The sequence below is a fragment of the Pezoporus occidentalis genome, unplaced genomic scaffold (assembly GCF_034315485.1).
Source record: "Pezoporus occidentalis ecotype Australia unplaced genomic scaffold, CSIRO_AGI_Poc_V1 ctg196, whole genome shotgun sequence".
Classification (NCBI taxonomy): domain Eukaryota; kingdom Metazoa; phylum Chordata; class Aves; order Psittaciformes; family Psittacidae; genus Pezoporus; species Pezoporus occidentalis.
In genome coordinates, this window is record NW_026913811.1 from 1,464,391 (window position 1) to 1,752,748 (window position 288,358).

The 288,358-nt window shown below is 38.7% G+C and overlaps 3 protein-coding genes and 1 long non-coding RNA gene across 9 annotated transcripts; all 4 read left to right on the forward strand.

The window, feature by feature from the left end:
• Positions 1-30,662: 30,662 nt before the first annotated feature.
• On the forward strand, positions 30,663-129,832 carry MEGF10 (multiple EGF like domains 10). 2 transcript variants are annotated; one of them, XM_062617443.1, is made up of 25 exons: positions 30,663-30,796; positions 56,933-57,064; positions 59,601-59,702; positions 61,110-61,210; positions 68,045-68,137; positions 81,035-81,281; positions 81,890-82,010; positions 83,900-84,036; positions 87,406-87,618; positions 93,718-93,892; positions 94,713-94,833; positions 96,944-97,107; positions 99,406-99,508; positions 109,001-109,147; positions 111,333-111,467; positions 111,839-111,967; positions 115,013-115,141; positions 116,799-116,927; positions 118,892-119,020; positions 119,549-119,785; positions 121,204-121,331; positions 121,487-121,610; positions 122,521-122,565; positions 125,973-126,179; positions 127,096-129,832. In XM_062617443.1, the coding sequence occupies exons 2-25, from the start codon at positions 56,949-56,951 to the stop codon at positions 127,254-127,256; spliced, it is 3,393 nt and encodes a 1,130-aa protein (XP_062473427.1). In that variant the 5' UTR covers positions 30,663-30,796; positions 56,933-56,948; the 3' UTR covers positions 127,257-129,832. The 2 variants fall into 2 exon arrangements, with proteins under 2 accessions (XP_062473427.1, XP_062473426.1); XM_062617442.1 differs by having other exon boundaries at positions 30,663-30,792.
• Positions 129,833-133,592: 3,760 nt separating this feature from the next.
• Positions 133,593-162,214, forward strand: PRRC1 (proline rich coiled-coil 1). Of its 2 annotated transcripts, XM_062617444.1 has the most exons (9): positions 138,828-138,982; positions 140,683-140,829; positions 142,232-142,336; positions 144,545-144,687; positions 148,319-148,421; positions 152,543-152,706; positions 154,033-154,136; positions 156,128-156,230; positions 159,855-162,214. In XM_062617444.1, the coding sequence occupies exons 2-9, from the start codon at positions 140,703-140,705 to the stop codon at positions 160,062-160,064; spliced, it is 1,059 nt and encodes a 352-aa protein (XP_062473428.1). In that variant the 5' UTR covers positions 138,828-138,982; positions 140,683-140,702; the 3' UTR covers positions 160,065-162,214. The 2 variants fall into 2 exon arrangements, with proteins under 2 accessions (XP_062473430.1, XP_062473428.1); XM_062617446.1 differs by lacking the exons at positions 138,828-138,982; positions 142,232-142,336 and adding an exon at positions 133,593-133,698.
• A 23,326-nt stretch (positions 162,215-185,540) lies between these two features.
• On the forward strand, positions 185,541-195,871 carry CTXN3 (cortexin 3). Of its 2 annotated transcripts, XM_062617447.1 has the most exons (3): positions 185,541-185,674; positions 186,741-186,840; positions 195,132-195,871. In XM_062617447.1, the coding sequence occupies exon 3, from the start codon at positions 195,176-195,178 to the stop codon at positions 195,467-195,469; it is 294 nt and encodes a 97-aa protein (XP_062473431.1). In that variant the 5' UTR covers positions 185,541-185,674; positions 186,741-186,840; positions 195,132-195,175; the 3' UTR covers positions 195,470-195,871. The 2 variants fall into 2 exon arrangements, with proteins under 2 accessions (XP_062473431.1, XP_062473432.1); XM_062617448.1 differs by lacking the exons at positions 185,541-185,674; positions 186,741-186,840 and adding an exon at positions 189,622-190,677.
• A 50,350-nt stretch (positions 195,872-246,221) lies between these two features.
• LOC134162990 (uncharacterized) lies at positions 246,222-283,106 on the forward strand. 3 transcript variants are annotated; one of them, XR_009964517.1, is made up of 5 exons: positions 246,222-246,358; positions 246,810-246,920; positions 255,938-256,064; positions 275,987-276,232; positions 282,777-283,106. It is a non-coding gene; the product is annotated as an uncharacterized LOC134162990 (long non-coding RNA). The 3 variants fall into 3 exon arrangements; XR_009964516.1 differs by lacking the exon at positions 282,777-283,106 and having other exon boundaries at positions 275,987-276,554; XR_009964515.1 differs by lacking the exons at positions 255,938-256,064; positions 275,987-276,232; positions 282,777-283,106 and adding an exon at positions 249,907-250,103.
• Positions 283,107-288,358: the final 5,252 nt, after the last annotated feature.

Below are 288,358 nucleotides of genomic sequence, written 5' to 3' on the forward strand. Positions count from 1 at the left end.
GAAATGACTTCAAGTTAAACAAGGGGAGGTTTAAATTTTAGGAAAAATGTCTTTACTGAAAGGATTATCAAACATTGGAACAGGCTGCCTAAAGGAGGGAGTAATTCTGTATGGGTGAAATGTGGGTTTCTGAATGCTCAAGTAACTTAAATATGAAAAAGCTAAAAACCTGAAAAAGAAAGAAAAAAAAAAATCAGTATCACAGATTCAGTAACTTACGTAAGGAGTGGAGGAACATCAGGAAAAAAGAAGTAAATTTGGTTCTAAGAATAAAACAATTTCTTGTAATAAGGTGTAACTGCAAGGTATAGCTCTTAGGGATCTTAGCCCGAGGCAAAGCTCCTTGAGGCATATACTAAAAAAAAACACAGTGTGCCTCTTTAAATGATGAATGTCAGTTGAAGTGCATTTTCATTTGCCTAAACAGACTACACAAGTGAGAGGACAGCCTGCCTATGAAGTTTCACTGTCTGTTAGCCCAGTGATCATCTGAACATTAGATGTACTGACACATAAATGATACACTGTGTAATTGTGGTTTGGATGGTACTTTGACCTTATATCTAATAATTTTTCTTGGAACATTGCTGTGATGACTATTAACTGCACACTAAGTACCAACAGAGCACTTAGAAATAAATGTCATTCTTTCTCTTCTCTTTAAAAAGCTTTGGGTCAGACCATTCCTTTGCATGCAGCACGGGAAATAATTGTACATTTCTTTGAAGTGCTAAAAAAGAGTTGAGTATGTTTGTGTCTAACAACCTTTTTAATAGTATCATTTCCTTTACATAAATTCTATCTCAGTGGAGAGTATTTGTAGGAAGATAGAAGTTTATATGGGAGTTAGGATAAGTACTAGCCTTATCTTCAAACAAATGTTAAGGCCACTCTGATAAACAGTTGTTGCAAATATCTTACTCCCCTCATCTCTGAGATCATACAGAAGAATAACAAGACAGTGAAATAAGGTATATAATTTTGGTCCACATGTCTTCAGTAAATTATATGAAGTTTCAGAAGTAATTTTTCTAACCAAAATTTTCTCATCATATATTATGCCTTTGATTGCAGCTAAATGGCATGTGAACAAGTAGCATTTGTTTGGCATTATAAAGTGAATAGCAGAGACTTTGGTTTACTTGTGCACTGATTCAGAGAAAACTCCAGGAACAAACTTGCCAACAAAGTTTTCAAGCTGACAAGCAGGTATTTTTTATTGTGGCGCCGCAAGACACTAGGGATAGCTCCTCCTAATGTGTGTCTCTCCCTGCTTCCTCCTTCACTCCCGTCCACATTTATTCAACAACCCCTCAGTCCCGTCTGTCAACATGTCTGTTCCCACTTCTTTGCCTGCCCCAGCACCCATCCCGTGCTCAAACACAGGAGCTGCCCGAGCTCCCCTCCTTTCCTCCTTGGTTTTCCCTTTTTTTTTTTTTTCTCACAGCTGCTCACCCTGCTCTGCAGGGGCTGCAGATGCCTGCCTCTGCAACAGCACTTATGGTTTAACTCCTTCGTAACTCTGAACGTGAATGGGCTGCTTGTTGCCAGTGACAGCAATCTCTTCCTCCTTATCAGTATCAGAGAGGACAGATGCAGAGAGTGCGCCTCTCGGAGGTACCTGTGATACATAATTTTCCAACCTATCTTCCTGATTACTGTTTTTTTTCTAACTTTAAACATCTTTCCCCAATATCACAGGCTGAACAACATCTCTCCATCTTAACTTTCAGCTTTTCCCTGTCCTTTTCCAAAGCCAAAATTAAGGAATCTGGCAGAGCTATATTAATTTTGCATTCAGTCTGTCACTCCGTGTGGTTTCTTAAAGTGAAAAACATATCTGCATACATTACTTCATCCCATTTTCCTTGCGGCCTCAAAACAACATTAATTGTAACAATGTATTACAGTATATTACTATATTAATGTATTATCTGGGAGTATGGTCATCTGAAATTCCAGGTAAGGTGAAAAATGCTTTGCCTGTTAAAGTGGAAATAAAAAGGGGGGGAGCCTGCCCAATTAGAGTAAAACAATGCCCCTTAAAATCAGAAGATCAAAGGGAATCAAAAATCATTGATATATTTTAAAATATAGATTATTAATTGAATGTGAATTGCAATATAATACTCCTATCTGGACAGTAAAGAAATATGCTGGGAGAAGTTGCAGATTGGTTCAAGATCTCAGAGCATATGCCCATACTCCCAGATATACCTGATTAAGGATTTCTTCTATTTCAGGGGAGTCCTCCTTTTTGCTTTTCTGTTGAATTAAAAATAAACTCAAAACTGCAATTAATTGATTGTTTTTTTTAACTCTAAATTCCATTTTGCCTTCTTTAAATGTTGCTTCTTGCCCTAATAAAGATTTTAGAGAATTTGGCATGCATAAAAATTTATGCATTCCTATTTGTTTTCCCAATTTGTACTTTGAGGGTTTCAGAAAGAAGGCAGAAATAATAGCTTTAACGAGAGCCCTGGAATTAGCTAAAGATAAAAGGATAAATATTTGGACTGATTCTAAATACTCATTTGGTGTGGTACATGCACATGGTGCTATCTGGAAAGAACGAGGACTTTTGAACACACAAGGGAAACAGATTAAACATGCTACAGAAATTCTACAGCTACTGGAAACTGTTCAGCTACTGGAAATTGTTCAGCTACCTGAAGAAGTAGCTATTATGTACTGCAAAGCACATCAGTACATTCATATCTTTTTCCTAGAAATGTCTTCCAGTGTTTTACATGGATTTGCCTCTTAAGACCAAAAGATCCTCTCCTTGTATCATGCTGCAGCACCATGGATTGAAAAAAACATTTGGAGTTTGAAAGAAAATGAGAAAAAAGAAGACTGAATGTGAGGCTCTGGTATCCTTCTCTCAGCTATCAAATGAAAAAGAGAGGTTCTTTATCAGGGTAATGATGTATTAAGTGATGATGTACTATCTAATACACAATGTATTGCTTTTATTTCCTCCCTCTTGATACTGGTTTCTAAAGGAAATGGATCTCCTCATACATTTACACTGTTAATAAAATATATAGTTACTGTCATGCAAAGGCTGATTTCTGTTGTTACTCCAGTCACTTTAGAATCAAACACAACAAAGTCATATTTTGTCCATCTCCTAAAAAGCTAATAAGAAATGTTAGAAAGCGTTAAAATTCTTCCCTATTTTGAATTCCATTTGAGTAAAAAAGTAAAACAGTGGCCTTATAGTTGAAATTATAATTATTTTAAATCTATCTGATTAAAAACTGTATGCAGCACACAAGTTCTATTCACAGAAGTTTTTCAAGGATGTTTTGTTTCTTAACTACTGTTGCCTTTGCTGCACAGTAAATAATTGACTCACTAATAGCATAACCTGTATTATAACCCATCCCCTCTGATGTCATGGACTTTTCTAGAGAGGTTTTTTGTGTGAATTGGTAGCAGTAGCAATGTTCAGTTTTGTGTTGATTTAAAATCAATTAAAAACTGACCACAAACTTAAAACTGCATGATATAAAGGACCAATATGGAGTTTGATACAGAAAAAAATTCATCCAAGGTGTACTTCATTTTGTAATAAAATTACTGAGTCATACAAACTGCAGTCACTAAGACGCCATGCAGCTGTCACAAGATCACGATCCTTAGGAGGGGATGGATGTACTCTCACTATTCCATTTATGCTTGTCAAGACGAGACAAATCCCCTCCCGAAGTGCTTCAACATTTAATCCATGGATGTGTCACTCAGTCTTGTCTGCACCATGGAGCCATGGCTCTGTTCCAGCTCCACACATGCTGCCTTCCTGTGAGGCTACTGGGTTTTGGCATGCCATTAAGCTAAACTGAGCCACAGCAGCAGCAAGTATTGGCACACTGGTGTCTATACTATTTTGTTAGCTTGCACCCTTCAATTTTTCAGTGAACTAAAAATCTAGGACTTTTCTGAATAATGCTAAGTATGTGCAGGTGAGTACATAAGCTAGGGCGTGTGCAGTCCTTTGTTTTCAAATGAAATAATGGGAACAAACCATTTATTTGTGTGTTTTAGCTGCAAAAGGGCCTTGCAGGTCCAGGGATGTGACAAACACAGTTTTTATAGTAAAAGTTTTTCCTTTCAACACCAAGATGGAAGACAATCAAAAAAAAAAGTGGCCAACATCAAAATCCATATTGATCCTGTCTCCTCAATAGGACTATTCCAAGGCATGAGAATGGTTACATTGTGGATTTACTGTTCTTTTCTTAAATAGATACCCAAAGGCATGGAAAAGTGTCTCATCATCCTATGCTGGGCCCTTTACTTGGCCTTTCTTCTGTAAAATCTGGGTGGGGCTTTTTTGGCAGTTGTTTTAGTGTGCTAAGATCTCAGGGTGATGTTGTTGCAGAAATCTGGGGGACCATTAATGTATTGTTGTCAGGTCAGGGAGACTAGAAATGGAGAAGCTAGCTTCAAGGTTCATGGACATTTCTGTCTTTTGGCATGTCTGCACAGTAACAGTTTCCTTAGCCTAAGGATGCCCAGACAAGCTTTAGACATGCTGTTTGGCTCTTGTAGCAGACTAGCATGAGTTCAGCCCATTCTGGTTTCTTCTGTTTCTTGACTTTGGAGACAACCATACAGATAGACTCTATTATCTATTGGAATGCTGAGATGAAAAGGCTTTTGGTTTCATGCTCTGCAACATAATGTGATCTAGCTGAACATGACGCTACTATGATTCTTTTCGTAGACAAGGTCTCTTTCTGTGTAAAGCTTGTTTTACCAAAAATGTGTTGAGCTATATGATATTCATTGTCTAGGCATCTCAAGGATTTGGTTTGATGGCAGCAAAAATCAGTTACATTATGCGGTTTGGATCACTGAGTTGATTTGATCTCAAACAATATTTAAAGCTAAAATTCCAATAATGAGTATCTCCCTAGCATGCAGGGCAGTATTGCCTCTGATACTACAGACAGACACATGATGGGCTAATTACACCTTGGGTTTTGCTGTAATTATGATCCCATGGCACAAAAATTGTAAAGTAACAGTGATGGTGACATCTGATTATCGCTGCTGATGTAAAGCTTCTCATTGTGCTTTATCAGCTGCCCTGGGATATTCACAAAATGTATAGCCAGAAAGGACAGCAGCTTTATTTCAGCACCATTGCCCAGTTAAAGCAATTCCGTGTTAATCTGTGCACAGATACTCTCAAAAATGAGCTTTTTGTTCTATTCCTAATCAATGCAGAGATATCAAAATGCCCTATCCTTTCTGTTTGATTTAATTTTAACAGTATTTCTGAGATTCCATTCAGTACTTTCTTTGAACTGTTAGGTTAAACTGGAGATCCTACAGCTTAAAAAGACAGTACGCATATACTCAGCGTGGGCTTTTTGTCTGATCTACACAAAAGTCAAGATTTCATCCCAAAGTATTTAGCAAAAGTATGTACTTTTCAGTAGGCATTAGAGAGAATGGGAGAAAGAATTTATTGTTTTCTAATCACTCCTTCAGCATTGGGCAGTTCAACTTCTAAGCAACTTGTGTGTTTATGCAAGTGTGCATGCATTAGCAAGTTGAAAATAGGTAAAGGAGGAAGGTTTCCACTGGGTTTGCCTTGTTTTCTCAACAACTTGTTTCTCTGAGAGTGATCCTCCAACACAGATTCAGCAATTGTTTTAACCTGAAAGTTCTTTATTCTGGACCTCTCTCTACCGTCCAAATGAAAATGCAGCTAGTTTAGTACTTTTTGTTTGTCTGTTTGTCTAGTTGTTTGTTCTGCTGAGGTAAAACAACACTAATCTCCCTCTGGTTCTTCACTGCCACTTTTTTTTCTCTGTCTCTTGTGGAATGTCACCATATTGTGCGTTGTTCAGGGTGATAATTGGGCAAACTCTTCAACTCAGACCTCTCTCTCAGTTGTTACTTCTCTGGTCTATCTAGCTCTTCTCATACAGTGTCTCTAATCTATGGTCTTTCCTATTTATTTATGGAGCTTTTTGTCTGAGATCCCAGTTACAGCTTTGTTGCTGCAAAAGCCTTTCTTTGTCCTTGAGAAGAGGAAAAATGAAGTCTTGCTTCCTATGCATATATTCTACATGTATATAAAATGTCCTCAGCCTATTATTTTCATAATGCCACCTGTATGGTTTTGTTCAGCCCAACTTTGCTCAAGACAATGGTGGAGTTAACACTTCCTGCAGAACAGCCTATGTGTTGGAAACAACTATTTTCATTATTTCAGAAACTAACTGGACACATGATATGTTGTCAGCTTTATGGAAAAATATAGCTATATAAACAGAAATAGGAAGAGTTCTGAAAACTGTTTTGTGAAAGAAGATATTCTGGCTATAACACTCCAACTCTTTGAGCAAGGGTTTTTATCACTGTTACTTGTGCCTAAAGTGCCTTCAGCCATTTGCTGTCTTCTCTTTAGACCAGCTGTGGATAGTCTGAGCTTCAACTTACTGGCTGGTCCCATGAATACCATGAGTATTGCTCTAACACTGCTTATTAGAGAATAGATGGCATTGTGTTACTTTGTTCTTCTACTAAAATTAGACTATTTGCATAAAAAGTGTTTGTAAACAAAGTCTTTTGTACAACTACAAAAGGATTAAATTTTTTTCCTATTGAGAGCTGCAGGACCTACTTACTACAACTTCAGAATTTGTACAGTAGCTTTATAATGGTTTTTATATGTCAAATCTATTTACAGGTCAGTCTGCAATGCAGATGATCTTGTGAAAGGTATTTTTGCAGTATAAAATAAAATAATCTGTTGCTGAGACAAATTATTTGTATACTTCAGTTTGTACAGGCAATGTAGCAGAAGTTTGTAGCTGTCTCATAATTTTCCTTTCATGTTAAGCCTTCTCACCCTGACATTTGATCAGCAAATATTTGTGTCCTTGCCAAAGTAGCATAAAGTAGCCTAAGCAGAAGTGAAAGTTTAAATGCATTTGCAAACCTGATGAACTATCCAATGCTTGATCCTTTTGAAATTATTATACAGAAAAAGATATGCCTAAAAATGTTTTGACATCATAAGGCTTTAAAGTAAGTTCAGGACAACATTTTAGTCAGTTTTACTCTATTCCCAGCTTTTCTGCAATCTTTTAATTCAAACTCTTACAATCTTCAGAAATTACACTGGCTGCATTGAGACACCCAATGTTCATGAGGAGCTTGTGGATATCTCATGTTGCAGCTGATGATTATCCATTACAGATTAAAACCCCCACTTGCTGTGTCACAAAGAAGAATTCCTGAATTTTGTGGAGCTACTGGAGGTTTTCAAGAGTGATTTCCACAATGCATTCAACAGACTGCCTGAAAATCAGATCAGTTTGAAAATAGGACATTCTAAATCAGTTATTTTTTATTGTTTTTTCTTTTTTCCTTGAGTATTAGAGTTTGGTTTTTTTTTTGGTGTTTTTTTTTTTTTTCCTACTCATTTGTTTCCTTTTTTTTGGTTTGTTTGTTTTTTTTTGTTTGTTTTTTTTGTTTTTTTTTGTTTAATCATTTGTTTGGTAGTTTTACTGTATGGTAAGAATTACCACATACACTCTAAAAATCTAAGAAGTGAGCCTAAGTGCTATGAAAACTTGCTGTTTTAAATCTGGATGCTAAATCTATTGAATATCATACCATATGTACTAAATAAAAAAGAATAAATAACCTACAGTTCACTCTTTCCTAGTGATACTTTGATCTTGTCTGCTAATGCAGTAAGCACTCCTGTTCAGTGGCATAACTTTTCAGAGTGACTGTTCTTCCTTATTACTTTCAATAGTGAAATGGTGTGCACACAGGAACTCTAATAGGTTATTTTTTTTTATTATTATTAGTAGTAGTACTCTATCATCTAGCAGCCTTGGAGGTCTGGGTAACTTTATGCCATGATATAAGGAAATACTGTATTATTTTTTATTTCACTTGCTGTTGGGTTTGTATTGCTATGCAAAATGCAGATGTCTGGTTTCCATTCATAAATTGCAACATCAAAAATAGTTCTTCTTAGCTAAGAACTAAGACAAAAAATGTAAACAGAAATTAATAAATCAAAATTTACAGTGAGCCAAAGTAGGATAGTCTTCTGTTTGTTATGTTTCTACAGCAGCTGATGGAGAAAGAAGAAGCAAGGCAGCTACTAAAATCTTGGAGAATCTGTTAATTCTTGAGGATTATCACAGCAAGCTATTACAAAGTCAGCATACCTTTCATCAGGGACTTCAGCACTTTGGGGTTAGTAAAAGAAGCAGTTCCAAAGCATTATAGTTTTTTAACAAAGTACTTAAAACTTTCCTTACAAAGCAAAAGAATCAATAATTTGTATTGATCAAGGAGAGCTAATTTCTGCCAAGGCCATTTCATTATGGATTTTAAATCAATCAGTGCAGACCAGTCTTTCTTGAAGCAAGCACTGAAAAGAGCCATTAACTACTTAAACTCATATACTTCACAGGTACAAAAGGAGTAGATTGCCAGAAGGCATTTGCAGCTGAAGAATGAGACAGATTTTAAATTAGTGAGAAGTCTGTGCATAATACCGTAACAGGTGGAGCACCATGATCTTGGGAGATCAACTTCAAAATGTTAAGAGCATGTCTCAATACGGTACACACTAATTACACCATAGACTAAAGCATCTGATCAGAATTTTGTGTGATGATGGGGTGGAAAGAAGCAAAGAGCTATTTGGAGTTTGTCTGGCTGCATCTCTGCTTTGTACTCCCTTCTGTTATGTTCTCGCTGAATTTCATTCCTTTTTGATGGGTCTGATTGCAATGAAATAATTGTAACTTACCTAGTAATTCTTCAAGGAGAGTCATCAGGATGCAAAATCATTCCTTGGCTCTTTTTACTGCATTTACAGGAATCATTACAACTTTTCCTCGTGTCCTAAATTTATTGGACAAGTAAAATGCAGAGAATGTTGGTTATTTGACAGTGAGAATAGCGGCACCCTGTGGCTTCTGCTTGATTTTGCAACATTTAAAATCCTGTAGTAAAATCTCTCTGATTGATGCACGGCTGGTTATTATTATAATGCACGTGAAAGTTAAGTAATTTATGCTAGCTCATGAAAGACAGCGATTTTTTTTTTCAGAAACCTTAATTTTCTGCCTAGGAGTTAGAATGTATTTGGGGCAAGACTATGAAAAGTTATTTCATCTTTGAAAAGTTATTAAAACCCAATAGCTTTTACACTTTTTTTTTTTTTCACAAAAAGCTAGAAGCCATCTCTCAGCTCATACCTATATAGGTATGTATATATCCAATAGCACAGGCTACATTGAATCACATTGACCTGGACCTAAAGTAGAGCCTCAAGTAGGGCTTTGCCAACCCTCTCTCCTGATATTTAGAAACCTAGTATGGATAATTTTAACTCAGTTCTGAAGTAAGACCCTTTACTAATTTCTGAAGGCTTTGTGTACCCCTTTTTTCTGCTACTGCAATGTACTCTTAACATGAGCCAGTTTTCTGAGCACATTTCAGCATCACACCTACTGAGCCCCTGTGCATCTGGCTGCTGGGACCAGGGCTGGGTGGGGAGGGGCACAGAGGGGAGCTCTCTGACACCTTTGAGTGTCACTTATGGCATTTTAACAAAACCCTGTCACGGAAGTGAGGCAGTGAAGCCACTGTTTGCACTCTTGCTTTGTTGTTTTATTTATTCTTTGCAAACTAACCCTAATATCACTACAGGTTGTTTCACAGCCTACATAATGATATTCCTTGTCTACTTGGAAGGAAATGGAAACATTGCTGTAGTTCTATTTTGCTAGCCACTAAACTTTCAATGCTCAGCTGGACTCAGCGACACAAATCTCAGGTAATAGGTTTTGTTGCAGGTCTTTACAATGCAACATGAACACTAAGCAGTGTTTCTTGGTGAATTAAGTATACCTAAAGCACCCAGAGAAGTATAAAGGATGTTAGGGGAACTGAGTTTGGGCAAAATTTTGATTACATAGGTGAAAGTAGGGCTTAACTAGGGCATGATGCCCCAAACCAGACTAGCCTGAGAAACACCTCCAATAGTATCTGTTGGTTGTTGCATTTAACATACCAGTAATGCCAGAGGTGCTCATTTCACACACCACATCCCATGCATGCTAATTTTGCATGCACATTTCAGGGGGTTGCCCTAGATTGAAACAACAACTGAGTATGACATTATTTCTCATATATACTCAAATTAGAACTACAGTTTCAGGGTGAGCAACTGACAGTCTGGTTGTGGCTGAGATGGAAGCCACAGAACTGAGGCAAGAAATCTCAGAGCAACTTGACAGGCAAATGTAAGAAAACAAAGGGAAGAGGGCAGAGGAAACGGATTGGTAGGTGTACATGTGCGAACAAAGAAGATCCTCTTATTTTGCTTTTAATTTTTGACAGCTATCTATCAGATTATCCTTCCATGCAAAAAATGGACAGCAACACAGTAGAGACACCTAAGCTTGCTTTAAAGTGCATTGGATACCTAGCAGGTTGTAGAGCTCAGTGGGGAATTTGCCCTACTGAGAATTTAACTGGCACATTTAGGTACTAATAGTTAATTAATGTTGTTATCAACAGTACTAATGGGTACATATTATCAATACTGAATGATGCCAATAATATCTTTCATGTTTGAGCTGTTAGATAGTCTGTCAAAGGCTTAGGAACCAACTACTTTAGAATGATGCGGAACTATATAGCAGGAAATATAATGAAGAGATCTTGAGAAAATGTTTCATTGTCCTGACCTTTCAAGTGGATTTGCAAAAGGCAGGCGTAATTTTGGTCTTTGAAACAAATGTCAGGTTTCATAAGTACATTTGCACCCATTTATCCATTTAAGTTCTAATGCAGAAGAAAAGTAATGATTTTGACACATTAGAAGAAAACACAACTGAAATCTGTCAGTATGACATTTCAGTAACTGTGCTACAACCTGTCTGTAGTTAGTGTTGGATGGAGCTGGTAGCAGTTTCAAGACCTTCTATAATTAGGTCTTTTGAATATTAACAAAAGTTTGAAAATGCTGTAAGTGGTATAGAGAGGTTTTTAGGTCAAATCTGCTTGTATTTATTTTAAAATTGTATAAAGGTGATAGCAAAATTAAAAAAAAAAAAAATCCAAATACTCAAAATACAGAATATAGGATATATGCTATTTTTTGTAAAATGTGTTTTTTTCATGTTGAAAGATATTTTAAAAGCATGCACAGCTTCCTCTGCTGTGCAGCATGCAAGGGGTATCTAGCCTAGAGTCTGGCTAGGTTATCATAAAAATTTTTGGAAACTTAAATGAAGAATATTAAACAGTCTAACATATAAACTTACTTTTTGAGGAAAAAAAAATACTTTAAGACAATCTGATTTATATACATATCTGTTTCATAAACATAACAGTTTCTTTCTAACCTTCAAGTATTTTTTAATAATAGAAAGAATACTTGTAAACTGCACTCTCTTAGGTTATCTCTGAAAAATTTGTAATAATAAAATTGCAAAAGTATTACCTTTGCTTCTTTGATAATCTCAGGTAGTTTTTTAACACATTATTCTATGGAAAAAATATTGAGCTATATAAAATATCACCATCTCACCAACGTGATTGCATAAATATATTCTACTATAATGTGTTGTATGCCTTATAACTGGAAAAACTCTAGATGCTTGCAAATACTACTTTGTGGAGAGCAGATCATCTCATTCTTTCTGGGCATCCAGTTTTAGGAAAGCTAACAATGAACTGCATGAAAGAGATGGAGGTTTCAATGGAAACTACTCATGTGAAGCACAGGAACATCTTAGGCAGAAGCAGTTGTTCTTCTTGTATACGTGTACAGCATAAAAAACTTTTCTGAAGGAGGAAAATAAAACTCCTTGAAATCTGGTAGTTTGGAAAAGTCTTAATTTAAAAGATCTCTCCGTAAGAGTTTTAATCAGTAGATGACTGTAACTCAGAAATTTCAAGAGGAAATAATTCATTTTGTAAAAGTCAAATGTAAATAGCTGCTTAATAGAGTATAATTCTATCTATAGACTCATTTCTGCTTCACCATAACAGTGATTTTATAAGCATTAATATATTTCTTTATCAGTAACAATCTTTTGTTCATAAACTGTTGCAGAGAACAGACTAAAGCTGTGCTACTACCCTTGCCATAGGTATTAAAATGCTAAATAAATATCTTTCAAAATAAGAACTCTTGCACTCAAATACCTTTTTTTTTTCACCTCGGTTTCCATGTAAAACAGGAGTATCTCCTTCAAGGTCCACTTTGGAAGCTATACAGCCCAAAGGACCAGGACATGAGGTAACTTTTAAAATTCAGATTTCTGGTAACATTATGGAAAAAGACTGTGACAAAATGAGTCTTGGAGAACATGTGCTGCTGGCATCCTTACATGACAAGCGCTATTGCAAGTGCTTGACCCACACTTGTTGCCTTAATTAGTCACCTAGCAAGGTACACAGACCGAGGAATCTTTTTCATTGTCAGTTCAGGGCTGTGCATACATACCTGGGATAGGTCTAGGCAGACTTTTGCATACTAATAATTTTCATTTTCATCTGAAGCTCTGCTTAGACAAATACATTCCGTTAGAATGCCTTTTACAAAGCTCTATTCTGATGTGCATAGGCTGCTTTACACCTACACAATGCTTAAGAGATGTTGTGCAGTCACACCCTGAATAGCCTTCCATTAGCCTCATCTAAACTCACATCGAGAGTGTGGCCAGGAGAAAGAAAGTATGGCGACAGTGTCCCTGTGTCCTGGGTTCAGCAGTAGCAGCCATTTTTCTCCTTCTTGGTAGCTGGTGCAGTGCAGTGTTTTGACTTTCAGCTCGGGAACGAGTTATTTTTTGGCACCCAACGTAGGACACGAAGGGACAGATCTGTCCGGATTAATAGTCACTCGCCACAATGCCGATTTATTGGCTCTCAGAGTTGTTCCTCTTGATCTCACAGTTTCAGAATGCAGTACATTACTTAGAACCGGTATTTGCTGTGTTAGTGTTTATCAAGTGTGGGGCTTGGGCTAAGGTTCTTGTCTCACTGTGCTTTATGGCAATGGCTTGTAACACGGGTGGGCTCCAGCAGCAGGGCGGGACGGACGTGGCCGTGGACTTGTACCTGGCCGTCCGGCTGCTCTTCACCATCCTGGCCCTCGCCCTACTCTCCATCTTCGTGAGGCTGCGGGGAGCTGAGGGGGAGCGGCCCCGGGAGCCGGCGGCAGCCGAACCGGCCCGGGAGAGCGGCCCCGGGGACCAAGCGGCGGCGGGAGCGGGGCCGGAGGCCGCGGGGGGACGGCTGCCGGTGGAGGAGGTCGGGGCGGTCGAGGAGCAGAAGGAAGCGGCTGCCGAGCAGCGGGAGAAGGCGGCGGAGGAGCCGAGCCCCGCGGAGGAGCCGAGCCCAGCCCTGAGACGGCCGAGAGCATCCCCCGGAAGCCGCCCGCCGAGCCCCAGGAGGATGCAGGAGACCACGCAGCATTTCCCAGCAAGGCAGAGGAGGAAGAGCTGGACTCAGGAAAAGAGAAGCTGGTGGTGGGAGAGCCGGCAAGCACAGCAGCTACACCAGCCCCAGTGACAAGCACAGCAGCATCAACTGAGAGTTCTGAAGGTTTTGAGTGGCCTTTGGGTATCCCTGGGACCTGCCTGCTGATTGTGATGGGGATCAGCATGTTGGCACACACACAGACTGTGTTCTACCCACAATCATTTTGTCTGATCTCAGAAGTTAAGCAGAGTCGCGTTTGGGTCTTGTCTGGGGTTAGACGAGGATATAGGGGGACCAGGAGATTTTCCCCAAGGCTGGACAGTCATGAATGGCAGGGTGTGTGGGACAGTATGGGCAAGTATCTAGTCCACTGGGCCCCTCCAGTGCTTTGGAAGCGTCGGAGATGGAAGGCAGCTGTATGGAGTCCCCAGCAACAAGCTGCAGAAAATGCTGAAGGGGACAGTGAATTATTTTGAGCCTGGTGGGCCCATGGCACTTCAGGCCATCAGAGCAGAGATGCAACATAGAGATGGACTCAAGATCGAGGGGTGGACTTAACAATGGACACTGTTGCCCAGGTTATTCACGAGTGTGAACACTGCACACAGTCTCTCCTGCTCTGACTGTTACAAGAGATGGAGCCTGACATCATGGACCAGATGGACTCAGCAGCTTTATAGGGACTGGTCCATGCACTAAGATAAGAGTGATGGTATATTGAAAATGTGGGATCTGAGCATGACGTGAATGGTATGGAATAAGGGGTGGATACTGTCCTGGGTTCAGCAGTAGCAGTCATTTTTCTCCTTCTCAAGTAGCTGGTGCAGTGCAGTGTTTTGACTTTCAGCCTGGGAACAGAGCTGATAGCGATGTTTTGGTTTGGACAAGGACTTTGTGAGCCTCATGCTCTGCCAGGGAGGAGGGGAAGCCAGGAGGAAGCAGAGACAGGACACCTGACCCAAAGTGACCAAAGAGGTATTCCATACCACAGCACGTCATGCCCAGGATGCAACTGGGAGTTACCCGGAAGGGCTGGGAGACTGCGGGGTTGGAGGAGGTATCGGTCAGAGCTTGGTTGGGCTGGGGGGCCGAGTTATCGGCTGGCTGGTGGTGAGGTGTTGTATTCTCTTCTCTTGTTATTTCCTTTCTCATTGTTATTATTGGTGGTAGCAGTAGTGATCTGTGTTATACCTTAGTTACTAAACTGTTCTTATCTCAACCCGTGGGATTTGCATTCTTTTCGATTCTCTTCTCGGTCCCTCTGGAAGTAGGGGGAGGGAAGGGAGGGAAAGAAGGGGGGGGGGGGTGCGTTAATGAGTTGCCTGACTGGGTTTAAACCACGACACCCTGTTACATCACTATTTTGCCTTTCAACCAGAAGGCTCCTTAGTGTGCACTGCAAAGGCAGAGGAGAACAAGTTTGGTTTAAAGTTTGGCATGTTAACCTAAAACTCAAAGATATTCATGCTGATATTATTACCTCTGTTAGATGCTTTTGATTGATTGTACTGATGGATATGAAGTGATATATCCTCTGGGAGTGTCTAAGACTGCATCATAATCTTGACTTCTTTTGCCTAGAAAAACCTACAGAAAGAGTCTCCATTGCTGCCAGGACTTCTGGTTTTCATTTACTTTGCTTGCTATGTGTACATTACAGCGTCTGGAGTGGCTGCAATTATTCTTGAGACTGTGCAGTGAACTACAGGGTAAACTACCATGCAAGTGTTCCCCTCCTACTGTGTTATGCCTTTTCTGCTTGTGGATCTATAACATGATTGATGGACCACACATTAACAGGCACCACATCGGCTTCTGCATCTTTCAAATGCTGAAGTGTAAAAATAATCTGTCATTTCTGCTTTATTATGTGGAAGAAAGCAAGAATGGAATTTGAGGATAGACTGCACCATTAAAAAGAAAAAAAAAGAAAAAAAGAAAAAAACCAAACCAACCATAAATAAAACCCAAAGGTAATTAATAATGCTATAAATACATATTGAGCTGCTGTGTCCAGTCTGAGACACACAGAAGCTTCTGTGCTCAATCTATTCTCCTCAACAATATAAGGATTTTGACAGCAAGATTACATAGCTGCAAATATAATTGCCTTATTGATTTCTCTTTTCTTAGGTATCAATGTGTGCAGCAGTAGAGGGGAGCTGTGCTAAACACAGACACATCTGCAATGTCTTGGAGTTGCAGGCAACATCTGCATGTTTTCTTGGCAATCCTATTTCCATATACCCTTTGCAATGCAACAATCCCTAATAGGCTGCATTCACTGGGGCAGGCCACACTTCCAGATGCCCACCATGTTAAAAAATAGGACTTGCATAATGAAATGAGTGTTCAGGATTTGAGATAAAGTAAAGTGCTGGCAGCAAATAACCGGTGGCTTCTAACTGAACTTCAGGCTACTGAATTACATTGGAAGGAATGTGGCATTTTTTCCCACTTCTGTTTTCCTAGCCTGGCAGGCTTTCCTAGTCTTTCAAATTCCCAGCTCTGTCAGAAAACATAGCTGCTATTACAGCTTGCATTAACTTTGAAGAACATCTGTTTGGTAAGGAAGACTCATAAACTGTTTAAGCTAAATTTGCAATTCAAAAGAAGTAATCCCAAACCAGGATTTTCTTAAAAAACTAAGTAAGAAAGCACTAAATGCTTAAGGAGGGTTAATTAAACCCTCCACTCTTTTGAATGCTACAGAATCTTTATATTTAAACTCCGAGATAGACATATGAGGCATTTCTGACAATTCCTAATGCAAGCTGGTAGGCCAGCACTCAGCACCAGGCAGCACATAGGGCTCCAGAGACTGTGGACATAATTGCATGATGCTTTTCTTCTGTTTGCTACCTGTAAGATATGTGATGGATTTACACTGCACTTAGTTTAATGAGGCTCTGAACATCTCAATTTTCTGCTCTGAAATTTGAGGATGAATTTGTCTAAAAGGGTATAATTTATTATTTTGTTTTTAATTTTTGTAAAACAGATTGGATTAAAAGAAAAAAAAGGAGCAAAAACTGAAGACATTCTTAACAGCCAATTTACATATGGATTTGCCTCATTTATCTCTTTTCTAAGTTGCCTTTAATGTTAAAATACTCAACATGCCAACCTCGTAGGTTTTGTAGCAGAGTTGTATATCAAGACTTTCACACTAATACTTCTGTCACCAAATCTCAGTTTCCTTTGCTTCTATATGCAAATGAGATCTACCTTATCAAGAGGTCACAATGAACTGGAAAAATTTAATTTTCTATTCTTATAAAGTACTAAAGACTGCAAGAGAAGCCCTATATCTTCTTGGGGGATCAAGAAAATTGTTTGCCTTTATGTAGTTGTTGTGGTTTAAGTACAGTTGGTAACTCAGAGCCACGTAGCCGTTCACGCACTCCCCCGACCCTTCCTCTCTCAGCTCCCGTACGGATGGGGAGGAGAATTGAAAGAATGTAACTCCCACTGGTTAAGAGCAGCCCAGTAACTAAGGTATAACACAAACCACTACTGCTACCACCAATAATAATAATGACAAGAGAAATAACAAGGGAAGAGAACACAACCGCTCACCACCCACTGACCGATACCCAGCCCGACCTGAGCAGTGATCTAGCCCTTCTGGGTAACTGCCCCCAATTTATATAGTGAGCATGAAGTGCTGTGGTATGGAATACCTTTTTGGTTAGTTTGGGTTAGGCGTCCTGCCTCTGCTTCCTCCCGGCTTCCCCTCCTCCCTGGCAGAGCACAAGACTCAGAAAGTCCTTGGTCAGACTAAATTTTACTAAGCAGCAACTAAAAACATAGGTGTTATCAGCGCTGTTCCCAGGCTGGAAGTCAAAACCACAACATTGCACCAGCTACTGAGAAGGAGAAAAATGACTGCTACTGCTGAACCCAGGACATTATCCACCCCTTATTCCATACCATTCACGTCATGCTCAGATCCCACATTTTCAATATACCATCACTCTTATATATATATACATATATATACGTCCACAGAGAGAGGGAGAGAGAGAGATCCTTAGTGCATGGACCAGTCCCTATAAAGCTGCTGAGCCCATCCGGTCCATGATGTCAGGCTCCATCTCTTGTAATAGTCTTACAGAGCAGGAGAGACTGTGTGCAGTGTTCACACTCGTGAATAACCTGGGCAATAGTGTCCATTGCTAAGTCCACCCCTCGATCATGAGTCCATCTCTGTGTTACATCTCTGCCCTCATGGCCTGAAGAGCCATGGGCCCACCAGGCTCAAAGTAATTCACTGTCCCCTTCAACAGTTTCTGCAACTTGTCACTGGGGACTCCATACAGCTGCCTTCCATCTCTGACACTTCCAAAGCACTGGAGTGGCCCAGTGGACTAGATATTTGCCCATGCTGTCCCACACACCCTGCCACTCATGACTGTCCAGCCTTGGGGAAAATCTCTCGGTCCTCCTATATCCTCGTCTAATCCTAGACAAGACCCAAACCCGACTCTGCTTAACTTTTGAGATCAGACAAAATGGTTGTGGGTAGAACACAGTCTGTGTGTGTGCCGACATGCTGATCCCCATCACAATCAGCAGGCAGGTCCCAAGGATACCCAAAGGCCACTCAAAACCTTCAGAACTCTCAAACAATGCTGCTGTACTTGTCACTGGGGCTGGTGTAGCTGCTGTGCTTGGACCTGGAGTAGCTGCACTGTCTGCTGCTGTTGGAGTTTGAGTAGCTGCTGTACTTGTCACTGGGGCTGGTGTTGCTGCTGTGCTTGGAGCTGGAGTAGCTGCGCTGTCTGCTGTGGCTTGAGTTTGAGTACCTGCTGTACTTGTCACCAGGGTGTGTGGGAATGTCTCTCTCAGAGGCTGACCACCTGAGGAGGGAAAAAAAGATGTGTAATTGTTAAACACTTCTGTTATGTACTTCCCAAGGTATAGAGGTGGCAACCACACTGGGAAAGCAAGCCAGATCAGTTTCATGATCAATGATTCTATTGTATTACAGGTCATTACCATAAGGTACAATGAAACAGGAACCTTAGCCCAAGGCCCCCAGCCAATAAACACTAACACAGCAAATACCGGTTGTAAGTAAGGTACGACATGCTAAAACTGTGAGATCAAGAGCAACAACTTTGGGAGCCAATAAATCAGCGTTGTGACGAGTGACTATTAATCCAAAACAATAAATGCTTATCACAAATACAGTTAGACACACTCCAGTCAGATCTGTTATTATCTCAAGCCTTCGTGCCCCACGTTGGGTACCAAAAATAACTGTCGTGGTTTAAGCATAGTCGGTAACGTAGAGACACGCAGCTGTTCCCTCACTCCCCCCCTTCCTCCTCAGCTCCTGGAGGGATGGGGAGGAGAATCAAAAGAATGTAACTCCCACGGGCTGAGATAAGAACAGTCCAGTAACTAAGGTATAACACAAACCACTGCTACCACCAATAATAATAATAATGATAAGGGGAATAACAAGGGAAGAGAATACAACCACTCACCACCCACCGACTGGTGGTGATACCCAGCCCGACCCAGCCCAACCGAGCAGTGATCTAGCCCTTCTGGGTAATTGCCCTCAGTTTATATACTGGGCATAAAGTGCTGTGGTATGGAATACCTCTTTGGTTAGTTTAGGTTAGGTGTCCTGTCTCTGCTTCCTCCCGGCTTCTCCTCCTCCCTGGCAGAGCATGAGGCTCACAAAGTCCTTGGTCAGAGTAAACATGACTTAGCAACGACTAAAAACATTGGTGTTATCAATGTTGTTCCCAGGCTGAAAGTCAAAACCACAGCATTACACCGGCTACTGAGAAGGAGAAAAATGACTGCAACTGCTGAACCTAGGATAGTAGTGTGACAAACATTAAGTGTTTAAATGTTACTTACACAAATCAGATCTAACTTCAAATAAGGCTCTTCATTTATGTGAATGTTTTTTCCCTTTCTTTTTCCTTAGTGGGATCTAAATGAAGGTATGGCAACACTAACTTCATGTTTTGTGTTGAAAATTGTATTGAGCCAAATTAGTGAACTTTTAAAGCGTATTTCTGTCACCTCAAACAAGTATACTAATATATTCCATTCATACACATAGGATATAATATTTGAACAGGAGAAATTATAATTTTGCACTAGATATTGAATAAATAAAATTGTATGCCATAACTGTTTTGAATATAGGCATTTCTCCCAGAGTATGTGAGCAAGGAGATAGGGAGCATTTCCGTAATGTAGTTGTCATCACATTTGTCTCACATACAAGAAGTCCCTGGTTTGTAATTGGGCAGACAACATTTAATTATTACCTGTGATTTTAAGGGTCTTTTCCAACCCAGATGATTTTGTGATTCTAACTAGGGTGAGCAGAGGTTCATCTCTTGTCACCAAATGAAAATTACTTTCTGGGACTGGAGTTGTGTCTTGGTATGGTTGACATTTACATAATTTTTTTTTTCATTCATGTGTAATCTGTCAGGCTGAAAACCTAGAATTATTGATACAGGAGAGCAAGCATTTTAAAAAAAAAAACAAATTGGAAGACTTTATTATCAAACTTCAAGAATTTGCAGTGGCAGGTTATCAGAACCTAGTGCAATAATTTTTTGAAGCAGGAAAATTTATTTGTAATGAGTGTCCTGGGTTCAGCAGTAGCAGTCATTTTTCTCCTTAGTAGCTGGTGCAATGTTGTGGTTTTGACTTTCAGCCTGGGAACAGCGCTGGTAGCACCTATGTTTTTAGTTGCTGCTTAGTAAAGGGTTTACTCTGACCAAGGACTTTCTGAGCCTCATGCTCTGCCAGGGAGGAGGGGAAGCCGGGAGGAAGCAGAGACAGGATACCTAACCCAAACTAAGCAAAGAGGTATTTCATACCACAGCACGTCATGTCCACTATATAAACTGGGGGCAGCTACCTGGAAGGGCAAGATCACTGCTCAGGTCAGGCTGGGTATCGGTCAGTGGGTGGTGAGCGGTTGTATTCTCTTCAGTTGTTATTTCCCTTATCATTATTATTATTGGTGGTAGCAGTGGTTTGTGTTATACCTTAGTTACTGGACTGCTCTTATGTCAACCCATGGGAGTTAGATTCTTTTGATTCTCCTCCCCATCCCTCCAGGAGCTGAGAGAGGAAGAGGGGGGAGTGAGCAAGCGGCTGCATGGCTGAGTTGCTGACTGGGCTTAAACCACGACATGAGCATAAAAACTATTTTTAAGAAGTTATATTGGGAAACTGTGAAATGAAAATTCAGTATTTTGTTTTCTGCAATGATGGTACTCGCATTTCTTTCTACTCAATCGTCTCTTAATTTACACTACGCTGTCTTAAAAAAAAGGTGATTTTAGCTAAAAGTACCCTCAGGGACATACTTTAAAACTGAGAGGTTCAAAATAGGAGATTACCAAAAAAAGGTAGAAGGCAGCTGTATGGGGGTTTTTTTTGTGTGTGCATTTGTTTGGATTTTTTTTTCTTTTTGTGCGTGATTTTCTTTTCTGTATGTAGTTAACTGCTATTTAAGTAGCTATTTCCCTGAAAGTGATACTGTATTGTATTCCTTTTCTGTATCAGGACTCTGAATTCAAAAGCATATTTGAAATCCATGGATGCTGCACTGATTGGAATAAATTCTTTGCAGAAATGTTGCACATATATTCATATATAATATTACAAATAACATATGTACACATTAATATATGTATTTATATATATTTGTGGGCTCTGATGGACTAAAATAAATTCTTGTAAATGTTTGGACTTTGTAGATAGTTATTGCTATTACACTACATGCATAGTCCCAGCTATTAAATGAAGAAGATATGATAGCTTTACTTTCAACAGTACAAGTCAACATGTGGTAAGGCACATCTAATTGATTATGTCAGTGACTCTGTGCTATTTATGGCCTAATAGCTCCAAAGGACACAACTTTTTTGGTTGCATAAGCTAGTGACAGCTTCTTTCTTATACAAGCCTACTGTGCTTACATTGACTTGACTATTATGCACAACAGAAACTAGTTTAAATCTATCACAGGAGATAATATATGAAGTATGTTAAAAGATGCTTAGCTTGCAAAAATTAATGCATGTCTTTTAGTATTCAGGAATACTGAACTTTAATGAAATGGACTTAGTGCTTTTGCATTAAATATATTTCAGTCTTACATACCTCTTTTTTACTCTACACTTGTCTTGTTTCTCTCTGTTATCAAATGTCATAGCAGGATTACCACCAGTGTTCATACCCAGAGCTAGGCCCAAAATACTTTTGTTATAAAATGATGATGAGTATCACAGTATGCTAGAGATTGGAAGGGACCTCAAAAGATCACCTAGTCCAATCCCCCTGCCGGAGCAGGAACACCTAGATAAGGTTACACAGGAATGTGTCCAGGCGAGTTTTGAATGTCTCCAGAGAAGGAGACTCCACAACCTCCCTGGGCAGCCTGTTCCAGTGTTCTGTCACCCTCACTGAGAAGAAGTTTCTTCTCAAGTTTAAGTGGAACCTCTTGTGTTCCAGTTTGTACCCATTACCCCTTGTCCTACCATTGTTTGCCACTGAGTAGAGCCTGGCTCCATCCTCGTGACACTCCCCCTTTATATATTTATATACACTAATAAGGTCACCCCTCAGTCTCCTCCAAACTATAGAGACCCAGCTCCCTCAGTCTTTCCTCATAAGGGAGATGCTCCACCCCCTTAATCATCTCAGTTGCCCTGCGCTGGACTCTCTCCAGCCGGTCCCTGTCCTTCTTGAACTGAGGGGCGCAGAACTGGACACAATATTCCAGATGGGGTCTCACCAGGGCAGAGTAGAGGGGAAGGAGGACCTCTCTTGACCTACTAACCACCGCCCTTCTAATACACCCCAGGATGCCATTGGCCTTCTTGGCCACAAGGGCACAGTGTTGGCTCATGGTCATCCTGTCATCCACTAGGACCCCCAGGTCCCTCTCCCCTACACTGCTCTCTAACAGGTCGTTCCCCAACCTATACTGGAACCTGGGGTTGTTCCTGCCCAGATGCAGGACTCTACACTTTCCCTTGTTATATTTCATCAAGTTATTCCCTGCCCAACTCTCCAGCCTGTCCAGGTCTGGCTGGATAGCAGCACAGCCTTCTGGCGTGTCAGCCACTCCTCCCAGCTTAGTGTCATCAGCAGACTTGCTGATAGTACACTCAATTCCCTCATCTAAATCGTTGATGAATATATTAAATAATACCGGTCCCAGTACTGACCCTTGAGGCACTCCACTAGTTACAGGCCTCCAACTAGACTCCACCCCATAGACTACAACTCTCTGGCTTCTCTCCTTCAGCCAGTTCGCAGTCCACCTCACTACCTGATCATCCAGACCACACTTCCTCAATTTAGCTGTGAGGATGCTGTGGGAGACTGTGTCAAATGCTTTGCTGAAGTCAAGGTAGACGACATCCACCGCTCTGCCATCATCCATCCACCGTGTTATTTCCTCATAAAAGGCTAAGAGATTGGTCAAGCATGACTTCCCCTTGGTGAAGCCATGCTGACTGCCCCTCATAACCCTCTTATCCTTGATATGCCTTAAGATGGCACCAAGGATAAGGTGTTCCATCACTTTCCCAGGGATGGAGGTGAGGCTGACCGGTCTATAGTTACCCGGGTCCTCCTTCTTGCCCTTTTTGAAGACTGGAGTGACATTTGCTTTCCTCCAGTCCTCAGGCACCTCTCCCGTTTCCCAAGACTTGGTAAAGATGATGGAGAGTGGTCTAGCAATGACTTCTGCCAGTTCCCTCAGCACCCACGGGTGCATCCCATCTGGACCCATGGACTTATGGATGTCCAGATTCCTGCATTGCTAGTGGTTAAATATATTGCCTATCTTGAAATGCAGGATGGATGTCTTTGAAGAACAATTCAAAAACCATTTTTGCATCATCTCTTTCATATAATTTTGCTTATTCCTTTCTCCTTCTTAATTCTGTTTATTATTTTGGCTTTTACTTACTTTGGCTTTTACTTGTTACTATCTTTGTATCTTCCCCCACTTGCTTCTTTGCTTCTTTAGACTTTGTTCTTCAATCTTCTGCTTCCATTCACAAAACCTTTTACTTTCAAGTCTAGGGTCAGACTACAATCACCCCTTCATTTCACTTTTGCCTCCTAAAGGCCAAAGCACAAACAAGACGAATCATCCTGATTTCAGTGATCCCCTTTTTTCACTTTTTCTCTGAAATTACAATTTGAAAGCAAACAGCAGTCCCTTTATCACTGAAAAAGAGCGTATGCCTGAGTCACTCAAGGAATGCAGCAGTGTTACTTTGTATTCCCATCCCTTCAAAGTTAAAGAATGATGAAACCACTTGTTACCCATAGTCACATCACTTCTCTCCTTCATACCTCATTTTCTGAGAGAATTTCAGAGGAATAGCTCATCCTGAAATCCTGACAGCGTGAAATTGTAGATACAAGTCAGACTGTAAGTGCAAACTTTGTGTTCTAATGCAGATGTACTTCTGTATATTATTTGGATCAGTCATGTTATGTGCTTGCACAGCTAGGTAATTTCAGATCAAATAATTTGGATAATAAACAGAAGTGTGAAAAACTGGATAGGTGTATCTGTACATAACACTTCCTCTGCTGTTTGTTCACATGCATATTTTATGATTACATAGCTCTTTGTCTCAGCAGACAGAGTTCAACACCTTTCCTCTTCTGAACCTACGCTCTTCCTTTCAAAGCTTTACTACTACCCAGTCTCACTTGTTCATAACCTCTTGTGGATGCACTCAAAGGCCTTGACATGCTCATATGGTCAAAGGGGAACGCCCCCCCCCCCCCCCCCGTTATTTCTTCTCAGTGTCTAGAAACCAGATGTTCCACACGCTAATTTAAAAGTTTTCCATACTGGAGAGAAACCAGATCAAAGACATCATCATACACTTAATTTTTCTTAGGGAGTCAGACAGCAAGACTGGCTATTACTTACAGTGTTGTGTGCAGAAATAGTTGCACTTACACAGAAATTACGTGGGCCATATATAGGCATCATAAGACTTTAAAATATTTAGAGTATTTTGAAATTAAGCCTTATTTGGTGAATTGAAAAGCAGTAGTGATAACAGCAAAGTACAGACATATTGTCATTCTTTGTCCAGTAGTCCTCAGAATTTTTAAGAGTGTTCAGACTTCATTAACAAGTCAGATATTTTTATAATCTCACAATGTTCAAGATACGTATCCCCTTCTTTCAGAACAGGAATTAACTTCTTGATTATTGCAATTCGTTGTTGAGAATTATGACCTCGCAACTGCAGTGTCTTTGTAGAAAGGCTTTGCAGCTCAGTGTCTGTTTCTGGATACACTGCCTAGAACATACCTGAGTATGCATCATAGGGTGGATTTCACCTCTCACCACCTACCTAGAAGTCTAAGAGTTAAAATAGCTTAGTCATGGCCAGTCAGTAGTGATGGACAAATAACCTTAGAGGCCATCCCAAGACAGATGTCTTGCCACTGGTAAATTTAATCTCCCTTTTTAACGATGACTAGCTTAATCTGGTGCTTAACTTTTAGGGACAGCTACATATTAGTATAATATTTGATCCTCTACAGGTTCATAATTTTTCTTAGAGACACTTGAATTGTATTTCAGATTGGTTGAGAGTACATTCACTGAACAGTATTTTCAGCTTTGTGTGATTAAGGAGATTAGTTTAGAATGGTGGAAATGAAAACATGCTGTTGTTCACCATTTCTTACCAGTGAGGATAATGTTCCAAAAAACCAGGAAAGAGTGTGGACTTTTAGACTAAGGAAGGATGTGGAAACTGGCTTCTAGAGCATTTAACAGGGCTCTGGCCCTGATTTGTTTGTCTTGTGCATCTCTAAACTAATTCTTATCCTGACAGTAAGACAGGGTTATTGGCTTCAGACTACTTTGAAGAGTTCGGTTTTAAGAGTACTAACCCCACCCCCCCCCAAACCAAAAGAAAGAAACAAACAAAAAACAATAATAAAAAAAAAATTAAAAAACAACAACAACAAAAAAAAAAAACAAACAACAAAAAAACCCAAAACAACAACAACAAAAAAAAGGAACTTTTTTCAGGTTAGACATAAGGAAGACATTCTTTACCATGAGGGTGGTGAGGCACTGGAATAGGTTGCCCAGGGAAGTTGTGAATGCTCCATCCCTGGCAGTGCTCAAGGCCAGGCTGGACAGAGCCTTGAGTGATGTGGTTTAATGTGAGGTTTCGCTGCCCATCACAGCAGGGTTGGAACTATATGATCTTAAGTTCCTTTCCAACCCTAACCATTCTATGGCTGTTGTGAGACAGGTTAGTTTTACCCTACTGATGTTGTGTTGTTGCAATAGTAATCCTGCTCAGTAAGAGAGGAAACGCACGTTCAGACCCCTGGTGCGTGTGCTTCGCTGAAGAGCCACTGGCTCGAAGCTACCATCTGTGGGTTCATGACTGAACGCTTCCAAGTCAGAATCGCCCCTAGACGCAGTGATACCGCAGCACCGCCGGCGCTTCGGTGGGCTCTAGAAAGCCGGCCGCCCGCCTCCCTGGGAGGGCCTGGTGCGGAGCGCCGCGTGTGGTCGAGACCGGTGGGGCGGACGGGTGCGCAGCCTCTCCCCCTTCACGTACCGCATGATTGTGGGGAACCTGCCGCTAAATCATTCGTAGATGACCTGATTCTGGGTCAGAGTTTTTCGCACGTAGCAGAGCAGCTCCCTCGCTGCAATCTATGTAGAATCAGCAATCGACGCAAGCTTTTGTTTTCACAAGCTCAGGAGCGTAGCTACAAGCTCAGGACTGTTGCATCCCGACTAGAAGGAAGTGCAGCAGGAGGGCTGGGAGAACCTCCTTGGATGGATAAGGAGCTGCTGAGGAAAATTCAAAGGAAAAAAGAGGCTTATAAGAGGTGGAAGGAAGGACAGGCGGACTAGGAAGAATACAGGGATGTTGTCCGGGAAGCTAGGGACCAGGTTAGGAAAACTGAGGCCCAGTTAGAATTAAACTTGGCTAGGGATGTTAAAGATAACAGGAAGGGATTCTATAGGTATGTAGCACATAAAAGACAGACTAGGGACAACGTGGGCTCTCTTCGGAAGCTGTCAGGAGAACTAGCCACCCTGGATTTGGAGAAGGCTGCGTTCCTAATGACTTCTTTGCCTCGGTCTTCACTGGCAAAGGCTCTGACCACACCACCCAAGTCTTGGAAGGCAGATGCAGGGACTGTGAGAATGAAGACCTTGGGCCCACTGTAGGAGAGGATCTGGTTCAAGATCATCTTAAGAATCTGAATGTACACAAGTCCATGGGACCTGATGAAATCCATCCGCGGGTCCTGAAGGAGCTGGCAAATGAAGTTGTGAAGCCTCTGGCCATCATATTTGAAAAATCATGGCAGTCACGTGAAGTTCCCGATGACTGGAAAAAGGGAAATATAACCCCCATTTTCACGAAGGGGAAAATGGATGACCTGGGAAATTACAGACCAGTCAGTCTCACCTCTGTGCCTGGCAAAATCTTGGAGCAGATTCTCCTGGAAGGCATGCTAAGGCACATGAAAGAGAACAAGGTGCTTGGTGACAGCCAGCATGGCTTCACTAAGGGGAAATCCTGCCTGACCAATTTGGTGGCCTTCTATGATGGGGCTAGGGAACCTATGGACAGGGGTAGAGCAGTTGATGTCATCTACCTGGACTTGTGCAAAGCATTCGACACTGTCCCACACGACATCCTTGTCTCTAAATTGGAGAGACATCAATTTGACGGATGGACCACTCGGTGGATAAAGAACTGGCTGGATGGCCGCACACAAAGAGTTGTCGTCAATGGCTCAATGTCCAGCTAGAGAACGGTAATGAGTGGTGTCCCTGAGGGATCGGTGTTGGGACCATCTTTGTTCAACATCTTTGTCGCTGACATGGACAGTGGGATTGAGTGCGCCCTCAGCAAGTTTGCTGATGACAACAAGCTGGGTGGGTCAGTTGATACGCTGGAGGGAAGGAATGGCATCCAGAGGGACTTTGACACGCTTGTAAGGTGGGCTGATGCCAACCTGACGATGTTTAACCATGCCAAGGGCAAGGTCCTACACCTGGGTTGGAGCAATCCCAGGCACAGCTACAGATTGGGCAGAGAAGAGATTGAGAGCAGCGCTGCAGAAAAGGACTTGGGGGTGTTGGTCAAAGAAAAAATGAACATGAGCCAGGTTCAATGTGCACTTGCAGCTCAGAAAGCCAACCATATCCTGGGCTGCATCAAAAGGTGAGTGACCAGCAGGTAGAAGGAGGATGGATCCTGCCCCTCTACTCTGCTCTTGTGAGACTTCACCTGGAGTATTGTGTGCAGTTCTGGTGTCCTCAATATAAAAAGGACATGGAACTGTTGGAACAAGTCCAGAGGAGGGCCACGAGGATGATCAGGGGACTGGAGCATCTCCTGTATGAAAACAGGCTGAGAAAGTTGGGGCTGTTCAGCCTGGAGAAGAGAAGGCTGCATGGAGACCTCATAGCAGCCTTCCAGTATCTGAAGAGGGCCTACAGGGATGCTCGGGAGGGAACCTTCATTAGGGACTGTAGTGATAGGAAAAGGGGTAATGGGTTCAAACTTAAACAGGGGAAGTTTAGATTGGATATAAGGAAGAAATTATTTACTGTGAGGGTGGTGAGGCACTGGAAATGGGTTGCCCAGGGAAGTTGTGAATGCTCCATCCCTGGCAGTGTTCAAGGCCAGGTTGGACAGAGCCTTGGGTGGCATGGTTTAGTGTGAGGTGTCCTTGCCCATGGCAGGGGGCTTGGAACTAGATGGTCTTAAGGTCCTTTCCAACCCTAACTATTCTATGATTCTATGATTCTTATCAAGGGTGATCCAGGAAATTGGCACAACATTTTCTCTTTGCATCATTTGCTGATACGGTTGTTTTCTACCTAGTATGTGGATTTCCATTACGAGTGTCCTACATTTTCCACAAGTGAACACTTAGGGACATACTCTTGTAACAGAGTTCCTTATTCTTCCACAACTTCCCTTAATGAAAATGACAAAAGAATGTCATTCTCAGTGCCAAAAAAATACAACCAAACAAACAGAAAACCAATCAACCAATCAAAAGGAAACGGAAAGGAAGTTGTTCAAGTTGAGATGTCAAGTTGAGATGTCAAAAAGGAGTAACACACAACTGGCATAACTTCATTTGATATGAACATAAATTTTTGGTTCATTTTCAATTTTCTTCATTTGATATGAAGTTAATTGAGGATCTCAGAATGAATGTATCTTTGACATCAAAACTGGAGGAATAGTGATTGGAATAAATTATAAGCTTTGGAGAAACTGCTGTGTTTTAATACGCTAGTAACTCTGAGGGCACACACATTGAGAAGGAGTGAACAGATACATGCTCCCAAGAAGGATACTAAAGTTAACCACATTTAAGCAACACGCATACAAGTGATACTGGTGGTCTTCAGTTGGCTAGATCAACTCCTTGTGCAGACAATTACCATTTCATTCTGGATTGCCTTAGAAACCTGTAATTAGAACACTTAATTTGAATCAACTCGATATTTCCCGTTTTTTTATTTGCAGTCTTAGTGCTATTTCTTAGTGTTTTTTAATCATTTAGGCTTAAGATCAGAGCAAAACTGCCATTATTACTTATAAGGTTAGATACATGGATTAGGAATACATCTGTCAAAAAAAAAAAGGGGGTTGTCTCTTTTTTAAATTTTTTTCTGGTAAAAGGAAGATATTCTCTACAGGCAGTATTACAGCTATTACAGCTGTGTAGCTGCAGTACTGTTCTTGAAGAATTTCCTCAGCCCCACAATACTTTTCTTAACAGCAGGTGTCTCTGCTTTCCCGCGTATCGGATTTAGCCCCGGCTCCGGCTCCCCCAACCCGTCCTGTGTACCCTGCTCACTGTTTTCACACCCCGCCTGAGGTAGCAGAGACAATAAGCAATAGGCCCTACATGCTGTTCTGTAAAGAAGATGCTGTAATGGCACAACCATTGCAAGAAAGAGCAAAAATAGATCTATAGGCAAAATAATACTTAACCAGTTATGTGGTGCTGATTCCCCCTTGAAAAGCTAATTTAGTAGATTAGCTGCTGTCCTTACTATTTGTGATAGCTTTTCGTGTTTTAAACATACTAACATTTGTTTATCGTGCAAAGGCTGTCTTACAAGGGATACACACAACACGCCATTTGTCAGTCTCTTCTGGTCTCTCTTTTCTGCAAGGAGACTTCATAGCAGCCTTTCAGTATCTGAAGGGGGCTTATAGGGATGCTGGGGAGGAGTCTTCATTAGGGACTGTAGTGACAGGACAAGGGGTAATGGGTTAGAACTTAAACAGGGGAAGTTTAGATTGGATATAAGGAGGAAATTCTTTCCTGTTAGGGTGGTGAGGAACTGGAATAGGTTGCCCAGGGAGGTTGTGAATGCTCCATCCCTGGCAGTGTTCAAGGCCAGGTTGGAAGAAGCCTTGGGTGAGATGGTTTAGTGTGAGGTGTCCCTGCCTGTGGCAGGGGTGTTGGAACTAGATGATCTTAAGGTCCTTTCCAACCCTGACTATTCTATGATTCTAAGTAGTGGTTGCTTTCACAGAACATTCTCCTTCCCCTGCTCCATGCTGCAACTTTAATCACAAAACAGGCTCACAGGTCTGACTGACCTGAAATATTAGGGGAATATTAATGTACACCTCTACTATAACATGAAAAATACATATGTAAGTGCGAAATCAACGCTTTCCATCCTTTCTCAAGCAGGACCGGAGTGGAGCACGTGACATTTGCTCTTCTTTGGATCTGGGTCTCCTGCTCTCGGGACCTAAGGAGCTTTGACTATGCTATTCTTCTGGCAGCGCTGGGTGGGAGCCCATCCTTCTCCGGGATGAACGAAGTAACCTCTGAGGCTCCTGTGTAGCTTTCACTTAGCCTACAAGTGACTGGGGGGGGGGGGGGGGAAGGCTATTTTTGGGGTGCGTGGAGAGCGTCGGAAGAAGGGGGTGAAGGCAACATCCGCCCTGGGGAGCGCCCCTGCAAAGCGTGTAAGTGGTGAAGTTGTCTGGCTGGCTGTCGTGGCTACGCGCCGCCACTCCCCGTCCGCCGCGACGGCAGGGCCGGGGCCGAGTCGGAGTCGGGGGCGGGTCGGGCAGCGCCGGGCTGGGGGGAGGAGAAGGAGGAGGAGAAGGAGGAGGAACTGCACCCCGCCGGTGCCGCTTCACTCACCGCCCCTCGCTCGGCGCAGCGGCGGAGGGGCTCTCGGAGCCGGGTCGGACGGGGAGGGCGCCCGCGGGACAGGTAGGTACGGACCATCCATTTCAGTCTCACCCAATCCTATCCCATCCCATCCCATCCCACCCCGTCCCATCGCTCCACTCTCCGCAGGTGCGGCGCCGGGATGCCGAGGTGTCGGAATGCCGCGGTGCCTGGATGCCGCGGAGCAGCGCGGCGGCATTCCTGTTAAGGCGGCGGCAAAAGCAGCGTTGCTCCCGAAGCGGAGCGGACGGGGCGGGGTTTTTGCCCTGGGCAAAGGTGGCCTCGAGATAGCGGTGTGATGCCGGCCCCCTGGTCCGATAAGCCGGTACCGTCACCTTTGCAGAGCATCCGGGAGCCCGTGCGTGTTTCTCTCCGTGTTGAGGCTGGTGGGCGAGCGGGCTCCGGGCAGGCTTATCCCCCTCTCCCCAGACCGCATCGCCGCCGTCTCCCAGGACGAGTCAGTTCAGGCTTTCCCGTATTGCTGCGGAAAGATCTTTTTTTTTTAAGGGTTGCCGTTCGTTTTCAAGGAAAGTTTTTGACAGTCCTAAACAGAGACTGGATCGAGCACAGATACTGATATAGAGGGATGTTTGTATATGTATGTAAATAAGCGTGACTTGCACGTGAAAATGCACATCTGTTACATAACTTGACTTTGTTCCAGCATTATGCCCTTCAGCAGAAGCTGCCTAGAGAAATTCTCAGTTGTGTGGTATCCTGTACAGATTTTCTTTTGGAGACAGTTATAGTAGTGTAAATATTTCCTATTTTGCGTTCCAGCCAAGAAGTAGGCTTGATCTGGAACTGTAGGCACAAATCAATTAGGAAAAATAGGCAGCTCCTTTTCCTAGAATGAACTAGTAATGCAGGCTTTTTGGTAATCTTACGGATTACCTAAACATTGCTGCCAGTCATTGGGAAATCAAATGTAGTCCAAGTATTCATGTATTTCGCAGAATCATATACAGCTCTGAAGTTTTTCTCAAGTACCAACTTTCGGTTACAGAGCAAGTTTAAAACCTCAGTTTGGACCAATGCTGTCAGTACTGAAGATGTTCCATGGCATACTTCCTCAGGTTTGTAACTGAGCTTTGGCAGCAGCAGTTCGGAAAGCAGATTAACATAATGACTCTATTTAGGAAAAATGGTTTTATCCAGCAACTTGGAAGAAAAAGAAAAGCCAAGTCTGGAGAGTTTCCCAGCAGATAAGCTGCAGACCTACGGTGAAAAGCCTTAGATGCCTTGACTGAGCAGCATGTCTGATGTGAGACTGAAGCTGAAAGCTGGCTTCAGTTGCCTTGTCAACACCCCTAAATGACATTTGTGCCCAATAACACAATACCATGAGGAAAGCATACGTAATTAGGTATGTGAGTTCCTCTTGAAGTGGAGGGGGGCATCCAACTGTCAGAGCTGGAGACAGAATTTAGGAAAATAACAGCTTGGGTGGCCAAATTATCTGTATCAATTGCTACTTAGTGGCTCTGCAAATGAAACTGTACTAGGAAGCCTACTTTTATTTCCTGTCTCAAGGCAGAAAGGTCAGCCAGGCAGGTGTGCTGCAGGTTTTTAATAAGCTGGACAAACAGTGTAATTTAGGCTCACATTTCTACTTGTTTGCTCATGCAAGTCGTCACCTGCATAGCATCAAAATGTGGGACCTTATCTCGTAAAATTAATTTAATTTTTCTTACACAGACAATTATAATCACCACATGGCCTTGTCAGACAATCAAATTTAAATGGTACCACTCCCACAAGAGGTGGATCAATTGCATCATATTAGTGTTCATAGTTAATGTGCTGTGGAGAAGGCATGGCTTTGTGTTTGGCTTCTTAAGATGGTGCAGTTTTAAGTCTGAAGTGTTAAAAGTCTCTGCTAGAAGATAAGCCATTCACAGGATTGGCAATTTTCTGCATCTCAGTGACTGCAATCCATATCTTGCAAAAAAATTCTCAGCTGATGGTTGCTCAGTGGCCTGTGTGTAGTAAGCTGGTGATACCTATTTAATTTCCTTGGAAATCACGTATCAGAGTTACCCTATTTCGAATACCAGGTGGTGAAAAGGTCTGGAGTCTGCGCTGTTCTCCAGGGGCGGGCCTCTGCGTGCCAGTTTCAATCTCCCTTGGACACTCCTATTAGGCAGAACCTGTATTTCCTTTGCCTCAATAACTCGATGCTTTAGTCCTTCATTTACCCTAAATTTTACTGTTTCGCTGCTCTAGCTCAAACATGCATAGCTAATGCCAACAAAATGCAGTTGAAAGTGTGGGGTTGTGTCCTCACAGGTGGACCTGTCCAGAGGTTAACAGTGTTAAATGAGCTGTTCCTGCCCTGCAGGTGAACAGAAGATTTTGACCTAGTGAGCAGTCCTTTGATGATTCTCATAACCTTGTTTTCCATGAAAGGATGTATTCTGCAGTCTGGGGGCATACACCTGGGGAGGCAAATGCAGTTTAAGAAAAGCAGTTAACTCATCTATGCAAAGAACACAGAAACTGTGGATTAACATACTTAAGTTTGATTAACATCTAACAGAATCTGGAGTGGGCTTTTGGCTGCAGCTGGTAAGGATCCCTTGAATTTATATTCAGATTAGTTGGCAGGAGATTTGTAATGTGTTTCTACATACCTTTTTCTTGTCTAGGTATTTTCACTTCTACTCATTGGGGAAGTAAATGGCTTTTGAGGAAGAGAAAACATAAGCAGATTCTTTGCATATGTACTACAATCTTAGTCAAAACAAAGATATGTTGATTATTCCTTAGAGAATAGTGTAACTTGGATGTGATCCAGTAAATTAATTTTTTAAATACAACACAGTGTAGAGCAGTAAAAGTCCATTGTAAGCCTTTCTTTGGTGGTAGAATGGTGTAGTGAAATTAGAGTCAAAGTTTTTACATCCTTACTCCCATTAAGTGGTGTCGTTGTTGATGATTGATGCCAGTGGCACCAGATTTGACTATGTAGTAGTTATGTTACCAACTCACTATCAGCAATGGCACTTGACCCTGATTTTTAATATCAAGAGATGCGTTTGACAGTAATTGGTAAGCTGTAAAGATTTGAAACATGTGCTAGAATCAGCATATCATGAACTTGGGTATAACTGCATTATTCTTTAATCTATGAGGAGAATCTGTGTCTTGATATTCCAAATGTTTTTTTCTTATAAAAAAGATATATATCATCTAAAGCCATCTGTCAAAAAAACAGGAGGAGTATTCCGGGGAGAGATTTGCTTTACTATAATAGCTTTATTGATTGTGTCAGTGTTCTTGTTAATTAACCTATTCAAACTGTCTGGTCTTTAATTGATGTTTTGCTTGTGTAAGGATTTGTAGTTCATGCCTTTGGATGTACACATTAGGTTTATATTAAAATGTAGACAGCTAGCTTTTCATCTGTTATCTCTGTTTTGTATCTGATTGCCAGAAAAATTAGCCAATAGTCATCAATGTGGTGCTAATTCTGACCTCTTTTGGTGTGCAAGACAATGAAAGAATATAGATTAGGAAACAAAAAGCATAATTTTACCTTTGACATTGACTTACTGTGTGACCTTAGGGAAGAAATTTAATCTTTTTATTGTTGCTGTACAAGAACACTCTTCTAAGCCTACAAAATTATTTTTATTGAACACTCAAAGATGAAAGTTAACTCCTGCAAAGAAACTCGAATATAAAAACTTCATATTAATGTGCCATGTTTAAAATAGAAACACCAGCACTGACAGCTGCAGGTTGTATGGCTTTGGTGTCCCACCACTCCAGTCACAGGAGTGACTGTACAACAGCACAAAACAATAGCAAAATTAATCTTGCCTTTTACAATCTACAATTTAAGACAAAAGACAATAAGAAACAAGGAAGGACAGCAAACTAGTTAAAACAGCTGTCAAGCAGAGTCATTATTACTAATCAAAAATTATGGAAATTAAAATACTTAAAGGGATTAATAATAGTTTTTTTTTTCAGGGGAGAGTCTTCAAATAGGAGGCAATGTAGAATTGCTTCTCTGAAACGCCAGTGTATTACCAGTGAGGGCTGGTACCATGGCCTTGCTGAAGAAGAGGTCAACATCTTGATAAGTTCAAGAAATGCTGGGCATAGGAAGAGACCATGAAGGGCAAGGGGAGGCTCAGAGAAGTCATGGCTTTAGACTAGCAGGTGGATTTGTCAGGTTGGACAAGAGAAGTTCAGAGGGTTTTGTGGTGTGGATAAAGTTGTGCAGGCATAAGCCCTGGCCCATCCTGGTGGTGTCTTTCATAGGTGGTGCTGGTCTGGAAGGGTGTGATCAAAACTGGTGCAGGACATAGAGAAGGAGGGATGGTCAGGACTGCTCAAGAAAGACAGATGATCAAGACAGTAATAATGTGTGTTTTGGGCAACTGGCACATCTATGAGTAATAGCAGGGTGGAATACTAAACCAGAGAAGATGTATTACTTCGATGGACTGCAGCTGGATTTTCTCTCGAAAAATGGACAGGACGCAAAACAAGAAGCAAGCTGGTAGTTATTCCATGCACAAACCCATTTCTTTTGGAAAAAAGCCATTGCTTTGTAAAGTTTTCCATACACTGCAAGCATTATTCTATGAGACCTTGCCACATCATGCTTATGTTCTTCAAGGGTAGATCCTTTAAGCTCTCTTCAAAGTGAGTAGCGCTGTGTTCCCTAAGTAACAGTACAAGAAAAATACATGCAACAGAAAATGATACAGAGAGGCAGTAAGGGTGGGAGGATGTTGTTCTTAACATATTTTGATCTTAGATCTGTGAGAATATTTTTCACTAATGAAAACAAAGACATCCGTACAGGGTCTTGAATTCGGTGTGTATGCAGAATCTTTTGAAATTTCTCCTATATAGAAATCTTGTTTTATTACTTTTCAGGACTTTTTTAGGGTACTTGATAAATTTAAAGGATTGATATAGCAAATAATAATATTGCCACCTGGTAAGTTGCTCATCTTTATCTTATGGAGATGTTTTGACTTTTATCTTGCAGACAGTTTTCTGAAGTACAGGATTAAAATACTCCAGGTGTCGACAACTTTGACTTGGGATTTTTTCTATTCCCAACTGCTACTTGGAACAAAATACTCTGCTGTCATAGGGCTCAGGAAAAGTCATGATGAGATCCTCATCCACAGTTCACAGTGGATGTGGCAGCGCCTGTACTCTGCAGTCATGCTGAAGCTTTGTAGGCGTGCCAGCCTGGGGTGTGGGAGCTGCGTGAGAGCTCCTCAGCTTCGGCTCTGCTCATACTCTTGTGGAGAGCCAGCATGTGCTTCAGGAAGCTCTACACTGAAATCTCATTTTGACATACAGTTTTGACTGTCATAATCCACATCCAGGGATCAGGGCTACAGGGTGCATCTCCTTTGCATTGTAGATACAGGTGGGAACAGTGAGGTTGTTAGCTGGTGGAACAATAGGGAGGAATTTGCAGCTGTGACGCTTGTCTTCTCCTAAAATGGGCTTTAGGAGGAACCCACCACCATGCTAGTATCCTTCTGACATCACATCCAGCAAAGATGAACTAAATCAAACTTATTTCTACGTTTTCACTACTGTTGGCTTCATTCAGACCCTTTATACTATGGCAGTCTACTTTTTATTAACCATGTTGTTCAACAGTTGATTTTGCTGTTGATTCTTGCATAGTGATTCAGATGGTGACTATGTCACGTTGCTTGCCCCTTTCTTCATGTGGTCTATAAAGAAATTTCAGAATCAGTCTATTTGGGTGAGAGCTTCTGAATCCTGACTTTCAAAGTTGCGGCACTGCTGAGCGAAAGAGTTTCAATCACAGGGCTCTGCCAAAAAGGGCCCACAAAGTGAATGTTTTGTGTGAAAGCATGCCTTGCAGTTTAAACCCAGAGTGACAGTGATTGTAATACAACACTGTTCATGTGACAGCCAGACAAAGAGGCCATTATGTACGGCTGGCCAGCATCAGATCTTCCCAAATCCAACAGTCAGGCTAAGCTTGGTCGCCCCGAGAACATGAATACACTAGAAGCACTCTCGTGTTAAAAAAAGAAGAAAAAGATTGTGTGTGCATGCCCATGCGTGTAAGTGTGTGTGCACCAAGGTCTGATTAATTTGTAAGTACGAAATGATGTAATTGATTTGTTTATGTTTTTGTGGAAGTTGAAAAACCTGCATGTAATGCTACACTGAGGACAGACCAGGTGGGACTAAGACAGAGTATGTCAACAGAACAAGTAGATCTTAAGTTCTTTTGTGCCCTGCTACAAGATTGCTTGCCACAGTGTGCTTTGGAGCAAGTGTGATTGAGTTTTGGTTTCCTCTACAGTGTTTACAAAAATTTGGACTGCACTGGACTGTCAGTGCACATGTTATGATCACTGGAAATTAAGCACAAAAAATGTTTATGTGTGTGGGAAGCGTTTTTTTGGTGACTTATAAATCATCTTCAAAGGGTTCCAGACCAGTGGAAAGAATCAGAGCACTTGGTACATGAACAAATGTCCCTGACAGCTTGTGAGCAGAGGCCACAGACTTGTGTCAGCCATTGTATATCTACTTAAAAAATAGGATACCGCAGCTGGAGTGGAAAGCTCTTCAATGAGAAATGTATTTGGTTAAAAACAATAGTTTCACCTTTGCAGCCCTGAGAGCTGAGCCATCTTCTCTAGCACGCAGGAGGTGGCACCTGATGATGACCAGAGTCGGTGGTGGCAAATGCGCTTTGGCCTCATTCCCCATCTACTGCTGTATGTTGTTTTTTTTTTTTTCCTCCCTTTGTATTCCCCCTCCCCCCCTTTTTTCTTTCCTTCTTCCTCTTTCTTTTTTGCTCTTCTTCTTCTCTTTTTTTCTCTTCCTTTTTCTTTTTTCTTATTCTGATTGAGGACCTTACTAAACTAGTGTTTGCTTTTGAATGGTATTCACTCCTAAACACTCAGCTTACAGGAAGAACATTTACAGAGCAGTCTTTGCTTGTTTGTTGATATACTGGCATTGGTATAAAACCAAAGTACTGTGAGTTCAATTTCTTTATGTAAGGTTCAAATACGCTTTTTTTTCATTTTGCTCTGTTACGATTGCTGAATACAGAAGTTCAAAATATGAAATGATTTCATATTCTGCAATTGTTTTGTTTATACTGACACTTTTTTCCTACTTTGTTTACATATTTATAGTGATTATTTTATTTTAGAGAAGCTTTTGAGGTGTAAAGAGGGACAGAAATAATTTTTTTGCAACTGGTGATGGAGCAGTATTAAATAATTCATATTTTTATTTATTCAGTACTCCGTCATTAGGCTTTTCTTTGAAGGTTTTTTTCTGTCTCTACTTTTGAGTCAAGAATTATTCTGAAGAGGGTCAGGCTGTATTTTGTGTTTGAGGTGCAAGTGATAAATCAAGAAGCACAGCATATTGGTGGCTCTATTTAAATACAGAATACAAATGCTCAAAGAGCTGATGATTTTGTTACTCTCACCTGCACCATTGAAGGGCCAGGTTCAGTCATGCTGCATCCAGTGTGTGCTGAGGGCTGCCTCCAGCAGCCAGCCCTCCTGCATGGTCACTCCCCACCACTCCAAAAACATGTCTCTTGGGAGTTGTTGCAAGCTCTGTATGAACTTGGCACTTTTGCTCACAAATTCCTTTTTATGCCAAGTTGCTGGTGCTTGAGGATCAAAACTAGAAAGCTTAATGGTTTTGTCTGAATTCTACATGTCGGTAAAAATTCCATCCAGTTTTGGTCTGACACTTGATGGGGTTTTGGTTGTTGTTACTTCTTTCTTTAACAGTGCGTTCGAACAGTCTCACTGCCTCTGGCAAAAAGCCAGGATGGTGCTTGGTTTTGGGAGCACAGCTGGCAGAGTTAGACTCCTGACCAGCTTCTTCCTGCAGAGTTTACCTTACATATTTTAGTAAATCTTTTAAATAGAAAGAAATCCAAGGATATAGCCCAACTGGTGTTAGAAGGAGACTGAGCTGTTAGCCTAAGCTGTTAGCCTAAGTCTCAATACATCAGATGAATAAATGCTTGCTAAGGGTACAGCTGGGCCAGACAGGCTGTTTTTCACAAACAATCCTGAATAAAAGGATTGGTACTTTTTTTTTTTTTTTTAAATTCTGTTAGACTGCATGGAAGTAAGTATTTCCTTTTCTCTTGCAAGCTCTATGGAAGTGATGCTTGTGATCTCTGTATGTGCTGCTATTAAAGGATGTTTGTAGGCCACTGAACAGCTTAATGACAGTAGTAGATTTTAATTATCCATATAATTACTTTTTTTTTTTGCATGGGAATCTCTTTGATTATAAAGTTACTATGAGCATTCTAAAAGCACGTGTCATGTGAAACAGTACATTGTCGTCTCCTGAAGATAGCAAAGCAAACAGCTTCTCCAGATCTGAAATCCCATCTCTTATGTGGCCCAAGTAAAAACCTGGAAAGGAAATTATTGCTTCCAAGTAATAATGTTTGGATTTGTACAAATGAACTCATGTCACGGGTGTGCTTTACTGTTCAGATCACATCCTGCTGTACCACATTTGTTTTGGGGACCACAAAAAACATAGATATTTGAGTATATGTTTTAAAAATTATGGGCAGGACTTAATTGCAGAGATGGTGCTATGTGATTCCTGCCTTCTACATATGGTTTGGTATAGGTGTTGCTGTCTCTCATGATGTAAGCTTTTACAGTCCTGTTTGATGATTTCAGGACCTCCCATACTTTTATTATTTTCTGATGCATCCAAATTAAGGTATTCAGTGACACAAAACCTCAAAACATGGGAACTTTAAAACTTGTGAAATTTTGCTTTTTATGGTACAACTAGGAGACTTTCAGGAATCTGAAACATCACTTGAAGAAGGTTCTGTGGAAAGATGGGAGGGAGGTTTGTCACTTGTGTTCAGCAAGTCTTAGCTTATATCCTTTCTAGATAACTGTAATATGTTCAGGCTTGTGTCTGTTTATTCCAAGTTTTTGTCAGCCCCTAAACACAACTCTGATTTGCCCCTTGGTACCATTGTCGTTATCTGTGATTTTTGTGATACTGCTCGTGTTTTATGAGTTCCTATGTGCTTCATGAGAAAGCCAACCCAGGGTAGTTCTTCCATCAGAGACTGCATGTCCCCTGATGCTATTTCACAGACCCTTCTGCCAGACAGAGGCCACATTCCTCAAAGCAGTTAAGGTGAAGCAGTTCAGTAATTAATACTTGTCCACACTGGCTGTATGTTGATTAGAGAGCATGTAAGAGAGGCAGAATAAAATGCCTGGTGCCATTATTCCTGCAGGGTGGTGTTGCTTTCCTGCTAGTGGGAGTTTTTGGTACACAGCAGCTGAGAAGTGTTTCACTGGCTGCAGTACACTATTACTATGATGATGTAATTATTACTATTATTATGTAATTTATTTTAGTGGATTCTGATTAACCACATGATTGCTTTTTATGAATAAGAATGTGAGTTAAGGCATGGAATTTTTTTTCTGCCATGTCAAAGATCTGGGGCACCTGCGGACAGAAGGCTGCTGCTGCTGCTGCTTTGTACTTGTGTTGTCTTCCTGGCATGACCCAGAGGAAAAAGAAGTATGTAGCACTCTGCAGGTTCTCAGTGTCATGTTTATGAAGAGAAGTTAAGTGCAGTAGCAAAGAAAACGCCTCCCTCACTCTGCTGGCTCTTTCCCTTGCCTGTTGAGAAGCAGGAAGGCTGGTGGTCTACAAAGTGTAAGAAACAGCCCTAGTCAAAATAACTGCTTCCCCTGCTGTGTAGAGGACTGAGGTCTTAACCCTTGGCAAGGGTACAGGCTTCATGTAGGCTTGGGTGCTCCAGCTGTAGCCCTCCTGGGACTGGGGGATGAGCTGTTGTTTCCAGTGGGTTGAGGAGGTATGCTCATATGGGGAACCTCTGCACTCTGTACTCAGGTGTTTGCCATGGGAACTGCTCTTTCCTCTAGTTTTCAGTTTTGGCAATGGTGTTTCTAAAGAATATTTCTCAATTTGCACAGGCTGCCTGACTCCATTGCTCTGTCATCTCCAAAATCATAGGCCACCTCTTCACTATTGTGTTTTTGCGCCAATCTCCCCCCTCTGCCCCCTTAACACACTCATCTCCCTCCCTCAAATTTTCTTCTGCTTACACACTGAAACCGTGAAAGCAGAAAATCACTTGGGTTCTTTTTTCTGCCCCATTCGTGGGCCGTGCGAAGCCGAGTGCGGGCACCTCCTGGCGCCGGGGCAGACCCCTCGGGCACAGCGCCGGGCGGGGTCATTCATTCACCAGCGGTTCATGGAACTCGCGGCTCCGCCTGCCTTGTAACGGAGCTTTACTGCTGCTTTAATCCACGCCACATGCGGGTGACCCGAACAAACCCTGTGGTGAAACAGAAGCCCTGTTGTGTGTTTGTGGAGCAGTTGCTCGGAAGCTGATGTACAGCTGTGGACGGTCTTGTTTGGAAGTGAAGAGTAACTTGATCTTTTAATCTTTTCTTTTTCTTTCCTTTTTTTTTACTTTCCAGACTGATATTGTAAATAACAACTGTTTCTGAAAGGTACCTGTCAGTGGGATTGAAATGCATATTTTAAATTGAAGGCTAGATTTCATGAAGATTTTAGCTGTGTGCAAAGAACGTGCTTTCTTTTCTTGTGAATTATTACAGCTAGTTTCATTCCTTTTAAAATAAAAGGCGTAAGAGAACAGAAGTATGTTCTTCCTACTTGCATTGAGTAAACTAGGAATAATTCAAGTGAGATCAGGGGACTTCCAGAGTATTGAGGTGAGGTGCATGAACACGGTATCCCTTGTGCCTTGCCTGGAAAATGTATTGTAGGACCTGTGAACATATACATGTCTCTGTTATCCAGCTATCCCAAACCTGCCTCCATTAAGGCCAGAACAACTGGCCTCTTTTAATAGATTATTAAATTTTCTTTCAGATAAAAAGCTGAATTGCAACCTCTGTAATGGCCTCTGCTGAGAGTGCATGGCAGCATTAGTGCTCTTCATGCTTTGGGGTTGTTTTGGATAAGGCACTACCATTTGCAAATACTGCTATGCAGGTATGCCACAGGGCTTCATCGTTTTAAGAGGGGAGATGGTACTGAAGAGAAGTTTCACAAGTTCCGGGGAAGTTGCTTAAACTTTGATCCTGCAACAGAGTGAAGTTTTCATTATTGAATAAGAAGATTGGGAGAGCAGTTATTGAAGAATGAAACAAAAAGCACAGCAAGAGAGAAGCTTCCTTGCCTGAAGTGTCCCTGCTGCTGTGTAGTAGATTTTTTTCAGTCTCCATAACACATTTCAGAGAGCTGGGAGACTTAATCTCCTCTCTGGAACAATATTGTTTCTCTGCAACTTTAATGCACTTCTAACATAGGCTCCATTCTTTCTTGCTGAACACTAGTTCATGCCAATTTGCATTATGTATGAATAACAACATCCAGGATATGCATTCATGGTAAGTGAACCTCAAAGGATGCAGTGATTTGGGGTTCTGGTTTGCACCACTAAAACACAGAGGAATTTATTTGTGTTTTCACAGACTGTCAACCTTTCTGTGTTTACAGCACCCTTTTGCAAGTTGATTTTTATTTTGACAGTGGATCAACTTCAGAAAATAAATTTTAGGTTTTTTTTTCTTTGCTGAAGTATTGCTGGGTTGCAGGAATGTGGCAATGAGAGAATATGTAAGAATAAAACATCTGAGGTTACTGGCTCTTGGTCTGCAGTAGGAAGGTTTTGCAATTAAATAGAAATCAATTGCAGTCATCCAGAAAATGTCCAGTGACATTCAGAAATGTCTCTGGAGGCTGTATCCTAGGATGTACCTTAAGTTTCCTCTTCTTTTCCTGTGGTAGTCTCTTGCTACACTTCCAAAAATTACACTGATTTCTGTTGCCTTGCCCATCTCCAGGGAAATACCGAAGTTTCAGTACAACTAGGTCTTCTCTTCAGCATATATGCATGCTTCTCTTCATTGCAGTTCACAACAAGAATACCAATGGGAAATAAATAAAAAAACAGACAGAGAAGAGAGCATTATTGGCTTCCTCAGAGGTAACACAAATGTGTTAAAAATTCTCTCACTTGTAGTACTGTGCGTGGCAATTCCTTTTAAATGTCTCTGACCCCAAAGTCCATATTTCATGATGCTAATACTACACACACAGTAAGTACTATAAGCATGATGTGCATGTAATTGCCACTGTGGCAAAATATTGAGCTGGAGGTGTGGGTCTTAAGGGTAGGCTGAAAATGGAGACTAGCAGACTTAAATTCTGTTTTCAGCTCTGCTGTTTTTTTTTGTTTTTTTTTTTTTGTTTTTAAATGAGATGAAACATTTAGACAGAAGCCTAAGAACAGTGTGCTTCTGAAGAGTAGCATTAAAACCAAAAAACCCTATGGTGTTAGAAAAAGTGCTGCAGATCTTACAGGGAGTGACATTGATAAAAAGACTGTATGTGAGATGATGACATAGCATATACCTAAAAGTGAGTGTGCTTAATTAAGTGAAGTCTTTTTGCTGAATTAGAGTCTGAGGAAGATGAGGTATTTGCAAAAGGCACGTGAGAGGAAAGAGAGCCAAGAGATAGCCACACGGAAACTTGCTGGAACCCCTTGCTGCATGGAGCAGCCTTGGACTCTTGAGGGAGGGCACAACAAAGACCCTTGAACAGTGTCAGCATCTGCCCTGGCTCATCTCACCCATCAAGGGAGACTCCTTCCAAAAAATTGGTCACTTGCTGTCATGGAGGGAGGGAATTGGATTGTCCCACTCTGCTCTCCAGAGAAAAGAAAGATTTATTCATGGATTAGTTCACTGGTCTGCTGATATGTTGGGTCAGACAAAGAGACTGTTGCTTGCCCCAGACTTTGGTAGACACCTTTGCTTTGGCTTTCAAACACAAGGGCATCCTTCTGCCTTTCAGGAGTCGATGCAGTGGGTATCTACAGTTTTTGTTGCTCTTCTACACATTCTTACCTTCCTTCACACTCTCTAGAGAAGCAGAAAATTGGTGAGGAAGGTCAAGTAATCCCTTGCTGCTTACTGGGTGAAATGGATGAAAAGAAGTAAATTTAAGCAGTATGGCAGCTGGTCTGTCTGTCTTCCTTGCTGACAATAGCTACATACATTTCTGTGCTTTTAGTAGAAAGCCTCTATGAAACTGAAAAAAAACACTTAGTCAAGGGAGAATGTGAGTGAAGGTTAGAGTTGTTTTGCTAAGTCAGGACTGGTAGATGCTAAAAGGTTGGGGTTTAGAGCCAAAAGAAGATCAGCTGGTAGTAAAAATAGTTCAATAGTAGTTATTGGCCAGCCCAAGCATGGAGTTTCACAAGGTGTCCTGGTCATGAATCAGAGTCTTTAGTCATCAAGTTGGTTGCAGCAGCACCCAGCATAGGGACATGGGCAGGAGGAGGGATGTGCTTCCTCTTGGCATCACACAATCCTTTGGGGTGGCCCCTCTGATCTCTTACTCTTAGACTGGCTTTGTTTCTCCTTGTTTGTACTGTGTGCTGCCAGGGAGCTGCACTTGAGTTTGCTATCTCTGTGAGAAACACTCTGCTAAACTGCTTGCAGTGTCCTTGCTGATGCCAACAAGATGACTAGGCAGGCAGCGTTGAGCTGTTGGGTAGCTATGGATTTCAGAGAGGGCAAGCAGTTTCATGAGTGAGTTCAGATTTCACCAAGGATTTCCGCACAGATGAGAGAGCATCCTTTCTATTTTGGCTCTTCCCAGAAGCTCCCTCACTGTGATCATCCAGTCCCTCTGCAAATGCTGTTTTTCAGTGTCCTGCTAGCTGGTTGCTTGTCTGTTAGCACAATAAAGCAGCAGATGTGCTACTGAACGTGAAATTCTGTCCTGCGCAGTTTCCAAATACTGGATTGCTTATGTCTCTCATCCATTAATGAGAGATGATACATTCACATAGTCAGATGACAATTTTCTTCTGAAAATAGTGAATGCTTTTTATTTTTCTTTAAAAAACCCCATGCACAATTTGAAATACTTGTTTTTATTTTTAATGAACAACTGAACCACAGCCAACAACGTTCCTGTAATTTTAACTGACTGGCAGCAGAAGTTGTAACAGAGATGCTGCTGATGCCAGTTGGGCTATAAGTTATAAGTCTACTAACAAAGTTTGCCTGTTTTCTGGCACAGTCTCTGATGCATACACTCCAGTCAATCATTGTAAAATGCCTAATAACAGATGTGGCAATTAAGCTGAAGAATTCTGTCTCTCTTTTAATTTTTATTACAGAGAATAACGAAGTACCTCATTAAACCCACCATCACAGAGATTTTTCAAATTTGGCATACAAATGCCTGCAAAAATTAGATCTCTGAATAGGATACTTATTAAAAGTGCTTTGTCAGATAATGCTATGAATAGACCATTTTTGTAATGACAGATACTTGCTTGTGCTACTGCTGTCCTTTTACAGCCCATACTGCAAAGAGGTACAGGTTTAAAGAAGGCAACATGTGTCCTGAAGGATAACATTTTGAGGGATTTAGGCCTTGTGCTCAAGTTAATAAAAATGTGATCTTGATTCTTCTGGGTTCAAGTTATGCTGCCTTCAGCTGTAATTAGCATCAGACATTTAGGAAAGTTTCAGATAACCTGTAACCAAAGTATATTAACATATTTTAATAAGAGAAATCATCTTGAAAAAATATACTAATTGCAACCAAGAAAAGTCTCCTTTTGATTGTTGGAGCTTCTAGAGCATTTGGCTTCATTAGTTTATTTTAATGATGTACAAGGCACTCTTTTGAAAGGAGAGTATGATTCATTATTAAAATAAATTAGTTTAAGAATTTAATGATTTGAGATGTGTTAAAAATTATGGTAAGAAAATTGAAGCTGGTATAAATAGGAACTGGAAACTTTGATATGGACTTACTCTTTTAGTATCAAAGTGGTTTTATGCATGAAATACAAAGTTGTTTTCTTTGTCATTGTTGGAAAGAACATGTTTTTTACTGCCCATCACAAGTGTTGGTAGCATTTTTATTTTTTAGAAGTATTATCTTTTCACTGAAGTGCAGTTCCTTGTCTTAAGGGATTCAACTATTTATCTAGGAGTACATGGAATCTGTCAGTCTCTGTGTACATTTACTTGCATGTATATATATATGTACCACTGTGCGTGCACACACACATGCACACGCAGAAAACCTGCCGACACCATTGGCACCTGGCAAGCTGAATTTCTCCCTAGGAGTACTTTCTTTCTCTGCTAACAGCCAGGAAGACTAAGCACTAAAACTACAGAAATGCAAACATGGTTGTAAGTTTATAGAGACATCAATTTGATAGATGGGCAACCCAGTGGATAAAGAACTGGCTGGATGGCTGCACACAAACAGTTGTGGTCAATGGCTCAATGTCCGGCTGGAGACCAGTGGTGTCCCTCAGGGGTCAGTGTTGGGACCGGTCTTGTTCAACATCTTTGTTGGTGACATGGACAGTGGGATTGAGTGCGCCCTCAGCAAGTTTGCTGATGACACCAAGCTGTGTGGTTCGGTTGATACCCTGGAGGGTAGGAATGCCATCCAAAGGGACCTTGACATGCTTGTGAGGTGGGCTGATGCCAACCTCATGAAGTTTAACCATGCCAAGTGCAAGGTCCTACACCTGGGTTGGAGCAATCCCAGGCACAGCTACAAGTTGGGGAAAGAAGAGATTCAGAGCAGCCCTGTGGAGAAGAACCTGGGGCTGTTGGTCAATGACTAACTTATCATGAGCCACCTTTAATGTGTGCTCGTAGCCCAGAAAGCCAACGGTATCCTGGGCTGCATCAAAAGGAGCGTGACCAGCAGACGATTGTGCCCCTCTACTCTGCTCTTGTGAGACCTCACTTGGAGTATTGTCTACAGTTCTGGTGTCCTCAACACAAAAAAGACATGGAAGTGTTAGAACAAGTCCAGAGGAGGGCCACGAGGATGGTAAGGAGACTGGAGCACCTGCCATATGAAGACAGGGTGAGAAAGTTGTGGCTGTTCAAGCTGGAGAAGAGAAGGCTGCATGGAGACCTCATAGCAGCCTTCCAGTATCTGAAGAGGGCCTACAAGGATGCTGGGGAGGGACTCTTCATTAGGGACTGTAGTGACAGGACAAGGGGTAATGGGTTCAAACTTAAACAGGGGAAGTTTAGATTGGATTTAAGGAAGAAGTTCTCTACTGTGAGGGTGGTGAGGCACTGGAATGGGTTGCCCAGCCAAGTTGTGAATGCTCCATCCCTGGCGGTGTTCAAGGCCAGGTTGGACAGAGCCTTGGGTGGCATGGTTTAGTGTGAGGTGTCCCTGCCCATGGCAGGGGGGCTGGAACTAGATGATCTTAAGGTCCTTTCTAACCCTAACTGTTCTACGATTCTATGGTTGAGTTCAGATGTTTTAAATGTTCAGCTACTCCTTAATCTGTTGATCATACTATGTCAGTAAATATTACTGGCCACAGGTGGGATAATGAGACCAAATTGTCACCCTGTAATGTCTGGGAGCAGAGCAGATCAAACAAGCTAGGTAAGTAGAGGTGGGGGAGAAGGCTCCCAGAGAAAAGCAGTTTCCATAACTACATATTCTTAGAATTGTTATGAAAGTTATAGAGTTAGAGTAAAACTTGAGTCTTGCCCCAGTTCTCCTGGAGCAGTAGCAATGAATACACAGCTGCTAAAAGTGTAAATGGATACAGTATGAACACTTAGTGGCATCTTATTATGGCCTTCTGCAGTAGTAAATTAACTGTGTTAGAGAGAGACAGGGAGATGGGTGAGAAATGAAGTGAGTTGGTGGGGAGATGGTTCTGGTCTTGCATGTGTTGTTCTGTAGAGCTCCTTCCATTTATTCCAAGTAGTAGCAACTCCAAAAGGTGCACTGAAAGGATCTTCCGTTGCTGTTGAGCCTGTTTACTGAAAACCAGAGTCTTATATGTTGCTCAGTTAATTGGATGGCCTCATCAGGTTATAGTGTCTCACTAACATGTGTTCAGTGCAGAATTCCCTTTAACTTTAATGGGAATAGGATTTGCCCCTTTAATTGTGGTTAAAAATCCAGAATTGACCACTCTTTCTCAGTTTTGCATTACGGTTTTCCATTTTTCCCTTTGAGGAAAGAATGCAGGAATACTACATTCATTCTAACCTTTGCAAATGCCAAAATAAAAGATGGAAGAATTGAATGAATGAATGAAGTGTCTAAGAAAACACTTCTGGGTTCCCCATTCTTCTACCAGAATGTTTTGGATTTACTGGGAGAGGGGGTGGAGTCGAAAGCTCATGCAATGAATCATAGGTGCTTTGAACTATATTGCTAGGAGTAGAAAAGAAAAGCTGGTAAGTAATGCACTGAAATATTCAGAAGCTTTAAAATGAGATGGCATCAGAGTTAATTAACTTTTTTTTTTCCCAAAGAAAGATAATTTGAAAATGGAAGATTTAACAAAGTATTATGATAAGGATGTACACAGTAAATGAAATAAATGCTCAGTCTTATTCATGAAAATGGGAGCTGACTGGAATGACAGCTTTTATTTTCTGTGGGCATTATATGCAAAATGCCATTTCCTTGCATGATATACAAAGATAAAAAAACTGAAACAGTGTTACCAACAAATTTGTTCACAAATTTTAACAACTTGGTATCAGAAGATGTAAACAAATGAGGGTGTTCATATGTCCGATTTTCATAATGGAAGGGTTCGGTGAAAGGCTGTGACAAGTGTGGGGAGCTGCAGACTGAAGAATTTGCCAATAATAATGGAGGCTGTGTCTGGGAAAGGGAAGAATCTAATCTATGATGGAAAGGTATGTGGAAAAAAAGAATGTTTATGTAATGGGGGAAGAAAAGAAACAGAGGCAGTCTTTGAAGAGAGATGAAACAAGAAAGTAGAAGATATTTAAAGGAAGTTGGGCCCGTTTGAAATGGATCCTAAATTACATAGCAAGCTAAAGGAATTGTCTGAGTCTGGTGATTGTACTCCTTTACATGCTGGCAATAAACTGGAAGTGGCACAGTGTCTGGAAGGCTGATACTTGACATAATAGGAAAAGAGGGGTTACAAAAGCTACAGTCAAGAGAGGGGAAAACCATGAATGAGACTTTCTGCAGCAGTGGAACCAGGGCATTGGTGTATTTAGGCAACCACAGGATTGTCCGGGCAACTTGTCAGCAGCCACAGAGTTTTCACAGTTGTATTCATGAATACAATATCCTTTCTTACGGTTCCCAATGAAAAAATGAAATAGCAGATGTCTGGCAGTGTTGTCTGCTTAAGGGACTATGGTAAAAAAATCAATCCAGATTTCTTATGTCCTGCCACTTAACATCTAACTTGAGAAAGAACTTTCCGTAAACATATGTATGCAGCCGTTTTTTACTCTTAAGTCTTCTAGACTTCAGACTTCACCTGCACTATTAAAACACCCCTGGAATTAATATAAAATGCCACTTGTTCAGTAAGTTGATTAAGAAGAAAAGGGCAAGAGGGGGGAAAAAAAGCCTATGTGGATATTTTTGTATCACATCCTGTATCATGTAACCGTTCTTAAAATATGCGTTACTTGTTTTCACTACTGACTGTTAACTGTCAGCAGCTACCCTGGAAAGATGTTCACGGCTGATAGTGCTGCTTGTGCACAGGGTGAAAGCTGCTGGTCCCTGCATCAGTAGCCTTGTCCCAGCTGGGTGAGTCACCAGGCAGCCCCTGGCTCCTGCATGTCTCTGCATCCCACCACTGTTTTCTTCCAAAATGTGGCCTGTGGCTTCCCTTGGGGCAGCTGGCCAGCCCCGGGGCAGTCTGCAGCTGTGGAAGAGGGGCTGGAAGGGGAGGAAGAAGACACTGAAGGTCTGACTGGAGGGTGCAGACAACAAACAGCTGCAATAGTTCATTGGCAAACAGGCAGTCATCTGGGGAATGGCAGCCTCCAAAGATCTACACACACTGAAGAGATGATTGAGGGCAGCCTTTCTAAAACCAGGCTGCTATATGCCATTCCCTGTGTGTGGAAGAGGATCTACTCTTGGCTTCAAGTTGTCCTGCAGTGACAAGGAGAACATTGCCATTATCCCAAAATATGACTCTGAGGCAATGATACCATCCACAATACAGACACATCTTGCGCAGATTTCCAGTGGTCTGTCTTTACAAAATTGGTTTATTACAAACTCTTTTTAGAGAAAGTTTCCTTTTATTTCTCCTTTCTCACCTCATGCATAGCTTTTCTGTTCCAATGCTTACTCTTGTTTCATTATTTATCTTGGGATGAAGCAGCATTATGCATCTTGAGGAATTTCCCCTTTTTTTTTTTTTTTTTTTTTTTTTATGGGAGCCTGAAGCAATAAAATATTGCTCTGTAATACCCAGACCAGAAATATGTAATAAGTATACTTACATGGTTCACTTAAAGTGTCTTGTGTAAAAGAGGTATTATCAGGGTTTATGTTCTTGCTGTTATTGCATCTTCTAAAAAGCATGCTTTTCTGATACTTTGATTTGGATTCTAGAGAGCCTTAACTGTCTTATTTTGTAACTTTTCATCTGAATGGAAAGTAACTGGATAATCTTTTGGTTTAGCCAAAAGATTTTTGTTAACAGTTCATCCAATTGACTTCCATGTAAATAAACACACAGTACCATGTGCTGTAAATAACCTTAATGATCACAGGTTTGCTTGTTCAAGACCTATACTAGTTATCTGCCTGGAAAAAAAAAATAAAATCTTTCAATGTGGACAGTGCTCTGATTTAGTGGACAATGACAGCTACAGTGAAGTGACCCCATGCTTGTGATGTTTGGCAGCCTGCCTTTGAGGAATAATAATGAGTCCATCTGCAAAGGATCTGGCATGCTGGCATTTGTCTTTACCATGCCTCCTTGCCTTGTACAAACTTGACTTCCAGTGAACTTTCTTTCCCTCTCCTTTTAATACTAATTTGAGGGAGAAGAGGATGTATCAATGGATATATCTTCCCTGCCAGTTTAGTGGATAAAGAAAATCTCACTGTATCATGAGAGTGTTGCATGGCAGTAGGTGAGATTGATGGGCCAAAAGGTGTCTTGCTTTTCAAGAGGCCAGAAGTTCCTAGGGAAATGCTTATCTGATCATTTACAGTAAGAAAAAAATCTTGTAAAAGGTACTGCTGAGTGACTTGCAAGTGAATACAGCGGCCTTGAGGACCCTGTTTGTGTTGGTTGTGCATTATTGCTGTGCTTTTGGGTCTGTATTGCAGCATGATGCTCAGATGTGTAGTGCTATGGAGGGGTCAGCCATCTAAGACTGTGCCATGGTGCTGGGTTGCTTTGCTAGTATAAGGCTAGATGTTTGCTGAGTGTCAGAGATTTCTGGTTTGTCCATTGTTTGGAATTACCTTGTTTCATTTTGGAAATGGAACTGTCCTTATAATTGCAGTCCAAAAGGTTGTTTGACACTTAGAAAACAATATATAGTGTAATGGCTCCCAGTCTCTCCAGGCTTCCACCTGAAAGATTTCCTGTTCAAGTAGAAGGTGCCTAGTCCAAAATACAGATTAACAGGTGCTCTCTGTTATTTAAAATCAGATCATGTACTGTTGCATTTTCATTTAGAAGGAATAGTGCAGATACGCCGCCTGTGAAATGATAACATTGCTTAAGGGATCGTGATGCCATAGCTTTCAAAACAGGTATTTCCATGACTTATGAGTGAATAAAGCTGGCTGTCTTCCATACTTGTGGGTTATCAGGGGGTTCACTGAAACTTTAAAGTTCAAGAATTCTTCACTTCTGTAAACTCCAGTTTAAATGATCACTGGATTTGTAAATTACTGGGCATAAGGCCAGAACACATACACAAACATTGTGATTACAGAAATCTAATTTTCTTAGAAATATCTGATAGTTAGAAAAATAAAAATGATCTAATCTACTAATTGAAGAAAAATGGCAATTCATTAATGATTTATTTTTGTTAGTAACATGGTACTTTGAAAAAGTAGAAGTGTATCTGTCTCCATGAAAGAGACTTGCTCCAGCACACTTAGCCTTTGTTTTGGTTATACTTCAGGTACCAGTCTAAATTGTTTTTCCATTTCATGCACTTAGTCCATTTTAAATACCTTTGGACTCTTCAAATGTGTCATTTTGCTTCACTTTGCATCCCGGTAACTAACGAATTTGAGACTTTGCATTGTAACTGTTTTTGACTGACTTAGGGGTACTTTGTTTTTCATGCAAGATGGGCTAGTATTTGGGAAGGGAAGCCTGAGATGCGGCTGCATTGCCTTGTGTGCCTAAACTTGACTTAATTGGCATAAATGGCTGTGACCCTCTAAGGGACCTTAGGAGTGAAAAAGCTTGTAGAAGAATAAACATGTGAAGAGGAAAACTGGAGGGACTATTTTGTGTGGTGGGGTATGAAATAAGGAAATTAATAGTATGTTTTGAAGGAGAGCCCAGTGATTGGGTTAGTATTGTTTGTGGCTAGTCATTTGTTTAGGTAGTTCATCAGCTAGTCTAGGGTCTTTATGATAATGCTCCTATTCAGTTTAATTCATATTTGGTTTATGAGTGAGGTTTCATGTGACACAGCATCAAACTGATTTACTGATTTCCAAAGGAAAAACGCCTTATGCTCTCCACCCATTAATTCTCTAATGTAATCAATAAAAGCAATCAGTTCTTTTCATGGAAGTTAACATGGGACTAATCATCTTTGACAAGATTAGGTCAGATTCAAATTTTGTTTTGCCTGACATTGGTAGTGTGTAGGATGTTTTTATAAACAAACTGTGCCTCTGATAGAGGATCTGAAACTCAGGACTGAGAAGAGTGTAGTGCTATGAAAAACACTGTGCAGGAAGTGAAGGACCAAACAAATCTTCCCCAGAAAATCTTGAGAAAAAATTCTGGGGCCATGATTTCCAGTTTAAGGTATCAATCACAAAGTCTGTTATGGGATACCGGCTTGATCATGCTCTGGAGAGCATGAAGGCAGGGGCATCAGCAATGGGCTCTGCAGTAACAACTGTGTTGTTTGCAGTTCAGTCTGGAAATTTAACTGTGATGGACAGAATGAAGATTTTTTAAACTAGCATTTGCAGTACGTGCTGATGAATGCAATGTACTGTAATTAAGACCAGCCCATGGGATTACAGCCCAGAGAGCTGTTCAACATACTCATCATCAACATACTCAGTATCACTGCAGAAAGCAGAAATGCATCAAGTAAAACCATACAGGTACCATGACAGAATACGGAAAGTACTATTCTGTAGTTCATCTTGCAACTAGCTGGCATATTCCTGCTGCATTTTTTATGTTGCATTGGTAAAAAATGCTTTTGTGACTGTAATGAGAAAGCTACATCAGCATTTCCCTTGATCTTGGGTCTATTATGTCATGTTAGCAACTGCATTGTACTGTTCTCTGTTGCTCATGCAGTTCTAATCCTGCTTAATTCACCAGCACCATTTGATTCTGCTGACCCAAAAGTACTTGGCTCTCACCCTTGAGCAATCTTCACTTCTTTTACATTTTGCATTGTTTTGTCTTCCCTGCTCCCCCAGTTCCACTTGTATTTACCTTTTGTTATGACAAATCTGAGGGAGAGCTGGGTGTCCAGAAGTTTGCTTACTGCTCTGCTGTGGGTACATGGAGAAATTAATTTGTAGCTGTGTCTCAGTTTTCACCGATTAAAGGAGAAGCATTTGTTTGCTTTTTATAGTTACCTACTCTTTTTCTGGTTTTGATCCTGACTTCTATAGGAAAAGAAACCAAAGCAAAACGTGCAAAACTGTTAACATATTTAGTAGTGGCACAGGAAGTGCCTACAAATTTCAGATGATGGGTAGTAATGGTTAACTGTTTGTGTTTGTATGGTGCACATGCAGGCTTTTTCAACTGCTTACTAGTGAGACAAATGCAGTTTGTGTAGTTACTGCCATTAAAATGTATTTTGAGGGACTTACAGGAGTATATTTTTGGGATACCTGCACACCTGTTACTCCATTTTAAAATGAGCTTGTTAGTAATTAATAGTATGCCTTAGGATGATCAGGTTAATTTTTTTATTTGACTTATTGATGACTGTTAATATCTTCCTTTGCTGAAGTAAGCATATAATGAGTTAATTTTCCTTAATCAGATTACAGAGTTTTAGGAAGTAGTCTGTGGCTGCTTTATGCAATTGCAGTGTTTTCCTGTCAATATTTTTAAACCATGGGCCTGCCTTAAAGTCTAGGGAAACAGAGAAGTGTGTAAGCTAAACAGACCTCTTAGTTTAGAACCTTCAGAACCTTCCAAATAGAGAACCTTCTTTAAAGATCCTGCCCAAATGAAAATAATGATGGAGCTTTGCCAACTAAATTTTTTTTCCTCAAATAGTATAAAAAATGTTAGGATGATAAGATTTTTAGTGTTCTGTTAAAACATATGTGTTTTGTGGTGTACTTTAGTGGAAGAAAGACCTGGCAGTAAAACACTGTGGGCTAGTTTGAATTTGTTGTGTGTTCAGACGGATTGTAAAGTCAGAGACTTCACCCGTGCTGAGGGGGTCGTACATGCTGGTTAACACTCAAAATGATGGGAAAATGTATTTTGCTCACTCCAATATGAAGCTTGAAAAAGTCTGTTTTTTTTCTTTGCCCCCTGTATATGCAAACATGTTGCTGGATATTGGAAAGTATTTTGGGGACAACCATTTGCTGCTTTGAAGGTCTTTTTCATGGAGATTAACAGTGCTACTCATGGTATAAAGCTCAATGCCTGGTAGCAAAATTCCTGTTTACTGCTCAGGAACATAAATTATACAATGTGGTGTAGGAGGTCAGAGGAGTTTTCAGTTTTAGCATGAGGTATATACTCTCTCATGCATATGCTGATAACTAATTTGCATACAGAATACATTCTCCAACATAGCATTTTCAGTACTCAAACCACAGGTTCTATGGTATATATAGGTAGTGAAGATACTGATGCATTATTGAGTGACATAAGCAATATATAATATGAAAAGTGAGTCTCTGAACAGGGCATCTCCGTGCAAACTGTAGACAGCAAGAGTTAAATGAGTCATCTACATTTTTTATTGCTAATGTAAACACTTTAGCAATGCTAATCAGTTGTACTGATTTTCTGTTTTGATTTTCCTTAATAATTAAGCCAAAGATCTGGAATGCAATCAAGTTTTACACTAGGGGGCTCATGCAAATGATTTTTTTTAAATAGGATTTTATTTTAAATTTTGTTAAGTGCATCCAAATAGGAAAGTTGCTGAAATTGAGAATTAAAGAAAAAAAGGAAATACAGTTTACAGTCTGCATAATCAAAGTGACTATTCTCAATGAGGGAAATCACCACTTTGTTGAAATTATTAGCTGAAAACACAGCTGCTTTTACTGCTTTTTGAACAACTGCACACTAACTACTTTGCTATGCAGTGTGCATGCAGAGAAACAGTTACAGACCATGAAATGTCTTTCAGCAGCCCTGATTTTTCAAGAGGGATTTAGCAAAATGGGATCATCTCTGTATACTCAGGTACCTTATAAATAATAGTTTCTTTTTGTATGCTTTTTTTTATGCTGACTTCTGAAGAAGGTATTGTAAAGTAAGACTATTTCATCTGTCTCCCTTTTTTTTTGTTATTTTTATTCTGGCCCAGCAGACATTTTTTCTTATAATAAAGTTATTGGTGTGGTTTGCTTTATTCTGTTCCATAATATTTACAGTAAGAAATTTCTACTTCTGATTAATTTACTTTGTTAAAAATACTGGTATTATTTAAAACCAGACATATTTATTAGAATTTATTTTCTTAACTACAGATTAGACTCGATATCTTTTAAAAAAAAACCAACAAAACTCTGTAGCCACATGCTGTTAAATTTCATGTGAAAACAGGGATATAAAGTCAAATGTTCACTGAAAGGGAAATGTAGCAGTTTGTTACAAATTACCTTCTACTAGCATTCAGTCTGGCATTTGTGGATTAATGGCAGGTTGGATTAAAAGTATTTCAATATGCAAACTAAAATTGTTTGCTTGAAAAGAAACATGGACCTAGTCAGAGTGTTGGGACAATATTTTAGATTCTTATGCTATTACTTTTTTTGTTATCAAAGTGTTTAGTCTGTTTGGAAATTGTACAGCTGGCAGAGGAGGGGGTATTTTTGCAAAACTGTATTGGGAATTCATCTATAAAGAGCAGGATAATGTGAGGCTGTTTGTTAACAATGAAGAGTCTTTTAGCCCTTCCCATGATTGTTTGCATGAAAATTACTGTATATAAAATTAATGTTATTTAATAAAAGAACCATGCCATTGTTTGCAAGTCATGACCTTGCATTGCACCTTCCAGTAGTGTAGCATCTTGAAGTACTGATAAGTATTCATACACATATATAATTTAATTTATACGTTTGCATTGGAAAACACCACGACTCCCTGAGTCCTATGGAGTATCTTGTACTGGATTTTGTTGCTCTGACTTGCATGTCTCCATATGATGCCTGGGTCCTGTAGGAAGGTAGTTTATGGAGATACTGAGGTCAAGGTAGTGCCCAGGTGTTAGGGTACAGGCTTTTCCAAGGAGACCCTGGGCATTACCTCTCCTTGGTGGCCTGGGCCCAGGCACTAGCGCTTCCTTAGGGAGGCCACATAGTGAAGGCAGTGTGTAATTTTGGGGAAGAGCTGTTTACGAAAGATGCTGCTTGAGATGGAGTGTTATGTGGTGTTTTCAGGAGGCCGGTGTAGGCTGCAGGAGTTGGGGATGCTGCTGACAATGGAGTAGCACAGACCCCTCCTTGTAAGTGATGCGCAGGATTTCCAGTGGTGTGTCATCAGCTGAACCTTTCTACACTTGCTGTCTTGAGCAAATGCCAGCCTTTATTTTAAATTGTAGCTCTGTCATTTGGTGTGGACAAACTGTCACTAAACAGCCTCTGAGCGTGGCTGCTTGCAATTTGATGGGACAGTGGGACCTCTAAAATGTAGTTTGTTCACCACCTGGCTGCCCTGCCATTCATGTGAAACTACTTCATTTGGGTTCTTCCAAAATAGGCATGGTACTGCTACTGCTGGATAAGCAGTGTGTGTTTCTTGAAGTACCTGTTGCTTGATATCATGTATATTGATTATAGATGGGTCAACAGTTTTACCTCCTTTATAATCTGTATAATAACATGTTATAAATATTTTTTCATACAGCCACCTTTTTGGAAAGATGACTCTTCACTTGAGGTCTTTGTTTGGCTTCCCTGTCATACTCCTGTACCATTGGATGGGGACAACTTTATCTTTGAATCTGGAAGATCCCAATGTGTGTAGCCACTGGGAAAGGTAATGTTTTCTTCTGGAAAATACATGACATGAATTCTGATTGTAATAATTTTGGTTTTACTTAGCAGATTTTAAATGATTTAAAGCTTTTAGTTGAGTAATGAGCTGGGGAAAAAATTCACGTTACTGCATAGGCAAGGTAAGTTCATGGAGAAGTAAAAGACTATTTCACACTGGGCTGAAATGCAGTCATTTTTGCAGTAGGGTGTTAGGATGTGAAAACCACTACAGTGGCACCAGCAATGTTACACAACCACCTGGGTATAAGAAGTGAATAAAAATAGATTTTTCAATTTAAGTGAAAAGAAGCTTTTACATATGCAAAAGATAATTAACCATATTGGAGTTTGGCCAAAATTTGATTATGTTGATTCTTTCTAACTCAATTTCTCATTCACAGAATCTGAATTAAGATCTGGTTTGTGTTTGGGTTGTTTTTTTATTTTTTTTATTTTTATGTTCAGAGATTTTTGACATACAGAAAGAAATTAACCAGTTTAGTTGGCCCATTCTTTCACCTAGTTTCACATGAATAGCACACCACAATGGGTAGGGGAGGTTGAGCTAGAGGCATTTCTTTTCTTGTGTAAAGGTTATAGTAGTGAAATCAAGCTTTATGGTATTATTATTATTATGTATTATTATTATTATTATGGTTGATCAGCTAGTCCTTGAGACAGTCTAACTGTTCACTTGAGGACATCAAGTATTTCCTGCATTTACAGTAAACTGTATTTTGGGTTTAATCACTGGGAGTGTTGCAAAGACACTGTACATTTGTTTGCAATTGTTATGGCTGAATCTTTACAAAGAAAATGGAAAACTCTATTTACTTTTTAATAAAGTCTTTCCACAAAAAAAAAAAAAAATTCTCCAGGAATTTATTTGAGATTCATGTGAAGCATTAGGAGTCTCTGCCCCTACTGTTGTGTACAGTTTGGTTTATACAACAATGTGTATATGAAGTAGTTGCCATACAAACCATACAAATAGTTGCTTGCAGTATTCACCCCATAGGCTTTGTTTACTGCTTTTAGTGGTAAAAGCAGTTTTGAGGGAAGATATAAGGTAGCAAAAGCAAAGTGGGAGAAAAGCCCCAAATATAACTATTTACATTGCATGATGTATTTAAAAACAAACATCAAGATGTACAGAAAGCGAAATATACCTGGCCCATTTTATTGCATGAACTTTTTCCTTCTGCTGATTCTCAGGAATAGGGAGGAACTCCAAGTAAACGTACTGAAACATTCATGCTGTAGCTCAGAACAAGTGACAAAGGTACATAAGTATGAAAGTATACATAAAAAAGTATGAAAGTATACATATTTCATACATAAATATGAAAGTATACCCCAGCTACAAGCTATTTACTGCTGCTGTCACTGGCAGTGCTGCATGCTTTAAATAAATCTACCCCAGCCAGTAATAAATTGTTTTTTACAAATGAACCATGATCACAGCAAGAAGGGGGAGATTGTGCCCTGCCTTGAACAGAGAGCACACAGCCTCAGGCAGGCATCGGCACCCCATCAATGTTTTGTCAGACTAGGTCTGACAGCTGGATGGATTAGCATTGTTTACCTTCAGTTGGACATAGGAAAAACAGAGTGAGTTCCAGGCAGTTAGAGTAAGTGGGTCTAGATGTTTTTTCACTTAGTGTAGGTGATGACAGGAGGAAGAGGAGATTGTGGCTGTTAGCCTACAAAAGGTGGTAAGAGGTCAAAGGTCAAAGAGGGTGTGAGTGAAAGCCGGATGGGCTACATACTTAGTATTTTGGCTGGTCCTGTGAATTAGTCCCACAGCAGGAACTTGCCATGCATTCCTCTATTTTCTAACCCTCTTGTGCAATCAAGAACCGACTGATTGCCAGCACAATCAGCCTGCTGAAGAGTTTTCTAGGATGATGCAGTATTTTTCCCTTTTGCAACAGGGCTGTTTTCCTCTTCCTGCACTGACAACTTTGGAGGCTCTAGAGTTCAGAGTGTAGCTTCATTTCTAAGGCACTGTACTTATAATTTGGCAGAAAATAATAGTTTTTATGATAATAACAACATATATGTATGTTGTATAATAGAAGAATCCTCATTTTCTGGCTCTTAACTAGTTTTCCAGATATCCAGTGAGATTAGTAAAAGTTTATTGCCACAGGAGAACATGTGCTACATGCTACTTCAATTTGCTGCTCATTTGAGAGACAGGTGGTTTGGGTTTTTTAGATTTAGGCTTACATTACTTTTCTTTAGATGTTTAGTAGTACCATTTTATCAAATGTATTACACAGTAGAGACATGATAGCTCTCTGCATAAACTTGTTTCTTTGCTTCATGGAAGAAAAAACTTTTAATTGATATCTTCTGTATTGTGAAGTTAGCTGGTTTGTGTTTTACTTGAACTTTCTGTGAATTTTTGTTATTTTTATTGCAATATTTTGTTATTTTGTTATATTTATTCCTTTCTGTACTTTTACTCTGTAAAAGATACTTAAATCAGACTTGCTTCATAAACTCTCTGCTTGCTCTCTTTCTCTCCCCAGTTACTCAGTTACAGTGCAAGAGTCATATCCGCATCCTTTTGATCAAATTTACTACACCAGCTGTACTGACATCCTAAACTGGTTTAAGTGCACACGACACAGGTGATGTATAGTTGTTGATATTGTCCAACTGCTGATCTTATAGATATTTGTAAAGATTTTGTGTCTGGCAAACTCAAGCAGACGTTGGATATTTTAGCTCTAGTGACTAGTCTGTCTAACTGCTACAGTCTGTACCAACTGGAAGATGCTTGTCCAAGCAGCATCACATATGTTTTATCAACAGATTAGGGAGTAACATCCCATGGAGTGCTAACAGAAAACAGACAGTTTGAGAAAAAGCATGCAATGTACAAAATTAAATTCCTCAGACCCTGTGAGGTGTATTTGTAGAAAAATACCATGCAAGACCTTTTGCTGTTTGCAACCTTATGTTCTGGGGCAAGTGTATGCTACTTGACAGGAAAATAAAATATTTGTTAAAGAGAACTCCTTGTGCTTACAGAAAGTAAGCGAGGGGCAAATGATTAAAACTGGTGACAGCTATAAAAAGCATTTTCTCCAGAGAATGTCCTTATAAGTATTAACTGTCAGCAGCAGGAAAGGCTCCCTGGAGCTCAACAGCTGGAGGAGACAGATCAGTACAGACAGTACGTAAAAAGCAGATGCTGCATTCAAAGAGAGATTTTTATTTCTTTTTACCTATGACATTTATATACAAGCTGTTCTTTACTGGGAGTTCAGACTGTCTCAGATGTTGTGGAGATGCGTTTACTCATTGGTGGAGTATGTAGTCAGCAGGTGAGGTGAGGCAGGTTTGGAGATTTATGGACACGGTGAGGAGCAGAGAGGAGAGAATGATGAGATACACCACTTCTGATAAATACGACTTGCTCATGTCAGAAGGAAGCTGTATTTTCTGCAGTTCGTGATGGGTTTTTGTGCTGATACTCTGTGTACTGCTCACCATAGCCCTGCAGGGCTGCATTTGACAAAACACAGTCATCCTCACTGCCGGAGGCATGCTGTGCTGCCAGCTGCCTAGGGGGCCCTAGCTCTCCTTCAGCCCTCCTGTCTCTTCCCTTAAAAAGGACTATTCTCACATCTATGCTTCTAGAAAACCTGACTCACCCTTGGGAGGATGATCCCAAGAAGTTTTCCCCGTGGAAACTGATACCTGCAATGGTCCAGCAAACTGATTTGTATTGCCAGCCTTTAGCTTCCATAGAGAGTGCTAATGGCAAAGGCAGTGATGCTCTGGTTTGCATATTAGTTAAGTAGTCAAAATCCTTAACTGTTTTCCCTACTGTCTGGCCACCCACAGACATAAGGCTTGTTGTGGAACCAGTAGGACTCTTGAGCTCAGCGACAGGTAAATCAAGGTCTCTTTGAACCTTTTTTCTCTCCTCTTACTGATACCAGAATGTTTTTATAAAATATATAAGAATATTTATTATTTTGTTTCTGAACCATGAATTGTATGTAACAACCATTCATTCTTTTCTCTAGGATCAGTTACCGTACTGCCTACAGACATGGTGAAAAAACGATGTACAGGCGTAAATCCCAGTGCTGTCCTGGATTTTATGAAAGCAGGGAAATGTGTGTCCGTAAGTTTAGCTTCTAGTTGCTTTGAAATTCCATACATTTATCACAATGCTGGTTTGACTCTCCTTTGATGGGTGACTTGTGGAAGCTATTGTAGGGGCTCAGTTATTCATCAGTGGTGCACGTGCAGCTCTCGAAGTCAGTTGGTGTTGCAAATGACAGGATGATTGGATCTCAGATGTCTAAGTAACCAGCCTTGATGTGATTCTAAGTAATGATCATGTGGAAAATGCACAGCACAAGTGTCAGTACATTTTCCAACACAGTAAATAAATACAATGTTCAAAACCAGAAGAGAAATACGAGGTTTTGTCCTTAGTGCGGGCTCCGGTTGATCCCTATGCTTGGTCTGTGTTGCAGATACAGAGATCTGTAACAACTGTTTAAAGGTGGTAGCACCACCTTTTCATGTGACACATCCCTTACTCCGTATCTTCTGAAGTCTAAAGGGGGAAAAGCTGTGTCCAGAGTCTGGTGGTGGCTTGTGCTCAGCTCTTTCTCTTGTGCAGCCTTGTAAAGACCTAGGAAGGTCTGATTCCTCAAATGGTATTAGCTCAAAAGCATATCAAAAAGGCAGAATGAAAACAGAGCAGGTGTTAATCATAGAACCATAGAATCCAGAGCCCTAGAAGTGTATGATTAATAGTTTAACGTAGGGCTGTTCAAAGTCATACAGCAGGTTGGGTAGCTACATGCTCATGTCAGCAGGACTCAAGGCAGACAGCTTGTGATAGGCATGCAGTTCAGAAGGACAGCATATCCTTGGAGGCAGGCAAATGTGTAGGGCTACACATGGAAATGATTCAACAGTATTTCGAATTATTTGTCCCTGTGAATGTGCAGCATGGACTGCTGTGTTAAGTTTTCCAGAAGCCAGGGAACCAAATCTCTTCATCTTTTCATCTCCTTTTAGAAATGAGCTCATCAGGGGCAATCTTTTTTTCTGTAACGTCATTTGTGATGTTGACCTGTACATATAATTTCATTAATTTTAGAGAAAAGGCATGCATTATAATGAAAAAAAATACTATATCCTTTCCTTGGCTTCAGCTTTTCTAGTAGAGATTCAGAAAACCTGAGAAACATTATTGAACAATGTCAGAGGGACTGAGGGAAGATACTTCATTTTTTTTTCTGGAAATGTGAGTCTCTAAGAGCAGACCAGAAAGGGTCTGGAGCCTCTGGACTGCAGGGGCTGCCCTTGGGCTTGTTGCCTAGTTTCTGGGCAAGCAACCAGGTGGCAAGACTTGCCAGGAGAAAAAAAGGGAAACCCCCAGTTTATTGGGAAAGCCATGACATGTGAGCTCTTTTGGTGGCTGCTTGCATTTGAAGCTCTGTGTCACGCCTGAGTCAAACCCTGGCTTGGCTGGTCTGTGTAGGGTCCTGCTGGCAGGCTCCCTCTGCAGCAGGACCTGGACGGAGGCATATGTGAAAGACTGGCTCTATGTAACTCTCTATGGCACACTGCTTTACCTGGTGTTTTTTTTTTCTCAGTTGAGATTGAGAAATATGGAGATACATTCATTGCATTATTGTCTGCCTTGTGATGTCAGTGGTGAAGCACAGCATTCAAAGTGTGGTGAAATTTGTCCAGGAAAACATTCTGTGAAATAGCAGATAATGAGATTTGTCATTGCCACTGGATTTTGCACAGTTTAGCAGACAGCAGTGCAGTGGATAAGTCTTTGTGTTTTACCAATAAATCAGTCTGAAAATCAATATCAATATGTACACTAAATGTATTTATTCAATCCAAATACAAAATTGTTCCTTAATTTACACCATTCTGCTTGTTGTGAGGTGCATACTGGAAGTAACCAACAGGATTTATTTGTATCCCTGGCAATTATAACCTGTGAATGTCATAACACATCACACTATTCCCATTTATATTTTTGCTTTACAGCACTTCCTGGAATTTAAAAATGCAACAGTAAGATCTTTGATTTAAGCTGTTTTCTGCACATGGAAACGCAGGATCAAAATTATATTTTTAAAAATATTTTAAAATATTTGAAAAATGCATCTATCTGAGATCATATTGGCAATTTTTTTAACCTTTTTGTTTTTAATGTGTATATATTAGATTTACAATAACTATTTTCTAACTACATTTTGTTATTGTACAGCATTTGAATGATCATATTTAATTTTTAATTAAGGAGTATTATTTTTGAAGTATCTAATAGTTTGACTGATCATCTGAGAAGTATAATGATGAGCCTCATGTGACTACAGCTTTTGCATAGCTATAGTATATGTAGTAAATTAATTCTGTATTAACTTAGTACTACTGAAAACAGTAAATTCAGATCACATTGGTTGTACTAATCATAGAATCATAGAATAGTTTGGGTTGGAAAGGACCTTAAGATCATCTAGTTCCAACCCCCGCACCATGGGCAAGGACACCTCACACTAAACCATCTCACCCAAGGCTCTGTCCAGCCTGGCCTTGAACACCACCAGGGATGGAGCATTCACAACTTCCCTGGGCAGTCCATTCCAGTACCTCACCACCCTAACGGGAAAGAATTTCCTCCTTATATGTAACCTAAACTTCCCCTGTTTAAGTTTTAACCCATTACCCCTTGTCCTGTCACTACAGTCCCTAATGAAGAGTCCCTCCGCAGCACCCTTACTGGCCCCCTTCAGATACTGGAAGGCTGCTATGAGGTCTCCACGCAGCCTTCTCTTCTCCAGCTTGAACAGCCCCAACTTTCTCAGCCTGTCTTCATACGGGAGGTGCTTCAGCCTCCTCAGCATCCTCATGACCCTCCTCTGGACTTGCTCTAATAGCTCCATGTCCTTTTTATGTTGAGGACACCAGAACTGTGCACAATACTCCAGGTGAGGTCTCATGAGAGCAATTTTTTATTTTTGTTTCATAGAAGATGCCAAATGCTGATATTCAGGACATAACCTGCTCTGAATTTTGATACAATTTTTGAATGCCTCAGGCTCCAAATTGCATTAAAAGTAAAGATCCTTCAGTGGAGCTAACTTTACATTTATTTGGTGCTGTAATGGTTGACCCTGGAAGGCATTGAGAGACCTTCAGTCCTCATGATCTGCAAGTACAGCTGAAGATTCAAGGCAGAGAAGGAGCTCAGCAGTTAGTGGAAGGCAGCAAATATTTCATGCTTTCCATTGTTTCAACCAGCTTTCTTTGTAGTAAACTTGTACTTAATAGATGATGCCTGCATTCGCTGTGTATTTGCTAGTATTATTACTAGTCATCCAGTTGAACTTCGAAAGCAAGTGTGGTGCTGACAGCTGAGATCAAATGTAAGAGATAGTGTATGGGGAGGATTCTTTTTCTATGTCATCACAGCAGAACTATCAATGGCAGAAAGCCAACACAATATCTCTTCCTGCAAGAAAATGGCACCCCCACTGAAGAACACATACTCACCTTCCCCCTTTTTTATATGCAAAAAGAGAAGAGAATCAAAGCCTTCTGAAGTGTTGCAGATACCTTCATTTATGCTGATATTGCTCCACAATGTGCACAGCATTACCATTAGGGTAATTTTATTTTACATGGAGTTTTGATTATTATTTTCTTAGTGGAAGACGTAGGATGTTTCTAAAAGGCTATAATATTTATGGTGGTGTTGGTGTTTTGTTCATTTGTTCCTTTATTTGACTTCTCAATTCAGAAAGCTCAATTAGAAAATTCTACTGGTAGATGATTTTGGTATGACTTAACACTTCACTGAAATCTTATGATTTCCTTTTTAAAATAACAGAAATCTACAGTGTGAATACTCACCATTCACTGTTCTGCTAGAGGTAGTACTTACTTACTAGTTGCAGTGCCACTTCACAGCCTATAGTGGGAAGAGAATTAGTTGTCACTGCATAAAGAATTGTGAGAATGTGCAGACTCATGTTGCTAATCTGTAAATGTTATATTTGCAAAGAGAAAAGAATGAATAACAACCAGAGAAAAGCACTAGCTGAAATTTAAGTGGGAATAATTTTAGTCTTTTGGAGTCCAGTCTGAACAGATGAATTTGGATTTAACTTACGATACAAGACTTGTGACTCTGACTTCCATACTTGTTCCTCAGAACTTTCAATGGGTGAAACTTGTGTTATGTTTTCACTTTTTGATGAAAATTCCTTTTGTGTTTTGTCTTTGGATTCAGTGTGCGTATTTGTGTATATATACATATATATATACAATATGTATGTATGGAATATATGCATATATGGAAAATATGCAAACAGGCCTTTTCATCACTCATATGAAGATTTTTGGTTTTTTTTGTTCTACTCTAAATTAAAGATAACTGTTTTACTATAAACTGTCCAAATTGATACAAAATTGACTAATGCAATTGATAAGAAGATGACAGTCGCAGTAGAAATAGATACCTGTTAAGAGTTTTATGGAAAAGACCACCCCTGTACAGTCATCATGAGTTTAAAAAACAAAAAGTTTAGATCTGATGGACTTTCTGATCGGATCTGAATGTAGTTTATGTGCAGATACAGGTTCTTTTATTCCCATGTTCAGTGTAATAATTTTTTTTACAGATGCTGTCTCTTAGGGTTGTTAACTGTGATTCAGCTGCTATGAATCAGTTACCCTGTAAAGTGTATTTGTGTGTCTCATATATATTCACACACACAAAATTTTAATTGATCTTCATTGAAGTTATTTGGAAGCAGCAATATTTGTATTATACAACTTCCATCAGTGCTCGTTATCCAATATTTCTTCATCATTAAAGTCAGCAGAGTTTTGGCTGTCAAAACTCCCAACATTGCTACCTATAGATAACTTATGTAGAGGCTTACTAGTTACAGCCTTTTTTGAAGAGTTGTGTTAGATTTACCTTCTACTACTGGAAAACTGAAACACCTTTTCAGTGTCTGAAGAGCAGCTGCTGTTGATTTATGCTGTTGTGGCTAAGGAAAGAATACAGCTCTAATTTGTGAGATGACTTTGCATGGTGAAGACTCTGCCCCAAAGTTTCATCTGTTATACATTTTTTCTAAGACAACTCTATTGTATTATTTGTAGTAATTGATGATTATTTGCACAGTTTCATAGTATGTGCTGTAACACAGGGACTGTAGGAAGGACCTCTGTGCTCAGCATGCCATGAGGGGCAGTGCAAAGCGATGCTCAACGAGTTTCTTTGGTACCTTGCACTGGGTCCATTTCCTTATAATGTTTTTATTTTTGTATTTTTTTTTCCATCTTTTTCACAGATTAGATGATGGAATGTTTTAACGGTTTATTGGTAAGATTTTTCACACACTTGGTTTAGCAAGAGCTTCAGTTCCCAAGGTAGAATTTACTAGGCAGGAATCTTCAAAGATACAAGTAATTCATGTCTAGATATAAGACTAATTAAAAATTGTTATGTATTATTAAAAGTCATTATTTTCATAATAGAAAACAATGAACTAGCTTTCTTGTCTCATCTGATGTTTAAAAATTCATATTCTCTCTGTTCGTTTCTAATGAAGATCGTTCCAATGCATAGCTGAAAAATAGTAGAAATAAAAACTGAAAACAAAAATCAATTCTGCAACTAGTGGCTGGGATACTAGATAATGAAAGATTTTAATAATATATGTGATTGATTGCTGTATGGCTTTCCTTTTTCTTGGCTACACAAAATACATAAATGACTAATGTGCTACATCGTGTTTGATTAGGGAAAAAACGGGACATTTTTCAAGTATTTTTCCTAATTAATGTAGAGCATTTTCAATCCATTCAGAACAAATTTGATTCATGTATAGTCCCATTAAACTTACTGTAAACACCAACTTTGTCTTTTTCCCATCATTCACCTTGTGTTCATTGGCATACTAATCAGGGTCCTGTAGTAGTTTCTCTGGAAGTGTTAGTACAAAGAAAATTCTCATACTGTGTACATTTTTTAGGTTTTATTGTTGTTCAAGCTAGAAGGAAAGTATTACAGTGTGTATATTTTGGAAAGCTTAAGGGTATTTTGTGATGAATATGAAGCTAGTGAACTGCTGATTGTTGCAGATTCTTCCTTTCAGTGTGTTGTATTCTGAGATAGTTACATTGATGTGCTAGCTATCAGAACTATTTCAAATTGTTCTTAAAAGTTTCAAATAAAAGCTTTATTTCAAAGTAAGATTTAACTGTAGAAGTACATGCTTGCAAAAAAAACCCAAACCAACAAACAAAAAAACCAAACAAAAAACCCCCACGAGCTCTGCTTAGCACTTACAGGTTGCAGTGATTCATATGATTTATATCTTGTGCCTCACCTTAATCAATATCACTGTGTTGTTGTGCTTCAATATTAAAATTCTGATCTGTTGTGCATTGTATTTTATCCGCATTGTTGCAAAAGAATCCCTTTTTTTTTATGAGTGCAGAAGTTTCCCTCTTTTTCTTAATGTGAGAGTTTGCTTGAGAAAATCAGGGAGTAGTTGCAGTTGGAAAGGACTTGTGGAAGTTATCTTCCCTAGCTTCCCAGGCAGGGCAACCTACAGCCTCTAGCCCAGGATTGTATTCAGATGGGTTTCCAGCCTATGTCCTACTGTGTCTCTTTTTTCATTAAATGTGGATGATTTTGCTTCATTAAATGCCAAAATATTTTAGTAGCACAGACATGGTTTTAGTCAGAGCCTTCAAACTTTGGAGAAATAGGAGACAGGTGTATTAAGAAAATTTATTTTGCAGAGATGCCATCAAACATTAATACACAAATGTTTGTTTCACTTTTAAAAGATATGTGAGACAGCAAAGGTCTGGATTAGTAATAAGTTTAGAATATTTTTTTCCTATTAATAGTCCTTCTTTAATTCTTTTTTTTTATTTCCTTCTGTGACAGCTCATTGTGCTGATAAATGTGTACACGGTCGTTGTATTGCTCCGAACACCTGTCAGTGTGAGCCTGGCTGGGGAGGACCCAACTGCTCCAGTGGTGAGTTTTCACCTGCTTCTGCCTGTCTCATCCTCTTTCCACAATGTTGTCCTCCCCTTTGGGCAGATTACCATTGATCCTGTGCTTGGGCTCCTGCTTTCTGGTCAGATGGCTGTTCTGAGTTATCAGGTTCCCCCTGTGTGACCTGATTTTTTTCATTTACTTGTAAACAGTATTATCCTGTAGCAGCAACGCTAAATGTCATGAGTTAATTTGTTCTCAGAAACTTGCAGGTAATGCAAATCTGTTGTTCAGGCAGCATATTTGGTGAAATTTGACACAGAGTGTGTGTGAATAAATATAATAATAAATTACATGAGGGAAAATTTAACCATTTAAAGATGATTACATTTGTTGTATAGTCTTTGTATATACCTAAATGTGATTCTTTCCCTAAACAGCTCTAAAGAAACATCAACTTTCTTGTAAAGCGTAAAACTGAAAGAGTTAGCAATGCAGTAATACTATAATAACAATCTTAATCTAGGGTGTGGGATTGTCCAAAGAAATCGTCAAAAAATGTTATCTTTCTTTCAAAAAGCTTATTTGTTGATCTTTTCTTTAATTAATCAACTGTGAAGAAGTGTGTATCACTAGACAACATAGAATGGGGAATATTGCTATTTGTTGAGATTTCCAAGTTTGAAACTTGCTGAAAGGGCTCTTTGGGCAAGACAGGAACCTCTAAATCTGCCTTTGGAAATAATCCTTCTTCTCACAGGATTTTCTAGAATCCTTTTCCCTTACCTGTCTGATATAATTCATTTTGAATGCATGTGCAGCTCTTTTCCTCTGCTTCATCTTCCGCTGGTTGCCTTTGATTGCTTTTAACAGCAACCTCAATAGCAAAAATACTTTCTGGTCTGTGTACGCAACAGGCCAAAACTGAAAGAGCCTTTATTCACATACCTTTAAACAGTATGATCTCTGGAGGGGCTGGTGATCCTCTAAAGGCTTTTGTGTGACATTAGAGCTAAGTGGAACTGCCGAAATTTGTTTCGGACCACTAGAGTAGTCCTACGAGAAGGGGGGTAGGCTGAGGAAGAGGATACTTTTGTGCATGTGCTGCTGCAACATTTGTTTTGGAATTCATCCCATTCTGTACGGACAAACTTAAGAAAAATGTGGCTTTCACTAGACTGTCCTTCAGAGTTTGGGTGCAGCTGTTTGTTGCTAGCTGTGCCTGACTTCCTTATCCGTGTGTCTGAGAGCTATAGCACAAACCAAATTGAATTGAACAGCAGTGGACGATGTTGGAAAGACAGTGAGTGATAGGGTTTGGGCACTCTGGCACTCAGTTTTATTGGTGCTTGCCCTGTATAGGAGACATTCATGTTTTGCCTTTAACTGCATTTTCTGCATGATCCCCAAGTGGATTAATTTTAGTCACAGAAAGGTACAATAAGTTAAAATAAAGAGATCCTTTTTCAAAAAATACTAATTTTATTGACATGCAAGTTATTAATACAAGAAAAATACATGCAAATTGCTATATTGTAATAATGTCTATCATATAAACATTTTAAGTATGTAACTATTTAGTTGCATAATGGGGAAGGAACAATGATTACAAGACAGGCCAGTATTTTTGTAAGGCAGACACTTGGTGATTTAATGGTTACTGATGATCAAATAAAATACTGTGACTGAAAGGGAGAGATTATTCTCAAAGTGTGGGATATTAGGCAAACTTCCAGTTTAGGAATCTGTTTATTTTCATGGACACCACCCTGTTGGAAGCAACTGTTCTACCTAAGCATGAAACTTTTTGTAAAGCAGCAGAACTAAGCTTCTCTTCCAAAGTACTATCTTTTCTCTATTAGGACTGATTATTCTCCTTACAAAGGAATTTCATCCATAAGTATCTGAGAACAGAGTTAGTCCTGTTGCAGCATTTGTCCATCTGCCAACCCCCAGCTTGATTTTATCAGTTGTTTCTTGCTTGTATTTATTCACTGTGTTAAAATAAATTTTTAAACCATATGCCACAGCTTATATGTGACAGTGACTTTGTGGGTGGTAATTGCAGACAAGTGCTTCCTAAACGCTGTAGTGTTCTCTCCAAAAATGGCATAGTGATTGCATGGACTAAATTCATGTGTTGTGCAGTAAAAGCTGAATCAGCAAGCTTCCTCTGTGTCTTTGCACGCCACTGTGTGTTACTGCCTAAGAACGTTTCCAGGGACTAAACTCTTTAGGAGACTCCCATTTGATTTTGTAGCAAACATTACCTCCTTTTTGTGATTAGTTTTACCCAATTCCTAATAGCCTATGCTACTGGCCGTTTTCTGTTTAGGAAGAGGAGGGCTTTCTTCTTTCAGTGCTTAATTCTAGCTCAACTCATAACTCTTCTCCACCTGCCTTTCTGGAAATCTTGTGTCACACATGAGAGTAAAATAGTAATGGATGTATTCTTCTGTCAGTAAAATCTGAGTGGTGATCTTGGAATTTGGCTAATGAAATAATACCCGCTTGGGGAACATTTCCAATGTGACATTATTTTTTCTCTTTTTTCTTTAAAAGGAAAGATCTTTTTTCTTTTTTCTGTAAAAGGAAAGGTCTTTTCCTTTTAGATAAACACACTGTATGAGGCAGTGTTTGCTTGCAGTGAATTTCAGTGGGAGGTGATGGGGATTATGATAATGTACATATATCTGAAAAGAAATGCTACCTGGATTGAGACATCACTCATACACAGAACACTTCCATTCTAGTGGGAGAAATGACAGTCACACAGAACAAGTTATTTTAATAAAGATTTATTGACTTAACACACTAGTGAGGTCAGCAACAAATGAGTGGACGGAAGATGTGTTGAACCTGTCCGTTGGAGTGAGCAAATCAGCATAATTAACATGCGGTCAGCACCCCTTTGAAGAAGTGCCTGTGAACTTTGGGAGTGTAAGTTGATCGGTTCTGGGCTGGGGATAGGACAAAATCTAATAAAAAGGACACAGCTGTAAAGATAGGTATGTTTTTAAATTAAAATATAAACAAACAGAATTTATTGAGAAATGAACAAACCAGCACAACCTTTCCCTCTCAAACTAGATCATTGTTCATATCAATTTTTTAACTTGCATGTGTCAGGTTGGATTGTTAGAGATTGCAAGAGTGTGAATACAGGTTGTGTATAAAGCAGTCTTCCGTAAATGTTGCTACACATAGTGATAGTTGACTGTTGAGATATGAAGAGATGATCAAACGATGTTTTAAATTTTTAGATTGTTTTCTGCTTTTTTTCTGCTCACAGTCATGTAACAATATTTGCTGTAATACACAATATATGGATCAGATTGTCAGTTTTGAATGTGTATGCAAGCTAGGTAACACGTGCAGCTTAACGTGGAGCCCCACTAAGCAATCAGGACATTCACTTTGTTTTTCTTCTTATGCCTAGTAGTCCACAAATAATTCCTTCAAAATCAATAGAACACTTTCTGAATAAGCTGGAGCAGAGGCAAAAGGCCAAAATCAATATTACACTGACTAATCTGCAAAGGTCATAGCTTTTGTGACCCCCAAGCTGGCCAGAGTAGGAAAGCAAAAAGGGAATTACATGGTTTTGGTTTATGACAAGTATATTAGGAATTTAATTTGTACTTTGATTCTGTTGGTGATTAATAGTTTCATTGGGGCTATAATCTGGGGGAATGGGAGTAGAACAAGTGGCATTAAGGCATAATTTGGCTCCAGAGTTTTATAAAGCATCAGAAGAGGACTGCCTTTTTCCTCAATACATTAAGCAGAGTGTTTAAAGCTGGCATCTCAGAAGAAAATTTTCTTACATTTAAATGCACTTCTTAAGGAAACTTTTAAAGTACAGTCACTCTGCTACTGTCAGATTTCCTTTACTGCCATGGGTGTTTGTAAAGTTCTCAAATTCCATTAAAATCTCGCTGTTTTCTTCATGGGAGTTGGCAGATGCAGGGTATGGCAGAAACTGGATCCCTTGGCACAGCTGGTGTGAGACACTCACGTGAGTTACAAGCACTGCCAGTTTCTCAGTAGAGTTTATAATTTCCATTAACCCTGCAGAGATAGATTTGTGACTGTTTTCCGTGGACACACTTGCACTCCCAAGTGAAACAGCTCCCTTTGTGCAGGTACCAGGCAAGGTGCCTTGGAGCATCTTGTACAATCTCATGGCGCAGTTTGTGAATCTGGAATTGAGCTTTTGTGGCCAAGGCAATGCTTTCCTTTTTATTTGCTGAAAGCATTTTGACTAACAGCGCTTACAAGATAGGCATGAAGAGCTAGCTTATGCTTATGTTTTCCAAGCCATCCAACAGGCTGTAGAAATAGGTTCTGGTTTGCACCAGAAAGGCTTGATTGCACCAGAAAGTGCGCAAGTGGAACTGCGGAGTATCCTTAAAGAGATCTACTTGCTTTCATTGGAAATGCAGTGAAATAGCTCATTCAACTAATGCAGAACTGCCACCCACCACGGCTCTCAAATGGCCACATGCAAATGCATCCTATTAGCAAAAGTGACAGCAGGTCATAAACAGTCTCAAATTTAACCTTGTCTTATTACATGTGTCTTTCCCAAAATCTTCACTACCCTTAATTCTGTAATTATTACTTTTGTGATTCCCCTACCTGACTTCTCAGTTTTGCCAGCTGAGCTCTTTATTTTCTCCTCTTAACAAGGTTGAGTATCTTTAGGTTGCGAAACTAACCCACCAACAAGTTCAGTCAGGTGAAAATAGGGAAAATAGATATTAATGGAAATTACCATCACCATCATTTTTGGCAAAGTCACTAACTATGGTGTCCCTGTTGTAGGTGGTATCAAAATCCTCAGGGCTACATAGCAGCTGTGCTTTAGTTCTAGAGTTCATTACAAAGATGTATTTGAAATTATAATATTTTTATGTTTACTATAATTTCTGTCCTATAAAGCATTTTGATTTTGAAGTTCTAGGGTAATTAATAGATTTTTATGGATTATTTATAGATTCAGTGTTTTGCTGAATTACAGTTCCAATCCTTTAAGCAAAAGCAGAAACAAAAAGGTATTTTCTACAAAATAGGATTAATTTATGTTGAGATTTACTGAAGGAAAGTTTTGCAGGAAAGAGTGTTAGTGTTACTGTTTTGTAAACATTTTCCAGTTCAGAGATTCTTTTCATTTCTGCTTTTCTGATTTCAGAAACTCAGTATTGTGGTATTTACCTAAGTTGGTTTCCTAAATGATATGTATGTAATTTTTTTTCTTCGGGTAACAATGCAAAAGTATTTTAAGCATTTGTTTAGTTTCAATCTGCTTTATATATTGGCCAGCTTACATGTTGTCAATGGCTCACTTAGCAGGTTTTCAAGAATGTGAAGAATAAAATTTGTTGCCAATTTAAAATTAAGATGACCGTCAAGTCATTGTAAAAAAATTAAAAAGGCTAATTTATGGTCCTGCAAGGAGATCTGTGCAACATCAGGATGATGGGCAACAGTCCATTTTATAATCAGTATAATCAGATTCTTTCAATTTTGTAACTTTTCCTTAAATAGTAAATATTTTTAATAGATATTATCTTTGTAGCAAGATAAAATGAACACCGAGAGCCATCTGTGTGTGTTTTTCTCAGCAATTATCCAACCTTGTGTTCTGCTGTCCAAAGCACTTTAAGGAGTTTTCTGAAATTTATGGCATGTGAAAGGCATATAGTTCCAGTCTTTTACAGGATCTGAAAAACACATTTTCATTGTTCTTCCACTTCATGGATCAAAAGGCTTTTACAAAGTAAAAAAAAGAAAAATCCCTAAATTAAATTAAAGCTTAACATTTTGAATAAAAATCCTTTCTTATACACAAAACAAAAAGTAAGAATGAAAAATATGCCAGGGGGTAAAAAGCCTACAGTATGACAAATGAAGTCAGATAGAAACAAAAGACTGAAAGAAAATCCACATTTAACAGAAAGTGCATTGTGAAAAAAAACCCAGACACTGCTAAGCATTTTTTGTCTGGGATGTAGGTAAAATAAGTGTTTACTAAAAGGAACTGGTGTTTTATAATTATGATGAATTATTCTATGAAGGAAAAAGATTTTTTTTTCTGATACACATGTGCACATATTTTCATCACATCCTGAGCAGATAAAAAAAAAAATACATGGAGAATAATCTTTTTATTAAATAAGGTTTTGAAGTTTTTTTTAAAGGATGTTTTTATTCTACTTTGCAGAATAGCTGGCTTTGTTTTCTAGCTTTCTTGACCCATCTCTGAAATTTTTGTTTGCCATGATCCACATTTACTATCTTGCAATCCAGGCTGACATACAGGTTGATGTCACAAGGGGCTTAATGCATCTTTACTTTTATTTGGCTTAAATTTCAGGTGGGAGTAGTATTATCTGTTTCCTGTCCTGCACAAATATCCTATGGGAAACAAATGCCATCAGTTTAGATCTGCAGCTAAGCAAATCATAATAACAGAGAGTAGTTTCAAAAGTATTCTCTAAACTTTCCAGGGAGGATGCTGTGGTTTTAGGTTAATGGCAACATTCATAGTTTTTTAACAGTTTTTGCTTAGTGAATAAGTGAATGTTGTTCTGAACACACTCTCAGAAATTAAGATTGTTATAGGTATCATCTACATGGCTATGACTTTTCCTGTCCTTATTAACTGTTAATTAAAGATCCGTAAAGTATTATACAAGTTTAGTTTTGTGTAGACCAAGGTGTGTGATGCCTTAATGTAATATAGGACCTATTTGGCTATTGTAATTTTCAATATTGACCTATTTTACTTGCACTGACTATGCTTGCCTATTAGCGGTGGTTATTCCCTGATAATGCAAGTCACTTGTGGGCCTTCCTAGAAATGTTACTCTTATTTATATCTTCTGCTCCAAAAGACTGGAATAGGTTTTAAACAAAACATGTTACAGTTGGGCTACTTTTAGCTGTAGGTGCCAGTTATTCTTGCTCATTGGTGGACCTCATGGCTGTCCCTGCTAGGGATTTGTGGACTCCTTCTGCAAGTAAAAGTGCACAACAGAAAGTTGCCTCTGCACCAGAGAACCTGTGGTTGAAGGAAAAGAAAAGAGGAAACACATAAGAGATGAGGAAGGAAACAAACACTGATAAATGACCATGGCAGGTAGTGGTTTGACATACTTGCTGCATCAACTTTTTGTGGACTTCACAGGAAAGAGGAGTTATAAGGTAGGGATGTAGAGGAGGACATCATGGCAGTTTTATGGCTTGGGGTATGGAGAGCTGTGCCAAGTTGTAGAGGCAACCTGAAGAGCAGCAAGGAAGATGATAGTCTGAGAATGCCACAAGGGTGCTAATGTCATGGGCGATGTAAATGTGGGGGTTGATATTTGAATACTGGATGAGAAATGATAGATGACGGTTACACCATAAAGGCCATGAAAGGACAAGGCAATAAAGATCTGAAAGTCAAAGGAGGAATGCAAAAAAAGGCACACAGATTTAGACTTGTCCTTGATGTGACAACCTAGAAAGGATTTAAGGTCAATCAAAGTTGATGTTGAAGTTATGGGCAGCTTCGGTTATACATGCTGTAGCAAGGAAAATTTTCACTTACCAAAGGCTGTGGCTCCTTGAACCTATCTGGAAATTATGCTGGAGTTGTGAGGAAATGGAGAGAGAGAGAGAGGAATTCTGCATATTTATCACTGTTTGCTTATTTTAAATTTGTACTTCCCAATATTTCATTACAAGTGAGGGAGCGTACACTGTGTTTCTGCTGTCAGTGGTGCAGATTTTTGTTTCCAGTTGTTCTAAAGGACCATAAAAATACATAAGCCTAATGCCGTGATAAGAATCTTCTGTTTTGGCAACAGTGGTACATATTTCCAGAAACACACAGTGTTTGTTACAGAAAGATGTGTATGCCAGAATAAAATGTCATCCTGCTGTCTTGGTGCTGCATTCAGACAGCTACAAAAGATAGCAAGAAAAATAAATCTTAGTTTTGCTCTGTTTCTTTACTTCCACCTCCCCATGAGCAAGAAAAGAAAGACAAAAAGAAAAAATGTTAAAAAAACCATTGCAATATACGCTGTTTAGCCTGAATATCATGTTATAAAGGAATCTGTAGCACACTTAAAAGGTAGTAGTTGCAAATCAGAAGTTATGAGGAGGTTTTTCTTCTGAAATATTCTTTGACTTGATTTGATAGCCTTATTGTGTTCTCATTATAGGCCATTCTTTGGAGAAATACAGAATTGTAGGTGATCAAGGTGGGTTTGTCAGGAATAAACTCAAACTCATTTGCACTTTTTTTGTTGCCTTTTAATGAAATCAAGGAGAAAAAAAAAAGGCAGGAAAAAAACCTAACAATTATGTGACCACATTTAATTAAAAATATCTTTGTTTATAGGGAGTAATAAAATAGTTGACAAATTCTTCAGATGTGTTGCTATAAAAATTCATACCTTGTGCTATAAAATATCAGGGCTCCCACCATTCTAATTTGCAAATCACCAGCCACTCACCGAAACCATATACCTGAAACCACATCTAGCCCAGCAGAATAACAGTGTGTCTTGAAATTATTATACTAGGAGGTACAGAACTTTACATCTTCAAAGATGCTACAGAAGGCCCAAAAATGATAGCAATTTGCATCACAGGTTTCAATTGCTTCATGAAGATGATTTTTTCACTGTTGAATCCTTGAGCTTCTCTGTTTCTAAAGTTGTTTGGTGTCCTGGGTTCCGCAGTAGCAGTCATGTTTTTCCTTTGTGTTAACTGGTGCAGTGCAGTGTTGTGACTTTCAGCTCGGGAACAGAGCTGATAATAAGGATATTTTGGTTTGGCCAAGGACTTTGTGAGGCTCATGCTCTGCCAGGGAGGAGGGGAGGCTGTGAGGAAGCAAAGACGGGGCGCCTGACCCAGGCTAGCCAGGGAGGTATTCCATACCACAGCACGTCATGCCCGGGGTGAGGGGTAACTGGGAGTTATCCGGAAGGACAGGTGCTTCCAGGTGGAACTTGTTTTCTTGGCCGGTGGTATCGTATTCTCTTCCCTTGTTATTTTCCCTTATCATTGTTTTAGCTGATAGTAGCGGTGGTGATTTGTTGCTGGACTGTTTTTGTCTCAACCCGTAGGAGTTGCACTCTCTCGATCCTCCTCCCCGTTCCTCTGGGAGCGGGGAAGGGGAGAGCCCCGGTGCGGGGAGGCGGGGGGGGGAGACGGACACGGACCTCGATTGTTGTCAGCTCGGCACCACTCACTGGGAGTGAGTGAACAAGCTACCTGACTGGGTTTAAACCACGACAGTTCGCCCTTAGTTTCAGTGAGTGTTTCTTTATGAGGATAGACCATATTGTCTTAAGAGTTTCATACCATACCATACATGCTCATTTAAAATAAGGGTTTATATAATGCAGTGACCTTATTCCCAAATCAAACTTCTGCATTCATGGAAGTGTCTGTCCTGTATTTGTAGCATTGTGTGATGTGCACAGCATTCATTGTGGTTACAAAAAAAAAGATATTCCCAGATGAACAGATAAAAAGAAAAATGACAAGATGTGCCATTAATACCATGGTGTTTGTAAAACATTTCATTTGATTAATTTTTTTTCAGTTAGCTGGTTCTTCTGTTTAAAACAGCAGAACCTGAGGATGAATATATGTGAAAAGAGGAAGAATTACTTTTGTAGGGAAGGTGCTCTGTGTAAAACAGGCCAGCATTAGGCCAGTACTGTATGATCAATACAGAAAGTTAACTTTGGTTTACTTAATTGAGTTTTGCATTTCTGCATGATTCAAACTGCTTCCAGGAGTTACTGAGGCTGAGATGTATTGCCCTTGTAGTGGTGTCAAAACTTTGCTGAACATAGGGCTCTCGTCTGTACGTTGCTTCCCTTTCAGGTATACCTTGTCCTGAGACAGATGATTTACAGCCCCTAATCTGTTCAGAAGCTGATACTTTTGTGTGTGTATGCATGTAATGTTTGCATATGTGCATGTGCCTGTGACCTTAGTCCAGTGAGGACAGTCAGAGCAGCTATTCTGATTAAACTCCAGCTGACAGTGTGTAACCTGATGATAGTCATTAACTCAAAGACTATCCCATTCCACCAGATTAGCAGCTGTGTGAGTTCCAGCCCAGCTTTCTTAGTGTCTGAATACTAGGAAACAATAGAAATAGTCTGATATAATAGTTCATAAATTTAGCCTCCAAAACTAATAAAAATAAACCAAACTTGCCACAGAAAACATTTCTACGCTTTGACCTCTTCTTTTTTAATAGTAAACTGGTCACTGGTTTCTGACAAATAACTTTAATTTCCTATGGGGAGCATTATTGATTATCAGTCAGGGGACAGAGAAGTAAAATATGTGATTTATCCATCTTGTTCCAAATTATTATTTATTCCCATTAATGCTGCAAATTTCTCCGTGGTTCTTCCCATAACTCACAGGTAGATGCCAGGCTGGTGACAGAATTTCTTGAAAGACTATTATGCGGTTGTACTATGGTTTTGTCCTGGTGGAACGCTTCGCAGTTGTACTGTAGTGAAAAATTGCATAGTCAGCATTTGTCATCCAGCTGGCCGTTGCCAGGAGAATGGTTCTGAGACTGGAAATCCTATCAGCAGCTGTATTGATGCTTTTTATTTTAATGATTTCCTGCAAACATGAGAAGATCACACCAGGAAACTAATATATTATTATGTACTCTGTGGTACATGCTCTTACAGTAAAATAGTTGAGAAAGGTTCAAGTTCACAAACACAGCATGTGAATGTCATTCATCCTGGATGTCAGTAAATCTTTAGGAGACAGGCACATCTCTGGGAGGCAGGTTGGTGATGGGATTGTAAAAGGAGCAGAGAGAGTAAAAGGCTTCTGCTGCTGCACAAATGAAGAGGTTTCTAGCAAGGCAGTTTTGGGGCCTGGGTGTTGGATGCAATAGCAGATGCATGGTGGTAAGTGTTTCTGGCCTGTGTGGCTCTGAGACTCATTATGCTGGGTCTTCAAGCAGCTAATATGAAAGTTGTTGCACAGCAGCAAATATTCCATTTCCAGTAACTGGTGGAAGAGCAGAAACTCGCACTTAGCAACCAAGATGAAGTCTTGGTTTTATAGCTAAAGTGTGTTCAGGCCACATTCACCCTTGACGGAGCTCTGCACTGGAATACTCGTGGTCTGGCAGTCAGTCTGAGTTGTTCTGTTTGTCAGACATGCCAGGGCAGGTTGTTTTTGTTGTTGTTGTTAGTGGGTTTTGTTGTTGTTTTGTTTTGTTTGTTTTAATTTTATAATTATTCCATTAGGAATGGATGAAATTGTCTGTTTTGTCTGGAAGCAGGAGGGCAACTGTTAATCTGAAACCAGACTAATGTGTTAAGCACAGAATAAAACGTAGGGGTGTCTGCCCAATCAAGACAGAATATGTGAATGTCTCAGACATCTCACCACCCGTACATGTATTTATATAGATCCGAAAATAGCTAGTTTCCTGATAATTTGAGGACTGGTTAAGCATGAGGCTTACACTTTCTATTCCATGCAGACATGTTTAAAATAAATATATAGCAGTTCTGAATGAATGTGAGTTATTATGGGGAAAGGCAACTTGTGAGATAGTGTGTGCTGTAGACAGCAGTGCGTTGTAGTGTAGTCCAGAACAAAACCCGCAATGTGTTCAGAGAGAGGCCAATAATAAGATGGAAAGTTGTTCTGACAGTTTGACAGTATCACTGGGTGTTTGTAATACATGCAGTACTTTCTGTTGCTCTATATTTTGTTGGTTTTAGGTGCTTGCAATATATCCATTATCAATTTATGTTCTAGTGACCTCTCCTGGAAAAAAGAAATAATCTTAAGGAGTAGGTTCTTAAAAGACTTAATCCCTTTCTATTTGTGTAGCCTGAGTGAACAGCTACTATAGCTGAATAGTGCCTGCCCTGAGGAGGATTCTTGAATTGCTCTGCATTAGTCTAGGAAAGTGTGCCTGTTTTCTGCCTGACTTTTTTTGCCCCAGGAGAAGACTGAGAGAACAATGGTTGTCAGTCTCCCAGAGGATAGTCAGTTGGCACAGTTAAGGCTTTCCTGTAGTACTGCTGTTATCAACAGAACATAAAAATAAAATCAGATCATTTGACCATATGATTAGCATTCCTGTTGAACTCTAGGTGACCTTCATCTTCTGGCTCTTTAGAGAGCTCCAGTGTTTCTCACTTAAGAAAAATATGTTCGTTAGTGTTAAAGTTTTTCTTTTGATGCTGAAATAACTGCTGTGTGGTTTGCTCATAGGGTTTTAATGGGCTTCATTGGGGCAGACAAGAAGAGAAGCTTTTGATTGATCATCAAGACACACTGGATAACCAAATATGTAATATCCAGATGAAATTTAGCCATATAATCTTTAATTTCTGTTGCTTGGTGAAATACTTCTTCTGTTATCTTTCACCCTATCAGTATATTGCAATATTGAGAGGAAATACTTGTACTTGTGTAAACAAGTAGGAACTTCTGAATTGAAATAAAATCATAATCTTATATTGTGTAAGTTTTGCAACTTCCTTGTGGGATTCAGACAGTTGTTTATGGATTTAGGCTGCATTTTTTGACTTTTTTTAGGTTTGCAAGGCTTCTCTGTGTAAATGGAAGCTCACTGCAACCGTAACTGCTAGTTGATGGTAGGGAGTCATAATGAAGAGTTTCGACAATGAAGGAACTATAACTTGCATTTAGTTCACAGCTTAAGAAGTCAATTTTTATGCATAAATTAAGTTCTTTCTGCCTGTCAAGATTCTTGAGGACCAAAGAGAACTGAGGATGTACTACATGACTATTTCCATTTTATGACTTTTTTGGTTGGTTGTTTGCAGTTGACTCATAGTATCTTCATTGCTGTAACATGAGCTATTATAAAACTGCTGTAACTTTTTCCTTCAACCCTGTCAGCATGTGACAGTGACCACTGGGGACCTCACTGCAGCAGCCGCTGCCAGTGCAAGAATGGAGCGTTGTGCAACCCCATCACTGGAGCCTGCCACTGTGCATCAGGTTTCAAAGGTTGGCGTTGCGAGGAGCGCTGTGATCAAGGAACATATGGAAATGACTGCCATCAAAGATGTCAGTGTCAAAATGGAGCCACCTGTGACCACGTGACTGGAGAGTGCAGATGTCCTCCTGGATACACTGGTGCCTTGTGAGCATTGGTATATTATTTATGGGGAAAGATGCAAGTCCTAAATAGTGCTAACGAGAGAAATTAAGTTTAGATTAACTTAATACTCCGCTGTCAGTTTGGCTGCTGCGTATTGCAGGGAAGTGGGACTGGTGGCTAAGAAGCGGTTGGGCAAACTGTGTTGCAGTGCATATTCAGATGTGTAGCTGAAAGCCCTATTAATCTGTACTTCTAAGTAAAAGCTGCAGAAAGTAGCAGCAGGAGCTTTGTCATGACCACATGAAAATGGTTTGACTAGAAGTTTGGGAAATTGCAGTGAAACATAGAATTAGCTTTGTCATTCCAGAATAGATTTTGAGCTTTGTCAGTAACAACAAATGAGCATCAGCCAGTGTAGAAAGAAATATCTTCAAGAAGAAATAATTCCTAGATTGCCAGGTGTGTTTCCTTAGATTTGTTGCATAGACGCTGTATAATATTCACCATGCGTCTCTTTCTGTTGGACTGCTTTCTGTTTTATACTTCTGGCTGGAAAAATTAATGGTTGCATTAAAAATAGAGAGGTGGCTGGAGACTGGAGTGTGTGCTGAAGTAACAGTTGTCTCTGTTGTACACCACCACCTCCCCAGCTGCGAGGACCTCTGCCCCCCCGGGAAGCATGGGCCCCAGTGCGAGGAGAGGTGCCCCTGCCAGAATGGAGGCATCTGTCACCACGTCACCGGGGAGTGTGCCTGCCCACCAGGATGGATGGTAAAAACACTTCCCGAAATCAACACAACCCTGTAAAACTTCCATATTTGTAGATCTAAGGCAGCACCAGAAAAGGGTAGTAAATGAAGATACCAAATGTAGTCTGCCTGTTGCCAGGAGTAATGAGAAACGTATTTGAAATGACTGGAACAAAATACTTGCAAAACCATCTGTTACTGAAAATCCTCCGGTTCTGTGCTGCCTTTTTAACTATCAGATTCTGAGAAGCAAAATATATGATTCATACTGTGATGAGGCAACATTGTTTAGATCTTGTCTGGAAGTCATTAATTTATGCGTAGAAGTTGATATTATACAGGTGTGACACTGCTATATGCAGTTTTAGCAGTGGGTTTTGTGCCTGTTTTCATATGTATAATATGCACAACAAAAACACCAGACCTTTAAATATTGTGTTAAACGTTGCTGTTGGAAACGGGACATCAGAACTTTGACATTATCTTTAGACTTTCTAGCCTTTTGCCAGTGGATAGGGAAAGAAGAATTGACCTTAGCTTTGCAAGTACTCACCTCTACTACCATGCAGCCAACTCCAAGCTGGCAAGTAATGGAGTTGGAATATCAACTGGAGTTGGAATATCAAAAGGCTGGAAGGTGATCAAAGCCCAAATAATTTCTTTACATACATTCACAGATAATATTGATCAATAGTATTTGCTAATATTATTTTTAATTGAAATGTCCTTTTGTGTGAAAATCCACATTTCCTGAGCTTTTAATTATCTCATGATAATTGAGATATTACATTGAGATAACCTATTGCAGAGGTCAGGTCTTCACCAACTAGGCAGCATAGCCATAAATGATAGTCTCTGTGTGTTTGAATAGCACCACAGATCCTGACTGCCTAACTTGGCTTATGGCCATTTTTATTTTTCATTCCACTTCATGTTAGAAGAATGAAATTATTTGTTATAGAATACAATTTTTTGCATAAATTCTTAACTCCCTTTATTTACTTAAATGCAGGTAATGAAAGATGAGAGTGCATGTGAAGCTGCAATGGAAATTTTATACCAGTGTGTGTCTTAACTAACAACTTACTGGTTAACCCTTTGGCTGATTTTCCATTCCAAATAGTTATTTAAGCATAGGTCATTAGATTCAGATTTTTTGATTCTGTAAAACACAATTTTGTCGATGTAACCTTTTTTGCTTTACATGTAAGGAAGGTTTAATGTAGGCAGGTATACATTCTGCAGTATCTTATGTTAACTGAAATACCTGCATGTCTTTTGTCTGATGAAATGCCTGTAGATGTTTTTCTTGAAATGGCTTCTTGAAAGTCTAAAGATCTGATGCTCCCCTCACTACACAGGTGTAATTAATTCCAAAGATGTAAACAGCAGTGCAGAAATTCAAAACCCGTTGAAGGGAATCAGGCATCCTATGTAAGCTTTTAAGATATGCTCCTTTAAATTAAATTACAGACAGCTTCTCCTTTCATCAGAAAAAAACAGCTTATCATAAAGTAGTATAATTGGGGCATTACCGCAATTACTGATTTCTACACCTCTACTTATTGAAGGGCATTTCCGGATGTCTTGATATATACTACTCCTCATAAATAAATTGGGAAGTTCTTGATATCAATTAGTCTTAAATGTCTAAGTGTTTTCACTGTTGCTTAGAGATAGCATTTTTCATTAGCTTACGCTTCCAAATGGAAATCCTAGAAGATTATGCCCCTGGTGCCGAGACATAGCCTGTGTTTAAAGCTGGAGAAGACTCTGGTATTTCCAAGATGAGCGCTAGACAAGTGACATGAGGTCTCCTTGATCTTCCTTGATTACAAACATCTCTTCTTTGCCCACTGAAGCTGTAATCCCAAATCTAATATTATGATATTTTGTTTTCTGCACACACAGGGCATGGTCTGTGGTCAGCCTTGTCCTGAGGGTCATTACGGGAAAAACTGTTCCCAGGAGTGCCAGTGCCACAACGGAGGGACCTGTGACTCAGCCACAGGTCAATGCCATTGCAGCCCAGGTTACACAGGGGAACGGTAAGGAAAACATATTATTGCTGGACTGCTGAACTTTGCAAGGGATCCGCTGTGGCTGTTAGAAGCTGATAGAAAGCAGAATGAAAATACCTGTGATACTATTAAAAGAGTCCTGTGAAATATTTGTCATGTCACATAGCTGATGCCGGGTCACAAGTTAAAAGTGCTTATGTGACTAGCCTTCTGTGGGGAACTGCTTGGTTTCAGGATTTTCCTGCTGTGGCCCATGCTCTGGCAGTGTCTTGTGTGTCTTCACTTGAGTGGTTTGCATAGTGACGCATTTTGGAGTATGGTGAAGGGATGAGAAGGGAGACTTTTGGTTTTGTGCAGACGTTTGGCAATCATAGTAACAGGGGAGGCTCATCCAATCCTTCAGACTGAGCAGGCTGGAGAGGTGTTACCTAAAGTATTTCATTCAAATGAAGAATTGAAACTTCTTTATTTTCTGACATGGTTGTTAAAAATCACCTTTGATAGATTGGAAAGGTAGCATTGCAAGACATAATCTTTGAAGGCAGTGGCAAGTGATGAAAGAAGTGATTTCCTGCAAGTATTTTAAACAGCACGCAACTCATTTGCTGAAGTCAGCAGCAGCTTAATCACTGGGGTCAGCCAGGGGACCTCTGCCAACAATTTATAGGGATTATAACCATATGCTCTTCCCACACAAGTGTTCACACGACATGGCAAGAGCTGTACCAGTCGTAAGGGGGAAAAAAACTCATGAAGAAGGGAAACATTTAGTCCAGAGCCATTTGGATGCCAGAATAAAATTCGCATCTGTGAAGAAACGGTGTATACAGCAGTAGACACATTTAAAGAGACACAAACGAGTCAGCAGGGAAATCGAAGGAATATCCATGCACTGCACTAAGCTGGTGTTTCTAGAAGCAATTATTTTTTTTACTTGGAATTTAAATCTGACTTTAATCTTAAGTGCCTTACTGGCTGCACCATGTTGATCACTTTTGCAAATCTGAGCTCCCTCTTCCTGCAAAACAGGCTGTATTTGCAATTCCTTTGTTTTTCAAGGTATTCCAAGGGCAGGAACGGGTCAGAAGCAAGGTTTTAGACCTGGTTCTTATTTCATGTCACTGGACTGGCAAGGGAGGGTAGGGTTAAAAGAAATGTGTGGGCTTTGACTTAGCTAGCACTTACATAAAGCAGCAAAAAGGATGTTTTTTTAAAAGTGCTAAACTTCACTTCTGTGTGTAACTGCAACATTATTTGTCTGAGATTTCATCGTGGTGGTGAAATCCTGGAACTGCTTCATCCAGGAAGAAAAAGAGGACTCTTAAAGCATGTAATAGTTTCGAGGGTTAACACAAACGAATCTAGTTTAAAGTGCCTTTATGATTATTCTGTCTAATACTTTTTGATTAATGCCTGTCCTCACCATGAAGTGGAAAAGGATCTTCCAGAGGATACAACTAAAATAAAATAAAAATTGTAATTTTGAATTTGTCTAATTTGGCTGGGATTCCTGATTGTCATTTGGAGAAAATTCAGTCTCAGCTTTATTTGTGTAACTTCATTAGGAAACATTTAAATAGGGTTATTGGCTCTATTATTATGCTACATGTCTGAAGGAAAGGGGATATTATTTCTGGCTTCAGCCAGGGCAGAGTTATGAATACCTTGAAACTTCTCGATAGCAGCATCAAATTGAGGCAGTTACTGAAGAAGCATGAAATTAATGTGTATACCTATTTTATGTCAGTTAGAGTGCTCTGCCCAATTCTGTACATTTTGCAGTGACTTGTATCACATCTTGGAAAATCTCCTGTGATAAATCACCAATCATGCAAAAAAAGCCATCCCAAAACAAACAAAAAAAGACAACTATTTAAGAAAAATGGAAAGACACCCCCAAGGAAATTCTTTTATAGGACTGGAGAAATGAGCAGGTTATAAACTGATAAAACCATTAATAACGTGCTGTATTATTAAACAGTATTTTTGTACAATCTGTAACTTGGCAAAACACACATGTACCCAAATTGCAGAAGATGTTTTGTGCCCTTTCATTTCCCAGCACACTTCAGGACTTCAGTGTCAGCACGTTCTGGCCCAAAGCTTTGAAATTTAGCTGTTTTACTTTTTGTCCATGCCAGCATAATTCAGAGCTTATAGGATACTTATATTGAAAAGTATGAGGATTTTCCCTGATATATAAGCTATGAAATGTTGTAGTCCTTGGCTCTGAGATACAAACCCTGAGATACAAACCTGAGCTGAGAGGTCTCATACATACAATAAAATATTTTATGTGCACTTAGAGCTGGAGCCTTTAGTAATGCTGTAGTAGTGCTGCCGTTCCAAATTTTAACAATTCAGTTACATAAAAAAAAGAGAAAGCTGAAAACATCAAGCTCATATTGTATCTCTTAAATACATAGTCAGTGAAATTACTATCTGGAAACTGTAGTAAATGAGTTGCAAGTTTTAGAAGCAGGATACTGAAAATTGTCTTTTAGTCAGGCTGGACAGCTAAACATACAGTGTGATCTCTAACTCAAATAATGTCTTTCATATGTAAAACATTAAGAAAATAAGACGGTTACCCGAAGTAGCTGTCTTCTAAAATCTGTGTGAATGAAAGCAGAGAGGTTTGATTAAGAAGTCTCTTTGTTATGATGTATTTTCCTTATGGAGCAACAAAAATCGTTGCTATTCTCCCATATGGGTCCTTACTAATTTTCACTTTAATCTATGGGAAAAGTCAGATGAAAAGAATGGGTTTGTATTACAGGAGATTTTTCCGTATTATGTTGTGAATTTTTGAAGGCCAAAATAAAAACATAAAAAAATGTTCAGAATGAAATTCTGAAAATAAAGGTATTCTGGAAACATCATGTGTTTGGAAACACAGTTAGAAAATACTCTCTTCAGAGACTGCTGAGCATGATTGCCAGGGAACTTCCTGGCCTAAGCATCTGCAGGAGCACGTGTGTCTGCTGGCTGTTCACACTATTGCCAAGTGAAGAATCTAGATCACTTAAAAAAATTACAGATGGATGGCTTTTGAAACCAAATGCTTGAAAATTTATTCTTTCATACTTCAGGTTTGATTTAAAAGGGTTTGGTTTTGTTCTGGTTCCTGAACGCGAAGTGCAAATGTCTGTGTATGTAAGTTGTCTCATTTTTCCAAAGGAATTTGCAAAGCCAATGTTTTTAAGCCTGTGTAGCTGAACAGCAAAAGAAACCAGGGAAAGGCACTTTTGAATATGAAGTTACGTAAATTTCAGCTCTACTTAAGAGGCATTTTAGGCCAGTATAAGAGATTCATTAAAAACTGTATTTCCTTTAAATCCCCAAAACTGGTAGTTTATGGGAAATAGAATTAATTTTTGTTTGTTTTTCTCACAGATGCCAAGATGAGTGTCCAGTGGGGACTTACGGAGTGCAATGCGCTGAGACCTGCAAGTGTATGAATGGTGGGAAATGTTACCATATTAGTGGTGCCTGTATCTGTGAACCAGGATACACTGGAGAGCGCTGTGAAACGAGGCTTTGCCCTGAAGGAATTTATGGTCTCAAGTGTGATAAAAAGTGTCCCTGCCACATGTCTAATACCTGGAGGTAGGCTTTACAGGCTTTAGCCTGTTTCGTTTTTCTACATAGAGAATAGAAATCAGAATAGAATCTGCAAACAAATGTTACCTGATTTTTATAGTACTTTCATACAATCTGAAGCAGTATTTGGTATATCAAGAAATAAAATACCAGCTCAAAAGAGCTTCTGAATTTTAGCGCTTGCAGCTACATTTGATCTTAATATTCACTGTTGTATTTGGTCTCTGACCCGTGAAATAAACATGAAGACAAAGTGTGATCTTTGTCTATATTTACCACATGAATAAATCATTATATCGTTCACCATATAAAATCAGTATACAATCATGTCTCTTGCATATTCTGGTCTACTGTAGATGAGAACTTGCCTTAAGAGTTGGGTGTGAGAGGAGAATCTATTTCTCTCTCTTTTTCTCTCTGTGTATAAGTATATAAGAATAGGTGTAGGTGACTGATTTAATACAAAATTTCCGAAGCCCTACCAATTACACAGTACATACACAGTACATACACAGTATGCTAGAGATTGGAAGGGACCTCAAAAGATCACCTAGTCCAATCCCCCTGCCGGAGCAGGAACACCTAGATAATGTTACACAGGAATGTGTCCAGGCATGTTTTGAATGTCTCCAGGGAAGCAGACTCCACAACCTCCCTGGGCAGCCTGTTCCAGTGTTCCGTCACCCTCACTGAGAAGAAGTTTCTTCTCAAGTTTAAGTGGAACCTCTTGTGTTCCAGTTTACACCCATTACTCCTTGTCCTATCATTGTTTGCCACTGAGTAGAGCCTGGCTCCATCCTCGTGACACTCCCCCTTTATATATTTATATACACTTATAAGGTCACCCCTCAGTCTCCTCTTCTCTAGAGAAATCTGTAGTAAATCTATCTGTAAATCTAGATTTGAAAAATACATTTTTTGTCATTTCAGTGATTATTCTAGAAAGCAGGTAAAATCTGATCCCTGGAAATCAAATGAAAATAGTTTTCCAATTAGCTTACCTTTTACTATTTCTCCTTATTCAGGTGGAGAGTCCTATTTTTTGAGTTTTGTGTGTCTTTGTAGATTTTGCAATAATTCATCATGCTGTTATGAAAATCTGAATACCAGTTTTTTGCAGGCAAACTTTCAGCTGTGAGGGCGGAATGTCACATGTGAGTTGAGGCAACCCAACATATTTATAGAACAATTCTGGACAGCTTTCTCCTGCTACGAAATGCAGTTTTGATGAAATATTTTGTTCATTCATTTGCACTTAATTGCATTACTAATCACAGTACCTTTTATCAGGTTTGTGAGCATTATCTAAAATTTCTTCTGTTGAAAATAGCTGTGAAAGAAATTTGGAGGGACTGTTGACTGTCACATAGAATACTGCTATATGTATATACAATGCATTTTTTATTCCCCATAGATAAACCAAAAGCCTTTAGCCAGAATTTAACAGTGATGTTAAAGCACTCAAGCACATACATAGAAATATCTATGCCGTTAGGCCTCTGTGAAAAATTACTTTGTGGATTGTCTGAGTTGTCCAGCACACCTTTCATTGACAAACCATGTTGACAGCAAACCGATTTTTTTTCCCTTTCAATTCGTATGCTTTTACAGTTGTGTGCTTGTGCTTCTGTTTATCCTATGTACTTGACGTGGTTTTTGAAAGAATACAGGTTTTGACATAAAATCAAGCAATTCATTCTCTGGGCAATGTGTTCAAGAATAAATGACACCATAATGCTGACCTGTCTAGCTCTCAAATCATGCTAGTAGACCAAATAATAACTCATATTAAGAGTTAAAGCAAGCTGCTTTCTTGAAAATTTGTCTGCAGACTGTTGTAGCAGCCCTACAGGCTTAACAGGAATATATTACACTGTATAGTATTTCTGATATTACAGGGATTACTTCTGATTCATGTTCAACACAGCTGTTGCTACATTTATACAACTGGAAGACAGCTTGTGGTCAAATCAGATCACAAATGTTCACATGTAAACAGCTGCATACGGATGGTCTTTTTTTTGAACATTTTCCCCTCTGTATGATGAATCAAAAGCCACTTAACAGCTCTGAAGGTGCAGGAGCATATTTGCAATGATCTGTAAGGAAAACAAAGATGTTCATGATTTCACAGGTGTATTTTTTGTATTTTTTCGTATATGGGTTCCTTTCCCCTGGGTCAGCAAGTAATTTAGACTACCACATACCAGAAATCAAAGGGCATCTGAATAATGGTACAGAAGATAAAAGGGACACTTTACATTTCTGAGAACTTTTTGAGAAGCCAGTTCTATCTGGCAGTCTTCATCTCTTACTACATGTCAGTCTGCTGGGAGACAACATTTTAAGCATATCAGGGAATATGCTCATCGCTTACTTCTCTACCACAGGTACTATTTGGGCTGACAGTAGCCAAAGGATTGTCTTCATAGCACTAACCCATTTAGCAGCAATGTAACAACCAGTAACGCCAGGGCATGAAAAAGGGGGTACAATCCCTTCTTCAAATACACTCTGTGTATCTGTAGGTCTAGGATTCTGGGGGACTTGGTATTGTTAAAAGCTTCTTTCATCTGGGTATGACCACTAGTTTAGATCTCCTCAAAGAGGAGATGTTGATAGGCTTAGAGCCCTATGTTATTACTTATGTTCTTAGTATTCATAGATATGGAAATGAACTAAAGGTTAGTTAAAAAAAACCAAACCTAGCACCAAAAAATAATGCTGTAATATATGTGTACATATGTTGTAGTATACATGTGTATGTCCAGCCAATTTCTTCAAATACTTGAAGATACAAAAACATCATGATACATTATAGTTTAAAAATGCATACAAATTTCTATACTATTTAATGATTGAGGACATTGCATCAAAACAGCTTTGGCAGTAATTCATAATTCGCATTTTGGGTAGGCTAGCTAAGCTACAGGGATTTTGCCGTTGTTATTGGTTGGTGGCAGCTGCTGGGTATGGAAGGCAAATCCATCCTTGCTGTTAGTGGTATCAACATCCTCTATTAAAAGCTTCATAAAGGGTTAGGTCTAGATACACTTGAGAGATTTTATTCTTTTTGAGAGGTCCAGAGGACAGTGGCAGGTAACAACCCTCTTGTGCTAAGAGTTTTTTCACACATGGTTCTTTGCTATTGCATCTTTTGATATATATGAAAGGATTTGAACTGCAGTACAAATCAAACACAGACCTCTTTTCTGCATGACTAGGCAACTGTCAAGTTTTCCCTTTTTACTCGATAGTCAAGAGAAATAGAGTGAGTGCAAGCTGGCTAAGACTAAGGCTGTGTAAAACATGTTTCCTCAGTGGGGTACAACCACAGTGCTGTGAACCGGAATGAGCAGACCCATATGTCCTGCTATTGCCATCCACAGTGTGTGCGGCTTATAGAAACTTGTCCTTCTGAAGATCCAGTTTGCAAGAATGAGTAAAACAGACCTCGATCTGCCTTCATCAACATGGTCACTTGGTTTTGTATAGGAATGACCTTCCAGACTAAACCACTTTTAGACTGGGTTTTGTCATTCCTTTGCTCAAGTGACAACTGATGACCATTCAGAAAATATAAAAAGGGCAGATTGTAGCTGTATATTTATCTGGAAAGTTTATGAAGGATATCTGTTATACCTGTGTTACTGACAGCATACACAGTGGTTTCAGGTTGATCTCCAAGCTGAATTTGAGATGTCCCTGAATTTTTTCTTGTAAGTTTTTTCTGGTGATCTTCCAACACTGCTTCACACTTGTAGTGGGTGAGATCAGCTTGAGTCATTCTGTCAACTATTTTGGTATAGTTGAGGCTGTGTGTTTTTAAAGCCAAGATAAGGGCATCTTATAGTTCTGCATTTTTCTAATGATCTTGTATGTACATACAAGAGCTGTTTGTGGAAATTTTATATTGCAAAGAGTACTACAGAATTTAGATGGAAATTGTAATACTGAAACACCTATATAAATCACATGATAATCATTGCGTTCATTTAAGTCCTTCAAATATATAATATCAACTACCCATAAGTACTTATTTTGTCTTTGTACAGAGTAGGGTTGTATTGCCAGAAAGTGTGAACAAAAGACCAGATATAAAAGCAGATGTACTGGCAGTATCTCTCAAGCATCTCTTATTTCCCCATCTTAATATATAAATGTTGCTAGCAATTAAGATAACTGCATGAGAACCCATCAAAAAGCTTCAGAAGTGCTTTAGCTTCCTACATCTAATTACAAATTACAGAATACTAATTTTGGTGTCAATCAATATATGTGCAAGTACGCCTTATTAACACTCACTGGGGGGGGGCACAGAATATCAATGCCTCTGCCTCATGCCCAATGCTTACTCATGTGTGTGGTCTCCCCTTCTCCCGAAAGGGAAAAAACCCAACAACAAACAATGCAGGGGTACGTGTCTTAAAATGACAGTACTCCTTATTTTATGTTATAAATATATTCTAATACATTTCCTAGTGACTATTCAGTTGTGGACTGAAAAATCTTTTTATATTCCCTGCTCTGTATTCTTCCACAGATAAGAAACGTGGGAATTGGAGCCAAAATGCCAGTGAGCTCCTACAGGAAGTTAGGAAAATTATTTTATAATTTTGCATTTATTTGATATGAGAATAGCGCCATTTCAGTTTACTTCATGGCAGGTATTTTTGTAATGGAACAAATAACAAGGGCTGTTGACTATGAACACCATGAGTTTTGAACCATTTCTGCATCTGGTTCTCTCGTTGAGAAGACCTTTCCTCTCACTTTATGTAAACAAGCTTGATACTGTCAAAGAGATTTTAGTATCTTCAAGACCCCCAGATTCTTAAGATGTTATAACATATGCAATAATATGTAGTGAAAAGAATGCAGAATGATATTCCAACCTTTGTAATTAATAATTTCCTGGATCAGAAGTATGCTGTCCGTTGTATTCAGCAGCAGGGAACTCTTAGTTTGACAAATAGTTGTCGAGTCCAAATGCAGTTGCAACTAATACTGTATTCCCATCTTACATTTCAACTTTTTCTAACCACATTGTTGTTATTTATGTTATAGTACCTAAATGTGCAGTAGGTATTTTTTCAGACTTTCAAATGGTCAGAAAAATACTCAGTTTCAAACACAGCCCCCCACAAGAAGTCAGCAAATCTTGCAAAATCAGGCTCTTGTCAGGGGTTATTTAATATGTCTGGATGAAGGCACTTCTTTTCTCCAGCACACTTAAAGTAACTTCAATCAGTGGCACACAAATATCTTTAAACAGTCTTACCATTGTAAATATATTAGATTTGGATATTAAGGCTTTCCTCTGGTGCAAATTAAGCAAGTGCTTTGTCTGCCAGACGGCTACAGAGTACCCCATTGTGTCCACTTTTCCAGCACATATATCTTTGCACAGCTGATGATGTCCATTTGTTACGAGACAGCAGCTGTCTGTCTGGCCTTTCAATGAAAGTGCTGTTCCAGGTAGAGACAGCTGGTCTGCCACCAGGTATGGCCAGCACAGGAGGAAAACTCTCCAGAAGGTCACTGCTCTGATGGTATATCTGACTTCCACCCGATGCAATTGAATTTGTAGCATTCCCGGAAAAATGCCAGTTGTCCTCTTTTTGGCCAATAATTTAAAGAAAAGAGCATGCTTGCTTCTCACTGGGTGCTGTGTTGTTATTTTGCGTTGGATGCCATGCTATAGTTCCAAAGCATAGTATCTGTCAGACAATATGCTGCTGAATGTAACATAAGAGTGTTATGAAAGTGATCCTATTATACTTGGAGTCACAATGTATTCTGGGAAATGTAGTGGTTTCATCACCTTGATATTTGCAAACATGGATATCTATTTTATGGAAAAAAACTTCTTTTCTTTCCAAGTCCTCCAAAAATGTCTATAATTTGTATGTTGTTGCATTTCTTTAATTGGTATGCATTTATACATACATATACAGAACCCTTTGCTTTGTGGTTTGAGGAGTAAACCTATCTCTATGCAAGATCTGTTATGCAACCCATCTATAACAACATGTTTTTATCTGGGTAAAAGAAAAGAAGCTATGTTTAGTCCTGAATTATTTATCCTTTCATACCCCCTGGCAGCTGTCACCCAATGTCTGGGGAATGCTCCTGCAAGCCCGGTTGGTCTGGGCTCTACTGCAACGAGACATGCTCTCCAGGATTCTATGGCGAGTCATGTCAGCAGATCTGCAGCTGCCAAAATGGTGCTGACTGCGATAGTGTATCTGGAAAATGCACCTGTGCCCCTGGATTTAAGGTAAATAAGTCTTGATTTCACAACAGCCTTTAGTTAGGTGCCAAATTCTTCAAGATGTGAGTGTCCTTTCTCCACCACAGTAAAAGAGGTAAAGACACTTAGATACCAATGGGTGTCTTACAAACAAAATTTGTGATTGGTTGTCAGTACTGAAAGGAAGCCATCTGAAGAAAGAAAAGTTAGTTGCTCTAAAAGACATAGAGAATAATGAGGGTGTGCTGTTGAGGTGTAAGTAAGAGGAAGAGCAATAGCTTTCAGTCACTTATCTTCTTGTACCAAGGCCTCATGCTCCATACAGAGAAACTCTGGACAAAGACATTTGTTTTAATAGTTCAGAACAGACTATTCTGAAGCTTTTACAACTCACTTATTGTTACCTCTTCACTGGATGCTAGTCTGACAGAAAACATTTTACAGTATCACCGTTCCTCTAGGAACAGTAACTCTGAAAACTTCAGCCAAATTAATTCTTAAAAATAGTTCCCGTATCTATATTATTTTCCATTAAACTGCTGCTGTATTGTGTTTTGTTTTCATAAAGGGCTTCTTTATTGCTGAAAATGCTGTCCATTGGTTTAACCAAGTGCTGTTACCTATGTGACCTGAGCTCTCCCAGCAACTAATAGTAAACTAATGCTTAGTGTAGACTTAAAAAGTATTAAGGACTCTCTGTCCCTTAAATTCAGGATAACTTAGTGACAGCCTAGGACAGTCAGGCTGTCAGTTTTTTGGCTTTTGTAGCATATGAGTCAGTCGTGGTCATTTATTAGTTGTATTGTCTGAACCTCCTTAAATAGGCTCTTATTTTTGTGTAATTCAGGGTGCTACTTGTGGTACTCCCTGTCTTCTGGGAACATATGGAGTAAATTGTTCATCTGTATGCAACTGCAAAAACGATGCTGTCTGTTCACCAGTAGATGGTTCTTGTGCCTGCAAAGCAGGTAAGTATCCCTTACGATTAATTTTCTTTTCCTATAGAGAAGAAGAAAGAAAATTAATAAAAACTTAATAAAAAGCAGACCATCTTGAAGACCATATCCCTAGATACTTTATGCTTCAGCTCCTCTGGGGGGGGCGGGTGAAAACAAGAACATCTGCTCAGAGAAGAGTATGCATGTCTCGTTTTCATGTTTCCTCCATGCAGTTCTTAGTGGCCTGGACACTTTGGCTGGGCAAATTACCGGTGCTTAATCTGAGATGGGACACCACTGATTCTTGTGGTAACACCGTGGTCTGCTAGAAGGCTGCTGGTGCCCCATTTATCTGATGTCAATCTTCCTAGTCAAAATACGTTAGCCTCAGGGAGTACCACCTCTGGCTGTCACCCTTGCCCCTTTCAGCATCACAGAGATGCAGACATTCCTGACAGTCCGGCACTGACATCTATTGGCTTTTTTTTTTAATTTGAGTATTCTTTCTTTCATCAATTCTCTGACAAAACCTTGCCTACCCCCCTTCCCAGCCTGTGCCCTCTACAGTTCCCTGCTTCCATGAGAAACTTTCTGAATTTCCCAGTATTAGTGCGAGCAGACTTGTGTTCCTCGATGCCTCTGCCTGGCTCTCTCCTGCTAACAGTAATTTTGATAGTCATCATACCTCCCACTAGCAGCTGTATGTGCCTGTCCACCTCTCCATCTCCCAGTAGCACATGCCTTTGGCTGGGGCAAAGATACTTGAGACACCCTCCAGTGCTGGTTCTGCAGAGACAAACAAATCCCTTGCCCAGCCTATGTTACAGACACCCCCTCCATTTAAAAATGTTTTTTCTGAAAAATACATAAAGGTTAAGAGTAGGTGAGAGGAGTTCAGAGTTAGACAAACAGCAATTACATTTGTGAGGGATTGGTAACAAATCTATTGTGTAGGAATATGGGGAGTTTCCAGTTTCTACTTTTGCCATAGACAGTAGAGCTGGTTCAGCTCTGTTAAGTAGCTAAGTAACTATGCTAAGTATCTAGGTCATGAGGAGAAAAACTTTTTTGAGCCATGCATAATTCTATCTTCTAGTGCATAACGCAGTTTTAGTCATAATGTGATGGAAAAGGGCAGCAAATGGTGACATTAAACTAAGTCTAAATATTTGTCATGTAAGTGAAGGAAGTTCGTAAGTTCTGGAAAAACACTTGAGAAAAAATGCCTGGTTTTCGGTGAGGGTAGTATAATATTTTTTTCTTGAAATGACCCTTAAATTCAAAATTACCAAACCGGGATATGAGGCAGCTTCATTTGAATACATGTGTTTTGCATAGTCTATTGATTAGGCTCAGGGTGGAATTGTTTTTCCTTTTGCTTCCTGTAAACAAGGTACAAAATTAGAAACTCAGTGTGTGTCATTCCTGATGATAACATACAACTGGTTCATGCCATTCCTCTTGTATCCAATAGATGATCACATTTTAGAAAATCTATTTACATGTCTGTCTATGCAGTGTGCAGTCTGTGAATCATTGCTATCAGGCATAATCACTGGTGAATGCTGCATTTTAGAACCTTTTTCCATTGTATTATTTTTTCAGTATTTGGAAAGCAGTACAGAAACCATCTAAAAGTTCTATGTATCCTTAGAGAAATCCAACTTATGCACTACTTCGACGTTTTTGTTTTTTTTTTTTGTCTAAGATTTCTGTTAAAATCATATTGCAGAACTGTCTGTATTGAACACTGGTGGAAGAATTATGACAGTAGCAGCTTTCTAGGGAAAATATTCCTAATTTTTTTTCAAGCTATGCCTTAACACTTTCAGTATAGTTTAATGCTTATTAGTGAAATTTCAAGGTGTCTCTGTTTTCATTTCAGATCTCCCATCAATTGCTTTTGTATGTTGGCACCGATCTGCAAAAGTGTGCTGTGCACAGATGTTACAAGGTGCCCTTGGGCACCGTTGTTCAAACCTGGGCAAATTCTAAGCTGAAACTGCTGATACTAGACTGTAGTTAATGTTACTCTAGTATCACAGATCTCCAAGAGATGCCACATGTAGGCAGAGGCAAACATCCTCACAGAAGAATGGGGCAAAACCTGATTAATTTGCCACTTTCTTAATTTTGGCAGGTTGGCATGGTGTAGATTGCTCAATAAATTGTCCCAGTGGTACCTGGGGACTTGGCTGTAACTTAACTTGCCAGTGTCTTAATGGAGGGGCTTGCAATGCTCTGGATGGAACCTGTACCTGTGCCCCGGGCTGGAGAGGAGAAAAATGTGAACTCCCTTGCCAGGTAGTTTAATAATTTCACTGAATTTTGCACTGTGGGGTAATGCTGGGCAGGGTCATGCTCTTTTTGTTCTTCTAATTTCATGGGAATTAAGAGCACTGCAATTGGTAGCCCATATACAACTGGGCTCCAGGTCAGGGATGCGCACCAGCAATTCTTCTGCAAGAACTCTGCTGCTCAGCATGCCAGAGAACTTCTGTTGGCTCTCCTTTTCTTCTCTACTGTCTTTTCCTCACTTTTGCGATACTTACTGCTTAGCAGGCTGTTGGTTTAATATAACTCTATTAGGGATTGTATTCAGGAATTACCTGAACTGAACATAAACCTTATAAATTCCCCTCCCATATCACATTCAGGCTTCTGTCAGTTTGAACTTGCTTTACTGAGCAGTAACATGATATGGAGAGGCTGACCAAAGCACAGCGTAAGACTGGAAACTGAACCTCTGTTTTGAATGAAAATTTGCTCTCTCAAACTACTCTTGGAATACTCAGAAGGAATATTTTTCTTTGAGTTTTGTTTGTTTGTTTGTTTGTTTTAAAATGAGGTATAGTGTACACTGATCCAGTGAGTAAAGTGGCAAGCAAATTCTAAAATATTCTGGAAAGTTGATTAGAGTACCATCTGTGCATGTTGATGCAGTGTTTCCAACAATACATCTCCATCAGAAGACTAATTTTTCTTCTTCCTAAAGCAGGTTTGTTTATCACTTAGTGTCTTGATTCTGAAGGATGATTCTGTCTCCCAAGCTCCATTAGCTCTTCCAAAACTGCCTTATTAAAAAAAAAATAGTTATTATTTCATGGCATCGGCTTCACTGTTCCAAATTCAGCAAAATAATGCTTAAAAGCATTTTTATTTTATATAATTGAGCATGCCCATACTCACTGTCTTGCTTGCTCTGTCTGTGTCAAATGATGTCCCAAGCATTTACTTATTTCAAATGCTTTTTCTGCCTCAAAATTCCAGAACAGGAGAATAAACAGAAAACTAACTCAGATGTGTCCGCTGTTGTCTGACTTTTCTCTTGTTGAACAAAGTGTATTTAAATCAATGTATTTGTTTGTTTTGATAACTTCAGAAAATTAGTATCACTGCCCAGATTGTTATCCAATATTTGACTGAAGTTTGAACTTCAATCCAAATACATAGCAGACTAAAAATACTGCAGAACAGCAGATACATTTTCATACAGGTTTTATTCTGATTTTTAATGTGGGTGAGACCAATTTTTAACCTCAAATTTAAATGATTGGGTTTTAAACCTCATATGTTTTTTCCTTTTTGCCTTTGCTGTGCATAACCCCACATTATGTTAAATTATGTTATTTTATATTATTATTATTATATATATATTATGTTATACTTGCTTTTTCCATAGTTTTTTAATTTGGTTTTGACACTTCTGTAAAATCAATTTAGTGTTGTACTTTGCCTTGTTTTGAGAATGCAATTATAAAGATTTTTCTCTTTTCAGTTTCTCATATCAATTTTATATGGAGTTACCCCCAAATGTTTGTGCCGTCTTCTACAGAAGAAGCAGAAAAGGCAAATTTAAGTGTTTAGATGTAGTTCTATGAAAATCAGCTGTGTTCTTTTGGCACAGCTGAATACCCCAAGACGGGTGTTTGACTTGTAACTGTAATCTCTCTTGTGGTTCAAGAAATGTCTCATAGCCAAAAAATAATTTTGTTTTGTACACTGTCTCATAGCCAAAGAGCTTCTTTTTTTTTTACATAGTATATGCTGTAATGCAGAAGGAAGGATTTTAATCAAATGAAAGTGATGGAGTTTGCATTGTTAAGCATAAAATTCACACTGAAGGCATATTTTAATCTAATGTTTTACTACTCTTGTTTAGAAGTTGTGGCTTTATGCAATAGTAGTTTTGACCAACATATAAAGTGCTGAGGGTCTGAGGCAGAAGGGAGACTAAATTACTTTTCCATCAAGGGACATCGTGGTCCTGGAATAGGAACTCAGCTGTAGGAGAAATTAGAGGGACAAGTATAAGAAAGTTTTCATTGCAGCCTGTTACTGTGTTCTGAATCATTATCTCCAGGTCCATTAGTCTGGGATTTTTCAGGAGAATGTAATAAATTCTTATATTTCCCTTTTAAATGGAGAACGGAGGTGTAGGCCACAAAAATGCTCCAAATGCCATTTTATATTAAGAAAGCAGATTATGGATGCAGGAATGATCAGTGGTTGCTTTTTGAGGTTGCACTGACCAGAACTTGTTCTCCTCTAACTTCCGCTTCTCATCATCTCTGGGTTGTTTGGTTTCTTTTGTTGCCACAGGATGGCACATATGGTCTGGACTGTGCTGAACGCTGTGACTGCAGCCATGCGGATGGTTGTCATCCCACCACAGGATACTGTCGCTGTCTGCCGGGATGGTCAGGTACAAAAGAGACTGTTGTGAAGGACAAGAGAGTTTCCAACATGTTTGGGGCTTGGTCTTGTATTTTGATTTTGTGGGTAGAGGAGGAATGGAGGAGTTTGTGGGATTGGAAGAAGAAACGGGACAGTTCTGTGGCTGCTTCTACATATGATTCACATATGTAGAAAATCTGTTGAGCATGGGATCCACGGATAACTGGGAATAGAAGGGGAAATCTTAACACTTGGGCACCTCTACCGTATGGTTTCTTATGAAAGTGATGTGTAACCTAAACATTCAAGGTTGAGCTGGAAGCTTTGGTAAGTACAGCATCACATCCAGGAACTCAGAAAGCTTTGCTCAGGCAGCCAAGAAGAGGATAAACCTTGCAGAAACTGTGCTGCCATTTGAGTTTCTCAAACTGTTGGAAAAATTGTTTCTCTGCACATATTTTTTGTATGTAAAATTGTTGCACCTTTTTTCACAAAGTTTCTGCAACATTTTCATTGTGGTTTTAAGAACTATATATATTTAATTATTATTCAAAATTTGAATTTGACACTCTTGTTACCCTCACTAATTTGTGGAAAGCATTTTTTTTTTTTAAATCTGATGAATCTATGCAAGGGCAAGATGTCATGCAATGTTCCCTTTATCTCTAGGAGGTAGCTTTAGTGCTCACTTAGATTTCTAAGCAATAAGTGTTGGGAATACTCTTCCATCTTCTGTGAGGTTTAATTCACACTGTAAGTTTGCCCCTCTCCAAGTGTTCGTGACTTTGTCTCACTGGGATATTGTCAGTGTTGCATAGGTCAGGTTTCATATCACCTGTCTGCGTGGACTCCTTCCTTTAACAATGAGAAGTTAGCATGAAAAACACACGTTAAGTGAATAAAGCATGTTTCTGCTGTGAAAAGAAAAGGGATTTTTTTTTTTTTTGTGATTTCAGATATCATTTACTATTATTTATTGTCCACTCATTTATAAGTTAATATTTTTCCTAAGTAACTTGCGAGTTCATGATATAATTGTTTTCTGTTTTCTCTGGTGCTTGCTTCCAGACATTTTTTTGAAAAGTGTAGCAAATAATTATTCTCACAGAATTTTGTGTAGAGCTTATGACTTCCTTGGGAACAGTCCTTACTAAGTTTTTTGTCCAACTTTGATTTTTGTATGCCTTTCTCCCCCTCACCCCCATAGCTCCCTAGATGGATCACAGGCATTTTGTTCAAAGTATAAAATACTTACAGTCTCCAGTTCAGGTTGATTAGTTGTAGTTGATTACAGCTTACCTGGTGTTTTTTAATACTTTCTGTTCAGATAAACGTGACTTTTGTAATTACTGGGGGGAAAGGGGATCAGAAGTATCTCTCAGGGATACAGCCGTGGGCAGAAAGGGCTCTTGCTTTGCTTTGGAAGTCCAAACCCATTTATGATTTCTGCAATTTGTCTGTATGTTGAGCTTCTGCCAAGTTCTTTGAGAAGGCCTGTCTAACCATTGGGTCTCCTGCTTGTCACACTTTCCAGTGTGAAAGAGAGAGTCTTCCAGAGCCAGCACTCACCTAACTGTGCCAGCAGTTTGTTGGTTTTAATCCTTTTCCCCAAGCTGCAGGTTGTCTTAACATCAGTCACTCAGATACCTCTAGGAAGTTACTACCACAAGAACGCAAAAATAATAAAAGTTATCTGAGTAAATTGTAAAAATATACTATTAGCATTATGCCATCTATTCCTATTTTGTGAGACACTACTTTGTATTTATTTTGTTATGATGTTAATGGCCTTTGACGACTTCTTACTCACAGCTAGTTTCAGGTAATCGTGAGTGTGCGTTTGGACGACTTTCTCAAACTTGTATTTGGATCTTCTCAAAATTTGATTCCTTAAATTAACAAATATATTAAGCACAGAATACTCATATTAAAAACATGTGAACAGTTCCTAATCTTGAGCAACCATGGTGTAGGCAGTTAGAGCTGTTCACAATTTCCAGATGTACTGCTCAAAATACATCTTGCAAGTGTTCTAAAACTGAGACCAAAAGTATGTTACTGAGTGAGCCATATTAAAATAAGTAGTTTAGAAAGGCTGTACAAAAAATGTAGCAACTTTTTATAAGAGGTATAAAAGTTACCTAGCCAGTGTGCTACAACTAACCTAGGATGTGACAACGGCTTCAAGCATAGCACAAACCTTGACTGTGCTTGAGCTCAGGTATTGAAAATGTAACAATATTTTTGCCTTCAGTGAAATTTTTTTTTGTCTCCATTTTTTAGTAAGGAAAAAGATTTCACTAGAAAGATACTTCATGCATGATTACAGATAAAAATTGAGTATCTGTCCCTGGATGATGTCATCACAACAGTGTGTGTAACAGACTAGTTTCAACATGTTGGTGATGTCTAGACAGACAATATAACATAAACAGCATAGTTAGCTTTATACTGAGTGTCTGGAAAAACCCTCCTCCCACACTTCACATGTCAGAGCAATACCCATGAGGAATTCGGTCTTTGTGTAGGTGCTTATATTTAGAATGATTAAAAAAAAACAGAGAATACTTTAGGAACAGGTTCTCAAATAGCTGTACTGCAATGTTACATTGGAGAGATAGAATTAGATTGTAGGATTAAGGGAGGTGCTATGTGTATTTGTGTGCATAATAGGTGGAGAATCAGATGGAGGCTTTGTGAAAATATAGAAGGGTACTAAAATGAAACAAATTATGTTAGAATAGCTTAGAATTTATTTTCTGCTAAATTTGTTAAAGTAAACATCAGACTTAATAGATTTTTGGTGGTTAGTAGTACCTACCAAAAAGAACCAAAGAGAGGAAGAAACTGATTTTGGATCAGTCTGATGCTTATCTAACCCAAATGAAGGATTTTAGTTGTTTAAAAAACATTGAGAGAGTAATGTTAAAAAATACATTTGAAGAGGCTTAGAAGTGTAGTTAGTGAGTCTCTTTTCTGTTTCAACTAGAATAAATTGATGAGTGGAAGGTGAACTCCCTCAGATGTTTTGATGCCACCAAAATTATATAAAGTTTCCAAATACATATTTTAAATGTAGTATTTTTCTCAGCCCTGTGCACAGAGCGGTTGTCTACACTTTCCCCAAGGAATTTAATCAGAGGGAATAGTTTATGTAACTTTTCAAAAATAAGCGAAGGGTGGAAGACTTTTTCCCTTGCTGGGTGACAAAGTTGTACTGTAATGCTGAGGAACAGGAAACATGATGCACAGGGAGGGAGGTCACTAGCCTAGTACTGTGCATGCTCGCTTGCATAGGGAGGGATCTCTGAGCTGCTGAAGTGGACATAAGTGCTACTGCCATCTACCAAAGGGGTAGCCTAGCTAATATCCTACCCTGTACTTTCATCTCAAGATACAGCTGCAGCTGACCACTTGGACAACAATAAGATGCTATATAGTTTAGCGGTTTTAAGTGTGTTATTTTATTTTTAAGAGGCCCAATATGTTATCTTTTGCTTCTTAGGTCCTAGTTCTGAACAAACACGTAAGTTCAGTTACTGACTATTGTGTTTTCATGAGCTGCTATAAAATTAAAGAAAAAAATTGTTTTCATTGGTTTCTATTTTAATTTAGGGTTTCTGTTTTTAATTTACATTCTGTTGCCTATGAGGATAGTCAGATTTTTTTCATCTAAACAAAAGTGACTTCCTTTATGGGACTCTTGTTAGGAATCCTACACTCTCTAATTTACACCAAATGCTCCCTGTACAGCAGCCTTATTCTGCTTAAAAAAGCAAGAGTTAAGGATGATGTTTTTCCTGGCAATCTGACCATTCCATCACATTCCAGGAGCCACATGATAGGATGGCACAAATGAGAAACACTGCCCACGCTGAGGATGATGTCTGCCCCAAATGCTCTTGTCCCTTGACTTTTTCACTTTATCTCATAAGCAACTCTTCTTCATCTGGAGAGAGTGCAATAGTTAGACAGGGGAAGAATAAGAACCATTAAAATAGAAAGCAGATGAAAGACACAGAAAATGTATTCCTGCAGTAGGCAATGGTAATTAATTCTTCTAGCAATTCTTCTAGTAATTTATACCAAGACATTATATAACTTTGAAGAGCCACCTCTACCATTTCTCTCAGTGACCACAATCCATGTTAACTGTTAATTTCATACCTTAATTCTGCAAGCAACTGTCAAAATACAATCTTTCTAAATTCCCTAAAAGATTTGAAAATTAACATTCTTGCAAACTGAGATTTCACAGTACATCATTGTAAAAAGAACAAGGTTTTTTTCTCCAGACAGTTTGCATTACAGTAATGTGGTTGTTAATCTGTGTGATAACACATTACTGTTGTGCTTTTTTGGGTGCAGTTCTTCTGGACTACTCTGTGAAGAAATGCCATGTCATACCACATTTGTTATTTTTAAAATCAATTTAAAGGTTAGGTGGTGCCAGGGATTACTAAACACCGCGAGTCTGCTATCTGTACCAAAACAATAGCATTGGTTTGTGTGAAAAACAGATGCAGTAATATCAGCCTACATTTTACCAGCGTGCACAGTATTCATTCATATGCTACAGCAGATAGGGTGTTGGTGGCTTTTTGCTGTGCTGAACACCTGCTGACACTAGTCAGATTGCCCATCACCAGATGTGTTGTTTCTGTGAGGAAGCGCTGTGCCTTTCCATGTGCTCCTGACATTATTTCTAAGAGGCATATTTGTTGCTGGATTATAACAGGGAGGACTGCCATCTGACACCTGCCACACTGATGCAAATAACCAGGTCCCCTGGGAAGTGCTAACCACAACTCTCCTTCGGTCCCTAGCTTTTAATGTCTAATGCATTTTCTTCCCCTCTTACATAGCAGAATGAAAGATATAAACCAGTACTTTTTCACGGGTCTCCCTCTCCTTAAGAGTGAGAAACAAGCTCTGCTGGAGTGGTGTGCGTGGTGCTGGCACCTTGGTCAACCCAAGAGGAGAACCTTTTGCAAGAACATGGGTTTCTCTCCCCCTTGGCTGATTTCCACATGGCTCTTGATGCATGAGGTCCCTCCCATTGTGATGAATATTCAGTGTGCCACAGAATGCAACTATATGCAGGCACTGTGTCTTGATAAGTATCGTATTTACTTTCCAAACCTAGGGAGATGAGTTCTTCAATAAGAGGTTTGGCCTACCCTACATCTGGACTTCACTGTGTCTGTATCTCTATTGCCTATCTGTTGTGCTGGGTCTTTATGTGGAAGAAATACCAGTCTTTACAGTGCTGGTTTTGTTTACAAGCTTTTGTAGCTGTCTTCCTACCAGAACTCATGGGCACAAATTCTCCTGCTGCAGCAGCGAAGAAGCAACAGTCTGAACTTCTAAAGAAAAATCTTTGATCCTTTCATTAACTCCTTAATTTAAGACACTTTTCTTTAGTCTTCTGGCTGCCTTCAGCTGGTGGGCAAGGTACTTCCCTTAAAGACAATTCACTTCTAAATAGTGCCTACAATGTTTCTCACCATATCCCTGTAGTGTTTTTCTCCTTTCTTTGAGCTGCTCCTCCATCAATGGACAGAAAAGGAGGGGAGTAATTGCCACCACCAGAAATCTCAGTTTCCTTGAGCAGATGTGATCTAGTGTTTCTATCTCTCATACAAAGGGAGAATATGAAGAGTGAGGTCTTGGACCATAATGTAAATATATCATTAGCTTTAATGACACAAAGATTTCCCCAGGTTTTGAGGGCTTGATCTTTCTCGTATTTAGGCTGTTGTATATCCAGTTTAGCTCTAATATAGGGGAAGTATACCAATACACAAATAGGTTTTAATTCTGAGAGTCTCTACTGGAAAGCTCCATGTGTTGTGAAGATATGTATAGCAAATACATGTTCTTCATGAAAAAAATATATTTTTAAAGTTTGAATAGCTACTTATCAGACTAATGGAAACCTAACAAGCTATGAAACAGCACTTAGTCCAATAATAAATTATCTGGGAAGACTGTAAGAAATAATTGGTAGATTTTTTTTCCCCCTTCAAGTGCTAAAACAAATTAGCTCTCCATTGATCAGAATTGGATGGATCACTGAGTTTCAACTTGCAAATATAGCATAGGGAGTATGTAAACACTCTGCTGGCATGGGCCGAAACTATGGTATACCTAAAGAATTTATTTACTTCATTCATGCAATTACGAATGCTGGGGGAATGCTGATTTAGATGTGAGGCCCCCAGCATAAAGCACTGGGCATTAAATGCATGAGCATTTCTTCAGAGTAGCTTAGCTGAAGTTTATCATGACCATTCAGCTATTGCCTAGCAACTTGTGAAGGCCATCAAAGAGCTCTTTGTCCATAGCTCTGGCAAAAACATTTCCTCTCATATATCCTTATCACTATCAAAATCAACATGAAAAAAAACTTATTAAAAACAATTTAATTTTATAAGAGATTAATACTCGCTTGAAATTGCAGCAATTGCCAGTACAATGTTGATGCCATTATTGTAAAAGCTGAGTCTAATCTTGCTTTGTAAGTTCTAGTAAAAGTGTTTTTTTTCCTCAAAAACGTTTAGCTCTTCTATAAAAGCATACCTTTCTTTGCTGAAATTTCATATAAAGCGTCAGTCTGGAAAATTCTTTTTTCAATTTTTTAATCCTTTTAATATTTCTAACCTATTCTTTGTCAAAAATACACATTTGATTTTTACACCTATAAGATGTGAAACTCAGTTTCTTTAAGTGCCTTGTGAACTTATCTAAATAACAGTGAGTGAGATTCTAAAATCTTTTTGTAAGTAGAGATGCAGTAAGTCACTGAATGTACTAGTCTTTCGGCTTTGCTACATACATTCTTGGCATGCACACAGAGGACTGAAATTAATTTTGCTTGTGATCAATAATGAATAGAATAGAATTCTTTCTGCAGGGGAACAGAAGTAGTATTCAGCACACTTGTAGTATGTTATACTCTCATAGTTATTACCCAGTGATACTCAGGATGCACTGTTTCTTTGCTAAGCAGGGGGATACCATTCTTCACCTGACTATAAGGGGTGAAAGTGGGAAAAAAAAAAAGATATTTTTTTCAGTTTCCCTAATGGATAATTTTCCCTGATGTGTACTGGAGGAAATTTTTCCTTTTTATTTTTAATAGTAGTTGTTGGCTCTTTTAAGTATCGTGGATCTATGCAGTATGGGGCCCATTGTCTTTTCTATCCTAGTGTGCCCAGTATCACCCTTTGACACCATGCTGTCATAAAGCATCCTCTGTTCACAGATCAAGACGATATAATTGAGCCTGTTGTTATTGTATGTCACTGGTCTACATAATCTCAGATAATGCACTATGGTAACTCTTGGCAACTGCTGACTTGTTAATAGTGACCATTGTATACTGAGCACTACTGAAACCCATTAAAGCTCTGTGAAAAATGTCTTTTCTCTAGCAGGGTTCAGTGACTGAAGCTATGTATGATATGACAGATAACACGTGAGCGGAATGCTAGGCTCAATTCTGAGATGCTCTGCATGTGTCTACTTATGCTTTCACAGACTTACAAACCTGAGTTCTCAAATTTGGGAACCTAAAGCAGAGCGATTTCTTACAAATTGAAATGTAAGTGGTCTTGTTTCTAAAAAAGGCACTGTGATCTCATCCAGCTCATGTGCATCAGCATTTCTCAAAATCAAACCACTCTATTTTATCTATTTATCCACAAATAGGGAGTTAATGAAAAAGTTGACCCAGGCTACTGAGAAGCAAGCCTACAGTGCCTCTCAAATGTAGATGAATATAAGAGAATGACATTACTTACACAGGCAAAAATGAAAAAAAAAAAAAAAGTAGTGATATAAGAGAGCTTTCATTTCTTGACAATAAATTTGGTTTAGATCAGTATTAACCAACGGTCATTGTACAGTTGGGGCTTTCAGGTGGCCCATGTACTGTCTGCTGCTGGTTGGTGTCTGGATTCTAAAAGACATGTACCTTTCTCCCTTGCTGGCATAAATTGGTGCAATCTGTTGAACCACATATTTGATTATTCAGTCTGTTGATTGTGTTGCAGAGAAGCAAACAATTTGAGAGCCTAGAGTTTCCCTAACTCCCTAGTTAGGGAGTTAGGTATTTGGATATAGGCAGCTTTACAAAGCAAATGCTGCAAGGGTTGAGGAATAATCTCTAAGTCTGGTCTATCAGTAAACAGTATATTTTTTTTTTTTCAGCATTGTTACGAACAGTAGGTTTTGCTCTTCAAAGTTAAAAGAACTTTTTAGTGGCAACATGTGAAACTTCTTTGCTTTTTTATGACACTGGCAGCCAGTGAACCTGTGGCATATATTGCTGGAAATCCTTACAAAGCAAGACATGATTGTGGCTGGATCCAGTCCACTTTTCCTTTAGCGAAGGGCTTCATTCAGTAGAAGCATTACAATAATACTTAATTGTTAATCCAAAGTACTGTAGACACAATACGGTCCGAGTTCCACAGTGGTGCCCGCTGGCATTTAGCATGCAGCATGCTTTTAGAAAGCAGACAGTGAAAAAAGCAAACAGGAAAGTGATATTTAATGTTGCTGCATTGCAAAGAAATAAAACATCACATGACTGGATGACTGCAATTAGCAATTTGTATTATGATTTATGTATAGGGTTTCAGGTTGTGGCCATTTTATAATAAATTTTGTGTCAAAAATGGTTAGACAAAGCACTGACTGACCAGCATCCTTAACACTGTTGCAGCTAAGCATTTTGGAATGTTCACATGGTGTGTTTGGGAACCCTTTGTGTGTGCTACATTTTTCCATTCGGTATGAGGCTGAGCAGTAATCAGTTCATGACTAATTAGAAATCATTCCATGTCCTGCACCCTATTATTAAATAAAATTATGTCAGACCTTAAGTATTTTTACATTGAGGAGGAAAAGTTTTTGCAAAACATTTTGTCCTGCATTTCCCTAACATTAAAATTGAAAATAAGCTTTTGCTGTTTTGAAACAGCCATTATGGAGAAAGCGAAAGCCATTATTTTGCTGCATTTAAATTACTTTCTTCTTTTTATTCTTTTTATTGATATGAATGATGAAAGTGAGAGAAATAAAAGACCTTTTAAAATTTTTATATGTGTAAAGGTCTTGGAAAACTATCAAACTCTTTATCCTACTCAGAGGTTTGCATTCTTCTTTGTAGATATTAAAGTATCTGCAAGCAGGAAGCCTGGAGGTAGCATCCCATTGAGCTCTTATGTTCCCTGTAAATCTGCAGGAGTGCTTTCCTGTTACAGAACTCAGGATCAGCCCTTATGTACATCTTTCAAAACTGGAAAATGAAAGAAATTAATTGTTCTGGGGGAAGGCAGGAGCAGAGATGCAAGTTTACCTTGTTATATTTTCCTGATGTTAATGATATTTTCATAAATAAGTTTTGTGAGCTTTATTTTAAAAATGAGTTCTTCGGGGACTAAAGGTTTAAACTAACTACATGTAAGAGTTCTTTACAAAGGCTGGCAGTTTTGTTTATTTATGGTTGCAGGAATTCACTGTGACAGTGTGTGTGCTGAGGGACAGTGGGGTCCAAATTGCTCGTTGTCTTGTTACTGCAAAAATGGAGCATCCTGCTCTCCAGATGACGGAATCTGTGAGTGTGCACCAGGATACAGAGGCACCACTTGTCAGAGAAGTAAGGACAAAATAAATGCTTTAAAATCTCTGTTTCTCCCTCCCTTACTTGGAATATAATACCATAATGCTTTTTTAATTGTAGTATAAAGTACTATGAAGCACTCTTTGACTGGATATTGTGTCAAAGGGTATGAATATGCAGAAATAAGTGTTACTTGAAATTAAAAAGTGTTTCCAACTAGTAGTGCTCTTCTTGTAGAACTTTTGTTTACTGTCTGTGCTGTGACATTTCTATGCACATGACTTTCAAAGAAACAAATTCAGTACGGCATTCCTTTCTAAAGGCAAACATTTCCAGATGTCGTTGATGAACATTAACTTTGTAATACATATTTTAGTAGGTAAATAAAACATGTATGAGATTCAGCAGCTAGACACCCAGGCTTCCCATTGAGTCTAATCATTGGCTAAATTACTACCTTCTTTTAACGCTTATTTTGAAGCAGCAAAGAATGGCCGGAGGGATAAGGCCTTACGGTAAGTAGATGATATCATGTGTACATATAGCTGCATTTGGAAAAATTGTCTCTGTAAAATTTAAATGTTACAAGAAGAGATACAGGTGAACTGAGGCAAAATATACCAAAAACAGGGAGGCAAAAATAAGCTGATGCGCAAAATATCTACCCTTCCAAGATTTGTCGCAGTTTGTCAGCAATCTAGCTGCCTTCAGTCTGAATTGTTGAAGGTGTGAGGAAAAGGTGTTCAGAGAAGAGGAACTGAGTCCTCTGCACTTGGAGGGTAACCCTGTTTTGAGAGGTCTTCCAGAAATAGGGTCAAGAAGTAGGTGTAGTAGGCCAAGTGGAGTTGCTTATAGGCTCTTCAAAAGAGGCTTAAAGGCAGGAGATGACATGATATGGTTACTAGAAGGCAGAAGGAGAACCAGAGGAGGAAAGTCTTACAGTCTAGGAAAGGCAAGATTTCAAGCTGAAAAATGTAAGCCTATGGCACTGCTAAATCCCACATTAGTGTGGCATTAGCATTCCTTAAGCATTTTTAACTAAATGCAGATATTATTGTTACTATCTAATCTCTAAAGGCCTAGCAGTTAATCAGTTAATCCAAAGGCAGACTAAGTGTAACACTACATATAAAAATGGTCCCAGTGTTTTGGAACTGCGCCTATAACCTGGACAAGAGGCTTCCAGTCCAGTGGCTGTCAGAGTCCCTCTCTGATGCACGGTCTGGAGGCTAGGAAGACAAAGGTCATATGAATAATTTGGATCTCAGTCAGAAAGTGCCTTTTCAGTAAACAGGAAGACCTTTTGGCACTGTTTCACTAGGAAAAGTTAATCTCTCTAGAGAGGTCTGGCCAGATAACTTCTCTCAAGTGTATAATTAAAAGACTGAATCTTGAATGAAATTAAAATGGAAAAGATTCCAAGCTAGTTTTCATCAGTGCTAATTGCTGCTGTGAAACAGGTATTTCTCTTGATGCATTACCTAATATTCTAATTTATCAGGAAATAAATGTCAAAAGGGATTAAAGCAACAAAGGAGATTTTATGCAAGTCTTTTTATTTAAATTTTTTCCTCCTCCATTTTTTTTTTTTTTTTAAGAAATGAGTGACTTTAGTGTAAGAATTAAGTAGATGACTCTGTGTTTCTGCTCTAAGGTTCCCTAAATTTTAGATGATGCATAGCTGTCTGTACCATGTAATGAGTACAGTGAATATAAATAAAAGGATGAATGGAAAACATTTATATGTTTTTCTCAGTGAAGTAATGGCTATTTGTATTTTAAGTTAGAAAATACAGAAGTCAAGATCTAAGATGACCCTAGTCATCTAAAGATAAAACTACCCACTCTATTTTTTTTAAATTGCTTTTCTTCAAAGGTGCTTTAAAAGACATTGATGTTGCAGAGGACATGTAATGTATAGCAAAATACATATGTATAGTATACATGCATTTCAAACATAACTCAAAGGCACTGAGGCCTGACAGGTAATGGAATGAAACTAAATCATTACTAAATAGAATATAGTCAACCCTTGAGGAAGACGAGCAAATCTCCTTTTGTGAGTAAAGCAGGGGACTTTATAAATAACAACCACCACTGCAATTCTTGTGTATTTAGAAAGGAGAGCTAATTCAAGGTTAGGAACTCATGCACTGAAGAGTAGTTCACAGCCACAGAGAAAATACAGGAAGCAATGACTATTTGCTCTTTCTAATTCCAGTTTGTTCCCCTGGGTTTTATGGACACCGCTGCAGCCAGACATGCCCACAGTGCGTACACAGCAGTGGTCCCTGCCACCACATTACTGGCTTGTGTGACTGCTTACCTGGATTTACAGGAGCCCTCTGTAATGAAGGTACATGTTATAATAAAGACTTTATGGGGTGCAGACCAAGCACTGTAATAATTTTAATGTCATAATTTGGAAATAATGAAACCAAAAATAGTTTCTGGTTTAGTATGTGCAGCTTATAAATTAGAAATCCTAAGCAGGTTTAAGCTGTTTGAACATTTGATCCTGAAGTATAAAACCCGTTGTATACTTGTTTGCATTATTTGTGTAATGAGTATGTATACTGGTCTTACCAGAACTTTTAATGCCTTACTTTAACATTATACTAAGCAACACATTTCTTGATCCAAGTACCAGTTGCTTTCTCTTGAAATAAGGAAAATAAAATCTTGTTCTGATGACTAGGAGTTCTAATTCTGACAACTTGTTCTCAGTATGTCCCAGTGGCAGATTTGGCAAGAACTGCATTGGCATATGCACCTGTACCAATAACGGAACGTGTAATCCTATTGATAGATCCTGTCAGTGTTACCCTGGCTGGATTGGTAGTGACTGCTCTCAGCGTAAGTATCATCTTTTTTTTCCTTTATTTTTGAAACAATTGATCAAGGTTTGGCTATTTAAATTCTCTATTTTTTTTGGTAAAAAACCACTGTGTGAGTCAGAAATGAGGACTTCATGTTATATAAAGAAGAGATCCTGAACTTTTGCATTTCATCAGCACTATCAGAAACACATCTGCACTATGATTTTCCTAGCAAGTGGGCTAGAGCATATGACAGAAAGGGATCAATTTTCATTCTTCCCGTGTCCAAGGAAGAGTTGTAGAGAAGCTGCATGAAATTTGTTTCAGAAGTGGCAGCAAGGGTTACTTGTGCTAGATAAAAGAAAAAAAAAGAGTAAATCCCTATTGTGTGAGTGGTCAAGCACAGCAATTGTCCACAGAGGCTCTGAAGTCTCCAGCCTGAAAGAGGTTGTGAAATTATCACTGTTGAAGATCCTTTGATGTTGGACTAGGTGATGCTAGAGGTCTCTTCCAACATGAAAAACTCTGTGACTTGATGAATCTTGCATTGAAGAGAGGGTTCTTGACTTGTAGTTTGCTTGTCCATAATTATTCAGTCTTTCCATGGTAATGTGAAGATATCAGGGCTTGTATTCTCAGGACAGTCTTACGTTTAACAGAAGTATTATTTTACAAATTAGGAGCTGAGGCACTTAAATGCAGTGTTTTTTCTTAACACAGTTGCATATAGAGCCACTGGCAAGGCGCAGAACAGAGTCAAGATTTTGTCAGATACAATTTACTGCTCTGGCTGCAAGATCATCCTTATTCTGGTTAAACTTTTGAACATCTTGTTAACAAACTTTTCACCATGACTTTTTAAAGTACTTACAACTTTTTAATGGATTTTTTTCTTTCTTCTTTTTCTAACTGTTTCACAGATACATATTTTTAGTGTCATTCTACCTCACTTGAATATTGTATTGGTATGCTAAACTCAGGGATTATTTTGCTCCTGACTTAAAAAGAAGAAGGGTAATTTTATTGTTTCATATTTTATTAAATAATTAGGCACTCCCAGATGCCTTGCTTGGTCTATGCAAATTACTAATGACAGGAAATAAATATCTGAAGGAAAATTCTCACAAGAAACATATCCAAATCCATAAGGTACCAAAATCCATACAGTCTGGCTCACATGACATGCCAAAATTTCAGCCAACCCATTTTTATGAATAAAAGAAGCTGTACAAGACCCTGATATGTCAAAATTCAAAAGACATTGTGGTGGGGTTTCCAGGGAGGTGCATTTCCTAACAACATGCCTAATAACATTGCTTTATATCATTTATGGGTTGACTGCTCCAGGTCAACGGGCTCTGTAGTAGTGTGATGTAACATCTGGTCAACTTGTTAAAAAAGCTTTGCTGGCTACGTTCTGTGAAGTGATTAGCATGCACAAGTCAATATGAATCCAAAATAAATCTTGGACCCGTTTCTGTGAAAGCCAGTAGCAACAAAGGTCCCTGTTTTTACGGTAAAATAAGAAGGTATTTGGGAGAGTAACAGAATAGGGGTATTTAGGAGGAGGAGGGACTTACTGAATCAATAACAAGAAAATGGTGCCAGCGATATGAATGGAAGCGTCTACTGAGGCTGTGCTCATGGACCGTAACAGAGGAAGTTTATTTGCTTTGTATAAAGGCTTTTCGTTCACATGGAAAATAATGATTCCATTAATTTCTTTTGGAAGAGCGACCCTTTTGAAACTTCTAACCTTTGGTCTGCATGTGATTTACATTCCTTCTTCATTGACCATTAATTTTGAATACAAAACAATACTAAAAATAATTGTGTGGCACAACTGAAATGGAAAGAACAAAAAACAAGCTTAGTACTTTTCTTCCAATACAACATAGTGTATTTCTTAACAAAGTGAAATTTGGACAAAGAGAACACTGCAAAAATATAGCCTACACATAGATGAATCATTATGCAAACATTTAAAGGATTCAGGAACTCCTGTTGCTGTCAGACAGGTCTCTGGACAACAAAATCAGTACCAGCAAAAGGAGTTACCAGCCTTTTTAAACTTAACGCAGGTATAAAGCTAAGGCTTCAATGTCTGATCTCTTTCTTATGTCTTGTGAAATACTCGTGTTGTACTTCCATAAAGCTATTCTTAGCTTATGCATCTCTTTAACTAAAGAAACAAACAAAAAAAAACCCAGGATGTAAATCCTAATCAGCAGAAAAGGACTATTCTTGAGAGTACTTTCTGCATTTAGTGATATTCTGACATGAAAAAAACTATCTTTTGCTGTGTCTGAATAGTAATTATCATTTTGGACCGTTCACTATTCTAATGGCAGCACATAGTATCAAATTAATTCACCATGACATTCTCAAAGCATTCAAAAATCTACAGTAAAATTATATCTTGTAACATGTCCAAATGATTGTGAAAAAAAAAAAAAAATCCCCATTTTATAGAGAATTACTTGGGTTTTAGAAATATTATATTGATTAATGGACCCACAGAAGCAACTGAATTAACATGATTAATGTATGGTCCTGATTATATGTACCACGTCTAGGCAACTGTGTAGAATCTATTTCCAAAAGAAGTAAGCTTAGTATTTGGTCTAAAGCAATAGATGTGTCTATTGCTCTTGGGTCTAAGGCTGTAAGACATCTCAATCTTCTCTGTTCTTCTTCACTTTTGAGGCTTAAAGGTCTGATCCCCTTAATTGTGCTTATTGAACTGTCTGCAGGTTAAAAAATGAATTAAGAAAGGAAACTTGCATGGCTTTCTGTATGTGAAAGCTGGTATGAGTGTCCTAGGTGCTGAGTATCAAGTATGTATCACTGGTTTCTTTCACAATTCTAATCTTTTATCTATTTTTCAGCACTTTCTATCTAGACTAAAATGATTTCTTAGTTTAAAAAACAAAAAAGTCTGTATTTTTTTCTCAGAATGCAGCAGCCCAAAAAATATGTTTAAAAGAAAAGCAAACCCCAAATGGAGCAGTGGTTACATATGAATGTAAGCAGCTCACGGGTATCAAGGATCTTTGTCATTTGAGATTAATTGTTGTTTCAGCTTGCCCACCTTCCCACTGGGGACCAAACTGCATCCACACCTGCAATTGCCATAATGGAGCTTACTGCAGTGCCTATGATGGGGAGTGCAAATGTACGCCAGGATGGACTGGCCTTTACTGTACACAAAGTAAGTGACTTCTGTTATCCATCCTTAGTCTATAGTCATTGACAGAATTTTTCTTTAGTATTTTCATGCTTTAACCATTGATTTCTTCCCATGCTGCTGAACTTTTTTGATACAGAAGATGCAACACATTGCCTCCATGGTTGCAGGGAAGGCCCTGTATAAGCACTATCAGAGTGCTGATCGCTACATTTGGGATCCTCTTTAGCATTCCTTCAGAAGAAGACAACTTTTGGCTGCAGCTGGACATGCCTGTGGAAGAGTCTGTCACATGCACACACAGAATGACTCTGACATTCAGATGCTGCCACTGTGTATGTGTGGTTTGGCTGCAGTCCAAAGCACTGATTGTGTCAGTTCTTCAACCATTCCCCACAGGGTGGGATGATGGTAACATTTAATTTCTTCTTTCTCTGAAACCATCCTAGCAAGTGCTCTAATGCAGGGACCTGATGACCAAGAGTTGTGAGAAAAGATAGAGCTGACTGAAGTCATGAGAACAGCTCCTACCTTAGCTGTGGCTGTGGTCTGCTGAGGCACAGTCCCTGTTGTCACTGCAAAATGATCATACAGTACATCTTGTATCTGTAACTGCTATCTCCAGGATCAATTGCAACAACAGCTCTAGCTCAGCACCTGTAATTCAGACACTGATAAAGTTATTTTATTTGGAAGTTAGAAACTTAACTTCACTAGACTCACAAATTTTTGAATTTTCTTCATGTAATTAATACGCTAATCTGATATTTATTTTTTTTTTCCCAAGAACTTTTAATTAAAATTAAAATACTAGTCATGCAGTGGCTGCCTGCAAACTCATTGTATGTTGGGTAAGAGTTCATATTAAGTTTGAGAAGTAAGCATTTATTAGAGATAGATATTGATAAAGTTGGCTTCTTTATCACATTACAGCTTCAATTTGGTTTACCTTCAATCTGGGCACCCCTGGTGTCTGTAATCTGTGCACAACTGTTATTTTGAACTCAAGAAAATTAAGACTGCTGTCTTCTGCATTCAGTTCTTAAGTACACTTTTCCATATAATGAGAACTCTCCTTTTTCAAGTGAATAATATAGTGGCAGGAAATAACTGATGTACTATAGGGCCATATGGATGCAGTTTGGGAAGACATTCACTATACTGGTTCAGCTGTCAGCTATCATGGTTATTTTGCTTCCTGCTGGTGAATAATGATCTCTCTGTGGTGACATGTCTTCATGCTGAAATGGTATCTTGGCAAGGAGCTGAGATACAATATGTTTTTATTTTTTTATGTTTCAACATCAACTGTGCAAAAATATGTCCAAGGGTTCATTTGTCACTGAATAGAATCCCTGCTCTGGTTCACAAACTGCCCTCTTTCTCCTCCTTCAAATATCTTCTTAAACCCATTTCTTTGAAGAGACCTTCTTGCTGCCTTCTTCTGAACATCTGCTGTCTGTGCAATTTCCCAAACTCATTTTTTTGTAGTTTTTGCCTAACATGTATTTTAAACTACTTAAAATAGGGTAGGTCTTGATTTATTATGTTTATAGAATGCCATGCTGAGTAGTAGGGCTATAGATATGACTTCTCAATAACATACTTAACCAGGATATTTGCATTTCATTTCCAGAGCCGTTGTTTCACTCCTTTTCCACTGCTTCTTTTTGTATTGCAGGATGTCCCCTAGGGTTTTACGGGAAGGACTGTGCACTGATATGCCAATGTCAGAATGGAGCTGACTGTGACCACATCAGTGGGCAGTGCACCTGCCGCACAGGGTTCATGGGGAAGCATTGTGAGCAGAGTAAGTAGGGATGGGAATTGTCCATGCATGATAGCAAATATTAAACCCTGAGCCAAACCTCTGTTGTTTTGGCTGGTGTTGTGATACAACCTCTTCACTTTAGTGAAAATTTTGATGGGGAAAGAGCTTCAGGAGTTGGACCTAAGCTTTTTCCAAACAGATCAAAGCCTGCAGAATTAGTTATTAAGACTGGTTCCGATTGGAATGGCTGTTTCTTTCAATTTATAGCTACATGTAAGATGCATTTGTACTTCATTCTAGTTGCTTTGGACATAGTGCTAAAAAACCCCAACAACTCTGTCTTGTAAGTGTAACAAATGAATCGAAGTAATTGTCATTAGCATAAACCACAATGAAAACTAATAGAAAAGTAAAGAAGTACATCAATCCTAGAGGATAAAATTAATTTTATGATGTGATTTTACAAAACAATTTGATGATAAAAGCATCACCATTTTGTTTTCATATGTGCGTGATTCTTTATCCTAGGAAAACAAGAATAACACCACTGACATCAACAGTGTTACAATGTTGTACAATATTAAAAGAATAATCGGGCTTTTGGCCCAAGTTTTGCTAATGCTACAGAGTGGTGCTGCCACCCTTCATGGATTATATTGCATTGCAAAGCAGTCTTTTCAACCTGCTAAATTATAAAAAATAATTTTGAATACTTCAGGAAATCTAGCTTTATAATTAAGTTTTATAGATTTTATACTTCATAGTATAATCTGATAATGATTTAACAATATTAAACATTTTTGCATTTCTGAATTTGAATTTAAATTTTAAAAATGGACTTTTCATTTCAGTTCAGATTTCAAAATGCCAAAATACATTATAGTGTGATGGGGTTTGCCCAAACATTGTCTTCATTACTTACAATCTTGTTTTACTGGGTATACCCAAGAGAAGGAGAAGGTATATAAGCATAAAATTCCACTTGAGTCTAGATTTACCAAGATTGTAAGAATATTTATCTGGCATCCAATGTGTTACATTATCTTGTAAATTATTTCTAAGTTAGAAATACATAAAAGATGTGGTATATTCTTTTAAAGATGAAAACCAAATTAATATAGTTACAAAGTCCTGAGAGATTTCAGAAAATTGAGTCTCAGAAGGTGAAGAAATACCACAAATTCCTCAAACCGTCAGAACTACAGTAATGCAACCAGCCACACCCTAACAGAGGTGGTGGTATAGAGGAAATAATTTTTATCAGTGTAGGATAATTCCCTATCATGCTGATTACATGATGTAGAAAACACTTTGATCAGTAATTAATTACTGTATTGAAGTCATTTTGCATGAGAAAAAAAATAACATAAAACTCTTCCAATGATCTTATTTTTCATAATTTACCATTTTTCTCCTGTAGGTAGTTCCTTAATGTATACATTGCAGCACCAAAATATGCTGTAGGCATACTCTTACTACATCAGCACATCTGTCATATGACATAACACTAGCCAGATGTCTGGTTCCACTCGTATGATTATGTGATATTTCAAGAAGGGATCTGAGTAACCTGCGAGACTTGACATTCTGGTGTAAAACTGGCACTTTGTTGCCAGTTTAAAGGGTCTTCTACCTTTTAAATGTTGGCGTTTGTGGGGGTTCTTTGTTTGGGGCACAGGTAAGATTTTGTTGTTGTTTTGGTTTATTTATTTTATTTTATTTTCTTTCTTAAGTTCATTGCCTCGGCGACAGCAACAGTACAAGTAAAGGAAAATCACTTCTGAATACAATCTCCTTTCCCACGCATACACACACATACCGACAGGACCTCTCAGGAACATCCTGTTAGGTCTACTACTAATAACACATTGCCATCTGCTGGCCATGTATAAAAACGTATGAGGTTAGAAATGTATGGTACCATGTAAAGCGCTGTAGATCTGTAACACGAAAACATTTAAGAAGTACTGTGTCTGATGTTTATTTGCACTTATTTTGTGCAGAATGTCCTCAAGGCACATATGGGTATGGATGCCGGCAGATATGTGACTGTCTGAACAACTCAACTTGTGACCACATCACAGGAACATGTTACTGCAGCCCAGGCTGGAAAGGGGCCAGGTGTGATCAAGGTAAAACCTAGATGCAATAAAATTATTGCAATTGTTTTATATAAAACTTGGATTAATATATTAAATGCCATATCTATATTATTCATTAAATTAACCTGATAAGGCATGTGTGTTTAAACAGTCCATTCTATTAAATTATACATGTTCTGTAGATTTTTTTAAATATTAAATGCCTCAGTGATAGTTTGTTGGAGCAAAGAATTCAAGTGTAGATTTCATAACATGTTTTGCAGTGCTCTGCTGTCCCAGGCTGCTCATAGAGCATGTGCTTTACCTGCTCTCTGCTTTTGCCTAGTGAGTGTTCTTACTTTTTCAGCTCCATGAAAATATCTCTTTCTTTGAAGAAGATTAATGCTTTTCCTTAAGGCTAGGATTGTCTTCATATTGCTTTCTGACATAGTTTTATTTTGGCATTATTAAATGCAGTTAAATTAGCAGAAAGGTTTAGAAGTGAAATATTGTCTTCTGCTTCTGACACATAAGCCTCTGAATTTATGCCACATATTTTCATTTCTTCTTGTATTTCAGCTGGTGTAATTATAGTGGGAAACTTGAACAGTTTAAGCCGTACCAGTACTGCCATCCCTGCTGATTCTTACCAGATAGGGGCTATAGCAGGCATCATTATTCTTGTCCTGGTTGTGCTTTTCCTGCTAGTGCTGTTCATAATTTACAGACAAAAGCAGAAAGGAAAAGAAACAAATATGCCTGCAGTGACCTATACCCCTGCTATGAGGGTCATCAATGCTGATTACACCATTTCAGGTAAGTGGTATTTGGAACAGGGCTTTGTCTCTTGATCTTGTGCTCGTTTAGCTGAGCTCTGAAGTGGTTCAGCTGTGCCCCCAACAGGGCTTAATTGTGCATGCTTCACGTTTCTGCATTAGTGAGCAGGAACATACTTGATTTCAGAAAAGGATGACTGCAGTTCTGCCTTGGAAGCTTTCCTGGAAGGGGAGGCTGGGGAGGGGTTCCCTGTTTAGGAAGGGGAAGAGTGAGACACTGCTCTCACCTGCCTTTCACAGGAGAGAAGCCCCTGAGACCAAATTGACAGCAGTGCTGGTGAACTAGCACACTAGACCAGTGGGATGCAATAGTAGACTTGTGTGCTTACCTTTCAGCTATCAGGGACACTTCACCTGAGTTCAGAATGACTCTGTGCCAGCATCTACAGCTGCTTAGCTTGTTCTGCATCATAGTCTTTTAATCTCTGCTTTTGATACTATGAACATGGCTTACCCTGGTAAGATAAATTAACTGTTAAGAAACAAGTGCCAATACACCTTGCTTACACTGTGTAACCTTTTGAACCCTCAAATGTTTTTTCTGCACTAAAATGTGGAAGTATGCACGTTTCTATTCCTCTTTGCTTATTTTTAAACAGAATTGAAAAGTGTGGCAAAAAATAGTTTCTACACACAATGCCAACAGCTTGAATACAGACAGACTGTTACAGCTGTAGAAAATCAGGATTTTACATTAGTTGTGGCAAGATTCTGTAGAGAGGCAGATAGCAAAGTGGCTTAAGTTTAAAACAAATTAAGAGAAGGAGCAATGCTCCTGAAACAGAAGTTTTCGACCTATGAAAGTGCATGTGGATGGGTACATGAAACTATGTGGCATATATAACAAGTATAGAGATATGCCTTCAGTACTTTCCTAAATATACAATTATCAGCATAGAAACCTTCTCAACCAAAAGGTGTATTTATATCACAGTGTTTAATAACCATTACCGTAAATTGAGAATAGATTTTTACCTATTCTGTTTCTTCGCTTCTACTCCTTTGTACGTTGAGCGAAAACCTGCTTGCTCTGTTAGGTTTAAACTCGCTTACTATAAACTTATTAGGTACCCTTGCTTTTATTAGGAAGAACAGTGAGTACTTCTTTCTTTGCCTTCTGTATATTTTTATGATTTTATAGATCTTTAACATACTCTCTTTTCCACCATCTGTTTCCAATCCAGAGAAGATTGAGATTTGAAACTTCAGGCAGTGACTAGTCAGTTACTATCTCTAATTTCTTCAAATGGATGCAAAATTTTTAAACTTTTTTTTTTTTTTTTTTCCCAAGAAACTGTATCAGATTCTGAAATCAGGACAGTACTGTCAAAAACATATCCTGAGAAAGAAATGCCATGTTATTTTTAATTGTTTATTTGTATTTCTTTTCCATTTCAGAAACCATTCCTCATGGTAGTGGTGGAAATGCAAACAGTCACTATTTCTCTAATCCTAGTTATCATACTCTAACTCAATGCACTACCCCACCTCATGTCAACAGCATGGACAGGCTGACCCTGGCAAAGGTAAAGCACAAAAATCTGGATCCTTTTGTGTAAATGAGCCTTTGATTTGCTTCCCTAATGTTTCTTGTTTAGTTTAACTTTCCCTGATTATCACATGGAAATTCAGCAACTTTCCATCAGTTTCAGTTTCTATAAAGTATCTTTCTTTGATACAGGCAAAAAACAGCCAGCTGTTTGTGAACCTTAAAAATGTGGAACCTGGAAAACGAGGCAACATCATGGACTACACAGGGACACTGCCAGCAGACTGGAAACATGGTGGCTACCTCAATGAGCTTGGTAAGAAGGAAAAATAAAACAATAAGGAGAATGTGAATGTTACTCAGTGTGTTTGAGATAAAAAAGTAACTCCTTTTGAGGAACAGTGAATCAGTCACAGCAAATCAGTCTGATGCCCAATGGAGACAAGATGTGCAAAGTATCTCATTTTTATAAAAAGATTTGCTTATCAATTAGTTTCATAAAATAATGGGTACTGTACAGTAAGGGTCTGTTTTTTTGTACAGTTTTTACACTGTACAAAAATTACATATTCTTTTTAAATAAATTAGGGGTTGCATATAGATTAGTAACCAAGTAAGTGCCAGGTCTCTGAAGACAGTTGTCAGGCACTGCTGATTGCAAATGTTTACATTGGGATTTATATTGAGAGAAATCTGTTACTAACAGATAATTGCAAAGCTGTAGACTTAGACAATAGGTGTTTAGGCCATTTGTGCAGGCCAAGGGACTGGAACAGAATGACTTTGGGCAACACAATGGGAGTGGTTAACTTTGGAAGCGAAGTACCAAGAAATGGAGCTATCTTCAGGTCAAGACAGGATGCCTTTCTGGTAGATACAGTTTATCCAGACTAAAAATACTCTTTAAACAAACAGCAGTTATTAGGCTCATACAAGAGTAACTGGGGAAACGTAATGGCCCATGACATATGTGAGGTTGAACTAGCTTATTCCATGGTGCCTTATGACCTTAACCACTTTCCCTGTTCAGAAAGCTACTGTTTGAAAGCATGCAAGCAAGTAGTAACAATGCTTCTGTACCCCTGTATCAGGCAGTTTCACAGGGCTTATAAGAGAATTATTCTGTTGAGGTAGAAATTAGTCCCAAGGCAATTTTAAAAGCTTTAGAAGTCGTTATCTAATCATTTTTCTAAAACTATTCTGTTTATTTGTGTTGTTTTTCTCAGGTGCTTTTGGACTTGATAGGGGATATTTGGGAAAGTCCCTGAAAGGTGAGGTGATTTTCTGATGCATTTACGTGAATTGTGTAAACAGTCAGTTTACTCTTCTAATTTATCTTTGGTTTCTGTGTGAAGAAAACATAAAATAATTTTGGACTAAGTTATTCCTAGACATTAAATCAATGCATGAATTTTTATTTTTTTTTCTTTTGAGTGGCAGGTTTAAATAAAATAAAAAAAATCCCAACAAACTACAAAAAAACAAAACAACAAGCCAAGCCTTTTTAAGTTCCCTATGTGTCACATCCATCAAATGTTTCTGTAATAGCTGAGTCACAAAATAGTCCTATTCTAAATAGCAGAACAGGGATGGCCCTTGAAATCAGCCTAGAGAGCCAGGTAAGGATGCGTGCTGCCTCTGAAAGGCTTTAAAAGAGATACATAACAACCCCATGCAGCACTACAGACCTTGGAAAGCGTGGCTGGGAAGGTGATCCATGGAAAAGGACCTTGGGGTGCTGACTGATGGAGCTGAACATGAGCCAGCTTGGGCCCAGGCAGCCAAGAAAGCCAATGGCATCCTGGCCTGTATGAGCAATAGTGTGGCCAGCAGTGCCAGGGCCTGCACTCGGCACTGGTGAAGCTGCACCTCAAATCCTGTGTTCAGTTCTGGGCCCCTCACTACAAGAGAGACACTGAGGAGGTGGAGTGGGTCCAAGAGAAGGGCAATGAAGCTGCTGAAGGGTCTGGAGAGTAAGTCTTATGAGGAGCAGCTGAGGGACCTGGGGGTGTTGAGTCTGGAGAAGAGGAGGCTCATGGGGCTCTCTCAACTACCTGAAAGGAGGTTGTAGTGAGGTGTGGGTCAGTCTCTTCTCCCAAGAAACAAGCGTCAGGACAAGAGGTAATGGCCTCAAGCTGCACCAGGGGAGGTTTAGATTGGATGTAGGAAAAATTTCTTCACAGAGAGGGTGATCAGGCATTAGAATAGGCTGCCCAGAGAATTGCTGAAATCACCATCCCTGGAGATACTTAAAAGATGTGTAGATGTGGTGCTTATGAAAAGGTTTAGTGATGGACTTGGCAGTGCTGGGTTAACAGTTGGACCCAGTGAACTTAAAGGTCTTTTCCAACCTAAACAATTATATGGTTAATGGAAGCCCAATTAAAAATATATTAAAGCAGTCACAAAGTTAAGCACCTACCCACTGACAGGTTCACTAAGGTTGGTCTCATACTACATATTCAGAGTCAGGAACAAGCTGAGAAAGTGTCAGCTCTAGAGCTTAAATAGCATAACACAGAACAACACAGAAAACAAAGGAACACAGACACCACAAAATCTCTTCCCAGCATAAGAAAACACATCATCTCTTAAACTAGTTATCCGTTCTTCAGTTAAAACCTGAAATAACAAGCCACCTGATGTTTTCTTTTCAGTTCTATGTGCACCTTACAGAAACTTTTAAGAAGCTGGTTACTCTTCCAGTGTGGCCTCATACTCAAATTCTGATAGGATCATAGAGCAGTTATGGTTAGGAAAGACCTTAAGATCATCTAGTCCCAAACCCCTGTCATGGACAGGGATGCCTCACACTAGACCATGTTGCCCAAGGCTGTGTCCATCCTGGTCTTGAACACTGTCAGAGATGGAGCATTTCTTTGGGCAACCCATGCTGGTGCCTCACCACCCTTCACAGTAAGGAACTTCTTCCTTGTATCTAACTTGAACTTCCCCTGTTTAAGTTTAAAGCCATTAACCCTTGTCCTGTCACAACAGTCCCTAATGAAGGGTGTCCCCCCCCGGCAGCATCACTGTAGGCCTGCTTCAGATACTGGAAGGCTGCTATGAGGTCTCCACGCAGCCTTCTCTTCTCCAGCCTGAGCAGCCCCAACTTTCTCAGCCTATCTTCATACGGGGAGGCGCTCCAGTCCCCTGATCATCCTCATGGCCCTCCTCCAACAGCTCCATGTCCTTTTTATGTTGAGGACACCAAAACTGCACACAGTGCTAAAAGTGGAGTCTCATGAGAGCAGAGGAGAGGGGCAGGAACACCTCCTTCGACCTGCTGGTCACACTCCTTTTGATGCAGTCCAGGATACAGTTGGCTTTCTGGGCTGAGAGTGCGCACTGAAGCCGGCTCATGTTCAGTTTCTCATCTAACAACACCCGCAAGTCCTCGTCCACAGGGCTGCTCTGAATCTCTTCTCCTCCCTACCTGTAGCTGTGCCTGGGATTGCTCCGACCCAGGTGTAGGATCTTGCACTCTGCATTGCTGAACTTCATGAGATTGGCATCAGCCCACCTTACAAGTGTGTCAAGGTCCTTCTGGATGGCATTCCTTCCCTCCAGCGTATCAACTGAACCACGCACCTTGGTGTCATTGGCAAAGTTGTTGAGGGCGCACTCAATCCCACTGTCCATGTCACTGACAAAGATGTTGAACAGGATCAGTCCCATCACCAATCCCTGAGGGACACCACTTGTTACTCCTCTCCATCCATTGACTGCAACTTTCTGCATGTGGCCATCCAGCCAATTCTTCATCCACCAAGTGGTCCATCCATCAAATTGATGTCTCTCCAGTTTAGAGACAAGGATGAGCAGGACAGTGTGAAACACTTTGCACAAGTCCAGGTAGATGACGTCAACTGCTTTGCCCCTATCCATCAGTTCTGTAGCCCCAACATAGAAGGCCACCAAATTGCTCAGGCATGATTTGCCTGTCACCAGCCACCTCATTGTCTTTCACGTGCCCTAAAATGGTTTCTAAGAGAATCTGCTTCAAGATTTTGCCAGGCACAGAGGTGAGACTGACTGGTCTGTAGTTGCCTGGGTCATCCATTTTCCCCTTCTTGAAAATCAGGGTTATATTTCCCTTTTTCCAGTCATCATGAACTTCACGTGACTGCCATGATTTTTCAAATATGATGGACAGCAGCTTAGAAACTTCATCCTCCAGCTCCCTCAGGACCTGTGGATGGATTTCATCAGGTCCCATGGGCTTGTGCACATTCAGTTTCCTAAGATGATCAAACTGGCCATCCTTAATTTCACCTTACCATTTGCCCAGACACTGCCATTGGGAATAGTCTTAGATCACTTAATTTAATAGTGTCCTGAGTTTAACAATTAGAAAGGCAAAAAGTATTCTGAAGTTCCTCTTAGAAACTGATTCTACACATTTTCTGTAGTTAATTCTGGCTACTATTTTAATGAGAACTGAAGGTTCTCAGACCTTGTAAAAGAAATTTCCTGCTGGCAAGATCAAGCCCATGAAAAATCATACCATTAGAGGTACTTTGCACTATAATAACTTTGAAGTGTTATAACTGGTTTCCACTTAAATAATCATTTATGGCTAAGTTTTTTGAACTCAGAATTAAAGAATGTCCTGGTTAGCAGCAATGTCCATAGTACGTAGCATGCTTGAGAGAACAATGTGTTTTAATTTTTGCAGATCTAGTGAAGAACTCAGAATACAATTTAAGTAATTGCTCTTTAAGTAGTTCTGAGAACCCATATGCTACTATAAAAGACCCACCGGCTCTTGTACCAAAAAGTTCAGAATGTGGATATGTTGAAATGAAGTCACCAGCACGCAGGGACTCCCCATATGCTGAGATCGCCAGCTCTGCTTCAGCCAACAAGAACATTTATGAAGTTGGTGAGTACAAAATCTACTTCCAGATGTTGGAAGGCTAAGAACAAAGACCACAGGGTTTTTATTCTTTGAATTATTCTAAACAGAACACATGAAAAATTACTGAAAAAAAAAAGATGATGCATTCAGATTCTGGTTTCTGCTCAAAAGCTGTAACAATCTCATTCTTTTGACATAAGCATTATAATTCGCAAGAACAGAGTTTGAAATACCTTCAGCTCTGTTTTGTAACCTGGAGGTACCTCTGTTTAAACAACAGTATAACATAAGCTTAGCATTTGACTGCAATATAATTCAATGCTAGATTAGGCTGTCAAGTACTGAATACAGCTGGATTAAGTTTATGGGAGGAATAGGAAAGATCTGTTTCCTCCCCTTGGTCAGAAAAAACAGCATCTTCACCGACAGACGTAGTAGTTAATTGATATGGGCTCCATCTAGCTACTGTTTTAGTATAGTTACAGAAAACTTTGGGCTCGTGTGGAAAGGTAGTTGTCCTAATGGTGTTTCTAAGGATTTTTATGAAATCTTGAATAAAAGTTGTGGGTGTTTTGGGATTTTTTTGTTTGTTTGGTTGGTTTTGGTTTTGTTTTGCTTCCTTTTTTTTAGGTCTCTTTTTTTTTTTTTCTTTTTCGTTTGTCCACACATAAAAAACAGATGCTGGTCCACTTGCCTCTGTCAGTAAACATACTCATGGCAGGGCCCTGTTGCAAGCCCACAAGTGTAACTTACTTTAAAGCCAAGACCCCTAAACATCAGCCTTTGTTTTTACACCTGTATTTCAGGACTAAGCCTGACAAGCAATCTCTATATTGATGCAGAAAGGAGGGGATATATTTTAATGTGAACTGAAATGAAATACAGTGTTTGCCTTCTCTTTTGCCGCTTCTGGTGTTAAATGTGCTTTCTTTTATCACAGAACCTACGGTGAGTGTTGTCCAGGGAGCATTCAGCAGCAGTGGACCTTTCAGCCAGGATCCTTATGATCTTCCAAAAAACAGCCATATTCCATGTCATTATGACTTGCTACCAGTTCGAGATAGCCCCAAATCCTCTGCAAAAGGGGTCAGCAGTGAATGACCCCAAAAGCTGATGTGTAGCACAGTGGGACTCTGAAGGGGCAAAGTGGCATGGTTGTGCTCCTTCCTCTAGTTCTACCATTATATTTGGCTCCTAATCTGTCCAGCAGACAATTGCTGTACATTAAACAGAATCTCAACATGAGGTTTGTATTGTGTATACAAGTGACAGATGGACAAATGCCACACTCTGGGGATCCTCTTCACGCTTTTTTTTTTCATGGCAGTAAATTTTATAGAAACAGGTATGCAACACATTTATACTGAAATATACTGGCTTAAAAACATTAGTTTGCAGATCAGTGTTGATAACAACCCATTTCAACAGTTTTAAATATAGACTTCATGTTTGTCACGTTTGAGGAGAAGTACTCCCAGGACACTGCAATTTACCAAATACCACTTCATGTAAGTGATCTGAGTTACTAGTTATGCAGAAGAAAAACTGCCTTGCCAAATTTTACCTTCCATTCTGATCTTTAGTCAAGACATACTAAGAGACAAGATCTGATGGGGATAAGTAAGCACAATTCTGCAGTTTGGGAAATCCATCAGTACACGTTTTTGTCCATTACTGGTGGTAGGCATACCATATTGAATATTTTTGCAGATAAAATCATTGTGTACATCCATATTACATGCCTCAATATCTCTTGGTACTGCAGCACCAGTCTTCAATGAATCTTTTGCTACTGTTCATATGCTGCAGTTCTGACCACTGTTTCTGCCGTATACAAATAATCCATAACATATCAGTAATCACTTCAGAAATATGTAACTTAAATCAGTTTATTTTTGTCACCATGGACTGTTTATGTAAGGAGTGGACAAAGGTGATGACTGCTGTAAATCTTAACTGCAAGGAAGGGTTTACATTTTATAAACAGGTAGTAATAATGACTGTAATATAGAATAAAAACAGTAAAGTGTTGTTTTCTTTCTTAGAAATAACTAAGCAATCTCTGTGCATATTTGCTCAAAAGGCACCTTTTCTTTTTTATAGTTGATGTAGGGAAACATGCTTAAGCTGGTCTTTTGCATTGCTAATAACGTGCTCCCCATTCTTCATTAACTTGTGTCTCCATTTTTACGCTGTGTGTCTGTGTTTTTAGTGATCTGTCTTGTAACTGCAAAAGTACTCCACTGTGTGTCCATTTCTTTTGCATTTTTGCTAACTGGACTTTATTTTATCTGGTTATAGACACCTCTGTGCAGGAGGAGAGTACTAAAGTAAGAATTCCTGTCATACTGATCTCTGTCAGAGGTAGTTAGCATAGTAGTTTAACTTAACAAATTAACTAGGAAAAAAAAAAATCCAAACCAACAAGATGGTTTTTTTGAGGATAATAAGACGAATGCAGGAAAAAAGTAAAAACAGTCCCTCTGTGAAGTTTAGCGCATTCTGTTGACTGTATGGATGGAGACAATCTTTCCAAAAGGCTCCTTTTTCTCCCTTCAAAAGAGTCTTGTTTTTTAAGTGCACAGTTCAGTGGAAATTAAATTTGCCAAGGTATCCATGTATTGAAGGAAAATTGTTGCCCAGACATGTCAGCCTAAAAAAAAAATAATGGTCGATACAGGTTGGACATTCTCTTTCCGTCGAAAGTTACCTTTAGAAACCTAAAAATGATGTCGCAATATTATTTCAGCTGCTGTTGCTGTCAGTGATGCTACCTGCTAATCATAGTCCAGCAGGCAGTAACATTACCCTGGCAAGCTTTTTCACCTTGCCCTGGTGGTACTCTGTAGCTTCTTGTGAATAGCTTGTCCTAGGGGTTGGTATATCCCCAACTGATGAAGAAAGGACACAAGTGGTTGCATTATATGACATATAAGGGAAAGCACTAGTCCTCTTTCTGCGTTTGGGGTCACATTTTGGCACATGAGACCTGTGATAATGATGATAGGAAAGGCAGTCAATAGGTTAAGAATTCTGTGTATGTGCTTCCCAACTTAGCACAGAGAGTGCCACAATTTTTATTGTTACATCTGGACTGTAATACAGTCTGAGACAAAGTCTTATCGCTATTGTGAGAACATTGATATATTCTGAAGAAAATCACAACCAGTTGCCTTTGGAATACTAAATGCAACAGAGGATCAACTGGAAGAAAAACTGGAAAAAAAATTGGATTATTATTTTTGTTTTTTTTAAAAGGAACCCCAGAGCTGAAATGGAAATACAGTTTGCTTTTAGTTGTTGTCACTGAAGTGGTGATAAATGAGAGATCTGCAACTGAAGACATCATTGCGGATGTGTCCAAGCCTGAGAATGTATATGCCTGCATGAAGTGCACCGTGACATACTTAGTTCTTTCTAGCCATAAGCACTGGCTCTTTTGCAATTCCCTGGGCATTTCTTATATATCTTTGGAATAAATAATTTGATTATCTTTGCATTTTGCAAGTACAGAAATTAACTACAAGACTTCAAAAGCCAGTTACAATTTAATCCTTCTGTAAGGCAAAAGTATTGATTTGGTTTGTGTGCATATAGATAACATGTAGAGCTACTGGTATATACTTGTGTTTGTACCTTATGAAACAGACTTTAAAATAAAACCTTTCTTCTCTCAAGCCATGAATAGCAAATGCTGTATTTAGCAACTGTGAGCTCAAACAAACTTATTTTTCTTCCTCTGTGTAAAATTCGGAGACCGCAGATGATCTTCGTAATATAACCAGTTCCTTTTTCATGTGAAAAAGTGAACAGCTGAATAGACTACAATCGTTTGGAAATTTCCATAACATCACATATCCTCAAGTGATATATTCAGCCAAATATTCGTGAAAACAGATGAGTTTCTGATAATGTTGCCTATTTTATGTTCTAAATATATGCATTACCAAAGTCTGCCTTTCTATTTGTGGGTTAAACTCCTGCTGCATAGTCAGCATTAAGCAATACCTGCATATATCTGAGCAGGATTTGCAATACACATTGGTGAAGTAAATAGCTTGTGAATTTATTTCAGTGAATGATCTTTGGTAGACACTTAGAAAACAGACTGCCTGCAGGGGTAATGTATTCTTGTTAAATGATGGCAGTGTATCATTCCAAAGGAAAAAAGTGCATGGGACTCACATTAGCAATCCTGCTGTTTCCTATATGGCTAGGGTGTATACTCTGCTGTCAATTTAAGACAACCCCAACTCAATCCTTATGACTGACACACAGCCCTCTTTGTATCACAGTATGCTCTTCAAGAGAGCTTAAATATCTTTGAGCATACATGCTATACTGTCCTGGATACAATAATTTTAGCAAACACCATCTACTCAGAGAATTGGCTTCACCACAGACAGTAATGGAAAGAGATGCCTTGCCTCTATATATTCACATTACAACAAGAAACATAGCATTGAAAATGGAGATAGCTATCCCTTAGCAACTTGTTATCAGTTTAATGAAGTGCAAAATGCTGCACAAAGTTAATAGCTGGTTTTAAAGTAAGTAGTGAGTATAAACTTTAGGTTTTAAATAATATAGGCATATTAATTCTGGTCATTTAGAAGCATCGTAAACCTGAAAGCTTTTTACTATATCAAAGATTTTTAATCACAACACACTGCTACACATAAAATTTTGTCCTTATCTCCCATTAATTTGAATTGGAGATGTACATGCAGATTAGAGGAGAAAGATTTCATTGTACTCGTACTTTCTGTTGAGACAACCTGCAAAGTCAAGTTTATACTGAAGTGAAGTTGGGATAAAATCAAAAGTGGGGAACATGTTATTTAAAATATACTGAATTTTTCAAGTACTGTGACTTCAATTGAAATTTTTATTAGATATGTGTCCAAATAATAATCCTTAAACTGAAGCTCTAAAGTCCAGACTAAAGAATACAGAGCTAATTTTGACAAAAATGCTTTATATTAAAGATTATATATATAGTGGTTAAAATTACTAAAGACACAAGGGTGCATGTTTGTTAATTAATGTATAGAAAATCATGTAATTTGGTACACTTATTAGTGCTAGAGCACTGAACCTAACTCTTCTATGTCCAGTTTTTTAGCCCACAAGACTTCACTTTGATATGATTGAACTGTAATGTATTTTTAAAAAAACCTATCAAGTATGCTTGGCTTCTTTTCTTAGCTGTAACAAAAAAAAAGTGTTCTGTTGTGAAAATATATCTATTTTCCAAAGATGACTGATGTTCATCATTCTGCCCTTCACTACCATTTATTTCACTTCACACACCTGTAGGTTAATGTAATAAAGTTTCTAATGAAAGAAATACTTTGATTTTTTTTTCGTTTTTCATTTCCTTTGGATGGAAATAGCATGGGAAATACAGAAAATATTACCCTTGTCCATGCTGGACCACCAAGCAATATATTTTATTTTCCCTTTTTTTAGAAAGCAGGTAGTTTATGAGATGCTATGCAGAAAATCAAGGTTCATATTGAACTGTGGAACTTGTGTGATTACTGCCTGTTCCTGAAGGAATTAGTTATGTGAACAGGGTGATGCTTTCCAGCCTGTCCCTTGAATACTTAAAATTTTAACCTTGATTAAGATGGAGACCTGGGTTGCCAAAAGCAAGGCATTTTCCCTTTTTGTTAGGATATTAGCCTTGGATTAACCCTTAGAAAAACAGTTAACCAAAATACAAACACAACTTAAAAGGGGTAACATACATAATTTCTTTTTTATTACTCTGACACCCCCAAACATGGATCTACAACACTGGCTACCGGTAGATGAGGTGGGAAATTTTTCTTTCCTATCACAGTTTAACAATGAGAGACTGACATTAAGAACTCATACTAGAAACATAGAGTGGTTTGGATGGGAAGGAGATGACGGTAGTCTGTGACACAAGCAGGCCTGTGACACCCTGTGGGAGTGAGCAGTGGAGCCCAGATGGCTGGCAGGCAGTGCTGGAGTGCATGGAGGGCCTGTGGGACTTTGTTCTGCAGCTACCCAGGGAAGCACAAGATGTTGCTGAGTGAACCAGATGTGCCTGGAGATGTCTGCCGTGGCCACAGTGACCTGACATGGTTTGAGAAGACACAACTGAGGCCTTAGTGGTTGGCATGGAGTACTTATGCCAACTGTTCAGTGCAGCTCTCCATGCCTGACTCCAGCTCTGTCAGAGGATTCTCCCCAGCCCGGCCAGGTTCAGGCAGCCAGTAGACCCCCAGAGCTGAACTAGCAGCAGCAGAGGTGAGCTGGGTGGGGAATCCTCACCTGGGGTGGTGAGCTGTGGGTGTTTCCTTTTTAGAGGGACCTGGGCATTTCTTCCACCCTCCCCAAGCCAGCCAGTGACCACGGCCTCTCTTCCTTTCTGGTGTGATGCCTCCTGCTGCAGTGGCGATGAGAGCCACCTTCACCACAGCCCCAGCTCACTGCTGCCCACGAAGAGCGTGGCTGCAGAGCTGGACAACTGCTGTCCAGCATGCCTGGAGAGCTGTGTACTGCCATGTCTCCACCAATTCTACCCATGCATCCTGCACTGCGCTGAAAGCAAGCCTGAGTGCCCTCTCTGCAAGAGGACTATCGTTTCTATCATGCCCTCTGTGCGGGCTGATGACGACTTTGTCACACCATCTGCGGCATCATGTGTCAAAAGCAGCCATGCAGGAGCTCCATAACCATCCCACTGCTCACAGCCCTGCAGCAACAGAACGACGGTTTACTGAACACCAGCAGCCCAGGTGGCTTCCAGCCACACACCTGGCTCTTCCTTTACCAGCTCCCTTCCACCCCCTTCTAACCTGGCGTGCAAATGTAACGGGGGGAGAGCGGGCAAAAGGAACCCACGCACGGCACCGGCACCGGCACCGCTACCCAGCGGCGGGCAGGGAGCTCCAACTCCGCGACCCCTCCCAGCGGCAGCCCGCCGACGTGGCAAAAGAGGCGTTCCGCTCCGTGCTGCCGCCATGTTGGGTGTCGGGAGCGGCGCGCTGCCGAGGGACGCAGAGCGCGAACCCGCAACCCCCGCCAGGGGCAGAGGAACATGCCGCCAGGGGGCGCCCCGCTGCACGGCGGCAAGACACGGGACGGGCGGGTACGGGCGTAACGCCGCTAGACAGCTCCTCCGGAGACGTGGCAGCACGGGGCGGGGTCGCGCGCTGGGGTTGCTGGGAGTTGTAGTTGACGCCCGTCGGTGCCTCCATTAATCGCCGGCCGGGTCTGGGCTGTGGTGTTCCTGCGAAACGAACGCAGCCGTGTGGGCCGCGGCGAGGGGAGACACCCGGCGGGAGGGCTGGCAGGTTCTGGAGCTTGAGCTCGGTGAGGCCGCGTGTCGTGGTGGGCAAAGCGTACACACTGGCACCCGTCGTCCCCGGCGGCGGGGAGGGAGTGGCTGAAGGGCTGGGCTAGGCCGGGCCGTGGCTGGCGGCAGAGTGCCTTCCCCGAGCCCCCGGGTGGCTGCTGCGGCAGTAGGGTATCGTTGGGTGCCGAAGCGGCTGGGGCACGTCTGGAGGTTAGGGCGAAGGGGCCGGGGACAAGGTGGGAGGCTATGGCATGCGGGGCAGGGGGAGCGCTTAGGTGTTCAGGGGCGTGCCGTGTCCCTCTCCCTGACCTGCCGGCCTAGGCCGCGTCGCTCCGGCTGCCTGTCATTGCTGGGGCCGTGGCCCCTACTGCCAGCCCTAGCGGGCGTGTGCGTGCATTTGAGCGCGTAAAGGCCCCCGGCCGAGCTCCTGTAGCCGTGTAACCTGTCGCTTTTCCCTCTTGGGCGGCATGCTTAGGCTGCATAGTGCATGCCCCTCACCGGGAGGGCAGCCAGAAGCCTGACCTTGCTCTGGGCACCATAGCTTATTCCGCATGTTTAGAGCCATCTTGCCCTTTTAGGGCAGTAGTGGCTCCTGGCCTACCTACTGACAGGAACGTGCCCTGGGGTTTGTCATAAGGTGGGGATTGTGGGCGGGTAAGAGACCTTACAGCAGGACTCGTTGCTGCTTCAGTGACTGGTGGCATTGCAAGCAAATGCATGTGCCAGCACTCCATCGAATTTACAGTTGGCTGATTCTAGTACCTTGCTAGGCCATGTCTACTATTCTGCTCTTTTGGGTCATTCAGACCGACCAGGCTTCTTCCAGGCACTGTGTAGAAAGTTGGATGTCTGGCCTCAGTGCTCTTGTGTTACAACCTTGCAGCTATGGGTGGAAATGCTGGTTCTGGTAAACCCTTGTGGTCTGAGCTTGAGTTAGCATCATAGTGGAAATCCTCTCATTTGAGGATTTGTTAGTATCTGATAGAAGTGATGTTTCATCAGGTTCATTAGTCCATGGAACTGTATCAGCTTTGTGATATTTGAAAATGTCTATTTGATTGGAAAGGGTGCGTGTGGTCTAGAACAAATTCTGATGGTTGAGAGTAGTACTAAGAATGTGGGAAACAAAATAATCTTCAGGGATTTATGAGGAAGCTTTTAAAACAGTGGGACTTCCTAGTTCTTACAAAATGTATCTATGGACAATGGTAACTGCAGTACTCTCAAGACCAACCACTTCTGGCATGTCTGGTGTTTTGAGGTATCTTGGTGCTGTGTAAGGTCTGTGGCAGAATCTACTAGATTCTGCTTGGTAATTTTTTTTATTTTTTTTTTAGGTGAAAAAGGCTCAACAGTATGCTATGAATATAAAACAGGTATAGGAGAGTTCTTTTTGTGTGTGTGGTTTTTATGCTTTTGTTTGTTTGGTTTTTGTTTTTGTTTTTTTTTGTGTGTGTGGGAGTTTTTGCTTGGTTGGTTGGTTGGCTGGTTTTTCTTTCCTTGCCTGCATAGCCCTCTTTAAGGCGTTGGACTTTAAAACAAGTCATTTAACACCAGGTGATTAAACTCATGATCCCCCTATGCCCTTCTTTTGGCTTCAGGGAGACTCTCTGTCTTCTGGAACTTGCTTGCATTTAGGAGACTGGAATCTGATGAAAATTTTATCCCTGTCTTTGTGCTCTCCCTTTCTAAAAAGGAATAAACCAATGTGAAGGATTTTTCAGATGAAACTTTAATGTACTAACAGTTCAACTCTGGTTTTGTTTAGTTTTAGAGTGTTATCTTTTTGGTAGGTGTCAGCTTCAGCTTAATAGCTGAAGACTTTTGTCATGTTTTTTCTTGCTTTCTTCTAGTCATTCTGTTTTTTCTCTCGTTTGTATCTCTGTGAGTTGTTGGGCTTTATTTCTCCTTTGATCTCTCCTGTTGAATCTCCTGTATGTGCCTGTAACTCTGTCTATCAGTTGATGTAACATTTTATTTGAAGATCTGGTTGCGCTGGGAATGACTCCAAACAATTTATTTGTTCAAATAAATAAATAAATGTGCTTTATTCCGGACAGCTTCAACTTGTGGTTAGCCATTAACAATTTGTGTAACCAATACTGTTACACTTAATTAATCGTAATAGGCAGAGCTATTTGCAGGAGAAGTTTAACAGCATTTGAATTTAGTTTTCCAGCTGTGGCTTTTTTTTCACTTTAGGCTCGGGTTTGAGAATAGTTCTGCTTCTTAGAATTCTGAAGTATTGTGGAGTGGGTTGCTTGGTTTTGTTTTTTTGTTGTTGTTTTTTTGTGTGTGTGTGTATGTTTTGTTTTAATTAGCAGAACCATCTTCAAAAATACAAGAAGGGGTTAATTAAGGGTGATTGAAAATATGGCTTCACTATAAATTCTAAAGTATGAATGATTTCTAGAGAGTATGTTTTGATCCATGTGAGATTTGCTAATCTCAATTTGTAGGTAATCATATTGTTAACTGTGAATATTTTGGAGTAATAACCTGAAGAATGCTTTTGAATGTGGTTATGCTGTTAAGATAATTGCAAAAGACTAGTGCAAAGGTGATTACTCCCTATTAAACTTAAGTCAAAACATGAGTAATTTTTCAGTTCAGCCTTTTAGTCTCTAAATCAAATTATTTTATTCCTATTTTAACATGAGCCGTGTTAAAATTTTCAGTTGGAACTTACACTGGTTTTCCTTTCAGTATACACAGGCCTTGCATTTGGGAATTAGGTTAATGGATGAGATTCAGCTGGTAGGAGTCTGTAAAGTATAGTTACTAGACAGCTATGGATAGACCTACTGATTCTGTGATTTAAATTAAGCGCATGCCTGGCAAGTCAGAAAATCAGGGTCAAAAAGGAGAAAAAGCCTTGACGTTTCATATAGTAACAAACCCTAGTGAAAGCTATAGAGATGTTCCTGACATAAAGGTCAATGTAATTAAAAAGAGCAAAACCCCAATAATGCATTTTTAGGTTCAGATTCCCAGAGTGCAGTGGTGAAGGAACAGAGAAGAGACAACATCCCAAAGCATCAGGCTGGATGTGGCCCTGAGATAGTTGAAGATGTCCTTTGAAGGTCCCTTCTAACCCAAACAGTTCTGTGATTGTGATATACTATGTATGCTGCCTGTTCTTTGTGTTATGTAGGTTTAACATCATCCTTGTAGTGTCTCCATTAGTACTTACAAAGATTAATTTTTTAACCAAATAAGTGATAGCAGCCTAACAAAATTCATGCTTCTACATCTTCAGTGGGTTATTTTGAGAATGACTTATTGTTGGGAATGTGTTTTTTCTATGCTTTTCTCTATTTTTATTTTCTGTATCTGCATAAACCAGAATTTTCTTCTACCTAAATGTGAGATTATCAAATTGGTGAAATTAATTTATGGTCACAAATCACTAGATGGCAGTACTGCTGTTATTTTCACCTAATTGTACTTCCTTCAGTTTGCTTGTCTCAGAGTTTCGCCTTTGTTTCTTCAGTTTAGTAATACAAAGTGTTCTAGTTTGCAGGAGGGCACAAATGTCGTTTTCTTAAGAAGTTAGGCTGAATTTTCAGATGCCGCTTGCTGCAAATTAGGAGGTTGTGGCTTGGACTACGAAGTATTATTGCTTTCTTTTTTATGTGGTTTTGTTTTTTGTTTTGTTTTTTTTTTTATAATGACTGAGAAGACAGACCAGTTCCACACCCAGCAGTCAGGCATTAGGAATTGGTAGGCTGATCGTACTGGGGAACGTTTTCCTGCATCTCTCCGCAGAGCAGTTAGAAACTCTCATTGGAAACTGCTGAGGATGGAATCCTATTAAAAGTCTGTGGATTGCTTGGGTTCCACTGCCATGTTGTTCTTCCACCATAATGCTTCCCTGTTTTTCACATAGAACTGGTTTCATAGGCCGTTTAGATTCAAGTGTTAAACCATACATCCTGTAGGATGAGTTTTAATTATATGTAGTGCTGGATTCTTTCAACACAATGAGCTATTAGCTTCCAGTTACACCTATTGAACGGTTTGCTGTCTCTTCTTTTTGTATTTTCCTTCTTCCATATCTTATCTTCCTCCTTAAACTTCTTTTTAATTATTGTTACTGTTATTTGTGTGTTTTTTTTCCAGCACATGCAGACTACAACTAGCTTATGTGGAGAACTCGGTGTATAGAAAGCTGTTATTCATGCAGGCTTCACGTTAGTCCCTGCAATGTCAGGACTTCACAGTGAGATTGGTGGTTGTATGAGGCGTAAAGGGAAAAGAATATGGGGGCATTTTAGCTTCAGGGTTCTCTAATTGGTATTGGGATGGATAGAAAGGTAAAGAGTGAAGGAAAAATTGAGAGTGGGAGGAAAATACTGCAGGCTATTGTGGTTGTGCATTGTGTGAGAGGATAAAGGAATTTGTCTTCTATTTCAGTGAAAAGTAGAGTTCATCTTTTCCCCAGCTGGTGGTAAAAAGCCAGTTGATTATAGTGGTCAATATATGAAAGAGTACTACGGTCATAGAATGAATTTAAGCCAGACACAAGAGAAACGGCAGTATGCTTGTGACTGGACATCACTCTGAGAGTATCAAGCTTACTCAGACACGCTGCCTAATGGTGTGTACCTGAGCCTGCAATGACCGAGGGAATGGAAATAAGCTTTACAGCTGGCAGGGTTCCCCTCCCAGGCTTCCATCTCCTGTCCAGGATGGATTTACAGTTGACTGGCTTTCCCAGAGGCTTACAAGTGAGAGGAGATTCAAATTTTAAGTTGGTTCCATGTTTGGTTTTTTGGGTGGTGGTTTTTTGTTTTTTTTTTTGGTAACTATATTCCAGCAACTGACTCATAATTTGTACAAGTTTAAGATTGCTGTATTTGTTTAATAGTTACTTCATTTTTCACACTGTAAAGTTAATAGAGTGAAGCAGCTATAGAGTTACTTCCATTTATTCTATTTCCTTACTTTGCAGATGTCAGATTACATTTTGGGTAGCTTGTTCCTTCCTCCCCTGTTCTGCCCCTCATCCTTCCAATAGCTCTGTGAAGCTTCAAAAAAGCTTTGTACAGAGTGTTTTGAAAAGCCTGGAACTTTTCCAGTCATTCTGCATGGCTACAGTATTTATTTTAAGTAGTAAGTACCTCTCAGCAGTTTCTAATCATGGCATTAGGTGAAATAAAGGGGCAGATTGAAAGAGCCTTGATAAAATAAAATGGGTCTGGGAGGTTTTGATCAGTGATTATTTCAGCTGCACAATGGAAAGTTCTTTCTTGCTTTGCAGTGTATAATTGAAAGAGTGACTTTAGAAATACTTGTCCAAGGGGGAATGTAAACTCATTTAGCTTGATTAAAAACATAATCTTTCACTTAGTGAAGTTTAACAGAAGACCATGCAGTTCTTTTCGAAGAGATGATGAGATGTACTTGTTCTGCAAGGACAGTCAGTGCCGCAACAAGCAATTACTGACCTTTTCATCCTATTGGAGGAGAAGCTTTTAAATGAATTGAAGAGGTACTCCGAACCTAAAATCCCTCTGTGATGAGAGTTTTCATAAAGGGTGATACACATAAACCACATTTACTTGCTTTCTGAGGCTGAGCTGAAACATTTAAGCTTGAATTGCTTATGCAAAGCATACTGGTTTGTCAGAGGGAGATGTAATTTGTGATTTTGATACTTGCATTTGGTTTTGAGACTAAGCTTTTCAAAATTGACATCCTTTCTGTATTTTTCAGTTTGGCAACAACAGTAATTTTTCCTCCATATTGAACTTGAATTGTATATACATTTAAATCAACAATGAGGCAATTGGGAGGGGGTTGAAAGAGGAAAACCAGTGTTTTTCTAAGTGGAGTTATTTTTATATACATATGGGTATTTTTATTGAACATGTTATCTAAGCCTTTTCCTCTGTAAATTGTTAAAGGGAATAAAGCTGGCAGTCCTCAGTAGCTGCTGATGTAATGGATATGGTGGAAAATGTTTGAGTCTATTTTTCATACACATTATTACTTCATACAGGACTGTTCTTTCATGAAGAAATGTCACCTTGGAGTAGTACAAATCATTGCTGTCTAGTTTGACAGGCTTGGGAGGAAGCATGGGGTTTTGTTAGGTGCCTCTTTCACAAACAAAAATCTATGTCTTCATTAAAGTCTCAGTGTTTTCCCTTCTCCTATACCCTTTTACATTAGTTTTTAAATAAGCATACTTAAGGTTTTTGAATAAGCATATAGCTTTACTTTTCTGGAAGTAGTATATTTTAAGGGTTTACTCAAAAGATGTCAGAAGATAAATTCAACGTAATCCGGCCTTCAAAATAAAAGCCAAAGTTTTCAATTACTTTCACTTCTGATAATGTCACCAGAACAGTGTGGCATTTTACAGCAAGTGTTTGTACTGGAAAACTTGTTCAGTGTAAATTAATTTCAGTGTAATTTAATCTATGTTGGAAGTGGATTTCATCTGGTTTCATTTAGGTTTTCTGGAGGCTTATTCAGCTGGCCCCAAAACAGTTCTGTTTGAAGGTGGACAAAGTTATGGTTAGAACATAGGCCACAGAGTCCAGGTGCCTGGGCCGTTGCCAGCTATGCTGCTGTCTGTGGTGTTCAGTAAGGTGTTTGCCCTCAGGTGTGATGCTCAGGAGTATCTGTTGAAGTGCTGCAGCCTCAGCAGGCTACAGCTTCTTGTGTAGTTGTGGTTCTTCACTGTCAGAAGGGAGATCTCTATCCCCTGTCTTGTCTCTTGCCAAGTTTGCATTCTGTCATGCATCAGCTCTGAAAATAACAGTTCTTTGAGTTACTACCACTCAATAATGCAGTAAAATACTACCCCATAGTTAAGTTTTTTGCGATGGGATATGGGTTTTGTGAAGTGTAATTACTTCTTTGATATTTTTCACCTAAGTACTGCCAGTGTATATTTAGAAACAGTAAGTGGGCATGCACGATAAGTTTTTTGGAAAGAGGCTTGGAGCTTGAGGTATTATTATGGTCCTAAAAGTAAAGGGAGCATACAGTAGAAATCAGACATAGTGGATAATTATGTACTTGAGATTTTTTTTTCTTTTTTTCTAGAGTTGGTATTTTAATCACCTGCTCTGCTCAGGAATGTAAATTAATGTGTTGTGGCCTTTACATTCTAATTTAAAATCTTTCCCTTGTTTCTCAAGATATGCTGTTTTGTTTGTCTTTTTTTTTTCCTTCTCACAGCTTTTTGTAGCTGAAAGAAAATGATGGAAGAGAGTGGTATAGAAGTGACTCCACCTGGCACGCCCCCACCAAGCACAAGCACAGCAAGGGATTCTGCTGCCGCTGCTGCTGCCGCTGCTGCTGCCACTGCTACACCTGTCTCATTAGGTACAAAAATTTTCTCAGCAGCTTGGTCACATTTATTCATGCTTTTTGAAGCACAACAGTTCATCCAAAACCACTGCAATCAGCATAGTTACAGTGCTCTTCTCCAGACTAATTGGAAGAATTTAAATTGTTTTTTAATCATAGAAGTGTGCTCGTTACCTGACATACATCTGACAGAATATATTAAATATTTTTTTATTCTTGAAACCTTTTAATGAAGTCTTGTGGATGCACCTGTGTTTTTTTAAGGCAAATAATACCTTCCAGTACAGCGCACATTTAGAATGGGCAGTGTAGAAGGGAATTTAAAACCAAAGAAATTTACAGTATTGTAGGGGATTGTAGTAAACATGAATAATCACTTGGTTTTTAATATTGTGGGTGGTAATCAAAACACTTTACCTGATTTTTCAAGAATCTGAACCCCAAATACTTCATTTTCTGACACACCTGATACTGTTCTTGTGAGTTGCACTAAGTGCAGTGGACTCCAAAGTGGAGTGCCCTTAACCCAGGGGGTGTGCAAAGCAATTCACAGGGTTGTGGGAAAAAATACTAGACCTTCATTAGTATTTCTTGTTATTAGAAAAATAAGAAATGAAGCTTTGCTGATATTTAATATACAGCTTGACACGAGTGTCTTCACTCGATTCATATGTTGGGACATTCACATGTCCTGAGGGAAGAGTGGGTGTTCCACAATGCAAAGGGGTTGACAGCGTCACCATCACTCGTTTGCTCACTTTCATTATGCTGCAATGCCTTGCAGTTTGTGTGCCTGCTCAAGACAATTTAGGGGTTACGTTATCTAGTTTTAACTATATTAACCCTCGCAAAATGGACAAGTGACTCAAAAAAGGTTCCTGCAAAAAGACAGTGCATTGAAAATACTACTTACAATGCAAGCATGGGCAAAGTGGAAGAAAGTGAAACATTGAGACTTCGCTGACTCCTAATACGAACTCTTGGCCATTGTTTTTATCTTGTAGTATGGCTAACAGTCTAATTGGATCTGACATAAAGTTGGCAAAAAGATATTAATTTTTTGAGGACTATTTGAAATATATATTTACATCTGGTATTGTTAATGATATACCTTACTCTAAGTGTACATTGTGTCTTGAGATAATAGGTAAGGATAGTATGAAGCCACTATAATTAGCAAGACATCTAAAAACTAAGAATATGAAAGCCTATTTTCTTTTTCTTTTTTTTAAATGTTTCAAGTCATATAGTATGCATTCTCATAAGTCTTTATCAGCCTCTTTGGAAATTGCTTACTTAATAGTGAAGATAAAAAGTTGTTTACATTGGGGAAACACTTGCTCTTCCTGACATGGTTAAAATTTCTGAAATAATACATGGAAAGCAGTATGGTGACAAGCTAAAATGTATTTGTCAGCAGATACTGTTGGAAGAAGCATAGAAAATGTTGCTGAAGATTTGAAGAAACAAGTATTAGAAGAAATGACACAGCATGGCAGGTTTCCTATAAAGTTGCCTGGAAGTACAGATGTTTCTAACATGTCTCAGCTTACTGCTTTTGCTAAATTCTGTTACAGTAATAAGATACAGACATAACTATTTTACTGTCAAATGCTAAAGGAGGGATGTGCCAGAGAAGATTTATCCTCAACAGTAAATGACTTCTTTAATAAATGCAAAGTTTTTATTAAAACTGTAATTATAACCACAGATGGAGCAGTTACTCTGACTAGGATAAAAATAGATTCTAGGGAATAATGTTAGAGGTATCGCCATATGTTAAATTTATTCGTTGCCTCAATTCTTTAGCAAGCTGTTGCAACAAAGAAACAAGAGCCAAAAGTGCACAAAGTGCTACAGGATGTCATCAATGTAGTTAATTTAATGAAAATTAAATAGTAATTTTTTGAAATGGGGAGAGACTATGAATTTTTTTTGTATTGCATAAAGGTTTGCTGGTTGCCATATGGCAAGGTGTTTAAAAGAGTTGTTGGACTTAAAGGTGGCATGAACAATTTTCTTTTACATAAAGAGAAGTCTCCCAGATTTGCTGATGTTTCCTGTCATGACAAGTAGCTGTCACCAGTGTGCTGCCTAGTATCTGTTTTAAAAAAAAATTGCACTCGTACTTTGTCCCTTCAAGGTAAAGGTAGTGTTTTAACAAAGAGTGATGCAGTAACTACTTTTTGTAGGAAAGTCATGCTTTTGAGAGAGCATTTTAAAAATCCATACTTGGAAATGTTTCCAACATTATGCAGTCCTACTGCCATAAGCAATGCAAGTGTCATATAAAAGCTGTCACATCTGTTTACATAAACTTGCAAAGAGGACTTCCTGACCTATGTAAAAACATTCCAAAGAGTTTCAGTGGGACTTCAACCCATTTTTAAAAATACTAAGTTGCACTACCTTCTGATTAGTTGCAAGAAAATTGATTGATATCACTGAAGATGGGAATTTGCCACCTGAATTTCAAGAAAATTTTTTTGTATGAGTGGTTAGTGAGAGTTGAAAATAAGTAGCATGATTTAGTAAGCACAGACAATGATGCAGTTCTGCCATTTAGATCTCTATACCTTTGTGAGGTATCTTTTCTAGCAATTGCATCCATTAAAGCTGTGTCAGAATTGTCTGAACATCAAACCAAAGTTTCACATCGTGGTGTTAAACCAAGGTTTAAAAAATAAGGGGGCTTCTTCAATCACATTACTCACATAAAATATTATTAATAATAATTATACAGCATGTCAGTAGTTACTGACATATTATATTGATTTGTACTGTTAAATAATTAAAAAAAAATTCATCTTTATCACGTCCTTTTAACATTTGTATTGTGTATGTTTTGTGATACACATACTACACTACAGTGATATGTGTAAATAAATTAGAAATTGCATGAGATTTGCATGCTCATAATTTTTTTACTGATAAGTGTGTGAGATAAAGTTTGAAGACCACTGCATTAGTGCAGCTTGGCATATAGTTTACTGTCATTGGCTGAGACTAGTGAGATGCTTGAGCTGATCCAGTAGGTTACTGCTACAGAAAATGGTCATTTCTATTTTTCTGACATAATTTTCTAGCTAAACTTGGCTTAGAGAGCAAAATTAGCTAATCTAAGGATCAGTTGAGAGCCAGACTGGAAAATCTGTTAAAATAGACTTGAGTAATGGAGCAAAGGCTCATGCTTAAATTTTATCCTTTTTGAGTTTCTTTTGTTTTCCTTTGAATTATGTAAAGCTATTCATTTGCTTGCTTCTTTTTCTGTTGCTACTGATTTCCAGCACTCAGGGTTAGAAAATTTCCTACTTCTCTTTCTTCTATTATGTGTGAGATCATTCTTATCTCTGTTCAGAGAGCAACACCCATTCCTCTTTTTTCTTCTAATAATCCCTAATGAGGGATTATTCTGAAAATTTGAATACAATAAAAAGCACTACTGTTAGACTAACTTGCTAAGAAAAAAATCACTGTTTAATTTTATGCATAATGTACAGGCAGTCTCTGTTCTAATAGCAGGTATTGTTGAAGTCTTTTAGAGTAGTTATATCTGCTAACCTCTAATAAGCAGAATTGTTCTGGGGCCTTCAAGAAATGAAGTGAATCAGCCAAGTGTTCTGTTCTTCCTGCTTATTTTCTTGTTAAGCTATTGTGTGTTCCTACAGTATAATAAATTAAATGCAGTAAAATAAGAGAACACTTGTGAGTTATTTTCCCCCGTTCCTAGGTGCTCTGGCAAATCCTGTTACGCAACAAGCAAATCTGTCATCAGCTTTGGCTCCTGGAACGGATTCTACCATCACTTTTCCTGAGGAGCATGATGACCCCAGAGTATCAACTGCCACAGGAGGGCTGTGGGGATTTATAAAGGTATGGGGTTTTGTCTGTTACACTTAATGAGGAATTACTGGTTTTACTGACTAGGAGACATATTTTAAATGCATGTTGCTATAAATCTCTCTCTGGCCTCATATGCAAGGTGGCTGAAACTATGCTTTTGCTCTTCCTTTGTATGAAGGATGGAGGAGTGTACAAATGCTGGTGTTTTAGGTTGATATATCGCTGTGACAGGAAGATATGCATACCTAACAAGTTCTGTCACATGTTCTTAAATTGGGGAAGCTTTAGGACCCTTTTAAGACCTGAAGGCTAATTTTTACTTTACAGTGACTGGATGTAGAAAAAGTGTGTTTTACCTCACCAGAGTTCTTTGTATATCATGTTTCTTTATTATTCTCTAACGAGCTGAATTTGATTTCTGTGGGATACAGTCTTGCCTGTTACAGAACAAAAATGTCTCTTCAAGGAGAGGAAAATAAATTTTCTTCAGTTCTTCAATCAAAGAAGAGTTTACCTGAGAAGTGTTTAAGAGATGTAGGATTTTTCTGTTCTGCTGCAAGGCATGGAGTATATAGTGCAGAACAGATACTCCTTGTGATATGATCTAATCATACAGAGGAAATAAGCAGCAACATCAGCTTATTAGAGTTTCATTAGCCTATACCGTTTTTGGAGTTGTGACAAATGTGACATGTAAGTAGAATCAAAGATTGTGGCAAAAAGGTGTAAGGGCTACAAATGAACACTGAAACATCTTCAAGAGTAACAGTTTTTTTGTGCTGTCTCATACTAGAAGTGAAGGAAGAATGGAGAAGATTGATATCTCGATGGGGTTGCAGAATTTTGGAGTGGCTTTCAAGCCCTTTTGAGCATGAAGAGCTGGGAGAAACAGTTGTGTGTGTTATGGCAGACTGAGCCCTCTGTTCCTCCAGGAATACACATCTTGACAGTGATACAGTCTTAAAAAGCAAGAATAATCCTCTGTCAGTATGGTGAAAACAAAGTTGCCTTGCTGCCCCTTTGAAGGAGAGATGTGTTTTCATGATCATAAAAACGCATCTTCTGTCTTCCTTTAAATAATATCCTTCTCTCACTTATGCACCTCTTAATATTCATAATAGATGGTAATGTTTCAGAAGGGAACGTTTTTTTGGTAACATGATTCTGTAGCCGTTTTGAAAGTACTAGAGCTTGCCATTGCAAATTACTTGAAAAGCCAATCTCATCCATATTACTGTTGCCTTTATACCAGTAGGATCCAAAAGGTGTCCTGTTTTGTATTGGTATAAAACTATGGACTATTTATCAATATTTGTGCTAGGCTGATGAACATAAAGGCATCTTCCACAGGTAGAAGCAACTGCTTCTTGCTACTCGGGAATCTGATTATCTTTGCGAGATGTATAATGACCTTGTGTTAGTTAGGCAGGCAGACTGCTGATTGAAGAAGTACTGCTTGGCTTTGCGTTATTGGAATGATACAAGAACTGGAAATTCATACTTTAAATGTTTCTGAGGATCTCGTAGTGCGCAGTTTTTGTTAAAACAACAGAGAAACTTCATGTTGTGGGAGAGCTGAAGGAGGAATTTAAACTTCCTTGTTCTTGATGGCATTCTGTGGGTACATGAGTAGTCACAAGAGTTTATGTATTACTGAGTGAATGCTGCCATTCAGAAAAGTCTTGTATTCATGAGAAACAGTGGCTATAGTGGGCTCTGGCTTGAAAAAGCTTAATTGTGTATGAGTGAGTAAGTGTCCTGTTTTCTTTACCAAATTCTGCAGTGAGGCTTAGTGTTCTGCACAGCATTGAGAAGAGTGCCTAAACCCAGTGGTAAACTGTTTCAGTGTGAGACATAGGATAAGATAATCATCATTATTAGTAGCCAAACGATGTCACAGTGTCTGTAGAAGTGTGGGATTTTTTGTTTTCAGTTGGTTGGTTGGTTGGGGTTGTTTTTAAGCTTGCTACAAAGAAAACATTCAAAGGTGGGATGTGGCTTTGAGCATCCTGTTCTAGTGGAAGGTGTCCCTGGCCATGGCAGAGGGGATGGAACTAGGTGATAGGTGTCCTGGGTTCAGCAGTAGCAGTCATTTTTCTCCTTCTTGGTAGCTGGTGCAGTGCTGTGTTTTGACTTTCGGCCTGGGAACAGAGCTGATAACAATGATGTTTTGGTTTGGCCAGGGACTTTGTGAGCCTCATGCTCTGCCAGGGAGGAGGGGAAGCTGGGAGGAAGCAGAGACAGGACACTTGACTCAAACTAACCAAAGAGGTATTCCATACCACAGCATGTCATGCCCAGGATGTAACTGAGAGTTACACGGAAGGGCTAGGATGGCAGGTTTGGAGGAGGTATCGGTCAGAACTTGGGCTGGGGGGGGCGAGTGATCGGTTGGCTGGTGGTGAGATGTTGTATTCTCTTCCCGTGTTATTTCCTTTATCATTATTATCATTGGTGGTAGCAGTAGTGATTTGTGTTATACCTTAGTTACTAAACTGTTCTTATCTCAGCCCGTGGGAGTTGCATTCTTTTCGATTCTTCTCTCTGTCCCTCCGGGAGTAGGGGGAGGGAAAGAAGGCGGGGGAGTGAGTGAACAAGCTGTCTGGTTCGGTTTAAACCACAACAATAGGTAAGGTCCCTTCCAACCGAAACCATTATATTGTTTATGGGAAAGAAGCTTGCTGAGCAAAACTTATTCTGAAATAATTAAAACTACTCTGATTCTGCAGTTCTCTGGAATACTGTGTAGTGTATTATGCAAGTGGAAAGATGTATGTATGTGCACAGTGCTGTCCTGTGTCATGTTTGTCATTTAATGAAACAGATACAAGCATGTGCAGTTTTAATATTGGACTGAAAACAGCCTGTTTACTGAAGAAGTTTGCCAAAAGATTTCTGTGAAATAGTTTCCAGTGCTTTGTCTTCCAGTGATTCAGCATTGGTATTTTTCTTCTTTCACCCATTGATCTTATCTGAATTCAGATAAGCTTTTGATGAGATACTGACATTAATTAAGACTATGCAAGACACAGGGCAGTGTTTGGGTTTATATTTAATGAATTTTTAGGTCTGTCAGCAGCTCCACCTATGACTTGGCTGGAGAATGTTGAACATTTTTCCAGCAATGTTAAAAATCTATTTATAAACTGAGGACTTCCAGCTGAATTGCTCTAGAAATATTTGTTAATAATGAGCCATTCAAAAATAGATCCTATTGTCTTTAAGAACATTAGTAAAGGAGACTGTTCAGCTTGAGTTATCACAGTCTAAATCTAGCTACGTAGTCTTATGATACCTATAATTAGCATTAGGAATCTACATTTTTTTTTAAATGCTCCAGAATAGAACTAGATCAAGTTTATTGCCCACTATCACCGGTGGTACTGCTCCTGCATTAATGCAGAAAAGGATGGTAAAGGTGATATTTGAACTTCATGTTTTAACTGAAAACTTATGCAGTGATAGCCATATTCTGTAGTGTTTGTGTTGAGGAGTGAGATGCAGTAGGTGTTACGAAGTGTAAATGTAGTAAGAAAAACACAAAGCAGCTTAATATTTGCTTTTTATTTGTTTCGTTTTTTTTTTTAACTGTAACATTTTGAGTTTCTCAAGGAAAAAAAAATCAAAAGATGTTTTGCTTAAATTTTTTGCTTAAATTTAGGGTGTAGCTGAGAATCCCATGGTGAAGTCTGTTCTTGACAAAACCAAACATTCAGTGGAGACCATGATCACAACACTGGATCCTGGCATGGTTCCATATATCAGTAAGTATTTATGACAAACCATTAAGTAATACCTTTAAATGTTGGAGAGGTTAATAGCACACTACTTTTACACTTGAAGTTTCTATATGTAGTGTGTTAATTCACAGTCACAATACTGTATTGATTTCTCAAGTGATTTATCTGCTGAAACTCATTTTGAAGGCTGACTTTGTATGTGTGTCTTTTACTTTTGTATTCTGCTGTAGTTCAGATAATGGCACAGTAATACCCTTTAATTCAGATTCAGATAGTGAAAGATGAAGTTAAAAATAAAAGTCAAGAGACTTCCCTATAATCCCTCTACGGCATATTATTTTCTCCCACTGTGTCTCTATTTAAGCCTTATGGAGCTGAGTTTAAACACACCGTATGTTTTCTGCTGGATCGCATGCTTAAATAGTACTGTGTCACATTAGAGCTAAAACAAGCCAAAAGGTAGGCATACTCTGAGAGGTATAGAACAGAGGTATTTACATAGCTTTTGAGACTTTCTTTTCTCTGTTGCACTTTTCTACCTAATGGTATTTGCACTATTTTTAAGAAATTCATCAAACTTGAAGCAGTTTCTGATTCAGTTAGTAGGAACTTTAAAATTCTAAAATAGTCTCATGAAGTCTGAAATGCACTGAGCCAGGAAGGAAGAGCACAGTATTTCAGTTACAGTTTGTTGTGGTATTCAGCATTTTTTACTAGAGTACATTACATGTGACATATAGCCAATGTGAAATTTCTGCTTTATAATGGTGAAGCAACAGACATAAATTGTCCAGTGTGATAGTTCGTTTTGTTTTGTTGGTGGTGGTGGTGGTTTTGTTGTTGGTGGTGGTTTTGTTTTGTTTTTTTCCAGCAGTCTGGTAAGCAGTCTTCCTCCTTGGTTCTGCCAGTACTGCCCCTTGTCTGCATGTAGGTGAAACTGGTCATGAAGCTGATAAGACTGAGAACAAACTATTAAAATGTTCTTGCATTTTGTTTTCTAAGCTGTTTCTCAGGTGGACCTATTCTGTGATCCGTTTAACCGCATTTCTGCACTATTGTTCTAATCCAGTGGACAATATGTGGCATAAAAGGAAGATAACCGAATTATTGAGTAGTTAATTGTGTTACATTTAAGGAAGAATATCTCAGCAACTGACTACTGAGGAGACAGTGGGATATGAAATCAGTGAGAAGGCCAGCCAGCAACTGAGAAAGTTTTTGAGTAGAGGGATGCAATGCAAAACCAGAGTAAATGTTAATTATGCACAATTTGGCAAACTGTATTTAAGGTTTCTATTGCAATTATGACCATTCCTTTTTAAAATAGGATCTGACAGTAGCCAGTTGTGGTTTGGATGTTTTGATACACTATTCATTGGATGGAATAACATTACCTAGAGGAAGTAATTCTAATAAAATGCTTTGCTTGTAAGATTCAGTTAGAGTAAATGAATAGTTACCCGGGTAACTATAGACCGGTCAGCCTCACCTCCATCCCTGGGAAAGTGATGGAACACCTTATCCTTGGTGCCATCTTAAGGCATATCAAGGATAAGAGGGTTATGAGGGGCAGTCAGCATGGCTTCACCAAGGGGAAATCATGCTTGACCAATCTCTTAGCCTTTTATGAGGAAATAACACGGTGGATGGATGATGGCAGAGCGGTGGATGTGGTCTACCTTGACTTCAGCAAAGCATTTGACACAGTCTCCCACAGCATCCTCACAGCTAAATTGAGGAAGTGTGGTCTGGATGATCAGGTAGTGAGCTGGGAACTGGCTGAAGGAGAGAAGCCAGAGAGTTGTAGTCTATGGGGTGGAGCCTAGTTGGAGGCCTGTAACTAGTGGAGTGCCTCAAGGGTCAGTACTGGGGCCAGTATTATTTAATATATTCATCAGTGATTTAGATGAGGGAATTGAGTGTACTATCAGCAAGTTTGCTGATGACACTAAGCTGGGAGGAGTGGCTGACACGCCAGAAGGCTGTGCTGCCATCCAGCGAGACCTGGACAGGCTGGAGAGTTGGGCAGGGAATAACTTGATGAAATATAACAAGGGAAAGTGTAGAGTTCTGCATCTGGGCAGGAACAACCCCAGGTTCCAGTATAGGTTGGGGAACGACCTGTTAGAGAGCAGTGTAGGGGAGAGGGACCTGGGGGTCCTAGTGGACGACAGGCTGACCATGAGCCAACACTGTGCCCTTGTGGCTAAGAAGGCCAATGGCATCCTGGGGTGTATTAGAAGTGGGGTGGTTAGTAGGTCAAGAGAGGTCCTCCTTCCCCTCTACTCTGCCCTGGTGAGACCGCATCTGGAATATTGTGTCCAGTTCTGGGCCCCTCAGTTCAAGAAGGACAGGGACCTGCTGGAGAGAGTCCTGCACAGGGCAACGAAGATGATTAAGGGAGTGGAGCATCTCCCTTATGAGGAAAGACTGAGGGAGCTGGGTCTCTATAGTTTGGAGAAGAGGAGACTGAGGGGTGACCTTATTAGTGTATATAAATATATAAAGGGGGAGTGTCACTAGGATGGAGCCAGGCTCTACTCAGTGGCAAACAATGGTAGGACAAGGGGTAATGGGTACAAACTGGAACACAAGAGGTTCCACTTAAACTTGAGAAGAAACTTCTTCTCAGTGAGGGTGACAGAACACTGGAACAGGCTGCCCAGGGAGGTTGTGGAGTCTCCTTCCCTGGAGACATTCAAAACCCGCCTGGACACATTCCTGTGTAACATTATCTAGGTGTTCCTGCTCCGGCAGGGGGATTGGACTAGATGAGGTCCCTTCCAATCTCTAGCATACTGTGATACTGTGAATTCAGTAGTTATCTCAAACTTTTCTGAAGTCATGTTGTTAGGGAAAGCACCTGTATACATCTTGGCTATTAAAATACTGCCTTTTTTTATAGTTGCAGGTTGTGGAGATAGGGCAGAGATTTGTAAACTTAGTATTTACTTCCTTCTAGAAATGTTTTAATTCATTAACTGTTTTCTTTTATTCTAAAGAAGCTTAGTGAAAACTCACCCTCTTTATGAAGGTACTGTCATATGGAAGTAATTCAGAAATACAACTTTTTTGTTCCATAGATATTCCATAAATTTTGTTCCATAAATGTCTAAATCAGGATAAAGCTGTAGGGAGGCAGACAGGCAATAAAATTCGCAGTCCACAGAAGCCTATAAAGTAATACGAGCCTTTCTTTAAAAGGTTGATAACTGTTCACTGGATTTTATGAACTACATCTGTATATCTCTTTCATAAGGAAGACTTTTTGTGTTACATAAACATTCCTTACCCCTTTGCAGAACACCAAAATATCTTCAGGAATGGATGTCCAAGTTATTCTTCTAAATCCATTGTCATCTTAAATGAGTGGTATGAGGTTTTTTTTTCAGTTGCTGAATACACATCAGTTGCTGTTGTCTGTCCTTCATTCTTGAATTACTTAGTTCTTCATCTAACTTCTACTTCCTAAGTTATTTCTATACAGTGGCAAAGAAAGAGGAGAGCAACTCTGAAGCATAGTTTTTTAAGAGAGAATGTATTTGAACTAGTTTATAATGTGAATGAGGAAAAATACATGAGCATCCAGTACTTAGCTCTTGTGAGGCTGCACTTAGAATCCTGTGTTCAGTTCTCAGTCCCTTGCTACAAGGAAGACATTGAGATGCTGGAGTGGGCCCAGAAGAGGGCAACAAAGCTGGTGAAGGGTCTGGAGCGCAAGTCTTGATGAGGAATGTCTGAGGGAACTGGGGCTGTTTAGTCTGGAGAAGAGAAGGCCCAGGGGGACCTTATCACTCTTTACAACTACCTGAAAGGAGATTGTGGTGATGTGGGGATTGGTCTCTTCTCACAAGTAACAAGTGATAGGACAAGAAATAATGGCCTCAAGCTGCATCAGGGGAGGTTTAGATTGGATATTAGGAAAAAATTCTTCACAGAGAGAGTGATCAGACATTGGAACAGGCTGCCCAGGGCAGTGGTGGAGTCACTGTCCCTGAACTATTCAAAAAACCATGTAGATGAGGCCCTTAGTGACCGGTTTAATGGTGGTCTTGGCAGTCCTGGGGTAATGGTTGAACTTCATGATCTTAAAGGTCTTTTCCAACCTAGCTGATTCTATGATTATATATGTATGTATTTTACAGAAACTGGGGGAGAACTGGACATAGTGGTTACTTCTAATAAAGAGGTAAAAGTTGCAGCAATTCGAGATGCCTTTCAAGAAGTCTTTGGAATGGCGGTTGTTACTGGAGAGGCGGCTCAGTCTAACATTGCACCCCAACCTGTAGGCTATGCAGCAGGTTTAAAAGTAAGTTGATATGTAACAGCACTAAAGTACCTCCAATGCAAAGAGAGCATAGAATCATTCACCTACAAAAATCTGATTTCCTGTAAAGGGGAGGGCAATTGTGAGATAAGTATACTTTTTTTTTTTTTTTTTAATTGCCATCTGAGTCATTAGACCAGTTTGAAGCTACTTGGTGAAATAGTTTTAGGGGTTTTGTTTTTTTTTTGTTTTTGCAAAGGCATTCACAATGAATGATATTCATGTCAGTTTTTTTACACTGTCATTGATTGCCATCACATCTATCATACATTGTGATAGTACTGTAGTTTCAAAGTATAGCAGGTATTTCTTAGACCTACTAGCACACATGTTGGAAATGCTAGAAATTAAAAGTTTATTTAAAACTGAGTTTTCTCCCCACTAATTCTGTAGATCAGTAATAGTTTGATTGGCACTTGTCAGGTATCCTCTCAACAAGATCTGTGGTATGTTTTAAAAGTGAGAATTCACTCTGCAGCCTTGCAAACAGCTGTGCTGGCTGCAAGTGTTATCAAAAGTTGTTTCATCAGATTTTAAAAATGTACGTGGTCATCAGGTATATTTATATGTAACTACCTCCCTGGCCAGTAAATAAAACCGTCAAAAACAACTATTTAGTATTCTGCTTCTTAAATACAAGCAAATCATTTACTTAGTAAAAAGAAAGTTTTCTCCTAACCGCTGTGGCAGTGCGCGCAGATGAGTAAAACCTATCCTCATAGCAACATATTAGCTGATACAATTTTATGTTGAGGTAAGGAGTATACCGTTCCTTTAACTGTTTAGCTGCTGCAGGGTAGGAGTAGTATTTCTATTACAGCTTCAGAGTAATGAGAGGTTTGGAGCAAATGCTTCCTTCATCTTAGTTGGATAGGAAACACAGGAAAGCGATTCTTTCCCTTACTCTTCCAGAGTTGGTCCAGTGCTCTTAAATGACCCAACAAATCTGCAAAAATGTCAGTATGAATAACAGTCATACATACTGATGCTTTAACTAATAATGAAACTTGTCACAGTAACAGGTTAGGAATCTAGGTCTTTTTCAGGGAAAAATAATAAACTCAGAATATTTTATGAGGTTTGTCTAGTTTTTGTTGCTGTTAGGGATTCCATTGTGGCTTTTCATGAGGTTTGGGTTTTTTTTGCTTATTTTTCTAATGTTGAAATAAGAGTAAGTTTTAAAAATCACGTTTTCTGTTTAACTTGAAAAGTATGTTCTAGCATTCTTTTTGCATTAATCTGCAAGCATTGTACTATGTTGTGATTCAAAGAGAATGTTGTCTTTAACAGCTTGTGTTAATCATTTAGGGAGCCCAAGAAAGAATAGACAGCTTGCGTCGGACAGGAGTAATACATGAAAAACAGCCCGCTGTATCAGCAGAAAGCTTCATTGAGGAATTGCTTCCTGACAAGTGAGAACTTCACATACATTCCAGGGGAGGGTGGGATGCAGGGGAAAGGACTCAAAGGGGCCTAAAAAATTGTTGCTGTCAGAATCACTCTGAGCTGAAGAAAGGAGAGAGTTTGTCTTCAGTATTGGTCTGGCAGACTTGAGTTTGGTGATGATGTTCAGCTTTTTGTCCTTGAGACTTTAACATACAAAATCGTCATCAATTTTTTCAAGATTCACAATATAAAAACACAATGAAGTTACACTGAAATGACAAAACTAAATAGCTGTAAAACTTGGAATTTAGCTAGTGGTTTGCTCACTCCTGTGAGCAAAACTCGTGTTTCTTTGCTTTCTCCAAAATTGTATTCAGTTCAGAAAGTACACTGGGAGATCTTCTGTGACTTGTAGTTCATTTGTAGCAATATGATTTTATCAGATAATATATTATCTAGTTTGCTTTCATTGAGAGTGTGTTTACAGCTTTTAATTTGCACTGCACAGACGTAACAATGGTGTTTCCAAATACAACTTGATTTCATAACGTGCTTTTTGACAGACAGTTCTTGAAGTAGCTTTATAATTAATTTCCAAAACATTAAGGACAACATCATGTTGTTTTTAATACAAACTATGTTTTTTTTCTAATGTTTTGTGCATTTTTAAAGGTACATTTAGTATCCTTAGTGGAAGGTAGATGGTGAATTTTCTACAGTAAATAGAATTAGGAAGTGGTTTAGATTTTGTTTAGGATTTATTTGCATCTAGCCTGATTTAGATGTTTTATCATATTACCAGGAAGGATTAAATGTGACAGTGAAATCTCTGTTTCAGAGTAATTGCTGTTCTTGTCCTTTGAATTCTGTCATTCCTAAATATGAAAATGTTGCTTAAAGAATTCAACATGAAAGAGCTCAACCATGACTGAAGTGTACTGAAGGGAATGATAACTCTTCTCTCCACACATGACAGGCCCCAAGAACACCTTGATCTTTGATATTAGTTACAATAGAAGCAAACAATAACTTAACAGATGCTTTAATTTTTATTCAGTAGGCATCATTGCTCTGTTCCCTGCTACATAGGTGACACAAGTGAAATACTTCTTCCTGTCTTGCTCCACTAAACTCTTAACATGAAACTTACATGGCTTACCCAGTCATTTCTTAAAATTAGAATCTTGCATTTCGTTTTAGAACAACACCTTTACTTCCCAAAATACAGTATATAATATATATATGAAACAAAACCTACAATAATACTTTTTAAGTCTGAGACTTGGCCTTGGTTTTGTGTTTGTGCTTTCCCTGGAGCATGTTTCTCCTGTGGCAACTGAACTGTAAAACTGTTACAGGAATTGAATACAGTGAGTTAATGTCGGTGCATTGTCCATGATTTTATTTGGATTATGTCAGTGTTGTTAGCTTGTTGATAGGAGAAATGATATAATGTTTTTGCAGGCTAAATAGGGAACCATTTTGTGTACTGCTTCAGTAGCCTTTACTGTGTATGCTACAGCAGGCACCTTTCAGAAAGATGTGGAAGTGTTTCTCTGAATAAGTCATTTAAATGGTTGTTATAAAATTACACATACCAAAAAATCTTCTGAATATAGAACATGAATGATAGATTTGTTTTTTCTTAATTGTTAGGGCAGGTTATCTCAATAAGAAACATTCTCTAAAAGCATAGTAACTATGGCCAAAAGAATGTATCTGCACATATGCCTACCCCACCAAATTTCTGTGGGTTTTTTGATCTGTAAATTTTAAATATATTTTATATATTTTATATTATGTATTTCATGTGCATACATATGCAGTATAATTTTATATATATAAAAATAGCTATGTGCAAATTTTACTTGAAAAATACTAGGAAACTGATGAAACTCGTTATTATTACATTTGTGGTAGAATTGGTAAAATGGTCACAGTTCAACTGCTAGCATGTTGTTTTTCAATTGGGTGATGCTCAGTACTCAGAAATAAAGTAGCTTGTATATCATTGCAGGTGGTTTGACATTGGATGTCTGATTATTGAGGATCCCATTCATGGAATTCATCTGGAAGCTTTTACTCAAGCAACACCTGTGCCTTTGCAGTACGTTCAGCAGGTGAGTTTTCACTGTTGTTACAAATGTTGGATTAACAGTTAAGACATAAGACTTAAGGTTTAATTTCACTTAAGATGTCAGTACTTGCAGTCACCCCACTTGAATGTTTTAATTTATGAAACTAGGATAAAAACTATTTTTGAATTGTATTTATGTATTACCTAAAAATCATCAGGCATTTGTTGCAAAGCAATTTTTGTTCAGTAGTCTCATTCTAAAATACAAGGCACTTGAAAGCACTAGTTTTACTTTTCTAATAATGAAGAAATATTCCAAGAAGAAATTAATCAAGAGGAAATATTATCCAAGAAGAAATTAACCACCAAGAAGTACTCCATGAAAAATGAAACATAATTTTAAGAATTGAAATATCATCAGTCTGGTTCAGTGACTTAGACTTAACCCTCATGAATCTTTATGTTGATAAGGTAAGAATACTCATTCTTCCTCAGGTGTGGAAGGAGCACCTTACAAAATGCACTAAGCAACTGCACAAAGAAGTGCAGTAACCACTTTTATCCATCCAAAAGCTTAGTTTTCTTTAATTAACTTACTTCACGTATATATTAGAGTGTTAATGCCAACAAAACTGCATAATAGTGAGTTGTCTGTGCATACATGTACATGTTAGCAAGTCAGTGACATACTTTACACTTCATTTAGGCAGAAATTTTTAAATTGAGATTTTGCCATGCAATTTTTACTAAAGCTCATAAAGCCTTGGTATTTATGTTGTTATTTACCACCAAACAGACTGCATACTTTACTGATTAGTATTCTGAAAAATTATCCCTAATAAATGAATAAAGGATACCCCTTCTTCAGAGTTGGGCTTGGACTTAATTCCACTATGAACATACAGACTGTTACCTAAAATTCAAGGCTGATTTCCTCTTCTTGACTGTCCTGTCCTGACAGGGATTGAAAATTTCTGAAATGGAGAGATTTTAATCTTGGAAATGTCATGGTTCATCCCATTTAAAATAATGCAGTAGTATGAAGGTCTTAAATATCACCAACAGAAGTTATTCGTGAGATTGTTTACATTTCTTTGGACATGCACTAGGAATTATTCCAAACTCCAGTCACTGTGTATTGCCTGAAGGAACGTATGAGTCATAAATGAGTTAACTCTGCTCTGAGAATTATTTTTAAGTAAATGTTTCTGTGAAGAATTTCAAAACAAACTGTTTGGGGTTTGATCCTCAGGGGACTGTTTTGAGAAAACAAATAGTAACTGTTTATGTTTTTTTTTTTTTTTTTTCTTGTTACTACTAACTCCAATAGAGTGAATGTTTTGGGATTGGTTTTAGTTCTTATATTTCAGAGTTCTTACAATTTTGAAAAGCTGACAAGTGGAAAAAGGAGAAATATTGTTGTTGCTCAGTCTCTCTTTAGTTCTCCAGAATGCTTTTCGAAAGGAGTCAGGAAAGATATGAAGCTAAGGAAAAAAATACTGATAATGCAGATACAACTTAATTGACTAGATGATCTTTAAAGGTCCTTTCCAACCCAAATCATTCTATGATGCTATGAAATCAATGTGAAGTTACTAATTAAATTATTGTCACATTCTATGTGGAGCACCGATATGAACCAAATGATTTTTTTAAACATAAAGCACAACAGGTATTTTTAATTTTTGTTTCACAGAATACTCTGTTTTTTCATTTAAAAACTATAAGTTAATAGTAACCTTTTGAGTATTTCTTTTCTCTTATGTAAACATATTTTATAACTTTGAAAATTAGTATTGTGATAGCAGAAAACATTCTTGTTTAAATGTCCAGGCAGCCGGTTTGGTGTATAGCTTGGTGTACAGCACAGATTTAGTAAGTCTTCAAATTTGAATTAGATTGAATTCTTATATTTAAAGAAAACTGTTCTTGTATGTACGTCAACAGCAAAACATAGCTTTGTTTCATACCTTTGTTCCTACTATATCTCTTTTATGAACAGAGGGAATTTCTCTCAGGGGCGTGTAAGAAACACGCATCGGTATAAATGCAGTCCAGTATCTTTAAGCAAAATCAAAATTACAACAGGGAAAAAAACCCAACAATTGTGTAATTGTGTTTCAGACTACAAACAGAGAATAAATATGTTGGACAGGCAGTGTTATTTTTTTTTTTATTCACAGTACAAAAGTTTTAATAGAAGCAACCTGCTCTAGTTGAACCTGCATTGGAGGGGGAGTTGGACTAGATGATCTCCAGAAGTCTCTTCCAACCCCAACCATTCCATAGTTCTCGGAATATTAAAACCAGTTATGTTCCTCATAGTTCTTGCTAGCTATGTGTTCTGTTGTTCTGTATAAGGAAATAGTGGTAAAAAACTGTCTTTGTAGAATTGATGCTCTTTTGTTAATGTCTTTACCAACAGCATGGAGTTTTCTGAGCACATAAAATGGGACTCATGGCTGTTAATAACTCTAAAATACTGCTTGATTTGAGAAGGTAAAAAGGTGGACTGGAGGGCTTGTTTTGAGAAACTTTTTCTGTTAACAGACCAGCTGTCATCTTGTTTTTAGCTGAGGCAGAAATTGCAGCTGTGATGGGAAACTACTGCAAGGTTGATCTTTTTTATTTTATTTGACGTTCACTTAAAATTTCTAGCAATAAAAATACCAAATAATTAATTTTGAAGTTATGTGCAATTATATGGATCATAGTGGAGATACTTGCTTATATACTGCATACTTGCAGCTAGGTGCACTTGTATTTACTTCTTGCTGCCACTGTTTTGACTAGTAAGCACTAGTTCTGTTTCTTTGCTTAAGAAATCTGCTTTTTACATACCTCTTGATAATCACAAGTTATTTTTATATTGGAGTAGACTGTGTTTTCTGTCAAATTTACGTATCCTGTTATTGTTGCAAGACAGTAGTTTGAGGAAGAATGGAACACAGTAATGAACTTCACCAGCTGTACAGGCACTGGAAACAGGCTGTGTTTGTCAAAATAAAGTCTGTATGAAGAATTGGGCCCAACATGCAATGCTATGAAGAACTGAATAATACTAAGAACACTCTCAGTGTGGCTAAAAGTCTTCTACATTTCACTGTATGTGACAATGGCCAGAGGTGTTTGCCTAGGATGAGCATCAGAGCCATTAAGTGCAGTGATACTTCCCCCACTGCTTCCCTTCTGCTTCCAGCTTCAGGGAATTACAAGTGTGTAATCCTGTGTCTCATGCAAATAGCTCAGTCCTCCATTTCTGCCAGCTGCAGCTTTCTTCTTGTATTTGGCTACTTGCCTGCTTCTGAGGGACATTTTAACCATTTTTGAAACCTTAGGCAGGTAAGACCTATTGTATAAATATATATAATTGGTTCCCTCTGTTAGCTACTTCAAAAGAGAAAACTACTTCCTGGTAATGGTGGAATGTCTTTACTCTTTCAAGCATCATATTTTAGCTTTACACTATTCTGTTTGGATCATGATACATACAAATCCAAAAAGTATTAATTGGCTAGGCAAATTATGGGGCAGTCTGAAATTTGAATTTTGATACCCTTTAGTTTGCTATGTACATTCTGTTGATGTATCAAAGTTGGTAATGGTGAAGATAGAAACAAAACATCCTTCTAAACTTTCAGTAATCACTTCTCAAAATGTTACACAGGCGAAGAGTCTCACTCCTGAGGACTACAGTCTGAGATGGTCAGGCCTGTTGGTGACCGTGGGTGAAGTGCTTGAGAAGAACATACAGAATGTCAACAGGACTGATTGGCACGTGGTATTCACTGGCATGTCCCGTCGACAGATGATCTACAGTGCAGCAAAGGCTCTAGCAGGAATGTACAAACAACAGTTACCACCCAGGACTGTTTGAAAGAAAGCTGATCCATGACACTACTGGCTTTGTGATTCTAGAATTGAAGTGAAAGCTGCACATTCTAATTCTCAGTGGATGCAGCACACATTTGTAATCTAACTTTAAACTGAATTTTACTTTTTAAGAAGTGAAGGTAATTTCCAGTAGCAGAAATGAGCTATTGTAATTTTTAACTAATATGATTTCCAATATGATTCACAAAATTGGAAGTGAGAACAAATACATATTTATAACTGGAACAAATAGCATTACAGTTTGTATGGTGAATGTGTTGTTATTTGAGACCTTAACTATGCATTTGCTGAGATATTTTAGTTAGTATACTTTTTAAAAGAAGGGGATAATTGTTTAGCTATTTCTGTTATATTAGTAATATACACATGTTGACAGCATAAAATGTATTTTATATATATGCATTTCAATCCAGAGTCTATCTTCTGTATTAGGTGGTTTCTTGGAGCCTGTGCTTAGATGATACTTAACACCTGATATGTTTTCATGTCTGTACAGAAGTTCTCAGGAGTGACGCTGAGTAGCCCTTTCAACACATACCAGTCAGCTGCTAAAAAAGCAGAAATCCGTTCCTCATTAGTTGAAATTTTTGCTAAATTATTTTGAAATTTCATGTTCCATGCTCCATCTTTTTTCTGTTGTGGTTTTTTTTTTTTTTTTTTGTAACAGTAATGAGATGCATGTCTAATTAAAACATTAGACAACTTTCAAGTGCTTCAGTGGGTCATAGATCAGGTACCACATACATATGAAATTATCTCAGCAGTTTCAACAATGTAATTTACTCCAGTGCTTCCAAACGTCATCTTTTTTACGGAATTCTGTAATTTCTTCTATGAAGTTATGGTTGTCAGCAGTTTGATGTGAAAATGGTGAGAACTGTATCACTTGCTTTGCTTTCCTGGGTTTTCTGAGTATTTTGAAATCTTAAATGTCTTCCTGGTATCATGAGCTCATTGTTTCTCATGTAAGGCTTCAGTGGTGTCTGATTATTTTCATGGCTACAAATGCCCTCTATCCATGCTTACACAATCTTAAACCTGTATTTAGAAATATGGAAGTAATTGTGAAGAAAATGTTTCAGTAATAATACTTTTTTAAGAAACAAAGAATTAAAAAATACTTTTTGTTTGCCTTGAAGCAGTTCTTCATCTTATACTGCTCTTTGATGCTGTCAAATGACATTTTTATATATAACAAGATGTTAAGCCAGCTCATATTTGTACCCAGTGAAAGCCTATTTCCAAGTAATATATTTTGCCTTAATTGGTTTACTCCATAAATCAGTTGAATAAATGATTTTCCTACAGGATTGTATCCATTTTAGAGGTTTATTTTTTAATATAGGTGATGAATATATGTTTATTGAAATGATTTTTGCATGGTTAAATTATGAATTTGGCACATACTTAAATGCCTGTCTTGTCTGAAGAAACCCCCAAACAAACAGAATCTGACTCTTGTGGTCTTGAGATCTCTTGGGAGCACTTCTTTGTATCATAAACTAGGAGGATGATACAGGGACTTCTGTTTGTCATTTTTTGCTAGTCATCTTCACTTTTATTGTAGTTTCAGTTTGCAGTGTATAATATGTTGAATGCTGCCCTTTTATCCTCTGCTTGCAGCATCCTCCATGATGCAAATGAAGAGGACATGGAATCATCAATAGGTTTATATGCCCTGGCCTAAGTTAAAATTAAAACTGAAGAAACTGAAGGAGAATTTGTGTTTTCTTTCTCTTTCCTGGCCTTGGTCTTCACTGGTTTTCAGTGGTGGTAAGAGTGGAGACAGAAGGCAGCTTCTTGTTCTTGCAGCATCTGGTTCATTTTGGTGACATTGGCCCAGCATTCCAGGTATCTTGCATGGCTGCTAAAGTGGCATTTTCCAAGGCTGCCTTAGCCTGCCTCAGAGAACTTTTGCATCTCTTTTCTCCTGTAAAAACTTGCTTGCTTTATGCCAAAATGAGAGTGTCTGCACACTCTTCTCTCTGCGTGCTTTCTCCATGTGGTTGGATGCTGGGATATGACATGGTCAAGTGAAGCGGTCTTTCTCCATTCAGAATCTCTGGCTTGATAAAGATCTGTTGATGTAGTTTTGACAGCTCACCCAAGAATAAAAATGGCTTATCTTGATAACTTTATTGAGTTTCCTTCCTTTACTGAGCATTTCTTGTTTATGTATTAAAAAACCCCACCCATCCTCATCTAAAAGCCAGGAGTTCAGCTTCTTCTCTGAGAGGCCAAGGAAAGGAAAAATGTCTGCAGTATGCTCTGGAATGCTAATAAAATTTGAAATTACTTCCTAAGTGAAGGCCTTTCTTAGGGTCTGAGTTGGCATGGGTGAATTCTGGAGCAAGTTAAGACGACATTCAGCTTTTTACCATCTGCTGGGCTGTAATGTGGGCTGTAATGGGAGGAGGAAATTTGGCAGGTAGGACACTAACACCCTGTGTTAAGCTTATATTGGAATCAGCATAGAAAAGCAGGTATCAGAACACATTTGGAAATGTAAGGACAATTCTTGACTGCTAGTCATCACTGTGGATACAGCTGCAGAAGCCATTTCTGCTGCTTTATGAATAGGTACATTTGCTCAAATATAGGAGCATGAACAAAAATCAGGAAAGCTCCCACATTTGAAGACAGAGCATATCAAGGACTGTTATAAATGGTCACGGGGATACCTCCATAAGGAAATTGACCAGTTATTGCTACTTGCAGTCTTTTATTTTGAATTGCTGTTGTAGTTGTTTTGTTTATCATTTGTAACAAGTGGTACTGACGGCGATTTTCCCATGACCATGGCTAGTTTAGTACTCGACGTTTTAGAGGTACTTGCCTCAGCAAGGAAGTGCACATCGATAAATATTTTTGTTAAAAGAACATATTTTGGCCTGACCCACTTCTATTGTAGTTTCTACAATAGTAGAAGAAGTAGTCAAATGTAAAATCTCTGTAATAGCCAGGGAGCAGAAAGCCAGGCTGTGAGAGGTGGTTTGCAACTGTAGGTAAGCCAAAACGTAATAATAACAGCAATGCTCTGTTATGGTGTTGGTGATGCTGATGTTTTTTGCTGCACATCTTTGTAATGATCCTGTAATTTCATTCACTGCCAGTGTGTGATCAGTTCATTTCCCTGGGGCTGGAATGTGACAGATGGTTGCACCAGCATGTCTCAGCATTGCCTAATCACCATTTCATGACTCTTGACAAAGATGTTCTGGTTAAAAACCTTCACATGCCTGCGTGCAAGCCACAATATCTATTTTGTCCCCTAGACCACCATTTTTTTAAAGTAAATTCTAAATAGACACAGCCAAATTCTCTGTGTTTGCATTAAATTGAAGGAGATCTTCATGATCTTCAAACAGGCAGCCTTTAAAATGTTGGCGATAGATAGCTCATTACCTCTGCTGTTGCCTGGTGCCCTGGGTAGCAACATTTGCTGCTTTTGTGCAGCCCGGCTCATGCTAAGTGTTAAGTGCACTCTTTGTTGCCATGGTTTAAGCCCAGCCAGTAACTCTCCCCACTTCTTCCTCTCTCTGCTCCCAGAGGGATGGGGAGGAGAATCGAAAGAATGTAACTCCCATGAGCTGACATTAAGAGCAGTCCAGTAACTAAGGTATAACACAAACCACTGCTACCACCAATAATGATAAGGGAAATAGCAAGGGAAGAGAATAGAACCACTCACCACCCACCGATCGATACCCAGCCTGACCAAGCAGTGATCTTGCCCTTCCGGGTAACTGCCCCCAGTTTATATAGTGGGCATGACATGCTGTGGTATGGAATACCTCTTTGATTAGTTTGGGTTAGGTGTCCTGCCTCTGCTTCCTCCTGGCTTCTTGTGCCCCTCCTTACACATCAATGCACCAGCCACTAAGGAGAAAAATGACTGCTACAGCTGAACCCAGGGCATTTGTAGATGTCAAGGCAGTGACTCTTTAAGATGCGCTATGTCAACTGCCCTACAGTTAAAAACTTGTCGCATGTACTTTCTGTAACAAGTTACTCCTAGTGGCCATTATCAAGCTTTCCCCCTTGTCGTAGGAGTTTTGGGTAGTTTTCATTGTCAGTGGGCTTAAGAAGTTATGATTTTATTTATTCTTTTTAATAAAAGTACTCAGTTTGGTCCAATTCACAAGAAGTAACGCCCTCAAGAGAAGGTAATGTTTAAAAGAAACTAAGCAGAAAATGTAATAGGATGGCTCAGCTGAGGAATATCCCCACAAATATTCCTATGCAGTGATAAGGCTAAAAAGTTTTATGGGCTGAGAGGTTCCTAGAAGCGGAATGAATGAATTGTGAAAGTTGGACCTGACTGCATGACTGGAAACCTGGGATGCCAGAAATGAGAAAGGCCGGCTTCTCAAAGGTGTGCTGCAAGCATTCTGTTTCACTCAGTTTGCCTGCCTGTGTGGTTCAAAAAATGAGCGTTAAGGAGAGATTGCAATATTTATACTTAGTTTTGTGGTGTTTTCCCAGTATTCTGGTCCCCCTGGTCAGTATACCTGTTCTGTAAAAAAAAAAACCCCAAAAACAACAACAAAGTATGCTCTGTATTTTTAGACGTATCTGTAAGCTGCTTAAAAGTAATGCAACAGAGGCCCAAGCTGAAAGCTGTGCAAAAAAACCCAAACTGTAATATCCTCAAAAAGAGGAACAAGTGCCTACCAGCTGCAGGTGTACCCATGCAACAAAGTGGGCATGGGGTGGCAGCAGAGATGAGCCTACATGTGCTGATTTTATTCTAGTTAGTGTAGATGACAAAAGAAGGGAAAACAGGGCTGTATTTTGGCTCTAGATACTTTTGTACTCATTGATACACTGCAGTGAAATCCTTGGCACTGCTTTTTCAAAACACTTGCCAATTGTGCCAAGGTGCAGGTGGCAGAAGCGGGGCTGTGTTCTGCATTCCCACCGTCAATAACAGCAAATAATATTACTCTTTCCAGCTTCTTAATATAGAAGTACTTTCTACCACAGATACACTGGCATGCACTCTTTACAAGATTAGATAGGTGAATTTTAGGCATGCTGTCACTAATAATGATTCTAAAGGAGAGTGTGACAGGGTTATCAGTAGAGAAGGGCTGGAAATTCAAATATGCAAAAACTGCTTTGCTCAGATGAAACCTTTTTTTTTCTGCATTTCATTTGCATAGAGTCAGTGGTCTGGACAGATTTTGAGTTAGAAAGTATATAATTATCCCTATCGCAGCTCTTATGCTGTGGCTTTAGTCAGACTGACTTGACAAGGAGCTGTACTGTACTTACGCTGTAGTGGCTTTAGGGTGGTGAAGAGCCCTGTTGGTGGAGGTCTCTGCCCCTGCAGATCCTCTAGCATAATAAGCTCTCTACTCACAATCAGCTGATGTGACCTAGGGCTGCTCTCACACTCTGTTTTGGCTGTAGCTAGGCTGGGTTGAAAAGTTGCTGCAGTGGGCCTGGCCTCAGTTTTTTTCATCACAGCACCATTAGGAATGGCACAGTTCTGTTGGAAAATTCCCCACACATTTGTTGAAACTAATCCGATAATTTTCACACTGCTGCCCCTCTCAAGGGTTGCCATGAACATCTGTGAAAAAAGGATGGAGCATGTGGGGCCTGCTGAAACAGCAAATGGAGATTGGTGGAGCATATTGATCCAAAATGAGAAACAAAACACCCTCGATGGCTGCTCCTGTACTTTCCAGAACGTTCTCCTTTAACAAAAGGATTTTAGAAATGCCTTCTAATACCAGTCTTCTCTTTTAGACGCATGCTCAATTTGGTAAAGAGAGTGAACAATGGCAGAAGAAGTCAGTCAAAGACAAGAATGAAATATGAAAGGATGTGAAAGCAATCAGGAGAGTACCACAGAAGTCAGAATGTTTAGCAAGCAGTGCAGGAGAAGGAACAGCATCTTTACTGTCTTCTGTTCAATGTCCTGGCCACAGGAGTTGGTAGAGGGTGGCTGAAAAATTGTATGGGAATATGGAATAACTTGTGTGTGTCTGCTACTGCTGACTTTGGCCAGCTTTAGACCACCAACACATATGTGCCAAGTCTTGCAGTAGAGATGTTTAGCATACAATGAAGTTTACAAGTTGCCTTTGAAGTTTACCCTTGCATGCAGCATAGGGTAGGTTTTTCAGTGAGCAGTTTTTCAAATGGGAGGATTTTTAAGAATTACATATTTAAATTTGTGAAAAAGAGAATTTTAGTAAAATTCTTACTGATATTTGTATAAGTAACCTTTTTTTTTTTCTTAGTAGTATGATCTGATGTAGTGTTTGCAGATGGAAAATAAGTTTACTGCTGAATGGTGTTCAGTCTGAAGGAACTCTGTGGGTCTAGTTTACTGTTACTTTTAATAATAATTTTTAACCAAGAAAATTAAAAAAAAAAAAAGCTAAAAAGCTTTTCTTCATTTCCTACTGTTAGCAGACACTGGAGCAAGTAGGAAATGAGAACGTTCTGTACCCCATCAAAAGCTGTCAACAGACTTGAAAACCAGAATAAAATAGTTTCAAACTTGGTTAATTTTCCAGTGTGGAGTTTAACTTTAATAATTAAATCTGTCTGTAATCTATCAGGAACTCGTATTTTGACATCCTGGATCTTGGAGCCATTTGGCTTTGACTTTATGGCTCTGTTCCATCCATAGTTATTCAATTAAGGAAAAACTATTTGCTTAAGAGTAATGGTGTATAGAGCTACAGTTCATAAAAGGAAAAAATGCCGATTGGTTTGATTTATCATCTCATTGTTCAGAATTTTGTTAAAGCTTTAGATATTCCAGCCAGTTGACTTTGTAAAGCAGTCAGACTATGACCTGGCAATTAAATTGTGACTACACAGTGCTGCAGAGGAGTAACAGATTCAAAAACACTTAACTGCTTCTGAGCTAACACAGTGATTTTTCATATACTAGAATCAAAGTAGATGGAGCTTAAAAAGGTTACAGACCAGTTTAAAATATTTTGTGCTGAGAAAGTGATTTCCAGCTGTTTGCATTCTACAAGTGCAAGTGAACATACCCATGGACTTCCCTGTAAAATAAGGAAGTACCTCATATAGTAGGGAGAAAGCAGATGAGTTGGCTTTCCAAAGTTATATCGGCTTTCTTTAATAGAAAATTACATAGAATTCTATGTTATGTCTGGGTTTTGGAGTTTTTTATTAATCACAAAAACATGCTTCATGTAAAAGTATTCCCCACAACAGGAGTGAATGTGATATTTTTCTTTTTCTTTTAATGGAGATCTGGTGCTAGAAATTATGCATCGAGACTTTCAGACTTCTATATTTTTTGTCAGATCAATGCAAACAGCATGTATTTGGTAAAGACCAAACTTTAGCTAACTAGTAGCTTTCTTCTGAGCAATGCATTGAACCACTGAGTCAAATTCTGCCCTCAATTTTCTCCTGTATTCCATCAAAAATTCTCTGAGTTTTTTCACTTTTCATAGTTTGAGTATCTGTATGTTTATGCCTTCCATAGTGAGCACCTGAGTCAATTCTACTCTGAATGTTACAGGACTATCTCCTAATGGAAGAAAACACCTAACAGGATACTAGAGGGAACTCGTTTTTTTTTTTTTAATCAGCTAGGTAACTAAAAAGACTATAGCTGTAGCCCTGCTTTATGCTGAAAATGGAAAGAGTATGTCTTCTGGTGAGAAAATCAGTAGATAAGAGATAGTAGATAAGAGATACAGGCTTAATTAAACTCTCCTGACTGGCAAATTTGTCAATCTGGGACAGGCCATGAAGAGAACGGCATTTAACTGCAGTGAGAACCACCCTAATTCACTTCTTCCTCAGATATGAAACAGAGAGCTGTTCTGTTTGCTTTTGTAATAAATCACATATGAACTCGTAGCACTTAGGGATCATTTTCATGATCTAATTCTTACAGTTGTAGGAGCAACGATTGCAAGCAGGTGGTGATTGTGCCATGAGTTCTTGGAAAAGTGCAGGAATTTTTAGCTTGTGTAAGGAAGAGTGTTTTGGGATTTTCAAATAGCTATGCCACCCAACAGGAATAAAACCCAGTATCGTGTAGAGCAACAGGTTTAGAAAGTCTTTCCAGATAGGCCAAACAGTTATCCTGCAATCTACAACGTACTTGAGATATATTGTGGTGGGATGAATGAGTACAGTTATGCACATGCAAGTCACATACTGCAATTTGTTTTCTCATAAAATGTATTAAGACCAAAGCAAAGTCAACAAAATGTGCCTGAAGAGGACAGGACAGGAGAATATTTGTTTTTAATGTAATGAGAGCTACTGTAATTAATAACTTAATAATTAAATTAATAACCCACTGTTACATGGGTCTTTTAATCTGTGGATCTGAGAGTATTTATAAAAATGCACATACCTGTCCTTAGAAGGTTGCAAGCATTATAAGATCTTTATGTCCTATATAGATGCAGTCCTTTGTATGTTCAGAGCTTATTTTCTTGGACGTTGGAACTCAGTAATACCAGACATAGGCAGTTTGGTCTTAAATTGATAAATCTAAGACATTACAATTATTACTAGGGATAAGGTATTTTAGTTTGGTTTTTTTTTTAAGTGCTACAAATCCTATGAACCTATGTGAGCAGGTTCTCTTACTGCCAATGACAAATTAGTAAGTGAGCAGCTCTGCATGGCTGTAAACTTGGGAGCGAGCTCCCAATTTCTTTTGGTTTTCTACTTTCTTAAGTGCAAGTAAGATACAAAAGCTGATTCCTGTGGATGCCATGGCTCTCTTCGGGTAGATTTCAGATTTTGTTTCTGGTTCACAGTACCTCTATAGCAATCCATCCAAGGTGGGAACAGTACTTTTGCCATAGGAAGCTTCCAAAGACCTAGCTGATGACGAAGCACGTGGCATAAAACTGAAGAGGGAAGGAGGGATATAAGACAGATTTAAGAGGGTATAGATTAAAACAGTAAGGATGAGGAGCTGAAGATGTATTTTGGGAACTGAGTGTAAAGTGTAAGCATGGGGGTCAGAGCTGATGCAAAATCCAGCCACTCATGATGATGCCTTCTCTTGCTGCTGTGCCTATCCAAAATAACTTTGGAAGCCCCTGCATGTGCAGGGTTTAGTCAAACTCTCAATGCTTTGCTAGTTTAAATCAATATTGTTTTCTTAACATAAGTGGAAACATAGCAGTTCATGCAGGTTGATGAAACAGCACCACATTTTCATGATTTTGATTTGGTTTTGTTGAAAGATGGCAGGTTCTAAGATGATACTTTTTCAGAGTTCCACAGAACTCAGTAATACAAAACTATTGCTTCCATACATATAATCAAATAGGAAAAACGTTTTCTTTGCAGTGTTTTTTTGGTGTTTTTTTTTTTTTTTGGCTGATTGGTTTTGTTTTGGTGGGTTTTTTTTTGGTTTGTTTTTTACTTTTGTGTTATGGCAAAACCAAAACAAAGTGCATTTGAATCCACAGATCAAGAAGTCAGATGAAGCTCAAAGAAACCTAAGATTGCAAATGTCTCATAGTTATTGAAACTGAAGAGAGTTCATGTTCTGGCTATTATTGTGCAGCCTCAGAAATGAATCTGGCTACTCATTGGCTGTTATCAAAACCACCCTTCTAGTTATTGCTAGCTGAACCCATCTGGCATTAAAAAGTAGAGCTGAATAAACACTCAGAGAGTTGTGAGAGCAGGTGTCTCCAGTCAGTGTTGAGCAGAACATCCTGCCTCTACCAACATCATTAATACCCTTCTAACTGTGAGGTTTCCTAATTATGTTTAAATTTAGTTTTGAAAAGAAAGGCATATTTCTGTTGAATTTTTTGAAGCCATTTAAATCACCTAGTCACAAAATTGCTGCTTGTAGAGGAAATTCTATCGAATTCCTAATAGACTGGTATGAATAAAACAGTTACAGTAATATAGTCTCAGTGCAAATCTTTTTATTTATTTAGGTTTGTATAGTCAGGGGAAAACATTTCTTGGTAAAGAATGTATGTGAAGAATTGCATAAAGAATATGTGAAGAATTGCATATTCTTCACATCTGCACTGCAGTAGGAACTGTAGGAAAACAGCTCAGAAGCAGAAAACGTAACAGTTGTCTATAAGCAATCACAAACACTGTCTGGTTTTGTACAGTATACCTAGGTAGCTACATAAAAGTGACTGTTGCTTCCAAAATTATCAGAACAAAGAGAAGTTGTATCTGCCATATATTTATTTATACTCGTCCTATTGTGTTTGGGTACCCAAACACACTTATCTTTCTGTTGATTTCTCCGCAGTTTAGTTTGGTTCATTGAAGCTCCCTTACCTCACCTCCATTTCTTCTTTCAATTCTCTTCACCTAGTTTTATTGGCTTTCTTCCATTTTAGGGAAGTCCTAATGCTGTGGTACACCTCATCCTCCCCTTGGATGCTGTTAGGGACTTTCTGATTCCTTCAATCTTTGGCAGTGCTTCACTGTACCCTTATACTTTGGGGAACAACTCAGTAACTCAGTCAAAGCTTCATGCTCTATTGGCCCTCTGCCTTTGCCTTTAGCTTATAACACCAATTTGTTATTGTATTTGTTGTTGAGTAGCCAGCAGGACTAACAGCCATACATATCAACTGCAGAGTCAAAACAAATAGTCTTCTGTGAACTAAATCCTGTAGTAAATCTGCAAGTATAATTGGGGTCAAAAAGAGACTAATGGAGGAGTACAAAATGCCATTAATCACAAAGATACAGATACAACAGTATCTTTAAACTACCTCTGTCAGATATTTGGAGGCCTTGGCATGAGAAGCATAATTATTTGCTGAGTTGTTCTTGTGTTATGGGCTCAAATTATTCCTCTCCACAACAAAATGAGTAGGGTAGGATTGCCTCCTGCAGCCAACAGGACACAGAATGTTCATCGATGAACACAGAGCATCCATCAAAAACACCTCTTTGCTTTGGCTCCCATGTGCTAGACATAAACTGTGCCAGGCATCATGAGGCAGAGCACTGTATGGCATAAGCCAGTGATGTCTGTGGGTGTTCTAGGGGTTAAACTCATTACAGGGCTGTGCCTGAGCATCTTCCTCAATTCTGCTTATTTACTAATATAACTGTTGCCTACAGACCAGTTTACTGATGCTTCTTTGATAGAGAATCCTCCCAATCTATTTACCACTGACACAACCCTTGGCAACTGGTAGTTACTGGCCTGGTTTAAACTGGCCCAACAAATGAAGAAGCTATAATTGCTTAACTGATAGAAGCTTAGGTGAAACAGAGCAGAAATTGTATTCTCATCAGGAAGTGATGCAAGTGATAGAGGAGCTGACAAGGAGAGGTGCCATACTTCCTGCTCTCCAACAGGGGGGGGGGCTGGTTGGAAATGCGACACTTCAGGGCAGCCTTGGCTGTAGCAATCATGAGATGCTCGAATTTGAGATCCTCAGGACAGTGAGAAGAGCGTGCAGCAAGCTCACTGCCCTGGACCTCAAAAGAGCAGACTTTGGCCTCTTCAGGAACCTGCTTAGTAAGGTTCGATGGGATACAGCCCTGGAGGGCAGGGGAGCCTAAGGCTGCTGGTTGATATTCAAGGATCACCTGCTCCACACAGGAGTGTTGTGTCCTGACTAGAAGGAAATGGGGCAAAAATGGCAGGAGACCAGAGACAAGTGGTGTCCCTCAGGGGACACCATGTTCTGTGTAGCAGCCGTATGCACCTGGGGGAGCATAAAGCACTGCAGCAGGAATTTCATATTTCATTTTTCCCAACATATGGATTGGACCCTAATTCAGTCCCTAGTTAATTGAAAGAACTCTTGCTAAAACCATGTGGCAAATCAGGGTTATCTTCTGGGCGTTTGACACATGATGAAACAGCCACTCATTTTCTTTGTGTTATATATTCAAATTGAATGTTTGAAACATAGTAAGGAGGCAGACAGCAGACTATTGGCTTGAATAGAGTTAATGTGTTGTTGCTATTTTCAGTAGTGGATTCTGACAGGAAAACCCATCTTGGATCTGCTTTAAAGAAATACTGGTATCTTGCTTGTCTGGAGGTCAGTTTGACCTCCCTAGAAATCTTTGCTGTCAGCCAAAGGTGTATGTTCTTTGCCAGGAAACACATGGGCCAAAAAGTCAGTCTATAGCAGTGTCTGACATTTGCTAATAGGACACTCAGTTGTACCTGTATTTGTTAGCATTTCAGCTGATCATTCAAAACTTCTGACAATTCAGAAGTGAGCACAAACTAGTTTAGTTCTACTTCTTCGTACAGATATGTTTTTAGGCCACCATTTATTCTGGAACCCACATAGGCTGAAATCCTGGCTCAGGAAAGTCTGAGTGAAATGCCTGGTGATCACAAGACCAGCATCTCCCTTAAATTCTGTCTGAAGGTCAAATATTTCTTTCATGGGTGTTTATGTATGTATGCATATGTATATACGTGCGCATATTTATATACAAATGAAAGATAAAACTGATTTGTGTTTTTCTTCTTGAGAAAGGAATCTGTAGCCTTGTCCTCGAGGAAAGCCACTGAAAAGTGTAGTACCCAGTAAACTCCAGAGGATGATGGTTTCACACTGTTTTAGACAATTAGAGCAAAAGAGACTCCATTTGAGAAAGGATTGTTGTAGTTTAATCTAGGGGGAAGATATGGCAGCTAGCTGAACAGATATCTAGGCTTAAGGATGATCTTAATAGTCAAGGAAGATCTTAATTGCCAAGTATTTTACTAATGTGAACACTCCCCCTTTCCCCAACTCCCCCCCCCCCCCCCCTTACTTTCATTTTGCAAACAGAAGTTTCTAAGTAGATGTACTACTTTGTCCTGGGGTCTTGGCTAGTGATAAAGATACATCTGGGAGGTGTGCCATACACAAATATGCTTCTTAAGGATCTCTGCATCTACAAACCAAAGCAGCAGGCCTTTGGACAAACGCTCCTCAATGTTCTCGGCAGTCCGAGAGTAACAGTTCATGTCTCCACACGATGGCACTAGATGTCAGCAGGGTCTTGCTCTGTGAGCCATAAACAACTTTCATTTAACCAGCCAGTAAGGAGAAGAGCTGTCTGCAATGTGACAAATGCATGCTAACCATGCTTTAAAAGCTTGAGATCCCCTGGTCAGTCATGGATCTGAACAGAAATGCTCCATAATGGTAATAGAAAAGTACATTTAGCCTCTTTTAATGCTAGCATTGCAGTAACATTTGCCTAAGATTTTCATGTGTTCAGAAGTTGTTTCCCACTGGAGTTGTTGCCCCCTGAACCATTACCTTGAAGATAACTCAGGTATCTATGCCCTTTCCTTCAGCGTGGAACCAAGATCAACTACTTGTAAAAAGTACTCTTGCAGTCTGAGGGGAATGTAGTAAAACCCTATGGAATGTTTCTCTTAAATGTATTGGAAATGCCCCCAGAGTAAGTTTTAGTGAGAAGATACATTATAATACTGAAAGTATTTGGTCAGATAATTATCATCTGGGCATGAAGGTTTTATAAGTAAAACTGGGGGTGTTCAGTCAGTTTTGCTTTATAGCTGTACGAACACAAAACCTCTGATTTTTTTTTCCTCTATTTAAAAAAATGGAAAAGATAATTCCCCGAAGATGATACAACTTCCCTCCTGCAGGAGATCTTTCAGTCTCTTATCCTTCCTTCCATGAGGGAATCTTTTTTCTGTCAATTGCTTCAATTGCTTCAGTTCAGCTGTTTTCAAGGCCTCAGAAGTGTTTTTGCTTGCCCTTTTTCCTTCTTGGATTTTTTTTTTTTTTTAACTTTTTAACATGTCGCCTCAAAGAATTAAAATCACACTGTGTCAACAGTGGTAGACAGGCATTTTTAAATTAAAGAAATTAATTTAAAAAGGCAGTTTTTAATAGCCCTCTGTATTTCAGATTTAACCCACTCCAAAGTACTGCCTTGTAGAACCTTAGGAAGTTTATATGCATAAAGTTATGAAAGTATAGCTAATCTACAGTAACGGAGTATATAGCCCATTGTTTCAGGCTTCTGGAGAAACTGCTGGAGATAAAGCTTATTTAGTGGGAGGTCTTAAATAGATGCTGTAGCAGACAAAATTCATGCCCATTACTTCCCCTAACCATATTTATCAGATATCATATTTATCATGTTGATCAGTATTGCTTCTTTCTTTTCCAAACTGCTATGACAATGGCAGGCTAACTACATGAGCAGTGACTCTCCTGTAAGTGAAATAATACACATAAATTTGCAAAACTCTCCTCTCTCATACAACAGGGACTTTATTTTCTTAGATTGTGAACTAGATGGAAAAGAAAAAAACATCAGAAAGAAAAAAAATCAAAGAAAAAAATTTTCAGTATTTTTAAGAAACATGTACAGGAAAAAGCAAGTTACTTAGTATCTTAGTGTTGAGGCTGTTTGCAAGGATACTTAGACAGATAGTGTGCTTACAGATAGCCCATTCATTTAATTTGACAGATGTATCTGGTAGTGTTATTCAGGGCTTAGTCATTAGCCTAGGCTAATTATTTCTCTGTTTATCAAAAAGTAAATGTTGGATTATTTTCTGTTGCTATTGACCCCATTCCTATTCATGCTCAGGAATGTACACTTTGATACAAAACTTCCACTTCCTTCAGTGTGGACTGGGACTCTTGGGAAACAACACAAAAATGAACGTTTCAGGCACTATCTGTGGCATTTATTCCCATCCTGTCACTGCATGGAAATATAAGTTATGGCTAACAAAAAGTCACAATACAGTCACTGAACAAGAGGAAACACCTGGATCCAAGCACAGCTGGCAAGGAAATATGGCTCTTGTCCATTCCAGACAAAGACTGAGGTGCTGCCTGATCTCAGAGTGGTTGTGAGGAAACCTTATTCCTAAAACCATCCTTATGGGAAAATGCCAGTGATCATGCGCTTGAGAATGGATCTCTCCATTGGGAACACCCATGCCCAACACACACAATTTAATTACATGCCAAATTTTGGCCTTTTTTAATGTTCTTTTTTTAGATTCATGTGTCTGTGTTGGAATGCAGAGGAAGATAGGAGAAGGAAGATGGGAGTCACATCCTACCCCAGTGCGTTTTTTCAAGTGAGAATGTCATGTTGTCTTGGATAGGAATGCAAACCAAAGACTCTGAATTCTCCACAGAGGGAAGTTCTGGAAGAAAAATACACTTCACAGCAATCTTCCAAAATAAAAGTAAGTGAAATATATGAAGACAGAGGAATTTTGCAACAAATTTCCTATTCTGACAGAAATTTGTACCATGAGTGGATTCATTCTACTGCTGTTTACATATCTGCAGTAGCAAACCTGTATATCCCCTATCATGCACGCTTTCTTTCAGCCCAGAAACAACATTACAAAGAATTCAGCCTACTCCCTTTTGGATATTTCTTCAGTTTGCCATTAGAATTTGCATATCACAGGTTCATACAAGTACTGGTAAGAAATGCTAAACAGGAAGTATTCCAATACTGTGAAATAGGGAAATGTGAAAACGAAACAGTTTTAAAAGAATCTTAAAGAAAAAAGGAATCAGTATGCAACAGAAAATTACCTATATCTAGTATGCTGACATTGCAGAATTTTCAATCTCTCATCCATTGGTTACAATAATGAGTATAAAATCAGAATGCACCAATCTGCATCTCAAATTTTACATTAGCTTACTTTTAATGTATTAAAATTATGACAATCTGAATTTCAACCGATTTCAGAGGTAAAACTGGAAAAATTAAACTAATTAATTTATTAAGCAGAGGCTGCTAGGACAGACTGTTGGGAGCTAGAAGGGATGGCTCTTTCCTAATGCTGCAATTCTGCTTTCCTCCAGCGATCTTGTGTTTTCCAAGGGCTGCATGGACTTCTGAGGAAGTAGCAAACAAGGAAAAACCAGTGTGGCCACTGACAGGACTTATGTGCTCCACCAAAGCAAACACCTACAAAGTGCCTACAAGACACAGATTTCAAAAGCAAAGCCTGCCACCACAGACGGTGCTGCTTCATCAGAGGTAACCTCAGGGCTCTGCCTCGGGGGGGCAGAAGAAACCCTGGCAGAGAGGAACGTGCGGGCCTTTTCTGGCCTGGAGAGGGACTGCAGGCTCCCTGCTGAATGGCCCCCACCAGGGAACGGAGTGTCACCCCACTGTGTGCACACAGTGTGCCAAAGCCAGGCCCATCCCTGGCAGAGAGCACAGTTCAAAGCAGCCGAAGGTCTCTTCTCTGTAGAGCTGACGCAGCAATTTGGCACACCATCACTTACCACCCCAGTGCATCCCCAGCCACCTGCTGACACCAGTGTCTCCGGGTTAGGCACCCGTTGCTTTGCCTTCGACCACCCCCAAGAGCAGGGTAGGCTCGCTGGCATGTGTCAAAGAGCCTTTCGGAGGAAAGAAAGTGAAATTGGTCAGCTGTGGTTAAATCCTTGCATTCCAGTTGATCCTGGCTTTACCTTTCTGGTCACACTGCGGAATGGAAAGGTTTGCAGGACCCCCCAGCAAAATGAAAACTGAAGGAAAAACCAAGAGGCCTGGTCAGAGGAAGAGGCAGTGACAAGAAGACAGGAACTGCAACAATGCAGGAAGGTCCAGCACATCAAGAAGCCTGAGTGTGTAGCAGGCTCTGCCTCCCATCTTTCGGTCATCTCTGAATACCTTTCTGAGCCCACCCCTGGCAAGGGACAGTGAGGGTCAGAGAAAGAACTCGGTGGTAGCTCCCCATGGGCTCCCCACCGAGCCTGCATGGCACAGGGGCACTCTGCATCTCTGCACACACACAAGTCTCTAAGGGCATTGTCTGTGGGGAAAAGGCAGCAGAGCCAATGCCAGCCGCAGCTCTCTCCTCATGGCTCAAAAGAATTTCTTTGTAAACAGTGTTTCCTGCAGAAAGGGGAACCAAGTCCCACCTATTCCTGCCTTGAAGAGTTTATCAGTGCTGTCTGACTGTTGTAGGTGCCAATTCCCTGTTACTGGCTGAACCCCTGTGACTCCTGGGCTCCCGCATTTGCTGCCACAATAAAAGGATATCTTCTGTCTTCTGACTGCATCAGCAGTGACCGAACAAGAGGTTTGTGGGGATGTGATAGCTGAGCTAAAGATAAAAATAGATTTATAATTTCTGATGTAATCTACATGTGATCTTGGAGTAGACTCCACAGAACACAGGATCATCATTTCACCTTTGACTAATGACAAAGGCAAGATACTGTCTTTCTTGGGACAGGATTTGGTAGGGCAGGACTCTGTCATCTTGATATATCTTCTTTAGCTGGGGTGTGAGCAGAGACAAATACCTGGAGGGTTCTCCAGTGTTGGGAACTTTGGGGCCCTTCCAGGATGTTGAAAGGATCAAATGCCTGGTGGATTTAAATAGACTGGAAAAGGAAACTAAGCAGATGGTCACATGGGACAGAAAACCAAAACAGAAAAAAGGCTGCTGCCCCAGAACTGTGAACTAAGTCTGAGTCTGAGTCTGAACCAAGGTGTTGTGGTGCCCAAACAAGCCAGCTTTCCATCAAAGAACAATGTCCTTTCTGGAGAAGTAAGGGTTTCCAGCCCACATACCTGCTCTTAGATGAATTTTGTCTGATCTGGGCTCCTTCTCAGACTGCTTCAGGATGGGCTCTCCTTTCTTTAAAGCAGTATCACTTCCCTCCCTATATTTTGTCATTATAAATATCTGACTAAATAGAATCTCCTTCTCTTCTTACTGAAGAGGCCTTCTCTCTGTAACATTTTCTTAGCATCGTTTGCAGAAAACTGAAATTGCTGAAGTCTACCACGAAACATGTGCAGCAGGTTTTTCTGAACTGTGGCTGAAAAACAATCGGGGAATGTAATAACATGCGCTTCCAGCTGTGATGGGTAATTGGATGAAACTTAAAGAAATTAAATTTAAGTCAAAGAGAAAATATGTGAGCAGTCAGAATTCACTGAAATGAAAGACACTTAGGGAAGCAACATAGCAGGATAAACAACAGAAATTAATGATTTTTTTCAGCTGTTTCTAATATCTAAAATTATTGCAGCTGTAGCAAAGAAAGGCTGTATTTAGTGGTATGAGGGCATCGCATTGCTAAAAAGCAGACAGTCTTAGTTCAGGTGGAGTGCAACCAGTGCAGTAGCTGTACTAGCTCCTTCAGAGCCTTTCTTGGGAAAGTTCGAGTAACACTGCAAGAATTGCTGTGTCAGTCCTGTAAAGGCATCCTCTTTTCCTCACACATCTCAGTGCAACACTAACAAACAGCAGGTTGGTTGTTTTACATGATGGCTGCTCTCTGTCAAGCTAAGCTTAACTTGAAAATTATTACTCTAGTGCAGCTAATTTACACAGATTCTGTACTATAAGTATAAATAAAAAGGGTGCTAAGGTGTCTCTGCTGATTAGAAGATGCACTTGTGAGTGGCAAACTCATCAAAAGGGTGGCAGCTTTGTCAATGCTTTCTGATAGGACTTGTATCAGGAAATGCTTCTGAGATGGCAGGGAAGGTGGGACAGCAGGATTAGAGAAGATATCTAGGCATGCAGATTTTCAGAATGACTGGGGAAAAGGAGAAAATGTAAAGCAATAGGTTTGTTGTTTTGAATGAGTAATTGCAAAACCCTTTGACGGGTGATCTCAAAGCATGTAGACTATTCAGAAAAGGTAGAGAAGCACTGCCTCTGGCTGTGCTTTGAGTCTAAGAGAAGAGGCTATGATACGTGACCAGGCACAGCTAAGTTATTTGTTATTGCTTACCCCTTTAAAAAGATATCTCAAGGAATTTGTGTTAGCAGAAAAAAGACTAAATTTGTAAAACAAACTGGCTGATTAGTGCTATAGCAGCACTGCCTTATGAGATTCACAGTATTAGTTATACAGTATGTATCCCGATGAACATTTTGTTTTAAACAAAAAGCCAGAGGTCTCTGTTTGAAGTCACAGAAGGATTTTGCACAGTATCTCATTTGTCTCACTGTCTGCTGTCAATAAAGAGTGAATTGGAGTTAATGAATCAATATTAATTTATTTTGTGCCCATTGGATGTCCCATGAAACCAGAGCAAAGATATCTTGTTAGGCAGCGTGGGAGAGATACTGTCATACCATTGCAGAGCCTGAGAGACAAAAGGTTGCAGCCTCCGGTTCTTTTAAGCCACCTTTTTTCATAAGCTTCACAATTATTTTACTGTTATATCTTAGGTTTAAATACAATGCATTTTAAATGGGGTTTTATCATCTGGAAAGCCTTAAGGGCTATACAGGCCTAATGTCACTGGAAAGGTTTATTGCCAAATGCTTGTACTCATGAAGGCTGTGCTCCTGAGGGTAATGAAATGTTGTTTTGATAGCACTTTCAGTGTTCATTGCTGCAATCTGCAGTTAGAAATCACCCCAGTACCTTCCCTGTGCCTGCCTTTAGTAATACTGCAGTCTGCCTCTGACAAGTCTGAGCGCCCAGGTGCTGGGAGTTGGTTTTCAAAATACTATATCTTGCAGTGGTTGAGATTAATGAGAATAATTTAAAATCATTGAAAAGATTTTAAAAATATTGTGGGTATTTTTGTAGCTTTATGATGTGTACTGCAATATCCCAGAGCAAGGCTTGTCTCTTTGTTTTACACCTTTGACATGTCAGATGTGTTGAATGAATCAGAATCACAGACTAGCCCAGGTTGGAAGGGACCTTAGAAATTTATTTGGTGTATCCTTTTATGGGAAAGGGAGTATTGAGATTATCCAGCATTCTATCCAAGCACATCCTGAAAATCCCCAGCAATGGGGACTCCACCATGTCCATGGGGAGGTTGCTGATTGTTCTCACTGTAGAAAAACTCTTACTTATTTTCAGATCGAATGGTTTCCCTTTCCTATTAAAGTTATTGAAGAAGGATAGAGAAGTGAGGAAAACCTTTGGGTATTCCTTTTAGTTTTCTTCAAATGGATGAAGTAACCTTCTTTAGCTTTAGATTTAGCATATGATATTAAATTAAGAAACTTCCCATTTTTCACTCTGAAGGTATGTGATAGAGAAGCCACCTCCCAAAAATCTTGCACTGGAGATTTCCCCTCACTTTTGTACTTGTGACCTTACAATGAGAATATAATTAAAACAGGGCCTTTAGGAGAAGCTGAATTTCCATCTTCTTACTCTTTTCCATGAGAACTGGTGTACAGGCAGCTCCACCAGGACCAGGGCACTTTACAGTTGGCAATATGACAGCTGGTGCTGACAGGGCATGCACAAATAGTGTAGAGACGTGTGGGCATGGATGGCTGGGAGTCTTGTAGTTTGCATTAAGAATTCTGCTCCTTTACCAGAAATGTCTTCCGTTTATGGCATGATTACAATCTGAATACCTCGATATATATTTGTGTTTGCATGTATGCACGTATCCTGTTAGCTGATGTTGTCTTGTGGCTTCTTTCCCAGTATGCTGGTATGCAGAAAACTCCTGTTCCCTCTTTTCAGTCATTAGACTGTCCTCTTGCTTTCATGTGCACTTAACTGAAACCATAATTTTGCAATTAGCTGTCCTTCAAATCTTCCCTCTTTTCAGCCTTCTTTCCTATAGTTTCTCCCTATCTCCCTCTACAGCTGCTTTCACCTCTCTTTGTACGTGCAGCCTAACTGTGAACTGCTGAAATCACTCTAGTCCATCTGTAACCAAATCCCTTTCAACCTTGATTTGTTACAGTTCTACTTGCATATCTGCTCCTCGAGGTAACCACAGCTGTGGCACACCCGTGGTTCCTCCCATCTGTTTTAATCTTTCCCTTTGTCTGTCTCTAGGGAGAGATGACTGCATAGAGATTTTCCTCCCCAGCTTTGCAGATAGGTTTAGGATGCAGTTTCAAGCTGTGGCTAAGCCAATCTAATAATAAGCTACTGCTGAAAGAGGCAGCCCTACTCCTCTGCTTTCAGGTTCCCCGCTCTGTGCCCATCTCTCTTGAGATGCTAACTGATCTGATTAAGAACTTTTTTTGTTTTGTTTAATTTTTTATTCCCCAGATGGATTTTTCCACACCTGATTTATGCTGTAGTTGCACAATAGCTGTATCTGATGCAAAGGGGGGGGGGTGGCGACTTTCAGGGCTGGAAGGTGGGAGTGTGCAGATTTGCCCCTTTTTGGCAGTAGCTCACACACTGACTTCGCTGCAGTATGAAAAGTCTCTCTTGAATCAAGAAGCAGGGAGATAAATGGCTGGCTACAGATTTTCCCAGCAGAAAAGGTCATCAGCTCTTCATGCCTGGTGGCTACAGAGGAAGAAAGTGCCGAGGGATATGAATGAGAATGTAGGAGGGTGTGGAGAGGAGGAGCGTTAACTTCCTTTCACTGCTGCCTGTCCAAAAGCAGTCTACAATAACTTAGATTCTGTTTGTGATTCTGGTAATGTTTCATTAATGTTTCAAATCTAAGGAAAAAGGCTGAAAAAAAAAACCCAGTGTAATTTGAGTTCATGATTTGTGGAATACCAGCATAAAAAAAGTGAAGGCTATATAACCAATCACTTTCCAAAATAAGAATATAGAAGGGTTCAAATTAAAGGTTATGAACTTTCAGGTATATTTCTATTATTAAATGACAAATTTGTTGACATGAAAAAAATGTAGCAGAGCTACTTTGGGGAGCTTTCATGCCTTTGAAATACCTTTTTTCAGTGCACATTTGAGGACCTGGCATACTCCTGCCTGGTTTGCCACAGATCAAAAACATGCTACATTTTGTACAGAATCCTTCAGATTAATTTTAATTGATGTGCTAAGGGCCTTTCAAATGAAGCCCATTATATTTGTTACCACCTTTAAAAATAGGATTAAATCAGTTGCCCCAATCATGTAAAATGTGAACATATCTTGAATGTAAAGTAACTGCAGTATTCAATAGCTCTATTGTCTGTCTTTTTAGATGGGCTCACATGCTTTTAGCTTTAACTAAGGAGACCAATTTTATTTTTTGAGGATTATAAATTCTATGAGACAGGACAGCAAGAGGTAGCATTACAATATGCTAGTTATTATGCTGTTTGGAAAAGAGAATTGCATAACTAATCTTTTGTCACATGAAATCATTATGCTCATATTTGAACTGTATTGTTTCCAGCCTTTGTGCAAGTACTAATAACATTAAATAATCTTGCATTAAATAACTGTTTTTATGAACATTTCCTTAAATTACCTGATAATGTGTTCTGCTGTTTTCTGATGTAAATACATAACGTCTGTTTCTAATATTAGATCAATGGCAACATTTAGCTGTGGGGAAAAAAGTTCCATGTTGGTTGTGTCAGTGTGACCTATTGCACTGCTGGGTGTGTAAAACATTCATTATGGAACTTCTGTGGTTTTTACTGAATAACACCGTTGCCTTTGGCATTTCTGGGTTAGCCAACAAGATGACTTTCATTCCTTTAAGGCCCTAATTTAACCAAAACAGTGGAGAAGAATCACTTGGGCATTACCAGCTTCCTTGGTTGGAATTCTGTAACACACTGTATAGAAATTTTAACTGTATGGGTTTATTTAAGGGATCTACCTCTGCTTTTCATGACACACTCTCAAAGGCTGACATAATTTTGAAAAAGGGGCAGCTTTTATAAAGGAATCAGGGCTCTTGAAAGGGAAAAACATACTCACCATCCCAAATTGCTCTAAAGGTCAGCAGTTATATCCCTGTACATTCAACCTCTCTGCTCAAACAGTCCTGTCTCCCTCTCAGCAGTAGCTGTCATTTCTGCAAAGTTATTGAAAATCAGGACAAAGTCAAGCATCAAGAGAGCCAGCAGCCTGCTCATTAAGTTCTCACATGTCTCTTCATATTCCTTGTTCTAAATTTCTTTATGTTATTCTGAAGTAACTCTTAAGGCGATCTAGCAAATGTGAGAATGGGAATGTTAGGTAGCATTTATAATCTCTTAAACAATAAAATCTGTTCAGTGGTGTTACTCTGCTGGGTTTTTTTTTAATGATACTTAGACATAAAATGTGCCTTAACTGACATTACTGAACTGCATTACACCAAACCACAATTCCTAAATAATGCACTGATGTCTTTTGAAAGGCATCCTAATCCAGTCTCTTAATCTTCAGCGTTATAGCAGTAAATTCGCACATCACTTATTTAATGACTAATAAGCCTACGGATTAAAAATATAACCATAGATATAACTAAAGATATAACTATCCATATACTTTTATTCTCCTGTGTCCATGTAATGTGTAAGTTTAAATCAGTGTTCTTATGGAGCTGCCAGTCGTAAGACATCTTGTACTGTTTTGTTCAGACACCATCTGAATTTTACACAGCTGCCTGCATAAATCAGCTGTAGGAAGAGAAATAGAAGTTGTTGCAAACCTTTATGTTTTGGCAGCAGAAGTGCTGCCATGTTATGTTAGGTGTCACATCGAGGCTGTATTAAGAGAAAAATGGGAAGTAGGGAAAAATGCAGAGAAGGTAAATTCATTTTGGAATCTTGGCTTTTATGGTGAATTATGCAAATTTTGTTAGGAATTTTCCCCTTTTTTGGTATTGCTGTGGTGCACACTAGAAATACAAATAAAAAATCAATACTAATGCAATATAATTTGCAAACACCTCTGAGGTACTAAATATCAATGAGTTAATGAAGTGAATGCCACCTCTGGTTTAAGTTGATGGCATATTGCACTTTATAGGTATTATACCACACTCTGCTGATCCCCATTCCTGCCATCCTTCAATGTCAGTTAGAAGTGAGTGACTCAATTTGCACTTCCAAGAAGGTTGAAGCAGGATGTGGTTTGTCAACTTTTATGGCAAAACCATAATCAATCGTAGAATCCTATAATCAGCTAGGTTAAGACCCGTAAGTTCATCAAATCAAACGGAGTATAATAATGATGGAGATGCTCAGGATGGAATGCCTGAAATGAGCACTATGGCCATGGTTGCATACAAGTAAGCAACACAAATAGGAATGTGAGAGCTTTTGAATTAGAGCTATCTGTATCATACTTTAGATTCCTTTTAGGAATCTATTGCTTTTTTAGGATCCTTTAGATTCCTCCAGAGAAGGTGCTGTCACCCCACAACTTATCCTTGTTCCCTTTTCCCTCTCCGTTCTCCACAAACAACAGCCCTCCCTGCCCCAGTATTTGTTATTTTCACTTTGTTCTTACCCAGATTTTAGAAGTCTCTTTAGGTTAGGATCATAAAACTTGTCAGAGTCGACCATCAGAGTATGGACAATACTTACACTGAATGCAAAACAAAATCCCTCATTGCTTTCTCTGGCCAAGCCAGGATTCCAGCCTCATCGGTTTGTGCACCCATTGTTGCTAAAGATTACAGCAGTAGATGCAAACATGAGATAACCGCTTATGTTAGGACAGGAAAGCAGGGAAGCCACACAGTCTCCAAAGTAAATCTCATTTATAATACCACTTTTCCTTCAGACATCTGAATATTTTACCCTCCCCAACATTTTATACTTCCTGCTTTGCCCTGGCAATGGTAGATACCTGCTGTCTAGGCTGAGGCACCATTTAGAAATGTTCCAGGTTTTTATTTTTTTCAGTTTACTTGGTCCCACAAAAATAGTTTTAATTATGTGCCAAATGAAACATATATGTGAGAGCTCAAGTAATTGCTATGGAAAACGCTGGCTAATATTTGGATCACAGAGATGAAATTGCAGTGTAGAATTGTACTAAATAGAGAAGGCAGGGAAACAGATCGTGCCATGTCAAAGTCTTCTTCTGAGATTACCATAAGGAACCCATGTGTGCTCCAGATAGCTTTACTAGGAAGAAGTTAGCAGTCATGTTGTTTGCCTACCGCTCTCAGAAAATGTCTAAACTACATTGTTATTTTGAATGACCTGTGTTAAGAAAGATATTCAAGCACTGCCACATGACTGCCAAAGAAAACTTCCCCATGCATGCACAAAACAAGAAAATCATTGGAGTTACCCTGAAAACACAGTGTGGTTTCAGTGGGGGCATGAATATAGTAAACAGGTTTATTTTGCAGGATGGCTTTCATGATGGAGGTGGTGGAGTGCCAGTGGTAAAACTGCAGGGCCTGAGAGATAAAGTTTGGATGGGAGACTATGTTGTTTAAGAGATGCCTGATCTGACTCTGTGGTCAGAATGGTCACAGTACCTGCTAAAATCAGCCCATACTTCCAGCCAAATACATGTCATAGGGAAGGATGCCTCGAGATGTTGGTGGCAATTAAATTCTCCTGTAGGGGAAAATAAAGATTTAGTGTATTAAGCAACTTAACACATGACCCTTGGGCCAAACATGCGTGGCCTACCCCCCTTTTCTGCAGGAGAAGACGAAGCTATGCTGGGCTGCAAATCCTGTTGAATCAGCTGAAATCTTTCTACCTTACTTTATCTCTAGAGACCTGACTCAGAAAGTCAGTTCTTGACATTAGTTGTGAAGTTTATGGGAGCTCAGTATAAACATCTGTGAGAGCAAACCGCAGGAAAAAGTAAGTCTGCACTATCCTCTTCCATCTGTGTTAAATATGGTGGCAGAAGACCTGCAAGACAGATGCCAGCTACTGAGTATGTGGCATGTCGCTGCTTTGTACAATGATGGACTTTGTACAATGCAGGACTTCAGGGTCCCCATCTCCACCTCTCAAAAGTAAGTAACAGATCTGTGAGTAGACAAAAATAGAAGCACACAAAAAAGTTAGCAGGAGTCTCTTTTGAATTGCAGTGAATGTCTCAGGATTGCATTCATGGCTTTTAATCAAAACCTGATAGTTTTCTGAAAGGCTACCCTTATTTACACTTTCTGAAATTGACAGCAATTTTGGAACTGAAGCACTAAATATTATATATAATTATATTCATATTTCTTGTTTCAAAAAGTTCTTAAAACACAACCCTACAGCAAAGCAAGCCAAGGCTGTGGAAAATATTTTAATGATACTGGCTGAGAAACGCTCCCTATGAAGAGAATTAAAGGAACTTCCCTATTAAATAGCTGGAGATACAAATTCATCCCATTACTAGTGCTGTAGGAAATTACCTGAAATACCAATATATTTCTGATATTTATTTAGAATTTTACATCGTTTACATTCAAAGGCACATGTGAAGCATGCCATTGTCAAATAAAATAATTTAGGAGTTTGCAGCCTCTAGGGCTGGAAGCCAGGATATGATGCACTCATTGCAAGCCCTACAAGAACTGACCCTGTAGCATCCATTAAACTGAAAGTCACACCCAAAAACTTAAACTGCCTAAAGCACCATTAAGGGGACTACCAGAACCTAATTCTGAAACTGACATCCAAAGCAGTCCCTGGCCAATAGCTGCCCTATTAGGCTGTCCTCCTGTCTTCCCTCTCTGACTGACTTGGTCAGAGACATGCCTGAGCTTTTCCACTTAATTCTTGGCTCCTGCTTTAATCTTATTGGGACCAAAACCTAGCAAAAGCGGTGCATATGCCTCTTCTGGAGTCCAACTCACACAGTGTGGCAACAGCACTGAGCATTGAGCTTTTATGTGTTAACCCAGGTGGATTTTTCTGAGGTTCAGATGTTGTGTTTTTTTTTTATCTAATGTCTACTTAACATAAAATGCATATAGAGTGGTAGGAGAAAACCTCCCCTTCTGTGGGAATTCCCTTATTGCTGAATTACAGATTCAGACTCTTATGATCTGTCTTCTTCTAAGAAATGAATCATTCCTTTTCTTGCAGAGTTGCTCAGTTTCTGGGAGCTGAGTGGATGGTAACTTCTATTAAAATGAGAATTGTTTAAAGGGAAAAGTGTGATGAAGAGTTTCTTCATGACAAAAAGGTACACCTCAAGAAAACACACCAGCTTGCCTTGATCACAGATCAATGCTGCTGCAGTAATGTGCTACTGGGTCTGTAAGACTTTGGTTGAGAGTACTTACACACAAAATACAAAGTTTCTGGCTGATGTTATGAAATTACTATGCCAGAAATCTTCTTGAAATGGAATCCAGCCTCTTTTGTCAAGTCTTGTCATGAGTATTCCAGACAAGGAGGGGTTACTAAACCTTGTCAATTATTGTTCCAAAAGTTGCAGAGTACAGTAATGGGGTGGATCTAATCTAGCTGTGTGAAGCTCAGGTTTGGAAAGTGGAAAATCCCCAAAGATTTAAAAAGGGAAATTGCAAGTTGGCTCTTTAAAGTCACAGAACAAGAGATGCTGACAGGATTAAGAGAAGTGTAAGAAGGGGTTCTAGGGCACCCTTTTTAAAGCTTGTCTAGAGGAATAGATCCTGAGGGATTTGGAGGGTGAAGAACACAGCATCAGACTGACCTGTGCCCATGTGTGCAAAGGAGAACAAAGAGGTGAAAATTCCTTCCTGAAATGTTTTACTTCAGTGGCAGAGGTATACCCTGGTGTGAGCATAATGCATTCATACTGCAGGCTGGCTTGTGGCTTATACTGAGGTATAGCTACTCTGCAAAGCAACCTGCTGGCAACTAATTGCCACATACAGAATATTTGTGTGTGCCAGTCCTAAGTCCCTGGGTAACCCCTGTTACCTGCTTAGCCTGCAATGAGAGAGGTGCTGAGGGAACCCTGCATGGAGATTTTTATGTGACAGCAAGAGGAGGTGCTTCCTTATTTCTTCTTGGTTGTAAGGCATGAAAAGCCAGACTGTCAATGGGTTTAAGGCAGACCACCCAGAGTGCATGGATATCTCGGGTTGCCTGCATGGGTGTCCACAAAATGACCATCTCTGCATTGTGGTAATCTGGGTGACAGCTTTGCTTCATCCCTGCAAGCATATTTTGTCCTACTACATGCACAAAACGATAGTCCCATGAACCATAATGTTGACCCTGCCAAAGACAATGTGGTTGGCAAGGTTAATGTTTTAAGATAAAGAATGTTTCCACAGGAAAATCCTCAAGGGGTAGAGAAAGGAAGATAATTCTTGTGAGCTTTAAATCTATTGTCCATAACAGAAGCCTGAAGGAAATGTGAGAGCAGAATAACATCGCATATTCTTTTTCTGGTCTATGAAAATATGGGATATCTGAAAAATAAAGTTCCTTGTAAGAAATCAAAACAAATGACATTCCATCACACTAAAATGGTTTGGGGTCTCAGTGTGAATGTATGCATATGTGTGCCTGCTTGTTTTGAAGTAAAACTCTCAGAAAAACAACCCTTACACTTTTTAATCAGCCTATCTGACTGACATTCTAAAACTGACTTCATTTTTCTCATGGGAAAGGAAAACAGGAACCTTCTCGCTTTAGTTAGATATTTTCCCTCAAAATAAAAAGCAACTATATCAAGGGCAGCTTTAGTATGTGGAAGCAAGTACAACTCCCAGGGCAAAAATCCCTAGATACAAGTTCAGAAGTTAAGCATTAAATGTTACTGACTATATCCTCTCCCACTGCAATGTTGGTTTATTTTCTAAAGAAAGTATACCACTGGCATTCATAGAATCCACTACATTTTGAGATGTATAAAGGATTAAGATATTATAATAGTAAGATATTATAATCATTATTTGGAATGACTGAAAAAAGAGTGTTAATTGGAGTTAAAAAAACACATTAGTGACAACAATCTATAGAGAAGAAAGAAGCACTAGCAGATTATAGGTCTGACTTTGCAAAGGCATGGGAGTATCCTGTAGGGTTTTTTTTAGGTTGGTTTATTTTTTGGCACACCTTTTGAATGTTAATGTTCTGCTGAAGATGGTTTCAGACAGGCTGCAAGGCGACTGCTGTACTCAGCCAAGCAGAATCCGTTGAAGTGTTGCCGAGGCAGAACTGAAATTATAGCCTCACTTTAAAAAGCAATAGTATTGTCAGCTAATTACTTCTAACACACAAATAGTATTCTCAGTCGAGTTTGTGGTTTTTCATGTAAAATTCTAAGCCTTCAAACAGCAGCTTTTGAACTTGGGTATTCGCTAGTTTCTTGGCTGTCCCTGATCCTTTATGCTTAGAAATACAAGAAAGGTGCAGAAGAATGGAAACTAAAGATACTTGTAACAACCTGTAACTGCTGCAGTGGGAAATGGGTCAAGTTTCCCCTCTACTAGATGAAGGTATTTGTTTCACAGAAATTGATTGTCTAATTTTCTTAATTTATTTAATAAAGCTATAATCTTTATATTGCATATACCTGGCTAATATTCTCTATTATGTCCTCCATACCAGGTCAGGAATACTGACATTAGACTTCAAAATAACAATAATTAAATTACTATATACTAACTATATTGTTATGTATTCCCTATTTACTTTCTGAAAAGTATATTACAGTTCATCTTTTACTGATGTCAGGCTAGTATAAAATCCATTTCTTGTCATTTTGAGCTGGAAATATTTCTTTTGGTAAGGATTTATGATTGTTATGGTGACAATTTTTCACCTTGCTGATTCATGTAGGATGCAGCCCATGAGGATATTAGCCATGTTATTGGCTTTACAAGCTTTAGCATTTTTGGCTAGCCTATTACTGCTATACCTTTAAAATATTCACTGTGGAGAAGGGTTGCATTACTGTCACCTCTGTATCTGTACACCCTCTTTTTGAAAGAAGAATGTATACTGAGGAAGGGGAACAGTCTTGGGGGCATATTTAAGACCATTGCACAGATCCCTGAATGGTGTAAATATATTGATGTTTCACAGATTCATGCCTTCAGTAACTGCTGAAAAGCTGTCAATTACTCTAGAAAATGTAGTGAGTAATTCAAGTTTTTAGAATAACTTTGACCTTTTTTTGTATAAATCATCCTTACACAGCTTATGTAGAGGAATTAAAAATATTATTTGTGTACATTAACACATTAAAGGTGAGCCTGCATTTTAAACATTCCATGGTGCATTAAGTAAAAGTGATATGCATGGTATTAGAGGGGGTCTATGGAAAAAAATAACAGGTCCCTTTCTAGCATTTTTTATTGCTAAAATTAACCCCATCAACTTGCTTTAGCAATATTAACTACTGAATAGTGCACCACGGGGCTCTTTGCACACAAAGAACTGTCCTTAAAAGCCGTTGAGAGATGATGAAGATAAGTGCCTGCAGGGAAAGGGCAATGGCATCTTGGTATCAAATCTGTAAGAAAAAAAGATGAAGTATAGGTGAAAAGGGCATTGCTGATACATCCAATATATACAGTTGGAAAGAGACTCTGGTGCAGCAAGCAACAGTACAGGATACAGTATGAAGGAACCTAAGAAGCATTTCGGTACAAAAGAAGTGCACGTGTAATTCAATCTGCTAGCCTGGTACTTTTTGTAATCAAATTTTGTTTATTTAAGGTAGGTTTAAAATGTCAATCACAGCAACTGAGCTGTGAGTGCATGGAAATATCTTTTCTCAAATATTTTGTGTGCAGATGTTTGAGCCTGAAGAAACTTGCCGTGTGTTTTTGTAGCTAAGGAAGTGAGTAATCACTGAAACTAGTATGGGTGGTATAGGAAAATCATGCACATGGTCTTGGCACAGCTGTCTGCTTGCTACATTCCATGAGATATTTCATAATGGAAAACCAATTGCTCCACTAATATAGGATACCTGCATATCAGGCATATGGGGTGAAGCACCCAGTTAAGTCACATGACCTTACAGATCAGGCCAGTGAATCCTGAGTGAACAAGAAGGGCAAAAGAAAATCTCTGGGTATTGACTTAAAAGAGAGATAAAAATACCTTGTTTAATCTCTTTAAATGTCTTGATCTTTAATGTCTTGCTGTTTGTTGCTTAACTGTAATTTTTATCAAGCAAATTTTGCAGGACCAAAGGTGTAAGTAGGAAAGATGGTGATTAAGTCGACAGAACAGCATAGCTTCCTGCAGTAGCAGGAAACTTGGCCTTGTGTCTAGTTATTCAGGCTGCAGGCCCCTGTGACTCAAAGGGTTTTCTGCTAGTTAAATTACTCCTTTGACCTTGCTTGTTTCAGAGGCTTTTCTATTTGTTTTATGTGATTTACATGGAACAGAGTGAATGATTTGTCAAGAAATAGCAATAAACAGATTCTGTCATTCTGTATGTTGTTTTGATTGTTAATATTTTTAGTTAAAACATTTGCTTTGAATCCATGTGCACATAGATTGTGGATGTCACAGTTCAGCCTGGATGTCATCAGTGGTTTCTTGAATTACCAGTTCCTCAGTATTTTTAAAGACAAAGGGCCAATAATTCTAATCTGAATATATCTCCAACTGTTTTGGAACAATTTACGGCAACTGAAGGTCAGCTCCAGAGCTGCTCTGTGTCTCAGAGTACTGCAGCTGCAGGGATGGGATGATATGCAAGTTTATGAGCGGGTAGAATACAGAACCTGGCAAAATGGGTAGAAGTAAGATTCTATTCAGCAAACTGGTATATGGTTTCCTACAGTCTCTTTGGCTGTGACTACTCACCAACATGCAAATCTTTTATAGTAAGAACATAAACATATGGGTATTGATGCAAAATGCAATTTATGTACATGGTTATAAAAAGGGAGCAGTTTAAACAGCAGAACAAAACCACGTTTAATTGTAAATATGTTGTTCCTAGAGGTACAGATCTTAAAGCCAGTCCTATTGTTCTCAAAGTCAGAAGCTTTAAACTGTGAGCCCTGAGGAAATCCTTTTAATGTGCAACAATTTTCAATTAAAGTCAAATTTGAAACAAAAGAAATGCTAAAATAACTGAAAAAACAGTTAAAGGATCTTTGAATAAGCTTAACTATTCAGAGTCCTGTGAATCTGTATCTTTCAGATGAATGTGCATATAGCTCTATCAACTAATTAATCCAGTGACATTTTAACTTCAAATAGTGGCTTGGCCAGAAAAGTTATGTTCTGGTGGCATTTGACCAGGCCCTGTGGTCATAGTTCAGCTGCAGGGCTGCAGGTGAATACCTGAAACTTTGTGAAGGCTGTAAAGGTTTAGGATATGCCAAAGACTAACCTGTCAATTTAACACCATTAATGATATACAAGTTTTACTCTGTTTCATTTCTGTATAAATTTACTACCTTAGACTGTAAGCACCACCTCAAGGAGAGCTATAATTGAGCTATCTAATGGATGTGTGCACACTAGCAAGGAGAAATTATATTAACAACCTGATGTAGATGTAGTGATGTGCAACTGTTTACTCATTAAACAAAGGATTAAACACATCTGCAAGGAATCCATTACAGAAAGTAACTGAAGGGGGCACATCTGCCTTCAACAACAACAAAAACAAACAAACAAAAAATCAGGGTTAGACATTTAAGTGAAGGATAACCTGTTTTTTCTGTCAGTTATGATTTTACCTGAGATGTGAAATAAAAAAGAAAGTAGCAGGTCTGCATCTACAGGAATCTTGATTACATCAATGAATTTTTAAACAAGCTTGAGGCGCTTGCACCCCTGCTATAACTTGCTCAGCATTTAGTGATTGGAACAAGCTGAAAAGAATCACAGTCAGGTTGTGTTGTTATTATTACTAGTATCTGCTTTCTACCACTTCCCTTGTTACAATCTGTATTTTTTATTTATTTGTTTTGGCTGCATGGATGCTTTTGTGCTGTAATGGGTATATTTATAGTGTGCATCTCACTCATGCTATTGTCTTGGCCTCTTGGGATCTGCATTAGAGCTGTAGCAGAACTCTCCCTCATGCCATGGGGAAGAGCCTTTCTGCCTCTCTCTGCAGCTCCTCAACACCCTTTTCCAGGCTCCTGTCCTCCCTCTCAGCCTGCTATAACTACCATCAGGGCAGGATGGAGCTCACGGAACGATGGAGGAACTCTTGCAAGGTGTGCACTGGTTCTCATACAAGAAAATACAGTTTGCCATGTACAGTGTGCATGGTACAGGGAATGTTTCCAGTTGGAAAGAAACTCTCATGCTTAGTGCCAGGGCAGGTCTGCTGACAAAATAGAAAATGATGGGCAGGGAGAAAGATATGGGACCCGTGGACTCCCTTATACCAATTGCTCCAGGTGAATGACCAGAAGCCAGGAGTGTGGCCAAGATGCTTCCAAGCCTTATTACTTCTGTGTGTAGATATGCCCAACTAATGTCTTTAGCTAGTTAACTTCTTCTTTCAAGTACTCATGTGCTTATATCAGTGGGGATATTTAAACATAATTTTCTCATAAAAGAAGTGGTTAATAAGCTCATCCATTGTCAAAATCAAGTTTCTTCAAAACTGTGTACATAATACTTTGTCTGTTCTAAGTTTGGCATTTAAAACCAATGTATCAAAAGTTCATCTTTCCCGACATTCACAGATTTTCCATCTTTTTCATTTTCTCCCATGGTTGCTAACTGTATTCAGGTAATGCCTAGAAAAATTTCAGGAAAACCTTTCCTAAAACACTCTGATCTGTGGAAGCAAGCATAATTATTGTATTGTGTAATTACAGTTTTAGGAAAGACTAAAGTTACATGTGTATAATATGTGTTTAGCTGAGGACATATGCTTAAACATTAAAAACTATGACATAATGTATGTACAGAAAAGCTTTCCAAAATCAGAATGCCAAAGGTCTTTTAGAATGGGACACCATCACCTTTGGCCTCCACTGCAGCATCAGTGCCACAGTGGTACACTCAGTTTATATATTTCTTCTTTTTTATAATCAGATTATTTATTGCCAGAATTCATTATTTCCTTCACCAGATATTACTCCCTCCCCACCCCCAAATATATGTTGGCTTTATTAAACCAGTTGTTCCTAAGTTTTAGCTCTCTCTGTTACAATCCTCTGCATGACTTTTTTATCAGCTGGTAGCTGAGACCCTTTTTCAAAAGACAAAGATAACAGTTTTGATCTTGCTATCTTTTCCATCATAAATTACACCAGGCAATAACAGCCACCCAATTCCAATTTTTTGTTGCTTTAATACTTTGTCTATTTTGTTTAAGGTACAGTTTTTAGGATAATCCTAGAAATATCCCAGTATTGTCATGTTTTCTTAATCTACTTACACCTAATTACTGATCCCAGTCCAGTGATGGAATCAGTCTAATGATTCCATCTATAAAATGATATGAAGCATATATGATATGAAGGCTATAATGATGTGAAGTTTTTTTCTGTGTGTGCTACATACTGCATTGTGTTCTTCTATTTCTTTTTCTTCCTCTTTCCATTAACTCAACATGTTCAGCCAATACAGTGTTGTCTTTCAACCAGTTTTGAAGCCTTTCTTTTCCTAAGAACACTTCACAGGTAATTTCAGTGGTGTTGATGACCATGCTTAAGCTGTGGCATCCAGCTTCCCTCCTGCTGGAAGGAAAATCCAGTGTGCAAAGGAGGAGGAAATAATGGTAGACAGACACTCAGATAGACAGCCAAGGGAGCAGATGTGCCAGGCAGGAAGTAGCACAGCATATATACTGCTGTCTAGGAACAAATCCCAAATCCTGGCATTTCTCTTGATGTGGCAGAGCTGCTAACATAAAAAACATTTTCTCCTAACTGTGTTTGTAAGCCTGAATCTGATTTTACATTTGCCCTTGAGATAAATTTCTACCTGACTTACTTCAAGCTGCCTTTCTAAATCTCTGAAACACAAATTATTTATGGCTTTTCTTCATTAGTGCTTCAATGTTTTCAGGCATTGAATGATTGCTGCTTTCTATTGTGGGGACACACACATTTTGTTGGCTTGCAGTGGATCCTGGTCCATCCCACCTCAAAACGTTTTTGGTCATTGTGTAAAACCATAACTACATGTGTTTTTCAGACCCCTCTCACCCATCTTAGAGTAGCATCAACTACATCTCACCTGTCCTGCAGCAAGGCTTGACATTTGTCTTTTCTCTGTGCTATCCACTGTGGCTAAACCCCTCATTTTTCCCCTTGCAGGAAACAAACGTTCTGCTCCAGTCTAAATTACATGGTAGGTTAGAGAGAGGTTACTGCCAGCTCTGGTTGGGCAACTTGTAAGATTTGTGGCTGGATTCTGTACTGCCAACAGAACATTGCAGAATTTCTAACTTGTCTCAAATATGACACAGAGGCAAACAGACCCTGCTGTCAAGTTCTTTTCATCTAATTTTTCTCCATTATGAGAAAGTTGTATTGAAGTAAATAAAAAAAAAGGGCTATTTGCAGTTAACATTGCTTCCCCTTTGCCCTACAGATAGCAGAGTACATCTAAATGGCTTCTACTCTGACCTCAGCAAAATGATGATGAAAAGAAGGCAACTGTGGGATTATTCATTTCACCTTCTCTTGATGACGGATGGAGAGGTATTCACTGCCACTTTTGTGCCATCTGGGAACATGACACCAAATTCCAGCATGACCCTGGAACAGAAAACAACGTTTGCCTTTGAGATTTTATTATTTATATTCTTGGGAATCATTGCTCATTGCTTCCGAATTCTCCTTGACCCTTACAGGAGTATGCCAACCTCAACCTGGGCTGAGGGACTTGATGGGCTGGAGAAAGGCCAGTTTGACTATGCTCTTGCCTAGAGACTTAGAAGGCTTATTTATCACTCTGATTAAAAAAAAAAATAAAAAAATCCAGGAATGTCTGTATTTTTTTTTCCTGGTTTGTAGTTTTTAAATATTACAGGACTTGCAACATACAAATGCGCACATAATGAATTTTATTTTAATTAAATACCAAAGCAAATTAAATTTTTGGATCTTCTCCCTGGGAAAAAGATGAAGGTTGCAGTAGCAGAACTTTTCTTCAGAATTCATTGGAACAATATGTAGTGTAAGACACTAGAGCACATCTTCTCTTTCATAGCCTTTTTACCATTAACACGAGTCTGTGGAGGGATGTGTCTTACAAAGGATGTAAGAATGCATTTTTATGATCTGAATGTAGTAAATTAGCTTTTCAAGCTCCACAAGACTCTTCTTACTCTATCTCCTTTGCTCTAAAAACAAATGAGGAAGTTTCTCATACCATAAGATTGAAAGAGCTGGAGAACTTCAGGAGAAAGAAATTCCTCCATGTTTTCCCAGATATTCAGTTAAGATGATCTTTCATAGCATTAACAAGTGCTTAAATACTGACAAATAACTGACTGTAATCTTTGTTGGAAATAAAATATGTAATGATTTTGGCTTTTCTTTGTCTTTTTGTGCTAAAACTAATTTCTATTAAGATAGGCTTTTGCATTGGTCTTACAACAGCTTCTGCAAACAGATTTCAGTCTTGCATGTGTTTCACACCCTGCATTTCCTTTGAAGGTCCCTTCAAACCCAAATTATTCTATGATTCTATGATGCTATGATTTCCAGCATTCACTCAGTCTATTTACTTGGTGTGTAGGTTACACTGCACTGTTTTTTTTTTGTAATTGGCTCACTGAAACGTTGGTGCTAAGAATCAATAAATAGCCATCACCTTCTTTATCTATGTCTTTGAGTTTATCTGTACAATGAAAATCCATACCTAGAAGTCAATGCAAACAAAAACCTACCTACGTGATCGATCAAGGAAAGAAAGATTTTAAAGATTACACAAAACTTGGTAGAACTGCTTAGTGTCCAAGTGCATGCTTGCACGCATTGTTTAGCAGCATTGAAATATTATAGTGGTAAGAACATTTGATGTACTGCCAGGAGGGAGAAGACTACGCTCCTGAACAGAGAAGAGTCTTGAAAAAAGTCTAGCGCTGCCAGGCTTCTTAAACATCGCATGGAGTGAGGAAGGGAAGGTGTATGCTGCCTGTTTTCAGATAAGGCTTTAGATTTAGCTGTTTTACTTTATGGCAAGCAGTTGGGAAGTTTTCCTTTGTGCTTTGACTTGCAGCCTGTTAGTGGAGAAACAAAGCCAGCCCACAGCTAGTACAGCTGGGGCTGTGCTGACTCATTTGAGCTGAAGCTCTGACTCTAGCTGTGACAGTCAGAGCTGTTTGTTTCCCTTTTCTGCTTGTCCTGTCCACTGGTTGAAGGTTGCAGCTATTTGTAGCAGAGGCAGTGGAAGGAGGGGTGGCGCTGCACACTGGTTATCACAGTTCACAGGAGGGCAGCCATACCCCTGAACACAGCTCACTGGCCAGGTCACAGAATGAAACTGGCTGTGCTCTCACTGCTGAAATACAAGTGCAGCTTGTTCCAGGGGTTGTAACCTTTGAGGTAGACTGGGCAGAAGGGAACAGGATCGCAGCTGTGATCTCTAGAAGCCATGAGGTATCAGCTTTAGCTACTTATCTACAGTCTACAGCACCTAGATCAAAGCAAAATCAAACTTTCAGATGACTTCCCAAAGGTAACGACAGGTTCCTATTGCACCAGTGGTCTTTAAATGTGCTGCCAGTATTTATGAAGCAGCAGTAACTTCATTTCTTTGTATGACCTGGGAAGGATGCTGGAGAGGGACTATTCATCAGGCACTGTAGCAATAGGACAAGGGGCAATGGGTTTAAACTGAAACAGGGGAAGTTCAGGTTAGGTATAAGGTAGAAGTTCTTTACTGTGAGGGTGGTGCGGTACTGGAATGGGTTGCCCACAGAAGTGGTAAATTCTCCATCCATGGCAGTGTTCAGGGCCAGGTCGGAGAGAGCCTTGGGTGACATGGTGTAGTGTGAGGTGTCCCTGCCCGTGACAGGGGGGGTTGGAACTAGATAATCTTAAGGTCCTTTACAACCCTAAGCGCTCTATGATCCTGTAAGAATTTGAATATGAGGCCACACTGAAAGAGTATGTATTCTATGATTCTGTGATTCTAATATTTCTCTCTTGTGTCAGGGTCTGTTGAAGACTCCATAAATTTTATTTTCTAGTAAAAGGCTTTCCTCCCTAATTGCACCCAAAGAGGGAGATGATGACTTTGATCAAGGGAATGTAGTACAGTGTTCAAGTGAAGCAATTTGATTCTTGTGTGGAGTTTGGAAGTTGCTAACTGAGGACTATTTTGGATGCTTAGCCAGCCAGCATCGCTGGTATGTTTGGAAGCATTCCAGGAAGATATTTTTGTAAACCACTGGGGTAAGTCAGTCTATTAAGGGGAATTTAATACTGCTGGGCAGTCACTTTAAGTCAGCCTATCTGTGGATATTGCTAAATTGACTATAGCAAAGATAGGAAGTTCACACCAGTTTCCCCCGGCAGTAGTCTTTTTCCTTTGCTCTTTCAAAGGCTAACAGATGATTTCTAAAGACATGCTGGTGATTCAGTTTCAAGATAGCTCACTTGTCATTTGCTTGGAGACCAGACCAGACTTCAAATGGAAAGACTATTATTCCAATCCACAATGTAGCTTCTGGCATATCACTGTGCCTCAGAAAAACATGTATCGACTGTGGAATGAACTGAAATATTAATGAGCCTGGAAAGGGAGGGTCTGTGTGCTAATGCAGATCTGCTAAGGCAGCTCTGCAGCTGTGTATCACTCTAGTATAGGCTTTTATATATCAGTTTCTGTAGAAAATCCTGTGCAATCTTTAAAAAATGCTTTTAAAAGAATATTTCTTGATACATTTCAAACAAATACACTCTTATATACTGCACTGAAAGAAGGAATATGTGTATTTTTTTTAATAAATACATTTATGTTAGTTTGTTTAATCTAGCTACAAGGAGTTTAAGTCAAAGGGCTACTGGGGAGAGATAAAGCCAAATAAGGACAGAGATAAGACTCTGTATTGGTAAACACCAGGGACTAAAGCTGTTTTACTCCACTGGGGATTTCAAGACTTTTTCATCTTGGACATGACCCTTAAATGAAGTGCTGACCTAACAGCATAGAGCTGAGCTGGGAATCTGTTCTCAGCAACATCTGGGGTGCATGTGTGCAAGAACAGCCCCAGTGCTGCTTCTCCACTGCAATCAGAGGTTTGTGTACAACTTGTGCAGACAAGAACTATCTTTAAATTAGCTCAGGTGTCAGGAATGATACAGCCACAGAAATCCACAGTTCAGTGCACGTTGCAAGAGCCATGTAGGGGTTACTGCTGGATATGTACACACACGCTGCACCTCCAGTGAAATTTATTTGTCATTGCCATGCAAATAGCAGGATCTGGGCTCTCTTTTAAAGGCAGGTGAAGTTGGGATCCAGCAGTACAGCTGTGCTAACTGAGAGAGAAAAAGAACCACCAACCAACTGATGCAGTTGGCAGCAAACTTCTCCCTTGCCAGAGATGGGGTTTATGCAGTTGAATGGAGTTTAAAGTTTCCAAGAGGAGGATTTTTTGTGTACATAAGAGGAAGTGTAAATAGAAACTCATCTTGGTTTTACTTTTTTTTTTTTATTTCCTGCCTGCTATGTATTCTGAGCAAATGTGTAATGCTTGATTTTGAGAGAGCTGTCTGTGGAGCATAGCATAGTCAGCTTTTACCACAAATGTCCCCAGAAAGCCTGGAGGTATCTGATGTGTGTTTCCATGGCCTTGTGAGTCTAATAAGATTGTTACACAGGGGGTTTGCAGGTTTGCAGCTCTACATAGAGATACTAGGCCTACATGTCTCAGATGTGGTCTCTTAGGACACTTGCAAGTCTAGCGTAGGTTTTGCAACTCTGTTCTGATCTGGAGACTATTTGGTAGGAATTTATACTCCATTTGGTTCAAAGGTCAACAAACTTGCCTATGTCAGTGACCATTGAGAAGCAGCCTGAAAACCTCCAAAACTGCACAAAAGAAACTCAAAACCCTTAATCTACAGCATGACTGGGTCTGCAGCCATGACTGGTATTTTCTCCAACATAAAATATTTTGTTTTTTTTTTTAATCCTGGTTTATTGAAATGTGATTAGTCTGTAAAACATGGCAAGTGTCTAATCATACTGATGTAATTTGTGTGAAGATAAAGCTGTTGATTTCCCACATATTGCATCCTGTTTTCAGTGCTTCTGGAGTTCTGCAGCAAAGTTTGGGACTGTTTTTTTTTTATACATTTGGTATCATTTCTGCAGCATTGATATGTGAGGCTTTCATGGCTCTTCTTTTCTCAGGATCACAATAAAAGCAGCTGACACTATAGTAATTTTTCTTTTTTCCCTCTTGGCATGCCAACTAATCAATCCCCATCATGCATTGGGTACATTGTTAACTTCATGAGAAAGAGCAGCGAAGAGTGAAAGGTCATTTTGGAGGCAGAGACAAAGGAGATTTCATCTCTGAAGTTATCAGTGCTACGGTAGGATCTGTGAAGCATAGGTTTCTGTCCTGTGTTGAGGTCACTGTACTAGTTTACACAGGAGTAGAAAATGCATCCTTCACTTCTGATATAATTTTATGATATAGTAAGTCCTATCACACTTACTTCTACTTTGTATAAATGCTGTTTTGTTGTAGGAGAGCTGGTGGTGAGGCAGATGCACCCAACCTGCTATTTAGACCAGTGCAAGTTCTCCAAGGGAACTGGGGGATTTGGTGCAGTGCTGCTATCCCACCAACTTCATAACCAGTGCTTGGACTAGAATGTACTTCTGTCTTACTGATTTGATTTTCAGAGAGATTCTCTACTTTAATCTGTGTTGCTTTAAACTCTTAACTTGCCTTTTAGAATTGGTGTTACAGTTTTGAATACAGAAAAGTGATACTCAGAATTACACAATGAAGCCATGGCAAAAAAAAAAAACAAAACTAACCAAACCAAACTAATATTTTTCACTACTTCTTCAATATGAGGAAAAAACAACAAAGGCCAGAGTCAGAACATCTAGGGGATTACATCTTAAACTATGTTTAATAAGCCCCAGCCTGAGACAGGAGAAAGACTCAGACATAATGACACTCCTTATCTTTATAGTTTCATAGCTAATGCTGGTAATAACTTCAGACTCTAGTGTAAATCAAAGCAGACCTAAAGGACTTTGATCATGTAACATTAGCCACAGTAACCTTACAACTGAAAAAGTAAGTGTATTTATGAAGTTTTTGTCGTTGGAGGGTCACCTTCTTAAGAGCTGATTCCCTATGGCTTTGGCTTGATACAATAGACTTCAGCTGCATTACTTTAGATTTACATCAGTGTAACTAAAAATCAGACCCCAAATTTCTAAATACATACAGCTGCATCAAAGAATTGGTAGTGCTGCACTGATGCTTAATACATGTGCCGTCGATTTATTACTTATTTTTTAACCAATTTTTAGTAGCAACATCATTGGTTGTTAAGCTTTAACAGGTCCTATAACTGCCATAGCATTAATATGGTGAGGGCTTCCTGATGTGTCAGAACATATCTTTGTTCTTGGTGTCTGACCGCTAATTAAGGGGAAAGTCTCATAAAGCAGACATTGAATTTACCATTGATAGCATCCTTTCTATTCTGTCACTCTATTTTTGATTAAGTTTTACAGCTGGTTGAGGTGTTTGGTTTGCATTTTTGTTTGTTTACACTTTGAAAAGTTTTTGGCAGAGACTTAAAAATTGTTCTGTTTCCTATAGAATCCTGATTTAAGGTTATTAGAACATAATATTGCCTTCTAATCAATTTGGATATATACAAAATGTCTCACTTGTTTAAATCTTATCTATTACAAGAAAAAAATTGCTGAAACTCTCTGTATTTTGTCTTTATGTTGAACAACAGAGTGCCAAGACTGATAACCAGAAAGAAGTTGCCTTAAAACATTACTGTGTATATGTGGCAGTTGTGTGAAATGAGACATCTTGTCTTTTTACTATCTGTATTTCTTGATGCCAACAGTCTGCATTACACATTAGTGTTTCTCTTTCTTACAAATGAGTGGCATAAGATATTTTTTTCTCTTCTTACCTTGTCAATTCAGATTTTTCTACCTTAGTGGGGTTTTTTTTCTGTTCTTCATTCTGTTTGGGATTCCAAGCTCAGATGCCCCTGTCTGCTTGTTGCTAAAGCTTTACTTCTCCCAGAAGGGGTCATTGCCAGGTGTAATTAAGAAGTCATGCTGCAGTGGCAAAGTAACAAAATATACAATAAAAAAAAATGCAGAAATTAATCAGAGCTTTAAAACAGTTGAAAAATTGTGATTTTTGTCTCTGTCTTCCATATCCTCATGACCTAGCTTATGGGCTACCTGGTCAAAGGTGTTATTTTTAGCCATTATAGCTCTCACCACAAACACTGACTGACAACTTCCATTAATTCTTGTTAAATTCAGAAGATGGTGGATTCTGTACAGAAATGTAGCTTCTTCCCCTGCAGGGTTGTAATATGTTGTCCCTACATAACTCACTAGCAATGAACAGGGTAAAGCTGCCATATGATGCAATGTTTCCAACATTTCTGGAGCTTTTCTCTAGCCCATATGGAAAATGGATGTGATTAAAGTAGGACACTGCTTATGTATACAACAATTAAAATGAAAGCTTTGAGATGAGTGCAATGTAGAATTTTGTGAAATTTAATTGACAGTAAGTACTGGTTGGTGCATGTGTTGCTGGTTACATAGCAGCAGACACAGAAATAATAAACAAAATCACAATGTGCTAAATATAGCCTGGAGATTAAGACATGGACTGAAAAAGTTCTTGCCTAAAACAAATGGATTATGTAGAAATACCATATAGGATGACATATCAAGACTAGGCTGTCTCCTGTGTGTTTAGAAAATAATTATTCACAATTGCTAGTTAATACATTTAAAAAAAAAACCTGTTATCATCTTGGGTATGTAAGCACTCCATTGACATCAGCGAGCTGAAATTTGTTTACACTCATTGAAATTCTTAATCTGTTCAAACTCACTACTAAAAGACTCAATTTTTCTGATTGCATAAATGCAAAAAAGAATCCATTGTGTTTACATAAAGAAAGACATGGTTAATCACATGTAACTAAACATGTGACAGCATTACCTGAAGCAATCACCACTATGACATAATCCATAGAGCGTGTTTCTCTAAGAAGATATTGAACAGCATAAAATCCTAATGTAAACAAACACAATGCCTGCTACCTCAGTATATCTACTTGAAATCACTCCTCTGCTCTTCATTGTGGAATTTATAGCTATACCTTTATTACATAGACCTATATAGTATGTCTACTGTGCTTGCAGTTTGTGTAGGAAAACACAGCTACACTCTGGAGTAGCAAGCTCAAATGCTTCTAGTAGCCCAGGCACAGCACTAAAAAGCTGTGTTTTGGCTCAGCACTGAACAGATCGTGAATAGGTTCAGCAGACCTTCCTAAGTGTTTTGTCATTATTTGATACTGATAACCTGGGCTGCATCAAAAGGAGCGTGACCAGCAGGTCGAAGGAGGTGATCCTGCCCCTTTACTCTGCTCTTGTGGGACCTCACCTGGAGTATTGTGTGCAGTTCTGGTGTCCTCAGCATAAAAAGGACATGGAACTGTTGGAACAAGTCCAGAGGAGGGTCACGAGGATGATCAGGGGACTGGAGCACCTCCCGTATGAAGACAGGCTGAGGAAGTTGGGGCTGTTCAGCCTGGAGAAGAGAAGGCTGTGTGGAGACCTCATAGCAGCCTTCCAGTATCTGAAGGGGGCCTATAGGGATGCTGGGGAGGGACTCTTCATTAGAGACTGTAGTGATAGGACAAGGGGTAATGGGTTCAAACTTAAACAGGGGAAGTTTAGATTGGATATAAGGAGGAAATTCTTTCCTGTTAGAGTGGAATAGGTTGCCCAGGGAAGTTGTGAATGCTCCATCCCTGGCAGCATTCAAGACCAGGTTGGACGAGGCCTTGGGTGATATGGTTTAGTGTGAGGTGTCCCTGCCCGTGGCTGGGGGGTTGGAACTAGATGATCTTAAGGTCCTTTCCAACCCTAACTATTCTATGATTCTAAGATACAGAGTTTGCAGTTAAATGGGATAAATCTCACAAGCATCCTCATCCCTCTGGACTGTAGTATTCGCCTTAGTCCTTGTAACTCTCAGAGAAAATATCTCTGTGCCTTCACTCCATGATAGTTGTATATTTGGATGGCTGTCATTATGTAAAAACAAACAAACAAAAAAAACCTTGAAAAGATCCATTTGTTCTCCTCATAGAACAAAAACAGTGTCTGAGAATTACAGAGTTATGCTAGTGTACAAAGGATGCATCAACACAGGAGATCCAGAAAGGATTTTTATATATATATAATGTTAGTATCAGCATTAGCAGAAATTGTTGGCAAACATGGAGAGTTACATAATCACAAAAGTTTAAAAAAAACAAGGGAAGCTCTGGCTATACCACATTGCTCAGGGTTGTCTCCATCTGGTTTTTTAGTATCTCCCAAGATGGAGTTCCCACAGCCTCTCTGGGCAACCTGACCAATTAGAATCATATAATTATTTGATAGTCCTCACTTTAAAAAACAAAACAAAACAAAATGAGAAATTCTGTTGGAATTTTCCATGTTGAAATGTGTGTTATCGTCTACCAAACTTCAGTTGTGCACCTCCATTGTCTGCATCCACCAAGGGCATCAGCTGTAAGCAACTGAGCTTTTCCTCCTCCAGGCTGAACAAATTGCTCCTTTAGCCTCTTCTCACACACCAGGTGCTCCAGCCCTCTGATCAGCTTGGAGTCTGCTGGACTTGCTCCGGTATAGCCATTCCTGGGGAGCCTCAAACTGGACACAGTTCACCAGACATGGTCTCCCTAGAGTGCAGAATAGAGAAATATTAGTGCCCTGGACCTGCTGACTGCACCCCTACTAATACAGCCCAGGATGCGGTTGGCTGCCTTCACCACAAGAGCACACTGATGGCTTACGTTGTTTTCTTCACAGCAACACCATTCTGTAATTTCAAGTGCATTTCCTTGCAGTGCAAGGATCACACTGGAAGTTTAAGTGCCTGAGGTTTGTTGTCATGGAGATCATTTTCTTGGTTGGTTTTATTTTTTCACATAGGCAAAATGAAACAGTAAGTGGATTTTTTCTTTGAAATTTTCATGTGTAAGTTTTTAAATTAGAAATCCAGAGAGACAATTGTAGGTAATCTAAATTCTCTAATTTTCTCTTTGTGGAAAAGTACAGCAGAACTTACTTGATGATTTGATAATGGCAGTAAGAAAAATCTATTTCATTTTTACCTACAGTCTCTTTCAAACCTTCCTTGCAGTCCCTACCCATTAAAAAAAAACAACCAACAAAACGCAGAGAGAAATCCAACAACCACCAAAAAAGTATCTTTTCTGCAATCAATTTCCATGACCATGTGGGCATGCAAAAATAGTTCTTATCTTAGTATTGGTAGCTGAAAAAGGGAGGAGGACTGATTCATAGTTTACTCCCTCTTCATAAAGCTATTGGGTAAATTCTGTCAAAAAATTTGAGTATTTTACTATGTTACTTTAGTATAGCTCATTACCTCTTTCTGTATTCTTCTGCACATGCTTAGATCATTTTGTCATAAACAACATTAAAGCTATCAAATGCCAAGGTATTACATACCAACTGATGACAGAAGTGATCTTTTCCACAGAAGAATAACAGAGCCTCCCATGTAATGATTTTATGGGTGTTGCCTATGTACCTTTGCATTTCAGGAGTTAGATTTTGAGAGCAAGGATTAATGACAAGTCATTATCGCTGCTGGAATGTAAATCCACTTAGAAGTAACCATAAAGCTGTTTTCCCCACCCTGTCAAAAATTCTATGCACCCAGAGAAAGTGCCATTTCTTGAATGTGAAGAAATGCAGCTACCATCTATAGTTCTAATAGCATATTTACTAGGAAAAAAGATTTGTGCTAAGTGAAGCTAGTTCCACATACCTGAGTTTTAGGAGAATTAATTGGTTTTGCTCTATGGATTTCCAGCATGCATTTTTTTCAGAGAAAACAATGTATTTTATTGAGAAGCTGTCATTTTCTGCTATTTTCCTTTCAAAAATTTGGAATAGGAGGGGAAAAGAGATGGGTATTTCTCAAATCCTTCATGGGTTTGAGAATAGGGTTGAAGGGAGATGTCTCAGTTAGGACCCACCTTCTCCCTCCCTAGTTGTAAAAATCCATTATTTGACTGGGAATGGAATTTTGAAATCTGCAAGCCCACCACTGACAAGAAAATGTAATCTCTGTAGAATCATAGAAAAATCAATAAGCTAACCAAATACACTGTGAAGCAGAACCGGGTGGTCTGCTCATGAGCTGTGGACTGCTAATGTAATTTTATTAAGCTTATTTTTTTAACTGTTATCATTGATCTAGAACATTGGACAACTTTCAAAAAGTTGTTAACTGTCAAAATTTTGCTCCAAAATCAAGAAGAGTCTTTAAGGTCTGTATTTTGACTTTACTTATCCCAGGTCTATATCTGATTTTTACTATAGCTGATTTTTACTGATTTTTTATAATATAACTAATGCACTTATATTATGGGTAAAGAAAGTTCACATAAGATCAGTTCTGTGTGGCTAAGGCTGAATGCCTTCAGCTTCAGGCTGTGTCACACTGAATACAAATTGTACTTTTAAAGGCTGAACTCCCATCTTGGACAGTATGTGCAGAGATGGGAGCATGTAAGGAACTTACGCAAAGTAGCTGGTGAATAAAAGGCGCACCTTCTGCCAGCTGAGCCCTGCTTGATACAGATTCAGAAGCAGAGCTGGACATGCTGGCAGTTACAGACCTGAAATTCATAGCACATACAAAGCCTAAGAAGGACTCTAAGACATGAGTACCATGTTTCTTTCAGATAGGATTGCCTATCTTCTAAAAAGTGGCCAAGGGTTGCTCCTTTGTAGAGCCAAAATGTTTATAATACTTTCAGGCTTTTATACAGTAGAGCTTTCAGTGTGTTTTCTGCCAGGATTATTGTAGAGGTGGGAACACTGATATTCTATTCTCTTTGTTCACACATCTGTTCCTTTGAGTTGCGTACAATAAAACAAAATTGGACTCCATAAATATCCGTCTGTGCTTAATGATAGAATTGAGGGCAATACAAACTGCTGGCCTACAAAAGCAGCTGGGAACTTGATAAAACTAAGGTTTTGTATAATTTGAACCAGTTAAGCATTATTGTTAAGGCAAAAAACCCTTTCTTCAACTTTCAATACCAGATCAAGCAATCTTTTTTTTTCATCTTGATAACAGCAAAGTATCAATTATTTGATTGCTTGTTTTTACCAGCTTTATATCAATAAGCCATGATTTCAGAGCTCTACCGGAGTGTGTTATCAACCTGCCAACTTAAAGCAGACATATTAGAAGCAGCATGAATCAGGATGAAAAATATTCTGTGAAACAATTGAAAACCTCTTCTGACAAGTGCATGTACAAATGAGAAAGACAGAGACAAATACTAACTCTTGCATCCTACACACAATGGACATTACAGAGGCGTTAAGCAGCAGGGAACAATACAACCTGATAGATCATGGAGAACTGTTGGTGTTGAATGCAATACTCAGCCTTGGAAAAGGGAACTATTTTACTCTTAGCTGACCTAAGACTTCAGGAGCATACAGTTACCTTTGACACTTCATTGCAATGAAATTCTGATTTGATGGAATCAGAATATATAGTGTAATTTAAAAAAACAACTCTGTCTGTTTTATTTAAAATTAATGGGCTCATTCCACATGCAGTGGAATCCATTTCAGACCATTCATTTTTATTCAGTTTACCAGTAAAAATCATGCAGAAAAAAAGCTTATAACTTGTGGAAATAGTTCCTTTTCTTGTCTAACAATTCAGTTCAAATTACAGTTTATTTTCTTAACACTCTTATATCACACTTGTTTATTGTGCTTGATTAGCTGCACTGACATGCAATATACGATTAATCTCAAGCTAAACAATTACTACTGTAATAATTCTGTGTGGAAAGTAAACGGGGAAAATCAAAGGTTATATCAGCCATAACAGCCACTTCAGGTGGCTACAATGCACAAGTTATTACCCAGTAATTTGATTTTTCCTGCTTCTAAAAATTTACAAATAATACAGCTCTTTTGACATTGGTGATAACTTGGAAAACAAGATAAAAAAAAAAACAAACTTCCAGTATATCTGAACCATTTAACTATTTCACATGATGTTGTCAGTTAGTCTATGCGTTTCCCCTCCACATTACGATATTTCACGTCTGCAACATTTAGTTTGGTGTGCTAGATATACCCGTTCTAATTAGATAATGTAAAATTGAAACTGAAATAGAAAAAAAATGTCCAGTGTTCTTTTATGTAACTAATTTCTATCTTTAGAATATCGTGCAAAAATTGGAAAATATAGGTCTATAAATCTATAAATGTTGCCCAACTTTCAATCTTCACAGTGCTGGTTTTCAAAATTGGGTGGTGTTTATAAATTTTTCTGATTGTGGGATTATATTTGGGATTGGGACAGACTTTGAAAAACTAAACACACACTCATAGCAGACATTAGGCTGCTGCAACCATTGTCTGTGGTCTCCCAGTTGACTTCTGAGGAGGCGCTCACCTCACTTGGTGTAAATGTCAAAGCTGTTCTGTGACCCTGTTATTTCATGGCTGACTCCCTTTCTTCTTTCCTTGAGAGTTGCTTCCCTGTTCTTGCTAAATATGCAGTAAAGTCCCTGAGTCCCTGAGTCCAGGAATTTTTTTAACAACTCCAGATTTATCCTTTGAAACTAGAAATTTTTTAAGACCTGGGTTGGAAAATACCAGTGATTTAAGACTTTTCTTGTATCTTTCTAATAGTGGAACTAACTGGTGTCTCTTTTGGTGCACAGAAGTGCAGGTAGATTGCCTCAGTTTCTCTAGAGCTCTCTATAGCCCTAAGGAACAATTTTGTCAGTCAGAAGTAGCTGGAGCAGCATATGCTATACTGCATCAGCTGTGCCCCACTGTCAGACACGCACCTTCCTCTTGAGGCTATGGGGAAAATGGCTAAAGCCCTACGCCCACTTAATCCTCCCATGTGAAGGGAATGCTGCAGTGAAGTGGTGAATCAAACGTGTCATGCTTGGATCAGGCCCAGGAGGCTCACTGCTGATACTAGTGTTCCCCAGCATGCCCCCTGCTAGAGAAAGGACGCTCTTGAAAACATGGCCTGAAGAAAGGGAGGAAAGACCTGCAGGAACAGGTTAGAATTACTCAGCTGACAGGAGAGCAGAGCAGCTGGGAGGGCAGAGCAAGCACGTTGCTTTGCTGCTAACTGCTGCAGAAAGAAGTGTAGCACTGTGCCATGGAAAATAGTTTCTGTGTGTTTATGTCAGCAATTTCTCTGAATATTTGTTTCCTATACTCTGAGTTCACGCTGAGCTTTTTATTATCTTTTTAAGCTTAATTGAGGATAAGATAAAACAAAATCATTGAAAGAAAACCTTGGCCTGAGGGACAAGGCAGCAGGCATCGGCTGCCACACGTAGTTAAGCTGTCCGGGATGGATGCATTGTATATGTGCTATTATTGGAAGATTTCTCCTCATGTTCTCCTTATTTTTCAGCCTCTTCTTACAAAATATAAAACTGACGATGCTACATCTGGACTGTAAGTATGAGACATCTAATGCTCTTTTTTAGACAAAATTTGCCTGTCATTGACGTTTATGAGATTAACTAACGTTCAGTCTTTCCTGAGCAGAAGAGTCCATATTCAAACCCAAATGGTTACATCAGCAGTACAGTAATTTCAATAAAAACAACAATTTGCACAATTTATGATTCAGTAAAAGGTAGCAATAATAAATTAAGAAATAGAAAGATAGATATACCAGTGTAAAGTAATCCAATTACTTGCTAGTGTAACTGTCACCTAAATTACTCTTCGCAGTAGGCTAGGTATGGGATGCATGGAGGAAAAAGTCTTAGGCTCATACAGATTGGTTTGGCGTCCTTTTCTGGAAGTACTACTTAGGCTTTACTGATGGTAAAGGTGGCTGAACTTAGCAAGTGAATGAGAGTATCCTCCTAAACAATGATGCTAGTTTTGTCTGTAGCACTTCAGAAGCATGTATTTCTATTAAACAATGAGATGCTGAACTAGTTAGGTTCTGGTGCAGATGCATAGCAGTGTGTGAAATAGATTTCTGTGTGTTGACAGCAGGCTGATTAATTTAAAACCATACATTTCCTGGGTGCAAGGAGAGCAACATTGCCACAGGTTGCTTCCGGGCTGGCTGGAGTGTACTGGAAATCCCAGGAGAAGGATAGTCCTTTGCTCAGAGTTGCTTTTAGGAAAATGATTAATTCTCTGTCGTGGTCTCTTCTGAGGGCACATAAATATGTCACCCAAGGTAAGCTGAACAGAAAAGAAGAAGAAACATTTATTTTCCCAGTCACAACCCAGAGAACAGTGCTAGCAATTCCTGCAGCCATACTTGGAACATGAACATGAACAGGATGACACACTGGGGTGAGTGGCCTGTCTTTAAGAAGTAAGGACTACAAAGTCTTGGAAAGTGATAGACAGAAGCCAAAAAGACCATGTCATTGTGTCAGGAAAAAAAAACAAAACAACCCATACCACAGAAACAGAACTGTAGATTGAAAGAAAAGGGAAACAATAAATCTTACACGCAGAGAAGTGTGCGACAGGACCAAACCTGAGATGTATACACACAGAAAAGAGAGGAAGCAGAGTACAAGAAGTATACCTCTATACAAAAAAACATAGGAAACTGTGTTGTTACACTGAGGGATCACTCTCATCATTGCAACTCATTTAGTTTTCATTGACAGAGGCTTGCCAGTGCCTGATCACCATTTTAAGCTCCACCTGCTCTTGTAAAATGGAAGTTCAGCATCTGCAGCAGTACTGTGGCCCATAGACAAAATGGATATGTCACCCCAGAGATAGCAGAGACTGCTCTTTTTCCTCCTCCTCCCTCCCACACGGGGAGGAAGAACAAGGAGAAATGAAAGTGTTTATGGACTTGCCCACTCAAAGAATCTTCCTGAGAAACATAGAACTGATCTACATTTGTTTGTTTTTATTTTCATAGCATCAGCAAAAGAGGTATAAACTCCAGGAGAAATGACAGTCCTGTAGTTGCTGTAGCTTAAGGTGATAAAGGTCCCAGCAAATGGTGCCTTGTGTTAGATACTGGGCAAGTTGCAGCTTTTGGAAGAAAAAGGCTATGGGACCTTGAGGGTTTGCATTATGTTAAGGAACTCTGAATACTGAATGTATATTGTGAGATATGTTCCTTTAGGTAGAATATTCTGGGGTTCACCCATCTGGAGACCACAAGTAGTGTCCTGTACTGATGTACAGATTCTTTAGTGTGCCTGATTTTATGTATACATCTGTGTGCACATGCATTTGCGTGTATGTTTATATGTATTCACATGCACATACTTAGGTCATGGATACTTAGGTCATGCAGTGAAACAAGACTGTAGCCTGCTGTTATGAACTCATACAAAATGTCTGCTGTGCCTTGCATACAGCTAGGGCTAACATGCTGACTGCTTGACTGAGGCTAGTATTTGGCTGCTCTTTGCCTAACCATTTCAGGTTTGTTTGCCTCCTACTTCTGTGTGCTGCACAATTAATTTACAAGTGGCTAAAAGCCAGTTTCTTTCAAAACTTAGTCCCTTTGCAGACGTTCTCAATTATTTATGCCTTTCTTCAACAGTGAGTCTATTGTTCTTCTGCCTTGTCTGCAATGAATCCTTGTTTCCTCTATGTGAGGAGTATTCTCTATTATACAAGGATGCTACATTTTTCGCAATAGCCTGTCTCAAATTACCAAAAAACTAGACAGTTTCTGTAGGTGATGATTTAAAAAGACCTTTGTTGGAGCACATAACTACAATGCAGTGGGCAGAGTAATAAACCCCACAGAAAAGAACTTATTGGGGGGGAAGAGTGGCTGATCTCCCACTGAGCTGTGAACACTTGTTAAACAGTGAAAATTATCCTTAAAGAAGAGAACAGTGCAAATCCCAGTTGGTTTAGGGGTAGAAATGTGACGTGCATGGGTAGTGCTCCATGCTGTTTTATTCTTCTTTTACCTGCCTGCAGTCTCCATTTTTGCTATCCTCATCATTTTCTTCACAAGTGAACAGGTCTCTAGCTTTTTTAATTGACTTACAACTTTCAAGCTTTGTTTAGCACAACGACATTCTTACCATGCTTACCAGCAGACAATCTTGTAGAAGATCATTTATGGTGCCTCTGCTATGACTTTACAAAGAAGTGTCTGCTGAGGTTTTTACTTGGTCCTGCTCAACACTGGTTTCTACACTGTGCTCCAGTTTAAATGTACAATATTTCTCTTATGTGGTGCTTTACAACTTCTCTCATTTTATTATTCTATTAAATACTTTTTCTATTCTGTATTCTCTTCAAGCACTGTCTTGTTGCTTGTCTTTAAGCTGTTTTTTAACTTTTATTATAATTACTATAAAAGTGCCTCTTTGTGTTTAAAACATTTATGGAGATTTTCTACTCTTTTAACATTGAGTACTTATCTACCTACACAATCCTTCTTTTATCTTCCTCAGATTGAAAGCTGAGGGATAAAGAATTTGATGGGGCATCCTTTTTTCATGATGATGGTAAAAGAAAATAGATGTATCACATGCGTATTCTACTGGACATGCTGAATTGTTGAATATCACCTAAATGCTAGAATGTTGAAAGTCACCTAAAGAGAGCTTTCAGCAAGGAATATGCCTAAAGATGTCAGAAGATACAATAAGGTGATGTGGGCACAAATAGTATTTTAAAACAAAATCTATCTTTCCCTGCACATATTTAATTCTATTTAATGAACTACTAGTAGTAATTGCTAAGCCACTTTTAGCACTGAACTTCACGTTTGATGAATTCTGCATTTTGGTCATTTTGTGCTTATAGTTTTTATAAATATACTTGTTAGGGAAATGGAAAAGCAAGGTATCACTGGAGCTGTATCTCAACAATAGTTAAACTAGTGTTATGTAGCAACGAAGACTGCCATGCTAAAGCTTTATCTGTCACCCAGTGTTTTGATTACATTTTACTTGAACTCTGTTCGTATGTAAAACTCCACAGGTAAAATTACTCTGCCAAACTTGCTTTCTAAATTTGAAAAGGCAATAATATTAATGCTGTGAAAGCATATTATAAATGCCTGTCTGTTGCAAAGAAATTGTGAACTTGCCATTGCAGGCTCAATCTCAATTTTGCTTATGTAAGTGGTTGTGGTTTAGCTACTTAAAACCTGATTTTGAAAAGTTCGTAATACAATGACATAGAAAAAGAGGAATGAGTTAAGTGCTGCTTTTGTCCTTAGTAAGTGAAACAACAATTTGCTTCCTTTGTACCACTAGACTTCATTGGTTTTATTGCTATAACTTCTTTCCAGTCATTTAGGAAAATCAGCCATCAAAGCAGGCGATTAAACAGCTGTGCTTCTTTAGCTATAATCTAGGTAAGAATGCTGATACTTTTTAGCTAAGGCTGTATATTTGCTTCAAGTGAAATAAAAAGAAGCCTGTGAGGAACCTTTGGGATCCCTCTGTTTTAGGTAGGTCAGGAAGGCAACCTGACTGAAAGAATTGCTGATCCAGACACTAACTGTTCAGATAAATTACATAAATTGCCTGTGTTTTATGCAATTTATTACATAAGCCCCTGCTTTAAAAATGAACTTCAGTCTGGTTGCTTTGAAGCTGGAGGGAGAAACTATTAATTAGAGAGAACAATATAACAGAGCTTAACTATGTATAAGTCAATGAAATATTAATTCCTTAAAATGTGAACAAAACCCCTGAGAAGTCAACCAAAAAAGGGGTAGGAAAGGGTGGGAAACAAAGTAATGTTGTATTCTTAGAAATTTCTATGAAGACATGGAAAAAACACTATGCCCAGCACACATACTTGCCAGAAATCTCTCCTTAGACTGAAACTCAGAAAAAAAGTTGTCTGTTGAGCTAACACATTGCTTAATCCAAGTTTCACAACCAGAATGGCTGCTTGCCATTTGGAGAGTGTTTTGACTGAATACACCTGATTATTGCAGAAACTTTAAGCTAAGTGTCATGGTTTAAACCCAGTCAGGTAACTCGTTCACTCACTCCCCCCCTTCTTTCCCTCCCCCTACTCCTGGAGGGACGGAGAGGAGAATCAAAAAGAATGCAACTCCCACGGGTTGAGATAAGACCAGTTTAGTAACTAAGGTATAACACAGATCACTACTGCTACCACCAATGATAATAATGATAAAGGAAATAACAAGGGAAGAGAATACAACACCTCACCACCAGCCAACCGGTAACTCGCCCCCCCCAGCCTGACCAAGCACTGACTGATACCTCCTCCAACCCTGCAGTCTCCCAGCCCTTCCGGCTAACTCCCAGTTACCTCCTGGGCATGACATGCTGTGGTATGGAATACCTCTTTGGTCAGTTTGGGTCAGGGGTCCTGTCTCTGCTTCCTCCCGGCTTCCCTTCCTCCCTGGCAGAGCATGAGGCTCACAAAGTCCTTGGCCAAACCAAAACATCCTTGTTATCACCTCTGTTCCCGAGCCGAAAGTCAAAACACTGCACTGCACCAGCTACCAAGACGGAGAAAAATGACTGCTACTGCTGAACCCAGGACACTAAGAAACAAAGCTTTTGCAGTTATCCATCTCCCTTGACTTTTAAAATCAGATTTAAATTTTCAATGAAATTCAAAATGGGTCGAAAAAAACTTACAAATAAGTTTCCACAGCAACAGAAGGTAGAATATGATTTTCCACAACAGCAATATTCTTTTCTTAGGGTAGATTGTTTGCTTATAATTTTTCCCAGAAGTGACAGAATAGGCAACCTAAAGATAAGTGAGATTTTGGACTACAGTGTTTTTTAGATTGTAGCTACACAATTTTAAAAATGTGTATTCAGGAAATAGAAATGAATATTAAAAAAGGTTTTTCAAAGCACAAAATATACAAAAATACACCCCAATTTTATAAAAAATTAACATATCTACATAATTTATTTGAAGGAAGTGATACTTCAGGCCTATGATGAAAATTTTTCTGTCTGGAAACACATCTGGAGACAGACACATTGCTTTTTCATTCTAAGATATTTTGAGAATTCATATGCTGCAGATCAGTGACTGAATCAAATGGAAAGACACATGGCTCTGATCAGCCAAAATTAAATATTCAGTCCTAAGTATGTTGTCCCCGAAAGCAAAATGGTATAATACTGAAGCTGAATGTCTTCAGGAGCTTTGCTGTCTATGAGCGTGTGTGGGTTGAGTCATGACAGTTCTTCTCATTGTTATGAAAGCTCAAAACAGTTCTAAAGAAATATTTTGCTTCATGAAAATTCATGTTCCCTCAGTACCTACTGTGGGGAAACAATCACTTTTGGCATATTATTCCCATGGGTTAAATTTTAAATAAATCATGTTTTGGAGTCAATTTGGCTATTAGCCTTTGCCTGAATTTCAGCTTGCCTTTGGAGCTATATTTCTGACTCATGATACCTTTTCTCCTAATCCTTTTCAGGATGACTTACTCCACAGAGGTACTATGCATTTGTAATGCATAGCAGTTTCTGCTTATCCTTCCAATTCAGTTCCACCACATAGAAAAGTAGTTGGTTTTTATTACCCAGGTAGAATAAGTATACCTTTCAAATTGGCCTAGTTATTATCTTGCCTTTTGCAGTGCGTTAGAAAGAGAGGAGCTGAGACATCTGCTAGGTTGAAAGCCATAGCCTCAATTGGTTCCTTTCTGTTTGTGAACAGATGGGAGATAGTTTCTGCCCAGATTCACAGGGCAAAGATTCATGCAAAGTATTGCTTGGTTTAAAATCATAATCTTATCACTCATTGAGGACAATTTGCATTGAGTTTTAAAATTATGATATCCTGAGATAAATGAAGAAAACTTCACCTCCAGTAGCCAGAAGGATTGGAGAATGAGCATTAAACAAGGAAATAACATTTTTGGGCTATGTTTCTTTTTTGTTTGTTTGTTTGTTTGTTTACTTCTTGTTGGATTTTTTTTTTTTTTTTGGTTTTGGGGGTTTTTGTTTGTTTGCTTGCTTGGTTTTGGTTGCTTTTTTTCCTTTTCTGTTGGAAACTCTGAGGCTTCCAGAGAAGTGGAAGACATTTTTCTTGCTAAACATTTAATTGTTAAGAGCCTGAACCTTGCATTGGCTATATAACAGTTGCTGTCTTTCCCTGGGTGTTTGTTAGGAGATCAGAAACTACCATAACACTTTGAAACAATGACGTTAAAAGCAAAGGTGACTTGTTAACCAGATATGTCTGGTTATTTTGCACGGGAGCTGCAGTTCCAGTGGTAACAGGCTGTAACTGCAAGGTCACCATGATACCAAAAACACAGACACCAAAAGCAAAGCACTGGTCAGAAAGCAAGAGGACGTGATTATACAATAGTTAAAAGAGTGAACTTTCGTTTGAGAATGTTTCTCTTAACATTGTAACAAAGTCATTGTGCATATAACATGCCACTGTCCAGTATGTCAGATACGGTAAATATTATATAAAAGAGTGTCCTTTTAGCTTCTTGTTACAGGAGACCCAAGAAGTAAAGCATTACCTTAGACACCTGTAATGTGCACATAATGTGTTGTGTATAAAATCAGGTTCTGTCAAACAGTTGGTGAGCTGTAATTCCTCTGGGAATTGACATGCTGTCAGGATGTGAGCAGTAGTGAAATAATTTTTCAAGAATCCAACTGTTTCACATTTTGCAAAGTATTATTTTAACAATAGGTATTTTCAATGATCTTTTTGGCTTGTAGCTGTGACAGTGCAAGTGACCATTGATTTCATTCTATTGAAATAGCCTATTTTTCTAGGAAAAGGCTCTGAGGTTGTTCAGCTAAATGAGGGCTTTATCCAAACCCCATCAGAAATATTACAATCCATGGTGCAATATTTCTCATTTACTTCACTGGCAGAAGGCTTCTGTAGCCATAGCTGTACTATTCTGGAACATAAAAGATTATTATTAAAATGAATATGAAGAAAGTAAAATACCCTTCATAATTATCCCTTCAAAACCTGGAACTACATCTGCCTCATATTTTACTCTTCTTTTACAGAAGACAAGATAAAAGGCTCATTAAAACAGTTTGCATGAGAAGATTCCAATTTGCAGATTTGGGAAATTAATTTTAACTGGAAAAGGAAATTACTTTCATCATGATAGTAAAATATATGAAAAGAAGTTAAAACACCTATTGCAAATGATACAGAATAACATTTTAATGTAAGAGATTAAAAAAAAACCAAAATGCAGCTTTTCTGGATCAATCATTTAAGCTTCTACTTTATTTTGCTGTGTTCAGTGTACTTTATTTTTAATGTTAGTAATTTATGGTTGTGCTAAAGTGCTATCTCTCAGCATAAACAAGCCATCTAACAATCACACGTAGATAATTATTAATTTCAAGCAGAAAATGTAAGAGTTTTAGCTGTTTGCCTGAAGTTCTGCTCACTGGCATAATAACAGGCAATTTTGATTTCATTAAATTGTTCTTCAGTTTCTTTCAGTCTTTCTGGCTAATTTTGGAGTGTGCTATTATCTTACCCTTTTTCCAGTGAAGCTATTTTATAACACTCCAATTAGATCCGTCTGTCAAAATTGCAGCTTGTCTTGCCTTGCTTGTGCATGTTTAGGGCTGTGCACTTGCAGATGAGAAATGAGCCATTTTTCAGATGATCATTTACCACCCAGCAGATGCTGTTTTCAGGTTTATACCCATCTCATATAAATAGATTCCAACTCAAAGTCCCTGAAATTTGTGTCAGCCAAGGCACAGTTATAATAGGTTCCTGAGCCTTTTAATATATGAAGGAATTTTATTTTACGATTTACTTGAGCTGCTTGTACGAGGGTAAAATTTAGAAATGATAAGTCACTAGGAATCTAACTTTTGGATCAAGAACCTTCAACTGCATTACAGACTTTGCTGAAAGTGTGGATATACCCATTTCACACACAATTTTAATTCTATCACTTCTTTCTTAAAAAAAATATTACACAGCAATTACACATCATATGTTGTCTGGAAGTATATTTGAAAAAGTGAATTCTTAGTCTAAGATTTCATTGCAGTTAGTATGAATTTATTCATTCAGAGAGGAGAAAAAACATGGTGAGGAAGTTCAGAATGTCTTTATATATTTCAATTTCTTCTGAGAAATGAAATATTTTCAAAGTCACCTCAGTGGACAACCTCAGTCATGTTTACACTGGGCAACACCAAACGCAATATATATGTCTGACTTCCTGTAGTATTAGCTTAAGGGACAGTTTTTTTTAAGTATTTAGATTGGAAAAAACCCAATGGAATGTGGCTATGTGTTTGTGCATAAATATATATATTCACACATAAAAATCACATTTTAAAGAACATGGCTCAGATTTAGGGGAAATCCTGCCCTCACTGAATGAAATGGAAAATTTTATATTGAGTTCAAAGGTAGCAGAACCATGTCCATCTAAATTAATATATCAGCTTTGTAATGAGCAGTTTTTGCAATAAAATATGTAGGAGTCTGGAGGGGTAAGCAAAACAAAAAGGTTAACCAGTTTGGAATTGTAAACAAGTATGATTTTAATTATCAGCCTGTGAGACTGTGGATGGATTTTTTGGTCTTGCATTCCTCTTTTTCTTTACAGGCATTAGCCAAATTTCAAAGAAGCTATTGTTTAAGTTTATTTGGGATTCAGTTGCTGACAAAAGGAACACTGTATTTCTCTATTTCTGTGCTTATTTACACTCTGTAAAAGCATATTTTCATCTTAGCTGTGGCATGCCAGGTCAGTTAAATATGAATTTCAGGGGCTGCCTGGAGGTGGTGTGAATAATGACCAATCATCATCCCATGTTCTTCTACTTGCTCTGGCAGCTAAATAGCACACTTAGTACTGTGCTGTCATTTTCAGTTACAAAGACAAAATGTTCCCCTCTCCCAACCAACTCTTCCCCCAATATGGTTTAATTGTTTACTGCAATTAAAATCTTTGCCTGGAAGTTTCAATGAGCTTCCTGAAGCCCAGGTCTTATCCAATTTCCTTATATGACCTAATATAGTGACCAAATGCCAGTTACCTCTCTCTCTTGAGAAATCTTGTTGCTTATTCCAGAACATGAACAGGAGGGTAAATCTTTAGAAAATCTAATTTCAGATTTGGAGACTGGTTCTTTTAGAAGCTTTAAATGATGATATCTAGATACATGATATCTAGATACCTATCTTTATAGGTATCTAGATTTCAGGGAAAATACTAGGTGATTTTCTCTAAGCTTGGTCTAAGCTGTGGACTAAGATTGTTTTCTAGTTCAGTCCCAGGTTTATTTTAAGTACAATTCAGGTAAATTCACATTTGTCAATTCTTGCAACTTCTTAGTATTTAATATGACAGAACATAGTAAAATCTCACCTTTTTAACCTGAGGGCTGTTTGAAGAGAAAAGAATTATTTTCATTGCATAGGCTACTACAACATCTGCCAATTCTATTTGAGGAAAAGACATCTCTGCTATGGCTCTAAATAGACCTTGCTATTTACAAGCAAATAAAATCCTGCTCCTGTCCATCCGCCTCTCTGTGTAGAGTGATGTCTAGCTAAAAGTAAGCCCTTCACATTCACAAATCTAGTTTCATAGTAGTCTTTTGCAGTAGTTGAAGTAGCAGGCAAGCAATTTTTTAGTACCTCTTTCTTTACAGAAGTTTTTCCATAATATATAGTGTCCGCTTCTAAGAGAGAAAACTGTTTACAACCTTTGGGTAAAGGAATTAAATGCCTTCAAGGTGTTGCCAAGATCTCACTGCTATCCTGATTTAGAAAGACAAAACTGTCACTAAATCTGATCTGCTGTCTTCCTGAAGATGGTAAGAAACAGATAGATTCCATACTGGTTGCAGAAAGAGAATTTGAGAATTAGTGGATGCCTTAGGTTTTTTACTTGGATGCATTTAAGTTCTGCTTTATTTTCTATTGTCTTTCATTTATCTGAAAATATTATTTCATTTGAACTGTTGTAGATACTCCATGTATAAAGCAAACCGATTAATTAGTTGAAATTGTTCTACAACAGACAAGTGCATGTACACAACATTGTAAGAATGTGGGTTTTTAAAAAACAAACAAGCACACGTTTAACAGACAGGGAGGCATATTCTGCGTTGATCACATGCAAAAAGTAGAAGTGTTAGCCTAAAATGACTTGAAAATAAACTAATTCTGAGTACCTGAAAGGAAACTGGTTTAATATGGAAGTGAAATAAGAAGGGGAAATTAGTTGCTATTGCTTCTAGTGTGGAATCTTTGCAAATTACCCTCTTAGCAATTAACTGAACTAAGTCTACCTGAGAAAATGCTTGTCCCCCTTTAACATTATTTTGAGGGAGCTATAAATTTAGTCAATGAGTTGCAAACAAGCGAATCCCTGTAGCCTACCCAGTTCTGTTGACTCAGACCAGCACAAGAAACACTTTGAAACTGCTAAAGACTTAATTCAGAAAGCTCAGAAAAGTGTGATAACTTGAAAAATACTTTGTAAAAAGTGTGCCTCCAGCAATGGTTTCCCACTAGTTTTCATTTCTATACAAGTTAAAAATAGTTTAGGTATAATCCTGCTTAGGGGCAGGGATAAAGTAAAAAGCCTCTCAAATCTTTATTTTTCTCTGTGAATCTATTATACAGATTTTCACTTTTTCAGCTCGTTAGTTTGAATTCAGTCTGCTTATTAAGATGCAAACAACCCCAAACTTAAAAGATCATTTTACGACTGCTCAAATTTTGCAGTATTTAGCCCGATCTTTGAAGAAAAATATACAAATCACTAAAATGATTTGTTCAAGTACAAGTTCAAGTACAAGTTCAAGTATATATTATGAAGCTTCAGAGTCAATAGAGATACATATTGATTTATTTTAAGAAAATCTGACAGAAAATATGTTTTGAATTTCCTACTGAAGCATTCACCAAAAAAAGCTGTTTTTCCAGAAAAAGCATGATTCTTGCAGAAGTTCTCTCAGGAGAAATAAGTAGAAGAGGGTACCTATCAAAGGAAAAATTCTGAATAGTCTTAGTATTGAGAAGTGTTCAACAAACTTGTCAATGTTTTGTTTATGGACTAAAATAACACAAACAAAACAAAACCCCAAAACTGGCATCCTAGGACCCTGCTGACTTTCTGTGAGCAGTGTGGTGGCTTTGCTCCCTTCTGAACTGATGCTGCATTTAATTTTCTGCCACCAAACAGAAAATCCCAAACCCATCTTAAGTAAGCCACAGGCAGTCTGCACAAAGTGGTTGTAAGATTATAATAAACATTTCCCAGTTAGGGAGTGCTTCACAAGGACGGAATAAATTAACACAGCCAGTATTTATGTAATGTTTAGATTATAGATTGATAAGATTTGTGCATGAAAGCAAGTTAAAACATGCAAGTTGCTTCCAGAACAGTAAACCACTAGCAAACATCCATGTGATACAATAATGTGTATGCTTACAGGGTATTCTGCTAAAGCAGCATGGTCCTTGCTCACCCAGAAGCCCATGGGAAACAATATTTCATGCACTCATGCCAGTGCCATTCTATTGTCTTGTGATATTCCCACAGGCCATAAACAGAGGAAAAATCCTTAAAAGTTACAGGGTATTTTTCTTACTAGCCCACTAAAGCAAGTAAAAAATTATCCAAGGAAGACCTCTAAACCTAAGGGCAGAAAAATCTTGGGAATAATTCTGAAATAATTTTTCAAATGCATGACCTGTCTAAAAGTTTCTGCTTTTCACTTCTGCTTTTCGCCTTCTGCTTTTCACCAGGAGGTTGAACAACTGTACGCTGAAGGATAATTAAACTATGAAGACAAATTATAGAGACCTCTGTACTCTCTGACCCTTTGATTCATTTGGGATATCTTAAGTCTTTATCTGAGACAAAATTTTAAATCTGAGTATTTAACTGATTAAGTACTTTTACAGAGGTTACTGCTTTATGCATAGGCAAGGCAAGTTTAGCTCATGCACATGAATATGAAATATCACCTCAGTGTACTATCCCTCATCACCTTTTAATTTGGCATATGACCCTTCTAATAATTTGTAATTAAGAAATAGTATCCCAGATACTTGGAGTAATCAGGCTACTGAACAATGGAAAAGGTTTTGCTGGATACTCTTTGGACAGAAAATGCTACTTATTACATAATTACAATAAATGGCTATACCTCCTCATTTGATCTAAATTGAGTCAGATTGATATTAGCCAATTTCAAGAAGCAGTGGAGTTGGTCTGTGAAAAGATTCATCCTAATCTGCTGCTCTAACAGTTATGTTTTTCAGGGCTGAACAGAGACTGTTAGAATTGCTTCATATTTTGAAAGCATGTATTACATAAAGATGAAATGTTTTCATACATTTCAAAAGGCTTAACCTGAATTTTACTCTTTGTCAATTGGCTCTTGCAGATAGGTATAAAGTGTGGTCTTTATTTTTACCCTGGAAGGTCATAGGCTAAATCGATTGTAATTGTTGGTACACTGTTGGTATCACGTAATATATGAAATTTTATAAAGTCATTGAAATTTCAGGGAAAAGCATGAGTAAGTTTTGATGGTACAAATTGTGCATATGTCAGCAAAAAATAAGTTCAAATATATTTATTTTTCTTATTGAACTGACATCTCTTTAAACAAGGGGACTCATGGGATAGATAAACTGAGATTTGTTGCGGTTTTCTTTTTTTATTCATTAAGATAAGGAATGGACCTGTATTCAACTTCTAAAGGCAAACCCCCTCACTTAAAAGCATGTAGTACTGGCATAACATCTTTGTCCTTAAGAATCAGTCTGCCCTTCTCCAATATGGATAATAAGTCAAGGCCAGTGATCATGCTACAGTAGCTAGTGTGAAGGAGACAAAAATAACGGGACATATGTTCAGAATATGATATTTGAGACTTCTGAAAAGTCACTTGTCTTACTTCACACTTCACAGCCTGTAACTTATTTAAGAACTGCCTTCTGGCATGTCTTCTCTGCTTTTGCTCAATTTGAAAGTGAACACTGTCTTCTGAGGACAGTCATTGCTCCCATACTCCATGTTCCTGTCTGAAATACTGTCCTGCCTTGTAAACAATCTGCACAAATGAATTGTTCTCATGGGAAAAAGTCAAAATGGATAGCTTTGTGACAACCAGACCACTGGAGGTTATGGGAAATCTAGTTTTTAATGTAATACTAAATATAATAATAAAGTTTTAGAGCTAGCTCCTTGCTGCTGCAGAGCTGACATAACTCTGTTGGTTCCCAGAGAACAGAACTGACTGACATAGCTAAATTTTTTACCTTTAAGTTTTCTTTAGAGTGTAATGTCCTGCTTTAGTCAGCATTTGGCCTATGTGTGTCTCATAGACTGGTGGAAGATCTTCAGTTTTGTTGTTTGTTAGGTGTAGAATCTGTATGTCTTGAAGACCAATGTTTTCTATTTATAATCGTTATAAGCCCTATCTCTCTTCTCCTTCACATACTGTCAAAACTAGCTTCTTGACAGTTCGAGCTCCCTGTGTGAAATTTGCTACTTACAGAGAGAGGAAACAGCTGTGGGTCCATAACATACCTTAGCTGTCATCAAGAGATTCCTTTGCCTTCTGCATTTGAACACAAAATACAGCCAAGTGTTAGGCCTAGCATGGCTGCTATAGGTGCCTTACATAGCCCAGGACTGGGTGGTCTTGATTTTTTGTTGTTGTTGTTGTATTGTGAAGTGGCTGGATTTCAAGGAGTTGTTTGTTATACCGTTAGAGATTCTAATAATCAGTTGTGACACGTTTAAGAATGGCTCTCAGACCCTTTCCACAATGCTTTCCAACTCTCTCAATTGTCTTTTGTGTAGTTCAATTGTGTGGTCTTCTAAAGGTGAAGTGTTTAACAATAACCATCACCACCATTTTCTATAATTTTACATTATTCCATATTGCTTAGAACAGGAAAGATCAACTCAGAGTACACTAATGATCTGACAGACCCAAAGACAGTAGTGTCTTTATTAAGGACAAAATAACTCTGATTCCCATTACCTACTTAAAACGGAATGTGGCGCACCAATAAAGTGGCATCTAGTCTTATCTAGATGTTAGAGAATATGTGGCATATCTCACTCTTCACTCCATGGCATCAGAATTATATATGTAACCCTGAAAGAAGACTTCTTTTGACAAAAAACCTTCCAACAATCAAACCAAAAACAGAAACAAAAAGGTGTCTGAGAGTTATTCTATTTTCTCTTGAATTTTACATTTATCTTCCAGTTATTTTCATTCCTGTTTCTATTATAACAGTTCAATTTGTAGTAAACGGTTTACTGTTTGAACATTAAAGCACGAAATTCAAGAAAATGGAGAAAATTAAACTCCTGAAGAAAATTAGTTTTCAAAGAAATGCCCCAGAAAGTTCAGAGATTAGTGCATATACAGTAAGTGCTGTATTTATGTAGTTCAGAGTGGTTGTTTGAAGGTAAGTAAAAAAGAACACGAAAGAATGGAGAGAGATCTAAATCTTTTTGTGGGGAGATTTACTTGTTTAAAAGTGGTAAGAGAAATACTATAGTTCATTGCTCCACTTTTGTGGATGCCCAAAGAAAAAAGCCCAAATTACTTTCCAGGATTAAAGTAGTTTGAGCTTTCTTTCAGGTCCACTGTCTATCTTTTCACAGGAAAGGGATGGGGAGTGGAGAGCACAACTGGAAAAAAAAACCTGAAGTTTAAAAGAATTTCACACTATTCAGTTACTTAAGGAACATTTTTGTAGATATGAAGTTCAAAGGTAGCACGACCTACCATACAAAAAAAAAAGAAGTAAACAAATAATTTAACAGTGCAAGTTAGGCTTTTATAGGGGAACTCTGGGTATGTCAATATAATACAAACACTGCTTCCATAAATTATACTAAAGTAACATAATAAATTAAATACTCTTTGCCCCATAAAAATAAGATGCCCGAAGAAAGCTGATCTTTGCTTTAGCTAATTATGAAGCTTTGCTATAACTAATTGCAAAAATGCCCTCAAGTATATGATTTCAGGCGACAATGCTAAACTTTAGTGTGTTTTAAAAACTGAAGTCTGGAGTAATACCGTCACATAAATACAATGGAAATATAACAGTCTAGGAAATCTAAACAAAATAGTTTCTATCTTAAAAAGGGATTATAACACCAGTGGGAAGAACCCTCCTTAGATACAACTGCTAACTACAACAAGGCAACAGAGAAAAACAAATTCCATTTGTCTAGTGGTCTAGCGCACTTCACACAAAGACTGTGGAAGATAAATAAAGCATCTTACTGAAATTTATTTGTTTAGGACCAGGTCCATTATAAACTAATCCTCTTTGTTATTCAATCTGAATGCTGACTTTTTGTGCATACTACTGAAGAAAGAAAAATTTCTTTGTACTAAATTCTCTGACAAAAATACTTGGAAACTCACCATTGCAAGCTCAGTGTGATGGATGCTGTAAACAGCTAGTTTTGTGCTTAATGTTCTACAAAGTAATGTGTCAAATGCATGCACACTGCTTAGAACACATGGGTTTTCAGAACTATATTACTGTTCTATCACGCTCAAGTACATCATACGGTGGCAGTCTTGAGGTTGCAGTCACTGTGGGTGCATCCTCCTTTTTGTTCTAGGTGGTAGCCAAGTAATGCCATTTCTTGTACAGACCCGCTATATAGCAGCCTGTATCTAGACACTAACTCAGTTTAAACTTTAATGAATTGAATTTCTGGGATTACTATATGAGAGTGACAAACAAGGCAGATACAGGAAATGAGTCTATCCTTAAATCACTGACTTTGAGCTGCTATAGTATTTTTTCTGTATAAATGGGTATGCAGACAGATATTTGATGGTTAAAAGATATTTCTTTTGTTGTTCCTGTTGGCATATGAAGAAGGAAAGGATGATTTCCATGTAAAAGAATTATCCATCAACTGTGTATCTTTGCAGTTGACGCAGCTATGTGTAACAGATGAATTCTGCTTAGTGATATTCTTCCATTTCTTCCAGATCAGGTGAAAATTCCTCCTTCATAGTTCATACAACTTATCAAAAAATAATCCTATCATATGATCTCTAAAGTTACAAAGAGTCATTGGTTCCTGTGAAGCAGTGCTAACTTTCAACTCATTGGATTCTATAAAGAATGTTGCATTTAACTGACATGCAAGTGTGGAAAAAATGTGTAAGTGGAATAATAAGTACGTATAAACCTTCATTATCTCAAATTACGTAAGCTGTTCATTTACAGTTTATTTTGCCAGGAATATTTTTTCACAAAGTAATGACTTGATTTTTTAGCTCTAGCCAAACTCTTAATGGTTTAAGAATAGTAGCAGAGAAAAAAGGGATTTATTGAAGATGGTATTTGAAATTCCATCCGCTGAACAAACATGAAAATTTTTTATTCCTTCTGCTTTAGATACTTTTCAATGAAACGCTTGAAAGAAGTGTGCCTGCTCCAAAAATTAGGTCCTTGTGCCCACTGCTAGACCAAAATGCAAGCTTTCACAAACACATGACAAAACTTGTCTTTGTCATATGGTCCTCTGAACTAAGTTCCCTGTGTATTTCTGGGTGCTGATTGTGTTACCCAGCTGCCTACACTTTGGTTATACTAGGAAAGGGATGAAAGAATAACGTGACTGGGAAAGACAGCCAGAAGAGATTAATAAGTCAGAAATATTTCTGTGTCCTGATTCTAGCTGACTGTGACCATCTGAGTGACCTTTAGAAAAAAAAAAAAAGGCAAGTGAGGAGGCAAGGAACTGGTTTTGCCAGTCTAGATGTGGGACAGTAGTTAGCCACTGTAGTAGTTGCCATCTACAGCTTGTTTGTTTTTTTTAATTTCTGCTTGTAAACATTTTCAATACAATCGCATTTATGATAAGGTATCTGATCTACTATTACATGTAGTCTAATGTATCATTCAGATTTACCTAAATAAAATTTATCTAATAAAAATGTAACAATTTATGATGTATCTTTAAAAATGTAGGTTAGGATGAAAGCTTGATATTTGCATAATCTTCAATGGAGATATAGAGAAAAAAGGGCAAGGTGAGCAAAAAAGCAAAAGGAAAAAGTACACAAAATTTATGTCAGAAAATTTAAAGAACTGGATGAGACATTCCAGGCTCAGGAAAGTCAGAGAAAGCTGCCTGTGAATGAAAGAAGGACAAACAGTACACTTTGAGAAGAAATATCTTGGGAATGACAAGCCAATCAGTTTAGCTATCCAGAAATACACTGGAAAGATATGAATCAGTTTGCAGACATTTAGGGAATAATAAAGGCAGAAAAGATAGTCAACATACTTATATTAAAAAAAAAAAAAAAATCATAGTCAGTGCTTTTCTTGGTGAAAATCTACCAAAGACAATAGGAGAAAGTCTGCCTTGACTTTAGCAAGACTTATAACAGGTTTTTTTTGGTGACATTTTCCTGATAAATGAAGGAGATTACAATAAAATGAAATTACAATAAATATAGAACTTTACCTCATTGTAAAACAGAACTTCAGCAAATTTTTAATTATTTCCTGTCAGACTTGGGGACATCTCAGGTTTATAGGGATATATAGATTTTGGTGACAGTCTGATCAGTTGGAAGACAATTCTTTTTTTTTTTTTTTATGTCATGTTCACACCATTACTAACTGCTGTAATGACGGAGTGCATTTATGATCTCTGAGCAACAGTAAGATACATGGAGTCACAAGCACAGTGTAACTAAGGCAGAGACTGACTACAAATTGCTCTAAAATCAGGTAGGTGATATTAATGAAAGAAGCTGAATATACATAATGTACAATACTATAATTAGGAAGCACTCTTGCAAAATGAGAAACAACTGCCTAGGTGGAAGTGCCATAGGAAAGAACGTGCAGGCCATAGTGGATTACTAAACAAATGAGCCTAAATATGTAAAGTGTTAGTTAAAAAAGAGGTGACATTTCCTGTGTATTAGTGGTATTGCTACCTGGAAGGTGTGAAGGGTTACATTGTTCTGGCAATGTCTTTGCTACATTGTGCAGTGTAAGACATTGTATAAAGAGCTTGACACTGAGAAAATGTTAGAGGAGTTGTGTCAGAAGACATTTGGAATATTCATTTTTGAAGGAATTGAGTTTTTCTATCCCAGGCAACAGAAATCAGAAAGAGGGCGTAAGTTTCTTGGTGACCCTGGTGACTGGGGAACCAGAGAAATACAATGAAGAGACTATAGTTAGCTCTTCATTATTCAGGATAGTTAGGTATATAGATACCTTAAAGAACAGAAATACCTCAATAATATGAATGTGAAACAGAGCTCCCACACTCAGTTCTGCAAGCTTTTCTTAGTTGCTTTAATGATCTTCTGATGAGGGTATAATTCAGCATGTAATAGCAGTTTATGTCCCTTGTCTCCAAATATAGACATTTTCTATTTGGCTGTATGAAGAGAGTTGCTTTTGAGAGACAGAGTTTATCAACACAAAATGTACTCTATTATTGGTAAGAAGTTTAGCAACAGTCCCAAGACAATATATGTCTTAATTCTAACAGAAACACTGTCAATAGTAAATTGTTCTTCACTAACAATTCAAGTTATATTAGTGCAGTATGTTCCATCTCTGTACTGTACAGCCTTTTATATTTTATTTGACTGCCTTGTATTAAGAAGTTGTACAGCTTCAAGAATTTAAAGTATCAGCATCAAGAGTTTTAAGCATATTCTGTCAACACCTTAATCAGCCAAACAGTGGATCTGTCAAACAGTCTTCTGTTTGATGACTTATAGAAGGCAAAATATCCTCTAACTACACTAACATTTAATGTGGTAGACAAGATAGCAGTATGTACATTATTTTCTTGGAGAGCTAGGGAGAGGCTAGAGGGACAACAATGGAGAACTCCACAGAAGAAGAATAATGAGGAATGTTATATAAGATTTCTATTTTATTTGTTGAGGGAGTTGCAGGGATTAATTGGGGAGATTTGAGGATCCTTAACTTTTTCTTTAAATGGGGGTTCCTACTCCCAGGGAAGCCCCTCTTTGCCACAATGCAATCAAGGCAGTTCAGGTTCTTCATTTATGGTTCATTTCTAAATTTTTCTTTTCTTCTGTTCCTGGGTTATAATTTTTCCAAACATGTTATGCCTTAAAATGTGTAACTTCTATTATTTCTTCTTTTTTTCCCCCTTTGTTTGATTCAATTCAACTCTTCTTCACCATGTTCTACCAAGCATGAGGAATTTCACTTTTTACATATGTGATAATGGGTATTTGCACTTTGATAACATTGAAATATATTTCTCCACATGGAGTTAACTGTCCCAGCTCTGTGAAAAACTTGAGCAGGAGGACAACAGTGTTGTGGCAATATTATTCCCAACAAGTCTATTTGAATCCTGTGAATCCTTTGATTTTGTCCATAATCCTGTAAAGAGGCCAAATTTATTCCACTCTGCACATGGTTTCTTCACTGAAACATGGAGTATCTGAGTGTGTCATTCAAATGCAGCCAAATTCCTTCCACCTCATCTGATTCCTAGATCAATAGAATTTCTTTGTTGTGAAAGTACATTCCATCTTCTTGCCTCCTTTGCTGAAATTACTGATAAGTGCTCTCTTAAAAGGACTAGAAAGGGTATTTTACTGTTACAAACTTTCAGCTGGCCACTCTTTACAGCACTGACAGTCTTTAAATCCCTTAGTGATGTAAAGTCCCTTAGGGAATGTTTTCAGTAACCTTAAAGCTTCCCATGGTTTTGGTTTGGCTTATGCATGTATTTTCAAATGCAGTTTTGTTGATTTGCCAGCTCTGGAGTATTGCTTCTGTTCTGCACTGATAGAGGCCTATGTTCCATATTTGCTAAATCTACTTTATTAATGAGAGATATGAATAATTCAGGGCCTGACCTGAACATCTCAGACTTTGGATGTTTTGAACTGGGAGTCAGTGTGTACATATTCCTACATAGTTAAAGAATTTGAACTTTGAAAATTTATTGTCTGATTTTATTGAAATATATGCTTCAATTCCTAAAGCAATTTAGTCCTATAAACTCAAAAAATTAGCTGTGAAAACAGCAGTCTTTCCATTTATCTTAATTTTAAAGAAAAAAAGTTAATGGATATTATGTGTTCCTGTTGAGGGCTAGAACACCTCTCCTATGAAGAAAGGTGAAAGAACTGCTGTTGTTCAGCCTGTAGGAGAGAAGACTCGAGGAGGACCTTATTGTGTCCCTTCAGTGTATAAAGGGAGTTTATGGGAAAGACTATGAGAGAGACATTTTACCAATGTCTGTAGTGACAGAACAAGGGGCAATGGTTTAAAATGAAAGAGCATAAGTTGAGATTTGACAGAAGAAAGACTTTTTTATGATGAGGGTGGTGAGAAACGGGAGCAGGTTGCCCAGAGAACTCATGAATATCCCATTATTGGATATATTCAGTGTCAAGTTGGAGGGACCTTTAAGAAACCTGGTCTAGTGAGAAATTTTCCTGCTTATGGTGAGGGGTGTTGGACCAAATGATCTTTGAAGGCCCAGTCCAACCCAGACAATTCTATAATTCTATCATTCTATCTTGTAGCAAGGTATGAAATTATCATTTAAAATGTATGCTGTATGTTACTGAGTTATTTTTTATGCATAATCCTTGCAATTAATAGATTTTTAAAAATCAACTTTTATTCAATAAAGTTACTAATACAGCAGAGAGTAATAGAAAATTACTGAAGTGTTCCTAGAAGATCATTCTGTAACATTTAACGCCTTACCTATTTCATAAACTTCCATGTTGTTTACATTCCTTCAGAAATGTATTCTGTATTCCTAATTATTTCTGGGAAGAAGCTGTGAACTCATGGATAATTATATCCAGGAGGCATTCAGAAGGTTTAAACACACCAATATCTAAATATTTAGTCTCATTGAAGAAAGAAACTTCAGACACTGGCATCTGGCAAACTGTTAGCTTGGGTCCTTTAGATATGTTTTTGGCTAGGTAAGTCTTTCTGTCTATGGGTCTGACATTGCTCTTGGCTTGGAAAATAATTCTCTCTAGGGCTGATGCTCTTCACTGTGAGTCCTTACTAGTAGTGCTGATTTGTTTGTATTTAGCGGATGTAGGGGAGTCAACTAAAGCTAGCTCTCCCCAGCAGCAATGGAAGAAGAGCAGCTCATGGCTCTCTTGGAAGCTGGAATTCTGTCTGAGCATAATGAGACTCTTAAATATGTACCTGGCTGTGAGAATGCCCAAGAGAACCAGAGTAATATTCAGATTTTTCTATTAAGATCTTTTTATTAAGATCTTTTAGGTTAGAAGGTATTTTACTTTCAAGTGGGTTTTTTGTTTGTGTTTTTTTTTTTTTTGCATATTTTTGGACATTCTCTTGCTTTTGAAAGCAGTATGTTATTAAGGTATGAGAAATCCCAATCTACCAAACCAGTGTCAGGATGACAAGTTTGATGTTACATAAAGAGGTTTGAGATTCATTTTTGAGGTTCATAAAGAGGTTTTTCTGACTTGAACATGAATGCTTTACAGCAGCCTTAGCCAGAATGGCTGGCATCAGTTAATTCACACTGACAGGAGTTTACAGATTTCAGATTGTGAGTGAATTTCATTTTGTTTGCTTCTTAATCAGATTGTAGTAATTGGGGTCAAAAGCTCTGCCTTCTTACAAGCTGTCAGCACAATTACCTAGCATTTGGTATTCTGTACAAGTGGAGTAACAGGCATTGTGCATGTCTGTAGTACTGTGTAAGTAAAAGAACCAGGTCTTATAAGACTGTGATTGAAAATACGTATGTGACATACCACGTCCTACTCAAATCTGGTATTTTCCTTATGTGCTGCTGTTTAGACAATAACCCTAACATTTCAAATAAACAGTGTCTCACTGAACTGATGTACTTGCTCTATCTGCGCTGCAGAACATAGCAGCTTTTGGCATATGAGGCAGAAAATGTTTTACAACAATTTAATATCTTACAAAGGGTTGCTTTTCTTACTAATGTAATCAAAATTAAAAAAAAAAAAAGCCACAGCTGATGTCAAGTTCATAGAATTTTGCCAAAGAAATCACATAAAATTACTTTGCTAGTGGTCTCCTCATTCAATGAGTACTTTATTCAATAGGGTCTGACAATTTTCAGTGAAGGGCTTCTGACAAACAGCAGCTGAACCTCCTCTTCTGAAAATGCTAGAAAATTGAAAGACTGTCTTGGTGGTCAGTTAACTACAAACCCTCATTATTAAACTATTAAAAAATAGTTACATCTTTTACAATACTAGCTTTATAAAAGCAAAGCAGTGTGCCACCTTTTTTCCTAAAGTCTGCCCTCTGAAATCTTTGTCATGAAGCTACTTGGACAGCTGTCTGCTCCCCTCCTCCTCTTCTAGTAATGCTCCAGTTACAAAATGTAAGTATCAAATCTCAGGGTTCTATTATCTATCTTGCTGGATGGCAAAGGATCAAATAAGCTGCATCTGACTCAGTGCTATGAGCTGTTGTGTGTCCAGCCCAGGCAGCTGCTTCTCTTCCTCTGTGATTTTGCAAAGTACTGGTGAAGTTAAGTGCTAGTCAATTTAAGCACTATTCTCCCTGATAGATTTGTTAGCTTGCCCAAACCTTTATGCACTGTTTCAAAAATACAATCTTCTCCGTGTTATTACCCATGGGATTTTTAAGCGAAGGGCTGCATCAAAGCATAAAAGTAAAATGAAACATTACATTGGCTTTTTGATACTTTAACTTACAGCTGTATCTCTCAACCAAGGGCCAAACAATTTATTCTATCTTTTTACCAGTCTAGAGCTTTCTGCTCCAGGGCTTCTCATTGTTTCATACTTCAGCCTCCACATATCATATTAATGCAATGACCATGTAACAAAAAGTGTAGACAGCCCAGCGCCTCCTGCGGTACACCATGTAAACACAGGCAGAAACTAGGTAACATTCAGGAGAAGGTTGGTTTGGCTACAGTAGCTGAGACCAAAGAACAATTTTCTGTTTTCTAGGTGGCTAGCAAATAAACATACTTTGCATTGAATAATTAAAAACCTGGAGTATGAATCACTGCCAAAGAGGATTACTTTTTTTTTTTTTTTAACAAGAATTGCACTGTTACAAGAAGCTGCATACAACTCTTTGCAAAATTTGCGAAGTTTGGAGGAAAAAAAAACAGAAATGGAAGCTGGCATCCAGAGTAAGTGACAGCATGTTCACCACTTATGTATTGTAATAAGGTAAAAGATAAAGGATAGATGCCTACATTTAAATTCTCGACTTGTATTAATTTTTAATATTTCATTAGGACAGTTTCTTTGCTGCAGAAATGACATTACACTTAAACAAAGTCATACTAAATACATGAAGGGATTTTTTTTCTAAAGCGCAATTAATTTGGTTATTTCCTTTAAAAATAAAACTATAATTACATTATAATTATAAAAGCCACCTTTATGAATTACAGCATGTGCATGTAGATATACTATTGTATAACAGCTACATAAAGTACAACCTTGTGTAAACTAGGTTATACTTTATGTAGGGGCACCTGCTTAAAAAGCTAAAGAAAAGGTCTTTTAAGAGAATGTATTTTGAAAAGAAAAGCAAATCACCACTGGGTGCCACTGTTCTTCCTTGCCATCTGTCTTGCTATCACTGCGGACTTATTTTAGCAGCAAAGGCATGATCCAGAGCCCATTCAGTCAGTGGCAAAGCTCAAAAAGACTTCAACAGCACGTGATGAGAATGTAAAAGAACATGGCCCTTCAACAAAGATATGCCTGTTGCATAATTATTATAAAATATGGTAGGTTTTTTTGTGCAACAAAATATGTGGAATTTTATTCCACTGCTGTACATGTTGTTTGACAGTAGCGGCTTCTAAGAAAGAAGTTAGCGAGCATTTGGTACACAAAAAAATTAATGCACTGGTCCTGAATTCCTGAGAAAACAATGATAAATCCTCTGCTCAGCTTAACAGAACCACATGCTCTTAGAAAACAGTTCTTCATATGTATAGTGAAGCTGTAGGTTCTCCTTTCACCCAGAGAGATGTACATTTTAGAAGATCCACTAGAAACTGAAATTCTGCTTTCTATTCCTTCTAAGCTGCAGTATTTGCCTTGCATCAGTACTACCTCCCCCATCAAGGAGGATGCACAGTGGCTGCAATTTAGTCATTCTGGCATTATTCTTCACTTGGCTTCATTCTCCAATGGTAATACTGTTGATTTATGAAAGACTCAGAGTACTTAGATAAGCTATTTCCTGGCTTTATGCCTTGCCTTTCTCTGTCTCCACAGAACCCGAGGTCATGAAAGGGAGAGCATTGTCCTAAGTTTTTAAAATCAGGTTAATGCTAAATTCCTTTGGTATTTGAGAGATCTTTTCTGGATCTGTATGTTATGCAATATTATCTAAATGGTTCAGCAAAACTAGAAATGCAATGTTCAGAAGTACCTTAGCAACTAAACAATGTAAGACTAGATTCGTAAAGATTTTTAAATGCCTGAGAATCTTAATATTAAGATTTTTAAATGCTTTAAGGTCAATGGGAGATAGATACATCTGGAACTTACTGGGCGTTGACCTCTCCAGCATTTAGGGATCCTGTGTGTAAAGGAATTATCTATCCCAAGCTAGACACATAAACATCTGCAACACACTGCAAGGAGACTTCACCTGAGAACTGGTTCACAGAAGTAAATAAACTGAGTGGAAAGTTGCTTAAATTTGGCTTTGGGAATCACAGAATGGTTGAGGCTGGAAGGGGCCACCAGAGGTCATTTAGTCCAACCTCACTGTTCAAGCACAATTACCTAGAGCACATTAACCAGTATTTTATCAAGTTGGCACTTGAACACCTCCAGGAAAGGAGACTCCACAAAAAATACTGACGAAAGCTCTCAACTCTCAAAAGCAGATGGGTGCCTCAGCCCACTCAAAAGTATCTGTTTATATAAAGCAAGGTAATATCCATACAGAACTAGTTTTCTTATTGCTGGGCCGTATTTCTGTAACACATAACTGAATTTGATCTAATTTGAATAAAAAGAATAGCCATTGAAAAAGGGATCTTCCATACTCTCTTCTGTGCTGTCTCTCTTGCTTACTAAGTTTTAGAGCAAATGATCTGATGATATTGGATGTTTGGAAGTTCGGAAGTTCTATACATTCCTGCCAGAAATGCAGGAACACTAGAGTTAAAAGGCAAGTGTAATGGATTTCAAAATTTTCAGTGGCATGGTAATCTTGGACATAGCTATTCCATTCCATTCAATTCCAGGTGATTTGATTTGATATGATTCCATTTGATTTTTAAATCTGAGGTACTTTTTGAATCTAGCCTTTAGTATAAAAAATATGGTTTGGGCTTTCATGGTTTAAATTAAAAAAAATTGGTGTATAACTGCTATTGAAATAGCAGTGCCTGGGGACTATATGGCAATTGGAGTCTATGTGTTTAATAAATTTTTACAAAAGGGAATGTACTTTGGCGTTTCTGAAAATACTTTCTATGTACTTGCTCCTATCTTTCCCGGGACAGAGTATTTCCTGAGTGTATGCCAATGGTTTAGATAGTCTCAAATACAATCCAGATATAATTCTTCTGTATTTCATTGTCTCCTTTTTGTTATTCTTCATTTATTCCATCCTGAAATGTATAGGAGCCCGGTTACTCCTTGCACCATAACACTAAATGAAGGCTTAGCTGTATTAACTTCAAGTTAGCCTCATAGGAATTGCAAGAGTCCTCATCTCTTTTCTTGAGCAGAATAATAGAAGCAGTTATGCAAAACTGAGTCACTTAAAATATGGGGAGAAAGCAGCAATTGTAAGTCAAAAAAGAAAGAATTGTTCTAAGTTTATGGAGTGAAGAAACTAATGAAACTATACGTAACAGGGCTCATATAAATAAAGTAAAACATGTTATGTAAATAAGATTAAATATTTTACAGGCTTTTGATTTTATATGACTAAACTATACTAATGAGAATGGGACAAAAACAATGAGTCTTACAAACAGCAGAACAAAACTGCTTATGGAAATTATACTTCTGCACTTAAAATTTCCAAGTGGCACAGGAACAAAGTGGATAATTTCAGAATTTTATCATACTAAATTACCTGTAACCTAATTTCAGATACTCAGATCATGCAGTTAAATATTTTTTTCAAATACAGTTACTGTGCCTGTTTTTTTGTAATAGAATCTTGCTTCGTTAAGGTGGGTAAACTCCCTCTGTTTGTGCAGTTTTTAATTAAAAAAACTCCAAACCTGTGACTGATTTAATCTGAAGGGTTATTTGTTGAGTATTAATATATTCAAGTATACAGGACTTCCAGTTGGATCCAGATAGAACCACTTGTCTTCGCCTTGCAATCATTTGTGTCACTTGAACTGTTCATGTGACAACATTCTAATATAAGAAGAGACAAAAGTCATTGTTGGCCTTGCATATTAATAAATAAGACCACAGTGTGTGCAAACAAAGGCTGCTTCCTGGAACATTGTGTCACAAGATTCCCAGGGTCAATCCTGATGGCTTTATTCTGATGAGCTCTGTTGAAATCAATGAGCTCAATTCTCCTCACATTAATTTTACACCACTGTAGAGACATTACTATTACATAATCCCAAATTCTGATCTCAGCCTTGTTAGTCTAATTCAGATCAGAAATGACCTACTGATCTGAGCATTACATCCAGTGTTACCCTTGGGTTCCCTAAAAAGGCAGAATGGGCCCTGCTTCCACTAGGCATTTTCAGAGGTGTAATTAGGTAGTGAAATCTTTGTGAGTCATTGTACAAGTGGTGAAAGAAGAGCTCTTGAGGATTTTAAGCAAGTGTCCCATTTTTTCCATTGAGCAGGGAATGAATGCAAAATACTATGTGACTGTTTCTGCAGGGATTATAACCTCTGTGCTTCTTCTCTAAACTCAAACTTAAGTAACACTAAAGAAGAGTATTTTGCTTTCTTGCTTGTGAGCTTCTGAGTGCCCTTCTTGCGAGAAGGGCTCACTTATGTTTTGGATTGCTAAGTAATAAAAGATGAAATGCTATCATATAAAAGGCAGACAACAAGAAGCAGGATAATTATCTTAGAAACAACAATCTGTATCCATAATTGACCCTTGTTTAAATATTTCTAACATTTATTTTCTAGATTGCTAATATACACATAAGTGTTATTCCTCAAAAAAAAAATGTTAAAAGTAAGATCTTTGATAGCATGTTGATAACTTCTTTTCATTATTTGGGTCTGAATTTAGTAAAGTGCAGCATTGTCTCATCAGATATTTCCCACGTAAAAGTGATTTGGTGAGAGAAGTAGTTGGAGCTCCAATCTTGATGTACAGCCTGAGGAGGAAAATAAAGGGAATATCTCTTTGGGAGTACATTTTACCAGGAAGAAGAAAGCCTGGAATAACATGTGTCCTAGTCCTGAAATCCTTCTACTGTTTTAACTCATAAAACTCTGCCAAATGTAGAATAGAGGTTGTAACTAAAATACGTCATGCTATTGTAGGCAGCTGGTCCTGTGTACCTGTTAATTAACTGGGCTGCAGTCTGTTCACTCTTAATTAGCATTAAAGTTTATGAAAATGTCCAAATCAAACTAAAAGTGGTTTTTGTTTTGTTTTGCCATTTGTTTGTTTTGTTTTGTTATTTGTTTTTTGTTTTAATAGGCCACTAATAATTCATCTCTAGTGAAGGGAAAGATAATAAAAAGAATGAGGGGAATGATTTCTTACCAAGATCTATATCCTCCTTCAGAATGACTAAATAGCATGGGGTTATATCATCCACTTTGTCTCCAGCCTGTGTCTAATGGATCTAAGCAGACCCAGTTCCAAGAAATTCTTTTGTGTTTGTGAGCCTCAGAAAGTACATCCAAGAAGGTTTTTTTCCTGTTAATTTTTGACCACTGTCAAACACAGAAGATAAACGCTAAGAAAAGTAATGATGGAATCTTCCTTATCTCTGATTTCATCATGAATTTGGACCTGCATCAGACTGTTGAAGTCTTAATCAAGGCCCTGGTACAAGGTAACAGATAGAATGTATGTAATTTATTAAAGGCTGTAATTATGTCCACATACATGTGTGTTATCAGTATGATAACTGTAGCCCATGTTTATCTAGTTCTTCTCTATTGTCTTTTTCAACCCAAGACTATTTTCTTTGAAAAGTTTGAGTTTATTGCTAGTTCATATGAATACAAACACAAAGAGGGAATTCTTTTTCAGTAGTAACCTGAGAACTGCCTGATTTGTGAGCTGTTCAACTGATTTTTCCTTTGAATTATGTTGACTGTTCTCTCTGTGTCAATATAAACAATAGTGAAATTCAAGGTCAGGTCTCCATTAACATCCTTTCTCCTCTTTTGCTGATCTGAATTCATGATGCAACCTGAGTTTATAAGAAAAAAAAAAAGGAACTTTAGCCATAACTAGTTGTCTCCACATTTAAACCAGTCTATCTCTCCCAGACTCCTGCAAATATAGCTCCCTATTACAGATCTTTCCACATGATTATGGAATCCATACAAATACAAAATCGTAATTATTAGTGACAGAGACACGTGTTAGGCAAATCCCATGGGGACCAGCACATCGTCAGTGATACAATAATCTCTTATAACAAATGCAGTCATACAGCTAGTGTAAGTAACTGGAACTTTCTATGTCTCTACCCAGTTAATTGTGTCTGAAGACAGTCTTAAGTTTGGTGTTATATCCAGATGATCAGAGAATCCCAAGATCAGAATTATTAGTGATAGAAAAACCTATTACATAAGTCTCTCAGGAAGCAGCATGGCATTGCTTGCACAGTACTTTCATGATAAATGCAGTTATACAGCTAATTTTAGCATCTGGGACTTTCTTCAAACAAATATGTTACTTCTCAGCCCATTTGTATCTGATGTCACTACAAGAGAATTGTTCTGAAGCGTGACTTCAGCTTTGTTAGTGAGGAAGGAACACGAACACTGGTACAGCAGTGCTGTATTTGGAGCAGCATGCTGGCTTAAAGAGAATAGCAAAGATATAACAAATCAGCTTTTGTTCTTGTTTTTCCAAGCAGGATGTTTGCCTCTGCTAACTAATTACATAACCACTGGCTTTGCTTAATCTTAAATGTCATGCTTTCAGTGGTGTAAATGGTGCATACAGATACGCTTGTGCTTTCAACACACAGTATAGTTTATGTTTCTTTCTATTATCCTGTGGATTTTTGCAGTTGAACAAATAATTTATATCATTTTCCATCTGAAATTTTTCAAAAGGATATGTAGACTGTATCCTCATAGGAAACTAATCATAGGCAACTAATTGCCAGTTTGTATGTAGTGATTCAACATGCAGCAATAGAACCACACATAAGTATGTTGGTGTCATGCCCCATGTATACATTGACCTTTGGCTGTGATCAGTAGAACAGGCAGCATATCTCAGAATTTCTAAACCAGCAAATCATTGTATTATTCCACGCATTTCTGCAGATGGTGAACTATCCTGCCTGTCAAATCAAGAGATTAAAGAAACAAATGCTCTAGAGCAGAATGGCTCTGCTCTCAACAGCCAAAGGTATTCCACGCCCTCTGTAAAATGCCATATCCCCATGGCAACGGTCAGTTTGGCTGGGAATCACACAGGTGATGGGGTCTTGCTTTGCTCAGTACAGAGGGTGAAAACTAGAAAGAGGAAGGCGTGGTACCTGCCTAAACAGCTGTTCTCTTTCTGAAAGGTGCCTGGCTGGAGACAATCAAAAAAAAAGGCTAAAGCTGACCCTCAGGCTCTATTTTAACTAACTTGAGTTTAGACTGAAAATCTGCTGTGACTGTGTTCTGTTAAATGCTTACGGTTGAGATCTGCTCTTCCCTAAAGAACTGACAGCTGTTTAACTTTTAGGCAGCAGTTATCTGACTGTGCCTTAGCCAAAAAGGCAGCTATTACCAGAGCTGTATCTGTTGGTTTGTCTGGTACCAAATGTAGAAGAGACTGGGGGGTTATAAGGAGAAGCAAGGAGACCTCTTGATTGGAGATGTGTGACAACCCTTTGAAGGTGCCCACATCGATCAGACTGTCAGGAAAAGGCAGATCAGTGTGGTAGCACCTGATCACTTACTGTCATCCTTGGCTTTTTTATCACTTCCTGTGCATTGCCAGCTGGTTTGATTGATCCTGTTACCAGTTCCTGCTACACTGACACAACACTGTACAGTTCAGAATTTCTCTGTAAGGAATTAAAGTCTTCACATCGGGCTAGTGCAGGACCTAGATTCTGATACAATCTTCCTTTTTACATGAAAAAAAATCCAGATTAATGGCTTTTTTTTAGTTGAGGCAGAGTATTAGTTCTGTTTTACTTGATAACGGACAGAAGAGTGCAAGCAGAGAAACTGGCAGCCGGTGACAGGACTGAAAATGGTGAACTTAAGGTCTGCTGGCAAGCTAGGATGAGTCAGAGTACAGCAAGAGGGGAGGACCATGTGTTTGGGAGCGTGCACTTGGAGAAACTTATGGAAGGGTTGAGAGGAAAATTAGGTATCAGGTTTTGTGGTTGCTGTGTCTGCACATTTTCACAGTGCTTATCTTTTGCTGTCAGTATTCAGGAACAGTAATTTGAGGTCTACCCTAGACATCAGGGCATGGTGGCTAGGTAGACACAGATTATTTTAAGGCAAAAGGCCGCAGTAAAGACAGAATCATAAAACTACCAATTTATCTTCATAACATCTATAAGAATTAAATATCACTTCATTGCATGCAGTCAGCTGTTGCATACTTCAGTGTCTTGTATGCTACATAATAGCAATTGAGACATGTTAATAGAACTAGAAGGGTAATTTCAGCAAAGAGAATGAGACAGAATGATGACAGGAGACCAGGATATACATACGTGTATCTTATAGCACTGAAAAAAATAACAGTAAGAACTTAAATGTCCATAAATAGTAAGTATCTTAGTTTTTATGTTGGTCTGAAAGATGATCTAGAGCACAACATCCTGTAATGCTTAATAAACAGTGATTTATTTCAGAATAATACTGTTTTTTCACTTGCATTGAGAGACTTCCATCACATACAAGTGTTCTTATGGTATCGCAGATATGCTAACATTTACGTATATTGCCTAAATAGGACTAAAACACTAGCCACAGGCATGTGACTCACAGAGTGGAATCATAGAATCTTGGAATAGTTAGGGTTGGAAAGGACCTTAGGATCATCAAGTTCCAATCCCCCTGCCATGGGCAGGGACACCTCCCACTAAACCATATCACCCAAGGCCTCGTCCAACCTGGTAGGGATGGAGCATTCACAACCTCCCTGGGCAACCTATTCCAGTGCCTCACCACCCTAACAGGAAAGAATTTCCTCCTTATATCCAAACTTCCCCTGTTTAAGATTTAACCCATTACTCCTTGTCCTATCACTACAGTCCCTAATGAAGAGTCCCTCCCCAGCATCCCTATAGGCCCCCTTCAGATACTGGAATGGCTAAAGAAAATAATCTATCGAGTACCTACCTGATCCATACAGACGAGTTTTAGCAAGTAAGTCTATCTTCATTTAGTAGTCATATATATATAAAAAGGCTGGTTATATAAAACATGGTTTATTAATAAAACAGGAACTCTAAATACAGTTTTTCCAGATTAAAAAACTGACTAATCCACTGAGAAATTGATTAAGACAATCTCACCTAACTTTAGCTGCCTGAAAGGTAGGTATTAATGTTCATATTACCTATGTAGGTTCCATCTCTAGTCAGTGGAAAGATCCAGATGGAACCAAAGGTCCAATCATCTTATTCTGCTTTTACTATTAAGGACTTGCTTTTGCTGATTATAAACAGAGACAGAATTTGATTTTTAAACCAGGTAGCAACTGCTCATATGGCGCAAGTGAGAATAATCCTGTGCTCAGATTCAATAACTGGGGTGATAACAGAAGACAGACAAATAATATTAGTTTTAGGTTTTTTCTTAAGAAGACACAGGGTAAGGGAATCTAGTATTTTATGACCTGCAAAAAAAATTGCATACAGTGTTTCAGGCACAGTATGCAGGTTCCTACAGTATGCAGGTTCATACAGTAAGCATATTCACACTGCAGGATTGTTTCTCTAGGTTGGCTAATGCAGAGTAAAACGTAGTGTGTGACAGAGACCATTACCATTGAATCTTCTTATACTAGCAATATTAACACTTTGAGTATTGTCATCTTTTGGTCTGTTGCAAATTTAGGAAGATATGTGTTCAGTGCTCAAGTTGAGAGATGTCCTTTTTTCCATGTGGGTGAACTAATGCACTTCAGGTAGATCTAACATAGAGGTACAGTATGCTTCAGTATACTATACAACTTTGCCACATTCACCATTAAAAATACTTTGCCAAGAATGTTTTTTATAATGAGAACCCTATAGAGATTTCCATTTATATATTATAACAAGATACAGAAGAGACCTCTATGGAAGAACAATTAGCATAGAGGGCTGTGGGAGAGATAAAATAGAAAGTGAACAGGCAGTCAAAACTTCTTATTCGGTATAACGTAAATAACATACATGGTAATAAAAAAAAAAAAAGCGTTTGAAAATAATCATGGTGGAGAAAGAAATACAGATGATCTTGTCTTGGCTGCATTGGTTTCTAGATTCTGACTTTTGGGATTCCTGATGTAGGCATCCATTTGGAGTGGTTAGAAATTTTATTATGTCTCTCAAGGGCGCAAGTAAAAGCTAGAAGCTGCTAAAATTATTTCCACAATGATTCTTCGACTTGTTCATGCTCTAGCCAAAACACAAACAATATTCAGCTATCAGTGGGATTAATGGAAACTGTGCCTTGCATGACAGCTTTTGATTAGATTGCACTTTGTCCTTTTTTACTTTGAAGCATTTGAACCTAAAAAGTCTAGGAAATTAAAAGGAGCTTGCTGAGGAAAGAAGGTGGGGAGGAAGACAAGAGGAAGGAAGGGAAAGAAATAATTTTTTGCTGTTTTAATAAATTAGACATAACACCTAAATTCGTTTGACTAACTCTACATATTTCTATGTCTGGAAATACCTGTTCTATGCAGGGGTTCAACCAGCATTTTTAAAATTCTTTTATTTGTTACACTGCCAACAGCATGGGTAGTTATTAGCGTAACGTAACCCTGGGTAAGATTTGTGAACTCTGTATGGTTTAGCTGAGACTTGTATTTGTCTCAGAAGTCATCAACTCCCTCCCTGTGGTGTAACATGTTCCAGACTTGCCTGGAGCCTTCTCTTTATCTGATATTGAAGACAGTACAGACCACATTTTTGTCTGCCAACAATGAAGAAAATTATCAAAATTGGTTCACAAAATAAAAAGGGACTTGATACCTAAATATTATTCTTTGTCCTTTAATAATTTGGTTCTTCTTCGGTACCTGAGGGTATCTACAGACTTGTATCATTGTGCAGATCAAAGGGGATATAAACATTAAACAGCTTATCACATTAAGATGTAGTAATGTCTCCAAAATTAAAGGAAAAATGCAACTATGAGAAAGAATACTCTGTCTCTCATTTCTGACCAATGTTTCATAGGCTAAGAAATACAATGTTATGTATTTATTTATCTTTTTACAGGTTAATTATTCCTATTATTCTAAATTTAAAAAGTTTTCGAAGAGAGGTGACATTCATCAGCTTGTCTTACTGCACAAAGACTGATTTTAAGCTTAAAGAAATTGTATCCAAAATGGTGTCTGAGCTTTTATGAATTAAAGCTCAGTTGCAGGAAGCCCGTACACTCTTTAAGTCATAATCTTTATTAAATGTTGCTAAAATCCTCTTACAGCAAGGGACACTTAATTTTCTTAGCTTTCAGTAGCCCTGAACCAAGTTCTTTCAAGAGTTGCCACTTAGAGGACCTAAACAAGCTGGAGTTATGGCCAACAATAACCTTACAAAATCAACAACAGATACACAGTCCTGACCTAGGATTGAATAACCCCTTGCAGTGATACAGGCTAGGGACTGCCAGGCTGGGGAGCAGCTCTGATAAAAATGTCCCAGGGGTCAGGATGGAGAGCAAGCAGGGCGTAAGCCAGAAGTGTGCCCTGGCAGGTACAGAGGCCAAATGTGTCCTGGACTGTATGAACAGGAGCATGGCCAGTCAGTTAAAAGGGGAGACTCCTCATCTCTTCAGCCCTCACTAGAGCACACTGAAATACTGTGGTCCATTCTGAGGCCCCAGTATGGGAAAGACAGGGCTGATTCAACGTGGAGAAGGGCTGGTTCAGGTGACACCTAACAGCAGCCTTTGTTGCCTATGAGGGGCTACAGGGGAGATGAAGCTGGGCATTTCTTAGAGGGGCATGGTGGGAGGGTGAGTGACAAGAAAAGCGAAGACTAGCTGTAAGAAAGCGCTTCCACTAGAAGCCCAGGCAACCAGTGGCACTGGCTGCCCAAGGGAATTGTGCAGGCTCCTTCCCTCCTCAGAGGGTTATGTATTCCAGCTGGATGAAGCCCTGAGCAGCCTGATCTGACTATGGCTCTAAGCAGCACATTGGAACAGAAGCCTCTAACGCTTCCTCCCAGCTTGAATTAACCTTTTAGCCTCTTATCCCATGTCACCATGATGATTCTATTTAAGAAATAATAATAAACACATATTACTAACTAAACATTCCTAAATAAACCCTTTTCATACCTTAGGAAAAAAAAAATCTCATAAGCCTTGCTGTAGAAGATCCTGATTACAAGTCACATATTATCTAGTTTCCCTTGTTGATTACTCTTAATATCTCAGTTCACTGACCTTGAGTGATATATGAAAGTAGCTTCGCAGTGGTTTTGCAGGTTAAGAAAACTAAGGTTGTGCTGTTGTTTTCTAACCCCATCTCTCCTCTGATGCAAAGGTTTTATTAACTTCCTGACCTGCTGCTATTAGTCAATATGCATTGAAACAGTTTTGATTGCAAGCCCCGTGTAAAAGGAAAATCACATTCACTGCAGCTTTTCCTGGTTCATCAGTCAAACCTGAACCAAAGAAGCATCTTGCCTTTCCTGGCCTTGCTATGTTCAGTGACAGTGGTCTGCCATTAATCAAGCTGCTGTCAGAACAAACACAAACTTGAAAGAAAACCAGTTTTGTGGCTGACAACAGCCTAGCCATGTGCCTTACTAGGAAGCTGTTAATGGGCTATGGTAAACTTAATAAAATTGTGAATTATTTGAAGGAGGTACTGAGTGGTCATTTAGGCAGACACACCACCAGTGGCAAGGTAAGTTTCCAAGCCTGCAACTCACTAGTAGTTTTCATTTCAATTTTGGTTTTCGTGAAAACATGACGTCTGATTTCTGCACACTGCTCAGGAGAGCGGGAAACTATTGCAACATCTATCTTACAGCAAAATCAATGAGTAAAATCAGCTACGGATCTCAGGGCTTGAGCTGCAACCCCAGAAAGCTACTTGTGAATAATGGACATCTTTTAAAAAGCTGGATGAGCATGTGCAAAGCCTCTCTCAAACCAGGCAATGTGGAGGGCTCTTCCCCCACCTGAGGGCAGAGGTGGGGTGCCTGTGCAAAAGCCACTTCTGGTGATGTCCTGCTTGTTCTGGCCCGGGTGTCCTGCCATGAGACTCATCTCACCCACACCTGAGGTGAGGGATGAGGTGCTGCAAAGGGAGCTGGGGTGGTCTTGTGAATCTTGCAGGCATATTCTGACAGATTTCCCAAAGGCGGCTGAAGTCTGCTGTAGCCCTCACAGAGATGGACATCTTAGTGCCCAGACATGCCTTCCTCCCCACAGCTTATTGCTAACCAACCATGGAGCCACCATGCCTGCCATGGCAGTGAGGACAGCAGCTGAGGCCTGGGGGTATTTTTCTCACCTCAGAATTGCTCCCACTCCCTGGCCCCTCCGTGCTGCAGTTTCCACAAGAGTTATCAGCTGTGAAACATCGTATCTGTTTTATTTTGTTTGTTCACCATTTCATGTAGCCTGTTGTGTTCCTGTCCAAGGTTGTGGCTTGTCAGTAGAGGAGGCCACAGGCTCGGCTTGTCCTTCCTGCCAAGGTCAAAGGCTCTTGATGGAGAAAGGGACTGAGCCCTCCCCCCAGGGGAGCACTGTGGAAGGTGTTGGCGGCAGGGGGTGGGGGGACTACTGTGGGGAAATGACCAAGTGAGGAGTGAGCCCTGAAGCACAGCAAAGCTCGCCAGCCCAGAGGAAGGAGGAGGAAGCAGGTACACAGCCAGGTGCCTGAGGAGAGAGGAGACAGCCATGGGCACCTGGCTGCAGCAGCACTGAATCTGCCACCAGCCAGCCAGCCCCCAAGCTGCTGGGCTTGAACCAGCCACGAGAAAGGACGTGGCCTGGAATGCAAGGTGAGAGAATCTGTTCAGGGTGCTTTACTTCTGTTTCTTCTCTGTTTGACAGCCTTGTGCAGCTGGGAGTTGCTCAGACTACCGGTCAGATGGTGTACTCCTCTGTGAGGCCAGGCCCTGATGCACCCCTCCTCAGTTTTCCTCAACCATGAACAGTCTTCATCCCAAGGTATGAAGCACTACAGGAAAGGTCAATGTCCTCTGACAAACACTACATCCACCATCATCAGACACACAACAGGAGGTGTATCTCCAGCAGGTTATGTGTACAGTGTGTGTTCATTCAAATAAAATAGCCCATATTTAAGAATTAAAATACGTGAAAATCAGGTTTCCATGGGATACACAACAGAATTCATGTGGTGAAAAAAATCAGCTTAAATGTTTATTAGTTTGAATAAACCTTAATTTTTAATGAAGGTATATGTGGGGAAAGAGGGTGGCTGTTACACTAGTTCTTTGTGCAGAGCAGCGTCATTTCTGGTTTGGACTAATGGCAAGTGATTTCAACAGGTTTTAAAAGAAAATAAGTATCCTGAATGTGGTTTCCCCTTCTCTCTTTTTTTTCTTTCCTTTTAAAAATACTTTGCAGAAAGTTAAAATATCAATTATATTTTTAGCCTGTCAGCTCTAATAAGGCAGAGCTAGAAGACCTGGTGTCACAAAGAGGACTTGGAAATATCTGCCTTTAAAGCAGAACCATTGAAACAGAAACATATGCCAGAAACCAGGTATGTTCCAGGACAGCTTAGAAGAAACAGGACCTCAAGTTTTAAAAAAACAGAGAGCTGTGAACAAACCTCATTTATGGCAGCTTGAGTAAAATAAAGAAATTTGTGCCAAATCATTTTTGCCTAAGCTACACGTAGCCATTTAAGGACAGTATTGCAAAAACTAAATATTTGTCTTCTTTGAGACTAGTTATGTGATATTTCCTGCAACACAAAGAATCTAAAGATCCAGTATTAACTGGAAAATGGTTCCACATTAATCCAACATATGCAGCTTTTTTACTCAGAAAAATTCTTTTAAAATGTTAAAGTAATATTTCATAGCTGCAGATGCAACTATTTACTCAAGTTCTAAGGAAGACTAAATGAATCATTAAAAGAAAAAAAAATACAACCAACATGCTTTTCAGCAAGGCTCACAACCTGGGAAAGATCAGCTGCCCACATTTGAGAACAGATTAATTTATCCTTAGCTAATTACCCTGTAAGGTTCAGCTGAGCTGCCAGCACCACTAACAATCAAGACATACCACAATGGATTGTTCTGTCTGTTTGATAAACTCATTCACTGCACATACTGATTTCTGGCTGTGCATGTACAATATAATTTGCCCGGTCAATAGTGTTACTACTCATCTATTCAGATCATTTTCTGCCTTTTTGTTCTGGCTTATTATTTTCAATCTGCTTTTTGCATCATTCTCTCTAGTTTGAGTAGAAGTCTGGCAGTCAAGACCAGTATGTTCTAGTTCTTGCTCTGCTGATTAGTATTTGTATGGCTTTATCATAGTTTTAGCATCTCTGACTTCAATTTGCCCATCTGTAAAGCTGGAATAGTATTTAAAAGCCTCTGGGGATCTTCAAGCATAAAGTAGTTCCCACAGTGAAACTACACACAATGCAAAGGGACATAAAACCTCAAGAAATACACTGTGTCCATTTAATTGTAAGGTGCCATGGCAAGCATACAGTTGAATTATTGTCTAAAATATATACAGATGTAAAAGTCATTGTTCAGCAAGAAAGTCAGTATTTGACTTGTTTTTTCAGTATATAAAGAGATGAACTGAAAATTTCATGGGAAGGGTTTGAAGATCATATAAGTTTCCTTTTTCTTTTAAATAATAATCTACATATAAATATGAAAAATATTGAAGTCTTAATGACTTCAATACTATAACTAGAGTTGATCTTTTTTGACGTAACAATGAATAAATCACACTCTTCTTAAAACTACTGCTTTCTGCAGAATCAGAGCATGTTTTCATTGATACCAGCCAGTCACTACTGCTGGCATTAGTGAGAATCAAATCAGATCCTTTGTACTGAAAACTTAACAGTATGCTGAATTTTAGTCAAAATATGCAGACAGCTTGCTTTAAATCAAGGTACATAATTAACTGGGATATAAATTCCTTAAAAAGCTAGTCCTTAGATTCAGAGCAGCATAAAACCTTTTCAGTTTAATTTCTGAATTTAAACGGTAAGGTAAAAATTAAAAGCAATTTATTTAAAGCCCAAGGTAAAATATATCTTGCTACCTGCAGAATAAGAATGGGCAGTGCACTCTTTTTTCGGGAGTGCAATAAAACTAGAAAGTAAAGATGCTTCTCATTGTGAGCAAACAAAAAAGTACTGTTTATTAATTGCAACAAAAAGGAACTTTAGAGAACTGGCTTAATTGTGGCAGTTGGAGAGTCTTAGAAGAGGCAGAATATGACTTTCATTAACTTGTGTGATGACTGGGACTGGACATAGAGAAAACACATGCACATGAGTGTTGGAGAGAGATGTTTATTTACTACAGCAATCTTTGTCTGTAAAGGGGGAGATGGAAAAATTTTCCGTATCATTTATAGTACTTCAGCAGTTAAAAAAAGAATTTCCTCTACCACTTCCTCCTTTATCTTTTTTTTTTTTTCCCAAGCAAAACTTTCTGCAAGATAAATATATAGTAGAGATCTCAAGACATATTATGTTATTAAATTTCTGGCCTGTCATCACCCCTTGGTTTTCAACAAATGCAAGTTTAATGTGACATGAGGATATGTGATATTAAATATGACAGTACAAAGTATTTCAAATGTGCCTTATTGGAAAACTATAATACCATAGGTTTCGTGGATTATACATTTCTCAAAAACTGGCGTAAAAGAATTGGGAAAATAACTGCGTATTCAACTGACTGCATTCCCTAGAACATGACATTTAAAGAAAACCAGCTAATTAGTGTGAGGTGAAGTCTGCTCAGGCTATATTGGTTTAAGCTTGGAGGAATGCCACAGAAATCAGTCTAATAACTTGAAAGTCATGTGGCATAGAAAAGAAGAGAATTTGGTACATGAAGTTCTTCTTTTTTTGCTTTTCTTCAGGGACACCTATTTATAACCCTCTTCTCATACAGCAGCCTTGGCTATCATTTTAGTCATCAATACAATTTTGTAAACATCTTTCCCCTGAGCAATGCATCATTGTCTCGAAAGCTGAAAAAAAGAAGAAATGTACAGACAAAATAGCTAGGAATTTGTAGCTGTAGCCTTATCTTCAAATATCCTGAGTTTTGTGCATGGGCAGTTGTCAGCTCAGGAAATAAAAACCCCACAAAACCCCCATGAAACCAAACCTTGCCTGTAAGTACAGCAAAGTACTTACAGGCAGCAGGAAGCAAGGTGGCTTTTCATAACCATGTTGAGTTAAAAAGAAAAAAACCCGAAAACCAAGGAGCAGATTCATCATGTAACCTATAGAAGGAACTCTTTCCTCACCAGATTGGTCATGTACTAGAAATTCCAAAACAAGGAAGAAGATGTACAATAAAACATTGACAAGAATCATACTTTGTGCTGTTACTCCCTCTTTGGTCTGAAGATAACAGCTGCCATCTGGAAATGCAAGCCCCTGAGAGCTGCAGATATTTCTGAAAGTATAGGCTGAGGCCATTGAACTTTCTTACATCATAGCAATTTAATGATCATTTTTGTTACAGGAAAGGAAGAGGGGGGAGATTTGCCCTTTGTGTGAGCGTACACCTGGAGTGTATGGAGCTCTACCTGAAGATGGAAAAGGAGCTGTTGGAGAGTTTATGGGTTAGGATTAGAGAAAAGACAGTCAAAGGTGACAGCATAGTAGGTGTCTGCCATCTAGACAGAAAGAAGTGGGTGAAGCCTTCTACAGACAAATAGTAACAGCCTCACATTCACAGGTGCTCGTGCTGGGGACTTCAACCACCTTAATATCGGGAGGGACAATACAGCAGGACATAAGCAAACCAGGAAGTTCCAGGAGTGCATTGACGATAACTTACTCCTTGAAGTGACTGAGGACCCAACAAGGACAGGTGCTGTGATGGACCCCATGCTCAACAACAAGGTGTGGCTTGGCTGCAGTGACCATGAAATGATGGAATTCAGGACCCAGGGAGGAAGGAGTGAGCAGGGCAAAAAACATGATCACAACCGTGGACTTCAGGAGAGCAGATTTTGTCCTGTTCAGGGATATGCTTGCAAGAGTCCTGTGGAATAAGGCCCTAGAGGGAATAAAAGCCCAGGAAAGCTGGTTAACATTCAAGGATCATCTCCCCAAGCTCAAGAAAACTCCATCCCAACAAATTAGAACTCAGGCAAAAAAAGCCAGATGTCCTTTGTAGACAAAAAAAGTAGCTCCCGGGCAAACTCAAACACAAAAGGAGGAAGTCATGCTTGAACAACTTGATAAAAGTATGTGATGAAGTGACTGGCCTCATAGATGAGGAGACAGGGAAAAAAGCCTACAACACTATGCCTCATAAGCTCCTCATAAACAGGATGTTGACATACAGGCTGGATGAGCAGATGGTGGAGTGGATGTAAAGTTGGCTGAATGGTCAGGCCCAGAGGGTGGTGATCAGCAAAGCAAAGTCTAGTTGGAGGCCAGTGACTAGCACTGTACCCCAGGGGTTAATACTGGGTCCAGACCTGTTTTACATCTTCATTAATGAGATGGATGATGGGGCAGTGTACCCCCAGCAAGTCTGCAGATGACACCAAATGGGGAGGGGTGGCTGATATGACAGAGGGCTGTGATGCCATTCAGAAGGTCCTTGACAGGCTGGAGAAATGAGCTGACATGAAGGTTCAAAAAAGAGAAATGCGAAGTCCTGCACATGGGGAGGAACAACCACATGTATATGCTGAGGGCACATAGCTGGAAAGCAGCTTGTCAGAAAAGGCCCTGAAGTTCTGGTGAACACTAGGTTGAACATGACCCAGTAATATGTCTCTGCTGCAAAGAATGGTATCCATGGCTGCATTAGACAAAGTGTTGCCAGGTTGAGGGTGGTGATCCTTCCATTTTATTCAGCTTTGGTGAGGCCATACCTGTAAAGCTATGTCCAGCTCTGGGCTCACCAGTACAAGTACATATTGGAAAGAGTTCATCAAAGGGTCACAAGGATAATTAAGGGACAGGGGCAACTCACATATGAGGAAAGGGTGAGCAAACTGAGGCTGTTTAGCCTGGAGAAGAGAAGTCTTTTTGGGGATTCATATTAATATTTCTAAATACCTGAAGGGAGGTTGCAAAGAAGACAGTCAGGTTCATTCCAGTGGTGGATAGTGACAGGACAGGGGCAATGGGTGCTAAGTGAAACACTTAGGGTGTTCTGTATGATTACTGGAAAACACTTTTTTGCTGTAAGGGTCACCGAGGACTGGAATAGGTTGCCCAGGGAGGTTGTGAGTCTCCAGCCTTAGAGATACTCAATAAGCATGTAGACACAGTCCCAAGTAAGCAGCCATACATGGCATTGCTGGAGCAGGGGTTTTGGAAAGGAGACCTTCAAAGGCCCCTTCCACCATCAACAATTCTTTGATTCTCTCATACTTAACCAATACAATTCCTTAACTGGTTTTAATGAGCAGTTAAAGAATTCTCGGTATTACAGACTGTAAAGAGTGGAGCAGTAATAAAGAGAATTCCCTAGCTGTAGCTACCTACATGACACATCAATTTGCTTCACAAGTGGCTCTGGTATGCACAAAGAGCAATTCTTTTCAGAGGGACCTAAACTGTCAGTTGTGCTCAAGATGCACACCAGCCTTTAATGGGGATGCCAGATTCAAAACAACAACTTTGTGCAGCTTTGGGCTGTATGGCCATTGTGAGTGTTAAGTTTAGAGGGGCAGAGTAAATTTAGTCTAAAGTAAAACTTGTAAGCTTCATCATATTGAGGGTTGGGGATCTCAGCAGCAGCACCTTTGAGTTACTGCTTGAATCCTGTTGCACCAAATTTCTTGCTAACTTAAGACATAGCAGAAATGTGAATGATTATGTCTAGTCTCTCTACTGTTATAGTAATATCATTCTTAAAAATACATCAGAGTTGTAACTGGGATTAAAAGTGACTATTTTGGCTCACATTACGGTGAAAGGCTTTTGTGACGTATCATAGAATCATAGAATCATAGAACAGTTGGGGTTGGAAAGGACTTAAGATCATCTAGTTCCAACCCCCCTGCCTTGAACAGGGACACCTCAAACTAAACCATCTCACCCAAGGCTCTGTCCAGCCTGGCCTTGAACACTGCCAGGGATGAAGCATTCACGACTTCCTTGCGCAACCCACTCCAGTGCCTTATCACCCTCACAGTAAAGAACTTCCTCCTTATATCTAATCCAGACTTCCCCTGTTTAAGTTTTAATCCATTACCCCTTGTCCTATCACTACAGTCCCTAATGAAGAGTCCCTCCCCAGCATCCTATATGCTCCCTTCAGATACTGGAAGGCTGCTATTGTTTCAGAACATTCTGTACAAAGTTCCTGCCTTTGTGTTGCTGGAGGCTAGTGTTGGCTGTTCTGATTTTTTTTGTTTTAAGAGCAGAATAGGATTGTTTTATGATATTATGAGAAAATAATAGCATTCAGTTAGCCTGTGGAACCATCAGCCATTCTGTTGACACTATCTTTTGATTATCTATAATTGATTTAAAATCAAACAACAGTGTTATATAATGTGCACTTTATAACATTACTGCCTTGTTATTAAAGTTCTCAGCTGACCTTGTATATGTAAGCTGATACTTTACGGCAGTTCTTGGATGAAGCTTTCATCGGATTCTCAGGGGCTGTCTTCATTGATGCATTAACTTAGCTCATGTGACACTAAGCTTGGACAGCTGTGGTCTGCCACATTGCAAAGCTGTATGGAAGTCATTGTGTTCTTACTGGTATTGTCATCACTGTTAGGACAAGAAATAGCTGCACTCTGACATATGGTTCATCTGGCCCAGAGTCCTACGTTCAGTATTCACAGTCAGAGAAATATTTGGGAAAAGTATGACACCATATTGTTGCCACAGTTCTCCAATATTTCCCAGCTAGCAGTAACAGCTAATTCAAGTGTCATTTGTTCAGATGCACTATAAAAGGTGATATCTTTTCTTTAATTGTCCTTGAGAGATATTTCCTGTCCATTTGTCTAATCTCTTTTAGACTAATATGAGGTGGGTGGTGCAACATCCTGTGGCAATGAGTTCCACTGCATGCTGTGTAAAAAACCTACCTGCTTCTTTTTTATTAAGTACTTAATAATTGCTTTTATTGCACATTCACTCTTACATTAGGAAATACATTAAATAATTATCCTCTATTTGCTTTTTCTGTTAAATGTGTGGATTTATATTCTTTAATTATACCCCTCCTTAGTTACTTGTTTTCCAAGATGATATATCTACATAGAAAACTATTCCTTATCTTTGGTCATTCTTTTGCCCAGTTCTCTGTAATCTTTGGTTCTACTATATCCTTTAAAGATGGTTAACATCTTCAAATCATAAGATACACACAATGTTCAAATGGTAGGTATTGTAATACTGTGTTATGTATGGTAAAACTGTGAGATTTTTCTGTTCTGTTCCCTACTTTGTTTTTCTATCATCAAGAACTGACGCAATGTTTTCACAGAACTATATAACCTGCCATAAACTTAAAATCCCAATCCTGATTGTTATTACTCAACTTGCAGTCACATGCTGTACATGTAAATTTAGGATTATATTTTTCCTGTGCCTCACTTTGCTTTTATCTACACCACATTTCCTCTGCTATTTTATTACCCAGTGACCCTTTTCCTTCTCTACTTCCTTATAGCTTATTTTTATTCTACTGGATAACCGTAGTTTAAACAGAAAACTTTGCCACTTCAGTACCACTTTTTTTCTCAGGTAATTTATTAACATGTTGAATAGTCTGTCCCATGGTATTAGGACATATGCCTTTTCTTCATGGCATTATAAGCTATCTGTAACTCTTTACGAATTTATTGTGGGATATTTCTCTGTTGTCATGAACTCCCAACAGGGGAAGGTACTGGAAGTCTCTAAGCACTGAGTAATTTGCTCACAATGTCATTTCAAATTGAGTGGTTATCAGACCTAGTGAAGGTTGTGTCAGGTCCTAAACCAACATTTCTTCTTTGTTTAAATACTCTTTTTAATGCTCATGAATTTTAAAGGAAGATTTACGTGAGCTGAAACCTTATCTAGCCACCACAATCTGTAATTCTATCAATATGTCTCTGGGAATCAGCTCTGGTTATAAAAGATTCCATACTTCAAACAGTCTCAAATATTAAAGTGTTTGATGCAAAGCACACTTTGAAGTTTCATTATGACCATAAACACTTATTGCTTTCCTTACTGTATGTGTATTCAAAGATCGTGTATTGTGTAAACAGTGCAATGTCACTGTATGAAAGGACTGGGATCTTTTTATCCTCACATTTTTTTCTCATTTATATCCTGGAAAGATTTCCTGCCTTAGTAGAGAAAACTGATTTATGTTTTACTCTCATAGCTTTTGAAAGTAGAAATCTACTTGGCATTAAGAAACCTTAGTGATCCTAGAAATGAAAAACATAACAGTAGATGAACAGGAGAATCAGGGAAGAACTGGTCATTTCCCAATAGTTGGTGCAATACTTTAAAAAGCTTGAAAACTTTAAGTAATCCAAATAAATTGTAACCATATAAATAATGAATGTTTAGAGAATTGAATAACTTTTAAAGTTTTCATTCAAATTTCCATTGGACTAACGCTGAAAATAATGATTTAAACTTAACACAAAAACTATTAAGAGGCTGTTTTCTCTCATACACCCTGATGTAATCTCTTACAAATTAGAAGTCTTTAAAGGACATGTATACAGTGGAATTACATTTTCAATTTAAACTAAGTATTCAGATTCTTCTTACCATTTATTCAGCTCTGGTAAATAACTAGATGATTTCTAAAGCATACAAGCAGAAGAAAATTCAAACTTTGCAAGTTTTAGTAAGTGTAATGAGGAGAAAATAAATTTTCTATTCAGATCAGTATTGCTTACCATCTTTACAAAGAGAACACCAAGTTTAGGGCTTTTGCTTTCCACTTGGAAGGTGGGAAGAGAGGATGCTTACAGACCAGTAAGTAATGTATACGAAGTAGAGGCTAAGGATGGGCTGAAGTTGCTTTGGTTGCCGTAACATACTGATTTGCACTGCCATGTTATAATCTTTACAAGGTACGTCTTTACTTCTATCACCTCTATTTGGCAATCCCTAGGTAAAAAACTAGAAATACTCTAAACTTAGTGTTCCTTCCTTGAAAAAGATGGGAGAATTTTCAGACTGAATTTCCTGGCATCGAAGTTGACTTAGTCCTGAAGCATTTTTAAGAGCATACCTTTGAAACTGGTTCTGATCTTGCTAGTAAAAGATAGAAGAAAACTCATTAAAATCAAATAGCAGTTTCAAATACATGGCACTTAAAATTGCAGTATATATTTCAGTGCTGACCAGTAGATTTTAGTTTTTTAATTCAAGATGCCTAAATATGAAAATATAGTTCTTATTCTCTCTTGTAAATGCCTGATATCTTAGCCTCTGCATTTTGATAATAATTTGGGGGATTTTTGCTTTAGTGTAGAGTTCCACATCTCTGTACTTATAACATTTTCATAATTGTAATAACAATACAGTTTTGTGAGTTTTTTAATATACAGAATTTTAGAATTGGAAAATTGAATTCTTGTGTGTGTTTGCAATCTACAGTTACAATTTTTTATGTTAGCTAAAGTTTAATATAAAGACTGAGGGAAAAGTGACTATATAAGTGCACACTAGCTCAAGGTAATTAATTTTTATTTCCTTTACGTTCCATAGTCTGAAGTTTCTCTTCCTGTATGGTTTTACTGACACTCAACTGTTCTGTAATGTTAGTCACTAATGAAATCATCAAACACTAAATTTTAAACTAAACTTTCTGGATGATAAGCCAAAGCCATCACATACATTGGTATAATATGACAGTAGCCCACATTTTTAAAATTCTACTATATAGAAACTCCTAAATGAAAAGCATCAAAGTCTGAATGGCAGGGCTTTTTAATGCAAACTATAAAGGTCATCTCTGTTGTCCTGAAATGCAGGTAGCCTTTCATTTCCATGTGGTATTGTCCAGAAGATAAATGGAAGTATGCTATTCTGAGATATAAGGGTAAGACATTTTTCACAAAATTTGTCATTTCAGAGAGAGAAGATGCTCTGGCTGAGAGGAATGACACTTTGATACGCTTGTAGATTGTACCTACGTGGTCTTTTGTCACATCTAAAATTCCTTTGAGGTCCTGAGGGCAAATTCCTTTTCTGTCTTACAAGGAAATTAACTTCATATTTTTCACTGAGTGTTCAATAAGAACTGTCATAGTATTCTCAGAGCTGTGCAGGTCTAGAGCACTAATAACTGGTTTTACATCAGAATGGTATCAAAACTGTCTTGTGAAAAATCCACTAAAAGGGGTTCTCTGTGTGGCTATTGTTTTTATATTGCATTACAATGCCTCTTCAGCCTAATTGTCATTGTATGCCACAGTATAGAAGAGATGGGTAAGGAATATTAACTTTAAAAGAGAAGAATAGGAAAATATAGAATTTGAACTATTTTTTGACAGAAGAACTGTAGAACCTCATGCAGACAGAATAATGTCAAACTGAAACAAAGCATAGTTGTTTCAGCAAACTTCCAGACTAGCAAATATGACTTCTATCAGTGGTCAAAAAGCCTCAAACTGCACTATTGCAGCTGCTCCATCTTTTCAAATGGAAAGCTTAGACTTCCAGAACTGACTTTCAGAGAAACAAGTCTTCTTTATATCCAGTCATTTTTCTCCCTTTTCTGTATAATCTTTAGAGACCTGGATACTGCTTCAATGCTCTATAAATAACAGTCTGTTTTGCTTGCATTAAATTTGAATGCATATGAAAATTCATATGCTAACAATATGCAGACCTCACCTTCCTAGCAACATCCTTTTCTCAACCACTCTTCTGTGAAGGTCAAGTTTCTCTGCTGTGCTGCTTTGTAATTCTTGTGGATTGGTGGCAAGGAAGGGGACTTTTAGCCCAGGTATCTGTGTGTGAAATCACTGCCATTTGTTTTAGCTTCCAAAATGGAAAAGTGCTTACAAATGCATCCTTTTGTTTTCTTTAGTAATTTAACATACATAAAATTTTGGATTTTTTTTTTTCATACTACAATGTTTTCATAAACAGAGGTTATGCCATGTATTTGCTCTTTTTTAAAGGGTGTGGCTAGACCAAATAACCCACTGCTGGCCTTGTAACTTTATAGAGAAGACAAGGTTTTTAACACCAAATGCTGTAAGCTCGGACAGACAGAATTGCCCATCTCATTGATATCCAAAGCAAAAGACCCCAGAACTTCAGGAAATAGTCAAAATTCTGGGCATCAATTTTTAAATTAGATTCAATGGTAGCCAAAGGAATCCTGCCCAGCAGGAAGTAAAAATTGTGCAGTGGACTACTTGGGGACAAGGGGAATGTTTGTTTTTAGAACAAAGGGACATTACAACTGTGACAATTAGAAGGCTGGCTTTTGCACTATTTTGTCTACCCTAGTAGAGAAAGAGTATGAGCCTAGAGGGTCTGAATGCAGAATTGTATGTAAAGAATACAAATACAGGCTTGTCTCAGATAAAAAGCTTATTTAGGTTGTAGCAGACACCCTGAAAAATACTTCTTGTCCACAGATGAAGTTGGTAGATATTGCTTTTCTAATTTACGTAGAAAGTAGTAATTGATTTTGGTTCTGCATTTGTGTAGTACCATAGCAATAATCAAGGTTAGGTACTATTAATTCAATGCGCTGTGATGGCAATAAGAATAAAAAAGATAGGTGTGGATATACAACTGGCTTTTCCAACAGCTTTAGTTATCAGCCTGCTCTGATCAGGAACCCTTAGAAAGCAGAAGTCAGAGCTGTGGCCTGACTCTCAAAACCCATGCTTGAAGGAGAGAAAACTTGATATGCACTTCATTTGTGGCTCTTTGCTCATTTTACTAGACAAGTTACTCTTAATTAGTACAGCAGTAATACCACCGTCATGCCAGAACAACAGTCATGCAGAAATGCTCAGAAGATGGTATAATTATACATGCAGAGTGCTGCATATAGTTAATACTTTCCTATCTCCACTGGCCATTAAGCAAGTATATGAGACAAAGAGATACATATAATACACTAGGCCACTTTCTGTCCTGACTGACACTATACGCAATTTCTTTCAAAATATATGAATTCTTTCTTGACTCCAAAACATACATGCTCCTAGTGGAAGGGAAACCTAAGTAACTGATCAACATACTTCTAACAAATTTTCTTGTGATGACGTAACTTACAAGAATTATTAAAATTCACTAGGATTTTTCTGAAGGTAGAGCAGTCATGTTACCTTGATATAATTGGGCAATTTCAACATTATATCCAACATAATATCTGCATTAATTATTGAACTGACCTACCTATGTTGTGCCAAAAACTACAGCCTTATCTCCACAAGCTTTTTACAGGAGATAGCTTATGTAGCCATAGAAGTACCTCCTGCCATAGAAGTACCTGTTTGGGAAGAAAAGCAAAGTTTCAGCTTGTGGGTAGCTTACTGGAGAAAAAAGTATAGAATATAATTTAGTGCTAATTTTCTGATTTCAGGATTTGGTTATGTACTTCTCTTGTGTCTAACACACCCCCTTTTGTGCTAGAGTTTGGTTAAAAAATTCCGTTTGTTTTCAGATGTGAAGCTGCAGCCCATGACTTGTTAAATATAAAGAGCTATGATGCTGTAACAAGGAAATTCCAAAGAGTCTGGTTTGGCTCTCAGGTTGTTGCCAAGCCATTTCTGTGTTGCTTGAAGACAGACATGCTTTTGTAAAACACTCATATTACACATACTTGTAGTATGGCTGACATTTGATTTTGAACAACACTGTTAGAGTTTGGAGGGGCTGTGTAGGACAGCCCTCAGCCCTTCATCATTTGACACAGAGGGTATTGCAAATGCAACTTAATCACTGCAGTAAATATCCACCTGTCTAATAGTGAGTGCTTGAGGCTGAAACATTTGAATGCTTCAGTGTTATTGCAGGCAGCTACTACTTAGAAAATTTTTCAAAGCTGTAAATTATACAAAAGCCAAGCCTGAGTTATCAGATTACATAGTTTCCTCTAATGAATGTATGTCACTACCATGTGCAGCATACAGTATATATGTCTTTCACGATTATTTTTAAAATACTGGTCAGAGAAGCTTTTTGCTTTGTTGAAGACAGGGAAAATAGGAAGGCACTTAAAATCTGTTTATCTGAAGGGTTTATGGTGCATCTTTACTGCACATTTGGCAGAGTTAAATCAGAGTCTTACCACTATGTCATACAGCCAGTGAGACCAGTTAGCCCAGTTTGCAATGCTACTTCATCTGGATATGAGAGTTTTATTTGGCAGTGGAAAGACAAAAGGGCAAGATCTCCAACAGTATCAACAGAATGAAAAAGTTATTCCCATAGCCTCTCATTGGATCACAGATTACAATGACTATCTTTTGTTAGCTAGCACCACAGCTGAGCAAACAGTGAGCAATGTGAATAGTAGGAAATTTTTATCACGCAACAGCTTTAACCACTGTTTGGTTCTGCCAGTGCAAGAAAGGAGGACGGTGGAAGAAAACAGTTTTATTTGAAATAAAATTAATCTTTCTGCAGATATATTGATGCCTGCACTATTAAGCTCATTTCTCTGGGACTGAATATAGTATACATATATTGACTTCTGTAAATATGGGAACTTTACCTATAGTAGGGAAACCCCACATTACAATTAAAAGCTAGCACTGTCAGAACAGGATGGTGAAGTATCTGTGACCTTTACAGTTTCTTCCTTTTGAGCAGCCCACTTGATGTTTTTTTATAATTGAAAACAACAAAAAAAATCAAGCAATTGAGACAACCATAGTTAATTATTAACTGTAAGGGTAGCTAAAAATATTTTATATGTATTACTAAACATAAGGGAATTCTGAATTTTCAAAGTTAAGTTTGTGGGTGCAGGTGACTATTCCAAACTGCAGCAAAAAAAAAAAAAAAGTCAGTTAACATCTCATTTAAGTGAGTTAATATACATATTATGTGTGGGGACAATTGCTGGTAGTAGCAGGGATCTCAGAGGTAAGATCTGCACCCCATGACTTGTTAAATATAAAGAGCTACAACACAGTGTTAATAAAATACCTGGCCTTCACTTTTTCTCCTTAAGTCTGACTCAAGCATTGATATTTATGTAAAGCTTCTTCTTGTCAGATATTCAATAGCATTGAATATCTGGAAAAAATTGCCAGCAACAAAATCATAGGAGCCAGCCTGAGTTGGTCAACTGGTGTAATAGCATGAATAAAAAAAAACAACCCTGCAATATTTTAGGAAAGAGATTGGCCCAGTTGCCTTTGAAATCATTGAGACTCTTCTGCCAATTTAACTGGGAGGTGATTTTTAACTAGGAAGAGATCATTAGCAATTTTTTTTTTTTTTTTTTAAATTTGCCCAATTGTTAAAGCATGGCACTAGGACTTTTTTCTGCCTTTATTCCCCCATTTTTTCCTGATGTACTAACCTGGCCTAGAGGCTAGCTCAACTTAGTTCTCTATGTCCAATTGTATAATAACTATATACTGGATCATTTGCCCTTTTTCAGCATAGAGGACCATGGGGATTATTTACTTAGAAGTTCTTGTTTTCTATTCCCAACAAACTAGAATTCAATAGACATGAACATGACTTTTAATCACAGTTCAAAGTGCATAGGAGCTTGAGTAAGGATTTGCAATAGTACTATACTAAATACTATTTGGATTGAAATCTTCTGTTGCAAGCAAAAATATTCAAGTTGACATAAATGTCTTCTGGTGTGCAGTTTAAACGTAACACTGCCGTGACTTTTCCATTGTTGACTAAAGTGAGAGGTTAGCATTTTTGCTGTTTGAGACAATCATAACTTTTCCCTTTGTCAACATGAAAAATAATCGTCTTCTTTACTCCAGGAAAGTCCTTATGAATTTATGTCATCTACAGAATGCAAGCTCCATCAATTTAAACTATTTACATTCTTAAAGTGCTACCCCTGCTGAAGTGCTTTACTGGATTGTACTGTGGTAATAACTTTTACTCTGCTAACTTTAAAGAATAAGGAAACACTCTATTCCCCATCCATCCCAGAAAAGTATCCGCTAAACTACCAGCACTCCTGCTTTTGAACCTCCTTCTGTTTGCTCCTATTCCTCTGTTAGAGAAGTTCTTTAGTCTCAAAGAAAGCAGGAATAAATCAGATCAAAGCCCTTTTTGTCTTGTGACAGTAGACTTAAACTTTGCCACTGTCACAAATCATTACTTACCTTGATCTGCATCAGTGCTTACTATATGCAAAAGATTACATTCAATTTCAGGAATAGTTATTATTACAAGAATCAGCACTAAAGTTATGAATGAAATGGGTACAAGTGTAGTTTCTGTACCCTTCTGCTCACTTCACTGTAACACAGGCTGATCAAAGACAGGCTTAAATGCAGAGAGTAGTGTCTTTACGGATGGTTTTGGAATTTTGTTCTATACTTACATGTTTAAGGGATTTGTTAAATAAGATTAATAATGCTTTATGTTTCTCTACTAACCCAAGACCATTGTAAGATGGTTCTTTGCCAGTAGTATAACATCTCAATCCTCCCACTGCTCTATATCATACTGTATAATAAGACCTATCACATAAAAATAAAGCCAAATGACATGACAGTTTTTAATTAGGTATAGTAATAGTAAAGTCTGTGTGTCACAGACAGGCTACCATAGACATGACTTCAACATTGTAGTTTAGTTTGTATTTATTATTCTGATGAGGGACTAGACTTAAAATCTTTTGAGCCTTAACAAATTTTAAAATGTCATGCAGATGGGAAAGGGGTATGAACAGAGTTGGTATATAACTCTCCTGCTCATAAAAAACTTAACCACTGTAAAGGAATTAGGTGAGGCTAGGAGAACTTGTTTGGCTGCAAAGTATCATCAACACTGCCTAGCTTGTTACTTTCCATGCTGGACCCAGACAAGCAAAGGTAGATCAAATCTTTCATTAGAACAGGAATGTACACAATTATGCAACAACTTTTATCAGTGACCTGACCTTTTCAGGTTAGTTTTCCCTTCAGCTGAAAAGGCACTAGATGTTTTTAACCTAAGCATTAATTTAGTTGTGCCATTATATACTCATAGAGGGTTTTCATGTCCTTTACCCTTTGGCTAATTAATGTGAAGGTCTAACAATGGCCTGTGAGTATGGACAGTTTGAGCAAAAAAGGGAAGGAAAAAAACCCAACTCTGAGGCTGATCACAGTTTGTTATGAGCAGGAGAGATGAATTTATAGTAATTTCCTTCCCTTCTTCTATAAAAAGTATATAAACCAAGTGTGAACTGTAACAATAATTATAGTTTAAACCATGTGTAAATTGGTTCTGATTTTCCCCTCCTGACTCCTACCTTCACTGAGTTATTTGATAACATCAGTTCAGCAAAGTAGTTCAATATTTCTTCGTTGTCTAAGCAAAACAGGTTCAGTCACTCAGACTCAGGGTCCTACACAGATTGTAGGTACCTCATGCAGGCTTGTTTTTCTATCTTAACAGTTAGAGTTTTCTATATGACATCCCACACCACTCCACCAATGAACAGGTCAACAGTGCACAAGGAGCTAGGAGAGGACACAGCTGACCTCAACTGACCAGAGGTATATTACATATTATATGACATCATGCTCAGCAATAACACTACTGGGGATGTTGGCACAGAGATCACTGCTCTGGCTGGGCATTGGTCAGCTGGTCATGGGCAACTGGTTTTATTTGCATTAATTTTCTTTCTTGGTGTTTATTTATTATTATGAATTTTTTAATTAATAAATGTTTTTATCTCAACCTAATGAGTTTTCTCTTTTACCCTTCCAGTTCTCTCCCCCATCCCACCGGGGTCAGACAGAAGTGAATGAGTGTCTGCGTGGTGGTTAGGTGCTGGCTGGGGTTAAACCACAACACATGTTTAAGTATGCTCTCATTCATTTCAGGAGGTTAATGAATCTTTCTAAAATCATACAAGCACTAATTAAGCAAAAAACAAATCAGAGTAATAAACTGCCAATTTCAAGTTTCAGAGTTCAAAGTCATTCAATTGCAGAATGTCCAGTAGATGAATGAACTGAAATGCAGCATCATAGAATCACAGAACAGGGTTGGAAAGAACCTGAGAGATCATCAAGTTCCAGCTCCCCTGCCAGAGGCAGGGACATCTACTAGACCAGGGTGCTCCAAGCCCCATCCAACCTGGTCTTGAGCACTTCTAGGAATGGGGCAGCCACAGCTTCTCTGGGCAACCTGTGCCAGCGCCTCATCACCCTCACAGGGAAGAATTTATTCCTAGTATCTAATCTAAATCTACCCTCTGTCACTTTAAAGGCATTCCCCCTTGTCCTATCTCCACATGCCCTTGTAGTGATTTCTCCAGATTTCTTGTAGGCCCCCTTTAGGTGCTAGAAGATTGTTATAGGGTTTCCCTGGAGCCTTCTCCAGGCTGAACAACCCAGCTCTCTCAGCCTCTTTTCATAGGATAGGTGCTCCAGCTCTCTGATCATCTTTGTGGTCCTCCTCTGAACTTGGTCCAGCAGGTCTGTGTCCTTTTTATGTTGGGGGCAGCAGAGCAGTACTCCAGGCAGGGGAGTAGAGGGGGCAAATCACCTCTCTTAATCTGCTGGTTGTGATTGTTTTGATGCAGCCCAGCATACGGTCGGCTTTCTGGGCTGCAAGAGCACATTGCTGGGTCATGTTGAGTTTCATATTGACCAACACCCCAAGTCCTTCTCCTCAGGGCTGCTCACAATCCAGTCTCTGCCCATATTTGTGCTTGGGATTACCCTGACCCAGGTTCAAGACCTTGCTTTTGGCTTTGTTGAACTTCATGAGGTTCGGACCTCTCACATTTGTCAAAATCCCTCTGGGTGGCATCCATTCCCTCCAGCATGTTGACTGCACCACACAACTTGGTGTTGCTGGCAAACATGCTGAGGGTGTACTCAGTCCTTCTGTTCATGTCACCAACAAAGATGCTAAACAGCGTCAGACCCCTGAGGGACACCACTCATCACCAGTCTCCACTTGGACATCAAGCCGTTGTTCGTGACTCTGTGAGTGTGACCATCCAGCCAACTCCTTATCCACTGAGTGGGCCATCCATCGAATCCACTTTTCCAGTCACTGGGAACTTCAGTGGACTGCCATATTTCACATATGATGGAGAATGGCTTATCCACTTCATCTGCCAGTTCCCTCAGGACCTGCAGATGTACTCAACTTCTCAATGATTGCAACTTTTCTATGGTTAACAGCACATAACGTAGGAAAAAATGACATAGCCATACAGAATCTTTATTTGATAGGCCTACTAGACCTGCTTTTATAGTATGTAACTTGTATGTATACTTGTATGTAATTATGTATAGCATACTCTTGTGCTCATCCAAAGGCTGAAGTAGAAAGTAGCACAAATACTGCACACTCAGAATTGATTTGCACAGGTATTTTTCACTCTTCCTGTAAGCATAGGAGGAATTATTCAGTAATTCTAAGCATTATGTTACTAGGTGCTGCCTAAAACTCTGTGTTGCTCTGGTTCAAATTAGAATTAGTAATAAGCAGACACTAATGAACAGCCTGAAAGCTGTTCTCTGACCCTGCCTAGGGAGCTAAATGAAGGAAGTGTGTACTTTCACAGCTTCACCTTTACAAAGTGGGCTATACTTTTCCAGAAAACTAGAAGGTAGTTGTGGTGATAATGGAATAAAACACAATAAAGAACAAAATCTTATGATTATAATACACAATAAAAATTATTTTGATAAGATCTGTATACTGAATATATAATATTATAAATATCAGTTTTGAGTAGCTAAATTATATTTTCGTATGCCACACTTTGCTACGTAAGCAGACTGCTTTATGATAAGTACTTACCAACCAGCTCTTCTAGTTAGTGACTTGATAAATGCCAGTTCTGAACATATTTAGCTTAATGAACTGTACATATAGAATATGTAAGCTGGAAAAAAAAATGGACAATGACTGTCTTGAGAATTATTTCACTGCATGTTTCTTTAGTTACAAAATGTCTGTTATTCCAGTCCTCCTTTCAGTACTCAGCCTCCAGCAGGTCACGTTTCGATACAGCAATGTATGCATTTAAATTCTGTACAACTAACAATTGTTAGTTTTGTTGTTTGCTGGAGTTTTTTTGTTGTTTTTTTGTCTGTTTGGGGTTATTTTGTTGTTGAAGTTTTGGGCTTTTTTTTAAAGAAATGAATAAGAAACAATCCTATCAGGAGAAAAATGTGGTATTCTCAATGAAATTGTGTTAAATATGTAATTTCTAAATGAAGGGTCCTTTTTAGAATCTGAGCTTGTTAAATGAAATTTTAATTCCTGACAGTGCAGCTATGGTAGTATCATCACTGGAACTGACATGAATCTTTGTTTCATTCAGCCCATGTGAAATTTATATAAATGAATGCATCAAAAGACATTTAGGACACTTAAAATTATGGTGCACTTGAAATAACAATTGTGAGACAACCCTCTTTGATAGTTTTCATTGTAACTATTTACAACTACTTCTGTATGGACTTTTTAAATTGCTCTTGTCTTGCTTATTATAAAATGATTGTGCTATAGTCACAAAGTCTGTATTAGTCTCTGAGCAAAGCTGAAAACCCAATGGGCTTAGAATTTGAAAGAAAAATCTTATAGGAAATGTAGTATTTGCATGGTTATGTCTATTTTAATACTACCAGAGTGTGATCTCTCATGCTAAGAAGGATTGTCTCACTCTTTTGCTGGAGGGTTTGCAAAGTCTTAGTGTTAAAAAGGTGTTAAATGCAGTAGACTAAAGCTGCCCATGATAGCTGGAATTAAACCAGATGCTAAAGAGTGCTAATATTGCATCCCTAATTTTAATTAGTGATTATTAAACAATGATTCTTTGTTTATGTATTATTTTTTACAGATGACTAGTAAATTAACTGAACTTGCTTATTAGAATTCCTTTTACTGATTTCAATGGTAAATCTTCTGTTTTTCTAAGCTCTTTAATAGCTGTCAGACATCTCAAAAGATGCAATTTTGCATTTAATAGCATAGAAAGGTGTTCCTTTTAACAGTTTGTTCTCTGCGTGTCTTTTTTTTTTTTTATTTTTAATTACTTTGTCATGCAAGCTTAACATATCTCACATACTGAGATTGCGACTCACAGAGGTAGTGGCTTTTCAGCTTACCACTGCTCATTAGCCGGCTCAGTCACCTCCAGAAACAAGCAATGGCCTCCTTTCAACACAGCTACACACAATGTGGCCTGATCAGTGATCCACTAACCAACTCTGAGCTGAGTCACATGGAACAACCAGGTCACAAAGCAGCGCTATACTATATCACAGTAAAAGGTGAGTTATACAGTGAGGGGTTCCATTCTTGAGGTGGCAATGCTAAGCTATAACCTGGCACTTTAGCCTTTTCCAAAGTAATGTGACCTGATTATCCCTTTTCCTTTCCCCTTCCCATACACTGGGCCACAATTCTGAATGTGACGTGTCTTATGTCAGAATGGAGATATTTAAGTGTGTGCACTTAATTTGAAAAAGCTTCACAAAGATACATTTTAAATATCAGGTGTGTACTCTGCATATGGATTGCCCAAGTTGTACTCACATTATATAATAAAAGCAAAGATTCAAAATATACTCATGGCATTTTTGTGTGTGGAAAATTCATTATTTGAATTATTGTTGACTAAACTCTGGACTGTTTTGTACAGAAGTCTATGGAAAATAGCAGTGCTACATATTCATTATGCAAATTACAGAGATATAGCAGCATCAATAAATTAGCTTAGCTATTTCATTCCACAGTTTCAACAAGTTGTACTAGCCATATACAAGTTCCTTCAGTTGTTCCCCAAACTGCTTTAACATGAGGAACTTAAAAGAAACTCAAGTCTAGAAAAACCAACATACAATACCCTCTTGTTCACACTGATGAAATGCCTCAATTTACACTTTTAAATGATAATTACTACTGTAAATGTGTATCATCTCAATCTGAAAAATCTATCACACTAATATCTAAAATCTGTCCTTTACATACTACTATTTACAACCCTTCCAAGCACTCTGAACAGAAGAAATAGCTGGAGTTGTAAACTCCTGTTATTCAGCAACATCTTATGCAATTCACCTTTATAACTTCCTGCCAGTTGCATTTAACCTTTGATTTCACCACTGGAATATTTTTTGTAATAGTAGCCAAAGCAAACAGCACCAGAGCACTAAAATCCTTTCCCATACAAGCTTAAATTTCATTCACAGAAACATACAGGGTTTGTTTTTTTTTTATTTTTCTTTCTATTTTTTTTGTTAATGAAGTTAATGAAGCCTATCAAGACCTATCATATCTTACAAAGTATGCCAAAATATGAAGCCTCAGCTAAGAACAGTATTATTTCTTTTAGCATGCTTTGTGGTCTAGTTTGAAGTAGATGATCTTCCAGGCACCTTCCAACCCAAACCAGCCTGTGATTCTACAATGCTGCATTTCAGTTCATCCATCACTGTGTTTTTTTAATTTTTATATTTTCATTTCTAGGCTGCTCCAATGCACTATGAGGTCTAAACAGAATTACTTCTTCTGCAGCCCTTTTTAGATCAGGAAATATCATTTTTACTTACCTACTAACCCTGTTTTTTTGGTAGTAGGCTGTTACAGAGCAGCTCTCTAAAAGAAGCTTCTAAACTTGACAGCATCAGGAAGATTCTTGTAGGAGCCACAAGGTTTGTAGCTCTTTTCCTGAAAAATTAACATCCACCTCATTCTTAGGATGATGTGGGGAAAATCTGACAGAATTTGCTTCTTCAGGTATCTATTTCTATCAGACATTCTACCAAAAAGGTACACAGTATTTGAGCTTGTATTGATAATTGGTAGTAAAAAAGGATGATTCTGAATTATTCTGAATTCCAAAGGCTATAATATAAATAGGACGATGGTAGCTGCATGGACACCTTGATGATCAACAGAAGAAATCAGGAATCGTAGTTTGTGTATAGATATTTGTGTACAGGTATTGGCTTGTATAGAATTATTGCTTGTGCTTTGCTTGCCTACCACAATTGAGCCTGTCTGCAACAAAAAAAAAAGATTAAGGATTTGCCAACCATGCAAATCTGGGGCCTGAATCATCCCAAGTATAATATAATTCAATACAGAGAACTCAGGGCAGGGGAGGAAAAGGCTGTGTAAATACAGGCCTGGAATAGAAGCCCCCAAATGAAATTTTAAAGGAAAATTAATCAGTATACAAAGTTTACATAGGTTTTGAGGAAACAGAAAGGAAATTTAAAACAGCATTGAAAGAATCTAAAGAAGGAAAACCAGGAACTTAAATTTGATGAGCAAAATTATACATGTCCAGTCCTTCACTGACATTCAGCACTTCTCTCCAGGTGTAATGTTCCCTGATATAACTGCTTGAGGCTGTTTTACGTGGGATATATAAAACAGCTATGAATTTTGTCATACTACACTATAGTAAATTCAAAGTTAACTGACACTAAGAAATGCCTTCTTGTTATGTTTCTGCCTTTTACTCAAGCTTTCCTAGTTTAAATATAATTTTTTAATATTATTTTTATATACTAGATCTAGCTCTGTTGATAGCTGATACGGTTTTCCACAGTGGAATTCCCCTTCCTTGCAGATGAAGAATATAGGATTTCCCATTTTCTTTCTGCGGATTTCCTGATTATCTGGTGATTCCAGATGTCTAAGCAAAAGCAGAAATTGGAAGTGCTTTATTTTGGGCATGAAGCCAGTATGTTTTTCCAAATTTAGACAATAACTTTTTGGCCTCTCTTCTGATTATAAGTGGGCACTAATTGTAAGAGTCAAAGTTGCTTTACTGTTTATTGAAACAATGGGACTTAGATTCAGTGAGAATTAGAATTCATTAAGGTTTTTGAGAACTCATTTCTGATTTGTTAAAAGTGATGATGGCTTGAAACTTGTTTTTCACTCACGACTAATAGTTTTGGTGAGTTGTGAACTGACTGTTTATTTGGCCAAATATGAAGTAGAGTACACTAAGGAAGAGATTGTATCCATGTTAAAAACATAGAATTGTGCGCATGTATATGAAATCCTGTAACTAAGACTGTCTCAGTACATTTGTAAGCAGTAGGAAACATTCACTTCTGCATTTGCTGACCTATAGTGTTTAAATGAAATCTTACTGCTCTAGTGTTCATGTTATGGACTTTTTTTCTAGGAAAACTGATGCTACTGAGAGGTGCTAAGGCTACAGCATTTTTGCTGAATACCTCTGTTGTTGATGCACACTACTGGACAATATATATACCAGAAGTCCTTTCAGAAAGATGTGTACTATTAGAATGAATCATTTTGATATAAAGAATCAGTTTCATAGTTCAGAAGTCACTTTTGTATCATTCAGAGCAGCCAGTTTGACAAATGCCCATCTTCGACAAAGGTGAATTGTCATTGAAAACTATCCAAGTCCTTCTTCTTAAAAATGTTGTTAAAGATTCTTAGAAGGAACAAGATCTATGGAACAAAAATTAGTGGTGTTTAATCTTCTAAACATAGCAGGATGACTATCTAAAGAGTAACTTTGCTCTTGTTATATTTACAAGACATTGCATCTGGCAAGCCTTGAAAGTGTACCAATTTTGTCCAAGGTTTGTTTCATCTCTGAAGATAAAAGTGTTGCATCTCACTTGATGCCCTACAAACATGGATGGGTGTGTTTTCTGTCTTGTCACTGTAGTGTTCATTTCATTTCTGTCTTACTTTTTAAAGAAACTGCAATGTGCAAAAACAAAAAAAAAAATAATTCCACTAGCACAACTCAGACAACTGACCTCACTATTCTGCAGCCAACAAAACTAAAGACTCTATGATGGAAAGGAAACCCCTAGAGGTCAGTATAGTCATAGTAACATTGGCACAGAGAAGTCTAAGTTTAAATAACATTGAGAATAAAATAAAGCAGCTATAGAAAGGAGTTTGCACTTAGATTATAGTCTGCCCTTAGGTGACCCTGCTAAACCCATGTTGAATGCTACTAATAATTCTTGGAATTACAAGCCATCATTGTACATCAGGACACAATGTCAAATAGAATGGGAGCTCTGAGAGTTCTTTTTCGTAGCAAAGAGGCAGGAAAGGAATGAATTGATCAGCCTGGGGTGGAGTGCCTCCAAAAACAGGCTGGCTGGTGCAGTGAGCAGTGAAGAGCATGCCAGCTCTTGTAAGGTATTAAGGATAGTATTGGGAAGCAGTTTATGATATGGCTGTGCTCTGATCTTGCAGACGTTGGTGGAACCAAAGCCTGTAATACCTACATTCAGTAACTCTATCAAAACCCTAATGAATTCACTACCTTCCAATTCACCATGACATGAAACAGGAGCAACTTTGCAAATGTCATTTGCAAATGTCGTTTGCAAAGTATCTAATTATGCAGCATATGATTTGGCCTTCTGGTTTTTACATGGTTCACTAAGGTTCCACAACATGGCTGGATTTTTCCCCATGGGAATGTGCTATAATTTGCCAGCCAAGAGAACAAAGCATGGGGCATAAAGGTACTGGGACTTCCCTATTCTTATGTTCATGCTTTGCAGACTATGTAAAATTCATATTGAGCAGATTTTCCAAAGTATGTTCAAAACATTTAGCAGGTGTGTCCTTTATCAACAAAGTGAAAGCTAATTTTTTGTGGCAGTGACTTAGTGACAGAATACACAGACACTTAGTGCTTGATTCAATTGCCTCAGCAAAATTCTTTCATGTCATTTCAGGCACTGGGGAGTTTGCATAGGCTTGTCAGATATGGTACCCCAAGAAAACAACGAAAGCTTGTGCCTTTAGCATTTGCGTATGAATGCCATGTGGGAAGTAGTAGGGCATCTCAAATGTCACTAGATGCCTGTGTTTAGGCAACTGAATCAAACTTTCAGTGTTCATATGTTCCCTTAACACTGATTGTCACTGGCAGCATATGAAATAATTCATTTTAACTCTTTTGTTAGTAGGGACATAGTCTTACCTCATTACAGTAGTGCTTTGTGTCAACTTCATTAGGTTTTCAACACAACTTTTGAACACAAGGAAAATTCCAAAACAAATTGTATAAGACCTTAGATAACAATGGCTTCAAAAGAAGGTATTAATCAAGACCTAGCCCCTGGTGCCTGAATAACTTTCAAAAGGAGACAAACAGTGTTTGTTTTGCTTGTATTTCTCAGATCAGACTGTTCAAACTGAACTTATGCCTGGGGCAAAATGAGCTTAGAAAAAAGTTGAAGCTGAGTTTAAAGAAAAAAAAAAAAGAAAAAAAAAAGAAAAAGGAAGGAAGGAATGAAAGAAACAGAAGGTCTTGTAACACAGTCAAAAAGACTAAGAAGGGCAACACCAGATCTCATCCTAGCTTTACAATGCTGTAATGATATTGACTTCTAGAGGGCTGTGTTGGTGTAATTGAGGGCACAACTGGTCCAGTGCATGATGTTGGAAAAGGTTTACATCAGAGAAATTTTTGGAATATAGAATTTTAAAATAACCTAATGTCCATTGTTGGAAATATACTTGAAATTAAAATTTTGGTATTCAGAAATTTATTGTTCTCTTTCTTATTTTTTTGACTAAGTAATTTGCTTATGACAAGAAAGTTGTTTCGACAGCACTTCAATATGGCATTAAGAGATGATCAACATGTGAACTTGGAAAAACAGCTAGAAAGAAGGGGAAAAAAAATAGATTGAAATATTATTTAGTATAAGTAGAAATATTTTTGGAGAACAGATGTTATCAATGAAAATGCAAAAAGTCATGAATGATTCCATTAATTTCCTAATATCTATTTATTTTATACTATATCAACAGATGTTAGCTCCGAGTATTACATAAACCATTTGATTGAAAATGTTGTATATGTTGTCCTTTCATACATGAAGAGCTATAAGTGTGTGCAGGATTTCTATATATTCGTGTGATAGAAAATAATGTTCTGTAATAGAATGCTAAAGTGAATAACTCAACAACAGAGTAATTTTGCCAACAGAGGCCACTTTCCATGTACAGGCATTTATGCAGTGCTTATTATTTTAAGTCCTCTAGCAGGACAGCTTTTTAAAATGGAATGAAAGAAAGACATTGGTTAAAAGTTTAAATTCTTCATTCAGTTTTTCAGTTATGAAAGAGTCTAGAAGATCTTTGCAAATGCTGGTAAATTGGTGCTCTACATATTAGCTAATATACTACAGGGTGCACTCTGAGAATTTATTTATACAAAATAAAAATACATGTATTATGTTGACAATGTAATACACACATTTGAAAAGAACCTCAAATTTCTCACTTTCATTTATAAATCATAGAAAGAGCTGTCTCTCTTTTTCTTGTGTCTCAGAAAAAAACACAAATGCATTTTTTTCCTGAGAGCTAGCATTATGTTGGTTCTGCTGTGTCCTGGGTTCAGCAGTAGCAGTCATTTTTTCTGCTTGTCAGTAGCTGGTGCGGTGCTGTGGTTTTGACTTTCAGCCTGGGAACATCACTGATAACACCGATGGTTTTAGTTACTGATCAAATATTTAGTCTGACCAAGGACTTTCTGAGTCTCATGCTCTGCCAGGGAGGAGGGGAAGCCGGGAGGAAGCAGAGACAGGACACCTGACCCAAACTAACCAAAGAGGTATTCCATACCACAGCACGTCATGCCCACTATATAAATTGGGGGCAGTTACCTGGAAGGGTGAGATCACTGCTCATGTCAGGCTTGGTATCAGTCGGCTGGTGGTGAGCGGTTGTATTCTCTTCCTTTGTTATTTCCCTTATCATCATTATTATTGGTGGCAGCAGCAGTGTTTGTGTTATACCTTAGTTACTGGACTGTTCTTATCTCAACCTGTGGGAGTTACATTCTTTCAATTCTCCTCCCCATCCCTCTGGGAGCGGGAGAAGGAAAGGGGGAGGAGTGAGAGAGCGACTGTGTGATTTACGGCTGAGTTTAAACCACAACATGCTGTCTTTATTTTCCTCATAATTATTACTCTGGATTATATTTTAGGTATATTTAATTTTAATTGCTTTGTTCTATTAGGAGAAGATTTAGAGTAAAGCATGCAAAAACAAAGGCAATAGAAAGTGATTTCAATGAACTACAAACTTCAATTTGTACATAGGTCTATCTGGCAAAAGCAGAAGCCAACCTGCTGTTGATATGGCAACACAAGAAACTGCCCCAGGCAGCAGAGTCTGTGTCCCCATTATTTAGATCCTGATTTTTCTCAGATGATTTGTTCTTTACAAGAAGCCCATCTTTGTAGCAGGTCTCTGCTTATAGAAATTTAGGTATGATGTGATTGCCCAGATAGGGAGACAAAGCTGGCAGACAATTTCTCTGTCACGTTTGTTCATGGGTAGCCTGTAAGCCTGCAAGCTTACAGCTGAGACACAGTTGTCTACTTTCCCAGCTAGCTTCAGAAAGCACTTTATTTTTTTCACAGTTACATGAACACAGTTTTTCATATATGTGATTCTTACAGAAAGCCCTTTCTCCTGTGTGAGTCTCTCACACATTTTGCCTTTATTATTTTTGCAAGAGGTTTGCCCTCAAGAGAAGTAAATTGACCGAAAACAGATCAACTAAAGCCAGATGCATGAAAACTTGGTTTGCTGCTTGCCCCTGTGAAGGTCAGTGACAATCATAGTGCTTGGGAGAGTAGATTCCCAGGCAGGCCATTGGGTGATAATTCTTCTGTGCACTTCTTTCCCACAGTTTATGAAGCTGATTCAAAGCCCACAGAATCACCGGAAACATTGCAGTTATCTCCTCCATGTCTTAGGTCAAGTCTTTCAAGTCTCAAAGCAAAACCATTTCTGGCGAGTACAGGTTATTTCATTAGAATGCTTGTGTTTCTTGTAAACTGTGAGGGTATTTTATTGTTTCATACAGCATGATCTAGCAAACAAGTAACAGTGGGAATGTGGTAGAAAGATTTTCAGAACTACCTGATGCTCCTGCCATTTTTCCTGAGCTTATGACCCTCAGCTGTGACAAGGAGACAGCTGACTGCCTCCTGCTCTGTTTATCTTTACCATTTCTTCTGCCTTCATCGCACTTGTTCTTAGATAATATAAAAACTATGAAGTCTTCATCATTTAGAATTTGTGCTTGTTGGGGTTTTCCTGTAATTTCTGTAGTACTGCTCTAGCATCAGTATAGCATTAGATACGTTGGGCAGGCTGTCATTTTTTTATTGTTTGTCTGGATCTAAATTGTGGAAAACTGCAAATCTGACAGGAACAGGCACTTTTCTCTCCCTCTTCTCGTCGCTGATGATGCTGTTAAGACATGAACAGAAGAATTTCAGAAAACTGCTACTGGGGATTTTTCAAGTCGCTTTACTGTAAAGCTACTGGCAGGAGAAAAAGGAAGGAATCAAGGCAGGAGAATTTTCTGTTTACCCTCAGATACAGATATTTTTAATCCAAATGCACATTTGTGTTGTTAGTTTGCACTAACCACTTTCCTTTAGAGAGGAAAGATAGAACTCCCCCTTGAGCACAAATGAAATGATTGGTTTGAATAACATTTATTTAGTGATACAGCTATTGTAGCCATGATGCTGTCAGAAAATGTGGCAGGGCAAAATTTCTAGGTAAACTGGTATCTTTTATTAGATTAGTTGGTCTAGCTAGTTAGTACAGATAGAAAAAGTACTCAAACTTGTGGGCACACAAGCTTTTCTCCAGATTTGAAAATGCAATCTTACTTGTGTATCCAAGTATCCAAGAACTGCCCTTTGGCCACACTGACATAGTCCTTGAGGTTTAGAATATTTATATTTCCCCTAAGTCTGCTGTTTAATTTTCAGTCTGTGACTGGTTCTGAAGCACTATATAGGTTTCCTCTCTGAAAGACAGGCTTACTATCTTATGTAGTCAAAATAAAGCCCTGACATGGCAGTACAACCACTTGAACATGCACAGTCCAAATATTTTTTTTGCTGAATTTCTTCTTGGGACTTCTGCAGAGTTCAGTGGTGTTAGAAACAGCTTCTTCTCAGGTGCAGTGTGTTCTTTTAATAGGTTCAGGGAGAAAATTCCTAGCTTTTCATTTTTTAATACGTTGTGTAGGTATTTATCTCGACAGAAAATTCAGGGTTTTGGAGAGGACACATTGTTCAGCTCATAATGGTGGGGTGTTTAGACAGACTAATAATATAGGTGAGCAGAATGCTTCCCTCAGTCCCTGAACTGGATGGTGCTGTGATTTTTCCCTTGACACACTGCTTTTTGTAATCTGTTTTGTCTTATACATGTTTTAAAGGTAGAAGTTGTCCACACTGGCTCAAAATCTCAAAAGTAATAGTTATGCTGTTACAATGACTGCTATCCACTTGGCTGCAGAAAACAGGTGAGGGTGCACAATATACAAGATTCTTGAATTTGCTATTCCTTAGGTTCTCTTAGAGTAGAAGAAATATTATAGCTCTGCTTTTTTTGAAAGGAAACTTAATTGCTTGTTCTTGTTTTTCCAATTTTTGCAGGAGCTCTCCCAGAGGAAAAGCATGGATTGCATCAAATTCCATCTGACCCAGTTGTGATAACCATCTTGCAGACACTCATGGCAAAAAACAAGGGTTAGGGACTAAGACCTTAGGGAATGCACTTGAAATGCTGCCAGTTTATTCAGTTGCCTCCCACCCCTAAATTAAATGACAATCTTGTCAATCAAGAAGCTAGATAGTACAGCAGCACAGTAAAATGCAGTCCAGAAAAGAAGTGTTACCATGGTAAGAAACTGATAAATCTATATTAGAATATTTGTTTTGCACAGGGCAGCAATTCTTTTTGCTTCCTTTATAGCAATGCTTTTACACAGGAGCAGAGGGACAAATGACAGTTTTTGAGTCATCTGATCTAGTCCTCCAAACCACTAATTTTCAAGACCTGAAGAAAGGTGAAAGCACTGTACTCCAAGGTTTGGATACTGGTTCCCACCAGAAGATGGGATGAGTTGCAGGGAAGACACCTGTTCTCTCAGACTGAAAGACAGTTCCGAGCGTTAAAGACAAGAGACACAAGCCTCCTCCTTTCAAAAATATATTTTCTTTGAAAAAACCCCATGAACCCAAAAAAAACCCAAGCCAACCAAATAGACAAAACCAAACCCTTTTTATGTTTCATACTCAAATAATTTTTCAAAAATTCAGAAAGTGTCCAAGTGCCTATTATTCTAGGTTCTGGGGGAGTAAAGCAGGGCTTTAAAAGACTCCTTTTAAGGAACTCCAAAATTATTATGAAAGTCTTCACTGTCACTGCTTTCTGATGCTGAAAAGGAACTAGAATGTAGCTGCTTTACAGAAGTCTGAAATCCCTTATTTGGGTAGGCCTTGAACAGATTTGGAGTCTTAGTTGGCACCTATTAAAAAAATTGAGAGCAGAGTTAGAAACTTGACACAGATAGAAGTTTTTAAGGTTTTCAGGATTTCCTATATGCAGTTGAAGCAGGAAAGAAATGTCAGTTCCCATTTTCCACAGTGAATAGGAAGCAAAGTTACCTTTCTCTTCTTTGATGTTTAAATTAGCTGTATCCTTTGACCTAGTTCCTGTTCAGGTTGCCCTTCATTTCAAAAAGTAGTTATTCCTTTGTAATTCCAATTAAAATCTAGAATATATTCTGTTCAATGCAAATTTATAATTAGAAAAAAAGCTCATCTTCACTAGATAGATTATAACAGTCTCTGAAACTGAGTTCTCTTTTAAAGAAGAAAAAGCGAAAAATAATATTAATGTCTGCTTTTATTTTTTCTATAACAGATTTCAATAAAATGAATTGTAAAGTAATGGATCATTCCATTGGTAAGAAAGGAGAAAAGAGATGATATGAGTTTAAAATTGGTACATAAGGAAATTGATAGCAACATTCAGTTATCTTTATTACCTAAACAGAGACTCAAATTTTTGTGCTAGGATATTTTAGATCTAGAAGTGCCATGTGAAAATTGAAAATTTTCACTCATTTAATGGAAGAACTGTGATTTTGGTGTCTGGATATCTTCCTGCTCATTCTTGTGAAGAATAGACAGATAGGCATAGTTCTCTTAAGCTAAACCAGGTGGTAACTGAAGTAGGTGAAGTTGAACCTGTTTGCAATGGGTTCTTGTCCTGTGTATTCCCAGGTAATGGGAAAGCTGACAGAATCATGTATATTTGCCTTTGATATCTGGTGAATGTCAAGAACAGTTCACAAAAAAACCCAAAACAAACAAACCACAAAACACACACACACACAAAAAAACCCAAACCAAAACCTACTAAAAAAAGCCCAATTCTTTACCGAATGGAAAAATCAAGGTTCTTTTATAAAAGCATTAAGGTGATTATGAAACAAAATATGATCTAAATAGACTGTAAGAATTGTCTGTCTAAGTTTCAGTATCTTAGAACTAACCCAGACAATGAAATAAACATGTGAATTGCATTGGTTGTTTTTCAATAAAATAGGCATCAAACTAAAGAAGCCTCAACACAGGCTCCTATTTTTGTAAGGCAAAGGCCTAAAAAGAACTACAGCATGACAGCATAAGCAGTGTGAATTTTAAACTTATAATTGTGTATTGTAATTAAACAATACAAACTCAGAAATCTTATATCCCAAGTCCTGTGCTCACTAAAGAATATAGGGCCAACTTAAAGGAAGATGTGAAGTGCAAAACCTAAAGATTTGCTTAACAAGCAAAAAGACTTTTCTCATAAAAAAACAGGTTTTTCTGTTGAATGCTTCTCTCAGATAGATGGTCAAAAATCTCAGGACAAGCCTGATTCCTGCTGAATGTGATAAAGAAATGCTGCTTGCTGTTGCAAAAGTTAAGACCTAATAAGCTCTTAGAGAATTTCTGTTTCCTGGACCTGATATATTGTACCTGGGGTATCCAGCTGAAGGCTGGACATATGAAAAATAACAATCTTATCAGCAAAAATATTTACACTTAGGGTAAAAATTCTCAGAACAGCAGAGATTTAACTAATGATTTTTTGCCCAAACACTCCTGGGAACTGTTTTTTATATGTGAATGAAAAACTCAGATGGCAGCAGGTGACAGTAAACAAATACAAATGCTCTCAAAGCATAGCTGGAAATTAATTTTTTCCCATATTATGATTGAAAGTGTCCAGAGAGCACTTTACTGCTGACACTAAAATGACTCCCTGGATAAAGGTGGAAAGATACTATTTTTTTATCAAGCTTCCAAATTGCATCTTTAAATGAGAATGTTTATACAAAATTATTCGGGAAAACAACATCACAAAAAGATCTGCACTGGTCAAAAGAGCTAATTTAGAATCATAGAATCATAGAATACTTAGGGTTGAAAAGGACCTTAAGATCATCTAGTTCCAACACCCCTGCCATGGGCAGGGACACCTCACAGTAAACAATCTCACACCAGGCTCTGTCTAACCTGGCCTGGAACACCACCAGGGATGGAGCACTCACAACTTCTCTGGGCAACCCATTCCAGTGCCTCACTGCCGTCATAGTTAAGAACTTATTCCTTATATCCAATCTAAACTTCCCCTGTTTCAGTTTTAACCCATTACCACTTGTTCTATCGCTACAGTCCCTAGTGAAGAGTCCCTCCCCAGCATCCCTATAGGCCCCCTTCAGATACTGGAAGGCTGCTATCAGGTCTCCACACAGCCTTCTCTTCTCCAGGCTGAACAGCACCAACTTCCTCAGCCTGTCTTCATACGGGAGGTGCTTCAGTCCCCTGATCATCCTCATGGCCCTCCTCTGGACTTGTTCCAACACTTCCATGTCCTTCTTATGTTGAGGACACCAGAACTGCACACAATACTCCAAGTGAGGTCTCATAAGAGCAGAGTAGAGGGGCAGGATCACCTCCTTCCACCTGCTGGTCACGCACCTTTTGATGCAGCACACGATGCAATTGGCTTTCTGGGCTGCAAGAGCAGGCTGAAGCTGCCTCATGTTCATTTTCTCATCGACCAACAGCCCTAAGTTCTCTGCAGGGCTGCTCTCAATCACTTCTCTGCCCAACCTGTAGCTGTGCCTGGGATTGCTCCAACCCAGGTGTAGGACCTTGCACTTGGCATGGTTAAAATTCATGAGGTTGGCATCAGCCCACCTCACAAGTGTGTCGAGGTCCCTCTGGATGACATTCCTTCCCTCCAGCGTATCAACCGAACCACACAGCTTGGTGTCATTGGCAAACTTGCTGAGGGCGCACTCAATCCCACCACTCGTTACTGGTCTCCAGCAGGACATTGTGCCGTTGACCATAACTCTTTGTTTGCAGCCATCCAGCCAGTTCTTTATCCGCAGAGTGGTCCATCCATCAAATTGATGTCTCTCTAATTTAGAGACAAGGATGTTGTGTGGGACAGTGTCGAACACTTTGCACAAGTCCAGGTAGATGACATCAACTGCTCTACCCCTGTCCATCATGTTAAAAGTGGATATCATAGGCAAAGCCTCCTGTAGATTACAAAGAGTTCAGGGAGAGCTCAATTACAAAAGAACATGGCGACTGTAGACTTTTTGTTCCTTCTGACTTATTGGATATGGAGGAGTAGGGAACACTGACTTATCATTGCCATCATTAAATAACACTTTTTTTTCTTTTAAAAGCAAAGACGAAGCTGAAAAAAAACCACCCTAACAAGTAGTTACAATTAAAATTTAAACGTATAAGGGAAATCTGTTCCCTTTTATACATGAAAAAAAAATGTATCTGTTTTGTGGTACCTAATAACACATGAATCAATAATTTGGAAAGCTTTGATATTTGAAATAAAGATGATCCTAGCCAGAACCTGAAATCTTTACTTAATTTTCCCTAGAAATAAATGTACATTCATGCCTTGGCATGCCAAATGGGTAAAAAGCTGTGGGGGAGGAGAGAGGGAGAGAGGGCATAGAGGGAAACAGAGAGGAAGAGGCAGAGAGGATGAGGTGTGCATAAAGGGAGATCAAAATTCGGGGTAAAATTGCATAGGTTTATGCCTGACCTGTTTCAGAACCGCAAACCTCATTCAGTTTGTGTGGCCCATAAATTTACCAAGTACAATGAAAAGCAGTCTAGTGAAACTACTTGTTAAGTGTTTCTAAAGAACAGACAGAAGTCATTAGTCTTTTCTTTACTTCAGCATGATTTCCCAAATTGGCACAAGAGCCTTTGTGAGTGGAAGAACAATTGGTAATTTCTTAAAGAATACTAACTTTCCCTTAAAAATAAAAAAGAAAAAAAAGGAGAGAGAGAGAGCAAGATAGGGGGGAAGTTTTAATCTCCAGTGATTTACAGAAAACATAACAGAGGGAAACACAAAAGCCTGTGTCCTTGGATCTGGATCTAGATAAGTGTGATATGAAGATTAAAAAATAAAAACCCCACAACAATGTATTTTCCACTTCCTTAAACAGTGTTTATGAAGTCTTCTTTCATCTCTTCATATAAACACACCCTGTTAGACTCCAACCGCCAACATCTCACCCCCTGAATTTATGAAATTTTATACTCTAGAAACAGTCATCATATTTAGCCATGAGAGCTGCAAATATTGGACCAGGTGCATGACACATGGTTAAGCTATCACACTTCATAGCATAACTTTTGTATATACAAACCCCCTTTATCTCAGAAGGAATAGTGTGATAAGATTAAATGTCCTTTGCTGAGGTCTACAAAAGGTGTTTTTTCCTCAGCTTATGCAGTACTCCAGGACTTGGCCCTCATGGCCTTAGGTATTTAGACAGTAACCCTTTCTCTTTGGTTTAACTATTTAACATAAAAGTTTTAGACAATAATCATAAAATCATAAAACCATAGAATGGTTAGGGTTACAAGATCATCTAGTTGCAACTTTTCACAAATACGGACGTCTCACACTAGACCATGTTGCCCAAGGCTCTGTCCAGCCTGGCCTTGAACACTGCCAAGGATGGAGCATTTACCACTTCAATTGGGCAACCTCTTCCAGTGCTTCATCACCTTCACAGTAAAGAACTTCTTCCTTATAGCTAACCTGAACTTCTCCCATTTAAGTTTAAGCCCATTACCTCTTGTCCTATCACTGCAGTCCCTGATGATAGTCCCTCTCCAGCATCCTTGTAGGCCCCCTTCAGACACTGGAAGTCTGCTATGACTTGCTATGACTCTCCACGCAGCCTTCTCTTCTCCAGGCTGAACAGCCCCAACTTTCTCAGCCTGTCTTCATACAAGAGGTGCTCCCAGACCCCTGATCATCCTCATGGCCCTCCTCTGGACTTGCTCCAACAACCCCATGTCCTTATGTTGAGGACACCACAACTGCTCACAGTACTCCAGGTGGGGTCTCGCTAGTGCAGAGAGGCAGGATCACCTCCTTCAACCTGCTGCTGACACTCTTTTTGATGCAGCCCAGGATACGGTTGGCTTTCTGGGCTGTGAGCACATGCTGAAGCTAGCTCATGTTCAGTTACTCATCGACCAACACCCCCAAGTCCTTCTCTTCGTGCCTGCTCTAAATCACTTTTCTGCCCAACCTGTAGCTGTGCCTGAGACAAGAATATTTAGTTATTGTTATTCTCTAGCAGTTATGCAATCAGGCATCAATTTCAGAGTTCACAGAAAAGGTCTAAGGACATTATTACTAACATAGGTCATTGACTGATCAATGACATGGTAGATACTGATGTGATTTGTAGCACATGATACTTGTTCTCTAAATTACAGCAGGGCATTGGGTACGTTAGATGAAGATTTTTAACGAAGTTACCCCAAGCTGTATTGTTTCAAAAACTATTGGCTTTGAAAGGAAAAGAGTATCTTGTTTCAGAGCAAGTCAGTATTATTGTTTTGGTTGTTCTTCAGATGCCTGAGGCATATTATGGCATGGTTACTTTTGCCACAGGGATGGAATGTCTATTCTGCAGATTACAGGCCTCTAGATTTTCATTTGAAAAACAACTGAAACTATGCATAGAATTTTACATCATTCACATCATTCACATTGGTCAAACTGTTTCATTACAATGTACACTGCGTGACTGTGATTGCAAAAGACACTTTTAAGGGCTTATTCTTATTTCTAATACCCTAGCCACTATACCGTAACATATATGGATTATGCATAAGTTTTATATAAACATATAGGTATGTATGTACCTAGACATATTGTTGTATACATGAAAAAAATGCACTCACAAATATATAATTAATATATTTATATTATATATGTTTGCTTTAGAATTACACACACATAAGCATAATATTTTCAAACGCAATGACCTAATCCACTAACTTTATTTAAATAAAACTTGTTTTATTCTAGGTACAAAATGACCTTTTCCCTGATGGAAGACTGAAGATTCGCATAGATAATAAATATTTATTAGATGTGAATGTTAAAAGGAAGATACAATTCTTAGAATATCCAGAGTTCTAATATTCAAGGTGTTATTGAATCTCTAAATGCATCAAACACCACCAATACAAACTCATAGACTGGATTTTTGGAGGGTGTTTATTTCAAAAATTCTTATGTAGTAAAAAGGTTTATGAATGCAATGGAAAGACTTTCTGGAATAGAAAGTTGTGAAAATTAAATTTTCTGTGTCTTTATTTCAACTTTATCATTAGTTTTACTTCGTTTCCTATTTTTGCTGATCCTTGATTAAGAATGATACTGTGAAGATGTAGTCTGCATGGCAGTGCAGTCACAGTGCCACCTGAGAAAGTTCCACAAAAATTTTAAGTGCTCTCCCCTCCTTGTGTCTTGGCAGCCTTTAAGGAATTGAACCCATTCATGGTCACAACTTCTCTCCATCTCAAGAAACTGTTGTCCTTTGTTTTTGTGAAGAATGGCACAACTGATTGAAAAATTTCCCGTTCCAGGTTTATACAGGCTAACTACGTTATTCACTTTGTTCCTTGAAAACAATGCATTACTCATAATGATGCTTGCAAATCTGCTTTGATCTTCATTCAGGTGATGAAGTATATGCAGCTGTGAACAATCTGTCATTTAGCTTCAAAATAATCTCGCATTAAGTAATACTTTACAGGGGTTTACTAACAAAAGTTATAGATGATTTTGATCAAGATAATCTCTGTTAACAGGTAGTCTGTTTATTACACAGTATTTTTCCCTTTTGTAGTATGTTGTTTTATTCTTTCCTTGCACCAGGTGCATTAAATTGAATACAGAGTACTTGCATTTGGTATAAATACAGAAAAACCCTGCTTTACTGTATTCTTCCTGAGCTAGTCCAGCCTTATTTAAACATATATTTTTTAGTCAACCATCTTCCACTGTCAGCTTTGCAGAAAGGATTGTCTGTATTGCTGCTTCATGTCATGTTAGTGCAATGTGAGACTAATTAATGACTGGATACTCATGGTGTAACCATACACAAGAATTCGAAAAGCTTTTGTGTGTAGGTTTTTTTGTTTTGGTGGTTTTTTTGTGTTTTTTTTTTTTTTTAACAATAGGGGAAAGACTAAGCCAATACCCCATAAATTTAAAATATTCCTTGCTTCTGAAGAAAGGAGAAAATATCTGAGTTACAAAGAGAATGCTATTACATTTTTATTTTTAAAAAACCTTAATATATGCCAAAAACTGCAAGTGATCAGTGTATTATGGTGTAATCAAAGGTTTTCTTCAGAAGGAGGGAAAACCCTTTGAAGGCTAAACTCAGTAAGATGATGCTCCACACTATTGAAGACCATATTATTTGATAGCTGATTATAACCTTCTTTCCCCAAATCTGAGTGCATATTAGAAATTATGGATTTTCTGGCTTTATACATGCTTGAATGCATTGGACATGAATGAAAAATATTTTAATCATTCATGATGTTCAGAAGACAAAACTTGCATTTTGTTGAAATACCTTAGCTTCCCTCTGTCCTCCTAACCCCTTGCTGAGACTGAAATTTCTGTGCTATGTTCCAAGTAAAAAGAGCAGTAGAATATTTTCTTGCCAAAACCCAAGAATAGCACTTTTCTCTTCAACCTTTTAACTTCAGCCCTATTACTTCTTTTAAATGTGAATATTCTCATTTAATTGGACTAATACCTGCATGTATTATATGCTTACATTTTACCATTAACGTTATTATTACTATGACTAAATAAAAATCCTCTATGAATTTTCCACTGTTTTTCAATGGGAAATGATTTGTGATTTGCTTTTGAAAATATTTGCTGTCTGTGAAAACATCCCATTATCAAACTGGAAAAGTTAACATAGGGAAATGCCTGGCTCCTGTTTGAGCTGAAGCTTAGGTAACCATGCTGACTTTTCTATGTGTTGGGCTTCCCATCCTGATTTCACTGTTCACCTAGTGGCCTTGAGACCAGCAGAACCTTTTTCCTAAGAAGGGAGACTACTCTGAAGATGAAATCCAAGCTGTCTTTAGGAAAAAAAAAGTGGGAATGTTTAACCTCTGACTACAAATGCTATGTAGAACACCATAAAGCTTCCAAATTGAAAAGTATTGCTTTGGGGCTTTCCATCTCAAATAAACAGGGACAGAGAGAAGCACACCCTTCCCTCCTCTCCTCACACCCCCAAAATCATCTCAGAGATAATAATATCACATTTTATTCCCAGCAGCATTGTTAAACGTTGTCTGGGGAGAATGGGTGAAAGTCTCTTAGTTTTTGCCTATCACCTCCAGAACAGTCTGGTAATTCCTGTTGATTGCATTCTGCAACCATTAGTGTAAATGTTAGTCCCACATCTTTGTAGAGAACATGCCAGTCCCTGTTCTCAGTCTATGTGGGAAGAGTGATATTTAATCTGGTTCCCTCAAGGACCAAAGGGCATAAAACATAAGCAGATGAAGGGTACTGGAGAGACAGCTAAGAAACTTTTGATTCATAAGCCAAGCCTATATGAGATAGGTTAAGGAAAAAATAATACAGGCAGAAGGCACAAGTCTGTTTTTTTCAGAGACTTGTCAAAGCAGAACACAGTAATGGATGTTACCAAGTCATTTCCTATGTTTCTGTGACTAGGACTTATTACGACACCAAGGTTATATTAAATCTCTTATCTGTGTACACAGAGGTGCCTGGTTTTAACGCTCGTGTGGTTTCTGCCCTTCTCACACCTTGTAAATGCACATGAGGAAGAGCCTTATATTCCTTGAATTTTCTGCTTCAGCAATCTTCACAAGGGTTAGGTCTTGCTTGAGTTCCGAGTTGGACACTAATTGCTGTTCAGCTATCCTGAGGCTGAGCAAAGTAAACTATGGCACCATGTTTCTTTGACATATGTAGAGCCATTCAGTTAGCTATAGATGAACTGGCCACAGAGCACTCAGGCATGACATAACCTGCATTGTGCTCTAAGCATGCAAATGAAAGAGTTCTTGCCTGCGAGATCTAGTTGCTCCAGATTGCTCATTCTTCATTAGTTTTGCTCTGCTGTGCTTTCACCATCAGCTGACTCAAGCAAACATTACAGCTGTATTCCCCCCACACACTCACCCCTAAGAAGCTGGAGTGAAAAAAGGGGGAGTAGTTCAGTTACTAGCACAGATCCAGATTACATCTGGGCATTCATGTTTAGAATGTTATTGCCTTCTTCAGCATTTTAGATTCATCACTTGCTTTCTGATGGACCTGATATAGTCAATTTCCAATGTAGAGAGTAGTAGTTCTACTGGGAAGTACTACTGCATGACAAACAATTAGAGTAAGGCTTATATTTTTCAAGTGCTTGGTTTTGTTCAACTGAGTGCATGTCTTTCCTTTTTTTTCCCTTTTTTTCTTTTTTTTTGTATTTTCAACTGGGAAGTTTTCTCCCATAAAATGGAAGATGAAAGTTTCTGGTAAACTACTATCTCTTGTTCTCTGTGCATAAATTTATCTGATGTTCTAACTTATACTTCATGAGCAATAGTGAGTAAGTATTTTACAGCTGTGTCTGGACCACAGTGATAATGATCTCTTCTTGTGAAGGTATCTCTTGCAAGACAGCTGCTCTCCTTCACTGTGAAATCTGTCATACACTCCTTTTCAGCTACATCCACTGTATGATTAATGTCTGGTGCCTGACAATAAAGCTTACATTTTGGACACACACCCTTCTTACTATCTTTCTTTGCTTTAAAATATGTTGGCTAGTACTACCTAAAATCTCAGTTGCTTTTTTACAATCTCTTGTGCTATTTACCTTACAATCTGCATTTATCTTACTTTTTAGTAAAAATTGTCCATGTCCTTCTTTTCTGCTTCTTTATGCCACCTGTCTGCTAGACTTCCTGTCAGTTGGACATTTGGAACTTCCTTCCGTTTCCAGTCAGTCTATTAGAATCATAGGGTCACAGAATCATTTAGGTTGGTAAAGACCTTTAAGATCACTGAGTCCAGCAATTGCTTTATTTTAATTTGTCAGCTGAGGCAAAGCAGACAAGTGAAGAGTTAGCATCAGCTGTTCTGTTCTTGCTCTTATATGCAGAGCTTGTCAGGAAGCTCTGCATATAAATTTAAGTTCCTTAAATAACATTTTTAATTTTTTGTTGTTATGTATCCCTGTTTTCTACCACTTTTGATGTCTATTAGCACAGCTCATTTTCCTTTTCAGTGACTTTTCTATTAACAAAAGAATATATAGTGGAAGTCTAGTATAGCCATTATACAGCAGCAACCAGTTGCTACTGAGGGGTTAAAACCTGCCCATTATCACTTTATGTTCAGCGTTTACACTAAAGTCCCCATTCTCTGGGATCAAATGCCAAATGAATAAGTACACTTTTGTCTCATATATGTCCACAGTTATGAAAAAGAAGTTGTTTGAAACATGACGTTATTGTAGAAGCAAAGAAGTCAGAAAAAAAGGTTAGAGATTTCAGTGTTTTGTAGTTTCTTTACTTTTAGAGATCTCGGGATTTGTGAAGGTAACTGTCTATACTGTGTCCTTGACAGAGGTTTCTGGGGGTCAGTTAGCAATCCAGCACAGCAAATGACTGTCTGTGACTGTTCCTGAAACTGCTGCCTGTGGTCTTCAAAGAATAAAATATCAAGGTATGTAAATAAATTATAGGAGCTAAAGGCCTAGATTAAACAAACACAAAACTAACAAAACACCCAAAACCCACAAAACTTTTATGAGTGGCAGGGCCTTTTCACTCTGCATTCTCCTGAATGCTTGATTAAAAGAGCAGCTGGGGCCTCAGAAACTTGCCATGTATTTTCCTTCCCTTCCCTTGTTCTCTATTAATGAAAATATTTAGATAAAAAGGGATCCTTGTTTCCTAACATTTCATCCTCCTCTGCTGTTTATTCTCTACCTGGTGTCATAGTCCTCTGAGTTTTGGCAGCGTAATAATTTCCACAGCAGTCCTGCTGTGTTGTCCCAAATAGAAGATTAGGATTTCAGATTTTTAATAAGTAGAAACAGAAAGGTGAATACTTAAACAAAGACTTTGTCTTCAAGTAAATATCCTTAGTAATGTACAACAAGGAGAGAAAAATAAGGGAAATCTCTAATACCTCGACAGAACTGTATAAGAACAGTATAGCTTTTTCAATCTTTTCTACACACTCCCCAGTGGACTTCAGGAATGCTGTCGCCTTTCATCTTTGTCCTCTGTTAGAAAGCTGTTTCTATACTTTTTGGGCAGAAGAAAGCCCTTGGCAAAGTTTCAGACTGAATGAATTATATTTTAATGACCGTTTGTAATGATAAATGGCAGGATTCCATCTTAAATATAGGGCTGGATTCCCAAAGTAAACAGTGTAGAGAGAATTCTTCTCTAATGGAGCAAGGTAGATATGGGTTGGACTGGGAAGAGACAGAGAGCGCTGCCGCTCAGCATGTTTAGGGCTTGGGGCTGTGAAACAACACCAGATGTAATTCTGAGGCCATCAATTACAATAGCCTATGAGGTTATTCTAAC

Bases quoted from the DNA above. Each gene is read 5' to 3' on its own strand.
- PRRC1 (XM_062617444.1), top strand. From the start codon at position 140,703: ATGATGGAAGAGAGTGGTATAGAAGTGACTCCACCTGGCACGCCCCCA. The intron at 144,688-148,318 runs GTATGGGGTTTT...GCTTAAATTTAG, and splicing joins GGCTGTGGGGATTTATAAAG to GGTGTAGCTGAGAATCCCAT. The intron at 148,422-152,542 runs GTAAGTATTTAT...TGTATTTTACAG, and splicing joins TGGCATGGTTCCATATATCA to AAACTGGGGGAGAACTGGAC.
- CTXN3 (XM_062617447.1), top strand. From the start codon at position 195,176: ATGATGATGAAAAGAAGGCAACTGTGGGATTATTCATTTCACCTTCTC.
- MEGF10 (XM_062617443.1), top strand. From the start codon at position 56,949: ATGACTCTTCACTTGAGGTCTTTGTTTGGCTTCCCTGTCATACTCCTG. The intron at 57,065-59,600 runs GTAATGTTTTCT...TTCTCTCCCCAG, and splicing joins GTGTGTAGCCACTGGGAAAG to TTACTCAGTTACAGTGCAAG. The intron at 59,703-61,109 runs GTGATGTATAGT...TCTTTTCTCTAG, and splicing joins TTTAAGTGCACACGACACAG to GATCAGTTACCGTACTGCCT.